Source organism: Enhydra lutris, unplaced genomic scaffold, assembly GCF_002288905.1.
Source record: "Enhydra lutris kenyoni isolate GAN:26980312 unplaced genomic scaffold, ASM228890v2 scaffoldscaffold1, whole genome shotgun sequence".
Classification (NCBI taxonomy): domain Eukaryota; kingdom Metazoa; phylum Chordata; class Mammalia; order Carnivora; family Mustelidae; genus Enhydra; species Enhydra lutris.
This window is the reverse complement of record NW_019154085.1, coordinates 4022840-4311197: the sequence shown is the minus strand read 5'-3', so window position 1 is coordinate 4311197 and position 288358 is coordinate 4022840. Positions and strand designations below refer to the sequence as shown.

The window sequence follows — 288358 nt, the reverse complement described above, 5'->3', positions numbered from 1 at the left end:
GAAACAAGTAAGGTCTCAAATACATAACCTAACCCTACACCTAAAGGAGCTGGAGAAAGAACAACAAAGAAAGCATAAACCCCACAGGAGAAGAGAAATAATAAAGATCAGAGCAGAAATCAATGAAATAGAAACAAACAAACAAACAAAAAACAGTAGAACACATCAACGAAACTAGAAGCTTGTTCTTTGAAAGAATTAATAAGATTGATAAACCCCTGGCTAGACTTATCAATAAGAAAAGAGAAAGGACCCAAATAAAATCATGAATGAAATCTGCTTGAACTTGTACAGCAATTTAGTAAAATGTCAGGATATAAAATCAATGCACAGAAATCAGTTGCATTTCTTTACACCAACAACAAGACAGAAGAAAGAGAAATTAAGGAGTTGATCCCATTTACAATCGCACCCAAAACCATAAGATACCTAGGAATAAACCTAACCAAAGAGGCAAAGATTCTATATTCAAAAAACTATAAAGTACTCATGAAAGAAATTGAGGAAGACACAAAGAAATGGAAAAATGTTCCATGCTTATGGATTAGAAGAACAAATACTGTGAAAATGTCTATTCTACCTAAAGCAATCTACACATTTAATGCAATCCCTGTCAAAATACCATCCATTTTTTTCAAAGAAATGAAACAAATAATCCTAAAATTTATATGGAACCAGAAAAGACCTTGGATAACCAGAGGAATGTTGCCACCAAAGTTGGTGGCATCACAATTCCAGACTTCAAGTTCTATTACAAAGCTGTCATTATCAAGACAGTATGGTACTGGCACAAAAACAGACACATAGATCAATGGAACAGAATAGAGAGCCCAGAAATAGACCCTCAACTCTATGGTCAACTAACCTTTGACAAAGCAGGAAAGAATGTCCAATGAAAAAAAGACAGTCTCTTCAAAAATGGCATTAGGAAAATTGGACAGCCACATGCAGAAGAATGAAACTGGACCATTTTCTTACACCACACATGAAAATAGACTCAAAATGGATGAAGGACCTCAATGTGAGAAAGGAATCCATCAAAATCCTTGAGAAGAACACAGGCAGTAACCTCTTAGACCTCAGCCACAGCAGCTTCTTCCTAGGAAATTGCCAAAGACAAGGGAAGCAAGAGCAAAAATGAAGTATTGGGACTTCATCAAGATCAAAAGCTTTTGCACAGCAAAGGAAACAGTTAACAAAAGCAAAAGACAACTGACAGAATGGGAGAAGATATTTGCAAATGGCATATCAGATAAAGGGCTACTATCCAAAATCTATAAAGAACTTAGCAAACTCAATACCCAAAGAACAAATAATCCAATCAAGAAATGGGCAGAGGACATGAACAGACATTTCTGTAAAGAAGACATCCAGATGGCCAACAGACACATGAAAAAGTGCTCCACATCACTCGGCATCAGGGAAATACAAATCAAAACCACAATGAGATATCACCTCACACCAGTCAGAATGGCTAAAATTAACAAGTCAGGAAATGACAGATGCTGGCGAGGATGCGGAGAAAGGGGAACCCTCCTACACTGTTGGTGGGAATGCAAGCTGGTGCAGCCACTCTGGAAAACAGCATGGAGGTTCCTCAAAAGTTGAAAATAGAGCTACCCTACGACCCAGCAATTGCACTACTGGGTATTTACCCTAAAGATACAAATGTAGTGATCCAAAGGGGCACATGCACCCGAATGTTTATAGCAGCAATGTCCACAATAGCCAAACTATGGAAAGAACCTAGATGTCCATCCACAGATGAATGGATACAGAAGAGGTGGTATATACATACAATGGAATACTATGCAGCCATCAAAAGAAATGAAATCCTGCCATTTGTGATGATGTGGATGGAACTAGAGGGTATTATGCTTAGCGAAATAAGTCAATCAAAGAAAGACAATTATCATATGATCTCCCTGATATGAGGAAGTGGACATGCAATGTGGGGTGTTTGGGGGGTAGGAAAGGAATAAATGAAACAAGATGGAATCGGGAGGGAGACAAACCATAAGAGACTCTTAATCTCACAAAATTAACTGGTTGCTGGGGAGAGGGGTTAGGGAGAGGGTAATTGGGTTATGGATAACATCAGGGAGGGTATGTGCTATGGTGAGTGCTGTGAAGTGTGTAAACCTGGCGATTCACAGACCTGTACCCCTGGGGCTAATAATACATTATACTTTAATAAAAAAATAACAAATTTTAAAAAGTGTTAATGACAGTAGGTGCTACAGTTATTCTTCACCATGAGGTCCATGGAGGTTAAATAACTTGCTAAGTCCACAGAGCTAATAAATATTGGACACTAGATTCAAATCCTGGTCTGTTTCATGTCAGAGTTCACACACTTAATGGTTCAACATCCTGCCTCCCTTCAAAACTCAGCTAGGAAGATAGCAAATAATGAACAAATGTATATAGGATACTTAATTCTTTGTTAATAATTCTTTGTCTTAGCTACCTTATCTTGATTAAATCTCTCAGTTAAAAAATGTGTTTTAATGTCTGAAAATGTGTTTAATGTGTTTTATTTTTTTTTTAAAGATTTTATTTATTTATTTGACAGAGAGAGATCACAAGTAGACAGAGAGGCAGGCAGAGAGAGGGAGGGAAGCAGGCTCCCTGCTGAGCAGAGAGCCCGACGTGGGACTCGATCCCAGCACCCTGAGATCATGACCTGAGCCGAAGGCAGCGGCTTAAACCACTGAGCCACCCAGGCGCCCCTGTTTAATGTGTTTTAATGTCATTTGCTTTTGGAAAGCATCAAAGGAATTTTATTAATTTGGAGGCTTTATATCAGGAGCAGGGCGGAGGGGTGGAATCCCTCCTACTTAATGCAAAAGCTATTGACAGCTGCCTCTTCCGCCGGGAGACCATTTATATCTGTTGCCCATATGTTTCATCCAAGTTGTAGCCTTATACACTGAACTGCCTATGAGATATTCCTTTTTAATCTCCAATTTTCCTCTCCAAAATGAACTTTTGCTCTTTGCCCCCACCCTCAAATTCATCCCACCTATAGGGTTCCCATCCCAACTGGTGGCAACTCCATCCTTCCAGCTGTGAAACAAAAATATCTTGGAGTTGCCTTTACTGTGCTCTTTCTTTCCCATTTCACACCCCTTCCCTGTTGGCTCTGCCTTAACAATATATGGCAAGATGGACCACCGCTCACCATCCTCCTCCATGTCATTCTGGTCCGATCACCCTTGCCTCTGCCTAATAGGTACCCATATTTCCCTCCCTTGCCTCTGAAAGTCTGTTGTCCACACAGCCATCAGGGGGATCCTCTTGTAATTCAGGTCATTTTCCTCCTTGGCTCAAAACCTACAAAATGTCCCCATTTCACCCTCTAGGAACTAGAGTCCTTAAAATGGCCACAGACCCCACATAATTCCTCCCCGAGTTTACCTCCTGCCACTCCCTCTCATTTCTCTGCAGCCACACCAACTTCCTTGCTGTCCCCTGCCTCTGGCTCATCGCTCCCTGTAGGCATTGGCTCTCTTCCTTGCCTTTGCTGAAATTCCACTTTTTCAAGAAGTCCATCCTAAGCTCTCCTTCCATGTCACCCTTCTCCATTCCCAACCCTCTGCTCTAATTTTCCTCCTACCATGTTCTATGTGACATATATCCATACTCTCAGCCTGTTAGTTATGCCTGCCCCCCTCCAACTAGAATGGAAGGTCCTCAAGGACAAGAGTACTTTTTTTGTTTGGTTCACGGAGATACTGCAAGTGATGAGAACAGTGTCGGGTCCAGCAATGGAGGTCGTGCCCCAGTATTTGAGTAAATACATATTGTGTGCCTACCGAGCACCTCTTCCCCTCTTATCTGCCTAACTAAGCAACTCTCAGTTTTGCTAGAGAGACTGTCCCGACCCTAAAGAAAGAATCCCAGTCTTCTTGCCAAGTAAGTAACTGGGGTTGGGGTATGCAGGCGGCCCCAGTTTTGGAAACCGAAAGGTCAACTTCAAAGACGTTTTTGGAGCTAGGATAGAAGCACACGACCTTGGCTTCACTAAGTGGGTGTAACGGTGCACACGGGAGCACCATGCCCGATACCTGGCTTCCAAGGAGGTCAGAGCACCTGGTTCTTACCAGTCGGCTATGGCAGGGCTCTGGCAGCGTCCGTTCTGCAAGACAGCAGTCTCCATCATGTTTCACCTATAACAGCCTAGGGTTTGGTAGGCCATTGCTCCGAGTTCCATTGTTTTTGGTTAGAAAGTCTGTTTTTCTGGCTTTCCAAAAAGGACTATGGACTATTTACTATTATTTTCTTTCAAAGTTTATTTATTTATTTTATTTGAAAGAGAGAGAGAGAGAGAGCGAGAGTGAGAAAGAGAGCACAAGCAGGGTGGAGGGGGACAGGGAGAAGGAGAAACAGGCTCCTGGCTGAGCGGGGAGCCTGACGTGGGTCTCGATCCCAGGACCCCGGGATCATAACCGGAGCTGAAGGCAGGCGCCCATCAACTGGGCTACCCAAGCGCCCATACTTACTATTCTTTAATGTATCATTTTCCACTTAGAGTGGACTTGGATGTCTGGATCTAAGAAATGTGACAAATATAAGCTTTCTTCTTTCTTTCTCCCCTTACTGCTTTCCCTCCTTTGAACACTGTTTTCTAAGGATGTTACATCCAGCGGCCATTTTGCAATCATGAGATAACGGGTATGAGAAACAGAGCTAGACTCTGAGGTCAGGGTCATTGAAAACGTCATTAAACCATCGGGTTAACCCTGGGGCTGATTACTTCCAGATTTCTTGCAACAAAATGATCAATGTCATAGTGATTTAATAGTTACTATATTTTCTGGTACTTTCAGTTGAACACATACTGTTTTAAACTGTACATGGTTCTTCAGTTCTATAGAAGATCTTCATGTACTAAGAAAAATAAGAGCGTGTAAACATGGTCTGGAGAGCCCTGTGTGAGAATGGGACAGAGAAAGAGCTAAATTTTTCTGCTTCATGAAGTTAGAAGGACGTGGCAATTTCTGTTGATACCTTGGAGCAAGGGAGAAACAAGAGAATCGGAAGGAAGTGAGAAATGTATGGAGGTTATACAAAGAGGAAAAAAAATGGCACTTCTGTGTAGACTGTAGAAAGCTACCAAGAGCATCACTCCTGCCATAATAACAAGAAAAAACTGCATAAACTACAAAATCAAAATTTTCTTGAACCTATCAGAGAGCTGAGTTCATAAGAAGCCAATTAACCTAAAATCTAAGAAAAGATGGGCCCCTCCAAGGAGGTAGGATGGAAGCACTATCTCAGGCCAGGGCAAGGAAGGCGCACTGGATGCCATCTACACAAATAAGAAGAATACAGCTAAAATGCTCACGAGCTCCTAAATGTCTAGTGTGACTCCTAGGAATTCCACAGACACAAAGGAAGCATGCACCGCCTCTCAGTCTCCACCAACATCCACTTTACCCCAAATACTACCGAGAAGGACCTAGGGGCAGGGCAGAAGACACGAGCCAGCCCCATTTGGTGGTGGATGTCTAGAGGAGATGAGTGGCTATCATGGAGGTAAAAACACAAACCCTGTCTGGACCCATCTTCCCAGTGGAACAAACAGCATAAGCTGCTGGGGCAGAGGGAGGAGAGGGCGTGGGGAAATGGAGGAGACAAAGCTCGCCCCTAGATACATTCTGAGCCCAGGCCATTTGAGATCTGTCACTGGTGGAGGAGCAGGGAATTCTCTCCCTTGGAATGCCCTTCAAAAATACAAAGTAGAGTTTGCCTGCCAGTGGGAGAAGAGGCAGAAGCACTAAAAAATATTGGCCCCCAAGATCCCGTGAGACAGGGCTTACCTAAGGGGTTGGATGAAGACAATAGAGGATCGCCCTCCGATTCCCAGCAGCAGCAGGCTAGCCAGCAAGCATCCAATGACAAGCAACAGCCCTTTGCTGCTGAGGGCGGAGTGAGGGCAGGAATAGGTGAATAGGTCCACCTGGGGTGTAGGTACCAAAGACAGAAGCTGAGAGCGGAAACAAAAGAGCATTAAGAAATGCCCTGTAGCCACCCAGTATCCGCCTCAGCACAAGATAATGCTAAAAGAATTTAAGGTTGGCGGTAGAGTAAAGGTAACCACAGCAGCGATACAACCAAACCCATCAAGCTCTGACTAGAGTGCCTCAGCTCCCCTCACGCATGGCCTAGTAGAAGAGGCACGCTCATTCTCAGGCATGAATTCAATTTACCTCAGTCTTTCCTGTTTTGTACATTATATCTAAAATTCAATTAAAAAAAAAACATACAAGGGGCGTGGGGGAGCAAGGGAAAACCAACCTCAAGGCAAAGCAAACAACACAGCCAGACTCAACGATGACATGGAATATGGGACGGGGAATTTAGAAGAACAGTGACTGATATGTCGGAGCCCCTGGTGGTAAAGATGGTCAACACGAACACACAGATGGCGCTTCAGCAGAGAGCAGAGAACTGTTGGAAGACTCCAGTGGAGTCGTCTAGAAGTAGGAACCACAGTGTCCCAAATGGAGAGAATCACCAATGGGATATCCATGGCCTCGACACAACTCAGGATACCATAAAGGAATTCGAAGAGAGGTGGACAGAAGTTGTCCAAATGGAGACACACACACAAAAACTGAAAAAAAAAAATTAGAAAATTGAATCTAACAATAAGAATGCTGCATCATACCAAATGGGGTTATCTCCGAAATGCAATTCAATATTCAAAACCAACCATGTTATTCACCATATTAAAAGACCAAGGAAGAGAAGCATAGGATCATTTCAAAAGATCCAGAAAAAGCATTTGACAAAATTACTATTCACTTTAGAAACTCTCAGCGAGCTCAGAACAGAGCAGAACGTCCTTCATCTGATAAAGAGCATCATTTAAAACCTACCGCTAACGTCACTAAATTTAATGGCGAGACCGATTGCTTTCCCCAGAGGATCGCAAGGATACCTGCTCTCACCACTCCTACCAGCAGATTGCCGGGGAGCCCAGCGCCTACAATAAGGCAAGAAGAAAAGAGGCATACAGATTGGAATGAAAGAAATAAAATGGTCTCTATTTGACGGTCCAAATAGAAAACCCCCAGAAGTCTCCATATGCGCCCTATATGCAATGAGCAAGTTTAGCAAGGTAGCACTTTTCGCAAGGTCAATACACAAAAATCAGTGTATTTGAATATACTAAGAATGGACAATTGGAAATTGAATTTTTATGGGTACCATTTATAAATGTATTGAAAAATATGAAGGACTTAGGTATAAACCCAACAAAGTATGTGGAGAATTTGCATATTGAAAGCTATAAAGCTCTGATGAAAGAAATTAGAGAAGACCTAAGTAAATAGAGAAATTACTGTGCTCATGAATTCAAACACTCAGTATTGTTATTCATTTATCCAAAGAGACAACCTAAATCAAAATCACAGCAGGACATTTTGTAAAAATAGATAAGCTGATACAAAAACTCATATGTAAAAGCCAAGACTAAAAAAACTAAAACAATTTTGAAAAAAGAAAAAAAAGGCTGTGATTCTGATTTTAAGAATTATTATAAAGTAACATTAATCAAGACTATGTAATAGAGTTAAAGTAGAAAAATTGATAAAATGAAATTAATCAAAATTTACAACTTCTCTTTAAGAGACACAAGCAAGACACAATTCGGTTCAATGGGACAGAATAGAGCCAGAAATGGAACCACGCATATATGGTCAATTGAGTGTTGGCAAAGATTCCAAGGTCACTGGGATAGTTAAATTTATGTGTTAACTTGACTGGGCCACGGGATGCCCAGAGATCATGTTAAACATTCTTTCCAGGTGTGTCTGTGAGCATTCTTTTGGGAAGAGATTAGCACTTGAGTTGGTTGACTGAGTAAAGACGGCCGCCTGCAGTGTGGGCGAGTGTCGTCCAGTCCACCGAGGGCCCCAACAGAACAAAAAGGCAGAGGAAGGGAGAACGAACTTTCTCAATGCCTGAGTACTTGAGCTGACACATCTGCTTTCAGACTGGGGTTCAACAACATCTGCGCTCCTGGTTCTCAAGCCTTTGGACTTGGACTTGAATTATACTACCCGATTCCCTGGGGCCCCAGCTTACAGACGGCAGATGGTGGTACTTCTCAGCCTCCGTAATTGAATTAGCCAGTTCCTCATAATAAGTATTATATTTACTTTCATATGTCATAGAAAAATATAATATTTACAGTAATATACCATACATAACATATAAATATTATATAATATATATTTCATAATATAAAATAGATTTATAGTATTATAAACTATCATAATATTTATAATAATTATATATATATATGTATATATATACATATATATATATCTGCTGTTGGTTCTGAGTCTTTGGAAAACCTTAACTAACACAGTAATTTAAGTGAGAAAGGGTAGTATTGTCAACAAATTGGGTTGGAACAACTGGACATTCATATGGAAAAAAGTAAACCTTTAATCCATATCTTGCACCATATACAAAAATGGATCGAAGCCTAAATGTTTGTCTGAAACTATAAAGTTGCTAGAAGAAAACAAGCAGAAAAATCTTTGTGACCTTGAGTTGGGCAAAATATTTTTACCTACCACACTAAAAGCATCATAAAAGAAAAAATGATAAACTAGAATTAACCAAAATTTAAAACTTCTTTTTAGGAGAGACAGTTAAGGAAATTAATAGACAAACCATAGATTGGGAGAAATATTTGCAAACTGCATCTGATGAAGAAGCACTTATATCCAAAATTTACAAAGAACCTTGAAAACTCAACATTAAGGAAGCACACCATCCAATTTTTTAAAAATAGGTGGAAGATCTGGACACTTCTTCCAAAAAGATATATGGGCAGCATATAAGCACATAGAAAGATGTGCAGAAGTATTAGTCATGAGGAAAATCAGATTAAAACCACAATAAGATAACACTGTTAGAATCGCTTACAGAAAACCTGACGATAGGATGTGCTGCTGAGGATGGGAAGCTTCTGGACAATTTACCCATTGCTGATGGGAATGTGCTGTACTACAAGCACTTCTGAAATCTGTTTGTCAGTTTCTTACAAAGTTAAGCATATACTTACCCCATGATTCAGTAATCCCATCCCAAGTATTTATACCCAAGAGAAATGAAGACTTCCATTCGCATATAAGCTGCATGTGCCTGTTTATAGTGACTTTATTTATAAACACCAATAACGGGAAACAGTTTAAATGTCTTTCAGCAGGCAAGTGGATCAGAAGACAAAACTGGTCCGCTCATCCACAGACTGTCACTCAGTATAGGAACAAACTAATCACTGATTCACGTAGAGCCATGAATGGATCTCACATGCATGATGCTGAGTAAATAAAGCCATATACAGTGTGATTCCTTTTTAACTTCTTTTTAATGACATTTTATGATTCAGAGACAGAAAGCATCAGGAGTAGCCAAACGCTGAGGGTTAGGTGAGTGGGCTTCAGGAAGGGAGGGAGGATTGCGTATTTGGGGATCATGGAAATGCTCTTTGATTGCAGTGGTGGTCACACAACTGTAGCATTTGTCGAAAGTCATGAAATGTTTACTCACTAAATGGTGAATTTTGCCATAAATAAATCACATCTCGATATACGTGACTTTAAAAGAGAGAGAGAGAGAGAAGGAAGGAAGGAGGGAAGGAGGGAGGGAAGGGGGCAAAGAAGGTAGAGGTAATCCAGGGTTTTGAGGAGGTTAGAAATTCCCCATGAAAAAATGGCAAAGGGATTTTAAGAGAGCAATATCTAAATCTCATTTCCATCTTCGGCTACTCCAACCCTTAAAAAAAGAAAGATCTTTTCATCCAACACCAACAGCAGAGTGGGAAATTCAGGAACAGGATGACGAAGTCAAGTGTGGCAGCCGTGCCTGGAGCCCCTCCCAGCCAAGGCCAGCAGCCACAGCATGAATCAGGAGGGACAACAGAACCCCCAAGGACCAGGGTTCAGGTGAGAAGGGCCCAAGCAAGGGGTACATCAGGGCACATCGGGGAAGTAGGCTGGTTTGGACCGACCCTAGAGCAGAAATGAGACAAGCTCCCTTTTCTCCAAAAGTACCAAAGCAGATACTCCTTGAAAGGGCACGGGCAGATGCTTGGATTATAATTTTCAAAGAATAACACAGACCCAATTTTTGTCCTCTACTACACATCATCAAGTTGTATTGAATTCATATTTTACAACACAACTATGAACAGAACCCTAATTCCAACATTTGCTTGTTGTTTTCCTGCTTTGTGAATGATCACCACTATAACACATACATTACACATTTGTTCCACTTAAAGTTATAAAAACATCAGAATCTGTCCTTGCATTGCCAACAAATACGATGGCAATGCTCTGAGCTCATTTTATAAAAAATGAAGAGTATCTCTTCATTCTATTTTTTTTTAATGATGTAAGGCTCAACTTGGATAAGAGTTCAATGCTGCTTTTTAGAAATAATCTTTTTTTTTTTTTTTTTTTTTTTACAAATTAGATAGGCTCAGCATTTTATTTTATTTGGGTCAGCTTTTCACAAGTACCCTAAGTATAATTTTTCTACTCTATAAGCTTAAAAAAAGAGAGAAAAGGTGGAGGAGGAGGGAGAGCAGGAGGAGAGTGGCCAAATCAGTCGAGAAAATATGGCATAGAATTTCTCTGTGGTATTAACAATGCATATTGGTATAGGAGAGGCCCTCAAGAACTTTGCAGTAAGGAAGCCCATTTAATTGTGCTGGGACCAGGGATATTTTGCTCCGTGTGCAGCACAGCTCTTGAGAAAGGGAATCACTCTGTCACTTTTCTTGAATGAAGCAGTATTTCCACACTTTACGTGATCAGACAAGCCTTTCTCCTGAAACATCTGTTCAACAACCTTCCTATCCGTGTTCTCGGAAACTGCTGATTGAGCTATTTAAAAACAATTAAATCAATGTTCAGGGGATTTTGGAAGTTTATTTTTTTTTTAATGCACAGTTTTAAAAGCAAAATTGGCATTGCCCACTAAAGAAAAAAAGAGGGAAATTTTCCTTTTTAAAAAAATCACTGAGCGCCCTACTGTGAGACACAGTCAGGTCCTTCTTCTGCCCTTCAGAGTTTGGCTAAAATGTGGAGAGTTCAGCAGTTTTCAAATTTGGGGACTTTTTGTCTCAGACACCAGGAAGTTCGCTAAAATGATATCCTGACTTTTTACCACTGTCATTTCAGTTTTTAAATGACAAAGCAAAAAAATAATAATGCTACAAATTATGTATTTTATAGGGGTTGGGAAAGTTCAGTTAATCACAGTCCTTTTAAGACTGATTTTCACAACTTATCTGGACCCAGAAGGGTCTGGAAATAGGAACTGTCGAGACGGATTAAGGAAGCCAGTCTTCAGTTCTGTAGACCAATTAGACAAGAAGGAGGTCACGTCCTGTGGCCCAGCGCGGTCCTCTGCGGGGAGGTGAGCGGGAGGACAGGTTGGAGGGCTTTCGAGAGTTAGGAAAGGCTTTTGGATTCTAGAAGCATTGTCCGCATGGGAAGGCCCACCAGGATGTGTGACCCTCAGCTTCCCTTACCCCCTTGACTGTCCTTTCCTGTCAGAGTCAGGGACACTCGGGAGCCCTACAGGAAGGTTCAGACAGTGACGCGCACGTGGAAAGCGGTCCCGGTTGCTCCGCTGTCCCGGTGGTTCCCGTCTCCAAGCGCAGGGGAGGCGCGGGCCTTGGCCTGCCCCAGGCTCCTGCTGGCAGCCCTCAGCCTGCGGCCGGGGGCGACGGGAAGTCGCCCTCCCACAGGACGACGGAATTCTTACGGGAGTGGGCGGGGGGAGCCGGGGGGCGGGATATGGACGAGCGGGAGAGTTGGAAGGTCACCCGCTGGCCAGGTACAGGAATTCCCGGGACTGAGGGGGGCGGCGAGGCGGGGCCGCGGGGACACCTGCAGGAGGCTCTTCGCTGCTTCTGTGGTCCCGAGCCTGGTAGCTGGTGGCCCGCGCGGCCAGTGATCTGGAAGCGCGGGGTGCAGGGGAGAGTGAGGACGAGCTCTGTCCTCTGTCACCATACATAACCCCAAAAAGACCTTCAGAAAGCAGTGGCCGCTGCCTCTCTCTTCTGTTTCTCAAATCCCACGCGGCTTCACTGCCGGCGAGTGGACCCTGACCGGGCAAGGAAGGGGATTGGGGGAAACCAAGTTCTCAGTGAGACCGACCGACACGGACACAAGCCACCACACAGTCCGCGCGCGGCGGGCGAGACCACCAGCTGCGCGCGGGGCCCACTGCTCGGCCGGTCGCGCTGCGGCCGCGCGTGCGTGTCATCCCGCCACGCGTGGTCTCTGTGCTCCTGTCGTTCCAGGACGGCAGCGCAGACGCCATCGCCGCGCAGCACCGCCGATTATGCGGGCGCTGCCAAACCTCCAGAGGAGCGCCAGCCGAGCACCACTCTTGAAAAATACTCCTTTCTCTCTAACGACTTACTCCAGACGTGTCACCCAGATGTCTGCACCGCTTCCACGGCGAGAGCCCTGCACCCAGACATCAGCCCAGGCTTTCGCTCACAAGTGAAGTTACCTGGTCTCTCCGTAAATCTGAGAAAATATGGATATCCCTGAGGAAACTTCTAGTTCTAGCATTCCATAACTCTACATTTGTGGAAATGTTATGTCTGCAGAGGCAGGTCTGCTGATTTGTGCCGAGGATGAGAGTCTGCCAAGGAAAACCTCCAGTTTGTGGAAAAGAAAAGGCAGTAGTCGTCTTTCCTCATTAGCAGCCCCAGATTCCGCTACCTCAGCTGCACGCTGGTTAGTCACCTCCAGGAATAACCTTCATCTCAGCTCCGGGCAGCTGCCTGGGCTGAGGCCGAAGTCTGTCGTTATGAGTCACAGGCTCCTCCAGCCAGGAATCGCAAGGAGGCCAGGGAAGGCGATTTGCTTCCTATCGCTGGCTTCCTACGAACTGATTTCTTCCCCAAAGAGAAAAATAGTATCTGGTTTGTGAAATATCACACAATATTTCCTCCTAAACTCATGGCTCCAGAGGTGAATTCTATTCCTCCAACTGGAAAAACTTGGGGACTTCGGTTTTAGTAATTACGATCAGTTGTTAGATCCACAGCTCCTTTGTGGGACATGAAGTCAGGGCAAACGCTGTGCTCAAGAGAATACAACCATTGATACAATCTGCTCCCATCTGAGAAGTCTGAGGAGCCTACTTGTCCTTCTGGAATTTTCCCTTTGCTAAATTTTAAGGCGTGGGTTGAAACAAGGCCTGGTAACAGCACATACCTCTAAGGCCATACTTACCTCCCCAACAGGTGTGCTCACCTCATCTCCTTGCTGGGCTTCTCTGAGGCGTCTAAAAACTACTCATGGCCAGTCCTCTCCCTGCTGCCGTCCCTGAGAAGTCAAGAAGGAGGCGGGGCCAACCCTGCTTTTCCCTCACCACACCCTGGTCAGCCTCCACTGCCCCATTTCCAAGTCTGAGAGGAAATGGGAAATGCAATTGGCAGACCATAAAAAGAGTTTGGAGAGGATCAAAAGTTGGGAGAAATGGAAACCCGAGTCATGTTTTCTGCAGAGCCAGCACAATGGGCCCCGGGAACGGGGGGAGGTGGCCGCGCGGACAGCGTCACTGTCAGAATGTGGCTAAGAGAGATCAAGGGCCAGGCTGAGGGTGGGAGTGTGACCCTGGGAATCCAAAGTGAGTGCACGAGAGCACACGAGAGGACACGAGAGGACGGAAGCACAGGAGAGAATGAAGGCGGAGGCCAAGGAGAGGTGAGGAGGAGCACCAGGAAGCAGTGTGCGATTTAAAGATCAAGCAAGACGCTCCACGGTCAGTGCTCTCGCTGGAAGCCGAGGAGACCATTTCTTTGGAGACATCCCATGGGAAAGGGAGGGGGCTGGGAAGGTTTACCCAGAAGATCACTTTTCCTTCCAGCTTCCCGGGGGAAATGACATCTGTGATGGTCTCAAAGACAAAGCTGGAGTGTCTGATACCACACAGCCTCAGAAGCCAGACTACGGGGCTCCAGCCCGCCCCACTGTGTCCTGACCCGTCACCTGAGACATAGCTGTGCCTCGATTTCCCCATCTGCAAAGCTTATTCACTCAACGAACCTTTGCTATGCACCACAACCTACCAGGTAGCATTCTGTTGAAGAAAACAGAAATCTCTGCTCCCTGCAGCTTACCTTTTAGTGGTTGAGAATAATAATAATATTAATAATAATACCTGCCTTGTAGGGTTGTTTTGAAGATTAAGGAGCAAACACACGTCAAACCCATAAAACAATGATGACATATAGGAGATGCTCAACGCTACCTATTATTATTGTATTATTATTGACAGTCCCTGACTTAATAGTGGTTCAACTTAAAATTTTTCAGCTTTGTGACGGTGAGAAAGTGATATGCATTCAGAAGAAATCGTGCTTCAGATTTTGAATTTTGATCTTTTTCTGGGCTAGCGACACGTGGGGTGATCATGGGTCGTGAAGCTGGGCAGTCTCATTACGCATCATGCAAACAACCGATACACTTACAGCCACTGTGCTTTTCACTTGCAGGGTAGTAGTCAATAACTCACATGAGCCATTTAACTCTTTATTATAAAATATTACATTATTTTGCCTAACCGTAGGCTAATGTAAGTGTTCTGAGCTCATCTGTGGTAGGCCAAGCGAAGCTATGATGTTCCGTGGGTCAGGTGTATGAAATGCATTTTTGGCTTTTGATATTTCGACGTATAGTTGGTTTATTGGGATATCACTCTATTGCAAGTCAAGTAGGCCCCATCGTCTTCTCGTTGTTGCTGTTCCTGCTGCTGTTACAGCAAGAAAGGTGAGGGCCTTCCATTCAGAGGTGAGCATGGGAAAAGTGAGAAGTTAATTATGGCCATGTTGGTGGGGTAAAGATACTTGGACAGTTGGTTTAGGAGTACTGTTCCCTGAGCCCTCACCACATCTACGTATCTCAAGTGACATCTTAAGCGACATCAGGGCTCAGGCTCTGGAGTTTGAATCTCGGATCTGTCACCACTAACCTGCTTACTGTGTGACCTTGGAGAAGTGACTGGAGCTCTCTGTGCCTCTGTTTTTTTTCCTCATCTATAAAAGGTAGATAATAAGATTTATTTCACAAAGTTGAGGATTAAGTAAATTAGTATCTGTTAAGCTCTTGGAAACTTGCTGTCATAATTCAGGAAGCATAGTAAATCTAAGACACAATTAATAATTGTCATTATTATTTCTAACACCTATCACCTACCTCAACTGTCCAGTTCACCCGTAAGTACTACATTTTTCTTGTTCTTTGCCTTTCTTCCCTTCTATCTCCAACACAGCTCACCGGGAAGCTCTGCCTTGCCCCTGCACTGGGTCTCTGGAACGCCTCCTCTCTTCCTTGGGCTTCTTCTCCAGTCTAGGCTCTCACTGCTTTGTTCCAAGGGTAGAACTGCAGTTTTCCAGCTGGCCTTTTTTTCTAAGCTCTCCTTTATCCCAGTCTGTTTTTCACAAAGCTGTCAGGAAAACCTTTCTTAAAGAGCATTGTCCAATGTCCATGAATCCATATTGTCTGTGGCGTATCTTAGCCTTAACCTAGCATGCAAAATAATTCCATGAGCCCTGCTATCCTCAACCACCACCACCGTCATCCTACACCGCAGGAATGGCTGGCTCAGATGCGAGACAGAAAAAGCCACCCTGTTCTCCAGGTATTTGACTGCCATCTGCAGCAGAGTTGTTGCTATCAGCCAGGGTCTCATCAGGAAAAAGATGGTACATTCAGACTGGATGATTTACAAAGCTATGGGCAGGGTTTGGGGAAACAAACAATGGAGGGGGAAGTACTCCAGAACCTGCCATGGTCGGGAGCCGCTATCACCCACCAGGCCTTTAGGTTCAAGGGTTCAAGGGCAGGATGTGTTTATCACAACCTCGAAGAAGGCAGCTCCATGGGAAGAGCTGTTTGATAAGAACTGTGGCCCTTCAGTAGAGGGTGGACCCAGAGTGACCTATCCCACCTCACGTTCCCCTTGTCCCTTCTTCTCTGAACCCAACCAGAAGACAGATGGCAAGGCAGCCCCTGGAGGCCATTCATACAGGTCCACTCCTTAGGACACAGAGCAAGGAGGGGGGTGGGACAAGTGCACCAGGAGGAGATGGCAGACACTCGATAGAACAGTGATTATACACATAAATCTGTGATGTCCCTACGTTTGCACAATAAACATGCAGCAGCCCTGACACCATGTTGTGATCAGGATGACCTCCGCCTCCAACTACATTACACTCCCACCATGGTAACCTTCAACAAGGCCAGAGCTTGACTCAAAGGAGTCCTAGTGCAAATTAGCAAAAGGCAAGCTTTTCCCAGACACTTGACTCCTACCTGATGAAAAAGTTTTGAAACATTCTGAGTCTATTAGAACAAGGTATCTCATAGCCATTTGCCAGAAAATGTTTATTACCGTAAATATGCAAATCTACTATACCTACAATGGGAATGAGGTCCATGACTTTGGGTTGGTAACATGAGGAGCCCCACAGACCCCCACTCCAGAAAAACAAACTGGTAAAAACTATTAAAAGAACAACAACAACATTTAAAGTCTCGGAAAATTGTCCTAAAGGCATACAGCAATTGAAGAAACCTTATTTAAGAAAATCTACTAAATCAAATCCTATAGGATTTGAACCCAACTTGCTTTCTCCCTCCACATCCCCCCCGCCCTCTTCCCCTATAGCTCAGCTGATGGAAACAACACTGGGCAGGTATGGCCAAAATGATGGGGATCCCTTTCCCCTTGGCTTTCTATCAGGGATTATCATATCCAACCAGGAGAAGCAGGCCAGCAGCTTATCACCTTATCCCATCCAGCTCTGAGTTGCAGAGGCTCAATTCCTGGGGCGTGCGTCTAAGATGACGAGGGCTCCCTCTACCCCCAGCAGCCGTGCACAGGAGGGGCTCTGCCGGCAGGAGTGTGAGGCCAAGGGTCTTGGGATCTGACCCTCCTCACACCAACTCACTCACAGGGCAGGGTTTCTACCCCAGAGAAAGCAAGCTGAGAAGACTGAAGGCTCTTGCCCCACCCAGCACCCAGCACCCAGCATAGTGGCTCAGACACTTTGACCAGGGGGAGAGAAAGTCCTCAAGAAAAGGAAGCTGCCGTGCTTTTTTCTAAAGAATTGACTTTCTAAAGAAACAAAGTGCAGGGAGGTTCAACTTTAAGTGTGCTCGTGAACCCAGTAGCTCCTCTTAATTAAGAGCGACAGGCTGGGGGCCCCTGGGTGGCTCAGTGGGTTAAAGCCTCTGCCTTCGGCTCAGGTCATGCTCAGGGTCCTGGGATCAAGCCCTGCATCAGGCTCTCTGCTTAGTGGGGAGCCTGCTTCCTCCCTCTCTCTGTCTGTCTCTCTGCCTACTTGTGATCTCTGTCAAATAAATAAATAAAATCTTTAAAAAAAAAAAAAGAGCTACAAGCTGCATGGTAGGTCATGGAGGTCGCCGGCAACAACCAAGGAAGGAGACGCCTGAGACGCAGCCTGCTGGGGTCAGGACAATCCCCAACACGGCCCCGCAAAAGATCCGGGCCCTGACTGGATCAGCCTGCGGAGTGACTGCACAGCCCGCACTGTAGGGCACGACTCTTCAGTCAGCCGGGGACAGCGGGCCCCGACGGCCGGTGAGGTGCTGGGTGAGGTACCAGCAGAGGCTGCCGGGTCACAGAGACACCAGAGTCACAGAGGGTCTCGCTGTAAGAGCACTGTCGTTCCAGGGGACGGTGCGCGCTCGCCCGCTCATCTCCACCCTCTGGAGACAGACACAGACAGAGGGGGAGACAGAGAGGAATCCAAGCAACCGTCACTAAGTAAATGAACCAGCGCCTCACAGAAGGGATCCCCAGAGAAGAGGGAAGGGGATCGGTATGGACAGTGCATAACCTAAAATACCCAGTTTTCAACAGAAGATTATGAGACTGGCAAAGAAAGAGGAAAGTGTAACCCAAACATGGAGGGAAAGAGCAGGCAACAAAAATTGCCTTTGATAGGACCCAGATGTTGAATTTAACAAAGACTTCAGAACCACTGTTATGTGGATATTCAAAGAGCTAAAGGGAACCACGTTTAAAGGAGAAAAGGAACACATGAGGACCACGTTTCATCAAATACAAAATGTTAATAAAGAGATAGAAATTATTAAAAAATAACTAAATGGCAATTCTCACATTGAAAATACAGTAACTGCAAGGAAAAATTCACTAGAGGGACTCAACAGTAGATTTGAGCTGGGCAAATACAGAATTAGCAAACTTGAGTTAGATGAAGAGAGGTTATTCAATCCAAAGAAGAGAAAAACTAGAATGCTGGAAAACTGACAGAGCCTCAGAGAAATACGACACATCTTTATGTGCAGCAACATAGGCATGATGGGAGTGCCAAAAAGAGGAAAGAAAAAGCAGCAGAAGAAATCAGGCCTGAAAAGTTCCCCATGTGAATGACACTTCAGATGTGATACATCTTGTGTGGTACACAACATATACAGCCGTACAGGGCAGTCTGTGTTCACAGCCACAACCGCCACCGCCATCACCATCTCTTCATCACTTCTTCAGGAGAGCAGTTCTGTGCGAGTCAGGTCAGTCTCCCAAACTTTCACCTACACTTCTCTTATTCATTCTAGGCTACATGACTTCTCCCTTGACAATTCCTACTCTTGGATCACCTTTTTTTTTTTTTTTAATTTGTTTATTAACAACACAACTCAGCAGCACCCAGAGATCACAAGTAGGCAGGGAGTCAGGAAGGGAGTGGGGGGACAGGCTTTCCGCTGAGCAGAGAGCCCAATGCGGGGCTCGATCCCAGGACCCTGAGATCATGACCCGAGCCGAAGGCAGAGGCTTTAACCCACTGAGCTACCCAGGCCCCCCCCCTTTTTTTTAAATCAGTGCAAACCCATCGCCTCTCCCAAGCCCCTAAGCTCATATGAGCTATATAAGTGATTACACTTTTATCTAATCACTTATACTGCTTACACGTGCTATGGAAGTTTTTCTATCATTCTATTTAGATGGCTACAAATATTTACCAAATGCCTATTACATTTCAGGCATCTTACCAGGCACTAGCAAAGAATAATTCAAAGAGCCTATCTTCATTAGCCCACATACCAGTAAGCCAACAAGTAGCCTAGAAGTAGCATAGATAGTGCTAGGCACTGCGTTGGGCGACAGAGACGGCCCGGGGAAGGAGAGCCGGGTTCGACAGCCTACAGGGAAGGCCCGGCTGATATTAGGTGACAAACTTCGTGAAGACAAGAAGCCAGCCAGGTGAGACCCTGGAGAAAGGACTTTCCAGTCTGGGGGAACAGGAGGAGGGAAGGCCTTTGGGCAGGGACATTCGGGGTGGTTATGGAGAAGAACAAACAGGACAGGGTAACTAGAAGACAGCGAGCCAGGAGGAAGCAGGTGGGAGGTCAGGTTGGAGGGCTGGTGGGAGCTGCCACCACACAGGGTCATTCTGCTGTGCCTCACTCTCCTTGGAATGTTAGTCTAGGATTGAAAACCACTTCCTGAAACCCTCAAGTTCTACTTCATTCTCTGCCTGGGCCCAGTGTGTCCAGGGAAAGCAGGGTAATTTCCGTATCCAGGCTTCAGAGTCGCTGTTCGTAGAAATGAGGACTCTTAGAGCCAAGACGGATGGAGGAACAGGAGGAGGGGATTAAGAATGATGAGACCCCAGCAAACTGACAGAATACATTTATTTTAATATTGCTTATTGCACACTTAATCTGTGCCAAGGCCTCGGTATACACGGTGCCATTTAAACTTGACCACAACCCCGTTCCATAGGCATTATCGTCCTACTTCACACAGGAAGAACCTGAGACACCAAGATTGCCCGCGGTCACCCTGTTGGGGGTAAAGTTAGTCTGGTTATCTGTTTGCCTCCAAAACCCAAACTTTCCATCAGGCCCTCCTGCTGCCCCCTGGAAGTTCCAAGATTCAACCAGAGGACCACAAGAAAGAGAGGAGGAAAGAAAGAAAGAGAGACATTGAAGAGGAAGAACTCCTCAATTCCTGTGACCTGAGAATGTCCAGACAACATAAAGTAAATCCTATTGTTTATGGCCAATCTGTACTTCCTGCTTTGCATAAGTAAGCAACCAAATGAGGATTGACTTGAGACTACAGAGGCCAAATCTGAGAATTTTTATTTTAAAACCAGCAAGAAGGTTTTCAAGTTTCCTTTTTGCATTTTTTTTTTTTTTTTCAGTTTAAAAACCACAAGGAAGGATAAAGAAGAACATTTAAATCACCCAGAGAACACTCATTTAATCTAAGTGTTGACTTGATGGTCTAGAATCTTCTGGGACCTCACTGTAAGTTCTGAGGAGACTCTAACTGGATCAACTGGAGCACCTGCACCCCTTGATGCAATGACCTGTCCCCAGGGAGGGCTGCGACGTGCCTTAGCCATGGGGACCCGCCATTTGGGGTTTTTAGAGAAGGAGGCCATCAAGGACCGAAGAGACGGTCCGTTGAATCTGGGTCGGGAAGTGTTTCTCTGGAGGCGACGTGGGAGACGGACCGGGGCGCGGGCCGGAGCCGGAGGCGCGAGGCGGCCGTCGCTGGGATGAGGCTGGACAGAGGCTCTGGACCTACGTGGTGTCGGGGGTGAAAGTGTGCAGGAGTGTCTGAGCGAGCGGCAGGGGGAGGAACCGCCCGTCTCTGCTGAGCGACTCGATGGCGGAGGGGACATGGGGTTAGGGAGCAGCCATGAGAGTCGGTGGCCCGATCGCGACCTCGGGCGCCCGGGGGACCCGTCAGCGGACACGGGCGGGCAGGGACGAGCGGCGGACCTCGGAGCGCGGCCGGGCTGCGGCGATGCGGTCGCAGCCGCGCGGGGAGAGGGGCGGCGGGAGCGCGGAGGGAGGGGAGGCTGCGGCCCGAACCCGGGGACCGCCGTGCGCAGGCGACAGCGGACTCGGGAAGGGCCGCCCGCACCGGGGCTGCGACGCGACGGGAGGACGGGGAGGACAGGCTGGAGCGCGGCCCGGCGACCCCGAGGGCCCCCGCGGGCGACCCCCGAGGGCAGCGGCGGGCGCGAACAGAAACGCCGCGGCCGGTGGGTGCTGCGGCCCCGGAAGAGCGACACGACGCGGCGGCGAGGTGCGGCCGGAGACGGGGCCGAGGCCGGAGCCCGCGCGGCGGGGTCGCACCGGAGCGGGGACGGCGCCGGGAAGCCCGGCCACGAGGACGGAGGAGACGGCGGGGGCCGCGGCTGGGACGAAGGACCCGCACGGGGGCCGCACCGTGAGCGGGAGGGACGCGGCCCGGTGCTCTCGGGGCGCCTGGCGGAGGCCGGGACGCCGGACGCGGGACCCGGAGCGCGAGGGGAGCGGCGTGTCCGGCGCCGGCGGCAGGACAGGAGGACACGGAGCGGGCGCGGCCGGGCGCCGAGACGGAGGCGCCGCGGGCGGGGGTCGCTCGCCGGGACGTCTCGGTCCGCCCGGTGACCGACGGGCCCGTCTCGTGCCGAGAAGGCGGGGACGGGGCCCCGAGCAGCGGGAACGCTCTGCGCCGCCAGCGGGGACACACGGCGACGTCCCGCCGCTGCCACCCCGGTGCCGCGGGGCCTGCGGTTGGGCCTCGCGCTTGTCGTCGGACTCAGCGTCCGGGACAGACGGGGACGATCCGCGCGATTAGGCCGATCGGGTCTGGGGTTTCGCCGAAGGTGGGGACGGAGTATCCGAGGGGACAGAGGGTGAAGGGACGGAAGGGCCGCGAGGCCTGGAGAAGATGGGGTCGGGGGGAGGGGCGGCAGGGCGGGTGCGAGCGAGACGGAGACGGCGTCACGGGATGGGGATGACCTTGTCCCCCGCGTGTCCCCGCACGTGCGACCTGTCGGACGGGCGGACACAGCCCCGGCCCTTCGGCTTCAGTCCTAAGCTCCGGACGAGGCTCAGCCGGTGCCCACCGCGATGGTCATAAAATCAGAATAAACGTTCCCGGGCCCTTTGGAACACGCGCGCTCGGGCTCCTCGCGTTTCAGTTCTCTCATCCGCAGGACGACCCTGTCCTCACGCTCGCTCTCGGCCTCCTTCCCGGACGACGTTTGGACTCAGAGCGTAACTAACGCCCGCGTCCTGCGAGTGTGGCTGAGTTTGTGAAACAGCCCCTTCCCCCAAGTCCCCTGCAAGTGGGGTGCTTGCTTCCTCCACGGAACATTCTACCAGAGTTCCCAACGGCTTCTCAGCTCTCGAAATAGCCCAGAATAGGGGCGCCTGGATGGCTCAGTGGGTTAAGCCTCTGCCTTTGGCTCAGGTCATGATCCCAGGGTCCTGGGATCCAGCCCCGGATCCTCTGGTCAGCAGGGAGCCTGCGTGCTTCCCCGTCCCCTCCTCTCTGCCTGCTTGTGACCTCTGTCAAATTAGAAAAAAAAAAAAAAAAAAAAAAAAAAAAAGCCCAGAATAGATCAAGAAATCTCAAAGAACACTAATTTCAATTTCCCAGTGGAAGGAACCTGGAGAGAGTGGTCCTGAAGCCCATGGGGACAGGGCAGGGAAGCAGGGCAAGGGGCAGGATAGTGAGCCCTCTCAGCGTGCCAGCGTGCCCCCGGAACAGATTCTGAACCAGGGCATCTGGCAGGAAAGCCCCAGAACACCGAAAACCTTGAGCCCTTTGATCAGTGGCTTTTCTGAAAACTGTTCCTCCCTCCGCCTGCCCCACACGTGGAGGACCAAGAAATCTTATTAAAGGCCTTTCAGAAAAAGCTCCATGTCGGGGAGCATCTGCTTCTGGTGTGCGAGAGATGACACACCAGTGATCTTGGCCAGGGAGACCCAGCCAGCTCCAGGCTCCTCCGGGGAGACAGGACTTCAAAAGGGAGCCACTCAATTAAGGAAGCAGCCTTTCCTGGTGGCAGCCCTGAATCTCATTTCCAGCACAGGCTCAGCTGGTTAATGATAAGAAGCAGGGATAAGAGCCTGCTTGTTGCCTGAATGGCTTCCTTCCTGAGGGAGAAGAGAAAAAGGAAAGAAAGAAGATTAGCACAAGTACCAGGCTCCTGATTTAGCTCCCCTTTTGAAGAAAAAAAAAATGAAATTACAGAGAGCCCTTTACCGTCTGAGGCTGTTTGGATCTCTCTTCTTGACCTGCCCCATTCAGGTTGTGTTTTATTTCTTACGGTTGGCCCTGTGCGTTGTGGGTCACTGTGTCCTGTCTCTACAGTAGGCACTTACCGGATTAAATCTGAAAAGAGTCAAGGGCAACCAGACATCCGTTAGAATGGTCTATTTCCATGCAGTCACTCCTGCAGTTTTTGAAAAGCACAGAAAAAAATGGCTGGAAAATACAAGCATCAGAGTCCTTTGTTCCTCTTGGCTCCACCTCCTTAAACCCCTCCATCTGCTGAAGGGGAGGGGAAGGCACCCCATACTGCCTCTGACATGGGATCTTGGGGGCACGGGCTCAGCTTCTGGAGTGAAAATGACATTCAGGACCAAAAAGGAGGGTGGGGCTCCTGGTTCTCAATGTTTTCCGTTCTGCTGCTGCTCTAGTCAGACGGTCTTTTCCCCCTAAGCCCACAGAAGCTGTCTCGAACAAGCTGGCTCACGACAAATTCTAAAATCCATTTTTTGGGGCGCCTGGGTGGCTCAGTTGGTTGAGCGTCTGCCTTCAGCTCAGGTCATGCTCCCAGGGTCCTGGGATCGAGTTCTGCATCAGGCTCCCCGCTCAGCGAGGAGTCCACTTCTCCATTTATTTATTTTAAAGAGAAAAAGAGAGCACGAGTGGAAGAGGCAGAGGAAGAGGGAGAGAATCACAAGCAGGCTCCCCGCTGAGCACAGAGCCTGATATGGGGCTCCATCTCAGGACCCGGAGATCACTACCTGAGCTGAAGCCAAGAGTCTGACACTCAACCAACTACACCACCAGGCACCCCAGAAATCTTTACAGAAAGCAAGGTAGGCTGATTTGAAATTTCAGACTCAACATCAGCGGGGTCCTTGGCCAGGGTAACTGACAGGGAAATTCGGGACTGTTACAGCCCTTACTCTGTGCAGGGTTTGTACCTATGAATCCCCCCTCGAAAAGACTATTATGATTTGTGATGTTTTTAAATGCACACATTCAGGACCGTCTTTTTTGCCTTCAGTGTGCTTTGTGATCTTTGCATGGTCAGCTTGGTTATTAGCGGGACTCAGCTTACTGGCTGATGGAGGAGGCCGGCAGCAGACCTCGGATAACTCTCTTTGGCAGGTGACATGCATTATGGACACAAAAACACTCTCTTTGACTGACAGAAAGCACAAAGCTCAGAGACGATCAAGGTTCTCATTCGTTAAAAGATAAATTGAGGCATATTAAAAATTTAAGACTTTATCAGAACAAACATCGACTTGAATGAGGCAGCACCCAGTCTGGTGGGAAGAAAGGAGCTCCACGGGGCTGTAGGACATGAAGGACTTTTACAGCCAGAAGGGAGCAGAAACGAGTGGCAAAAAGTGGGTTGGTTGGTGTACTTTCCCTTAGGGAAGGGCCGGGGCCCATCAGGCAGACCTACACACCCAGTGCTGGTCAGGCCATTCCCGACTGATGGGTTTAAGATTCAGTTTCTGGGAGAACCAAAACTGCAGTAAGTTATAGCTCGGTTTGGGGACTCAGAGCTATAAGCGACTCCATTCTGAGTCTGTTGTCTTTTTAACACATCTCAAATTACTCTTTAAAGTACAAAAGCTTAAGGGTTGGAGAATAGAAGAATAATAAAAAATTCAAAAAGCTTTTGTGAAGGTGCGTCAACGCCCTAAAAGAAAATGCAAAACAACAATCAGTTCAGAGGATCTGTTGACTAGCCACGCTAGATGTTTCCGGGAATACAAAGATGAACTGGACGGGAATGAGGGTCAAGTCCCACATTTAGGTTCAATCAATTGCATAAACTCATATTACATGGTGCATGGATGAATTAAAATTTGACGTGAAATAGGCCTTGAACTTTTGATGTGATGGAAACTGCGGATGAAGCCTTGGGCTGCCCCAGCTGGAGCACAAAGTCTTCATAAAAGCACAAGAGACCTTTTCAAAGTGGACTTTTAGCAAGTTGAATTCCTGCAAAGGAAGGCGCATGTGTGGATAAAGGTCTTGGGAGACAGATGAGGAACACCCAATGGAATGGAGACCATTTAACCTTGTGAGGATCAGAGTTAGGAAAGGACTAGAACCACAGAACTGATGAGAGAGAATGATTGCTTTGCATTTTTTTCCCCAACCCCTGTCTTTTACAGACGAGAGAACAAGCCCAGAAAACGGGCATGTCTGGCTGATCTCCATCTAGAGCCTTGCCCAAACCTGCTGGCTTTATTTCCGTAGTATCAGCGTACCCAATTCCAGTACACACCGTATGGCTCTGTTTATGCTTCCGGTCGATTATCGGTTGGTTCCTGTCGTCGGAAAGATGGACCTTCCCTGCCCTCCACACTATTTGAGTGTTGGAAGGAAGAGGAGCCCAGCATCCAATTCTCCTTCCGTCTTCTGCCTGGCGGGTTCCTGCTCATTCTCCAAGACTGCTCAGATGTCACCTCCTCTCTGAGCCCTCACTTCCGGTTCTGCATTACAAATTAATTACTCTCTCCTCTCATTTCCCCCAGCCGTCCGGAAATATGTCACTGTGGCACCTTTCACACTGAACTGTAGTCACTTACTATAATGACATGCGCATTCACCTTTCCATTCGATTCTGAGCAACTGGTTTAGCGTGGCTCAAAACCAGGCCTGGCCGACCCCGCGCCATGTCTCCCTGTGATCAAGGCTTGCTCACGGCATGACTGCCTCAGGCCACTCAGTCTCCAAGGGCAAGTTCCACTGAACAAGGAAGAAGCTATGTGGCCTTTCGTGACTTTGCTTCAAAAGCTGTTCTCGCCATACCTGCCGAGATTCAAGGCGGGAGGCATAGACCCTATCTCTCTATGACAAACGTGTCCAAGAATTCGCAGCCATGTTTCAAGACTGCCACAGGTAGACAGGAAACAAACAGATAAATACATAATATACGTGTATAATATGTCTAGTGGCAATACATTTTACTAAGAAGAGTAGAGTAGGGGTGTCTGGGTGGCTCAGTGGGTTAATCGACCGACTCTTGATTTCGGCTCAGGTCATGATCTCAGGGTCCCAGGATCGAGCCCCAAGTTGGGTTCTGTGCTCAGCACGGGGTCTGCTTGTTCCTCTCCTCGGCTCCTCCCCCAACTCCCTCTCTCTTCCCCTCTCTCTCTCTGAAATAAATCATAAAAAAAAATAAATAAATCTTTAAAATAAAGAATTGAGTAAAAACAGGCAGATGGCAAATACTGTGATTTGAAGAATTAGGAGTGAAATTCTAAGAAGGATGGTCAGAGAAAGCCTTATGGACATGATGGTGTTTGAGCAAACGTTTTCATTATTTGGTCTTTAACCTATAGGTTCAACTCTCTTTCCCTCTCTTCCATGTCTTCAGGCCATGTTTTTACTGACCTCACAGTACTCAAAGTTGTCCCAACTACAGACTTCTAAAACTTTATTTTCGTGGATTGTCTGCCATAGTCTGCAATGTGGGTTCTTTCCGCCTGTTGCTCGGGAGGTGCCACGTGCCAGAGATCCTTGTTTTGCATGACACCGTGTTAGCAGAAGCCCATGCGTCTGAATCGCGTCCTTGCTGAGCTATGTCAGCCCCTACAAAACTGTGCGTGAGTTTCAGTGAACAGGATACCGTGTATGGCAAAGAAATACCTGTATTCTTCCACTTGTAAAAGACACATCCTTCCAGGCTTCTCCTTTGCGTACGTGGCTTGGAGGTTTTGAGCCAGGATACTTAGATGTTTGGGATGTCAGATGAGTGTTTTCAAATACAGAAAAAGTTCACAAAAGTGAAAGTGGGTAACACACAATGTGAACTAAGGTGGCCCCCGCTGGTGGGTCTTGTGTGCCTGTGTGCATTTTGGGTGTCTCTTTGGGCTGAATGGGTGTAGTTTTCTGCATTTACCTAGTATTTCTCACAGATGAAATTACACATAAGCAAAGGTGAAATCCGTGTAGGCTGAAATGACTCCCTAGTGCATCAATCAGATGAGAACAAATTCACGATTTCAAACCACGTGTTGTAGCAGAACTGACTGTATCGACTTTGAGACGCCTGTTGTCACGTGAGTGCAGACAGGTAAATGGGCATTTAATTCAATTCATCTCAAATTCAAGGAAGCGATGGAAAGTTAGACGTATAAATCGCAACACCACCAATGCCTTCAACTTATGAGTAAGGAAAATAAATTAAAAAGCCTTCGGTTTATACATATGTTGAAATCCAGGAGCTCATGCGGAGACCGAGTACAGGTAAGGAACTCGACTGAGAGATTCCAAACCATAAGGGGCAAAGAGACGGGGAAGAGCCTGGGCAGGAGCGGCCACGATGTCGACCGGAACCGAAGATTGCTTCAGAAACGGGGTGGAAAGTGTGCTTTGAGGAAGAGAGAAGGATTAGCTGTGCTCGGCCCTGCTGGGGACCCAAAGGAGACAGGACAGGGAGTCATCCTGACAGAGTGGGAGGAGCCAAAGACTAGCTCGTGGAGTCCAGGAGAGAGAGGAAGGGAAGACCCTGGAGAGGGGAGTGCAGAGAGCTCCCTTAGGATGTTTGCTCCATCAGAGAGAGGAGAGAATGGGGGCGGGAACCGAACTGGAATGTGAGGACACAAGAGACTTTTTGAGCTTTTTCTGAGATTAGAGAAATTACCGCAGACTTGTGTGCTGCTGGAAATGGTAAGGGGAAGGGGAGAAACCGATGACGCCCTGGGGAGGAGAAGTAATTGACAGAGCCAAGTCCTTCCGTGCAGAGGAGGGAGGGACCGGCTTCCGGATTCCGCGTCCCAGTGGAGAGTTTGGTCCCCGACGGAGGTGTGGACGGCTGAGTCGTGGTAACAGGAGGAGGAGGAGAGAACATGGGTGTAGGTGTAGGTAGGTCTGTAAGGAGGTGGTGGGAGCTTTCCTGGTCGATCCTTTTTTCTCAGTGAGGTAACAAGCAGATTCAGGAACCGAGTAAAGAGGGGAGGGACGGCGAGAATAGCAAAGCTACAAAAGTGTAAAACTCTTATCTGACAGGTGGGAATGAAGTAGGGAAATATGGTGAGGGGCCCAGTGGAGACTAGGGTTCCAGAGATGACAAATCAGGTAATAATCACCGGAAGTACTTGGTGCCATGTCTGACCCGTCACAGTAATGCAATCATGGGGAGCCATTTGCTGTTGTTTTGTTGTTCTTATTATATCACACTATTTACTCAAGAAATTTTAAGCAATCTTAAAAAGAGGGGAGAGGAATTTAATATTGAACTAATGTAGCCTCCTTGCAGGAACTTTCCGTCACCACTTGCCAGCACAAGGCTCTGCTCTTAGTGAGATCAGGGTTGTGCACTGACTTAGTCACTTCTTCTCGGGCGGCTGCGCGGGCTGTGCGGGCACCACCAGGAGTGCCAGGCCTATCAGTGTGACGGAGCCAGAGCTCTCAGAGAACTTGGTGATGCTGGGAGCAGTAGTCAGTCTCATGGAAGGCGCACGACCCTATTCTGCTATATAGAACTGCGAGACAAAGAGAATTTCCTTTCTCTTGGCTTCCCTAAACTGGGAGATGAGCTCTACCAGTGCCCAGTAGATGCTTCCAACCGATTGCTGACGTGTCTCCGACAGATGGTCTCCGTCTCTTCGGAAAACCCTGAATAATGCCCACAGGGCTCTGATGACTCACTTGTGGCTTCTGGGCTCTTCTCAGCTTGTCTCATTTCTGTTCCTCTCAGCCCAGTTATATTTCTCACAAGAGTCAACTGCGTTTGTAGCCAAACCTGTTTGTGATACCTGTTCTTCCCTCTAGTCATATAATGTAGTGTACGCTGTGTAAATCAACGACGTATGAATGTGTAAAGAGAATTGTGCCCACGAAGACAAAGTCAAATGCTGCGGAAAGACTTGAGCAAAGCAAAGCCCTACACAGAATACAGTTGTTATCAATTTTTAAAAAAAAAAATATTTACTTACTTGAAAGAGAGAGAGAGAGGGAGAGAGGGAGGGAGAGGAAGAGAGAATCCGAGGCAGACTCCATGCTGAGTGGAGATCCTGACGTGGGGCTCGATCCCACAGCTCCCAGCGATCACGAGTTGGCTGCTTGACTGACTGAGCCGCCGGGCGTCCCTATTGTTGGAATCAATTCAAGTGTGGACAAGAAAAGATAAGAGATTGGAAGAATCATAAAAATAGGTTTAAAAGCATCTTTAAGTCCTCCTTCCATTATAAGGAAACCAAAACTAAAAATGATAAATTACATACAGTGGAACGGTTTATGCAAGAAAGACAACTGAGAACTATAATCAAAGAGAACTTGACCCTTTATTGAAAAGCTGGTAATGGCCTGCCTCTCTGCCTACTTCTGCTTACTTGTGACTTCTCTCTCTGTCAGACAAATAAATAAAAAAGTCTTTAAAAAAAAAAGCTGATAAAAGAATGTATATTAAAATGTTTTAGATTAAAATAGAATTTTTAAGAAAAGTACATATCCTTTTTATGATTTTATGCTGTAATCAACTTTTAATTTACCTACCAAGTCCCAGACCCAATCCCATAGGATGAGCATACGTCTAGGGCAGCTTTGAAAGCTCTACGGTTCCAGACACACTAGGAGGCCAAACATAGACAGCGAGGAGCTCATTAAATAAGCGTCACGCGAGAGCAAGCACTGAATGGAACCTGAGGTCGGGTCGATCGGAAGTCCAGTTTCCGTGAATGTCAGGGAAGCTCCGTGGTGCCCCCAGAGACTTGACTGGGAAAGAAACCGTTTGAAAGAATTTGACAAAAGCTGGAGGATAAGTGTTTCCAAGAAAGATGTGTAGATGCAGGAGGTGGTGAGACCCGCAGCTGGGTCTGGGTCTCGAGTCAGGACATACAAGCCATGCAAGCGAAGAGCAGGAATAAAGGTGAGCCCAGACCCCAGGGAGAGGGTGTCCGCCGTCTGCGCCATGTTATGCTGTTAATGGACCCACTAACCCTGGGCCTCAAGCTGCTTTCCAGAGCCAGAAGGATGTAAAGGACCCTCAAGGTAAATGCTGCCCCAGTTTGAGAAAGAGCTAGGGATGCTGAGGTTAATTCACACCGGGAAAGGCGTTGACATTAATTCTTCGGTGTAAGCTAGTCTTGTTGAACAAAATCATCTGAAGTAGGAAAGCAAAATATTTTCTATTTTGGAAAAATTATCCCAGGATTTATTCATGACTGATATTTTTCTCCACTTAAAGACAAGTTCATCTACACTCAATGCCAGCAGGCCTAAAAAGGATTTTTTTAATTCCTTTTCAAATGCCATATTAACCGAGCATACCTTACATACCCTCCCTGCTCTTAATCATGGTCTCCAGAGAGAAATCAAACACACTTACAGGCTTTAAAGTCCTCATCATTTTTACTAAACAATCAAAGGCCCCTTGGTATTTTGAGAGTCTTATCATAAAACCAGACTGATGATTGATACAAGTCAAACGCATTTTTCACTACTTCAAGATTAACTCTCTAGAGTTTTGTTAGGCTTTCTTAGACAATTTGACTACTTCTTAGGTATAATTTTATTGAGCCATAGATTATCACTTTTCTGAAGACATCCATTTGCTATGCATCGAATTAGATAGTTACTGTGGGATCTGTATTTCTTCTGTTTCAACAAGCAATTTAGCAATCACATAGGTTCTGTTTTCTTGGACAGATGCCACCTTGCTGAGCCTCATGCTATCAACCCCGTCGAGTGTCCTGACTCATACTTATCTGAGGCTCTGTGACATCAGTTTTTCCATCTGCGGGAGAAAGTGACTATAAGAAAGAGATGCGCGGATCCGGAAGTGTGACACACTAAGTCTTCCCCCCAACCCCCCAGTTATGTGGATTCACTTCTCAGGGGAAATCTGACAACATAGTTCAGAGGACACGTTTTGACCTAGGAAGTTTCAGGATGATCTTAAGACTGCAGTTGAATGTTTTGGGATCAGGTAAGGTGTAACCTTTTATTTACCCATTGATTTTCTTCCTTCAATGTTAAACATATCTGAAGGTTTTATGTGCAAGATGTAAAGACAAGGGAGGACACACTTCTATGGGGTGTCAATAGCACAGAAGCCAAGTAGCAGGAGGGACTCCGTTTTCAGTAGCCACTGAACATGGTGGCCAGTGAGTGTTACGAATTAGGAGGAGGAGGACATCCCATAAGCGAGTGCGCCAGCCGACATCTAGGACAGCCGGGAACTGGAGCCGGGTCTGATACACTGGAATCAGGGGGTGCAATGTGTAGGGTGAATGAGGGGAAGGAGGGAGGACGGTTTGGGCATGGAAGTGTCCATGCTTGTTCAGACCGCCGGGCCGGGCTGCTTGTGCAGACCACATGGGCTGGGCTGCCTATCTGCCCACGGAAGCTGGCTGATGTATTTTTTGTTGAATGTAACTGCTGACACCCCGGAGGGGTTCCCGGATGCTGGCAGCAGGAATGGAACAGCTGGAGCCTCCGCAGCAGAGCCCGGCAAGATGGATTACGTAAGTGCGGGGCAGGGTTCGCAGAACAGGGGCTCGGGTGGGTTCGATCGGGGCCTTGGCCACAGGGATTGATTCAGGACAATGGAAATAGGCATCAGATTTATCCATTCAAAGTGAATCCCAGCATTTTGTGTGACGTCTGGAAGACAAACCCGTCTCTGCTCTGAGGTAGTTCTGGACAACGGGAAATAGATGGACGCTGGCAGGGGCTCCCAGAAAAACTCCTTTAGAGGTTGGATTCAATGAGCACGTACCATTTTTGCTCTTTTTTGCTTTTCTCTCCATTCCTGAAAGAGGAAGTGCTGACTGGAGCCACGAGAAAAGACCCCAGAGGCTCCCTGCAACCTCGGCTGTGATGATTTTGAGCGACCAACAACAGCAGCAAATACCTACTCACCTCCTACTCACTCCATGAAGAAAAGTGCAGACTCTTTTTTTTTTTTTTTGTAAGATTTTGTGTATTTGTCCTAGAAAGAGCATAAGCAGTAGGAGCGGCGGACAGAGGGAGAAGCAGACCCCCCACTGAGCAGAGAGCCCGATGCGGGGCTCGATCCTAGGACCCCGGGATCATGACCTGAGCGGAAGGCAGACGCTTAACAGATGGAGCCACCCAGGCGCCCCGACCTGAGCAAGGTAACACTCACCTTGTCGAAGCTGGTTCGTCGAGTTCTCCGCCACACACAACTTCACCTCCGCAGACCTCTCTTCCTTGGTTTTTCTGTCTTAAAGTTCCCATTTTCCCCGTCCCGTTCCCTTCCCCGGCCCTTGAGCTCGGCTGGTCAGCGGCGAGCCACTCCGGTCCGGCTTCTCTGCTCAGCTGCGGCCGCGCAGGCTCTTCTCGGCTTCTGTCTCCCGCGCACTCTGCTGGCTGATTCCCGTCCAGCTTGTGTCCCCCGCGATGGCATTTCTCCCTTGGTCACCGTCGCCTGCACCCGACCTCGTCCCCACGCGGGTCGGAAGCCTTCTGACGAGTCCCTAAGCGCGTGTCACTCTCCATCGGGGAAACCACCGGTCCAAGGGGCTGCTCTGAGGGCGCCGTGGCGCTCCGTGCGCTCGCCCGACGGGACGCACAAGGGCGCGCGGCTCCACTTCCACGTGCGCCAGCTTCCCCCGGCCCCGCCACACAGCCTCGCCGCCGCGGCCGCGCACACGGCCGGCCCGATTCCACGACTCGACTCCGTAGAGCGGACGGCAACAAGCGGAGCGCTTTAGTTCTTATCTGTACCGTCTTGGTGCCGTGGTCAGCTCAGAACTAGGCAGGTTGGGCCTGTCCTTTTTCTCTGGTAACTGCACACCACGCTTGCTCCATAGTGCTGGGATGAAAAAAAAAATCCAGCAGATTCTGGCCTGTTTTATCTTGGTTTCAACATTTTTATTGGTTTCTTTTCCATCAAAAAAACAGGGATTGTGAATGGATGATTTTCTCCACCTTGAATTCTTTCCTTTGTTCTTCCTTGTATTCAAGGAAAGGGTGGGCGTGTTCTCTGGCCTCGAGGTGGGCTTGTGGCCGGGCTGGAACAGAAGCAGTTTAGAGAAACGTCCGGCTTTGTCTTCCGAAAACCTGAGTCTTAAGGAAGAGCGCCTTTTCTCTCTTGCCCTCTCTCCGCAGATGAGAAAAGGAGCTTTTGGCCTATTTGTGGGGAGAAAGAGGACAAGGGGAGAGAGAACGCAAGTGAGCGACAGAGATGAAGTCTGAGAGAGTGAGGGCCTTAAGCAGAGGGCACCTGAGCTGATCTTTCTAGAAGCTCTGAGGGGAAATGGCTATAAGGCGCATCTGGGTAAGGGACCACGAGCTTCTGAGCCAACATCCCCTGACCCTAAGCATGTGACAGAAACAGCAGAGGGCCACCTGGCCTGCAGCCATATAAAACAAGAACAATGAACATCAGACGGCCGTGAGTGTGGACAACGGAAGTTGCTTCCCTGCCCTACCGCCTTGCCTTCCGGAGGTCTTGGAAATTCACAGAATCCAAGAACGATGGCACCTACCCCGATCAAACTGGGGAGAAGCCCAAGAAGGACGAAGTTGTCAGAACTGTGCATCCGTTTGTGCTTGTCGCATCCTACACAGAAGCACCTGGCCGAGGGGTGAGGGTGCGGCCTGCGCAAGGTCCGTGTGTCCCATTCCCCCGGGCCCTGCACCCAGAGAAAGGGGGCTTTCGTGATTTGTCCGCCCAGGGTGTGTTTTTTGATTCTGTTACTGGAAGAGGGTTTTTGGAAATTGCTGGTGAAGCTCTGAAAGTTTACTCCCCCCGACCCAGAGTCAGAACTTCGCGTGAGTTCCAGACGCGCTCTATCCTTCCCTTCCTCCGCTGGGGATGAGACCCACGTCCACTGTGTGACATTTGCCGGGCCTACCTGACAGATCACTGAGATTATCAAATGAGGTAACAGACATGGAAGAAGTGTTTGAGAACTTGCGCAAGGCACACAAGCTTAAGGCGCTATCATCAGCAGCTTAGAATTTTGGGGCCGGAACGCATTTTTTGTGTGGATTATCCACGTGATCCGTTTAAACGTTTCATCTCTCTTGGTTGCACCTGGAAGTGTGAGGGGAGGGCTCAGCCTACGAAACAGCGTGTGCGCTTCCTGCCATCGCACTGGGCTTGTGGGACGGCCATTCTAGGTCGTTCACGACGGTGACGCTAAAATTAAGAATATAAAGCGACCTGAAACACAATTAAATTGTTCTTACAAGAATCTGAGAAGCAAACTTTCACGATGCCAAAATAATTTCCTCTGTCGGAGCACCAGACCTTGTTTAAAAGGAAAACACCGTATGCATAGAAAACTACATGGTCTTGCCCTGTGCTGTCACAGTAAGATCTGAACCCGGGGGACTCTATCCTCGAAACCGGACCCAATAAAACTTCTATTTTGGCCTCATAAAGGTCTTTCTCTCTTTCCTGTTCCTGTCTCATTTTGTTTTTTAAACTATAACTAAAATTACTTAGTAGAAAAATGTTTTGAGACATGTGAATTCATTTAGAAAGTCATTCTGCTGTAAAATATCTTTCTGGCATCATTTTCAATGAGCTCACTCTCCCCTTTTTCTTTTGTTTAAAGATGATGGAAACTCGTAGGAGGAAACACTTATGGTGGGGGGATGGCTGGAGCCCTCAGGACCGCCCATGACAGGAAGTCCCAGGGGGACAAGCCACAGTCACAGGAAGTGAGGAGCCTTTCTTCCCAGAGTCTCCTGCAGCTGTGTGGCTCGAGGAGGCCACATTCCAGAACCGACCTCCACTTAATTACTTGGACCAATAAAGCCGCAAACTCTGTCCTCAAAGCTGTAAGAGTATTTTCTGATTTAAAAAAAAAAAGCTTTTGACTCCTTACCTCTTCCAGGACGGCCACTGCCCTGGACCCCACCCTCTGACGTGCCCGGTTCTCTCCTCTCCCCGAGTCAACAGTCTTCGGGGACTGTTCCCAGGCCCTGGGGGAAGAGCCCCGTAAAAGCAAGTAGCCTTTAAAAAAAGACTGTCGAACTGAGTCTGCCCAGTTCTACACATTCTTATTGTCCTCCATTTTCTCTTCGTAAAAGTGTGAGATCTCAGGAGATTCCAACCAGTTTTGATAGAAACTTGTATTATTATTTTTTTAAATGGTCACTAGTTAGAGGAAACAGAGGTTACCCGTCTAGAGTCTGAAGTTACCTGTATTTGTCGTTTTATTATTTGACTTTTCTAATACCCTGGACAGGATAAAATGTCCCAGCAAGGTGTGTTTGCTTTTGACCCACAGAGACAAAATGGGGTTTGAAGCCTTTTCGATAGGAGAAATTCCTTGAAGCAAAAAGAAACATGTTATGTTGACGTTTTTCAGGGCTGGGAATGGGATGCTCTTGAAATTCTCGCCTTTGCTTCCTACGTTACAGTGCTCAGCTACCAAATAAATCAGGGCCTTTGGGGAAGCCATAAAAACTCATCACTTAAAGGCACATTAATTCTAGTAGGTCCCTGGGTGTCATTAAGTAAATCACTGGCCCCAAACATCTTAAGGTGCCTTTGGGGTCTGAAAGAATGCATATGCTTTCCTGAAAGAAGAAGTCAGCCGCTGAGAGCTGGCCTGCCTGCCCTTCTCCCTGGGAAAATCAGGACCAGTCTCTCGGAAAATCATATTTAATTCTAGGAGATTGCTGTATGTCGGTGCCAGGAGGCAGCGTTTGCTGAATTGCAGCGGTGGGTTCCGTCCAAGGGCTCGACACACTGATTGTTCACCCTGAAAGTTTCCTAATGTTAGACCAGTGTTTCTTGACCTTTCTTTCATTATTGCTCCCATAAGGAGCCCTTTTTGACTTTTTTTTATTTGCTTCTCTTCTCCCCAGGAAATTAAATACCAAGGAACGAAGAAATAAGATTTTTGTCAGGTTAGGGTCAAGACATTGTAATATTTATGTTACTATCCTCATTGAGAATATATGTTTTAGACCAGTTTCTCAGCCTGGCCAGTACTGATAGGTGGGACCAGATGATTCTTTTTTGTTGGGGGGTGGCCGACCCCTACCCCCCGCCCCACAGTAGGAAGTCTCTGGCTCTACCCACTGGGTGCTGTTCCCCACTCCTCTGCTTCAATATGAGACCTAGACTAGCTCCAGACACTTCCAAATGTTCCCGGAAGACAAAACTGCCCCCATTCGAGAACCACAGCATTAGACATATAAACAGGCGGGAGAGGGTGCTTGGGTGGCTCAGTGGGTTAGGTGTCTGCCTTTGACTCAGGTCATGATCCCAGGGTCCTGGCATCAAGTTCCGCATCGGGCTCCCTGCTCAGAGGGGAGCCTGCTTCTCCCTCCAACCCTCCCCCTCGCTCGGGCTCTCTCTCTCACAAAAATAAAAATAAATAAAATCTTAAAAAAAAAAGGAGAAATGTCAATGTGTATGAAAAGTCAGAATAGCATTTTTGGCAAAATTCAGGAGAAACAAATTCTAAAGTGAGAACGAAGAAGAGGACTCGGAACTAGAAGGTGAAATGCAGAGACAGCAGTGGGAAAAGCAAAGTACAGCCGCCGTGTGGGGGAGGGGCGGGGAGGCAGGGAGAGGGGGTGGTTGGAAACGGGCGGCTGCATGCTGACTTGACCCCGTCTGCCTCCTCTGCCCTCAGTCTCCTAACACAAGGAAGGCCTGGCACTTTGTTCATTTATGTTTTATTTATAACTCTGCGGATCAGTTTCTTGACTTTTAATCATTAACTCTGCGACTCTGAGTGGCAGCGTCTGGGGGAAGTATGGGCCGAGTGTGTCCTGGACTGGAGTGAGTTGCTGGGCAGCCAGGCCTCAGTTTACAACTGAAGTTAACTGAAGAGAACAAGAGTCTTGACTTCTTGCCAAATCTCGCTTCACAATCTGTAGTATTCCTCCCCTAAGAAGTGATTCTCAGCAGTAAAGCGACGATCTAGACCAGTGATTTGGCCTACGGCCTCACCCTTGCTTCAACCAGTGCAATTGCGCTTTGATCTGTGTGAGGTATGCTCACGAGATTTTTGTTTTATTTGAAGAAATAATTCCTCCACTGAAAATGAAAGCATCGGTCATTTAGAGACGGTGTGTGAGATCTTAGAACCTCCCTTTGCATGCGGTGCTGAGAGCAGGACTGACAGACTCAGCACAGGCCCCGAGGCCTTGCGGTACGTCCGCCTTATTCCATCTTATCCAGGGAACTCCAACGATCTGAGAGACAGACACCTTTCAAAAGCCAGCAGTGAGATGGTTTTGTCGTTAAGGAACCTTGGCCCTGATGACAGACTCCCCCGGGGATGGGCATCAATGGCTTGGCGTCCCCTAGAGCAGCCCTAGTTCGATTGCTGAGAGTAATTTCATCTCCGCCTGTAAAAGCTGGAGAAGACCGAGAAGGTTTAGGAACGTACAGCAGAAATGGGTAAGAAAGAAGAACCAGAAGGAAAAGATTTTAAAATGTCGGTTTTCTTGAAAGAGAAAACCAAGAGTTGATTTAATGTAGAAAAGGGAGGAAGATAGTTAATAGTTTAAATGCTTTCTAGATATCATGAACCGTAGTAATTTAATTTTTACTATAAACCAGAGAGGAAGGCTACTGTTTGCCCCTAATAGTCACTCTTTCCTTCTGCAGTAGTAAAATTTTCATCAGGGCTCACAGCCCTCCAGATGTAAATACTGCATTTTCCGGTCAACTTGTATGTGGCTTTTTATCCGAGTTCTGGTGATCGGGATGAATATTTTGCAGTAGACGTTGAGACTGCTTCTTTCTCTGCTTATTTCCTCATTGCTGTGGGACGGAGCGTCGACACGGTTGCTAGAGCAGGAGCAGCCATCTTGGAACTTCAGGTGAACTTGGGAATGAAGTCCTCTACAGACATCGTCATGCAATGGTAGGAGCCGGGGCCCCTAACAGCATGGAGTGCCATACCCACTCGAACCAACCCCCAGCCTTATACATGAGAGAAACTTCTATCTTGCTTGATGCTTTATTATTTGAGATTTTTCTGTCACTCCCAACTGTACCCAGTTTCAACTGATAATCCTAGATATGGACACTGTCATCACCTCAGAGTAGCTAGTCGAGTCTCAGAGGTGCTAATAACTTAGTGCCGTGTCACTAGTAAAGCTGTTAGTGCTCTTTGTGCAACACCAGAGTCTACGTGCTTTGTATGACGCTGCATTTCAACTACCATGTAAGTTTAGTATTGGACAGGTCTTTAGGTAAAGAATAAAGATTCCTTATTGCTATTCTCCGCATCAGGACAGAAAGGATATTGGTTTATCTTCTAGTAAAAGCTTGGGAGACCTATCTTATTGCCCGATCCCTAATTAGGAGAAGCCAAACTCCATTATTGAATTTGTATCTGTAGTTTTAGTATAGACTTGCTTGACAAAGTGGAATAATCCAAATGGATCCAATCATCTTGGAACAAATGTCCAATGAGCGTCTTCTACTGACAGGCACTGTTCTGGTGCTGGGGAGAGAGCAGTGAACAAAAGAGATAAACTTCTTTTCCCCAATGGAGCTCATTTTTTTCTAGGGGAAGTATATAATCAACAAAATAGTAAAATGATAATATTTTAGATGGTGGTAAGTATTATAAGGAAAATGACAACCAAAAAAGGGAGATAAGGAATGACAGTGGTGCTGCGGGGGTGGGGGGGCGGCTTTCAAATAGAATGGTCAGGGAAGCGCCCACTGAGAAGGTGACAAGTCATCCAGCCCTGAAGGAGGTGAGGAACTGTGCGGGGCGGACATCTGAAAGAAAAGGGGAAGAGCCAGGACTAAGGCCTTGAGACGGCACAGCAAGGAGGCAGGTGGAGGGACTTGTAGATCATTATAAAGAATTTGGCTGTTATTCTAAATGTAGTCATAAGTAAATAAAGGGTTCTGACCAGAAAAGTGAAGTGATGTGACCTAAATATTAAAAATCTACCTTGGGCTCCTGGGGAGAAAACAGACCCAAGGGGCAAGCATGGGAGTGGGGAGACCCATCAGGTGGCCACAGTTATACTCTAGTAAAGAAATGATGGCGTGTTCTGGTTCTGGGAATGACAGAGGAATGTGTATCAGACTTAAGCTGTCATGGATAATGGTTGTAAACTCTGGACAGAATGTTTTTTAAAAATGTAAGACATTGTCAAGTGATCAGAAACAGGCAGAAACTGGAAAGAACGAAACCCTTGCAAGAAAAGAATCACAAGAAGTGAGTTTGTGGGTTTTCCCTGCACGGCAGGCTCTAGTCCGTATAAGGGGGTAGCTAGAACTTGCTCAGAAAGCCAGGCTTACTGGTTTGAGGAGTCACAGGACAGAACTTGGGGAATGCAAGAGAGGCTGGAAATTGAGTAGAAAAATCTGAGAAGAAAAGATTCCACAGATTGGGAAACCCAAAAATCTACATATAAATTCCATTCCACTTCTTGAATGACCCTTGAACTACAAACATATGGAGTAAAAAATCCCAGGGGAAAACAAAGGAAGAAAACCATAAGAACTGACCAGAGAGGGCGCCTGGAGAGCTTAGTCATTTAAGCGTCTGCCTTCAGCTCAGGTCATGATCCCAGAGCCCCAGGATCAAGTCCTGCATCCGGCTCCCTGCCCAGCAGGGAGTCTGGTTCTCCATCTGCCTCTCTCCCCTGCTCATGCTCGCTCTCCCTCCCTCTCTCTCAAAAACAAATAAAATCTTAAAAACAAAACAAAACAAAACAAAAAACAACCATATGTATGTGTATATATATATATAAAGACTAACCAGGGATGTTTACTATTCGCAGAAGGGGAGGCAGAGCTTAACACTTAAGTTTAGCCAAGTGAATTGTTTGCTAGACGAGCTGGATAACAAAATTCAAGAGTCTGTACAATGTATCATCCATAATGTCTAGTTGGAAATCCAAATTACTAGATGTGAAAAAAAGATAAAAATGTGACTCGTGGTTAGGAGAAAAAGCTCTCAATCGAAACCACCTCTGGCCGGATGCCAGAATTAAATTTAATGCAGCTACTGCATTAAAGAAACAAATTTAGTGCAGCTACTGTAACTGTATTCGAGCACTCAAAGGAAAATGGGGCCATAATAATTGGTGAACCTCAACTGAAAAATGGAAACTTATTAAAAAGGAGTAAGTGCTAGAAGTGAAAAGTATAGTCTCTCAGATGAAAAATTCACTAAATGGGCTTCACGATAGACAAGACAGCAAAAGGAAGAGTCTGTGACTTTCAATATAGAAATTAAAATAGTCCACGAAACGGAAAGGAAATAATAGAAATTATCTAACCCACAGCACAGAAAGAAAAAAATCTTTAAAAAAAATAGTGTTGAAATGACCTGTGAGACAATGTCAACTGGTGGGACATCCATACTCCAGAAGGTGAGAGAGGACAGAACAGCAGACCGGCGCTTCTAAAATGACAAGATGTATATTTTTTTCAAAATGAAGAGAAAGGACACCTGATGGAAACAGATTTGCAGGAAGGAATAAGAAGCGCTGAAATGGTAAATCTTGGGTAAAAATAAAAGACCACATTTTTCCCCTCAGTTTTTCTTTAAAAAAAAATTAACATATAATGTATTTGCCCCTGGGGTACAGGTCTGTGAATCGTCAGTCTTACACACTTCACAGCACTCACCATAGCACACGCCCTCTCCAGTGTCTTCCCTCAGTTGGTCTTAAAGGTTGGTCACTTTTTAAAGCCAAGAGTATATTGCATTATTGCATGACGGGATTTATGACATATGTAGATAGAAAGTGTGAGGATAATCCAATTGAGGATCAAAATATATACTAAAAGTAATGAAATGTAACACAATGGATATGTCCACAAGTTCCTACTGTTATAAACGAATAGGTAATACATAAATAAATGAGAAATAGGTAATTTCTTCTGCACAGAATGTTGGCAACTAATCAATGAAAAGGAGTGGTGGATATTGAAAATAATCAATAGAACCTAAAACTAGTGGTTGAAAATTTGATGAGAATACCATCTTTATATATAGTCTTAAACATCTCCTTCTGAATTATTTATGAATTATAAAGGTAAAAATTACTTATGAATTGTAAGCTTAAATATAACTTCACACTGAAAAACCAGGTAGATGTCACTTTAATCGAGGCTCAGAATAAAATATATGCATGTATACTTATGTGTGTGTGTAGGTCATGTTTGTGTGTTTGAGAAAGGAAAGGAAAGAAAGATGAGTGAATGTAAATTAATTGAAGAAAAGCAGAAAACCATAATGACTCTGAGTAATGGGTATATGGGAGTTCTTTATACAATTTTGGCAACTGTTTAATATGTTTGAAACTATACTGAAATAAAAGGCAATGATGACAGGCTCGAACCCCAGTGGTGGTCATGCATGTCCTCAGAAATGGTCAGGTTTCTGAATACATTTCGACAGTCTGAAGTATTTGATGATACATTGCCTGTGGGATGTGAGAGACAAAGAGACCTCAAGAACGACCCCATAATCTGGGAATCAGGCCATTGAAAGGAAGAAGTAGCTCTCTGTTCAGATGGGGAAACTGTGGGTAGAGAAAGTTTGTGGAGGTGGAAATCAGAAACTTGGTCTGGGACATAGTAAGTTTGAGATGCTTACTAGCCATCCAAGTAGAGCTATTCGGGAGGCTCTTAGAATTACACGTGGACATCAGGGGAGAGGTCTGGGCTGCAGATACACGTTGCTTGTCATCAGTTTACTTAAATCCATGAGATGCTGCCAGAAGGCTGAGTCCGGAGACAGTCCTGCTGAAGTCCTTCCTGCTCTAAATCTACCAACAGCATGTGAATCCATGGTCTGTGCTTAACTCCACACTCATGATGCAGTGTAATATGTTCTCTTGTCTAACCTAGTCACTTAAACTTTGTGAAACAAACATTTATTGAGCATCTTCAGTATGCAAGACACTGTCTCTGCATACTTGTAGTTCAAGTACAAACACGTCTAAAAGAGTCCACCTAGGTAATATGATTTCGTAGGTAGCATAATAAACAATCCAGAGTCATGTGTCTTGTCATGTTGCCTAACTGATTCAGAGAAATTTATTGCCCTGATAAATTACAAAGATGTTTTAGGTAATATTAAGCAATGCATTTGCAAGAGAAAACACATAACTCTATTTTCTCACCACTTCTGGAAGAGCCAGGGATGAAGCTTATCACTGCCTTGTTTACTTATTTTTAAAAATAAACCTACTGCTCATGAAAGGTTACAATAAATTGGAAGAAACTTAACCCAAAGTCCCATAGTAAGTAAGTTTTCTGTGTTGAATCAACCTATGACCTCTGTGAGGCATTGTCCTCCCAAACAAACAGTTGTGGAAAAATTCACTCCATCTTTTAGTTATTTTGTCCTCTTTCGTTTTCATTGCCTTTTCAATTTTATTGTAAAATAAAACACTAATACAGAAAACCACACACATCAAATATACGGCTTCCTGAATCATTAGAAGGCCAGTACCTCCAGGGTCATGAAACCGGATTTCACCAGTCACTCCAGAAGCCCTTCAAAGTGTTGAAAAATGGTGATGTCTGGATACGTTTTTCATTTGTTAATTAAAATACTTTCATTTATTAATTAGAATACCTTCATCCAATATTTGGTTACACAGCAAGACAGTTCATATAGAGAAGAGTGGATAAATGCTTACTTCTCTAGCTCTGTATGCCAGATTTCAAGCTAATGATTTGGCTTCCTATCACCCTCCAAAAAGCAACAATTACTTTTCATAGTTTTATGAGATTGTAGAATTAAATATATTTGATGAATTTCAATCTACTGCAATTACCATCATAAACTCAAAATTTTCCATCTTTGACCAATGGTAGGTAGCCTCTTCAAGTTGACTCCAGAGTCCTTAAGACATAACCCTCATCGTCTTTGACAGCTTCTGTGTCATCTAGTGTGACAAGATGCCCCAGGGTCATCTTGCTCATTTCCTACCTTACACCCAGAATCTGTTATTTCTCCAAGGAGACCCGGTCTCTTGTGGTGAAAAATGGTATTGTGAGACCACAATCTGCATGCTAGAGGTGCTCATTGCTATTGTGTAGTTTGTTCTAGGTCTTTCCAGTGGACATATCTGGAAGTAAAATAAGGTCAAGTACTTCATGGCTTTACACTGATAACCCCAATTCACTTTTGAGTTCACAGAGTTTTTATTTGGCCTCTTCTCTACTACTTTAATATCTTCTTTCTTCCATATCCAGGCTCCTGGTTTTCAGGGAACCAGGGATTAATGAGGTAATAGAATTGCTCTCAGATATAAAGGAGATAATAGGATTGAATCTCCAGTTAAGTACTCATTTGTTTATCTCATATTATACACATAACAGTCTCAGGATAGCAGTTATAAGACGAATACCAATGTAATTACTGAAACTATTTTCTCCTCCATTTTGAAACATTTGTGTATCTACACTATCAGAAGATTCAGCTCTGAACATTGTCTCTCAGCATTTCGTCAGTCAACGTAGTTCTAGGGAACCTCTATACTGAATGTTCACTAGAATTTCTCATGTCAGACAATATCTATCTAGTTATTTTGTTGTTTGAGACTTATTTTCAAGAAGATTTCAAGAGCTCTTGGAAACAACTTGTAAGTTCTATCTGCCCATTATACTTGGAAGTTATGCTCGACTTAAAAAAAATCTTTGGATTCACACTTGCTTCCTTGAGGATCTTAAATGCATTAGTCCATATTTTTCCCACATAGAACATCAGTGTCAAAAAGCATAATAGTCTAATTTTCCTTTTCTTATAAATTACCTACTCTTTTTCTTCTTTTAGCTATTCAAGGGATATTTTCTTTTTCTTTAAAGAAAAAGTGACTTTAATAAAATTTTTCTTTCTGGTCAGTCGATACAGGTCAATATTCCCAGGGTAAATGGTGTGATCTTTCAATATTCAGTTTTAAGTCCTTTTTAAAGAATTCAGAAAAGTTCTCATACTATCCATAAGTTCTGTCTTCTTTGCCTATCTCTAACATATATCACATTTTCTCAAATCTTTTTAAGTCTCTCGTTTCTTTTTTCTCTTCTATTTAAAATATGTGGAATTTAAGAAACAAAACAAATGAACATAAGGGAAAGGAGGGAAAAATAAAATAAGACGAAATCAGAGAGGGAGACAAACCATCTGAGACTCTTACCTATAGGAAACAAACTGAGGGCTGCTGGAGGGGAGATGGAGTTGGGGTAACTGAGTGATGGACATTAAGGAGGCCACTTAATATAAGGAGCACTGGGTGTTATATGCAACTGATGAATCCCTAAACTCTACCACTGAAACTAATAATACACTATATGTTAATTAATTGATTTTAAATACAATTTAAAAAATATTTTTCATTGAAACTTTTTTCATTTTAGAGTGATATTTTGACTGAAAAGAAAAAGTTGCAAAAATTGTGCAAAGAATTCCTGTCTATTCTTCACCAAGTTTTCCTAAAAGTTAACATCTTGCATATTCATAGCACAAGGCTCAAAATCAGGAAGCCAACAGCGGTATCACTCTGTTCTGTAGTCTGCCTTGCTTCACTTTCCTCCACTGTTCCACTAATGTCCTCTTTCTCCCTGGGGATCCAGCCCCGCGTCACACCTTGCATTTGGATTCTGCCTCTTCGGTCTCCTTCATCTTTGAACGGTTCTTCCAGTTTCTGTTCTCTTTTATATTTTTGAAGACTATTGGCCGGTTAGTCTTTAGACTGTTTCCAATCTGGGTTTATCTGATGGTTCCTTACAATTAAATCTGAGTCAGGATTCTTCAGTTTTGTCACCACTGACACTTTGGGCCACATAAGTCTTTGTTGTCGACACTGTCCTCTGCGTTGTATTTATTGTATGTTTAACAGCACCTCTGGCCTTGACCCACTCGATGCCCGTAGCACACATTCAGTCTCCATAATCAAAAACGTTTCCAGACTTTTAAAAAAAACCCTGAGTGAGACAGAGAATCAATTTCAGCCAAGAACTACTAATGTAAGTTACATATTTTTGGCAAGGGTACCACACAGGCAATAGGTGTCGTCATAGCATCCCACAGGAGGCATGATTTGCTCCATAACTGGTCATGTTAACTTTTGATCACTTCATTAAGGTAGTTCTGCCAGAATTTTCTAGTATAAATTTAATATTTTACACTTTATAAAAAATAAAATGTGTCATATAATATCATGCAAACACAGTGTTTCTCATCGTATTTTCACCTACTAATTTTGGTGTCCATTGATTTTTGCCTGAAGCAATTACTAATACTATAGTTTTTGCCAACAACATTCCCTTCTACATTTATTACTTGTATTTCTATTTTAAGAAAGAGCTTTCCCTTTCCCTCCATTTATTTCTTCACTCAATTCTTTATATCAGTACAGACTCATGTATTCTTATTTTATGGGTTATAATTTGTTACCATCATCACACATTTTGTTGCTCAATTTGTCCCTAATATGGCCATCGGAAGCCTCTGAAGTTGGCTTTTTTAAGAAGTTCACTAATATTATTGATGTATAAAATGCAATCCAGGAAAAAAAAAGAACAATTTCTCAATCTTCTCCTTCGGCTGCTCCCCAGTCTCTCCCATGTGGGCAGTCTGGAGCTGTTCTGCTGCCCGGCTGTGGGGATTAGAATTTATTCAGTAGGTAATGGTGATGGGAGTCTCTCTCTCTCTCTCTTTTAATGTTAAGAGCCAGTTGACCAGGTCTGCAAATGAGAAAACGTGGCTCTGAAGCAGCCTGAAGTCGGAGACTAGAGGTGGAAAAGGCCAGCGCACTCGAGCAGGGGGAGTGAGCAGAGGGAGAGGGGGTTGTTTTACGAGAAGGCAGGTGCAATGAAGAGAGGTCTGTGATAACCCATAACGCGCAGAGGAAATGCACGCGGACGTCTCACTGTGCCCCAGGCGCTCTGCCAAGCCCCATCTCACCTGCTCCCAAGACACCTGTGAGCTCGGTACCATCAGCAGCCTCACCAACCACAGCCTCCTCTGATGTTCGCCCTGGGCACCCTGGATTTTAGACCCCTGACAGCCGCAGATTCAAATGATCTCTAATAGATCTTGAACCTTGCAGTGCTCCCCAGAGACCCCAACTTCCATGAGAGTCTGGGTCACTGGGAAGGTCCTATGGCCACGGTATAGCTCCCAGAGAGGAAACGATATCTGAGGCTTTACCCTCTGTGGTGGGTCCTGCCTTCCTACTTCCTTGTATTTGCCTCTAAATAAGGTGTTTGGAGACTGAGCACTCAAAATGACAAGTTCGTAATCCAGAATGATAGATCATAATGAAAGGAATAGCTTAATGCTTATTGTTTGCAGAATGTTTCAGACTGGTATGGCGTGTTTTATATATCTAGACACACATAGATAGATGTAGATACACATATACATATATGTAAATATATACCTAAATCTAGATATATGTAGATACGTATGTATATGTAAATATAGATATAGACAGATAAATATGTATGTATTTCCTTCCAAAAGGATTACACCAACTTGCACTTAATGTTTGAAGCCATGAATTCGTTGATTCACAGGACTTTCAATCTCTTCCTCTCTTGCTACTTTCTACTACACAGGCTGGAAAAATAAAACACTTGACTTTTCTGGTGTTTTGCTGTTCGTAGTGACTTTGTGATACAATGTGATACCAGTAGAAGGTTGTAGGGAGGACCTTGAATTTTTCCCTAAAAGATCTATGTATTCATTTGAGAGAGAGAGGAAGTGTGTGCTCAGAGCAAGGAGCCCAGCCGGGCATCGGGCCTTAGCTGGGGGCTGCACCTCCTAGGCCCCAAGAGTGGGAGGGAGCCCCAGGCGGCCCTTCCTAAAACTCCCGCTGCGCCCAGGCGCCCACCCGCCTCACCGCTGCAATTCCTTGCTGTCGTCTAGCAGTGCCTCCAAGTGCGAGAATCCGAAAGCTCGGTAGAAGCAGTTTCCGTCAGGCCTGGTCTTGCGGATGTAGGAGTACTTTTTGTGGAGATCCTTGATCTTCTGTTGATAGATGTTGTCATCCTCAGCATACTCCTTGTACAGGACCGAAAGTTCCAGCCGCTCCGAGACCAGAGGGTTCTGCACAGCAATCTCTTGCTGAATTCGGTCCTGCTGAGCCATGATGGCTTCATCATAAGCAAGACAGTTAACACCTTCGGAGTCGCTGCCGAGCGGCTCCTGCTTCTGCTGCTGAGGTTCTGCTTCTGCTGCACATGGGGGTGGGGCAGAGAGAAAGAATCTTCAAGCAGACTGCCCGCTCAGTGTGGAGCTGATGCGTGGCTTGATCCCATGATCCATGAGGTCCTGACCCCAGCCAAAACCAAGAGTCAGTACTCATCTGACTGAGCCACCCAGGTGCTCCAAAAGTTTTTGTTTCCTTAATACCATCCCAATTTTTTTTCTGTCTTGAATGCACAGATGGTGTCTGGAGACGCAGCATCCACTTTGTACCTACGTGGCAGTAAGCGTGAGGAGAAGGCCAAGAAAATCAGAGATGCTGCCATGACATCATTTTTGAAAACAAACACTTCTTAGTTTAATTTTCTATACAGAGAAACAGGACCAATAGGAAATGTATGCATATAGAAAGAGATTTATTTTAAGAAACTGATTCACAAAAAAACCCAACCAAACAAAAAACAACAACAACAACAAAACGAAATTGATTCACATGATTATAGAGGCTGGCTAATCCAAAATCTGCAAGTTGGCCAGCAGGTTGAGGACCTAGGGAAAGGCTGACATTATGGTTCAAGTCCAAAGGCCACCTGCTGATAGAATTCCCTCTTGCTAGGGGAGGTCAGTCTTTGTCCTATCAAGGCCTTCAATTGATTGTGTGAAGCCCACTCACATTAGGGAGGGCAATCTGTTCCATTCAAAGTCAACCAATTTAAGTGTTAATCTCATCCAAAAACACCCCCACAGAAACATGCAGAAGGATGTTGGACCAAAATCCGTAACATGGCCCAGTCAAGATGACGCATAAAATTAACCATCACACTCCGTCTAATTCAAGTGTGTGTTACTTGCAGCCAGAAGTGTTCCCGGCACATAGTGTATTTGAAAGACCAGCAATTCACATGCCTCTCAGCCTAGTTCGCCTCAGTCCCAAATACACAAATTATTTCCCTGCTCTGTCTTGACTTTCTCTTCACCTCCTACCTTCTCAGCCAAGATCTATGCCTCTGAGAATCCCACCACTCCATTGTATATCAATGGTCCTGGGAAACACTGGTAAATATCTACATATTTTTAGACAGAGGATCAATTTTTTTCTCATTTTGTTCAAATATTTGCTGTGATAAGGGCCTGTGATAATGTATAGGCTTCTCATACAGTGACCACTAGCTTCAAGTGGAAATTGAGCATGTGGGTAGTGTGAATTGAGATGTGCTATAAGTGGAAAATACACATTGGATTTTGAAACTTTAATTCCAGAAAAAAATGTGAAATATCTCAATAATTTTTTACACTGATTCCACATTGAACTTATAAGATTTGGGATACATGGGGTCAAATAAAATATATGAAATGTATTACTAAAATTAATTTCACTTGATTCTTTTTACTTTATTAATGTGGCTACTAGAAAATTTAAAACTACATATGTGAATTACATTTGTGGCTCACATCATATTTCTCTTGGACAGGGCATAGAATTTTCTGGAAAAGTCACTCTCATTTTTGTAGTTAATTCATCAATATTGTATGTACATTTTATTTGGATTTAAAATTTTATTAAGAACTACAAATTGACTTATCTGTTTTATTTGTTTAAAAAATAGATAGCTGGAGCATTGTTCCAAGTTCAGAAGAATAAAAATTATAAGGAAAAATCCTGTGTGTAATGAAAGGTTTGTAACGGAATCAGCACTTTCTGTCCGAAAAGTTTAGCAATTTTCCCAGCTAACTGAATTGTGGGAACTCAGCTTTTCCAGGGAATAAATATGCTATTTTTAACATTTTTATTATACAATTTGTCACAGGCTGTCTCATGAGAGTATCAACAATCAGTTTCAAACAGAATCCAACCACAAACACTTCTCCACATGTGACTTGGAACATCTGGCCCGTTCAAGCCCCATCTACATCAGGCGAGTGCCGGCCGGACTTTGATTCTTAGGCTCCTAAAATCCTTTGTCCCACTTCCCACACTGGGAATGAGGTGGGGTGAAACCATCTTCGAGGGGCCGACCTGAAGCCAGTCTGAGCACCAGGCTGGCCCTTCCCCTCACTGAAGACTGCAGGCCCTTTCTGAGGGAGGCACGTGTCGCACTCCAGGGAGATCAATAATTTATGTGGCATTTCCCCTAATGGGTTGAGAGAAAGCTTTTTTTTTTTTTTTTTTTTTTTTTTTTTTTAAAGATTTTATTTATTTATTTGTCAGAGAGCGAGAGGGAGAGAGAGCAAGCACAGGCAGACAGAATGGCAGGCAGAGGCAGAGGGAGAAGCAGGCTCCCCGATGAGCAAGGAGCCCGATGTGGGACTCGATCCCAGGACGCTGGGATCATGACCTGAGCCGAAGGCAGCTGCTTAACCAACTGAGCCACCCAGGCGTCCCTGAGAGAAAGCTTTTTAAGAAAAACCTTAGCCAGCACCTCCTAGCCAAAGAGATCACCTGCCCTGAGCAGAATGCTTTAAGCAGGAGGTAACAAGTCTTGAGAGGTATAGGGCTGCTCTGTTGACTACATTTCTAAGTAATGAAAAAAAAGGCTCATGACTAGAAAAATGAAGGAAAATGGGCTCAGTTGGTCAGGTGCCCTAAGGCAATGAAAGACACTGAAAGAGGGTGATCTGGGGGTGGGGGTGGGAGAATTACATGAACGCAGGAGTCTTGCCCCCGCCCCCCAAGCAATATCCGTCTTTCTGAAAGATGGAAACCCAATATTCAAAGTTCACTGATGTTGCTGGCCACCTATAGGAGCCCCATGGGAAGTTCCTTCCTAAAGGGAAGGAATCTTTAGTGAAGCAAAGCTATCTGTAAATTGTGTTTTCCAAGTACAGGTCTCCATACCAGTTTTTCTTCAAACAAGGTGCATGTGTAGAAGATTCTAGTTCATAGAAGCAGTAGAGTCTTTGGAATAACGCATATTTACAAGTCAGTGCTTGTTTGACACTTGGGCTTACCCACAGTCAATAGGGGGGACACACCACACCTCTCAACACACCATGATCCGCACAAACATGTACACACTGAAGTGTTTGCTGCGATGATAACAAGCCTCGTCCAGCATTTGCCTCAGTTGGAAGCAGATTTCATTTTTAAGAGGCTCATTCCCAAAGGATTTGAAAATATTTAAGCAGAATTGATGTGAATAAAAAAATTGACTGTAGAATTAAGCACATTAGAATGGATATCTGCCATTTCTTCACCATCTTAAATATAGATACGCGTGTTGCCTTTTGCCATACTTGTAACTGTGTGAAGCAAATGATAGAGAAGATAGCGAAAAGTTTCAACTTGAGTTAGGCTCCATTTAAAGTCCTTGCTACCGTAACTTTTACATTCAGTTTTTGAACTTCAGTGACAACGGAACATGCAGCATGAGGATATGTTTTGTACACCGGGCACGGTTTTTATTTTCACAGTTTTGTGGGGAGTGTTATGCGCCTTCTGTGTTGTTAACTAGTCTTCATAATCTTCCTCTCTGTGAGTTTTTGATACATGAACAAATAAATGAAAAGCAGGCAAAAGGTAGGAAAACAAAGAAAAGAAATGCTGCAAAATCAGTATAGCATCTTCATGGGGAGAACGTGTTCACAATATGCCTTTAAATTTTAATACCTAACAAGAGTTCACGTGACTTGATGGCAAGGTTTGCCTCCTTTTCTAGTTGGTGAATGGCAGGCCACATCAACAGAGGTGACAGAAGTCGAGTTGTGTTCGTTTTTTTTCTTTTGGAGGAGTAGAAATCTGAGTTGTGGGTGACCAGTAACCCGGGGAGAAGATAGAACTCACACCATGCTGTAGGGTCACCATCGAGTTCCTCCTCGTCATAATAATATTCCTGGGGCAATGAGTAGCTAAAATACTTGCACCCATTTTTTAAAAAATCAGGTACTAACAGTCTGCAATGCTTTTTTCAACATTTCGTTGGGTTTTGCCCACGCTGAGATCCCTTCTACTCATGCAGATGGAGTGTATTTCTGGAGTTAAGTTCATTGTTAGACACATGAATATCTTCTCTTATAAAATGTTCTAAACAGCAGTTGGATTCCCACGCTCACATCCAAAGCCTATTCATATTATAATGTGTCTGAAACACCTCACGTTTGCAAAGACACGTGTTGGAAACAATATTATATAATATTAGTCATTAAGAGAGAAAAAGAATAAGTTAAAAAAAGGAAATATTTCCCCTTGAAAGCTGGCACATAGGAGAGTTTTAATTAAAAAAGATAAGGAGATAGAATGCTTATTTTTGAAGGATTTTAGAGCTTGATCATACCAGTTTTTTATGATGTTTATTTTTAGTTGCTTTTTCTTTTACTTAAATGAAGATAATTTGATGCATTTTTCAGTTAGAATATAAGCTTCTGTCATTATATCCCCAGCATCTAGGTCAGTATTGGGTATATAGTAGGTGCTCAATAAATATTGCATTTGTCCATTCATTCAATAATTTAGCAAATATTTACTGATTGTATCTCTGCCATGTGCCTGCCACTATATCAGAGCTGGAGATATTTTTAAAACAGAGGCGTGAGAAAAATCAGTCTCCACCTTTACCAAGTTCCTCTCTTCCAGGGGAGAAGGAAATTCACGAGAGAATCTCACTAATGAACATAAACAGTTAAAGATAACTAAGTGCTCTAAAGGACATTAGCACACATTTTTGGCTCATAAATGTCATAAAGATGAAGAAACAACATAATTCTTCTACGCAAACTGAGAAGCTAAGGGACAAGAAGAAAAGTCTAAGAGTGTGTGCGAGCGGAGAAGAAAACTTCTCAGAGTTGCAGTGAACCAAACTGAACCAATGGGGAGACAGAGATGAGATGCTGCTCGGAGGGCTATGACGTCACTGGGAGGGTGCGGCTGAGCGGAAGCGGGTGTGGGAAGGGGATGTCCTCTCCAGGCACAAAGCAATGTGGCCCAGAGTGGGTCAGTGAGAGTCCAGTGGTGGGGGAATGACAGAGGCAAGATACAACTTTATTCAATCTTATACAGTGTTTTGTCCCTTGGGAAGTTTCAACATCATCTTTCTGAAAATTTAGTTTTATGATTTAGACAAATTGCTTTTGATCTAATAAAATTATTTTTTATAATTGAGTTCCGGAAGGCTCACTGGGAGGAGAAATGTAAGGTGACAGTTTACACCATTCATTAATTAGGGACTGTGGCATCCGACTCAAATGGCCTCTGTCACCACAGCAGTGTCTCCTCCCACTTGTCGCCAGTCCGAACCTGCACATTCTTATCCCCGGTCGCTGTGACTTGTCTGCCGCTCTGCTCACACAGCCAGGCCACAGCCCGTCCCTGTCTCCAAGATGTCATCCATGGTTGCCCCTTCTATCCTACTCTTCTCTCCATTGGTTTGTCAGAATGGCCTAGAGCCTTGCAGGCCAACGCAGCAGCCCACCCTGCAGAGAGCCACAGAACAGCTTTCGAAGGCATGAAAGGAAGCTACGTTTTTTTCAGTAGCAGGGAAGGAATTAACAGTGACCCCTAGGGGCCTGGCATCTGGGACTTGGGTCAAAGGTGGTGGATACAGTCCAAGCCAGCATCATGGAATTCTATTTTGTTCTCTTCCTTTTTAAAATTTTAAACCCAAGTGTTATGATCTTTGAGGGACAGGACGTGTTGTTTTCAAGGGAAGCAGAAAGATGCAGCTTTATGTTGCAAAATAGTTACAAAAATATCTCCAGCACTTCCTGATTAGATCCATCCCAGCTGAGATCTGCCTGTTTGCAGGCTGAGGTCAAAGTGCAAAGAAGCAAGCACATTGCAAAGGTTCTTTGTTTTGTTTTGCTCTGTTTTGATGTATACCCACGTGCATAGGCCCGAGGGTGCCCCCCTGCCCCCCACACCATCCTCAGAACTGAGGATTCTGGACACTTTGTCTTTCTGAAAACAATTCAGCCACAAGAGAGACTGAATCAAATAATAGAAGTTGGATTGTTTTGAATATCCGTCAGTCACAAGCACATGGAATTCTCAGGAACAGTACTGCTAAGTTAAGAAGGGCCCCATATTCAAAATTTAAATGCAAATAAGGCGTCCCTGTTGAGTAAGGGCCAGAAACAGAAGGCATGAGAGCCTCTGCGGTTAGCCTCTTCAGCTCTGGGCCCCAAGGCTCTCGGAGGGGACGGTAGCGAGCTGTTCCCTGCAAGCTTAAATGGAGCAGAAATTAGGCTCTGCAGATGCACGGTTTCTCTTCTGGTCCAAAGCACCAGCTGTGCGGGCCCCAGCGCCAGTCAGGCTCGGCGGCCGGTGGCTCTCATTCGCGCACGTGCCGAAGGACACACTGAAGATGCTGCAGCCACCGTCCTGTGACCCCAGGCTTCAGGAGCCGGAAAAGCACTTCCAAGGCTGTCACTATTTTAGTTGGTGGAAAACAAATATGATCACATTAGCCTCATTTTCTTCTACAGCAGAATTATTTTACCAGGGGGCCTAGAAAACAAAAAGGACCCAACTCGGAGAGTAACAGCTTCCTCCTTTAACCGCCCCCCGCCCCCGTGCTCCGCAGAATGTCCTCGTCAGCGACAAAACTCTATTCCAGGAGAACAACACAGGCCCGTCCTTCTCAGGCGTGTTCTGGAAAGGTTAGCGTGTTTGTAGGTTTTAGGTTTTCTTTCTTTCTGATCACTTGTTCTTGTTTTTGGCTTTTCGTCCCCCTGGAAGCGGCTTCGAGCCCTGCGCTCGTCCCGAGGGGCAGAAGCCGGTTGTCACCGCAAAGGCCCGCGTGGCTCGGGGGGCAGTTCTCGGGGGCTGTGCACGGCCTCGCGCGCACCCGGGCCAGGCCCCCCAGCACGTTTGGGCGAGGAAACGGGGTCCCGGACCCCCACCTCCAACAGGAGAACCGGTGCTGCTGCAGGTGGAAGACGGGCTCCCCCAGTCGCTTTAGGAGATGAGCCCGGCGGACTTCACGGCGGCGGTGTTCATGCCGCGGCTCTCCGAGCGGCCTCTTGACGCGCGTCGTCCGTGCGCCGTCGCAGCCCCGACAGCTTCGGGTCGAGTCGTTCAAATGCTGAGCGTCGGGTTTGCACGTTCGAGCGAGAAAACCGGGAGGAATCCGCCTCAGGAATTCGGGGCTGCCGCGGGGCTGGGGCGACAGCGACCGCAGGGGTCCGGCTGCACCTGCGGCGGTGGCTGCGTGCGGGGAGAGGGGCGGACACCGGGGACTGGCGGGGCGAACCGCGGTGCGGGAGGTTCGGCCTGAAGAACCCGCCCGAGCGGGTGCGTGCTGCGGGGCCCCGGCTCCGCGTGTGTCTGTGCGTCCGCGCGCGTCCGTGCGTCCGCGCGCGTCCGCGCGTCCGCGCGCGTCCGCGCGTCCGCGCGCGTCCGTGAGTCCGCGCGTGTCCGTGAATCCGCGCGTGTCCGTGAATCCGCGCGTGTCCGTGCGTCCGTGAGTCCGCGCGTGTCCGTGAGTCCGCGTGTGTCTGTGCGTCCGTGAGTCCGCGCGTGTCCGTGAGTCCGCGCGTGTCCGTGCGTCCGCGCGTGTCCGTGCGTCCGCGCGTGTCCGTGAGTCCGCGCGTGTCCGTGAGTCCGCGCGTGTCCGTGCGTCCGTGCGTGTCCGTGAGTCCGTGTGTGTCCGTGAGTCCGTGTGTGTCCGTGAGTCCGTGCGTGTCTGTGCATCCACGCGTGCGTCCGCGCGTGCGTCTGTGAGTCCGTGCGTGTGTCTGTGAGTCCGTGTGCGTCTGTGAGTCAGGACGAAGCCGGACCGACGGGCCGAGCACGGGCTTCCCCGCCGCTCTGCGAGGCTCTTCCCGCGGGCCGGACGCGCGGGGCTGCGGGTGGGAGTCGCGCTGGTCTGCACGGGTCCCCCTGCTCTGTTTTCCAAGGCGGCATCGGCTTGTCGCAGGCTCAGAAACTCGGTTTCCTAGCGCTTCCTAGTGAACCGGGGGGCGGGGGGGCGAGCGACCACAACTGCGTGTGCTTTGGAAACCGCGGGCCGCGTCTCCAGACTGAGCGCGGTGATCGTGCACCTGCCCAACCCCGACCGAGCCTAAATCCGTTTTCCTGATGACGCCGAACACCTAAAGCCTCAGGCGTTCTCGCCCCTTCCCTTGGGAGAAGCCCGAGTGCGACCTGGGCCCGCGGGAGGGCCAGGGTCACCGGCCCCGCTCTGCCCACACCCAGCGCTCCTCCTTGGCCATCTCTTGGCTTTTCCACGCAAAAAACGAGTCCCCTGGGCTCAAGAAACCATTTCACAGACGTGAGGATGACGCCAAGGTGCTTCCCAAATGGGTGTTGCTCCGGCAGGATAGTGTTACCAACAATATTAAAGATACGATTTGGTTTTGGAATATTCACCATCTCAGTGAGCATAGCGCAAACTCCTAGAATATTAGAAAGAATGAATGAAGACCAAGGGAAAACTTATTTCGTTGTTACTTTCCTTAGAACTGTAAGAGAGAAAGTTCCTTTCTGAAACACTCGGAAATGAGAACAGTCCTTTTGTGTCTCTTCCTGCCACAGGGAGGGTCTGCAGGCACGGAAGTGAGTCCAATAGACAATTACTACACCATTGAAGTGATGGAAGGTGGGGAGAGTGGGCAGAGATAGGAACTGAATTATAGATAATTATCTTTGGGAAAAGCAAATTTGAATATTCAACTGTGTAAGAGTGAACAATGACAGTGAGAGCTTCAAGCTTGAGGGAAGTGGAGACTCAGGGAGGGCAGAGGGCTCGTTATGGAAAAGAAGTTGTGTTTCCATCTGCTGTATTTACTGAACAACTACTATGGATCAGGCATGGCCAGTTTGGGCTTCCACAACGGGGTCCCATCTTTCCTGCGTACTTTTTGTAGTGTGACATCTTCGATGAATAGCCACCACTGTAAATTCATAAATGAAGACACAGGAGTTTGGGTATCTTTTCCCAATCCTGCTAAGAGAGCCTAAGGTGGGGAATGGAAATACCGGAAGACGTTGAGTACAGTCTAGTTCTGCCAGTGACCCCAAAACGTTACAACAATCACATCATCTCTCTGGGCCCTGACTTTTCTTATTTGTAAAGCAAAGGGCTTGGAGGATAGGGATGCACAATTCCCAAACTTTGGTTTTTGCAAGGAATCTAGGAGTCCACATGAACCAAGCCTGTTTGTTGATCGTACTAATAGGACTTGCAGACATATGTAATTCTGTTTTGCAAATGTGTTGAGAGGTGCTATGATGAAGAAAATGCATATTTACTTAAGTCATGCACTTATAAAAGTTATTTTATTTATTGAGTCAGAAGATGCTAAAAGCCTGACCCCCACATGCCAGTGTTCATGAATAAATTCAGAGGCAGTCTTCATATTAGAAAATGCTGGGAACCCCTAGATGACAGAGGTAATTTCTTAATATTATTCTACTGATATTCTTGAAATACAATTGTGTAAAGGAAAAATTCTGTTTTTAGGTAAGAGCTGAAAGTGTTTTTCCTGCACTGACACTTGTCATCCTCAGCATCCACGTTCTCAGTCAGGATGGCAGCCTTTCAGACACACTCCGAGTGCCTTCGTGCGGGGCAGTGTAGTTTCTGTCATGCTGACGGGCAGTTTTGTCTAACGACACACACTGGACAAGACTTGTTGAAGGGAAGTCTAAGACAGAACAAAAGGGACCATTCCGGGGTCTGACTTTGGTTTATAAAGCATTTCGTAGTTGAATACTGAGTATACTGAAAGGATCGAGTGGTGATGTGGTGACGGAAAAATAAGTGACCTGATGACATCACAGTAGGACTTGGTGGCAAAATCAGAAACTCAAACCTCTCCCCTTGACATACAGCAGTTCCTATTACTAGAATGTACCGTGTCTCAGCAGGACGTCATAAAAGAAATGCTGCAGGGGTGGCCCCCATGGTGAAGCACTGGAGGACAGGTTTGTGGAGTTCGTGTGGGAGGTAAGCGGCAACCATGTGAGTAGTGATGACTTCTGAGCAGCCTTGTGCCAGTTTCCTAATTAGCCACATGTACCCATCACGAATGGCTTTTTTTGGGGGGGAGGGAATGAATGGTGCACCTACATCTATATGTATCAAACCACACTTGTAAACTCTTTCACACAGACTTTGTGTGTCTGGTATGGTCTGATGGCAGTTCAAGACGCCACACATGGCATCTTCATCTGTGGGGGGGTTTCTAGTGGGAAGAACAAATTGGTGGGTGGATTTCCTTCCCCTTTTATAATGTTTCAGCAACAGCTCCCAAGTGCTTTTCATTTAATGTTACCAGATTCCATTTCTTTTTCAGATCCGAGTCCAAGCTGTGCAGGGAAGTAAAGACAGCTGTTGCCAAACAATCCAAGACCATCACAGACTAAATTCCAACTATTGCCATTTTCTGGGTCGCTACCCTAATTCATGCCATGACTGTCTATAACAGGACCCAGACATAAGAACTTTTTGCCCCGTTCATACTCAAAACTACACTGAAGTGAGGGTGTGTTCCAACAGAAACAAATACCAAATACCTAAGAATATCTTTCATTTGTGTGTTTAGTCACTCAAATTCTACAAAATCAGGCTCAAAGTACAAATAAGTTCTTTCCTTTCCTGTGCAAATGGTGTGTTTGGGAGCATTAAACTTGTAAATCCTTTTTGAACTTGATTTTCAAAAATAGGTTTGCCGTCTGAATAGAAGCTGGTTCTCCCCCATCAGAAAGCATTATGTCGTTTCCTTTGCATAAAACGGTGCTGAGTTGAATCTAGGAGATACAGTCTTAGAGTCTGTGAGCTTCTAGTTTAAAAGCTGTTTCAAACTTTGGAAATTCATTTTTGGTTCATTCTTAGGTGCAAAACCAAGGAGAGTAATTGTTACTTACTCTGCTTAAATAGGACAGTGCCCGTTAGAAGTTGGGACTTACGGATGCCTTCGCTGCGATGAGCAGGGGTGCTATACGGAAGCGACGAATGCCGGTGTTATTCATCTGGAGCTAATACGACACTGTTAACTAACTAGAATTTAAATACAAACTTAAAAAAAGAGAATATATACTTGGGAAAGACAGTATCTTTAAAATGCAACATTCATACTCAATAAATATGCTGTATGCGTAGATTTAATAAATACTGATGTTGGAAATAGTTTCTTTAAAAAAAAAAAAAAAAGACACCAGAACGGCAGTATCACCATATACGTTATATTACCAGATAAAAAAGGAAAGTTGAATTTGTAGGTGAAGGACTACTTTTGGGTTTCATAAATGAAGGAATTTTGAAACAATTCACAATTCATTTTCAGACACAGTTGAAGCAATGTGTCAACAAGACCGTCTGAGTAGGAGCTTAGATTGATACAAACTTACTTCCCATCTGACTTCCAGACACTCGCAGCTTCCAGACAACTGATTATTATTGTGGCACGTAAGATGAAAGGCAAGCATGTTTTCCTTTGCCTACAGTTTGCCCCTCTAGGAAAGAAATGATGCGTGTCTTTAATGCTACTGAAAAACATGCTACTGGTTGTCTTTTCAGTGGTGTTCCTGTCAATTTAAATTTCAAGCTCAGGAAAGCTGAATTTGTAGCAATCATTTTAGAAAAGGCAATTCTGAATTTAGCTCCTAACTGCACACGAGGAATTGGGTGATTACTAGGACGTTATTTAGAAACACTTTTTTTTTTTTTAATTAAAAAAATGTGAGGGTACTAGAGAAGGACTTCACTTCTAGCACCAGCTGGTCTTGTCTATAAATTATTATTGCATGAGATAATCAGTTGAAAAGACTGTAAAAATAGTGTGAAAGTTTGTTAAAGAATTAGGAAAAACTATTGGAGTTCTCTCCCCACCAAAGCAATCGCATCTGAGGACAGTAGTCTTACCTGAAAACAAAAGGAAATACTCACATGCCTTTCTGTAACATAGTAATTTTATGAAGCTGAGGGAAAACTTAAAATGGGGTGAGGTAAAATATGGAAACAAACTACTGCATCAGTGGAAAACCAAAATAGCTTGTAAAGTTAGAAGTTACTTTACTTTGAGGACATATTTAATGTTCTCCCTGCACGATCCGTTAGGAGCTCCCATGCCCAAAGCCCTGAGGCTAAAGAAAAGGGCTGACTTCAGGTTCACATATTCAGGACTCTGGTGAACCATCACTACTCCAAATACCCGAATGCGTGTTTATTAGTTTTTATGCCTTACTCCCTGCTTTCACAAGAGTAGAGGACCTCTTGAGTTATGAACTTCACTTCTAAATGGCCATCCCAAGTTCTAGAGCTGTAATAATATACATGGTTTAGTAGTGACACAACAAAAATAAATTTAATAGAATAGAAAATCTAAAAACAGTGCAGTGGGGCAAGGATGGCTTTTTTTTTTTTAAGATTTTATTTATTTATTTGACAGAGATCACAAGTAGGCAGAGAGGTGGGGGCGGGGGGGGTGCGGGAGGAGGCTCCCCGCTGAGCAGAGAGCCCGATTTGGGGCTCAATCCCAGGACCCTGAGATCATGACCTGAGCTGAAGGCAGAGGCTTAACCCACTGAGACACCCAGGCGCCCCAAGGATGGTCTTTTTAATAAAATGTGCCAGGTCCACTAGCTATCCATTTGGGAAAAAGAAAAAAGAATCTTGACTCCCTACTTTACACCATTCAAAAAAAAAAATCAATCGCAGTAGACTAAAGAACTAAATATGAAAGGCAGAACAACAAAGCTTCCGGAAGGATCCGCAAATATCTTTGTAAGCTTGAGCAACAACTATTTCTTCAAAAGGAAACAAAAAGTATGAACCATAAAGCAAAGAACGGGTAAACCAGACTACACTGAAATGGAGCATGTGTTCACCCAACGACACTGATAAGAGAGTAAGAAGGTTACCGCAGACCGTGTGGAGGTACGTGCCACACACGTATCTGATAAGGGTCTCATATCCAAGATAGGACTACAAATCAAAAAGAAAAAAGAAAATCCCAACAGAAAAAAAACAAAAGGCAAAGTACTTGAATAGGTACTACACAAAAGATGATATGCAAATTGCCAATATCGAAAAGGTATTTGAGCTCATGATCATTGGGGAAAATGCAGATTAAAGCTAAATTCCGTTACAGGGACTGAAATGAAAAAGACTGGTGATACCAGGTGGGGCAGGGATGTAGGACAGATGCAAGCCCCGCGCATGGCTGGTGGGGCTGTCAACTGGTACCGTTCCTTTGAAGTCGGATTGACGCAATGCGCTGCAGGTGAACGTGAGCTTCCCCTTGACCTGGCAGCTTGATTCCTAGGGACATGCCCCGCGGATACGTGGACGGGCAGTCACCAACAGACGGATCCCAGGGACATCTGCAGCAGCACTGCGCATCACAGCCAAATGCCCATCAACAGTAAAATGGATTACAACATTGCAGTGTCCCCACACCATGAAGTATCACGCATAGAGCAAACTTCTACAAGCAACGATGTGAATGAACGTCAGTCCTAATGCCGACAGAAAAGGCCGGAAGGAAGTGCATATATTGTATGATTCCATCTATGTGACACAAAAACAAACAAAAACCAAAAACAAAACCCAAAACAAAAAAGGGCAAAATTAATATATGATACCAGAAAGTGAGAGAAAGTTACTTTTGTGGGGACTTATGAAGGGGGTGGACAAAGGGGCTTCTTCTTTTGGGTGCTAGGAACACGGACGTGTCCACTTTGTAAAAGTGTTTGATAGGTTTATTTATTTTATTTGTGTATGCCATTAAAAAAATAAATGTTTTTGAAGAGAATATGCCAGATCCACTAATTAGTGAGAGAGAGGGAGAAAGAAAAAGAAAGAAAGAGAGAAAGGAAGGGAGGAAGGATGGACGGAAGGAAGGAAGGAAGAAAAGGGAAGTTAGGATGAATATAAAATAAGTGAATGACTTCGAGTCATCCTAAACCTTCTCATCACAAGAAAAGGCAGAACTGCGAGGTGACAGATGTTAACTTATTGTGGCAATCGTTTCACTATATGCACATGTATCAAATCATTATGTTATCCATCTGAAACTAATACGACGTAGCAAGTCTATTATATTCAGAACTGGACAAAAGAAAGTATTTTAAGTAAGTGAAATAAGGTGGCTGGTTTCTTTCGCTCAGTACTGCCAGGCCTTTGGGTGAATATGGAATCAAATTCTGTTCCCAGTTTCCTCCTTAAACACCGAGAAGCTGACGGTGTTTTCCTTGGTTACAAAGTTAGATTTTTGCTGGATTTTATGGCGCTGAGCAGAGGCAAGGGGCCACCACGGCGGCAAAAAAAGCTAATGAGAAGAGTTTGTGGTTTATGCTGTACTGTGATTAACTCCAGATTCGGAAAATGATCTTCAGACCAAAGAGAAGGAGGCAAACCATTCCAAGATTCGCAGGAAACCAACTCAAAGCAATTAATTTTCTCCAGAGTGGCTGTTGGAATGGAAGCTGATGAGACAGAAGGCGATTGCCGGCCCGTCAAGGCTGGGGCTCCCTCAGGTTTCGTGAACCAGAGCCCGAGGACGGACAGCGGGTAATGGCATCAGTACGGGGAGACCCAAAGCAGCAGCCCCTCCGAATAGCATATTAACTCCTCAGCATTCCGTCTCCAAATGGACAGTGAAAACTTACAGCCCGGGGGGAAAAGAAGAGCAAACCGGCTGTCCTGCCTCCTCTTCCCTTTAACCCCCTGTACCTACCGGTTTGAGTGAATTTGAGTGCGGCAGTTGTTAGCAGAGAGCCAACACCCAGCTTGAAAACAAAAGGCTCTTCCTACAATGCCTTCCTTCTCGTAAAGACTTACATGATCAACACATTAGGAATTCACAAAATCCTACCCCAGCGGTATATGCCATTTTAAAGAGTGCTTGTGATTTGAGTAGGTTAGAGGCCTTATCTATTCTGTGAAAAACGGCATATGAAAAAGATGTTGTCTGTCATATTTAGACTAAGAATTTTGAACCATAGTCTAATTACCATAATTCTACTTAAGTACATGAATTTGGGGATTCTCACTCAGCACACTAATTGGGATGGCACAATACAACCCTTTGTCCTCCTAGATTTCAGCCAAATCTCCATCCTGAGGACGTGCCTCTGATTCTCAGAACTCTTGGCCTGGTGCTTTGGCATCGCAGAAATACCCCACAACCCCTGTGGTATGAGAGAAGGTATTCAAACTCGAGCTCAAGGTTTTACATCCAAGTACCGGGTCCAAGTTCTTATTCCAAGGATGGGGAACCAAAACTATAACCAGTCTATTAGAGTGTCACTTTCCCATGTTGCTTTCTTGCCCCGTGGTACATGAAGTCAAAGTCAAGGGTAGCATGTCAGCCACACTGCAAATTTGGCCAATGACCACGGTCTGATATTTAGTACTGATGGCCCGGTTACTCTTTCCAAGCCCATCTCTTTGTCCAGGCCTACAAGTCACTCCAGGGGCTGGGCAGCGAAGTGGTGGCTGAAGGGCCCTGCGGCCAGGCCCGAGCACCCAGGGAACGTGGAGTGCTGCCAATACTTTCTCTGTTGCAGGACAGTGACAGAAATTAAAAGATAAGGAAATACGGGTTGCTCACCCATTATAATAGGGCAATGCCACAGTTTATCAGGAACGCTTGTCAGGTGTGGGGATGGGGGGCGGGCAGGGACCCTGGTGACCCTGGCCCATGCTATGGGTGCACATAGAGGCACTCTGGGCCGGTTCTGACACCCGAGGGGTCCATCAGAATCACCTCCCAGAGCACTTGTTAAGACACATGGCTGCGTAGCTACAGAGCAGCTCTGGGATTTTTTTCTGGGTGGTTCTCAAACTTTAATGTGCTTAATCACCTGGTGATTTTCTTGTAAATTTTAAATTTCAAGATTTTCAAGCTCTGTCCTGGAGATCCTGATTCAGTTGGGAAGGGGTAAGGCCCAGGCATATGCATGGTTGGTTGAGTTTTAAAAACAAGCTTTCCTTGTGATTTTGACACCTCTCTAATCTCATGATCAAAGACTAAGGTTTAAGATTCTATTTCTGAGCTGAAAAACCTCAAAAAAATTGCTCGCAGCAGCAATTACATTTACCCTAATCACTAGCGCTTGCTCCCTATGGGGAAAAAAAGGTGGCAGGGAGGGGGTGGGGGGATGGGGAGGGGGTAACTGGGGGATGGGCATTAAGGAGGACACTTGATGTAATGAGCACTGGGTATTATATGCAACTGGTGAATCACTGAATGTTACCTCTGAGACTAATAATATATGTTAATTAATTGAATTTAAATTAAAAAAAAAGGAGGCATCACTACATGTGTTGAAGACCTTAAGAACTCTCAGTTCCGGTCTGTATCGCTCAAGGATGCTCTCCGTCTCTGTAGCATCCGTGCTTTGGTCGGTTTACGGAAACTCTGAGGAGGCCCATTTCACCCTGGAGCGTAAGGAAGTTTTCTTGCTAAGGTTTGGAAAAACTTTATCAAGTCAAGTTACAACCCACCTAGAATTAGTTTCATGACCAAAAATTACTGAGTATTTCAATGACGAGACTAGGAGTGATGGATTATGTGCAAAAACACTGTCACTTCAAACTACTTTATAGAGCTATTGTTACATCCTTGCAGAACACTTACCACAACGTTTGAGATTAAATGGCTTCTCTATTGGAAATCAACTCTGGGAAATGTATTGTTGCTAACTGTTACTGTTTCTGATCATCATCGTGACCAATCTGCAGAGACAGTATTTGGGAGGATTTAACTAGTAGACCTATGGAATATTGGTCCTCCCTCTCCTGGACTTAAATTTCCATGTGGGAAACAACCCAGCAACGATCGGGAGGGAGGGGACTGGATAAACAGATCCACACGACAGAAGTCTGTGCTGCAGTAAAAAAGAACAACGAGCAAGAAACATGAAGTAAAGAACAAAGTCTACAGAGTATTAGCTTTTGTCTACTAAAGCAGGAGGTAAGAATCTATATGTTTATTTTGTTTTGGAAGCATATGCACAAAGCTGTGCGAAAGCAAGTAAAAACAATGGTTAACTTGGGGAGGGGCAGGAACTGAGCAGATGGGGGAATGATGGGACGGAGGATATGCACTGCATTTCTGTTTATCCTTACTCGCATGTTGAACAGTGTGAATGTATTACATATTTTTTTAAACATTTTTTAAGAACACGTCTCAGTTCCAGATTTCTACTCACCTACTTCAGGAACCATCAATCTACCGCTCTAGGGACATGGTACGCAACAATGAGAGAAAGTAATGCTCTCCTCTACCTACACCAATAAATACTAAGGCTTCTGAGAATTTCTTTATGGGAGCGATTTTTTTTGAAGTACAAAAATTAAAAGAAAGTCCCCCCAAAATACTTTCAATGAATGTTTCTGGTTTATAAAAGGTCAGTGGGATTCAATTACACAGAAGACACAGAATGTTTGAACGATAAAGCCTTTCGGTGCGGTATTACATTGACACACAACATGAGAACACAGTTTGAAATACAAAAATACAGTTGTGATCCAGGAAATGGCACCAAATTAGAACAGTTTTATTATTTAACATACCAATGTATATACATTATCCTCCCAAATAAGAAACAATTTGACTCCAAAGTTTAAAATGTAGTTTCCAAAATGAACCCTTGTTATGAATTTGGGGAAAAAGAAAAAGTCTTGCAAATTAGTATAAACAACTTTGCTCCTTGACTAAAATATGTGCCCTGTACCAATCACCTCTCTCCTACAAAATGTGTATTATAAATAAAACTTCCAGAGAAGATCCAGGATGTTCATTGCACATCGTACAGAATGCTTGCCACGATCTGAAAGGCTGTCAGCCCTTGACTGTATGAGCTGTTCAAAATACTTACTCAGACTGGGGTGAAAACAACACTCTGCAAATATTTGCTATGTAGGATCATACACAAGGTTTACCAGAAATAGGAAAATATAATCTTACAGGGCTACTTCTGCTACTTTTTCTACGGTAAGAATGACTCTGTTTTCTACTGTTAAAAGCAATGACAAGAGCCAAACAAATTAAAAGTCCTACTGAAATGTCAGTTTTCTCTTTTCAAACAGAAACCACCTGTAGAGGAATTTCACTTGGTCATCGATTTCTACTTCTAGGGCCAGCCCTTCTTGAAGTGTAGTGGTTGAGATCCTGCTATGGGATTTGGAATAATGGTGTTTCCATTGGCAATAGTTACACTGTTTTGGTTTCAACGTCTTTGACCTCTCCTAGCCCTAGTCAGGACAGCACCAGCCAGCCAGAATGCCATGGCCTGAGAAACAGAAAACCTTCCTAGTCCATTTTCATGCCACCCAGCACCGTGCCTAGCCAGGGGGAGGCACTCAATAAATATCTGATGCATGAATGCAATTACCTTTTGGGACCATTCCCTCTACTTAGAAATAGTAATGATTGATGAGTAATATGCTGATTGTGGGTACACAGATCTAACATGATGCTAAACAAAGAACACGTATGACATGGCACAGACACTGTTAGCTTCTATATTCCTGTCCCAGGACAGGCTGTGTATTTTAATAAGGGTTAAAACTATTCCAATAATAAAAACTGATTAGTCAAATATTTTTTTATTTTGCCAAGGATCTCTAACAGTATTAGCCTTTGGCAACTCCCAAACATACAATGAACCCCAAACAAAACAAAACAAAACAAAATTGCACTATTACAACGAAACAAGTCCGTGAGAGCAGAGAGGAGGAGCCGGTTACGGAACGGCAACTTCCAGGAGACGGTTGTTTTTCCGTTTGCATGTTGGGACACTCCCATTTTTCTGGGTGCCCTGAATGAACTTCACACATACTTTATCCTGTCTGAACTGCACCAGGAACCTAGAAGAGAACAGGACAATTAAAGAAAAGTATACACATGACGGCAGATGACGGCGCTAACACAAGCTTCTGTTTCGTCATGGATGTTGACCTTGACAAGCATTCCCACTTTCCCTCAGCACTTCCTGCTGTCACCACCACTTAGCTCCAAGGAGAGTGAAGTTCATTAACTCACCATATTCCAGCAAAGTGAGAAGAGCTAAGAGGAATTATTTCCATGCTCCAAATGGAAAGCCCAACATGCTGTTCTCCTATTTTCCTCCATTTTTACATAGCAAAAATAGAAACTGGGGGATGAGTCCTATTCAATTTCAGAAAATGAAAGGAAAAATTTCGGGAAAGGGGTCTAGAGACCTTCCAGAGACCACAGTTTCCAAACACTGGTTACTCACCTATTTCCTAAACTGTTTTTGTATACCTACATACTGTGCTAATAGTCGCTTTTATCGTTAAGTAAATGTATTTCAAAAAAGCGGTGACCTATAGAATGATAACATAACAACATCACAAGTTTGATCTGCCCCTTATATTTTTCTAATATCCACCAAATGGATATTAAACATATACATATAAAACTACAGAATTTACAAAATCTATCGGTGTACACACAAAGCCACCTCTTACCCTACCAGGAGTTTATGTGGCACACCGTGGGAAACCACAGTCTAGTCCAAATCTTTCCTTTCACAGACCATCAGGGATCAAGTGCTTGTCCACAAGATTATTTGTCACACCCTCCTGCCACAAACATACCACCTTCCTCCTGGGCTGGGTGCTGCAGAGGACCCCCAGATGTATCCCGTGAGGTCCCTGAGGAGGTAGGAGAGTGGCATGGCTGGTCTAGAACCCAGGTGCTCTCACCTCAAAGCCAGTGCTGTTCTCCCCACCGTAGGAGTTAGGACAATGTTACCACTTTCCAGTATGCTTCTCAGGGAAGTTTCTGAGCTGCTGGCACACAGCTGAGTCATTCCACCAACCACACAGCAGATCACATGCTCACTGGATCTACCACAAGTGCAAACACCAAAACAGCTATGTTCTGTCTCAGTGTCAGCACACTAGTCTCAGCGTCAAGGTCTACAGAGCCCGGGCTTTGCAGACTCTGATCTAGCGGAGTGAAATGTGACACATAAACTCCTGATTTATCACTTGGCTTAACAGGATGGTCCGTCCGAGCTTCTAAATCAGCTGTTTCTTTTCAACGAGAAAGCACTGAAGAAAAGAGCTGTAGTTCCAAAGTCGCATCACTGATACATACGCTTACATCTATGTCCTCAAAGAAGGAACGCACCTTCCATGTCTGATGCCAGTACAGGCACTTAAAAGAATCGGATACTTGGAAATTTTAATTTTCAAAGACTACTTTTAGTATAATAAAAGTACAGGGAGTTCCTGTCCCCGTAACGTTGGCATGGGCTGTCTTCATGTTCACGATTCACACGTGTGATTCGCTCCAGAACTGACGACAGCGAAGACGCCCAAGGTATTTGCACGCACTGCACTATTCCTAGTAAGACACGTGTGTTAACGCAACTTTGAGATAAACCTGCGGGGCAAGTGCTGTTATTTACTTCCACTTCCTAGAAGAGAAAACTGCAGCGTGGCCCGCGGGCAGGACATTGTACTCAGAGACTCACTCTCCAGAGAACAATCATGTTAAATGCATCTTTCCACTGCATCAACGCCAGTCAGAACTTCACAGCAGAAAGAATTAGATGATTTGTTTGATTTGAAATGTTCACAAAACAACTGCCTACATTGAAATGATATATCGTGTGTGTACGCATGTACATATACATACATGTGTTTAAAATATTTAACAGAACAAATTCATTTTGTTTTTTTCCAACACGTTCAGGACTTCATTTTCAGAAATTTTTTAGAAATATTACACATTTTATTTAATGTCCTTAAAATGCAATGTACTTACGGACTGAAAAGTCTGGGAGTTGAAGGATTGGGAATTACAAAGCAGCTTAAAACCGCCCTAAGGAGTAAACAGAACTGTGACTCTCCTCCTGGAAATCGATATCCAGTTTCTCCAGAACGACTGTGGAGACTGGGTTTTTTAAAATAATTACTTCCTACTTCCGAGACCCTTGCTGAGGAAGGTTCAGTCACTGAACTGCGCTCCATTTATAATACTAAACTGTAGGGCCAGCAGTGAAATAGATTAAAGCCATTTAGGGTGAAAAAAATACATCACGGGCACCCCTGCCCTTGACTTTGTCAAATTTTGTTTAAACTTAAAAGGGTCTCCCAGGAGGTCTACAATCCCTGCTTAAGAGCCTGTAGAGGTCACGAACCAGGCTCCCCGGGCCCTTGCGCGGGAGCTCCCTGTGTTGCAGGGCGTGGGGTCCCGTCAGCTACGTCGATCCTGTGAACCAACCACCAGTCAGGAGCGGACAGAGGAAGCTGTCGCGGACCGGCTCGCAGCTCCCAGACGTGCTGCTTTCTTCACATGACCACACTGTCAGCTTGGTACCCAAGGACGTTTGCTGCAGGGTGACACATTCAGAACATCGTACCACTGTCCTCCCCACCCCGTGGCAAGGCAGGGTCTGTGCCACCCGTGGGCGAGCTCTCCCACAGGCACAGCCCCAGCCACACACCGTGAGGCCCGTGGGGGGGCTCTGTGGGTGACCACGCACAAGGGCCATAGCTCGCAATCTCCCTCCCCTCCAGCCCCTCCGGAGGGTCATGACGTATGAGAGGATGGCGCATCCGGGAGGAGCTGAAGTAAGAAGGATGATCAACGTCCACCGAGCCCTTTCCTCAAGGCAGAGGCAGTGCCCTTAGAACACCAGCTCGAGAAATGCGGAACAGTAGCAATCCTTTGTGCCTGCATGTTGATGCGACTCTCTCTGCAAAGACAGCCTCGTTAATGCGGCGAGCCGGGGCGAGGCTGCTGCATCCACGTGCCAAGGAGCTCCTGCCCCTGCCACGCGGAGGACCGTCCCGGGGTCGCTGGGAACCGTCAGTTCCACCGACACGGAGCCTGCCTCCCGAGCTCGGGCGCATTTCAGCTAAAGGGAGTTTCAAGTTCAACAGGCCCTGACAGGTTAAAACCTTAACTGACTGGAGCCCAACTGACCACTATATATTTTTTCCTAAGATTCTTTGTTTAATAAGAAAGGACCCAATGACAAGAAAAGTTATTTAGTCCAAACTTCAATTCCCAATGTAGAGGATACATAAAGGTCCATCTTCCACCAACCTGAACTTGTTTTTAATGTACAGTGAGAACAGAGGACTATGGTTTTGTGAATCCCCAAGCGTCAAGAAGACTTAGTTTGGCTTACGCAGGGATAAGAATGGGTCTGAATTTCCTTTAGAAAGACTTCTAGAAAGAAGTGAAATAGAATACGCCAGTAAAAGCTTAATGAGAAAATCAAATCGTTCTTGAGCAATCCAGTTACGTAAAATTCTTACTCTATCCATGCTAAGTATATAAGCAGGTAGTAAACAGTCTTTTGAAAAGCAAAGTAACCCATCAGGTATCAATTAGCGTAGTAACTCAAATTCATTCAAGTGATATCAGATCAATAAATTTAATAAGTGTGTGGGGCCTCCAACCTGCATGTAAACGATCACTACCTATAATTAGAGTCCTACTGTGAAGGGGAAAAAAGCAAAATTTCAAATTTATAGTCAACATGGGAAGCTTATTCTATAACTCTACTTCTCTAGTATGAAAAAAAGGCATCACAAATGCAATATTGAAATCAATATTGAAATTTCAGATATTTCCTCTTTCCTCCGTGTCATCTATTGCAGTAAATGGTACCACCATTTGGGCTCAGGCCCCAAATCTAGCATCTAATCTGTTAATAAGCCCTCTTGTTTCCTCCAAATAACATTTGGAATCTGACTACTTCTCACTGCCTCCCACTCACACCCTAGCCTAAGCCACGTCATCCTAGACAGCTCCAAGAAGCTCCAAACTTTTTTCTGCTTCCACTCTTGCCTCCCTAGAGCTATTTTCCATACCGCAGCCAAAGCAATCTTTGAAAATCACAAATTGGATCACGCCACCCCCTTGCTTAAAGCTCGCAATGGCATCCCATCATCCACAATAAAACCTCAGCTCCTCAGCTCTACACGGCCAGGTCTCTGCCTGTCTCTCCAGTCTTTTCCTACTATTTCATTCTGCCACTTTCGCTCCCACTCAGGGCCTTTGCACCTGCTGCCCCCTGTCCTGGATGGCACGTCCCAGGTTATCGCCTGGCTTGCTCCCTTGATTCTAGTCTCGAGTCAAATGTCACCGCATCAAACAAGGCTCCCTGACCTCCCTGTCAAAGAGAGGACCCTCTGGCCCTCACCCTGCTCGCTTCCCTCCACAAGCCCTGTCACGGGTCAAAGTTGTGTCACCCATTTCTTATTTTTGCTTATTTGTCTCTTCCACCAGGATGTCAGCGACAAGAAGGCGAGCACTTGACCAGCACCTCCGCTGCCCATCCACCATCTAGAACAAACACCAGACACACACTGGCTACTTGAAGGTAGGGGCTGTGCGCATGGAGGAGACTAGAGTGCTCGACGAAAGCAATGAAGCGAAGAGGGAAACGGCACATTGACTCAAGGAAGCACATACTCATCCGAAATCTCGATATTGAGCTTCTGTTTGGTTTGGCTGAGGGTCGTCCGGTACAGCTTGGTGGCCATTTCAATCAGGTGATCGCTGCTGAAGAGAAAGTCTCCTTTACTAGCCGCTTCCGAGCCCTGCGAGGACAAAGCAGGAGGCAGACTGTCACAATTAGAGACAGCTCAGGAGGTAACGCTTGCAGGCGGGGCTGAACAAGTGTTTAGTCTCTCAGAAGCATCAGCTATTGGAGTCCACTCTTCCAAATACACCACAACAACCAAAGCGGCATTTCCTGCCGCTTCCAACCTGCCCGGAGCACTTGCAGAAAGGTTACCTAACCTTGTGTTGCCCAAAGCTGGTAGAGGACCAGAGGCCCCGTCAGCATCACCTGGGAGCTTGTTAGAAAGCAGAGCCTCGGGCCCCGCCGCAGGCCCGCCGCACAGGAACCACAACAGGATCCTGGAGTGTCTGTTTGCACATTCAGGCTTGAGAAGCACTGACCTAACTTGTAACTCATTCTGAAAGAGCTGTTGTAAGAATTCCTCAGTGATTTGGCTAAAAGAAAATAAGAACAGCAGGAACACTCCCAACAAATACATGAGGGCAGTGGCTCTTCACCCGGGCAAACCAGGGAGCTGGCAGAAAGGATGGGTGTGCCCCACTCCAAGACACTGATGCAGTGGGACTGCAGGGGAGGGGGCGGGGACGGCCTGGGCATCGGCATTACAAAGTGTAACCGAGGTTCAGAATCACTGTCTTAGGGCTCGATATGCTCCTTTTAAGTTAAGATCCGCAAGCGGGGAAACAGGTTGAACTGACTGTATGGGATTTGCCTAAGTGTAGAAGCCGCGAGACAGGGGCGCCACCAACTAGACGCACGTCCCTGAATACGATTTACATTTGCCGGCCCTGCTTATCCAGGGGCTATTTACTGTAGCACAGGCACTGCGCACAGTGTCTCATTTAATCCTCACAACCACATTATGCATTTGTACTATTATTCTCTCCATCTTAAAGAAGGGAAGAATGAGGTAGGCCCATGAAGTTAAATGACTTAGCCAAGGTCACTGTAAAAAGTAGTGAGACAAACTCCAAAGCCTGCATTCTTAGCTACACCGTTCAAATCAGGAGGTCCTAGCTAAGCCAAAAAAGCACAGAAACGTTAAAAAAATCCCGAGGTCAAAATTACTAGGCAGTTGTTTCATTGTGGTCGCAATCTTTAATAAAAAACTCACAAATTAAAGATGAACAAAGGAACATCTACTGAGTTGGTATATAGATAAAAAACAGGAGAAAGCACAAAACATCCTGATATTTCCAAGCACTATTTTCAAACAAGTGCACGTCACAATGAATGCAAACCCAAGCTGTTCAGTGAAATTAGAACTCGAACAAGTTAATAAATGTGATTTTATCAATTCAACTTCAGTTAATCAATTTTAATTACTGAAAAACCAAGCCTCAGATATTACATGGGAATGAATATAGACAAAATCTGCAAATCATTAAGAAGTTTATACATTACAAACTTCACGTAATAACATTCTTCAGATGTGGAAAATTTTAATCCAGTGGCTCAGGGACTGGACTAATGCAGAGATCTTTCAGTCAAATCAACAGGTGAACTTTACCTCTTTGAGGTGGACGGCAAAGAAGCCATCGTTTTGGGAGCTCATTGACACTTTGGTCACATCCACCAAGGGAACCTCGGACTTGATCTGCCCCGACTTCTGATCAGCAAGAAGGAGGTTATTATTTGTTAAGAGGAAAATCCGGGACGTGCTCTAAAACAGAACAAAACAAAACAAATAAGGATCCAAAACCAATGATCAAAAATACCCCAAGTGGTCCATGAGTTTAAAGCATTTGTTATTTGTGGAAGAGCCCGTCTGCTTCCCTATCTCCCAGCACACAAACCTAGGCGAACTGAGAACACGCTAAGAACAGAAACACTAGATCAAAGTCATGTAAGTTTCAGAGAACAAGCAAAATTCTACCTAAACCTAAAGGTAAGGGGAAACAGCTCCCTTTACAGGAACTCTGCTGAGAATACAAACACGAAGCAGACTGATCAGAAAGCAGAAGATGTCTGCCCCAACTGAGAAACACTTCTTACAGGCCCCCAGGGTTAGCAATTTACCTTCCCATTGGCACGGTTAATTTTGTTCACAACTTCAGCGATGATAATCTTTTCTTCAATGGCATCCTTGAGTTTCTTATACTTGGGATTCTTGTTGATTTCCAGGTAAGCTCCCTGGAATGGCTGCCCAACACTACAGGAAACAAATTCCCTCACATTAGAAACGGTTCCCGATGAAGGCATTACTGGACAAAGGTAACACTGTGACAGCTGATTCTGAAGCACGTAATTTCATCGAAGTTAATTTTATCCATTTTATATGTCACTTATATGTAAGTTGGAAATGAAACCTGAAACCTATTTCAAATATACTCTTTATGGGATCATGGCATTTTATAGGTAGGACTTTGATAAAAATCTTATCGTATGGAACAATCAAGATAGAAACGAGTCGCAAGAAAGAGAGTCAAGACCCACGTGCACGGTCTCATGTGAAGGGAAGGGCAATTCCTTCTCATCTGTTAATAGAAAGTTAACAGCTGTCCACAAAGGACTTTAGTTCCTTTAACAATATGTGGCAATGGAAAAAAGAGCACAGATCGTTATCATCACCTGTTTCAAAGAGAAACTTCATTTTCTTGCGGAGAATAAGAAAACCAAGAGGCTGTCTGGGGGAGCACAGACCCAGAGTGAGCACTTTACAAGAGCACTACAGAGCACTTACACTACCACGTAAGTCTGGCCCTACACAGGCAGTATCTGAAAAAAGAATGGGGCCTCTCCTCCAAGGATACGGCCCTAAACGGACAAGGTGAACATTCGGAACCAGAGCGCTTTTCCTTCAGACAAACCCCGTCTTGCAAGTGGCACAACTGTGCACTAAGATGCCCATTTCCCTAAAGGCACGCGGGTGACACTTTCAGGGAAACCTCTTCCAAGACAGCCCGCCCCCCCGCAAACCGCCCCCCCCCCACCACAGAAAACAACCACCTAAAAAAATAACTGCGGCTTCATCTTGAGCTACAGAGAGTTCTGGCAATTTGCAGATGCAACTTGAAAAGCTTGTGTTGTGGGTGGAGGGTCAGGGAAGAAAAATCCACGTAGGTGGTCAATGCTTCTGGGCTCCCAGCATGTAAAAGGCTGATGCCCGCCGTAAGGGCTGCGGCTCCGCGCGCTGGTGGGAGGGGAAATTATTCCACCTCTCCGACCGCTGCTGGCTGAGCGCGCCACCGTCCCTGAAAATGGATAAAACTACCCCAAAAGGACTTGGCTTGACATTAATAGATTTTTCTTGTTGTTCACATTCAAACATGTTTTTAATAATAAAAAGTGCTAAGAGCCTTTGAATGTTTCTTCACAGATATATTTTTCTCTTTCCCGTTTCTGAAGAGTCATCAACAGGGAATGTTAATTAAGACGATTACTCTACAATTTAAAAATCTATCAAGAAAGTTAAGTGGATTGGTTGCTGGAGAGAGTCTATAGGCCATTTTCATGTCTGAATGTGCTGTACAGAGCAGACAGGCTGAACAACTCTGGATTTAGATACTGTGTTCGACTTAGAGGGAGCGGAAACCATCACAAGCAGCCAAATCAGCTGACCCAGCAAGTTGGGTCATTTAAAATGTTTAAACCACATGAGCCTGGCAACAATGTTTACTTCAGCTTTCAAAAGGAAGAGCCTTCCATTGTGCATAAAGACAGGGAGAATATAAACACGGCATATTGTAATACATGTGAATATACTTAGCATATAATGATTTTCATCTCTAGGCCATCCTTTGGGAGAAGCTAAAAGTTGTTAGAGATTTGGCTTGAAACTGTCCAATCTAACTTTTTTTAGAAACATCGGATGAAAAAGGGATAGGAATTCTGGAGGAGAAATGATGAACTTGGGAGATGTACGGATATTCAAGGAAGCAGTCTTTACCAACAACTTCACTGTACAAACTTCACAACAGGAGTTCCTGCTTTTATTGAGCACTCGGTGTTTACAATAAAGGAAGGGATCTGACTGCACAGAACACTGCCATCATGCCCAAGGACTTAGCAAAGACTATCTCAGGCCAGGGCTTTGGCAATACTCAGGAAGTGATGGTTCACTCATCATTACTGTGCAAACGAGCCCCACCCAGCTCGTTCACGGGACACTGGAACACGGGTCCCAGAGGACGGCCAGCAGAAATGGATCAGGCGGGGTCTGAAAATGATGGAAAACTAAAAGGAATTAACAATGTAAATTTATCTTAATAGCCTACACAATTTGTATTTTAAAGGACAACTTTTTTTTTTAAAGACTTTTTTTTAAGATTGTATTTATTTATCTGACAGAGAGAGAGATCACAAGTAGGCAGAGAGGCAGGCAGAGAGAGAGGGGGAAGCAGGCTCCCTGCTGAGCAGAGAGCCCGATGCAGGGCTCGATCCCAGGACCCGGAGACCATGACCTGAGACGAAGGCAGAGGCTTAACCCACTGAGCCACCCAGGTGCCCCAAGGACAACTTCTAATTATTTAGTGAAGTGTTCAGGCTAACGCCAACAAAGTAAAACCAACAAATGTAATCTCATTTTAGTTAAGTTTGCTATGGGAGCCATGGTGCAAATGCGTTTCTGTGTATTCATATCCCGCTGATCATAAAATAATTCATAAAATTAAAAACCTCTCATCTATTACTAAAATCAAACTCTGCTAGAAACAGCCTACAAATATATTTGAATAATTTTTAAAATGCTGACTTTTATGGGTAAAGCAAAAAGCCGTAATACCTAGATGGGTATAAAGCCTTCTTGTCTTTGAAGAGTTCACTGGCTTCTAGTTTTTCTTCATAAATAAGTTTCTGCTGGTCTGTGAATTGGTCCCTGTATTTTTTACACTGTGAGAAATGAAAAGGGGGGAAAAAGATAATCACTTATATAAATAAATCTCTACTCAGTTTTATATATGCTAAGTCCACTCAACAGCATCAAAAACAAGACTAAATGTGCACAAATGTGTACGAATGCCCATTTAAAAAACCAAGAACATTTTTCCTTTCTGGATTTTAAAAAGTCAATCTTGGAAAATGTCATAAAAACTGTTGTTTGTACTGTGGGACTCAGGATGTTTCTTCAAAACACACAAGGGCCTTGCTGCACAGGCCCTGCTGGGAGAACTGGTCCTCTCACCATGACGTCCACGCCCCCCAATCCTTCAGTCCTTAGGCTGTCACACTCTTTCACAGACTCGTAATATGAACGACACTGTACATCACAACTCACTGCACACATTTACATACACATACACACGGACAACGGATTTAAAAGCTTCCCAAGACAAGACTTTCAACATGTCCTGTACCCATTATTTTCTATTCTACTGCATTTCAGTTTAAACACCTGGCCAGTAATCCATGAAATTGATGTCATGACTCACAAATATGCTACAACCATTGGCTGGAAAAATCCTTCTCTGAATCCTCTATTACCTTCCTACAGTGTGGACATGGGACCCAAGAAATCTCCCCTCCACCTGGATCCTGAGATGGCACTGGAGGGACACAGGGGTGGCTAGAGGGGCAGGGTAAGGTTTTTTGAATGAACTCAAAGAAATTCAGTTACAAATGTAGTTGAGAACCAACGACATCATCCTATAACGGAACGTCAGCATTGGTGCCCACCCTCTCAGGAATGAACACATCACTCTCATTCCCCACCCCCAATGCCAGGGAGGTATAGGCAAGATTCAGGGGCTGGGAGAGAGCAGGGAGCAGAGGCAGAGCAGACCCCTGGCATTACAGGCTCCCCACCATTATTCCTGAAAACAGACTCAAAAGGGGAGATGAGCACAGAGACATTGGTGAATCTCACCAAAACGACTCACTAAATGAGGGGACAGAAGCGAGAATCTAGTTCCACATGTTGAGCGCGTACCAACAGTACAATAATCGTGATAACGTCCCTCTGCCTATGTCATTCTGGTAAGGGACAGGCCTATAGTGGCCAGCAGGAAAGAGCTTGCTGGAAGATATGTCCATCAATCATTCACTTTCTAAATAGCGGCCCTTCAATCAACAATTACATCATATCTGATACTCGTACATGTTTAGCATTCAATATATGAACTGACTGAATTATTACAATAAAATCAACATCTACACAAGTATCCTGTGTACTCACGCTGGGCAACACCTAAATACAATGTGATGTTTTCATCAAATTAAGGAAGCTAAAATATTAGGCACTACCAAATAGATTTTTAGCTTCCCTTTAATTCAGGTCGAGCGAAACCTGAACTTCTTGAATGTGTCGTGAGGCACTCTGAAGCCTTCTTTTCCAGACCATCACCAGGTATGCACGTCCTCATATGTACCTGTGTACGTGTGTACGTGTGCAACAGAGCTCAGACAGTGAACGCCTAGAACCTGCAGGAATTCACTACCTTGTGCGAAGATGTTCCGACTTTATCGTCTCTACCTCTGGCAGTATTCTTTCAGATTAACATGAAAAACAGAAACAAATCAAAACAAAACAAAAGCCTGAACTCCTTGAAGGCGACAGGAATGTGGAATGAAGCCAGGCACTCTCCCTTCCAGCCAGGGAAGCGAGGAGACATCCCCGGGAACCGCTGGCCGCTCTAGAATTCTCACGGAAAGCGACGTACAGTGCATGATGCAAAAGTACCAAAGCCCTCAGGTACAGCTCCTCGAGGCTAGAGGAAGAATAGCTTAAACTCTGCTTTTACCTAACACTTCTCAAACACTCAAAATATGATAAGGAGTCTCTGGAAAAAAAAAAACAAACAAACAAAACCTAACAAGGCCTTTTTTTTTTTACCCTCCACAAGTGGAAAATCCTTTTAAGCTCCTTGTGAGTAGAATCCAAGAACAGGTAAGGTCTTGGAGGCCAGTTCTTGTCTATTGGAGATAAGGAAGGCATCTTATTTTTCATCTCCAAGAAGTACTTTTGCACCTATGGTGGGTTTGAGAAAAAAAATGCTAGATGAGTAAAATATGCCTGAAAAGACACTGTTTTACATAAACCGGTATCAAACAGACCAGTCTGTAGTGGAATTTAGCAGTTTTAGTTGATAAAATGTTGTAACTCCTCTGGAAAATCTTTTTACTCTCTGTCTTGGCTGGGAAAATCAAAGCTCCACTAAGTGGTTAGGAGAAAAGAAGAGCGCTAACAGTAATACTAACTTTAACATTAACATGAATACTTACGCCAACTAACACTAGAAAGCTGCATGTTTAAGAGGTAGCCACTAGCCACATGTGGCTGCTGATATTTAAATCGTAAGTGATTAAAACTCCAGTTCATCCGTCATGTTCGTTACATTTCACGTTAGCCACACATGGCTAGAGCCCCCTCTCTGGTACCACGAGGACAGAGAACATTTTTTCACTGCAGAAAGTTCTATTGGGCAGCACACTGCTCTAGACTACCGGAGATGGGCCAGGCGCTGTCCGAGCTTTCTATTATCGCTCCATTTTACAGATGACAAAAGGAGGCTCACAGAAGTCATGCGCTCACGTCAAAATCTGTACGTGGCAGAGCAAGCCGGCTCCAGGGTCTGCACTCTCCACCACTCCATATGCTTGTGTGGAAGACAGAGGGGAATGCTGGAACCCGCCCGGGCTGAGTGGCACAGCCTGGCTCTCCTCCACCCTCCGCCCACTGCCTCATTTGCCACCCCCGCCCTGCAGCAGCTCGCGGCGCCTCAGCAGGACAAGATGTTGGCATTTCCCTCAAACCCCTATGTTGAAATCCTCACCCCCAATGGGACAGTAAGAGGAAATGGGACCTCGGAGAGGAAATTAGGTTATAAAGTCACAAGGGGTGGTGCTCCCGGGATTAGTGCCCTTTTCAAGCAGACCCAGGAAAGTGCTTGCTTCTCTTTGTCTCCTCCAGTGAGGAAACCAGGAAAAGGCCCTCACCAGAACCAGACCGTGCTGGCACTCTGACCCTGGGCTGCCCAGTCTCTAGAACTGTGAGAAATAAGTGTCTACTGTTTAAGTCACACGGTCTGTGGTATTTTCATTACAGCAGCTCAAACCAAGACACCTGACTTGCTTGGGTTCACCTTCCCCAGACTATGTTCTCTCTGTCAAAGAAGAAGAACATTAAAATAAAGTGGCAGAGGAGGAGGGAGAGGGACAAGCAGACTCCCCGCTGAGCAGAGAGCCCAATGCGGGGTCTTGATCCCATGACTCTTAAGACCATGGCCTGAGCTGAAGTCAGTTGCTTAACTGACTGAGCCATTCAGGCGCCACAGAAGAACAATTTATTAATTATTTTATTGATCAGATGCAGGCCACTGATAACTTTCTGACACAATTCTACCTGAATTTGGGAAGGAAATGATAAAAAAGTCACAATCTCTCAGTGTCACAGCGAGGATTTAATTGTTAGCAAACAAGTCACTTATTCCTGAGGTGATGCTATTAACTAATTAATCCAATAATGCTAATTAGCTAATAGAAAGTGTAAACTTACAATTCTCTGAAGCGTAAATTCATAAATTTTCTTTCCAGCATTGGCTCTGAAGAATTTCCTGTACTCCCTACGCACCTTTAGAAAGAAGCAGTGGAAAACAGAGGTTAATGCCCATACAACGACGTACCTCTATTAAAAATGAAAACAGGTGGAAGGAGTAAAATCTCTACGTGATTTTCTGGATATAGTCAAATAACTGAAACACTGAGACAGTGGATTTTAAATCAGAGAAAAAGAAATTAAGAGATGCAAAGTGATAATACCAGAATGTTTTGATGTTTTAAATCCTCTCAACTAGTTTTTAAAGAGCCTGATGATTTGATAAGAAATGCTCTACAGACAAAGCTGCACACTCATCACAAATCAAAATACATTTCAGAAAAAAAAAATTATCTAAGGTCATTTTCACTGAAGATTGCTCTTAAAAGGTAAAACAATGCCTGAAGAACTCTACTCAGTTTCCAAAAGCTCTGCTTAGTCCTGTCTTCGGTACTGCACACTGAGAACTAAATGTGCCCAAAAATAAGAATTTGAAAAACGGCTTATGAACCGACTATCTTCCACTTAATTGCATTAATTTTTCTCTAATCTCTGCTCCTGCCCAAGTTCCCACTAAGTACTGTCACAGCATATGGCACATCATATGACAGTTTAAGTTTCCCTATTTGTTCCTTGCTACACTGTCGTGTTCACTTGGCTTACTAACGTCCAGCAAATAAAATAACTAGGTGAGGTGTTTACCAAATAAATGAGTGATACAGTTAAGTCTTGAAACTAGGGGAAAATATTTAAAATATTTATTACTATCCAGCTGTAAATGAGAACATTAGATTTTGGCAAAACATTAGCCTATTTGAGTAATTCGGACACTATGTACCTTTGTCTTTTGTCTTTCATTTTCTGGGTTTAATTGCACATGTTCAAAATATTTCTACATTAGGGGCTATAACCTAGCCACCTACTAGCCAAATTCAGTTTGTAGAGAAATGTTTTATATGCTAATTTTTAAATTAAGAACGTGACACAGGAATTCAGACTGCAAAATTTCCTAAGCTCTAGCAACAGTGAGCCCGTTCCTACATAACAAGGCCTACATGGACCACAGGAGCTGTCGCTGCCTTTACGAGACAGGCCTGCTCCAAACTGCTCGAGGCCCTGACATTCCACATCCAGGTGGATACCTGCCCTCTGCGGCTTCCCTCACCTCCACGGCCTCCCCGGAACTTCGGGGCGGGTGAGTGCCAGACCCGTCCTCTACACTTGTGGATCACTAAGGTCTAACATGTTTCCGATCACCACGTGAGCAGTTCCTTTGTTCTGACTCCAGGTTACTGGTTATCTAGTTTCCCTTTAGCCAGGGAGCTGCTAGATTCAGAACGTTTCACACGTCAGACTGACGAAGTTAGAAGGGACAAGGAGAAGAAAAATGAAAGCTATTAACTGGCTCCAGGAATTTTAATAGCGTAGGAAAGCAGAGAAGGTAGAGTGAGATTCCATGTGAACACATCCAGAGATACGGTGGAAGTCCTACAACGTTTAGCTGAATGTCAGTGTAAATGAGTTCACTGTAACATGCGTTTTGATATTCACAGGAATGTTTCTCCTGAAGTATTCTCCGGAATCACGGCTATATACAGAGAAAGGCCTGGTGACGCCGTGCCGGCATACGGAGTCGGTTCCCCTTGTGGGCTCTGGCAGGCCTGAAAGGATCCACTGAGCTGTATCAATTCCACAAGAACTTAACCACTTAAAAAACAAAACTACTACTCTATCAACATCATTCTTTAAAAAAAAAAAGCACAAAATGATTACATTCTTGGACTTGAAAGTTCCATCTTATTTCATCACAATGGTAACATATTAAAATAGTTCTGTTCTATGGGAAACTGGTGGAAAAAAAGAGTTACCTCTAGAGGAACCCCAGTTACCTCCAACTCAAACCTACAATTCACCTACACACTGAATTTGATGTGCAGGTTGCTAATGGAAACCCCTAATATGAAAGTATTTCTGAAGCTATGTGCAGTTAGTTAAACCCAGAAAACTAAAGATGAGTGTGGTGTTGCTGGTAGAAATCATTACACAGAATAAAAATCCTGACTCAATGTTTTGTTCCTTCTTTTTATGAAAATCAGAATGCAAATTAGAATAAGTGAATAAAACGGGAAATAAGAGCCTTTAAAAAAAGTAGTTAGAACTTGTTCACAATTCTTGAAATAGAACATCTTACATTCTTGTTTAAGTTACTTCTTAATTACTTTAAAAATTACTTGATGAGTATTCAGTATCATCAAAAAGGTTAATTTACGAAGAGTTTATAGGCTCAACTTCTAGGGGAAAATGCAGATTATTCAAAAGCAGAATGTACAGATACTGCTAACGCTGTTTAGATTCGGAGCCAATGGTTTCCTGGATGGCATTTCCAATCTGCAGAAGATGAATTTTATACTATTACAGCAAAAATAATAAGGAGTAGTGTCAAAAAGGGGCCTAATTATCCCCCAAAGACAACCAGGATGGCGCCCCGTGGCAATGAGTTCTTGAATACAAGGAAGACACAATCTTTATTTACACTGCCTCAGAGCTGCTCTCAGGGTTTTCTGGGGCTCGGGTGTATTTGCTTACAGGCACTCTCTGAAATGAGCCCTGCCCTTAATTAAATGGCATTCGAACCTCAAGTTCTCTGTAACCTGAATGACCCACTGCCAGTCTTATTTGTCCGAATCCGTACTTTTATGCAAAATCCTTTGGGTTCTACGCTGAACAATGAGAATGGCAGTCACTTTGCAGAAAGCTCTGCTCTAGGAGCCGTCACTGGAGCCGAACAGGCGGACAGGGCCAACAGAGCCTGAGATCCCCCAGATGGCCACTGCAGGCCGTGGGTCAGCTTTCGGCTCCACTACTGTAACTGTGTCTCATGCATTAAAAACAAACAAACAAACAAACAAACAAACAACAACAAAAAAAAAAACACAAACTTCATCCTCATAAAGAGAACATTAAACAGAACTTGGATAACAAAGTGTCTTCTTAGATAAAATACGCTAGAGGGCTAACTACGACTTTAAACCGATTGTTTAAGGAAATAAGCCACAATAAAATCAGCAAATATTAGTGCACAGGTTTGTTCTCAAAAAGAAACGCAATTAGGCAAGATGACATTGTAAAAGACTGTGCAGACCGTAAGCAAGCGTATCGATTGTTTTCTCAGGGTTAGTAAGTGCTAGGCTCCATCGAGTTCACCGTGGGCAGAAAGAAGGGGTGGGGAAGTACCTTCAGTCCAAGCCAGTAAGCCCAAATGACAGCGACTGCATGCTTACGCCTAGCCTCCTCCTTCAAGCGTTTCAACTCCCTTCGAGCCTAGAACGTTTTAGATGGTAAATAAAAGAGATAGCCCAATGCAGACAGCACAAATGACCAGAAAAAGACACCCCACCAAACAGAAGAGCCAATTTATGAATGAGGATTTCAGAATAATAGAGGAATTGGGCATAATCATTTAAACCCAAAGAATCAGCACAAGGCCGGTGTAGTCCCCTTGATTTTTTAGTGCACAGAGCCTGTGTTCCAGAGGAAGGCGATCTGGGTGGTACCGAGGTTAGCTCACTTCTGCCCCCCTACTTCCATTTTTTTTCCCCTTCCTCCTTCCCTGTTCTCTCTCCTTCTTCCACTTCCCTCCCTCTCTTTCCCTTATCCAAGCCTTCAAACTGTGAGTGGCAGCTCATGCCTTCAGCAGATTTCCCTCTGCTGCCAGTACACGGGGCTGAGGAGCTATGAATTTCTGTGTTCATTCATTCGGATGTATAAAAGGACAGCTCTTGCGAACAACCGTTTGTAAAATGGAAGGAAGATGGGTTGTTTTCTCTGAAGTTCAAACAAAAAAATAAAACTCCAAATCCTTCCCCGTTAGAAAATCCGAAGTAGTCCTGATTGAAATTCAGTGTGAGCTCGAGGCCCTGAACAGTGAAATACACTGATGATAAAAGTGAACGACTTCTAGGTTTAAAAATCAATCTCAGGGGAGAGTCAGATTGGGGTGTTTTACTGTAAAAGATGAAACAGGCAGTGATTTTTCATTACACGGTAGTGCTGACTGGGAGATGAGCTCAGGCAGCGGGGAAAACCCAGGGATGAGTGTCGAAGCACCCCTCTGCCTCTCCTAGGACATTTCCCCTCACTTCCTAAAGGAACTCGTCTGTTCTGCACAGATTTTTCAAGGGAAAAACAAGTCTGGTGAGTGCTTTGGGCAAATTAGAATCTTCATACAGGCAAACACGGACTTTTCTCATTTTTCTCATAAGATGGGCTTCTAATGCTGACTAGGTACATTTAAAAACATAGGACTCTATTGATGTTTATGTTTCTAACTGGAATACACATTTTTAGCAGGGATGACCTTTGATTTTCTAAGTAACAAAAACATCTCAAAGCCTCGTCCCTTGGGGTATGTGAAATGTTCACAGAGCCCACGACTCTGCCTGGGGATTAGTGAGGGTATTTCAGGAGGCCTTTGTTTCTGAACACAAACAGCTGATGCTGAAATTCCTGGGATTCTTTGGGGGCAATTATAGCTAGCTTTGCATGAACACAGCTTTCTGTTAAATCACAAGTGATCATTCTTTCCACATACAATATTTCGCTTATAATCATCAATGGCCGTCTACAACACAATTTCATTCACGGATTAATATGTTTGAAGGCATGCAGTAAAGGCGGTCCTATTATCATCGTGTTGCGAAAGACCAACGGAAGCCCAAGCCTGAATATTCCCAACATGCTCCCCCACCCCCCTACCAAACAAAAACACCTCAGGAAAACTGTCCCTGTATGTTGTGGGGTTGGAGGGAGGGAAGGGGGAATGAGAAAAAAACAAAACTAAACATGCATGTTACTTGAGAGGTTTTTGTTTTTTTGTTTTTTAAAGAGCAGCTACACTAGTGCCTCATTAGCAAATCATTAGTCTCCCTGGCCTAGACATGCTTAGGGACCCTTGCGGGCACCATGGACACACCCGCATCCAGGTGTATTAGATCCGGCCGCTGGGACATGCACCAGGGCGAGCCCGTTAGCTGGAGTCGTTCGGCCCGACAGGCTAGAGATCCGACCTATGGCGGATTCTGGGACGGAGGAACAGGATGTGCGAGTCAAGTACCTTAGATCCAAGCCAGTAAGCCCAAATCACTGCAATAGCATGTTTATTCCTAGCCTCCTCCTTCAGCCGGCTCAGTTCCCTTCGCGCCTGTGATGCATTTGGAAAGGAGTTACAGAACAGTTTAAGGCAAGAAAGGTTACTGCTGGTTCCCAAAGGGGAAGGAGGAAGAAAGACATCGGCCACCATCGGTCACCGTCACGCAGTTAACACGAAAGCGTGTGCCGCCACCCCACACCACAATGTCAGAGACAGACAGGAGAAGGCGTGCTCAGTAGCTCAAGCCAGTGAAGCATTTCCGGCCCCCAAGAGAGGGTTCACAGCCCCTCTCGCTCCTCCCGACCCACTGCCTTCCCAGGGCGGCGTGCGGCCCACCTGGGTGCCGTGCCAGTAGGCCGCAATGGTGGTGGCCGCCTCCTCGCAGCGCTTCCGGTGCTTCAGCTCCCGCAGGATCTTCCGGGCCTAAGGGGAGGAACCCCCGGGAAGACAGAGTTAACAACAGCAATTCCCTAGTCACTGGGAACAACACCTCAAGAGCCAGTCATCGTATCCATTCTCAAGTGAAAACTCTAGAGCTTAAAGAGAGGAAGAGGAGAAACTCAGTGATTGGGCCTCCCTGGATGCGGTAAAGGTGGTAAATGAAGACGTTCTCGAGCTCGACGGCAGAGCCCCCGCTCAAAACCAGACGGCAGCTCCTGCGCCTTGACAGGTGACAGGAAGAAAACGTGAGCACAAGCAGCAGAAGCCCGCGCGTCAGATGGAGGGAACCGCTCTCAGAACGGGGTCTGAGATCTCCAATGAGCCATCAAAATGCATCCATCATTTTATTATTGTTCTGTAGACGGCGACTCTATCTCGTGCTTTTTATTCAAAAGAGATGTTCAAGATCTTGCTAAAATAATCTCACTGGTCCAAAACCAATGGCTTCTTCCTAGCAGTTGCCAGAAACGGACTTTGTGGGGGCCGGAGAGAACGTGGTTTGGAGGTGGACTCTGAAAGTCTCAAGTCTCTAGTCATGGCCCCATGGGGTCACAGAAGAACTGGTGGGAGGAACTTTCATTCCTCTGTGCGCTTGGATTTGTATTTTGGCATTTGCTGTGGGACAATGACCAAACTGTCCCACAGGCCTCCACAAAGGTCAGCAGATGCTATGGAGTCCTGGCCCAGGGCTCTACCCTCTGAAGGGGCTCTGGGCCTGGGAACCACCTTAAAACAGGCCCTCTGGACCCAGCTGACTCCACGAAATCTCCCAACAGGAAAGTGGTCAGGACAGGCCGTGGAGTATCTTTGACCTACAGCAGGGGTCAGTAAACTTTCTGTAGAAAGCCAGATGGTCAGTGTTTCTGGCTTCACAGGTTTTATGTTCTCTATCACAACTACTCAATTCTGACGTTACAGTGCTAAAGCAGCCACCCATGAGATGTAAATAAATAAGCAACGTTTCGTACCAATAAAACTTTGTTATGAACTTTGTATTTATATTTGTATTTATATTTATACGAAATTTGTACCCCATATAATTTTTAACAAGTCATGAGATGGTTCCTTTTTTGCTATTGTTTTAAACAATGCTTTAAAAATATAAAAGCCATTCTTTGCACAAAAACAGGCATAGGCTTGATTTGGTCCAAGGGCTGCAGTTTGCTGACCTCTGAACAAAGCTTGCAGGAAGGACCTGGAACTAGGTGATGGGTGCACTGTGCTCCCCATTAGAATGGCCAGGGCTTAAGATGTTTTGATCACTATGGGGCAGTCCACAAGACGGTCACCAGGAAGTTACGGAAGGAGCGGCTGGGGGCGCTGAGGTCCGGCAGGACACACAGGTGCAGAGGCAACAGTGTGAGCGACATCCCCCTGGGCTACACTTCCCTTGCAAACAAGGGCAAGAGGATACTGAAATCATGTACAGTATTATTTCAAGGACTTCCTGCTCAGAGAACAAAGCTCTTGAAAAGAGAGCCGGTTGGAAGGACGCAGCCAAGACATGGTCACAAGGGCCCCCGTGTCACCCATAATATTTATTCTTTCTATCTGACTGTTTACAGGGTAGGCAGGAGACGAGGAGCTCTCCCCTGCAGGGTGACCTTGAAGACATCATCCTTTATGAAGAACCTGAAAACCCCAAATAAACAAGGCGCATTTCTCTTAAACTTACCTTCCAACCGCGGATATAAGACTGAATTACCAAGGTAGAACTCTTGATCTGTTGATACTTCTTTTGTTGCTGTAGGATAAAGGGGAAAGATATTAGCGGCTCTATGTACATATCTGTAATACACACACCTGCAAGGACTGAGAAAGAGGACTTGCTCACTTAGTGCAATTAACCCTTTATCTCCATGTTTCTTCTGGGAACCAATATGTAAAGAAATCCAAATATCAAATGACCCAAAATAATTACAGTTAATCCAGAGAACGCTGTAAGGATGCTACATGTAATTTAGTGATCATCACTTTAACGGAACTGTGAAAACAGAAATGTGAATCTGACCCCGCTCCTGTACTCAGGGACGTGCTGCGGACACCAGTCAGCAACGTGAAAGAGAACGTCTCCTGGAAGAGTCGAGTGAGCACCAACCAGGTTCAGATACAGCCACGGCTGCCTCGGGTGGAGGGGCACAGCAAACCCAGTCAGCCTCCAGGAGGAAGGCCTCAGGTCAAATGCTGGCATGGCAGTCTCAGTGCCTGGAGGCCCTTTGTACTTCTAGGGCTGATGCCCCAGAGAGTGGAGGCCACTGGAATCCCACTGCTAGAAGCATGAGCTCTTCCCATATTTCATGCGGAATAGTCACTAGCACATGGGCATCTGGGGCAAAATTTCACAGCTTTACAATGTACTGACGTCATCCTGTGCCTCTTTCACTTTGGAAATGCGGGGGAGACATGCCCTTCAGCACTCTAGACTATATTTGGGAAGCTCAGAGGACACAGGGTGATCTTAACACATGAGCAGCAAAGCAAGAGAATGCCAGAGAAAACGACCTTGGATAAGTCACCACCTTCTCTGGGTCTCCGTTTCCTCATCTGTCAAATGAGGAGCTGGAAAACCTCCCAGATTCCTCACAGAGGAATATTCCGTGTTGCAGAACAAACTACACCCACCATCTCTGACCATCACTTCTGATATCTTCTTAGTACCTCACTGTTCTCTTCTGAAATTCCTAAATGGTTTGAAAATAACTCTATCTCACTTTAAAACTCATCTCATAAAAAAACAAACAAAAAACTCATCTAATAGATGCATTAAACAGAAAATGGATTTTAAAATAATCAGCAAATAATGCAAATAGGCATGGAGAAGATGTTTGAGTTATCTGGTTGAGGAAAAATACTGAGTCTAATCACTGGCTTGGATAACATGCAGCTAACTGGTGGAGGTATTTAGCTCAAATTCTGAAGCAGATGTAACAAAATTAATATTTTCTCTGAAAGTTAGGCTATCATTTGTTTTTATTCTTCAAATCAATAGTCCTTGTAGCTCTCACCATTGTGATTTAATGATACGTTAACGTGGTGGCTCTTTTCATCATCTGGAGATACAACAGCTCTAGACAGGGAGGAAAGGTGCTGATGGCACCCGCTCTTGGTTTGTTGCCTTGTTTCTTCTCAGCCTTCTGATGAAATGCCCCTTCCAGAGGCCTTCCTTGACCATGCTAGCTAAATTTATATCCTAACTCCCTGCTCTTCTTTATCTCAGTATTCTTGTTTCCTTCCTAGCACTGACTACAACCTGTAATTGTTCTGATTATTTACTTGTTTACACCCATATTAGCCTTGCTAGAGAGCAGCCCTAGGTCAGGAATGAGGCTGTTTTGTTCATGGTGCTCTCCCCAGAGCCCCGCAGAGCAGGTATTGCAAAAACATTGGTAGGATTCAAGATAGAGAGGAATTCACTACACTTCCAAACTTGGATTTTCTTAATGATCTCAAAATGAATGATAAAAACGGTCCTTGAGGACTGGCGATTTCTTGATCCTCCTTTCTCTGGCAAATACAAAATAGAGCATTATGAATCTGCAGAAATGCCATTCTGGCACATAACGTGCCATTGTTATGTGCACAGAAGAGAACCCACCACAGCTCAGGGTGGTGACAACTGTCCTCTGCGCCTCTGCAGAACACAAGGAATGCATCTACCATCGTGCTGGACAGGTTCATACGACCATACCCATACTAGTGGTCGTACCCATTCAACTAGAGGAAGCAATTTTAAAGATACTCTCTTAAAGACCAAGCAATTTTTTTTCCTTTGGCTTAATCATTTAAGTAGCTCCTTAATTCCTCAAACTTGGAGATATAATGCTAAGATGTAGGACATGAGACTAGGTCAGCAACGCTATGTCCTGGTTATACACTGCCTCCTAGTAAGACATTTCTGTAGGAGAAAAACAGAAAACCCTAAGGGAGATCTGATAGCAAATTCCATTCGTCTTCCAACTCACTCTCTAGAGCAAATGTGTAGAATGAGAAAACATTTGGGATTAGCGTTTTTATCTCTAAAATTCATTTGTGAGAATACAGCCTTCGTTGAAGCCAGCCTAAAGGCAACCTCCAGGCCGTCATCAAACATGTTACTCTTTCAGTGAGACATCTATAATCAAGTGAGAAAGAAAATCCCAAAAAGAAATTCCATGTCCATTAAGTAAACACACTTAATTTTTGAGTCTTTCCCCCTACTTAGTATACTAGCTATCTGAGGACTAAAGGAAACCCAACTCTCTCACCAAACCCAGAATTCTACTCAAACGAGGCATCAGTTTTCTGGAATGAAGCCATTTTCAGTGCGGCTACAATACATGGAGAACAGCCAATTACTCTAGAAGAGTGACCCTACCATCTAAAGAGAGTTAAATGACACAGCCCCTTCCAATCTGATGAGCAATTTCAAGATTTCAATCTCCCACGACAGGTAACTGTAGCAGTGGAAGGCAGTGTTGTGACACACTAAACCCGAGCTTTCAAGTTGTCCTGGGTGCAAATCTCATCTCTGCCACTTAGGGGCTGTGTGACCATGCGCAAGTTCCTTAACGACTTGTGCCTCAGTTTCCTTGTCTTTCACAAAGGCGCCACAAGAGCACTCGTCCCATGAGGTTGCTGGGGGAACCGAATACGTAAACATGACACATATAGTTAAGTACATAACAAACACTTGCAAACGAGCATCATTATTACAGATTGAAAGAGGTCGGAGGCTCTTACCGCGTATCTCCTGTACCAGGCGGCTATCACGATTTGGCTTTTCCTCATTAGCAGGAAGTGTGTGCGGCATTTCCACCCCCGATAAATTTTCTGAATGAGAGTGGCCAAGTCCTCAAGACGCTGCTTCCTCAGGTCTTCTAGTTTGAATAACTAATAAGAAACGATAGATGGATGTATCAAAAGTCTAACAAAACTTCATGACATGCATGAAAGACATCCCCAGGAGGAAAAAAGTCATGATGCTGAGTTAGACACATTGAGAAAAAAAACGAACAACTGTCTTAATTACAGATGAAAGGAACAATAACCCTAAGAAGACTGATTTTGACGAATTCATACAAGATCCACTATTTACAACAGGATGACGCAGAATTTATGACAAATCAGAGAAGGGCTGCACTGGAAGCCCCCGTTTACCTTCACGCTCTCATGGGGATACAACTACTGAGGGTACAGAGATGCTGACAATGATCCTCTCTTGAATAATTCAAACATTTTCCAGAGTCTCCAAATTTCCAAATTACCAAAGACACTGCTGCGTTAATTATACTTCACGCCAGTCTATATTCATTTATGAGAAACATTCCCTTGGAGTTCCTACGTAGAACTTTAAGTGTCCTTAAAAATGTTTTTGGGGCGCCTGGGTGGCTCAGTGGCTTAAGCCTCTGCCTTTGGCCCAGGTCATGATCTCAGGGTCCTGGGATCGAGCCCCGCATCGGGCACTCTGCTCAGCAGGGAGCCTGCTTCCCCCTCTCTCTCTGCCTGCCTCCCTGCCTACTTGTGATCTCTCTCTCTCTCTCAAATAAATAAATTAAAAAAAAATGTTTTTAATAGGAATGTTTACATGTACTTCAAATAGGGTTGTCTTTCCCAAAATTATTGCATAATTCAGCTATAGTAAATATAGACTGAACTATATTTAGACTATAATAAATATAGACTGAACTATAGAACCCAATTCCTATGAATTAGGGAGATTATATCACCATTCCTTTAATACTGTTGTACGATCTATCAGTTCAAAGATTCTGATGTTTCATTAAAAATACACACGTTCTTCTACTGCCCCCTACTCCGTCATCCTCCTGGATGTCCGCAGAAAGAACAAGAATGTGCTCTCCTGGCTGCATCTTGGTTGACGTAATGAAGTTAAATATCCTGTAAGGACTTGCCTATATGATTAAAAGTTCAGAGGGTCAAGCTTTTGGTTACATACTGTTCTTGGGTTCCGGATGAATATCTTTGATCTACCAAAGGAATATTCTTCCACAGGAATCTCTAATTCATTAAACAGAACCTCCACACCAGCCCTATAAAAATAAACAAAAACAGTGAGTTTTCTGAGTTACAAAAAGATGTTATCTTTAATCATGGTATTGGGTTCTCAGCAGCATAAAAAATAGCTTGATTTCCAAGTATAACTGCTCTTTCAGTAAGCAGGCTTTTGTCAAAGATTCTTCAGACTGAACTCCACAAATTAAACCAAATCCAGTAACGCTAAAAGAATAAATTTGGGTTCAGAACTATGTAGTCTAAGAAAATATGGTATTAAAGCCAGTATCTTGATTTCGTTAGCAGAGGCAATCTTTGTATCAAATATACCCATGACAAAGCACCAACCAGAACCAAGAGGGGTACGAGAAATTCACATCCAATTTGAACCCACTCAGTTAATTTTTGAAAATATTTTTAATATTGTGCTTGTGCCTCACCGCACAGGCAGAGCCCAAGAGATAATGCTAAAGGCCAGATCAATGGGGTGTAATGAAGCAGAGGTCATATGTGATGGGAGCAAGGCCTGAACTGGGCTCTGACTTCTCCAGCCTGGACCCCGCTTTCAACACCAATCTTTAATCAAACTTCAACCCACCAATTTATGAACTAGGTGCCAGGCAGGGAGTGAAGACATATTCTGTGTATTATATGGTAAATACGGACCATAATACGCTGGCAATTAGCAGCAGGAACAGCACCCAGATCCGACATTATCTGGGTATTGAACGGTGCCTCAGAGACCGTATCAGATATCTGGAGTTCATCTCCTTGTAATACAGGCTGAGCGTCTAACACTGTATCAATGCTCCTCTTCCAGGCCAGGTCCAGTGAGAATGTGGAGGCAATAGCAAGATGGTGAGAACAAATCCCTAGTTCCTGCAAAGGCCTGTAAAATGGACATGCTGGCCTTCCTGTGCTCATTAGGAGAGCCTCTACCACCCGTAGAGAAGGGCCAGCTTCTCCGACTGGCGAGAGCGGAAGCGCGAGCACCGGACAGCCAAAGCCTGCCTTGTCTTCTGCAGCAGCCCTCCAGCAGCATGGGAGTTCTCTCTGCAAGTGGAGAGCTCACAGGGGCTGCTCCGTGCAAAGGCCCTGCAGCAGTCTGGCGCTCTATCTGGGACTAGATGGCTGAGTACAATTCAGGGAAGATGGGATGAAAGCGGCCGGATCCGGACTCTGCCCGATTCTCCAGTCCAGCTGTATCAGCAATAACACTGACTCTGAGTCCTATCTGCTCCTGCATCTGTTTCTTTAGTTGGTGCAGACCCAGGCAAAGAGCAAGACCCACACCCCCACTCGCTGTCAGTCTCTGGGGTTAATTCCCCAGAGGAAAAAACCAGAAGCAGAGAGCAGTGATCTGAGGTGCCTCTAATCCTTCTATGATTCTACACAAATATACTTAGCGATTACAAATCCCTTCATACGAACTCGTCACAGCATATCTTTAAAATTTTTTTAAAAGTCCAAGTTACAAATGTGGATCTGATAAGCCCTGTTTGGAACTTACAATCGAGGCCTCTATAATCAATCAAGCATTAGCACAAAATGGTACCCTGATGGAAGAGGGCCCAACACGGAGGATGCATCCGACTTGCTAGAGAATTCTGTTCTACTAACAGCATGTGAGGAAAATAGCATGGGATTTGCATGCTTTAAAACTTCATTATTAAATGTGATCAATGAATTTCTTACCTTGCCGGTCCTTTCCAGTGAGGCCATGTTTGTTTACAAAGCATTTTGTATCTTTCTAGGCACGGTTCATAGGCCTGCCTGAAGGCGTAGCCTGCCCTTCTCACTCGGACGTTCTCTAAAAGACCCAGGTACCTGATCTGATGACATACCAGAGCCTCGCTGAAGATGTGTGCTGCTTTTTTATCATTTGGTTTGATGCACCTAAAAAATTAGAGATTTTAGGTTTTGAACTCTCTTGTGGATAGATCTCTGTTTTACAAAGTAGAGTATATAATTATTTAATAATAATTATTTATTCTTCTTGGGAAACCTAGTCACATCTTTTGAAATTATTTTAAACCATTTTACAGAAACCTGAAAATGAATATGACACACGTGTCAGTTAAGAAAGAATATACTAATGCATCCAATAAAAACATGGATGAATATCACTGACATTTTGTTGTTTGAAGTAAGTCTGACATAAAAGTACATATTTTTAAATTCCATTTATATGAAGTTCAAGAAAAACAAATCTATGCTTAGAAATTGGTATTGCTGTTACCTCTGGGGAGAGGTACACATGGGTACGCATGGACAGAGAAGGGGCACAAAGGAACCTTCGGGGATGATGGAAATGTTTTATATCTTGGTCTGGATGGGGTTGCACAGGTGTATACATACATAAAACTTCAACAAGCTATACAAAATTAAGATTCACATACTCTCCTGTACTGTACGAAATAACTCAATGAAACTATTAAAGACACTGCTGTCTCCGTATTGCCCTGTATCTCCCTCCTTTCTACCAGGACGGTTTGCTGCCCAAGGAACGACTACATTTCCCAGCCTCCTTTGCAAATAGGTGTGGCCATGTGATCAGAAGTCTGGCCACTAGGATCACAACAGAATTAATATATGGTACTTCTCAGTGTGTCCCTTAAAAAGAAGGGACTTGTACTCCCCTTGTTCTTCTCCTACTAACTGCTGGCTGGTAATGTAGAGCCATAGTAGAAAGCCATCCTTGACAATATGGATGACGGGAAAACCTGGGAACCACAGAGCCACAAAACAGGAGAAGATGCTGGATTGGCCCTGAAGCCCTTATACTCAGAAGTTACATAAGAAATAGGTAAGTCTTGTGGAAGCCATTGTTATGTCTGGATCTTAGGGGTGCAATCTCTGTATCTTAATTAATACACTGTTAAACATTTATGGTTAAATCTGCCTACCTACAAGTATTAAATAAGTCCTACACACATGTAATATATGAACAATTAAGTCTTACCTAGTTTGACTGGTGTTTTTATGGTTCTCCTTTTACATTTACAAAAATAATGCCTACCCTTTGGCTTAAAAATAGACAACTGGATCAGTGGGTCAGCCTAGTGAGTTGAGACCTGGACATTTACACATGTGTTCAACTGATTTTCAATAAAGGCATCGAGATAACTGAATAAAAAAGAGATCTTTTTTCTTTTTAATATATGGTGCCAGAGCAACAGGATATCTACATGGAAAAATATGGACCTTAATACGAAATCTGAAACTACAAAGACTTTAGAAAAAAATATAATATATTCACAAGGGGAATGAAGGAACATTCTGAAGTAATAGAATGTTCCTTAGTTGACCGGGGCTGGGGGTTGTCAAGTGAATAAAATGGTGAAAAAATAACTGAGCTGTTCACCTAGGATATGCACATATCACATCATATAAATTGTTATTAAATGAAAACTTTTTACAAGTCCACTTAATTGGGAATAACAAAAGCAACTGACCACAGAGAGTTTCCTGGGTTTTTTTTTCTTTCTTTTTTGAAGGTGGATCTTTACCTACTGTATGTTCCAACCTGACCGCAACCAAACCAGGGGCTTTGACTGTTTACGTTTGTTACTAATGTAAACATTAAGTGAACAAACCACAAAAAAATGTTCTTCCCACAAGGCTCCTCACAACTGCATTTCCAAAGACAGTTATGGAAGTGATGTGTGGGTGTGTGTGCGCTATAGGAAACCGGACCTGTTAGACACACATCCCCTGTTATCTAGTTCACCAAATACACACACTGAAAACTCCAATCCTCCTTGGTCTTTACTGAATCTTGAGATCTAAGGAGCCTGGAAACAGGGAAAAAAGACCAGATGCTTCTGAAGGAATTTTTTCTGTTGCTTTGAAAAATTTTAGATTGTTTTGGGAGTCATTCCTTTCTCCAAATCTGTAAGTCTCACAGAAAGATATATTATCTAACACCAAAGTTGTCACTAAAGCCCCACTTGCTTTAATGCTGTGCTCTAAGTTGATGTAACAAGATGAGTCCCATAGAAGAGTTTTCTGTAAAACCTTTACCAGAAAAATGCTTACGTTTCTGAACATGTCATGAAACAAAGATAGAAAAAGTGAAAAACCCTACGTGCCCACAATGCAACTTCACGCCCCCACTCTGTTTTAAAATTCCTTGCTTGAAGGGGTGGGAGGGGCACTGGAGTATTTTTAAGCAAACCCAAGAGACCACATTATCCAACGGGAAGAACTTGGGTTATTCTCCATGGGGGCTATACTCAGATTTAGGCCAAGAGGGAAATGGTCTTCCTTGAACGGACCTTCCCAATGAACCTGTCAAAGAATTTCATGTGCCAGAAATACCTAATGTAGTTGGGGTTCTTGGTCTGGAGGTTTTTCATCAGTGTGGCCACAGACGCCTTGAACTGAGAGCCTGCTGTGGGAGGCCTTTTCAGGTTGATCTTGGCGGGGTTCCCTTCAGGGAACAAAGACTTGATGAGGGTGTGGCCGGCCTTCCACATGGCTTGGGACAGGTCTCGATAGAGAAGATCATTGTTCTTGTCAACAAATCCTTCCACCTGGTACAGCACCTGTGAGCAGCACACGAAACAGCTGATGCATCACACAACCACTGGAAATAGTCCACGACTATCCACAACGCAGCCTCTTCTTTCTCCATCAAGCCACCCCCCCACCCCGCACAGCAGTCACAATCCTAATACGGAATTAGCCTTCAAGTTTAAATTCCATCTGTCTAAATCACAGAAGAGTTCAAAATAAATTCTATTATGCTTCAGGATTTGCAAGAATAAATTCCAAAAATACTATCATAATATTTTCAAAGGATTTTAGGCTTTTTTGGTGTTGGAGCACATTTTTGAGGTTTTACTTTTCTTTCTTTTTTTTTTTTTTAGTTCACAGGTGCCCATTCTAGTCTGCTGAAAAGAAGACAGAAGAAAACAGAGATGGCACTGATATTTTCAGACGTCATAAGCGGGCAGATAAACTGACCAGAAAAGAATCTTTTAATAACATAAGCTAAGAAAAAAAAATATAGAAGTACCAAGTTTCAACTTTTTGAAATTAACAGAAATTTAGATATTATATACTTAATTTTTACTAAATATATAATTAAGAATGTCTTTCTCTTTGGCATTTGCAACCTTATGTAAAAGTATCAACTGATACTCTTTGATGACTCTAAAAATCAAGCTATTGTCAAAACTGGTTTTATCTTTATAGATCTCAGGTGACAAAAAATTAATTTCCTCAAATATTAAGCAAATTAATAAGTATTTTTTTTTAAAAGTAGGTATTTTCCCCACTGTTGTTCCAAAATCTCAATCTAAGAATTCAGTTTTTGCTAAGTGATCTGTGCTTGTAAAACCTTACTGTCAGTCTTTAGTGACTCCTGATTTTTACTAGCAAATCTCCTTTTATTTGTGTCAACAGATCTATTTTTATAGGATAACGGAGAGCCTGGAAACAATAAAATTGATTTTTAAGATACATTCGCACTCTTTCATTAAGTGCACTGGGTTTCCCTTTCAGCTCTCAGGTAGGATTTGGCTCAGCGTGATCCAGATTCCATTTCTATTGGACAATTACTGATTCTGTGATTTCGGCAACTCATCCTCACAAGTTGGCCCTGGTCCAAACACCACCCCTGAGGCACGGCCTCCTCAAGGGCAGGACTGCAGGCCCGCTGGGTGCCCGCGGCTTCCCCGCACCTTGCCAGCGTAGTGCTGAATTCTGAAACAGCTGTGGGGCAGGGATGTGTCGTTGAGAAACCTGGAGCTCTTGCTCATCCTGCTCTCAAAGTGCTGGTGGGTGGCGCAGACTTGGTTGAGTTTCTCCAAGAAGGTCTCGTCGGTGACGGTGCCAGGTCTCAGGCACTCCTCATCCAGCATGGCCAGGATCCCGTTTGTGTTCTGAGAGAAAGGAAGTACAAAGGGTTTCCTTCCTTCCTCACTGTATTGTTTAAATAATTATTCCCAATTACACTGTCAAACACAATTAACTTAGTCACCAGAAAATTCTGCTCGGTAACAACAAAAAGCAGAGAATCAAAACCAGTCACAAAAAGCCACAGAAGCCAACCCCCTTCCGCAGCCCCAGGTGTGCATGCCTGCTGGGGGGTTGGAGGGGTCGCTGTCAGTCTCCCTCTCCCACTCTGCCCCCCACAGAATGGGACTTGGAAGTCACCTCAGCTACCTCGGCGGGCTGATGACTGAAATTCACACTGTTCAAAAAAGGCATATCAGACCTCATATTCCAAACACACTCAAACCCAAATCTAAACGTAAGAAACCAAATGTGACAATGCAATGTCTATGACATGTGGTCATAAATCACAAAGCACAGTCTTCTAAGGCTGTTACTGGATTCATAGCTTGAGAAGGAAATTGGTTTCAGATGTTTTCAGATTGTTCCTGTGTTCAAAATACAGTTTATTTTCTAGCATTAAAAAAAAAAAAAAAAAAAAAAAGATGTGATTTGGAATCAAGGCGATCGAGCTGTTTCAAGAGTATCTGTTTAGAATAAAATTCTTCCACATAAAATTTCGAAACGAATGTTGAACACAAGTGAGAATTTGTTGTGTTTTCAGACCCTCTAATCATATTTATCCCAAGAGCAGTCAGCCCAGCTAAACTGAATAAAAAATCCGGAATCTTCTACTTTGCTAAATTAAGCCTGCTGTTCCCCGGATGGCCCCTATGGGGCCCATACGTCTCCATTCCAAAGAGAACAATCCACTCTACGGACTACCAACCCCACCCACTTCCACCAGGCCAAAGCTCCCGGTTCCTCTCCCCTTCTCCTCACAAGGCCGTGACCTCCTCTGACCAGCATTTGCTCATTCCACACAAAACCCCAGGGGAAGTGCGGACTCAGGAATCAAGTGTGTTCACGACAGCCCCAGAGTAAACATCATTGTTAGGTAATGCTGGAAGGAAACACTTCCTTTACGTACCCAGGCTCCTACGTGAACCTGAGTTTCTTCAGTCATGTATGCAAGGGGATTTGGGGCTGAGATCATCTAGTTAAATGAAGTGTATTACCATGGTTCTCTCTGTTTTTCCTTCTTGAAGGGAAACAATTAAGTTCAATGTTATATTTATAAAGGAAAAAGAAGTCGGGACTGCTCAAAGTTAAAGTTCTCATAGCAAATTACTTTAGTCACAAACTACAAGGAAAAAATTTTCAGTAAATTCACTGATTTTTTCTGCATATTAGATTAGAGTTTTGAATTGTTTTAGGTGGAATGTTAGCATTCACCTTCCAACATTGTTCAAATATTTCAAAACAAAGCTTATTTATTAATAGAAAAAGTTATACTTCAGAATATTCGATTTAATGTTCTATTTAACTCAAGGTGCAGTTTCAGGAATATCTTAAGAACTGAGGGAAGAGACACCAGCTGCTTACATCATGTCCGAAAGGTCTTGTTACAGATGAACAGAAAGTGACTTGCCGGACACATAGAGCCTGTGATTCTATTTCAGCACTAACTAACACTACCACTGACAGCTAAAAAGACTGTAGGACAATAAAGTCTACTCATTGTTTAAAATAAGTTTCAATAATTTTGGTATCGAGGCCAAGAGTGTGAGTAATCTTAAACATTAAAAAAGGGCTTCCAGGTTTTCACATACAAATCAATCTTCCTGCAACCAATTCAATTTATAATAAACTACAGACTACTATGTAAAAACAAAATATTTAGTAACCTTTTGGAATCTAAGATTTATCTAGTAATTTTTCATACTTTAAGCCTTTTCACATATATACAGATGTAGCTGGTCACCTGAAAATACCCATTGCCCTTGGCAAGCTGCAAAGTCACACACACACACACACACACACACACACACACACACACACACATCCCCAAAGCTGGGTCTATGCTGGAGCCACTTCTGGGGTCCCACTTAGCTCAGCTCCCTTTACCTCCTTATCTTAACTCTAAGAACATGTTTTTTGTTATCTTAACCTGAAGAACGTGTAACAGGAAGAGCATGTCCCTTTATCCTCTTTTACCTTAACTTGAAGAGCATGTTTGTTGTTCTTTATTTACTTATTTTAAAAATGTTTTCTAGCTTTACTAAGATACAAATGACATAGAACACTATGGAATTTTAAAGTATACAAGGCAATAATTTGATACACTTGTATATTGCAAAATGATTACTGCCATACACAACCCTAGTCAACACCTCTACCATGTCACACGGTTACCACTTCTTTTTGCGATGAGAACATTTAAGACCTATTCTCCTATTTTCAAATATATAATACGGCATTGTTAACTGAAATCACCAAGCTATACATTAGATCTCTAGAACTTCTCATCTTGTAACTACCCTTTGATTGACCTCTCCCCATCCCCCACCCCAAACCCCTAGCAACCACCATTCTATTGTTTCTTTGGCTTTTTTAGCTTCCACATATAAGTGATATCATGAGGCATTTGTCTTTCTCTGCCTAACTTATTTCACTTAGCGTAATGCCCTCAAGGTCCATCTGTTTTGTCACCAATGGCAGGATTTCCTTCTTTCTCATGGCTGAATAATATCCCATTGTATATATACACCACATCTTCTTTATCCATTCATCCAAGACGGACAGTTAGGTTGTTTCCATATCTTGCATATTGTGACTAATGCTGCAATTAACATGGGAGTAAAGATATCTTTCCAAGATCCTGATTCTGTTTCCTTTGCATACATACACCCAGAAGTGGAACTGCTGGATAACACAACAGTTCTGTTTTTAATTTTTTGAGGAATCTCCATGCTGCTTTCTATTATGGCTGCACTAATTTACACTCCCACCAATCATGCACAAAGGTTCCTTTTCCTCCGCATGCTCACCGATAATTCTCTTTCTGATAGTAACCACTGAACAGTGTATTAGGAGGTTACTGGAATTTTAGAAATGAAATGGGTATCTGCTTTGGCAAAGACGTTTCTTCGGAGCCTCTGCTGACCAGGGCTCATACTCCCAGGAGCCACAGGCTGGATCTAGGCCCCTGGCGCGCAGCGAGAACAGTGTGGCCGAGGGCATGGCATCTGAATGCCCAGCATGGGCTCTGTGATACGGCCACGGGCTGAGCACCAGAACCCCCAGCCAAGTATCGTCCAGCTGTCTATGTGTGTGCTGGAGAATGGTGTCTGGTCTCTGATGGCTACAATACGGTCTCCAGAACTCTGCAGTTCAGTAACAAAAAGTGTCAAAATAGTGGAAATGCTATAGCCTAACATTGAAGGCTGTGAGACCTTTTTAAGTGGGAAATTATTATTAAGCAATTTTTTAGGAAATTATACCCAATACTCACATTTTCTATGAGATCGCAAATGATAGCATTATTGAAGTAGTCAATGTGTGTCCATTCTATGCCCTGAGAGACAAAAGAGAACAAATCAGATTCTGTATGATGAGACCATATGCCACCACCTATAAAACAGCCACTGCGCCATTCCACACGCTTCACGTCCTCTCTGAGTATTTCCTTTATAAAAATCAGTGCTGCGACATGTCCTCTTCCGGTTCTCAAATCTTCCTTGACTTCAGCGGTCTACCACTGACATGATGTGACTGAAGTGCGTGCCCTTGACCTGCTCTGAGACTGCCTCCCATTCCACTCTCTGTCTGTGGCAATTTCCCATGCACTTCGTTGGTCCCGTGCCAAACATTTACTCAACAGGCCTTTGGGTCAATATTACTTTGTGTATATTTACAATGTTTATAAGGAAGTAAGTCAGAACTTGATCCCAGGAATCCAAGGCCCACATTTTTTCTGTTCTTAATTTGAAATCACAAGGAAAAAAATAAATTTTAGAGTCAAGCCCATGTTGCAGGGCAGTTGACTATTTCAAGTGTAAAAATATCCCAGTGGTAAGACAAAATATTTCCAACGTAAAGAAAGACACGAAAACTGACCCACTGCCTCTGATGCTAGTTACAAAGCCCAATCATTCTGCATCTACTTACACACTGCCCTTAAGTGTAAACATTTATTTTCTTCCAAGGGGAATTTAATTCATACGGCAAGCTAAGGATCTTCCTATATAGTCTTAGATGTGTTTTAAACAATCTGTACCAACTGTTTTAAGTTACAGATCAAAGTTTGGGCAATCTCTTTATGATGAAAAGACAGGAAGAGAATGAATCCGGCTTTTAGGATGTTTACGTTAAAAAAGGAGCCAGCCAAGTGTGAAATGTTTCTAAAGCATGGTGATCATTCTAAAAGGACGATGAAGTATTTATGATTTAGCTTTTGAGTACACGGGTTATTTTATTAAGACACTGAGGATAACAATCACATTAGAAAATTCTGTACTGAAGCTAAATAAATAAATAAATAAAACAGGAGTTGGTGCCTTCAATGATTTATAATAACACTATAGAAAATGAAGAAAAATAGATAATACCATTATTAAAATATTAAAGCAAATGAAACAAAAATCTAATATAGAAACAACACAATAATTCCTCCCTTTCTCTGAAATAACTTTATACTTAAAGAAACAGTATTTAAAAAATGAAAGGGTAAAAACCACATATGGTTTTATAATTAAGGACGAAACTTTATAAACATTACTTGCGATTATTTTCAAATTACATTAAGTGAGATAATCCGTACAAAACACTAGTACAACACCTGGCAATTTAGTAAGGACTCAACAAATATTACCTGTTTTTATTATAAAATTTAAAAAATCAATGCTTTTTAAGATTGAACAAAGTCTTCAAATACTTTCAAATTTATACAGAGTGACACTAACTTTTTGGGTGTGCCGTTCTCCTACGTTTGGGCAAAAGCATGGTGTCCTGTAAACACCACAGCCAGCCTCCAAACCCCCCATGCTGCCCCAGCGCGGTCCTACTTTCTTCACGGCTCCCGCCCCTGGGCCACGACCGATTCCTGTCTCTGCCGCCTGCTTCTTCTCGAACAATGTGCCATGGAACGCCATAGTGTGCAGACTCGTGGACCGGCTCTCTCCAGTCAGCACGCTGCGTCTGGGAGTCCTTCATGTTACTGTGCTTACCAACTGCTTGCTCCTTTTTTCTTCTTGGACGGTGGACTATTTTATCCTTTTCTTTCATTTGTAATATGTTTTATTCTGGAGTAACCAAGATTAATACTCTTCAGATAAGCCCTTGAGCAAGTATTTATTGGTTTAAAAAGAAAAACTTCTTTCGAGTATAGCTGAAACAGTGTCACGTTCTCAGGGGTACAGCGCAGTGATTCAACTTCTCCGAACCGTACGCTGTGCCCACAAGGGCAGCTCCCGTCTGTCACCACGCGACACACTTACTGTCCCACTGACGGGATTCCCTGTGCCACACTCTCCACTCCTGCGACCGGCTCGTTCCATAACCGGAAGCCTGTAGCTCTCATTCTCCTTCACCCGTTTGCCCATTCTCCAGCTCGCGTCTCTCCGGTGACCATCAGTCTGTTCCCTGTGTTTATGGGTCTGATTCTGCCTTTTGTGTATTCATCTTGTTTTGTGTTTTAGATTCCACATGAGTGAAATCACATGATATTAGTCTTGCTCAGTCGGCCTTATTTCACTTCGCGTAAAGCCCTCTAGGTCTAACCACGTTGTTGCAAATGGCAACTGTTCCTTTCTAACCGCTGAGCAGTGGTATGGACATACCACTGCTGCTGGCTCGTTCTTCTGATGCATTTTCTTTTTTTCAACATGCTATTATTTTACATCATCGCATTACTATCTACTAAGACTCAAGCCAGTCAATGGATACTTACTGAGAACCTACTATGTGCCAGGCACTGATCTAGGCACAAGCAGCGGAGCAGCAAAGATAATCCCAGTTAGCTTAGATGTCGTAACAAACGAACTTGTAAAAGATACAACACGATTAAACTTAGATAAATCTGATTTTAGAATCCTGTTTATATCGACTTCTGAATCCACAATTTGTATGATGAGTAAAAAAGGAACTTTAAAAAAAAAATGGCGACATTACCTCCCGTACGTACTCCTCCTGCTCTTCTTTCAGGGTCAGTTCAATGAAGATCTGCTGCAGCTTCTCATTACAATAATTGATAATGAACTGCTCGAAGCTGTTGTCCTACGGGGAGAAAAATGAAGGCAGCCTTACAAACCGTGCCATCAGCTCTCCCACGGCAGTGACACCCAAGCGTCTCCGTCCACAAGAAACACATACACACGTCGTCTCGCAGGTTTAACAGAGGCCCGGCACACAGCTCCAGGGACACCGAGGCCTGGCACACACAGGCGTGCACGCTGCAGGCACTCGAGAAATGGTTCATGAGTCAGGTGCGTGAATGAAGTACACACAAGTTATGCAGTGTTTGCAAAGATGAAGATTTTTAGCTGACAGAGAAGCACCCCACACACGGTAAAAAAATTAAAAAAATAGTTTCCCCTAAAGGATCCGAAAAGGAACAGTGAGATTTATAATCTCTGTCACCCAAGTTCCCAATCTACCATTCTCGGGTGAAACTCTGCAGCTCGAGAGAGTCCTCCTGACCTGACCTCTTGCTCCCCCAGGCAGGGTCTGCTCCCTCATTCTGACTGAGACACCAGCACTTTCTAAAAATCACACTATGTGTATATGCGTGTGGGCCGAGGTATACGGACACATTGATTAGTTTCTGTCCTGTCTGTCTCCCTAGATGGGCAAAGGGCTGACCACGTGCCTCTTCTGCTCACCAGTGGAAGCCCGTGCCCCGTACAGCACAGTGCACCTAGCCAGATATGACTTGTGGGTGAATAAACAGCAAAGTGCCTAAAAAACAGAGGTTCAAGGGAATCAGCACATCAAAATCATTTCCCTAGTGAGAAACTCTTCTCAGAAGGCTCCCGTATTTATCACTTGTCTGGTCCTCAGCAGCTTCTCCTTCCTACTGGGGTTACTCCCACCAGCTCTGATGGAAGAGCCACACCTGAGTCCTCTCTGGGCCACCCACGGAGCTTCATGTGTCACAACACATACCGAAGGGGAAAAAAATGCATGTCTGTTGAAGGAGTACACTCCACCAGAAGCCACACCGTCCGGGAAGAGGTAGATCTGGTGGTAAGACATGTTATTTTCACCTCTATCGTCTGTCTTTGCGGAGCGGAGATGGTGGCCATGGGAGCAAGGGACACACAAACCCACCGTGATAAACCTGACTTCCTCCTACCGAGGCAGCCAGTCAGTCCTGGCCCTAACAAGCCACGAGCATCCCAGTGGGAAACTGAAGCTTGCGGTTTCTCCTGAATACACAGAGCAACTGGCCTTCCAATCTCTCCGTAAATGATGGAAGCAAAAAAGTCACAGAGTTTTTTGAAAGCTGAACTTTCAAAATCAACTTTGCTCCTATGTAGGACAAATTTTAAAATGAGACTTACGATGCAGTATCTGACTGCATTCTTTCCTGGAATTCAGCTAAGGGTTTTCTATCACCAATGATGAACTCATTAATCAGGGAGAACTTTTAACTCTAAACCATGAATGACACGTACACTCCGTCACTGGCTAATCTTCTAATGTTAAGTCTGGTCAAAGAGTTTTGTTTTCTGTTTTTTTGTTTTTAATCATGAAGGTTTTTACTAAGAACACATTTATTTTCAATACTTTCAACAAACAGTCTGAGACAAAGGGCATTCCCCAGTACTCATGTTCATATAAAGTTTTAAAACCCATGTGCTCCAATCTTTAGAGCTTAACAATTTTGATTAGAAGCTGATGTCCATCTAGCCTAGACACCTTGTTACGATTCTGATCAGAAGGCCATTTCTCTACAAGGAAGTCTGGTGTTCTTTATGATAAAATACTCCAAAATAAACTTATAAATAAAATTAAAGTTTTGATGGTTTATTTAACAGTTAAAATCCCTTCTGTTATTTAATAAGTCTATGTTCATGGAGCTATTTAAACAAAATTATGCTAAATCTTCAAATGGTAACTAATGACGAGAGGCGAGAGGAGAACAGTGTCCTTGGACACGTGACACGGCTATGAGCAGCTGGAGGTGCGCTTTGCAACAGGACTGTGAAATGCACACAAGCGGGTTAGAAATCAGAGGCAAAGCTTCACGACGACAACACAGCTTCAGGGGTAAGTCAGACCCAAACGAGATTTCCCTCCACATGTAAAAGTTCCTGCATGAACTCTCTATTCCGTATCTGCACACAGTTAATCAATGCCATTTACTGCAAAATCCACACAGCTGGAGAAGCCGTTAACACAGGCGCATGCAGGAGACTGTCACTGCAGACACTTCATACTTACTGCATTCTGGCGCAAAAAGGGACAGATTACACAAAATGCAGTCAGTTCTTAATTTGCAATAAACCTCTAAAAGTAAATGCTTATTGATGGTTATTCACTGGTGCAAACGACAGATTTTACCATCAGGCTATGTTTCTGATTGGCATAAAACTTGAAATCAAGACACATGTCCAATCTTAAAAAAAACAAACAGGCTGCCGGTACCTACACGCGGTTTCTGAACTGTCGTTCCGCTAGGTGGGAGCTATGCAGGATGAAAACAGTTTGATTCAAATCATACCTCATGTGAACTCGCGTGACGTCCCAAGGCTTCCGTACCTAATGCTTCTAATTCTAAATTCTTAGGAAACGTAAATGACACCCCCCCCCCCGCAAGGGTCAGAGGTAACTGGTAGGTCACAAAAGGAGCGAAGAGATCCTGCAAAATCCAAAAGCACCTCCTCGTTCTCACCACGGCAACCCACCTGGTGCTGTCCCTGCAAGGTCTGCCTTCAAACATAAACCATGTGGTAAGGAGAGAACGTTCCAGAGACGGCCTAAGAAAAAAACTTGTCTCTCCTACCTCATCCGGCTGTCTAAAGAACAACAAGATCCAGAATAGCACAATCATCAAGGCAGAAACCGGCTGACTTCTCCTCAGAAACATCTTCGCATCAACTGCAAACACACCTTGCAGCCCGCAAATCATGTCAGGAATCACCAGAGCAAGCACCACTGCCACCCGTGAAGGCAGCCCCGCTTCTCAGGGTCTATGCTTACGCTGTTGACATCACCCTCATGTTTCGGGAAATGGGACTTCACACATCCTTAAAAATAACATACAAACATTCGTAATCTGCAAACAATGAAGGAACAGCCCGGTACCGGTTTGAGTAGCTGCCGCTTGCACAGGTCCAGAAGACGCCTTCAGGTACACAGGCACGAAGTATCACCGGCTTTTCCACCACGGTCCCTCCCCGCTTAGAAAATAGCTAAACTGGGTCTAGGAACCATCCTGTGAATCTAAAGGCCCCAAAGCAATGTGCTATTTGGATACTTTTGTGTCCAGAACTGTGGGTGGCAGCGATCGCTGAGCCGGGCGCTGCCCCCACAGGTCAGTCTCGCGAACGGGGTTCTCTCAGGAGGAAGCACACAGGAGCTTGACTGACTCATCTCCCCACCCTCTCCCCAGTGTTCTAGCCATGCCCCATGCATGGGATGTGTCTCCACTGTTTGACTCCTATTTAGCCCTAAAGGCTGAGGCTATGATAAAACTAAAACTTTGGGGAACATCTTTGAACAAGCATATCCAGAATTTTCCCTCATACAATCTCCCTGTGTGAAATCCAGAACCGTCGCCACCCTCACAGGGCTGCTCTAGGGAAAACAGGTGCGCAGCAAGGTGTCTAGGTTCCATGCTGTTCTATGTTACATTCGCCGGCTGTAGGCTGGGCTGGAAAGAACTGGCCAGATTTAGAAGTAAAATAATAGACCGAAACTTTAAAATCTAGGGCTTCTTTCAAGAATTCCTGAGTTTGAGTCCACCTTCTCCACATCAAACAAATAGAAAATCATAGTTCCAGTGAAGGTCACAACTAGTTTATATTCTCTTGAACTTTCCGCTTGCAAGGAATTTGAAAGATGGGTCAGAAATACTGGCCAGTTACTAACAGATTTTCTCAGCAACAGAGGAGGCTAGTGATACCTTATGCTCTCTAAGACAGGTGGATACTTAAGTCTTGCACTCTTTAAATACATGACAGTTTTCTTCCCAGTACATATTCATATATGATAAATTTTAAGAAAAACAGCATTATTGTGCTCTTAATATAAAATAAGCTCTGATTTAAAAAGTTAAAAAGCAAGAGTAGCGATATACACATACATATTATGAACCATATTATTCCCTATCATTTCCATTCTAAAACGTACTTTAAAAAATTCTCTTTCCTCGTTAAGTTCTCTGGCACACGAAGAACAAAATTAAAGGAAAAAAGCTGGAACAGAAGGTATCGCCGATAACCAGAATCACTTTTCTTTTAAAAACAATTTAGAAAACAAATCTCATAATCATGAGACAGACTTACAGGGCTACACTGACTCTCATTTGTCTATCAGGTGCTTTTATCTGGAACAATCATCGCACCCAGCCTCTCCTATTCTTACTGCAGAAGGGACACTTTCAGTGAGGTTCGTGCGGGCAAGATGAATACGGGCTGCCTGACTCAGGGCAACCAGCGCTTTGCCTCCTCAAAGCCAGCTCAACTGTGTGAAAGTGAAAGATCCAGCCTGCTCTTCTGCTTTGGTCCACAGCACACTAATAATTTCTTAGATTTTCCCAGCAAACTACCTGCCATGTTTAGTATTTCCCAGATAAGCACTTCAAAAAAAGCTGAATCAATTTCGATGGCTCAACTTTGTTTTGAATTTCACTGAATTTTTTCATTTGTTGTTTCACGGTGAGGCTATAAATGTTTCTCAGAGATCAGTTATAAGAACATTCAAACTTAATTATGTGGAATTGGAGTGTCTGTATTACAGTACTTTCTTCCCTTGCAAAACTGGACTTCCGTTCAACGAGGATTTTAGCTAGATTTTTCTTCTCTATGCATTTTTAACTCCCTTCCTCTTATTTTTGGTATCAGTATGTTCCACTAATCTGTTTCCCAAACTGACAGCAGATCACATGCGGCCAGCAAGGCAGGGTTATTCACGTAGCTGGCCCTGAAATGCTTTGCAGTCAAATCCATGGGTCATCATTCCATGGTCTAATGCATCAGTTTCTCTCTTCCATTTAGAGACGGACCAAAATGAATGAAAGGTTTCCACCAACTCAGCTGAAAAACGTTTTCATGGGAACTGTCAATGGGGTCATGAGCCAGAATGAGAAACATTAAAACAATTTTTTTCTGAACCTTCATGGTCCAATTTTTAAAGTGATGCCCGGGGTGTTCTACTAAAAGGCAGAACCCTTAATTCCTGCAGTCAAGTTTCATGGAAAAACAAATGCAGAATTCTCTCTATTCCATCAGTTTCTTTTCACTTGGGTAGACAATACCACAGAAATTTTCATTTGTGTACTGATGAGGATTTGAAATACTTCTTCCCAAGTCAGACCTTGGGCTTCTAACATCAGCTTCTGGTACTTTTAAGTCCTTATTTTTTTTTAATATTTTATTTATTTATTTGAGAGAGAGACAGTGAGAGAAAGCATGAGAGGGGGAGGGTGAGAGGCAGAAGGAGACACCCCACAGAGCTGGGAGACTGACGTGGGACTTTATCCTGGGACTCTGGGACTGTGACCTGAGTCGAAAGCAGTTACTTAACCAACTGAGCCACCCAGCGCCTCTTTTAAGTCTTTAATTACTGACTCCCTCATGTTCCGTATGATGGACTTTCTGATGTTTCCATGAATTCTAATTTTGCTGAGAAGCCAGGAAAATGTAGGATGGCACCTGGGGTGTGCATGTGAATACAGTTTATAAAAAAAAAAAAAAAAAAAGCCTCTCTAATTCTGTATCAAAAAGCAGATAAAAATATCTAGAAGAGTGTAACCAAATCTGTATTCTGACTTCTCCCAAGTAAATTGACTTATAAATCATCAAGCAGATTATTAATAATAAAGATATTTGGAAGATTAATCTGAGGTTTAGACAGCAAAATGAAGAGAACAACTAGTTACAATGAAAGACAAATCTTAATTCTCTCAAGGAACTCGGGGGGAAAATCAAAGCATTTACTGCATGGACAAGGAAAATTAATTTCTTACAATTTTAGAGGCATCATAAGATTAGCTATAGACATGACTGGTTAGATTTGGTCTTGGTTCAAATTTCTGTTTTGAGGATTTCATTTTTAGAAAAAAATTATTTCTATTTGAGGGTAGTTCTGAGTATATTCAAGCAATTCTCCTAACTCACAAACCTCAAATTCTTCTCTATTCCAAGAGCCCAGGAGCTCTCCTTAGCAGAGTCTGCTAAAGGGGCACCCATACAAGCAGACACTGTACTGAAGAGCATCTTCAAGGGCCAGGACAGGGCGGGGGCAGCAGCCAGCACATGGCACAGATGTCCCACATGCGGCCGTGAGCATACCACCCAACCCCAGGAGGGCTCCCCATGCTGGCCAGCTCGGAATGATGACAAGAGCATAGAAATACAGGACTCCAGAAACTTACCACATTTGGGGTTTCTCCCGATTTCCAGGTACTGGGGACCCTGTGAGTCTGGGGAGAAAAGTGCCCTATAGGAGGTCCTGAGTTTGCCCTTTGGTGGCTGTGTAACTTTGGGATAGCTACTTGACCTTCAGAGCCTCACCTCCTCACCTATAAAACAGGAATAACTGCGAAGATTTCATGACATTTTGGTGAAAATTAAATCAGATAACATACGTACCACTTACCACAATGCTTACACACAGGTAGCATTGGACTCAGTAAGGACTGTGGTCAAGCAGGGAGAAGGTACGATCACAGAAATAAATGTTGTAAGAAAAAGACATTTGCTAGAAAGGCCTAGTTTAGCACAGGGAATGGCTGATTTTTTTTTTCCCCTATTCTGTGAACCTAATAATTTGGAACGTATGAAGGCTTTGGGCGGTCATTCAGGGCACGGACTGCTTATTTAAAGGAATTCACAAATCATTACTTATAGGGAGAATAAAGAAAGGAGGAGCTTAATCTACTTCTTATTTTACCAAACCAGACGAAAATACCACTCCAAAAGTAAGAGTAAGTGCTTTAAAAGGTCCTTCAAATGGAGGAGGGGGCAAAAATAAAAAGTCCTTAAAATGGCTTCTGAACGTCAAAGTTAGCAAGAGGATAAATAGGAAATTCTAATGTAAATATATAACGTTTCAATATTTAATCTGTAATAGGCATGAAGTCTTTTCAAAAAATTCATTATGAACTTCCACAGAAATTCTTTCAACCTTTACAACAGACTCATGTCTAAAGATCGCAGCTGGATGAGACCCAACAAATCGCCCAGTCCAGACCCTCTCTGAGTCCAGCAGGGATGGAGTGACCAGCTCTGGCCAAGCCGCGGCCAGCATCCAACTCTTCAGCTCCACGCTATCTCATGGCACCATCTTGCTTCCCTTTCTTACAAATGAACAAACGACTACAAACAAGCACAATGTCCACATGCCTTGTTGGCAATTTCACAGTGAGAATTCTGGATTTGCAATTACAAAAGTCAAATACTGATACCAGAAGTGCTTTCTCTGACAGCACTCTCTCCAAAATGCTGGCTCTCAGCATTCAACACACACACACACACACACACACACACACACACACTGTGTTACACCTGCAAAAAGCTTTCTTTGTAGATTTTTTTGTAGATAATTATATTAAATGTTGTCTATAGAATATACAATTTAATTTCCAACTGTTCTGCATTAATAAAGATAATACAAAAGCTAGAAAAAAAGCTTACCTCAAAAATTTCAAAGCCATAAATGTCCAAAACACCCATGACCTTCTTTCTCACTTTGGTCTGTGCCTTAAAAAAATGTTTAGAATTGATGGGTTAATTTAGGCCTGAAACAGAACACTAAAAGCATACTAAGGAGTATTGTAAGTTAATTGCATTTCACAACTAGGAGAATAACTATAATTTAGTGTAGTTTTTTTTTTAATGTATGAGAATATTGGTATGAAATCTTACAGAAATTTAAATGGGTGACTTAATTTAAAGATGGTATTAGTAATGTTTTAATATAATAAAAGATCACTCAGGGTTATGCTATAGGCAGGGCCTTTCAAAATCCCAGTCCTCCAATCCCCTCACTCTCTTGAAGAATGCGTCAGCAGCTAGAGAGGTCAAGTGAGCTTTCAGCCAAGTACACACAGCTAGTCAGATGAACGATAACCAAGACCTGGGATATTCGCAGAATAACTCTGCATTAGACCACTGACAGGTGAGACTTCTTAGAACAAAATGGCAAAACAAAGTAAACAGAATCCTGACAAATTACACTCCTATGCAAGGTAAATTCTTCTTAAGGAACAACCTTTGTAAATTGTAATCAATGATCTGACTCTAAAATTAAAGTATCTTTAACTTACTGCTTACACTCTAAATACCATTCACGACAGCGATTTATGCAGTGACTGAAACTCAGTACCTTAATGCTTTCATTGATCCGATTCACCAACCAGGAAAACAACCTGCTGTAAAGGTTTTTAGCCAGAGCATCACGAGCGTAATATGCCTATTAAGAAAAAAGAAGAAGAAAGAAAGAAAAAGAAAAACTCAGCAACCACAACGGTCACAATGCTCAATTTCAATAAGATAATAAACGTATTTTTCAAATATTTAAAGCTCTTTTATCTCAAATGTCTTTTCAGAGCCAGTCTTCATTATACTCTGAACAGTCAAACCATTAAGAGAATTGGGCAAATTATTTATACCCAATTATTACGCTTTTTTGCATCCCAGGAAACTAATTCAAAATATTGCAAACACTTTCTCCAGAAAGATATCCAACTCAGTATTACAGAAGAGAGGAAAATCAGAGGCAATTTAGAAGTCCAACAACAGGGGAACAGTAAAATAAATAAATGAACACCACTGAAAGGGAGTCACACAGTCATCACAGAATGATCATTATGAAAATTAGGTAATAAAATAGAAAATGCTTATGTTTTATGAAAATAAGAAACTGTGCATTTTATTTTATTTATTTATTTTTAAAGATTTTATTTATTTATTTGACAGATATCACAAGTAGGCAGAGAGGCAGGCAGAGAGAGAGAGGAGGAAGCAGGCTCTCCGCAGAGCAGAGAGCCCGATGCAGGACTCGATCCCAGGACCCTGGGATCATGACCTGAGCCGAAGGCAGAGGCTTTAACCCACTGAGCCACCCAGGCGCCCCAAGAAACTGTGCATTTTATATGAAGACTCTATCTTTTTAACCCGTACACACGGGAAAGGAACTCAAAGAAAAAACGTAAAAACGATTCTGACTGAGGTGATCTCTAAATGTTTCCTTCACCAAACCGTCTGAACGTCTAAGAAACAATATTCCATACCAACTAGTGTCACAATGTGCTGTTGGACAATATGCTGGATAAAATAAAATTCGAAGGTTTTTATTTGCTTATTTATTTATTTGAAGCTGTTCAGAGGTACTTGACAAAGAGGCCGAAGACCGAGTCTCACTGAGCCGGGCCTAGGGTGCACACACTGGAGAAAGGGAGGCCTGCTGGACGAACCCAAGAGCCCCTAAACGTATCGGGTGCCACGTGGGTGCCGCAATCGTGGGCCAACGAGAGCTGTGTGACGCAGTGCTCCTGGGGAGGACTGCACACGACTGCCAGCAGCCTCCGGGGAGCACAGCTGCTGTTCCTGATGCTCGGGCCCTGTGTGTGCATTTCACTGCTTAGGAGGAGAAATGTGGGCATTACTGTGAAAGTAAACCATTACACTTGTATTTTATAAAGAATTAGGTGATAGGAAGTTCTTTTTCCATGTTTCTTTCTAAAGAAGTAACAACTTGAATCACACAGTCACCACGCTGGCAATGCACAGCAAGTTTGGAGCACCTTTTTCCTTCACCTGACACTTCCATGCTCTCCCAAATCTTTCTCCCTACATCTCAGGCAGCCACTCCCATGAGAGCTACAAAATCCATCCAGAAGTTGGCAAAGAGAACCCAAGTGGCCTGCAATTGTCTTGGAGGGTGATGGAGGTTAATGATTTAATGATCCCACTGCATAAAATGCATGGAAATGCTGAAATAGAGAAAGGAACCTACCTTTAGACAAATACCTTTTATCTAACCTCCTTCCTTCTAGGGTTTACTTTCTTAAAATAGGCCATGCAAGTGCCTAGAACAGTGCCTGGCACACAGTAAGTCTATACATGTATTTATATTATAATTTCTGAAGTATCCTCTTCCTTTCCCACTCATGAGCCTATAGAACTCTTTCTTCATCCTTTCTGCTTTCTTCTTGTTAATTCCAGTTACCTCAAAACACCACATAATCTCCAAATATCACCTATTTGCAAACAGAATGCCATTATAATGGCATCTGATTTTTTTAGTGGTATGCTATCTGCTTCCAACAAACCCCCATTTCAATATGCAATTGAACTAATAGTGACAACTTAGTCTGGCACTGCTTTGTATTTTTCCAAGTGCATTCACCGCCAGTATATTAATCTTCTTTGCTTCCTTCAAACAAATCACTTATTCTTGAATCTCAAACTCCAATGTTTCCAGGGATTGCCTGATAGCAATGAGTGGGGAGCAGTAGGATGTACGGGCGTTGAAAGATGCATTCCATCTTAAAGGTACTCAAATTCAAATTTTAAAAAGCAAGCAAACAAAATGAAACAGAAGCACCATAACAAAACTACCCCTTCCTCAAGTACAATATGCCTATGAGCTCTCCCTGGCCCCCGGAGCTGCCCATCTGCCCGGACTGATGTCCTAAGTCTGACTCATGCCCCCTCATTTCCACAATAATGTCCTCCAAGGTAGGGGAAGAAATGTTTATTTTCATGTAAGGATCACTACTGAGGTAGGTAGAAATAAGGAAGACACCAAGTGCACCGATTCACCATCTCAGATTCTAAGCACAGTATGAGACTACGCGTTTCTGCAGCTGCGTGAAGCTCACTAAGAAAGATCCCCAGTGGAATGGGCTTTGGAGATGCCCGCTCTTAGTCTGCAGCCCAGACGAAGAAGATACACAGATGTACGGCCACGTGGCCAAGCCTCTAGGGGTTAAGGGCGGGGCGGTGGAGATCAAACCAAGATGAGAGAAACAATCAGAGAGCAGGTGTCCAAGAGCCAGAGAGAAAGACTTCGGAGAAGGGAAAAGAGGGGGCCAATGAGATCTAGGAAGGCTTCCTGGATGAGGTGGAACTGGATAGACCACTCAGACAGGCAGGGAAGAATTAGCCATGGCATGTGGGTAAGGGAGAAGTAGGAGCAAAGGCACAGGGTAAAAATAAGAATGGCATTTAGAGAACTCAGAAGGGAATAAACTGAGATCAACTGTGCAGGGTCAGATCACCGAGGGCCAAGAGCCATGGAAGCCAGGGAGGGAGGATGAGGAAGAAGCTGCATGACAGCCCATCTTCAGTTTCTATCATTTCATATTATTTGCTGTATCTGAGGAAAGATCAAAATGCCTTGGGGAGAATGAGGAATGGGGCGATAAACATGATAACGGGGCCCACGAATCAAATCTATGAGGAAATGTTAATAAAACGAATTACTTCTTGCCAGAATTGAAACCTTTTAGGATGTAAGATCGGTAGAACCCTAATACATTAAAAAATTAAGAAAAAAAAGAACTTGAATAAGGAGCTGAAAAATCAAGGATCTGAAGCCAAATTCTTTTATGCCAAAGGTTAAGAATGTGACAAAGTTTAGCCCAGGGAAGCAAGATGACTCCAGCTCGTAAGTCGGAGGCCCCTGGGCCTGGTTTCCATACCATGATTAAAAGGCAAGAGTAAAACACACAGTAAAAACACCACAACATACCCGCATACAGATTCCGTATCTGTGTGGCTATTCTGAAAGGGCTCTCTTAAACACAGCAGGCATCTTCTCTCTGCAACAGCCTATACTCAACAATCCCCGCTCTGGCTACCAAAAACGTCCACACTCAGTGTGACCCTCAATACAGCGGTTCTCAAAATGTGGTCCTCGTGCCGGCAGCAGCAGCAGCACTGGAACTGTGAGACATTCTTCAGTCCTACCGCGGACCTGCTGAACCCGCCGCTTCCGAGGCACGGCTGTAGGACCCTCCAGGAGGTGCTGATGGGCACCCAAGTTTGAGAACCGCCTCCACACTCAACCTTTCCAGCCACGTTGCTCTGAACCCATTTCACAAGTCTGAAGCTACAGCTGAGCCTGATCGACCCTCCCCTGGATGTGGCCTCCTTTTCTGTTTTCTTTTTGAAATGCACTTTTGCCCATTCTTGATACATCTAAATCCTTCAACACTGGCTCAGAAACCATCTTCTCTATGAAGTCTCCTTTCATCCCTTACGCTCCTGCTAATGGTCTACAGAGGGGCCTGTGCTGAGGACGTTCAACCAATTTCTCTTGATTAAGTTAGTCGCTCACCATCTGACTTTGCATTAGTAAGGCTGCTCTGGACAGAGAGGACAGCAGAAGTAGTAACTTACGAAGAAGGTGACATAAGAGTTATAGCTAGAAAATTTACATATACACGAAGATATAATATTTTTCACAGTCAGAACAGTTCACCTAAAATAAGAAATCAACACTGAAAGAAAGCTACAGACAGAGGCATCCTTGGGTCAGCAGCAGAGACCTGTGGAGAGCAGCCAAGACAGAGAGTAAAGCCACCTACTCTCTTATAGATGCTTAAGGCCACTTACAAAGAGGAGGAGAACATAAGTGGACCATGGGATGAGAATAAAGTAGAGCTCTGGGGGAACAGTCCCAAACTAGTCCTTTAATTCCAGTCCAGATCAGCACTAGCCAGTGGGAACATGTCTAAGCCGCAGAACAAAGGGTTCCAGAAGTTGCCTGGGTAATAACAACCACACATGCCTCCATCCGTCCATCCCTTTGTCCACCTAACTTGAACCAAAGGAGCGAAGAAATAAGCCACTCAGACTGGGGTCTTAGACTTCCCTGGCTTCAGATGGACAGTAGACAAGAAGGCAGGCAGCGAGGCCAAGTTGGCCATTCGACTACACACTGGCTTCCCCCACAGCGTTCTCCAAATCGGTGGATGGCGATTCTATTTCCCTAGTTGCTTGGGTGAAAAGTGCTGGGAGTCCTCCTTGACTCTTCTCTTTCTCCCACACCGCCTATCAAGCCAGCGGCACATCTTGTGGCCTTTACCTTCAAACGATACCCAGACGAGACTGCTTCTCACTCCACCGCTACGTCCTGGTTAAGCCGCCATCACTTCTGGGTTAGCACACATTCCTCGGAGCTCTCCAATGCCACGAACGGAAGGTATGTGTGGTCCCTCCACCCTCCCTCAATGCTATGCTCAAGCCCTCATCTCCAGTGGGATGGTATCTGGAGGTGGAGCCTTTAGAGACAGTCAGGTTTGGATATCAGATGAGGTCATGAGGGAAGAGCTCCCATGACGCAATCAGTGTTCCTTACAAGGGGCTGGGGATACCCACACGCGTTCTCCCTTCCTCCACCCCTGCCGTGTGAACATGATACAGCAAGAAGGTGGCGGTCTATCAACTAGGACAGTGGCCCTCACCGAGAATGCTGCCAAGTTGGCCCCCTGACCTCAGATTTCTGGCCTCTAGAACCATAAGGAATAAACAGGCTTTTCCGTTTAAGCCACCCAGACTATGGTGTCCTATTACAGCAGCCCAAACTAAGATACCCTGCTTGTGCCCCTCCTCCCCCTACCCTCTCCTCGCCACACTGCAGCCAGAAGGACCCTTGGAAACACAAGGCAGGCCATGCCACTAGCATCATCCCAGCTCACTCAGACCCGACTGCCCTGCCCCAGCGCTGTGGGTCTCCCTTCCAGGGCTCTAGTTTCCTCCTTGTCTGCTGCGAGCCTGCTCTATAAATTTATTTACTGACTAGGTCTACTGGCTATCATCTGACTCCTTCTCCTGCCAAACTTTTAAGCTCCATGAGGGCAGGAATCCTTATCGGTTTAGTTTGCCGCAGTGCCCCAGTGCTCAGAACAGTGCCTTCAACCGTATGACAGCTCACATAGCCTGCAAAATCAAATCTTTGACTTTATTTAAATAAAATTACAGACTTTTTAAAAACTCACTTCTGGGCATTACGCTTTACCCACCTGAGCCACGTTCAGTGTAGTCGAAACCTTCTCCTGCTTGGCCTCCACCGTTCGGAAACTGAACGCTCGTTCTAGAACTGACTGATCGATGCCGGTCAGCTCACAGATTTCCTTTAACTCTGTGGGGGAGGGACACAAGAGGTGACTGTCTGTGTGCTGCTCAAAACCGTCTGCAAGGCTTACAGTGTTCCTTCTAAATCACATTCAAATCAAACAGTATAACATGTGTAACTCGAAAGACTTAACACTCAGCTTTAATTACGATTCTGTTCAGTTTCACTGGAAAGTGTTTTCGAACCCATGAGAAACAAGTTTTACTTTCTAGATTAAAAATTGGGCAGAAGTTCAAAGCAAGTTTGCTAAACAAGGCTGAGCTCTACTGACTCACCATTTTTGTCTTTGATTTTGCTTTCATCTAAACCATTCACTCGAGATTCGGGCTTGAACTCGATGTTCCCCAGTTTCAACACCGCGGCCACCACCTCCAAGACAGACTCGGCCTCGTGATCCATAAAACCCACAATCTGCATGGCATTCTGGGGGGGGGGGGTAGGGGGAGAAAAACAGCTGTTTACTTTCTGTCATTCTTTTATTACTATTATTATTATTATTTTTTTTTTTTTTTTTTTACTGAATCTGATAACAGATTCGTTTCTGAAAAAAACAACAGTGAAAAGACCAAGTGTCGGAGGCGAAGCTCTCCAAAAGGCAAACCTATTAACGGACCTGATGCAGCACCAGTGTGGGGCTCTAACCTGTTCAGTGATTTCACGCTGTGATTCAAGGACCCCCGGGATAATCTGCACGCTGGGGCAAGGGGGTACAGGGGTGCAAAGAGGAAGACGGGGAAGAGGAGGCTGAGAGCTGGGCCTTGAATTCTAATCCATTTCATCTGCAGCAGCTCAGTGTGTGAGTGTGTGAGTGTGTGTATGTGTGTGTAAGCACACTCACATGTGTATGCATGTACGTATGTCTTTCTTTATACTGGGTTCTGAGGCGCCTGGGTAGCTCAGTGGGTTAAGCCTCTGCCTTTGGCTCAGGTCGTGGTCTCAGGGTCCTGGGATTGAGCCCCGTATCAGGCTCTCTGCTCAGAGGGGAGCCTCCTTCCTCCTCTCTCTCTGCCTGCCTCTCTGCCTACTTGGGATCTCTGTCAAATAAATGGGTGGAATCTTTAAAAAAAAAAAAAAAAAAAAGAGGTGAATTGATACTGGTTTCTGATGCTAGAAAGGAAACCAAACATAAAGCTTTTTTATAACCTCTGACATAAAACCCTCCTCGTTTATTTCACCCGAGAAAAGCTAGTTTGCAAAGGTGAAGTGCCTGACCCAAGGCATTACAGGTAACAAGGAACATTCCATTGGTCATAAACGTCTACTGAGTGCCGATGATTTGCCAGGCAAAGCATTACAGAACTGGACTTGAACCCAACTCTTAAATCATGCCCCAAAGTCAATAGGCTTCCCATACGAGGATGTTTACAGAGTTTTAACAACTACACTCTCAAGGAAATACGTTTTTTTGAGAATAGCCCAGCTTTCTTGTTTTGTTTGTGACGAGGCTACCTAGAGAGGGAGTCATGTGAGGTTTTTCTCATGGAAAATTTCAAACATATACAATAACAGAGAGAGCAGGAAAGAACCCTATGTCATTTTCACTCAGCCTTGAAGATGAACTGATTGATGCCAGGCCGGTTTCAGCTGATCTGACCTCCTCCCCCGCCCCCTCACCACCACAGCTGTCCCACTGGGAAGTACAGTACAGTTACTACAGCATGTCCTACTAGGAGCAATTTTCCAAGTGCCACATAAACATGGAAGTTAGGATAGTGTTTAAGACAATTGATGGGGCGCCTGGGTGGCGCAGTGGGTTAAGGCCTCTGCCTTCGGCTCAGGTCATAATCCCAGGGTCCTGGGATCGAGCCCCACATCAGGCTCCCCGCTCAGCGGGGAGCCTGCTTCCTCCTCTCTCTCTGCCTGCCTCTCTGCCTACTTGTGATCTGTCTGTCAAATAAATAAATAAAGTCTTAAAAAAAAAAGATAATTGATTTTCGGGGCACCTGGGTGGCTCAGTGGGTTAAAGCCTCTGCCTTCAGCTCAGGTCATGATCTCAGGGTCCTGGGATCAAGCCCCACATCGGGCTCTCTGCTCAGCAGGAAGCCTGCTTCCCCCCCTTTCTCTGCCTGCCTCTCCGCCTACTTGTGATCTCTTGGTCTCTGTCAGATAAATACATATTTAAAAAAAAGATAATTGATTTTCTAATGAACACAAAATGTCAATCATTCTGGCTTACATATGATTTTTGGAAAAACACATACAAACATGACTTTCTCAAAAATAATATTGACTTAATGCTTTCCTAGGACAGTTTTCACAGTTGGATGTTAAATACTAAGCTATGGCTATGGAAACATTTGATTTAAATACAGCATTAAAAGAGTCAGGATAATACGCAAGCTCTAGGAAAGTGTGGGCCTTCACAATATTGTATGATTTTAATAAGAATACAAGAAATTCTTGGGGCGCCTGGGTGGCTCAGTGGTTAAAGCCTTTGCCTTCGGCTCAGGTCATGATCTCAGGATCCTGGGATCGAGCCTCACATCGGACTCTCTGCTCAGCAGGGAGCCTGCCTCCTTCTCCTCCTCTCTCTCTCTGCCTGCCTCTCTGCCTACTTGTGATCTGTCTGTCAAATAAATAAAAATCTTTAAAAAAAAAAAAAAGAATACAAGAAATTCTTGTACAATTCTAAAACCTTTGGGTGCATGAGTTAGCCCTCTGAGAAAACTCAGAATTGTTACCAATTTCAAATGAACAATATGCAGTGCCCCCATTTTAAAGAGTAATGAAAGGCTTGTGTCTTGCTTACCCTGACGGTTCTGAAATTTGCTGCATCATCCACTCCATTAACTTTGGCCGAGTCCAAACTCAGGTAGTTATATCTGCTGAAATCCCTCTCGAGTTTAAGTTTATCTATTAAATCACACATATAAGTTGATAAGTTACTTCAGTAAATCGAAGCATCTTTAATATCCCGTTCCTTAAAACCTCCAGATAAAATGACTTTCGTATTAGGTACTCAATCAAAGAACAAAAATTGATACCCAAATACAAATAATAGCGTTTTTCTAAAATTTACTTTTTCCACTGTTGTGCATATTTTAAATTGCTTTTCTTACATTTATTCATATAGTAAGGCCCCTTCCAAATTTTTATAATTTAAACATCTACAATGAACTATTTTATTATAACATATGATGTCTACCTAGGGATCCCCATATCACTGGACAAGAGGGCAGTCACAGCCCTTTGTTCTCTGGAGTCTTCTGAATTACTTCATTGGGGTCTATCCAAAAAATGGTGCGCCTGGGCAGCGGGCTCGGATCATTTCATGACTTATTTTGGATTGCCACCTCGTCCCCAGGAACAAGTCCTCACTTTGAAGTGACACCCACAAGCTCTAAGCAGACCAGGACCCGACAACTCTGCCAGCTTTGTCCTTTGCCATGACTTTTGCTAACATGTACACAGCGAACGCATCCGTGCTCTTTCAGCTGATGCTTGTTCTTTGTTAGTGAGGATGATACTTCCCCAAATGTCATTTACTTCTCATAGTTCTCATTGGGACTATTTGTCCAAAACTCTCGTCACTTAGCTATAAGCTTACTGGATACTACTCTGATAGACTTAAATTAATTCCCTAAAAGAGCCAAAGGTCAGATTTTTAACTCTTCTATCAATTACAAAAGTGTTCCCACTACGTTTTATTTTCACCGAGCAATTTTTTTTAAAAAATAATTGTTCTCATCTACTGCTCCCTGGTAATTTCCTCTTCCTAAGTGGAACAATTACATGCTTCCATTTTACTGTTTAAATTTAGGATTCCCTCCCCCTTACCTCCTTAACATTTACTTAGCACTTCGAGTTAGCCATCTGAGACCTGACAGCAGCCGGTAGGTACGGGGATATATGGCCGGCAAATGCTGGGGCAGGAGGATAGAAGCAAGAGACCATGTTCTTCCCCTCAACCACAGGCAGGGAACAATTTTAAGAGCATGAAGAAGAACGCTTTGGGAAATGCTGTGACACTGAGCAGTTAAAGTGCAGACACAGGCACGTACTGAGGAGCTCTTCAGAGGCGCCAGAGAGCAGCTGGTAGAACACATGGAAGTTCCTTTCACCTCGCGGCTGCTTCACAACTCGGGACTTCTCTAAAAGATCTAAAGAGGAGAAAAGAGTCAAGCCGTCACGTATTGTTAATTTTGCTTTCAAATCCAGCATGGTTCTCCTTCTCCACCCCCTCACTTTCTGTTTTGTATTAATGAAATAGTAACAGAAGCTGCATCTTCCTTTCTTCCTTCAGGAGGAAGCCCAGCTCTAACCAAAATCACCAAATCAAACCAGGTTCTTTTCAAACAACAGTGAATACGCAAAGTACATTCTACAAATACATTCCACGAGCTGAGGAAAGACAATACAGTTTGTGTATGAAGGTTCTCTTGGTTCTATGTAATACGTGATGACATTAAGTTCTTCAAAACGCAGCACTGCGAAGCAAAGCAATGGGCTTCAGCCATTCAGTTGTGAATCCACCGAATAATTACAGAGTTCATGTTTCTGGGATCTTATTATGTGTTAAGGAAGTGCTTTATGCCCCATTATTTCATTGAACCCTCGCAGCCGTTTTATCAAATATTATTTAACAGATGAAAAAAATAGTCCGAGTTTAGGTAGGATTTGAAATCAGGCCACCCAGTCCAAAGGCAAACCTCATCATGCGCACACACCCTCACACCGGGGATGAGGGAAGCACATCTTCTGGCTATTTCACCGTCTGAGAGAACAAAAGGTGATTTTCATCTCATGAAATGTCCTGTTGTTATTTGGCAGAATACTTTCCTTGGTTCCAGATACTTTTTCAACCAATAATTTGATGTCTTACCAAGTTTTCAAACTTTCATCCAAAACTGAAGGAAGGGAGGGAGGGAGGGAGAGGAGGAGGGAGAAAGAAGCCAGCCAGCCAGGAAAGAGGCACTGTGGCATATACAAGAGACGCCAACGAACCATGGCAGAGATATTTCTCCTGCAGTCCTGCTTATCACCGACCAGTGATATAAAAGAGGGTCTGCATCCTGTGGGCAAAAGCCAAATACAGTTGTAAAATTCCCAATCAGTGACCCCATTATTAATTCTAGAGAAAAGCCACATCTGATTTCTAATCAGGTTGAAATCTAAGTACTATCAAAGGAATGAGGAAGAGAAGATGTGCAGTTGCTCTGGGAACGGTCACTGAACTTCTCCATGTGTGTTTCTGGAATCCACACTCACATGTAAAGGGGAGGCTAAGGAGAGTTAAAAGAGTGCAGATTTGACGAACGAGAAGTCCTAGGGGCCTCCCAACACCCGAGGTCATTTTTAAGAATGAAGAGATGGGTTGCAGGGACACATGAAATTAAAAATGAGAACAAAAATACATTAATTCAAAAATGATAGGAACAGGATGCTCCCGAGTTTTAATTTTCATCTCCAGCCCTCATTTCATTTGGATGGCAGCCAGGGCCCTCAAATCACACATGGAGAATAACAAAGACTTCACATTTAGCAAAAAGAAAGAAAACAGAAACTGAAAAGCATGAGTGAGACAAAATTTCGGAAAAAAGGGTTTGTGTACTATTCACCCTCTCTAAGGACTGCACGTTCCATTTGTAAGTGCACACGGACAAACAAAGCAGAAGACAGAATAAGAAGGCGAGACAAAAACGCAGGATGACTGTACTTATTAGAATATGACCAAGGCCCCATGAGGTTCTAGAGGTACGCACACAGTTTTAGAAGGAAAAAACCCACAGAGCATGGGCAAATTCTTCACTGGGAAGCTAATCTTTAGAGGAAATTCCTCAAGTCTAGAAGTAACTTAACTGCACGGAGAGTACAAACATGCAGCAGTTCACTCCATCTGCTCACGCCCAGATCCTTCAGTCAGGTCACGCACTGCTCACCCGCTTTGTGTGCCGGGAATGATCTGGAAACGCACCCAGCACCCATTACCCATATGAAGACCTTCTTCCTCGTGGCCTACGAGGGTCACATGCGCTCTGCTTATCCCACCACCCAAACCAACAGGAGCAGCCCTTTCCAAGGTGGGATGCTCCTATAGGCCCTCAAGAGAGAGCAGGAGATCAGGGTGAGGGAGGCAGAATGACCACGCGTCTGGGTCAGAGCCCACAACCCCCAGGCTCTTCCCACAGCATGAGGCGTCCTGCCACACACCTTGCAAGCGCAGGCAGCCCGCTGCCCTCTGTTTCCCAGGGGCACCTTAATCATGAGGACGAACAACTGATCGACGGCACTTATCCGATCACATTCCAACAAGCCAACCGCGGGACTTCCAGACATGCAATGATGCCCGCAAAGCACGACAGGGCCCCCCTGTGCAAGAGCCACACACTGGCCGGCCTCAGGTTTGGCACTTTCTGAACAAATGCTCAGAGAGTGGAGAGTCTGAAACGGCAGTGCTGGAAGATTCAGCAGACAGCAGCCACTAGGTGAAAATAAAATATTTGTGTGTGAACAGTGTGGAAAGGAATGCTGGCCAATGTACTTCTTGAACCACACATGCTGATATGATCAGTGATGACGATCACATTCAAATGGGAAGCATAATTCGATGTGTGTCCCAAAGGAAAGGTGAAGAGCGGAGGAGGAAGGGAGCGTTCACTGACCTTCTGCTAGGCACTGGGTGCTTTTCATTCAGTATCATATTCGGCCCCAAACATCGCCCCTGAGGTTGGATTTATAATCCCTGTTTTACAGATGAGAAAACGAGGCTCACAACACATTGTTACCAAGTGACAGAGCCAGAATTCAAAGCTTTAAGCAACTAAGATACCACGTTTATGCTGTTTGCAGTTTTCCAACAACAAGAATGCAAAACGCATAAACACTAGGAAAGGCTGCATTTTACATAAAATGTATGACTTCACTTAAGCAACTCAATCACAAAATGTGAAACCTTTTATTACAAAACAGTTGAAGGTTTTAGCACCTAAAACGCTTAGTCTGTTTCTCTAGAGCCTCCCATGTCTTTATGACTTTTCTCTTATGTTACAAGCTTTCAGGTTGCAGAGTAATCAGGGAAAAGGTTTGCCCCAAAATAATTTACTAATGCTTAAAACCATTCCTCATTCATTTTTAATGGGCATGCAGCAACATAATCTAAGAGTGTGAAGCCGTATCAAATAATTACTCAAAGTACAGAACATACAGAGACTTGCCACCTGACCATTTTAATTCACTGAACATTCCCCTGAATTAGTCAGAGCAAACATGGGGTCAGCCTTCTCTTTGGTTTTCCATGCTTCTGCCACCACTGACTGAGCCTCTGCTAACAAGATTTAGTAAAGAAGAGCGCAGGATATGCGGACTATCTAGTACAGAAGAGAGGATAAGTCTCCGTGTGTTCCAACGCAGACATATTTCCCCTCTCAAAATATAAATTTAAGTTCATATTAAATTTCATTCCAACTTAAGTTTTAAGGCAGGAGATAAACCTATTAAGCCATTCTAAAGGAGAAAACCAACGGATGGGAACAGAGAAACTCTGGAATCAGAACTTCCCCACGTACCCCACCACACCACTGCCACCTGACTGTTACCAGAACCAGGCCGTCACTCCGGGGCTTTCTGAGTTTTGACTAATTATCAGCGAGCTGAGGTTGGGGACATGTGCCCATGCACAGCATAGGCCAATCTCCTCACAGTACCGGATGGGAAAGGAGTAAATGTCCATGTTTGCACCTGCTGGAAAAGGAAGTCTTTTAATTGGCAAAGGGACAGTAAGAAGATAAAGTAGAGGTTGGGAAGAAAAAAACTTATTATAGAACATAACAGATTAAAGACTGGATAGTTTGATCCAATTTATTTCATGTATAGTCTCCCCTCATGGAAAGAAAGAAAGAAAGAAAGAGTCCAAGCCCAAGGCTTAAGGAATAATCAGCTTGATCTCAGTTTTGCCACGAAGACCAGAATGACAATAGAAGCGCCAGGACGCACCACTCTGACCAAGCCCCAGAGATCCTGTGCTCCTCTCCAGCTGCGCAGAGATAACTATAATGGAAAAAGGTGTTTGAGCAGCATTTTGGTCTTTCCAATCAATTTATGCCCCTTCCTTGCTGCATTTAGCAGTAACTATGGGCTTGCGATCTCAGTTACTAGTGGGTTAGTGAGCACAGCCCACGGCAGTTTCAGTGCAAAACGGACAAGAGCTGATGTCTGCTCACGTACGAGGGCATACATGCCAAAGCCGACCCTCGACTTTTTCTGGAAATAGACAACAAAACCCTCAAGGCTGACAATCAGGAAGTTTCACTAAGAACAAATTTCAAAGTCAAAAAGATGGGGTGGGGGGGCCTGGGTGGCTCAGTTGGTTAAACATCTATCTGCCTTCAGCTCAGGTCCTGACGAGATCGAGCCCCACATCCAGCTCCCTGCTCTGCAGGGAACCTGCTTCTCCCTCTCCTTCCCCTGTTTGTACACACACACTCTCTCTCTCTCTCATGAATGAATGAATGAATGAATGATTAATACCACCTTAAAAAAAGAGACAGGGCGAAAGTCTTACAAAGCTCTCACTGTGCATGTTTGAGACAGTGAACCAGCGCCCCTGTGAACAGTCGCCCCGGGGCTCAGTCTCGGCCTGGGCCTGGCGAGGAGCTCCATCTACCCGCAGGTCACTGGCCTTGGGACATGTGAACCACCTGGCAAGCCACGTCGTTACAATCTTCCCTTACCTTCACTGCCGCATGGGAATTTTTGAGAAATCAGCTTCAAGTTTTACTCAAAAGTCAGCATCCTAAAGTTACAAAATCAGCGCTAAAGATAGTTGGACCTGCTCCATGAGAAGCTGTGAAAAGGCATCTGGTGTCTGCACATGAAACATTAACTGGGGCTTTAAAACCCTGGGAAAACTGGGCTTGTTACCTACCTAATTAGCTAATGTTTTCCATTAGGATCTGTTTATATACATAGAGTATATATATATATATATATATATATATATATATTTTCACAACAGAGTTCTTCCTAACACAAATTTAATATTTATAAAAACTTACTCATACATGTACAGATCTGAATCTAAAATTCCACACCCAACCCTGAAATAAAATTAATGAAATATAGCCCATGGTATCATATTATTAGATATACTCTCCCATTAATTTAGATATATTTAACATCTGATGTCTTCTATATTTGTATATAATCTTATTTAGAGGTAAACATATAGTCTTTTTTCACAGTAAACATATTTTTGTAATAGGAAAACCACCAAAGTAAAATTGAGACAAAGGAAAGCATTAGTTTTGATTACAAAGCCATCCTCTACAGAGTAACAGAATTGCTCTTTGAAATTTGTTTTCTTGCTATGGATACTTCCCAACCAATGGTGGATTGTTTCTGTCTTCTGAGTATTAAAGCACTCTGAATACAGAAGCACTGAGAAAGCCCCGCCCTATGTTACAAACTAGACAATGCAATGTCTTCATTTTTGGTGAATTTCGATCCTAAAGAAGACAGATTAAAAACAGACACTGTTTCTTGATGCGTGTTCCTTAGCTTTTGAGAAGGGACTCATGTTTGGGTAGTCTGCAACGCTACCTCAATCTCTACGTATTCTCAGAAAACAAAGCAGTGCAGAGTCCCCTTTAGAAAGCGTTACAGGCCGCTTTGCCCCTAATTTGTCATCAATAACATCAAAGATATGACATAAAAGGAAAAACAAAGCTATAAATCTCAAACCATTTAAAAGAGCAAAATTATATTCCATATCCTATGAATGGCACGGTTGTGTCATATATATAAAAACGTCATGAGACAGATAGCACATAAAAGTGTGTGCCAATTGTATCATAAATTCCACAGAAATACAGACGAGGAATTCAGAGAGATCTGCTCCATCCCCCATCTGCCCTGCGAGGCGTGGTTGCTTCCTCCTGCTCTCCTGATTCCTTGTGGGAGGATCTCAGACTAACTCCCTAGCCTCTCTCAGCCCCTTACTCACTTCTTACCTGGGCAAGAGTAAGGACATCTCTGAGTCAGGAGGCTGAGAGGTAAATGATCAGGTGTATACCGGTCGGCCCTCTAGGTCCCCACACTGCATTCACATTCAGCTCTGCTTGCCAGTGTGGTCTAAGATAACCGGGGCAATGCACACGGAGAGAGGCCAGAGGCTGCCTGATTCGGTCAATGCCGGCCTGTCAGGCTGCCAGAGGACTCCCACCACACCTGCTTGGGAGAGAAACCAGAAGCCACTTTCTCCAACCTTGACTAATAGTAGTAAAGCGGCTTCCTCTCCAGCTTGATTCCTGTGCCTACTTCTCAGGATGCCACACTGGGTGGGGGAAAGTAGATGACCCGTTACACCAACAGGTCAGTTAGTTTTTGCTGCATAACAAACTGTCCCGACACTCGGCAGCTCAGAACGACACCGTTTATTAGTTCATGAGTCTAAGCATCAGCTTGGTAGTTCTGGTCTGAGCCAGGCCAGATGACCTCTCCTGGACTTGCTCATCGGCTCGTGACCGGCAGCTGGCTGATCTCAGGTGCCCTCATTCCTATGTCTGGGGGCTCCCTTCATGCGGTCTCTCACCATCCAGCGACCTAGCCCAGGTTCATTCACATGGTGTTAAGGACAGCGTTCCCAAGAGGAGCACGAGATGACAAGCTCCAACATGTAACCAACTTCTAAGTCTCCTGCTGTGCCTTGTCTAATCATTGTTCTATGGACCAAAATAAATCCCATGGCCAAACTCTTGAGGCATTGAAAGAGAGGGCTACCCAAGGGTGTAGACACAAGGGGAGAAATTATTGTGACCATTTCTGAAGACAATCATTCAGATTGAGGCTGTTTAAAATAAAACAGTCACAAATTATTTGATACTCTTCCCACTGAGTGGTGGAATCTTTGTGCCCCACCCTGACTCTGGGCAAGCTTGTACCAATTTTGACTTAACAGAACGTAGCAGAAGTGACACTGTCTGATCTCCCAGGCTACTGCAGACTTCCTCTTGGTTCTCTGTCAGGCTGTTTCCACTTGGAACATTCTCTCTCAGAACCTAGCCATCTGTGAGAAGCCCAAACCACATGGGACCACATACAGGTCGCTCTAGTCAACAGTCCGAACTGAGCACACGCTCTGAATCATCCTAGCCCAGGAGCCTGGTATGTGACATATGATAAAGCTTCCAGAAGACTCCAGCATTCACGCACGCAGATCACCCCCAGCCATATGTCTTCTCGGCTAAAGCCCCATATATCATGGAGATAAGCCAATCCTACTGTGCCCCACCGGAATTCTTGACCCACAGTATCCAACAGGATTTAAGAGGGCCATTGTTTGACCCTATTAAGTTTGGGGTGGTTTAATGGGCCATAATAATAGGGGGATCATACACTAACTTCAACACTTGCTTTCCTTCATTATTCACAAGATATTATTTCTTTCAAGCTGTAAAGAGAAGGCAGTGACAGGTGAAGTCTGAATACCAATAATTCTGCTGTCTTTCTGGGATTTAGAAAAAGCATTTTAAAATGATTAGCATAGCATATTCAGACATATAAAATAAATCAGTCATGGGGATGTACTGTGCAGCATATCAACTATAATTAATAATACTCTGCTGCATACTCGAAAGTTGCTAAGAAAGTAGACCTTAAAAGTTCTCGTTGCAAGAAAAAAAAGTTCCTCCAACTATGTATGGTGATGGATGTTAACTAGACTTATTATGGTGATCATTCTGCAATGTATACAAATACAAAACCATGATGTTGTACACCTGAAACTCATATCATGCTGCACATAAATAACACTTCAATAAAAATTGTTTTAAATGTTCAGATAAAATTATCCAATAAGGCAAAAGTTTTATTTCTCAATAAAGTCTTCTATGTCGCAGTTATGTCACTTATTCATTGTGTACTTGTGTAGGTACTACTAGTTCAAGAAACCTATTTCAGGGGTCAGACACTATTTTTGTTGCTGTCATTCAGCAAAGAACCACACAAACTAAATCTCTGTCCTTATAGAACACGTATTTGGCAAAGCGCTGGAGACCATAAACACGTAAGTATATAATAATGAAAAAGAAGCCAACATTTATTCATTGTTTACTAGGTACCTGGCAACATTACAAGCACTTTAGATGTTAATAAATAATTTATACATTTTCATAACCCTGTTAAGATCAGTCCTATTAATTATTATCCCATTTTGAAGACCAGCAAAACAAGTCACTTGTTGTCTTGTTTAAACATTTAAAACCCTGTGGAAGAGTTACTTATGCAAGTCTTCTACTTGCATTTAGGTATGCCCCAAATAATGGAGCAGGGAAAGGGAGGGCTTGCCTACACACCACTAATTCCAGCCCCATCAGCATTTACTGGGCACTTACTTGTATCGGGTGTCCCACTAGGCTCTGGATACACCACCATGAACAGGAAAGCCATACCTCCTGCCTAAACCATAAGGACAGGTATATACGCACACTTGAAATCAGAAGGCTTTTTCACAGCGTTTCTGCCTCCGTGCTGTTCTCTTTTTAGGACATAAGATCCCTACAGACTTGTACCACGTTTTCTCCACAGTGAAAACTGTCAAGTGCCACAGCCATCAGAAAGTGCCTGTGACTATAAATCAAGGCAACAGGTGTCCAAGGTGTCCAGCTCATAACATGAGGCCCCAAATCCTCAAATACAAACGCACATATCTTATGAGACTTATAAGCATTAACAAAGTAGCAGCACTATTATCTCACAGAACCCAATACCTGCTAGATGTGTTCCCCATTTTATCTTCTCTACTGACGCGTGCATGCCATTTTCTATTTCCGCTACACCCCTGGCCAAAGGAGACCAACCCGGTTTGCGGGTGAATTCAAGACTTGTTTTCCAGCATACCTCTTTTAGAAAGAGAGAGCAAAGTTCCTGGGCTTTCTCTTCTACTTACTGGGAACCCAGCTGGCTTGACTGATCAGGTGTCTTCTTCCAGGTGATCAGTACAACTGACAATGATCAATGCTGTTACTACACGGCTGCTAGAAACTGAGGCAAAATATGCTTCCCACAATACGGCAAATCCTTTCTTCTTCTCTAGACTCCGAGAGACTGAATTTTGGCAGCGTAGAGAATAAGAACGGGTCTGCCCACTGCTCTACACCCTTGAAGCCAGCAGCCAGCAACTCCCACTGATCACCTGTGAGTCAGTCCTGTATCTACACAGGGTGAAATTTCCTGCTCTCACTCTGAACGTATTCCTTTCATTCCCAAAGCAAAGGGTACTCTAAAATACAGGGTGTTCCCACTGCCACAAATTTCCATGTAATTTCATTGTGGGAACAAATGGTAACAAACACCATATGAAATCCATTCATGATGATATATTAATCTTAACTGGAAAAGAACAGAGTGTTTAATATTTATTCTCCGTGGATACTGCAAGAATTAGTTAAGGGGCAGGAAGGCATTTGTACTTGGAACTTAAACTTTAAAATGTAAGACCCAAGTTATTTTCTAATACTTAAAGTAATCCTTACATATTTTCCTAGAGTCCTCAAAAGCAGTTTTGATTCAATCATTCCACAATGTTTAGATGCATTACCTCATTTTAAAACAGTGTATTAAAGTAATAAGGAGAGCTAATCCCTCTTGCAAAAAGTAAGTGCTAACGACTTATGAGTATCTTTCAGAATAAAAGCTAATCCTTTGTCAAAATGGCGTCTTAAAACTGAGGCCCACCTCTTTCCTCACACTTGATCATTAGCTGCCCCAAAACCGTGCAGGAAGCTTGGCGGGGTGATCCTCGGTGCTCTGAGTTACATCAAACACGGTGTGCAGGAGAGCTTTTCCTTCCATATTTGACACATAACCTAAGTAGAACCACCCCAGGCAATTTCATTTCATAATAACGCTTTCTCTTCAAATTTCTTGAATAATTACATATTTTTATAAATATAGCTAATCCCAAAGCATGGCACACAATGCAGAAATGAAAATGGAAAATTAAACTATTCAAGAACTACAGAAGAGTGGAAACGGGAAGAACCACAGAATTCATCCAGCTCAATCCCACTGTTTCAGAGATGAGGACACTGTAGCCCTAGGTTTCTCTATGAATTGTTTCAAAAACTTAAAAAAAAATCAGCTGCATACTTGCTCCAAATCACTTAAAACACTGATTTTCAAATGGCAGCCCTCTGGGTCTAGAGTTCATCAGCAAAGATCTCAGGGGCCCCCCAGGGGCAGAGGGCTTCTGGCTACTCATCTTCTCTTCAACCACGTCAGATCTTGTTTTCTCTATTTCCTATTTGGGGTTCAGCATGAAATTTCATTTGAAGAAGGAATGCCACTGCTTTACCAAATCTAAAAGCACTGCTTTAGATACCTGAGCCAATCTATTATTTTCTTTCTAGTGCAAACTTAAGATTTTTTTTCAATCCCAACAGCACCACTGGGTGGTGAGGAGGCCAGCAGTGATGGGAGGTTCCACGGTGTGGCTTCAAGAATCGCAGAATTAAAGAGGATGACCAGGCTGTGGTTCCAGGAGGAAATGCACAAACCCTAGGGTGTCATCTTCGATCTTCCAAACAATCAACCACGAAATCAACATGAGCAGAAACAGGGCGGGCTATGCATAGTGCAGGTCCAAAGTGCTGGTGACGGCCATTTTTACAAATACCATCACGCCCACTTTAGAAAACTGGACCTCAGCTCAGAAGAGTCACCTGACACTGTTCATTTTTTCAGCTTTGACAAGAACATTTCATTCCCATAACCACCAATCATGACTAAAGGAGACCAAGAAATCTGCCTTTCTACCTACCAGGTTTATTACATTTCAATGATGTAAATATACCAAGACAAAACTTCCCAAAATAAATTGTGAAGTACAGGTCCACTCATTTTGTTGAGTATATGTTACCCAAAAAGTTACTAAAAAGCTATCAAATTAAAATAAACTATTTATATTTCATTTTTAATCATAAAATAATTTTGTTAAAGAAAATAACCACTGGAGGATCCTTTATTAATGAATTGACTTAAAAACCTACAGAATATAAAATGCAGTTGGACTAATTCTTATTCATTTAGCAAACCTTTAAAGATTTGCAATGGTAAAGACTTAAGTGATATTTATTTATTTATTTATTTATTTATTTTATTGTGTTATGTTAGTCACCATAAAATACATCTAGGAGGGGCACTTGGGTGGCTCAGTTGGTTAAGCCTCCAGCTCCTGATTTCAGCTCAGGTCATGATCTCAGGGTCATGAGATCAAGCCCTGTGTAGGGTTCTGCGCTCAGCAGGGAGTCTGTTTTATGTTCTCTCTCCCTCTCCCTCCACCACCCACTCATGCACGTGCTCGCTCTCTCTCCCTCAAAAAAAAAAAAAAAAAAAAGGAAAAAGAAAAAAAAAAGGTTTAGGAATTATAAAACAATCTGTAATCATAGTCTAACATAGTCTGAAACACATTATCTAAGGAAAAGAAATTGTAGTATTATGTTTATCTCTTAAAGACTCACGTATCTAAAATATTCTAATATATGCTTTGAACTTCTTGAAAAGGATTCAAGGAAAATACTCACAGTTACTTATCACTCCTCCCAGTGGATCACCTTTAAAATCAAATTCAATATCCATATATTTGCCCTGCCAAAGAAAGACTTTGTGAGTTTTCAAGTTCACCTCAAAATAGTCAGTGTATCTTCTTAGAGAATAGCATGCTAAGCTCTTCATACATTTGCTTAAATGTAATTAACACATACTTTATGTAACCATGAGGCAAAACAATATGCCTCCATAAATAATTCATACTAAATACCACATTTGCTAACATATCATGTTGCTAATTCAGGAATAGATCTTCTTAGCCAGCATGTGACTTTTTCATTTCAGTTACATGTTTCAAATGTCTAAAGAGTGTGTGTGTATTCAAGAATTAAAACTGGGAAAAGTAAGTATTCCTTGTTTATGCACTAGTTGGGAATATAAATTATTTCATTTTTATAAGCAAAATGTGTTTTAAGCCATGGCTAGAAACTCCCAAGTATACTGGACAGTGGACAAAATGGAACACGCAAAGTCCTATTTTTGTGTCTACTCAAATCAAATGCATGATTATATGTTGTAAATGATCTGGAATTAAAGACTGATCATTATTACTCTCTTTGGCTTTTGATCTAGATTATACAGCAATAGATATATCCCAGGTTCCTATTACATTTTATAGATAGTATCGTCACACACAGAAACACACATGGAGTTTCACACAGTCACCTTTAAAGAATTGGCCTATAACTGTCTAGTTAAAGAGTAACAAGCATTAACAGAATAACCCCAACAGCTGGTTTTTGTTTGGAAATGGTGTGTTGGTCTAATAAGTGGTCTTTGCTTTTGTTTCATGTTCTACTTCAGTAAGAGTCACATAGATGGCTTGTTAAAAAGTCTCCCAAAGAACGACTACTTTAACGCCTTCTATTTTCAAAATAATAGTAGAGGGTCAGAAACGAGATCAAAGGGCTCTCAATCAACAATGCAGTCTGTGACTTTTCATTAGCTTATACGTGCTCTCTTGCCTTTCCTTTCTTCATTGTCAAGGGTCACCTGGCCCTTTTAAAAGTTTTCTCTCATTTATTAAGCAAATGTCTATCGAGCATTTCTTAGATACTAAAGTAGGCACAAGGGAAAGCAAGGCATCGTTCCTGCCCTCAAGGAAGTTCCAGCCCGAGGGGAATGGAGCCAGATAAACAGGACATTACTGTGCACGGAAACAGATTCTACAGTGGGGCAGGATGCTATGCACCAAGAACAGGAGACAAAAGCTGAGGTCGGCCCTAGATCAAATGTGAAGTATCAGGGTTAAGACAGGCAGCAAGGAGGCGAGAGAGCAGGGAGGAATGGCGCTAGAACAGGCATCCGTGAGGCTGGTGAGGGAGGCTGGCACACCTGATGGCACCAAGACACTTTCTTGACAGCAAAGTCCTGTCATTAAAGATATCTAAATAAGGAAGCCATGATCAGACCTGCGTATTTACAAGATCACCCTAGGTAATGTGGGATGGACTGGAAAGAAGCAAAACCAGACAGAGTCGACAGGAGGCGGCAGGAGTCATGGGAGAAATGCTGATGGCTTTGAGCAGGAGTGCGCAAAATCGGGAAGAGTAAGTGAGCTGAGAGCTTCCCAGAGTCACCATGACGGATACAGGGTGCATGTAGGCCGTAAAGAAAGGAGGGCAGTGATTAGAAAGTCCAGGAATGTGGCCCAGGCAAGCGAGTAGATAGCTGTGCTCTCCATGCTGGCAGGGACAGCAGCGGTGCAGCAGCCGCAAAGGAGAGTGAAAGAGAACGTCACAGGAGAGTCAGAGGTTGACCACATGAGAGGGGGTGATTTTGATGGAAGGTGCTTCCTGACACAGGAAGTAACCGGATCCAGAGGACAGGCGGAGGGATCAGCGAAAGATGCGCGACAGGAGGGTGTCTCTACGGATTCAGGGACAGGTGAGGCCCCAAAGCTGAGGACGCAGATGAGGAGGAGGAGCGAGGTGATGTTGACAATGATCTCCAGGAAGTAACCAACCTGCCCTCAGTTGAGAGTAAGGGATGGGGGTCTGCGGACAATACCGTAAACCCGTGCAAAGCGGGAAAGGAAGCTGACCCGGGATAAACGAAAGGACAGCACTCACAATTCAGATGACCTTGGAACGGAATTCTCATCATGAGTCTACTCAGAGAAGACCAATGCCTCCCACTACCTAGAAAATAAAGTCTAAGACCATGAACCTGATGATATTCCAAGCCTCCAGGTGAGGCCCCGAACCATCTCTCCAGGCCTTTCGCCCACAGCTCCCTTCAGACCCTCTCGTCCAGCCACTGACTCGGACAAGAGCAGGTCCACTCTGGTCTCTCTCCTCGGCTTCCCCACGCCAGCTCCTCCCGCTTCCTACTCAATTTTGGCACATTTCAGTCTTACAGGCCCACTCAGAACTGTCCCCTGCCCCAGACTCCTCCAGCTTCACTATTTGGAACGTCCATAAAGCTATGTTGGGAACTTACTATTTTCTGCCTTGTGTTATAATTATTTTTAGAAAAGTCCTTTTTTTCTGACTCGTCTATAAGCTTCTTAAAAATATTCATTCATCAGTGTTTTCTGAGTCTCTACTCTGACACCAGGCACTCTTCTAGGTCCTGGGGTCACCACAGTGAACAAGGCCGAGCTACTTGCTCCCATGGCTTCTCCTCTCTAAGGTCCATGATCAGAGAGAAACAGAGAAAAAAGTAAAAAAAGTAAAAGCACAATGAAATCAGAGTCTAGAAAAGGCATCAGGAAGTGACATTTGAGGTGAGACCTAAATGACGCGAGACGGTGGCCATGCAGAGATCTGGACGCGAGCACATCATGCAGAAAGACCAGCAACTTCAAAGATCTAAGCAAGAAGGCGTTCAGCACCCGTGCCTATCACAAAGGCCTGTGCTGTGAGGCCAGGCAGGGGAGGCTTCCAGAGGGGCCTCTACTGCACTCCAGGGGCAGGGGGAGCCACTGAGGGCTTTCAGCAGAGCAGTGACGAGACTTCAGTTTGTAAAGACCATTCTGGATGCCAGTAGGGAACGGTCTGTAGGCTGCAAGAGGAGATGCAGGGAGACCCATGCTTAATTAACTATTAAAAAAAAAAAAAAAGAAAGAAAAAGAAACCAAAACCCCAAACCAGAGATTTCAAACAAACGAATACTTTTATGGGCTTTTTTATTCTTACGGAATGAAAGGTTTGTAATGGAATTTTCCGGACCCTCTGCGCTCTCTCCTAGCTAGGCTCTCTGCAGACAGGACAGGCTCCTCTAGGCTCCCCCATCACTCCTCTTCCCCTCCCTGAAACCGTGGTTGAGAAGAGCGACTTCCAAAGTCTTAAATGTCTCTTTTCAAAAGCAGTCACTTTCTTTTTTTTTTTTTTTTTTTTAAATTTTATTTTTCATAAACATATAATATCTTTTTATCCCCAGGGGTACAGGTCTGTGAATCGCCAGGTTTACACACTTCACAGCACTCACCATAGCACATACCCTCCCCAATGTCCATAATCCCACCCCCCCACACCCCCCCCATTAACCCTCAGTTTGTTTTGTGAGATTAAGAGTCACTTATGGTTTGTCTCCCTCCCAATCCCATCTTGTTTCATTTACTCTTCTCCTACCCCCTTAACCCCCCATGTTGCATCTCCTCTCCCTCATATCAGGGAGATCATATGATAGTTGTCTTTCTCCGATTGACTTATTTCACTAAGCATGATACCCTCTAGTTCCATCCACATCGTCGCAAAAGGCAAGATTTCATTTCTTTTGATGGCTGCATAGTATTCCATTGTGTATATATACCACATCTTCTTTATCCATTCGTCTGTTGATGGACATCTAGGTTCTTTCCATAGTTTGGCTATTGTAGACATTGCTGCTATAAACATTCGGGTGCACGTGCCCCTTTGGATCACTACGTTTGTATCTTTAGGGTAAATACCCAGCAGTGCAATTGCTGGGTCATAGGGTAGCTCTATTTTCAACATTTTGAGGAACCTCCATGCTGTTTTCCAGAGTGGCTGCACCAGCCTGCATTCCCACCAACAGTGTAGGAGGGTTCCCCTTTCTCCGCATCCTCGCCAGCATCTGTCATCTCCTGACTTGTTAATTTTAGCCATTCTGACTGGTGTGAGGTGGTATCTCATTGTGGTTTTGATTTGTATTTCCCTGATGCCGAGTGATGTGGAGCACTTTTTCATGTGTCTGTTGGCCATCTGGATGTCTTCCTTGCAGAAATGTCTGTTCATGTCTTCTGCCCATTTCTTGATTGGATTATTTGTTCTTTGGGTGTTGAGTTTGCTAAGTTCTTTATAGATTCTGGACACTAGCCCTTTATCCGATATGTCATTTGCAAATATCTTCTCCCATTCTGTCAGTTGTCTTTTGGTTTTGTTAACTGTTTCCTTTGCTGTGCAAAAGCTTTTGATCTTGATGAAATCCCAATAGTTCATTTTTGCCCTTGCTTCCCTTGCCTTTGGCGATGTTCCTAGGAAGATGTTGCTGCGGCTGAGGTCGAAAAGGTTGCTGCCTGTGTTCTCCTCAAGGATTTTGATGGATTCCTTTCTCACATTGAGATCCTTCATCCATTTTGAGTCTATTTTCGTGTGTGGTGTAAGGAAATGATCCAATTTCATTTTTCTGCATGTGGCTGTCCAATTTTCCCAACACCATTTGTTGAGGAGGCTGTCTTTTTTCCATTGGATATTCTTTCCTGCTTTGTCGAAGATTAGTTGACCATAGAGTTGAGAGTCTATTTCTGGGCTCTCTATTCTGTTCCATTGATCTATGTGTCTGTTTTTGTGCCAGTACCATGCTGTCTTGATGATGACAGCTTTGTAATAGAGCTTGAAGTCCGGAATTGTGATGCCACCAACTTTGGCTTTCTTCTTCAATATTGCTTTGGCTATTCGAGGTCTTTTCTGGTTCCATATAAATTTTAGGATTATTTGTTCCATTTCTTTGAAAAAAATGGATGGTACTTTGATAGGAATTGCATTAAATGTGTAGATTGCTTTAGGTAGCATAGACATTTTCACAATATTTATTCTTCCAATCCAGGAGCATGGAACATTTTTCCATTTCTTTGTGTCTTCCTCAATTTCTTTCATGAGTACTTTATAGTTTTCTGTGTATAGATTCTTAGTCTCTTTGGTTAGATTTATTCCTAGGTATCTTATAGTTTTGGGTGCAATTGTAAATGGGATGGACTCCTTAATTTCTCTTTCTTCTGTCTTGTTGTTGGTGTAGAGAAATGCAACTGATTTCTGGGCATTGATTTTATATCCTGACACTTTACTGAATTCCTGTACAAGTTCTAGCAGTTTTGGAGTGGAGTCTTTTGGGTTTTCCACATATAGTATCATATCATCTGCAAAGAGTGATAGTTTGACTTCTTCTTTGCCAATTTGGATGCCTTTAATTTCCTTTTGTTGTCTGATTGCTGAGGCTAGGACTTCTAGTACTATGTTGAATAGCAGTGGTGATAACGGACATCCCTGCCGTGTTCCTGACCTTAGCGGAAAAGCTTTCAGTTTTTCTCCATTGAGAATGATATTTGCGGTGGGTTTTTCATAGATGGCTTTGATAATATTGAGGTGTGTGCCCTCTATCCCTACACTTTGAAGAGTTTTGATCAGGAAGGGATGCTGTACTTTGTCAAATGCTTTTTCAGCATCTATGGAGAGTATCATATGGTTCTTGTTCTTTCTTTTATTAATGTGTTGTATCACATTGATTGATTTGCGGATGTTGAACCAACCTTGCAGCCCTGGAATAAATCCCACTTGGTCGTGGTGAATAATCCTTTTAATGTACTGTTGAATCCTATTGGCTAGTATTTTGGCGAGAATTTTTGCATCTGTGTTCATCAAGGATATTGGTCTGTAGTTCTCTCTTTTGATGGGATCCTTGTCTGGTTTTGGGATCAAGGTGATGCTGGCCTCATAAAATGAGTTTGGAAGTTTTCCTTCCATTTCTATTTTTTGGAACAGTTTCAGGAGAATAGGAATTAGTTCTTCTTTAAATGTTTGGTAGAATTCCCCCGGGAAGCCATCTGGCCCTGGGCTTTTGTTTGTTTGGAGATTTTTGATGACTGTTTCAATCTCCTTACTGGTTATGGGTCTGTTCAGGCTTTCTATTTCTTCCTGGTTCAGTTGTGGTAGTTTATATGTCTCTAGGAATGCATCCATTTCTTCCAGATTGTCAAATTTGTTGGCGTAGAGTTGCTCATAGTATGTTCTTATAATTGTCTGTATTTCTTTGGTGTTCGTTGTGATCTCTCCTCTTTCATTCATGATTTTATTTATTTGGGTCCTTTCTCTTTTCTTTTTGATAAGTCGGGCCAGGGGTTTATCGATCTTATTAATTCTTTCAAAGAACCAGCTCCTAGTTTCGTTAATTTGTTCTATTGTTTTTTTGGTTTCTATTTCATTGATTTCTGCTCTGATCTTTATGATTTCTCTTCTCCTGCTGGGTTTAGGGTTTCTTTCTTGTTCTTTCTCTAGCTCTTTTAGGTGTAGGGTTAGGTTGTGTACCTGAGACCTTTCTTGTTTCTTGAGAAAGGCTTGTACCGCTATATATTTTCCTCTCAGGACTGCCTTTGTTGTGTCCCACAGATTTTGAACCGTTGTGTTTTCATTATCATTTGTTTCCATGAATTTTTTCAACTCTTCTTTAATTTCCTGGTTGACCCATTCATTCTTTAGAAGGATGCTGTTTAGTCTCCATGTATTTGGGTTCTTTCCAAATTTCCTCTTGTGATTGAGTTCTAGCTTTAGAGCATTGTGGTCTGAAAATATGCAGGGAATGATTCCAATCTTTTGATAACGGTTGAGACCTGATTTAGGACCGAGAATATGATCTATTCTGGAGAATGTTCCATGTGCACTAGAGAAGAATGTGTATTCTGTTGCTTTGGGATGAAATGTTCTGAATATATCTGTGATGTCCATCTGGTCCAGTGTGTCATTTAAGGCCTTGATTTCCTTGTTGATCTTTTGCTTGGATGATCTGTCCATTTCAGTGAGGGGAGTGTTAAAGTCCCCTACGATTATTGTATTATTGTCGATGTATTTCTTTAATTTTGTTATTAATTGGTTTATATAGTTGGCTGCTCCCATGTTAGGGGCATAGATATTTAAAATTGTTAGATCTTCTTGTTGGACAGATCCTTTGAGTATGATATAGTGTCCTTCCTCATCTCTTATTATAGTCTTTGGCTTAAAATCTAATTGATCTGATATAAGGATTGCCACTCCTGCTTTCTTCTGATGTCCATTAGCATGGTAAATTCTTTTCCACCCCCTCACTTTAAATCTGGAGGTGTCTTCATGTTTAAGATGAGTTTCTTGTAGGCAACATATAGATGGGTTTTGTTTTTTTAACCATTCTGATACCCTGTGTCTTTTGATTGGGGCATTTAGCCCATTAACATTCAGGGTAAGTATTGAGAGATATGAATTTAGTGCCATTGTATTGCCTGTAAGGTGACTGTTATTGTATATTGTGTCTGTTCCTTTCTGATCTACTACTTTTAGGGTCTCTCTTTGCTTAGAGGACCCCTTTCAATATTTCCTGTAGAGCTGGTTTGGTATTTGCAAATTCTTTCAGTTTTTGTTTGTCCTGGAAGCTTTTAATCTCTCCTTCTATTTTCAATGATAGCCTAGCTGGATATAGTATTCTTGGCTGCATGTTTTTCTCGTTTAGTGCTCTGAATATATCATGCCAGCTCTTTCTGGCCTGCCAGGTCTCTGTGGATAAGTCTGCTGCCAATCTAATATTTTTACCATTGTATGTTACAGACTTCTTTTCCCGGGCTGCTTTCAGGATCTTCTCTTTGTCACTAAGACTTGTAAATTTTACTATTAGGTGACGGGGTGTGGACCTATTCTTATTGATTTTGAGGGGGGTTCTCTGAACCTCCTGGATTTTGATGCTTGTTCCCTTTGCCATATTGGGGAAATTCTCTCCAATAACTCTCTCCAATATACCTTCTGCTCCCCTCTCTGTTTCCTCTTCTTCTGGAATCCCAATTATTCTAATGTTGTTTCGTCTTATGGTGTCACTTATCTCTCGAATTCTCCCCTCATGGTCCAGTAGCTGTTTGTCCCTCTTTTGCTCAGCTTCTTTATTCTCTGTCATTTGGTCTTCTATATCGCTAATTCTTTCTTCTGCCTCATTTATCCTAGCAGTGAGAGCCTCCATTTTTGATTGCACCTCATTAATAGCTTTTTTGATTTCAACTTGGTTAGATTTTAGTTCTTTTATTTCTCCAGAAAGGGCTTTTATATCTCCCGAGAGGGTTTCTCTAATATCTTCCATTCCTTTTTCAAGCCCGGCTAGAACCTTGAGAATCGTCATTCTAAACTCTAGATCTGACATATTACCAATGTCTGTATTGATTAGGTCCCTAGCCTTTGGTACTGCCTCTTGTTCTTTTTTTTGTGGTGAATTTTTCCGCCTTGTCATTTTGTCTAGATAAGAGCAGATGAAGGAGCAAGTAAAATACTAAAAGGGTGGCAACAACCCCAGGAAAATATGCTTTAGCCAAATCAGAAGAGATCCCAAATCGTGAGGGGGAGAAAGGGGATAAAAAGAGGTTCAGAAAGAAGGAAAAGAAAAAAAAAGAGAGAGAGAGAGAGAAAAGAAAAAAAAAAAAAAAAACAATTAAAAAAAGAAAACAAATAAAGAAAAAAAATAAAAAAAAGAACAAAATATATATATATATATATTAGATAAACTAGTTAAAAAACGTTAAAAAAGAAAAGGGTAAAAGTTAAAAAAATTTAGCAGAAGAAGAAAAATAAATTGAAAAAAAAAAAAAAGAAAAAGAAAAAAAAATTAAATTAACTGCAAGGCTAAAGAATCATGGGGAGAAAGCCATGAGTTCCGTGCTTTGCTTTCTCCTCCTTTGGAATTCCGCTGCTCTCCTTGGTATTGAAACTGTACTCCTTGGTAGGTGAACCTGGTCCTGGCTGGGCTTCTTGTTGATCTTCTTGGGGAGGGGCCTGTTGTAGTGATTCTCAAGTGTCTTTGCCCCGGGCGGAGTTGCACCGCCCTTACCCGGGCCGGGCTGAGTCATCCGCTCGGGTTCGCTTTCGGGAGCTTTTGTTCCCTGAGCGCTTTCCGTAGAGTCCGGAGGGCGGGAATGAAGACGGCGGCCTCCCGGTGTCCGGCCCAGAGGAGCCGAGAGCCCGGGGCCCCACTCCTCAGTGCGCCCTCAGAGAACAGCGCCCAATGACTCCCGTCACCCTGGCCTCCGGCCGCGCTCCGAGCTGACCGAGCCTGCGACCGGTTCAAGGTAACCCCGAGCTGAGAGTCACTCCTCGGCTCTGTCTCTGTAGCCGGCTTCCCTGTTCTAATACCTGTAAGCTCTGCGACACTCAGACACCCCCGATCCTTCTGTGACCCTGCGGGACCTGAGGCCGCACTGACCCTGCGTGGGCTTCACCCCGGTTAAGCCTCTGGAGCGATGTCCCTCAGCGGAACAGACTTTTAAAAGTCCCGATTTTGTGCTCCGTTGCTCCGCCGCTTGACGGGAGCCGGCCCCTCCCCCCGCGGTCTATCTTCCCGTCGCTTTGGATTCACTTCTCCGCCCGTCCTACCTTTCAGAAAGTGGTTGATTTTCTGTTTCTAGAGTTGCTGTTCTTCTTCTCTTCGATCTCCCGTTGGATTTGTAGGTGTTTGCAATCTTTAGATAAGCTATCTAGCTGATCTCCCGCTACCTGAGGTAGTCTCAGCTGCTACTTCTCCGCCATCTTGACTCCTCCCCAAAAGCAGTCACTTTCTTAACAGAAGTTCCGCATGTGAAACTAGAGGAACTTGGGGGCAGGGAGCCCTGCGGGGGCTGCCCTGAGAACACCGGCCCGGTACGGCGGCAGCCGTGAGCGCGCACAACTACCCCGCTGCGCCGTCTCCCGTGCTGCTGGGCGAAGAGACCAAGCAGCTCATCCGACACGGTCTAACGAAATGCAGTTTCCCGGAGCGCGAATGTTTTGTGCATAAACCAGAGCCCCGCACAGCAGCGACTGTAAACACCGCAGAGTCCTATGGAGTTACAGCACGGACTTGGGCAAGTCGCTGGTCAAGTCGCAGACTAGCAAGCAGAGGAGTTACTAAAAACTGGGCGTGAAATGATTCAGCCTATGATCAAGTATTAACCTCCCACCCCAATGCCCACGTTATAATGGGACTTCTCGGAAGTCACTTGTGAAGCCAAATCACCCGCCAAGCCTTTCACTAGATCTCAAACATCACAGAGTAGTAAAGACTCTTCAGGGAACTGGTTTCCTGCATTTTTACAATCTACAGACTAAATGTATTTAGACATTTTCTAAGTGTATGTGTATAACCTGCAAACAGCAAAAAACAAAGAAAGAGGCTCCATAAAGGAGCTCGATCCCTTGGAATGACTCCTACCTGCCCGCACCCGCTTCTAACTGTTTACATAATGAGATCAGCCCGTCCCCACGACAGGAAAGGGCACTGCTCAAATCCACGTAACCACGGAAGGGGCTAATCCCACGGAAAATCTCACAGCCTGGAATCAGGAGCCTCCGCCTTCCACTTCCCAGGCTACCAGAACTGCTGCTACCTGGGGTCACGGTCTTACCTTAAGCACTGGACGGCGCTTAAAGTAGAGAGAGAAAAGGGAAAAGCGCAACTGAAAGACGTGATGGGGAGAAAGGGCGGGGGTGTCTGGCAGAGAAGCACAAAAACCTCCCCAAATGGTCCCAAGGAACGTATATGAGGAAACAGCTTATAAAGTAAATAACCTTTTATGAAATTTTTAAGATTGGTTAAACTATACAAGAAAGGGGCCAATTTCGAAACGTCCCTATCACGCTCAACTCACTTCCCCAGCAGCCATCAGGTAGCGTCCGTGTCTCCACAAAAATGACAGGCAGGACGGCGCCTGCTCAGCTGGCAAGACCACATTGGGCCTCCAAGCGCAGGGCATGCCGGGGAGAGCCGAGCGCGGCGCATGCCGGGGAGAGCCGAGCGCGGGGCATGCCGGGGAGAGCCGAGCGCGGGGCATGCCGGGGAGAGCCGAGCGCGGGGCATGCCGGGGAGAGCCGAGCGCGGGGCATGCCGGGGAGAGCCGGGAGATGAAGCCAGGAAGGCGTGTCTTCTGCCCTCAGCACTTTCCAAGTGGACCAAACTCGAAACCTCAATTAGCAGCAGTTTTTACTATTAGTACTACTGGTACTACTAGTACTACTAGTACCTCCTCCCCACCTCCTGCCAACAGTCAAATCTAATGACTTCACCTCTGTGAGGTTTCAACGGACCCTTGCGTGGCTCCTTGTCCCACGGGATGAAGGACAGAGCCGTAGTTTTTCCTCCCTTCCCCGTCACCGTGGACTCCTAACTGTGCTTCCTAAATGCCAAAACTCAGATGAGTGAAGAGCTCTTCGGAAGACCGTCCTTTCCACAGCCCTCGGAATTTAGCGACAGATGACAAAGTACGAAAGAAAAGGCTATCACTCCAAAAAGAATTAAAAAGAAAAATCCCAGAAAGCAAAAAATAGTTCTTAGAGAACGTTCCGTGTCTCAACAGCAGTGCGTTCTTATTTTCCAAATGTGTGTATTAAGAAATACTAAACATCTACTGGTTGTTTAAACACACATGAGCTAAATATTAGTGTTAGCACTTACGCTTATACAAATACTTACAAATCTAGAGGAGTTGTCGTTCCTTACAGTCTTGGCATTTCCAAAAGCTATTAAGAAAGAAACAGATGCATGGGTAAGATTGACAGAAAAATCACTTCAAGCAGAAATTTAAAGCAAATGGGAGTATTTGATAGCTATAAATCCTAGAAAATACAACTTGTAGCAATGACATTTGTCCAAGCTTCCCATAGAAACATACTGAATACAAGTCTTAAGAAAGCTTCCATGTCTTTTCACAGGTTCATAGAAAAAGTCATTCCTATGATTTGTGGAATTTTTTCAAATATTACTATAAATGTAATCTTGTCTAATCAAATACCTTTTACTGTTTTAAGAGTAATCAGTTGGGTGTACAGCAAAAGCAAGCCTTGTATTCTCCACCATTATCATCAGTGCAAATACGATTATTTCAGAAATAACTACTTAATATTATCAAAGGCTTCATGGAACTTGATGAGGTTTCCAGATGGAAAAAGGCACACGAAATGTTAAATTATCTAATTAATTTTAAAATAAAGCCACTAAAATGTGATTACATATGTAACTGTGAAATACAGAAAGAGTAAGAGATTTGGAAACTAATTTCCAATAGGCTAAAAATACTACCAGTTTCTTTAGCTCATCCCCTCAGACCTAAGTGAAACTTTCCAGAAAAGAAAGAAAATCAAACTGGCCCATAATGCAGAATCCAAGTTTATTCCAAACCAAGCTGCTGTGAGGAGCTGAGTCTCCCACAGGAGTCCCTTTTAAGAAACTGAGGGCACCTAAGTACCATGGGTGAGGCCATCCTATCCCAGGCACAGAATGTTCCTCTTCAATGTAGGTAGTTCATGGTGTCATAAAGAAAAAAGTCTGTTTCACCAAGCTTGTGCACAAAGTAGGGGCAAATTAATCTGGGCCACCATAGTAGAGAATTAAGTGGAATAAATATAAGACTACATATTAAGGAGGGAGGACCACTGTTTGATGCTTTGGAAGGAGCCCAGACCTCAGTGTGCAAACCAGTCACCCAAGGATCTTGTTCAATGGGTCTAGGGATGGTCATGAAATTTTGCATTTCTCCCAATACTCCCCACCCCACCGACCCCTATTCCTAGGATCCCTGGGCCGGCTGCAGCTCACAAGGACTGAAGAGTACTCCGTAATGGGCAACCAGAAAAATGAACCTTCAGATTAAGAGGCTAGGCATCAAATCCCTGGAGGCCTCCATAACTTCATAAATTAAGCAGAGGGAACATTAGAGTAACAGAAGCTCAAATGATTACTAAAGGCTAAAAGCTGATCCAGCTTTTGAAAGCAGTCACGTGATCAAGGCACGACAGTGGGTTTCTGTCAGTGTTCACTTGGGATATTCAGTAGCCAAACCCGATGCATCGGATTTTTCGTTAGCTGGCTTTTTTATGGTTTTGATTTTTTAAAAATAGTTGGTCCCAGCTCAGTTCAGTCGAAATTTACAAAGTCAACACAAGGAAAGTTCTTTGTATCAGCAATTAGGTCTGGGAGGGGTATAGTGTGGTAGGTCCCTCATGCCAAATTCTCTCCTTAGTAGAAAAGTCAGCTGAGAGACTCTACGGAGTGGGGGAAGCACGCACACAGGAAATACTAAAAAAGGATGCTTACTGAAAAGGCTCACATCATCATCTAGCTCTGCCACCAGCTAAGAGGTTTCAACAAATGCAACCCTGAAAATGCAGTGTTGCCCCAGCGGTCATGAAGACCATGACATTTCTCATGTTTTCACAGGCTAGTCTTCCTGGTGGGTGTGAACATGTTGGGGGGCCAAGTTAACTAACTTGCGTAGCCTCGAAGTCCAGCTTGAGATGCTGATGCATAAAAGACAGTTTATTGTGGCTTGAAGGTCAAGGGCAAGTGAAGGAATTGCTTCAAAAAAACTTTATTCAGGGCGCCATTTGCACGCCATAAACCATCTTTTCATCAAACAAATCTCAGTTGCACACACACAGCTCTAAACACTAAAGTCTTTTATTGTGGGCCACGGAATCAAAAACAAGTGTTTCATTATAGAACACTTGAGACACATTCCTCAATTGTTTTTTTAAGCTCATTGTTCTCAATGTTCATTTACAGTAGCAGTTCTAGTTAAAAAGTAAAACATTCCCATAAAAGATAATACATGCCCACAGCAGACATTTCTTCCATTTCCTGCACTGGGGCCTAGTTCCAAATACCATCAAATAAAGGGCCAAATTCTCATCGCAGATGCGAGAGCATTCCACAATCCTTCTCTAGATCGCAGCATTCTTAAAACAAGCATGTACAGAAATACATGTATAGCGCCCTAACTCAAAAGCAAAAGACAAACTAAACAAAAAGTCAAATACTGGGGCAATAAAATGAAGATACAACACTTTCTATAATAGCTTCCTTCATCATTAAGGTGCCAAAGGGGACAAAAGATTGGTAACAATGGCATAAATGTTTCAGCCTTTGCTTTTTGCAAGTTAGAGTATTTTCACTTGTCTTATCTAACTATCTGGGGGATGAAGGAGGGGCTAGGTCTAGGTAACACGGGCAGTAGGGTTCTGTCCTTCCACACTGGGGGGCAACGTACTCACCCCAAAGCAGCTCTGTTTCAATCTCCATTAAATCTTGACCTTCCATGACCTTGAATAAAGAGCTAAACTACTCTTCTAGACCAAAGATTCTAATCAGGGCTGGTCCTGACTCTTCCCCACCAGGGACATTTGGAAGTGTCCAGAGACATTTTCAATATTACCAACCAGGGAGAGGGGGGCCTCTGGCAACCAGTGGGAAGAGGCTACGGATGTGGGTAAACATCTCACGATGGAGGCGCAGGACAGCACTCCACAGCAGAGATTCATCCAGTCCGAAATGGGGTCGAGAAACCCTACCCTACCCCAACGACTGCACAAGTGACAATAAAGACAGGCTTACGATATAAAGCAAAACTAAGGGCTTGCCATCAATAGGGAAAGGCTGACCTCCTCTTTCCAAAGGCAAAGAATGGTTAATGCATATGGTTTCTGCCAACCTCCATGGCATTAGGGGGACGCACCTCTGGCTTTTTCTGATGGCGGTATGGACTACATGTGTATGTCCCCCACCAATTTTTATGTTGAAGTCCTAACCCCAGTATGACTGTATTTAGAGCTGGGGCCCTTGGGAAATAATGAGGGTTCTATGAGGTCATGAGCCAACGAGGGTTCCTGCCCCCAAGCACCACATACAAAGAACAGGTCATGTGATCACATAGCAAGATGGTGGCTACCTGTAATCCAAGAGACCTCCCTTGCCAGCATCTTCACTGAAGGCTTCTGAGCCTCCAGAAGAGTAAGAAAATAAATTTCTGTGATTTAAGGCAACTGGCCTATGGTATTTTGTTAGAGCAGCCCCAGCTAGCTAACACAGACGGCCGACCACGGAATCTGAACTCCAGAGTCAGGTTTAGGCTTTCTGTGACCCTGAAAAAGACTGTCCTTTAGGTGTTTTTCTGGCACGGCCTTTCTGACAACAGAAATAAGCAGCCAGAGGTGTTATCTGAACGACAGAATAGCACGGCACTCACACGGCACCTTTTCTCCCAGTTCTTCCTAGCCATCAAATCAAATGCAAATATCAAGTGATTATTTTTAGGCAAAATTGCAGTGATTAAAGAAAAATCGAAAGGGGAAAAAAAAATGAACATAAGCAGGAAAGCTCCTTTTAGATGAGTGAACAGTTTCCTCCTTTAAGCACCTGAAGCCAAGAGTTCTTACGACAGAGCTCATTTGCTCAGCATGTCTGGGCCTGAACCCTCCTTCTTCTTTCCCCGCTCCCCTCAGCCCCACTCCCAGCCCGCCAGATGAACCCTGCGAACCGAATCCGTTGTACGAGTCACACTGACCCGAGGTACGCAGGAAATCCTACCTTCCAGGACTGGGTTGGATTGTAAAAGCTGTTCTTTGACTTGGTTCACTTCTGCTCCTTTTCCACAAACGGCTGCTACGTAGGACATAACAAGCTTGCTGGCCTCTGTGAATGAACACAGATCATATCAATAAATCAAACAGATACCTGGAAACAAATTCACGGGGAAGGAAATAGGGTACAGGGTACAGAAGATCCACTCATAATGTTTTTGAATGGCTTCATACCCGAGACCAAATAGTGTTTAGGAAACCTTTTAACATACGTATGCTTTCCACCAGTCAGGATGGCTAAAATTAACAACACAGGAAACAACAGGTGTTGGCGAGATGCCAGAAAGGGGAACCCTCCTACACTGCTGGTGGGGACCCAAGCTGGTGCAGCCACTCTGGAAAACAGCATGGAGGTTCCTCATGAAGTTAAAAACAGAACAACCTTACGACCCAGCAACTGCACTACTACGTATTTCCCAAAGGACAGAGAAACCTGAATTGAAGGGGCACGTGCATCCCGATGTTTACAGCAGCAGTGTCCACAACAGCCAAACTGTGGAGAGAGCCCAAGTGTCCACTGACAGATGAATGGATAAAGAAGATGAGGTGTATCCACCCAGTGGAATATTATTTGGCCATCAAAAATAATCAAATCTTGCCATTTTGCAATGACGTGCATGGAACTAGAGAGTATTATGCTGAGTGAAATAAGTCAGTCAGGGAAAGACAACTACCACATGATTTCACTTGTATGTGGAATCTAAGAAACAAAACAAATGACCATGGGGGGGAAAGAAAAAGGAAAACCAAGAAACAGTCTCTTAACTACAGAAAACAAAGTGATGGTCACCAGAGGGCATGGGGTTTGGGTGATGCGGATTAAGGAGTGAACAGGTGGTTGTAATGGACACTGGGTATTGTATCAAAGTGTTGAATCACTAAATTCTATACCTAAAACTAATATTATACTATGTGTTAACTAGAATTTAAATAAAAACAAAAAAAAAGAAAAAAATTTTTAAGTATTTATGCGTTCTATTCAATGACATGTCATTAATTCAGATGTAATAGGAATGGTGCTTAAAGATTATCACCAGGATGAAAAAAATTTACTGAGTAATATAGCCAATAACATATCTGGAGAATGATCTTCTTAAAGCAATCACTCACACATAATTACAGTATTTTACACAGATAATTCCAGCTAAAAATAACCTGGTAACCTGGGTAGCTTTACGGAAGTGTTTTTAAAGCTTAAAAGAACTGTCCTTCTCAAAAATATTTTCTAAATCAAACCAGCTTGCTCACAACTAGACTAAATTAGTTACTCTTCAGCTCAACTGAAAAACTAAGCGGCTAATGTAAGAATTCAGTCCTTCTTCAGGACATAGTTGTTTCCAAAGGTTTCACCAGTAACTCTGAAAGGTAAGCTGCTAAAAGTAGACGGCCACCCGAGGCACACAAAGAATTCTTAGCTCAAAGGCAGGCAAGATTTGGTTTTGGTGGTTTTGTCTGTTGGTGTCCATTAGCCCTTGTCCCCTCTCAGCACCTGCCTCTTAGGACCTGAGCTTCTGAAAACTGCCTTCCAAGGAATATTAATAGATATTCAGGGAAAATGAGGTCCAAAGTCAAATGAATTAGATGAAGTGAAATAGGTTTCTTTTTAAAGGGCTACCGGGAGGATCCTGTATGTGGCAGAATTCTAGAAAAGGCTCTAGAATGCTATACTTCCCAGACGGGTCTGCCATGGAACCTGTTTCTCATTGAGCTGTCCTTGTCCTGATTTTTCCATAACCAGGGAAGGGCTCGACTGTAACTGTCGGCAGAATTCAACACACACCTTCATTTGGGCAGTCGAGGTAGGGAGACTCATCATAAATCTTTCTTTGTCTAAAGTCTGTGCACGGGTGTCACCGTCTGAGAGCAGGAAGCCTTCCTCAGAGCTGAGTGTGAATCTCTGCCCACAGTCACAAGGGCACAGATCCCAACAAACTGTAGGTTTCTCAGACAGAGACCTACAGGGAACTTCCAGTCCCACTGCCCACCCCAAAAAAGTAATAAATGAGCAACTGGAATGCCACCTTGGGCACACGGCCCGACCCTTGCGTTAGGGCTTTACAGCAACCCCGAAGCATGGACTAAATGAGCCACTGAGCACCAAGAATCTACACAACGTCACATACGGTTCTCCAGGCCTGACGTAGGAGCAAATAGAGTATAGGGAAAGCTAACAATCCCACGGAGCCCTGAGAAACGGGTGGGAGGCTGGGTACTTCGGCAGCTCAGTCTTCCTCCAACGTGCTTTCTGGGTAATGAAAATGAGTCCTTGCAGGTTCTCTGGTGGTCCCTTTTCTGTTGTCTGTGACTTTCTATGGCTGATTTCTGTTGTCTCCTTTTAGGGACTGCAACTGAGAAGGGCCCATCTTTTCATTTTTGTGATTCCCTTCCTCCAAAGGGCACTGCCCCCTTCATACACCTTCCACTGTGTGAAGTTTCCTAAGTCCATTTCCCACGGTCCCCAGGGTTTCAGTGTCTAAAAGCTGATGAATTATATATGGACAAAGAGTTTATATGCTTTCACATGTCATTCGACTTCCTGGCGCCACAATTCCCTATCCATCAGTCTGCGCTAGAACTCTTCTTCTGGTCACTTCAGGATGTTTCTTTCTCGGCTCTCTGGCTTTCAAGTCCAGGTGAGGCTACCCCCCTCCCCCAGGAAAGTCCCGGCATCCTGTGCTGTTGATCTCCAACTCTGGGCCACCTCTCCTGAGTCACCCACGCATCCCAACTCTGCAGTCTGGCCTCTGAAGCAACTCACCTCCAGGCCTGCTTTCCCATCACTCCACTTTCTCACGGGCACCTTCGCTCCCCACCCTCTCCTCCAACTTCACATGTTACCATATCCCTGACAAGAACGTCTGGCCTTTCTACCCATTATACTATGACAACACTGAAGCATTTATAAGCACAATAATGGTCTCAGATAGTGGCAAATACACACACACACACACACACACACACACACACACACACACACACTTTAGATGAAAAGGTAAGTTTCCTTTTAGGTAAACTGACAATAAATATCAAAAGTCCAGGCCAACCGGTTTTGCTTATTCCAGTGACTATGGGCCTCACTCAAACTTCAGACACATAATGATGCTGAGATCTGGAAATCCTGCTGGACTAGGATGGACTCAGGGACAAAATGCTGGGCGTGGGTGGGGGTGGGGGCAGGACTCACCCAAGAATCAACATTCTCTGGCAGCTGCTGGACTTGATTTGGCCTCTAAGAGACTTTTAATGGCCAGTATGAAAGGAGTCAAGTTTTCTCAGTGTCAAGCCTGTGTTAAAAATGGTATAAGGAAGGGCGCCTGGGTGGCTGAGTGGGTTAGGCCTGTGCCTTTGGCTTGGGTCATGGTCCCGGGGTCCTAGGATTGAGCCCTGTGTCGGGCTCTCTACTCAGCAGGTAGCCTGCTTCCCCCCACACCCCTCTCTGCCTACTTGTGATCTCTGTCAAGTAAATAAATAAAATCTTTTTAAAAAAATGGTACAAGGAGCAGATCTTTGGGAATTTGGATTGAACTTATATCTGGCTGTTAAAGTGCATATAATCCCACAATATTTACTGAGATAGAAAGAGGAGTTAACTTGGTTGAAATTAGGAGTGACTTTTGTTAACTTTATAATCTATTTAAGTAATTCAAATAAAATTCTTTTTTTTTTTTAAGATTTTATTCATTTATTTGAAAGAGAGAGATCACAAGTAGGCAGAGAGGCAGGCAGAGAGAAAGAGGAGGAAGCAGGCTCCCCGCTGAGCGGAGAGCCTGATGCGGGGCTTGATCCCAGGACCCTGGGATCATGACCTGGGCCAAAGGCAGAGGCTTAACCCACTGAGCCACCCAAGAACCCCTCAAATAAAATTCTTAAATATAGTTCAAGGATACTTATTCCCAAGTTGTTAAAAAGTTTGTAACATTCGATTCTTCAGTATGTTCAGGAAATCTAATCCTGGATTCATTTTGATAATTCATTTCTGGAAGCGAGGATTAAGAATAGTTTTCTTTCAACAGTCTCATTATCTTAAAGAGACAACTCTTATAAATTTTTTCCCCTGACATAATACTTGACCTTTAACTTAAGCATCTCAAGAGATACTCGCTGCTTCAGAGACAAAGTAGAACAGTGAGGATAAGCCGCAAGGTCCAACAAAGCTCAGAGACTGTTCTCATAATGTTGCACCGTGCTGGAAACAGGAGATACTAGTTATCTCAAGAAGCTTTCTGCTTCATTTCCTTTTGGCCCTTCTGTGCTAAAGTTCAAATAAATTTGTAACTTTATTCAAGTATTTAGATACGTATCCAAATCAAAACTTCATGTAATAACCTCTATGAATGAAATATATTTCTAAGAATCAAGAATTATCATCTTCTGTATTTCAAAGTCCAGCTTTTGGATTATGTTGATTGTTATAGGAACCAACTAAACATGACCTTGGCAATCACAGCACACAATTATAAGCACTTTCCAAAACAACACTCTTGAACAGACTGTGGACACTTTAATCCAGTAATCGTACTCTTCGGTGACAATGCCTCTCATGTGCATTGTAAAAATAGAAAAACGATTCTACTTGAGACAAAAAGGTGTATTCTTCATGTGTACTCAAATCTTTGAAAAGCACAGCTGGTTTAGACCTAAGAACACCGGCATTTAAAATTGGCAAAACATAACATCATTTGCTTAGAATCAATTCTTAGTTCATCATTTTCTCTCTCTTATAGATACTACACATATGTAAATTTATGTACACGTATATGTTTGAATGTAACGTGAATCCTAAAATTCATCAACAGACAAACAAAATATTAAGTCTTCCAAGTAAAAGTGTCTTCTCCCCAGAAAATGGTAGAACATCCAGGGTTTAACAGAGAGTCTGTGCCATGGGCAAACGGTGATCACCCAATACTTCCAAATCAGAGTGCCTAGATCAGAATTCATTCCAACAAAGAACAGAAGGGGGTTACAGAAGATAGAATCTGGGCATTTTAAATTCCTGATAAGGGAAAAATGAGAACTAATTTAACTCCATATTCTCTGGTACCTTGTAAAGGACTGTGAACAATATTTATCATGTTGTATGCAATTATTACATAATCCTATAATCACATAGCAGTGTTTTTTATGAAAGAAAGCACTGCAAAGTAGCAGAAGGTGAATGACAAAGGAAAAACAAACATTTCCGTGAACAACAAACAGGATGGGAAACTTGCTGCTAAGACAGTAAAAACTATCTTACTATGCGTGTTAACTGAGCAGGCTCCCATGGAGTCAATCACAATATCAGGAAAAATGCCCAAAATGTATGGCTCTAAGCAAGGCTTATTCGCATTTTCTTCACAGAACGCATAAATGTATCCAGGAGTTAATGGCATCCGTGTATGCATTCAATGCCATCCATGTCCTGTATAGATCATACAATACACACATGTATGTCATGCAGCAAATAGAGCCACACACGTACACACATACACATACTGATATATTTATCTGCTTCTATACTTCTCTGTCTCCTTGGTTAAACTATCCAAGTTTTTCCAGGAGCCCGGGTGGGTAAGTAGGTTGAACATCTGCCTTCAGCTCAGGCCTCGATCCCATGTCCTGGGATGGAGCCCCACTTCAGGCTCCCTGCTCAGTGGGGAGCCTGCTTCTCCCTCTCGCTCTGCCCTTCCCTGTGCTCATGCTTCCCCCGCCCCAAATAAATAAATGAAATCTAAAAACCAAAAAATCCAAGTTTTTCTAGGGACTGTGCTTATAAGGGTCTCACAGTCCAGAGACCTGAAGGATAAGACAACCTAAATCAATGAGGCCTCCTTTGGGTACAATGAAAGACGGATTCTGCAACACAGAGGAACAGGCTTTCTAGCAGCCGCAAGTCTGCAAGGCCGTGTAGTAAGCCAGCTGCACCATCTCCAAACTCATCAGACAGGCGGCCTCAAACTGCTCCAGTCGTGGTACAAAAAGCCTGGGTCTCACAACAAGAAATGCAGCATTTACTCCAAGAGGAGTCCTGAGGGCTGTGTTTTTACCAAAACACAACGCTATGTACAAGTTGCTTTGCTTCTGAAAGTTGGCCACGAGATCCCTGATAATTAATATAAAACATGTGGATCAAGAGAGGCCTTTCTCACACGGGGAAGAAACAAAACAAAAGCTCACTCTCTTCTGGGCTTCCGTGTGCTTAGCTGTTCTGCTTCCCTAGGACACCGCTGTAAGGAGACGTCGAGTCATACAAGGACATTTGGGGTTCAGAACCAAAGGTCTTAATGAGCATGGCAGGCTTCACAACAGTCTTAGCAGATGGCTAGAGAGTTCCCAGAAACTGGTGTTACTGTAAAATTAGAAACCAAAGAATTTATACCGTTTCCTTAGGTCAGGATCATCTTCGCAGATTTGTTCTGATGTCTTTGAAAAAATGCCGTTCTGATGGGTCCTTCATGTTCTGCCTCCCCTGCCCCCGTCAGGGCTGGAATGATTCTCCACAAACTATCTGTATTCACAGTAGTGAATTCTGAGTTCACTGCCTAGAAATACTTGGGCACTTTTATGAGGCATGATGAATTTTTTATTCAGCACAGCAATAATGAATTAAATAGGACCCCAAAGGACTCCAAGAGTTCACGCCTCTCCCTGAGCGCCCACATTACGGAAGCGCACGGCAGAAGACTATCTGCACTGCTTAAGGCCAGTAACATCATCATCTGCCAGGGGGTTTACAACCTCGTTAAATTAATTACTTCTTGTAAAGTAAGCCCTCTGATCCTGCACGGCAGTCCTGTATAAGCTATCAGGAAAGGTTCTGACCGAAAAGAAATACTGTGTGCAAACCATACAGCACATTCTGAACCCTCCGTAAATGTCACTGTTTTTCTTTCATTTAATCACCAACAAAATCTTTAGTAACGATGTGAACTCAAAAACAATTTCAGTGGACAACATAATGCTCCATTGCAAGTGGCCTGGCATCCCTCCTCCCCACAGAACTGATGAAACCCCCTCCCAATTCCTCCGGTGACCATGCCGCCATCTCCATATTGTTTTCCATCATTTCATTTTCCCGTAAGTAATCTCCATGGAACAGAGACATTAATCAACACCCAAATTCTATGCTTGATCACATGGAGAGTCTAATGACAAAACTGTAATAAAATCTGAGGCAACTTTTGTATCCCTGTTTTTGAAATGAAAGAAAAGTAGAAAAAGATGGAATAAGTAAGTGAAGCACGAAATGCCCCTGGAGAGAGAGAGGGGCAGGAGATGCTGCTGGGATCTATAAATGGACAGGAAGAACTTACTAGCAGCGACCAGAGAGTAACTGAGCAGATATTCTAGAACGGCAGCTCTCACTCAGGACGAGAGCCCATTTCCCAGCACCAGGGATAATGCTAATGGACAGCTGAAGCGCCACAAGTTCGGGAATCACAGTGGCTCAAAAAGAAGACAGATGCATCGAAAGACCTCGAGCCAGTGCTGTTCAAAGTCGGACCCAAAAACCGGCACCACCCAAAGCTGGTAGGTCCATGGCCTACTACCAGTCTACATGAGAATAGGCTTTTGTAAGTTTTTTATAGCAATTTGGTCATTTTACTTTATCTGTTTAAACTAAAAACAGGGGCGTCCAGGTGGCTCAGTGGGTTAAGCGTCTGCCTTCAGCTCGGGTCATGATCCCAGGGTCCTAGGATTGAGCTCCACATCTGGAGCCCTGCTCAGCGGGGAGTCTGCTTCTCCCTCGCCTCTCCCCCCTGCTCGAGTTCTCACGCGCGTGCGCTCTCACTCTCACTCTCTCAAATGAATAAATAATACCTTTTTAAAAAATTTTTTTAAATAAACTAAAAACAACTAGAGATTGGTTGTTCTATGTCTTCTTTCTTTTCATTTTTCTGGTATCAGTCAGGGACAGATTTGGGGAGGAAAGAGACTGGTGTTTCACGGTGGAAGGTGTGAGAAGCACTGGTCTAGAGTGGCGATGATGCCCTCCTCCAGCCTCCCTCCTGAAACAGCACCTAGTCTTGTGTGCTATAAACACAGGGGAAAAAAGCAAAGGCCGAATAGCAGCTGTCCGTCTTTTGACAGAGGGCAAAGGGATCCTAAGAAGGACAAAATCCGGGGAGGATGAGAGGGAAAAAAGGATTCCAAGTAGTGAGTGGTCTACTGAAACCCAAAGGACAAGTTATTATGTAACAAAATATCAAGAGAAGAGAAAACTACAGGAAAGAATGAACTCCATCCTAGCAGATTTCTACCAGAGGAATGAGGTGTTTTTGTTTTCCTCAGAAAAACTGAACGCCAACCCCTCTGAAACAGTACCAGCAACCTCCACTTAGCTTTTCAATACGGAAAGACACGTGAGTCCCCCAAGAGATGGGCGCTCACTGCAGGAGGGAGCAGTGTGGTTTGCAACTCTGTGAGAAGGAGGTGGCCATGCACTGACATGGCTAATTAGTGGATGTGCTGTCTTCTTGGAATGTATATTCCAGGGGAGATGAAGACGTGGCCAACACCAATCAAGCCAGTGACCACAGCCCACTTCTGATGACTCTCTGAGGAACAAAGTGATACAATCAGACCTTCAAAAAATGCATCTTTAGTCATGATGAAGAATAAGTAAAGCCTAAAATAATTAATAAACATAGGAATAATTTCATCTAGTCCTCCCTCCTGCTTAAATAAAAAGAAAGGTGTGAAGTGACTAGGCTTGTAGGTACAGTTGAAAGGACTGGAGTATGGAGTACGGGCATGAGATACACCGATACAAATGCCTCCTGTCAAGGGACATAGTTTTTAACTTGCCTTGCTACCATTTCCACTGGTCAACTTGGAAAGAAACAAGAAACTGTACTACTTCTAAGAATTCAATTATTTTACCAGAAAGAACTGGTTAGTGACAGAAGAGAGGAAAAAACTTTCTCCCAAGACACCAGTGTCCTCTTAAAGTACCTACTATAAAGAGGGAGTTGTGAATAGCGAAAGATCTCCCAAATTTCTGAGCAAACAGAGGTCTAGAGCCCACACCCAGAGATTCAGATGAATGATCTAAAAAGGGATGGGAAACTAAACAATGAAATATTGTCTACATATAAATAGAGCACAGAAGCTTTAATGAAAAGTAGCACAAGCTGCGATTATTGGACAGGAGAAAAGCACAAGAGCAGGGTGCAGAAGCGGGTGGGGTCTAGATCACACAGAACCTATGTAGCAAGCACAATGGACTTGACATTTATTTTAGTGCAATAGAAACCAGTAAAATGTTTATATAAAAAAATATCCTGACACAAATGAAATCAGAAAAACAATATACCAAAACTTAGGAGATGCAACTTTTAGGAGGAAATTTATAGTCACAAATGTATACATTAAGAATAAAGAAAGATCTCAAACAAACCTAATATTACACCTCAAGAAACCAGAAAAAGGAAAACAAACTAAGCTCAAAGTTAGCAGAAGGAAGGAAATAATACCAATTAAAACAGAAATAAATGAAACATAGAACTGGAAAATGACAGAAAAGATTAATAAAACTAAGAGATGGTTCTCTAGAAAGATAAACCAAATTGACAAACCTTTAAACTAACCAAGAAAAAAGAGATGTCTCAAAAAAATAAAATTATAAATGAAAGAGGGGACATTCAACAAATACCATATAAATACAAAGAACCTTAAGAGGTTACTATGAACAATTACATGCCAACAGATTGGACAACCTAGAAGAAATGGTTAAGTTCCTAGAAACATACAAACTACCAAGACTGAATGGTGGTAAACAGAACAGTAACAAGGAAGATTGAATCAATAATCAAAAACCTCCCCAAAAAGAAAAACCCAAAACTAGATGGTTTCTCTATTGAATTCTGCCAAACATTTAGGGGAGAATTAATACCAATCCCTCTCACTCTTCCAAAACACTGAAGAAGAGGTAACACTTCCAAACTCCTTTTATAAAGTCAAACTTACTCTGATACGAAAGCCAGATAAAGATACTACAAGGAAACTACAGATCAATATCTGTGATGAACGAAGAAGTTAAAATTTTCAATAAAATACTACCAAGCTGAAATCAAAGGCTTATTAAAAGGATCATACCCTGAGGTGCCTGGGTGGGTCAGTCAGTTGAGCGTCCCACTCTTGATTTTGGCTTAGGGTGATCTCAGCGTCCTGAGATCAAGTCCTGCGTGCACAGTGGGAAGTCTGCTGCAGGATTCTGTCCCTCTCCTTCTGCCCCTCCCATCCCCCCACTCACAGAAATGCTCTCTCTCTCTCAAAATAAATAAATCTTAAAACAAGAAACAAGGACCATACTCCATGATCAAGTGATATCATCCCTAAGACGCAAGGATGGTTTAACATATGCAAATCAATAAATGTGACACATCACATTAAGAGAATAAAAGATAAAAATCATATGAACATCTCAACAGATACAAAAAGGCATTTGATGAAATTCAATATCCTTTCACGATAAAAACTCTCAACCAGCTGGGTATAGAAGGAATGTACATCATCGAAAAGGACATAAATGACAAGCCCACAGCTAACATCATACTTGGTGAAAGGTTGAGAGCTTTTCCTCTAAGATAAGAACAAAGCTGCCCACTCTCACCCTCCTATTCGGCAAAGCAGTGGAAGTCCTGCCAGAGCAATTATACAAGGAAAAGAAATAAAAGACACCAGAATCAGAAAGAAGTAAAATTGTCTTTGTGTTCACACACTGGAAGAATTAATACCATTAAAATGTCCGCACTACCCAAAGTAATCTACGGATTCAATGTAATACCTAGCAAAATTCCAAAGGCATTTTTCACAGAAAAAGACAAAAAAATCCTAAAATTCATGCAGAGCTACAAAGAGAATGCAAATAGCCAAAGCAATCTTCAGAAAGAAGAATGAAACTTCCTGATTTCAAAACACTAAAAGCTATAGTAATCAAAATACTATGGTACTTGCATAAAAACAGACACATAGACCAAAAAAAACAAAATAGAGGAGCCCGGAAATAAAACCATGCAAATGCAGTCAACTAACATTTAACAAGGGAGGGAAGAATACTCAGTGGGGAAAGATAGTCTTTTCAATAAATGGTGTTGGCAAAATAGGGTACTCACATGCAAAAGAAAAAAACTGAACCCTATCTTATACCACTCACAAAAAGTAACTCAGAGTGGATTAAAGACTTAACTGTAACACCTGAAACTATAAAAATCCTAAAAGAAAACATAAGGCAAAAGCTCTTGATATTGGTCTTAGCAATGATCTCCTGGCTATGACATGCAAAGTACAAACAGCGAAAGCAAAAATAAATAAGTGGAATTGCCTCAAACTAAAAAGCTTCTGTAGAGCCAAAGAAACAATAAATCAAAAGGCAACCTTCAAAATGCAGGAAATACTTGACAAATCATGTATGCGATAAACAGTTAATATCTAAAATATATAAGTAACTCATACAACTCAACAGCAATAAGGAATAATAGTAATCGGATGTAAAAACAGGCAAAGGACTTGAATAGGCGTTTTTCCAAATAAGACACTGAAACGGCTAATGGGAACCTGAGGATGTGGTCCACGTCACCAATCATCAGGGAAACGCAATTCAAAGTAACAGTGAGCCATCACCTCGCACTGGCAAGGATGGTTATTACCAAGGAAAACAAGAGATAACAAGTGCTGGAAGAAATGTAGTGAAAAAGAAAGCCCCGTGTACTTCCGGTGGGAATGTCTGTTAGTACAACCACCATGCAGAACAGTGCAGAGGCTCCTCAAAAACTCAGAAACTTCCAATGATGGGATTAGTGTCCTTATCTCACTCTGACTTATTTTCTCTCGTGTGTCTCTGTCTCTGTCTCTCCCATGTGAGGACACAAGACAGGAGGTTTTCACCCAGCACCAAGTCAGCAGGCACCTTGATCTTGGACTTCCCGGCCTCCAGGACTATGAGAAATAAATATCCGTTGTTTAAGCCCCCAGTCTATGGTATTTTGTTAAATCGGGCTGAACTGATGAAGACAAGTGGGGACTCTAGAGCTTAGATATATTACCTATGTTCAAAATCCCAGCTCTGCCACTTGCTCACTGGGAAGTTCAGACAAGTTGGTTAACCTTTCTGGGACTCAATTTTCCCATGATAAAAACGGGGGTAAGAAGAGTACTTATGCATGTAATTTGCTAAAGCACAATGCCCAGCGCAATGTGTACTTATGTCAGGAGCTACTGTTTTTACCCAACGGCATGGCAGTGGTTCTGTGGGAGGGAACAGAATCAGAATTTGTCAGTTTCACAAGAGGCTCTAACAGTGGTGTAAGATTTATAAAAATAAGTTAAAGATTCTAAATTTAAGCTTATAATAACTTTGTCGGACAATACTAGATGGAGCTTTTCTGACCCAACAGAAGTAGACATACAAAAGACCTACAATCCTTGCTTGGTGAAAAGACCAGTATGATTCCACAGATGTGTTACATTAACAGAAGCCTGGTATCCATATGAAGAGGGGGAATAGTTCCAACACAACCAAGACCAAACTCGGAGTATATACTGTATCTATCTTTCTTCTTGGGATGTAATTTTGTGAGGCACATAGACAAAATGGGATCATTCCAGAATAACAGGACCATGATAGTGAGGGTTTGAGAACAAGATCCTATCCTCCTATAACACGCTCTAAAAAGCATCCTGTGTTTCTCCTTCACTACACTGAACACTCTGTATATAAACTACATGTGTACATGCAGACATACAATATAGTGTCTGTGTAGTACACATTCCATGCACATACATATAAAACACAGAGCTACTGTCCATCTTCTCCCCGAGTCTACAAATTCTGTAAGGACAAGGGTGGTATCTGGCTCACCAGTATATTACCAGTACTTAGTACAGTACCTTTCACCTTATTAGTATTCCTATAGGTACTCAAAAATTATTTCCTGGGGGCTCACAGGTGGCTCAGTCCATACAGTGGCTGACTTGGTTTTGGCTCAGATCATGGTCTCGGAGTCAGGAAACTGGGCCCCTTGTTGGGAAGTCTGCTTGAGGATTCTCTCCAACTGCCCCTCCCTATACCTCTAAAATAAGTAAATAAATCTTAGAAAAAATTATTTCCTGGATGAATGAATAAACGACTACACATTACACAGTAAATTTTTGAAGACAAGGGATGTTTAGCCCTAGGAAGGTACACAATGGATGACTTCAAATAACTGAGTGACTGCCCCACAGAAAACAAAGTACACTAACTGGATAGGGCTCCAGACTGCAGAGGTTAAGACCACGAGGTAGAGGCAGAATTCAACTCTAGGTAAGAAAGAACTTGTGTTGGTGAATCTGTATGGCGAACGTAGCAGTCGGCTTTCCAGATCAGTGAGCTCACCATCACTATGGAAGAAGGGAGTTTGGCTGTTCCATGGGACACAACTATAATCCCTTTCAATGACATCAGAGTATACTTCCTGTTACTCTCCATTCTTTTTTTTTTTTTTTAAGGATTTTATTGATTCATTTGAGAGAGAGCAAGTGAGCACAAACGGGGTGGGGCAGAGGGAGAGGGAAAAGCAGGCTCCCCTCTGGGCTGGGAGCCTGACACTGGGCTCCATTCCAGGACTCCAGGATCACGACCTGAGCCAAAGGCAGACGCTCAACGGACTGAGCCACCCAGGCACCCCTGCACTTTCCATTCTTGGCATTGATGCCAATCAATAAGACTTTAAAGGCACAAATTTTAAGAGGGGCTTATGAACAAAATATCCATTTCAGTCAGTTGACTGAAATAACCCTGGGCTATTTTCTTCTCATAATAATCAGAGGCCTGAGGTATGCTGATCTGATCACTTAACAGCCAAGCAAAGTAGGAAAGTTTAAATTCCTTTTTGGCAAAGTAGTAGAATCATCAGAGTCTGGTGTCTAAAACAAGAACATTTTATAGATAAAATAGCTGTGGAAATACATCTCCCTCCCCTCCTCCTCCCTCAGGGATTTATGGTTCCATCAAAGAAACTCAGTTAAGAAATTAACCTGCCCAAGCGTGGACTCAGAGAGCACAGTTCTTCTCAATTTTTTCCCAGTTAGCTGGGCATCATGTGTAAAATCATATTTTTACTCAAAAGCATCATCAATCATACGAATTACCTTTATTAAAAGCATAAGAAAAAAAAAACATAACCTCTCCATTCAAGGGTCTGTTTTATGGGGAGGTTGCTAGCCCACCTAAAAATATATAGAAAAATCTCAATTCCTTAGGCTTCAAAGACTAGAGGGAAACTAAGCACTTTTTCAGCCTCACTCTTTAGCTGAGGTAAGATGTGCCTGTGGCCTCTCAAAGCCCAAACAATTTGTCATTCATCAAGGAAGTGGTAAGACCTCACAGGTCTGGGGCCTTAGAGGAAAAGTAAAAGACCTTGAAGTAGATCCGGAACCCAGAAACAGACTCCCATATTGGCTGAAATCCCGTTTCCTCCTGTGAGAGATGTTAAGTCCTTCCCAGAGAACATTCCATGATCCTTATCAGCAGCCTCCTGCGAAGGAGCCCTCACAGCGGGCTGTGCAGCTGCGTGGTAGTGAAGCCCCACCCACCCTCTCTCCGTCAGCATCAGCGCAGAGTGTAGCTTCCACAGGGGAGAAGGAAGGTTGTCCCGGGGCTGGCCTTACCTGTTTTTCCTGCTCCGCTCTCCCCGGTAATGAGAATACACTGGTCCTTATCTTGATCTCTTAGGGACCTGTATGCTTCATCTGACAGGGCAAAGCTGCAGGGGATAATGGGAGAAAAGTCCTTAAAATTCAGCTCATTATCATGTGTTTATCAGATGTAGCCACAGGCTCTTTAAAAGATGGGGAAATACTTTAGATAGGAAGCTGAGACATCAGATTTTATTTCCTTCCAAGTCTTAAAAGAAATAAATAAACCCACCCATCCTTGTGGCCCATGTTACCTTTTCCTTCGCATTCTCTAGGAAACAAAACAGTACCAATTTACCAGACACTGAAGATTTACTTTTTTTTTTTTTTAAGATTTTATTTATTTATTTGACAGACAGAGATCACAAGTTGGCAGAGAGGCAGGCAAGAGAGAGGAGGAAGCAGGCTCCCTGCTGAGCAGAGAGCCCGATGTGGGGCTCGATCCCAGGACCCTGAGATCATGACCTGAGCCGAAGGCAGAGGATTTAACCCACTGAGCCACCCAGGCGCCCCGAAGATTTACTTTTTAAACCCAATGTGACCCTTAAGGTTCATCGTTATTAGAATCTGGGAAAGTCAGAGAACCAAGGAGAAAATGTCACAGCCCATGTCCAAAATTGGGATGTAGAGGTTTTCAGAACAATACACTAGTTTCAAAACAATGAGAAAAAATTTTTTCAAACATTAGATAAACGCTATCAAGTACCAAATAGCTGGTGTTAGCATCATTCAGCTAAAGACAGAACTACTGCCTTCCCAGACATGCGAGTGAAGCTGTACCACCCACCCGAGGCCCGCGGTATCACGTGTCTGCCATGGGCCTTGTCCAGTCCCTCAAGGTCCTCACTGGGCCCTGTGAGGACAAAGGACCCCCTATCAAAACCAAGTACGTCCACAGGTTGATCTTCCCTGCCTTGAAGTTTACAAACAAGGTAAAACGTGCCCCCAAGCTAACTGAAAAATAATTCTGACAATATGGTACTGTGTTTAAAACAGGTAAAGTCCCTCTTCTAATTCATTTGTCAACAAGGACTTCCCGAGAGTCTATGTTGTAGAAGGAACGTGCTGGGAATGGAAAGGTAAGTCAGGCTCGGCCCTGGCTCAGGAATTCTCAGTCAAAAGCAGGGGAGGGAGACAGAAATAGAAAACAGCAACCCAACAAGTTAAAAGCAAGAGAGAGATCTGTGCAAACACTGCAGAACAAGACAGAGGCCTTGGGGGATGGGGAATGGAAGGGCACAATCTTCAGGGGCAGAAAAACAAGTCCTAAAGAATATAGTAGCAAGATTAAGGGCTTCTAGGCAACAAAGCAAAAGACCAAATAACCCAGAGTGCAGGGTGGAGGGGTAGCCATGAGCCGTTGCTCGCTGCTGGAAGGCAAAGCATAAGAAGGGACAGATGAGCGACAAGCTAGAAGGAGATGGGCAGACTCCGAATGAGAACAGAGATGGTAAGGGAGCCACACTCCAGGACTGTAAGCAGGAAAGTGGCAGGATCAGGTAAGAATTAGATAAAAATAGCAACATACCAGCACTGTCTCCAAGCCTTTCCTATTTAATCATTTTAAACCTCATAACAAAACTACCAAGAATAAATTATTATTAATCCCATTTTCAGATGGTGAAACTGTGTCAGGGAAGATGTGATGTGCCAAGGTCACACAGCCAATGGGACACGGCAGAGCCAGCCTGGAGCCCTGCTCCTGGCCACCGGGATACAAGGCCACCGCATATGGGACAGGGCCAGGGAGTACACAGGAGACCAGGCTGGAGACCAGGAGGCCAGTGCAGGGCGGGGCTCTAGGGAGAGTTCAAACTTGGCTAACCAGACCACAGACAGCCTTTCATTCAATGACTTCGGCTCTTCTTGAGAAAGTGTGTCATGCCACTCATGCTGACAATTTACAGAGCACCGCTGATGTGCCAGGATGAGATGCTCACATACTCACAATCAGATCTGATCCTTCCAACAGTCTATGAAACAAAGGTGAGCCTCCTCAAAGAAAAATGACCCAACTCAGACTGAGACATGACATGATATGTCTGTGAGCCCTTTCCCAGGGAAGGCGTAACTTGCACCCAGAAAGAAACACTGCGTACCACATTCTTCCCCTCGTGTCACATCCTCTTAGGACTGTGATCTTATCTTCTGGCTGGACTACTGTGGGGCCCTCAAAGAGCCACCTTACTCTAGAACCATGATTTCAACGAGCCCAGTGCCTCGCTCGTGGTAAGTGAACCCTACATCCAGCTGCTCAATCAATGCATGAAGAAGACAGAATGTAAATATCTAGCACAAGGGGCTTTTTCCTGTGACCAGTGCACAGTGATCTCCTTCTGCCCACCAAGGTCTTACTCGCCCCTCAAATCCTTCTCAGTCATTCCCTGTGAACCAGCACCTTGCTCACCCACCACCCAAGACCGCTCAGCATCCTTCTCTCCTGTTCTCTGATGCCCCTGGGTGAAAACAAGCACGCCCCGGTGTGCACGGCTACGTACCAGGGAAAGTGAAAAACACAGGGACTGTGGGAGCGGAACACACCCTGGGCTGGATTCTCTACACGGAGACCCACAGCTCACCACCAACCTGACCTCGAGCCAGCTACTTACCCCTAGCCGAACAGCAGTTTCTTCCCGTATGGACTGGGAGAATGGAGCCACATCCTTGAGTTAGCCAGCTGTTTAAGAGCTCTGTACGTGTTGTAAAGCCCTAAATAAATGTGTGAAATCTTTCTGTGTAACAATCAGTTACGCCCACATCTTCTTATCCCTTCCCTGAACGTAAGCTCCTCTAGGGCAGAGTCTTTCTGTCTAGTTAATCTCTGTGCCATCCTGCATAGTTATAAACACAAGACCCTGTAATACCAAAATATGAAAGAATGAAGAGTGAATTCTCTCCAAGCTTTGACAAAGTCACTACTGGAGTGAGGCCCATAGAACGGTAATTAGGAGATTTGTTTCTTCTCATGAACTTCCTGCGGGAAAGAAAAGCGGTGTTTCAATTTCTCACCAGCCTCACTAACACATCACAGCAAATACAAGTGAATCTTTCCGAATCCATATGCTGACCGCATGAGTGAACATACACCTTCCCTGCGCTCCTAAGGCCACACGTTACTTATGTGCCGCACCATTCACAGACCCTGAATGATGCGGAAGTCCTCCTCGCATGAGTAACGACAGAAGACTGTGTGTGTGCGTGTGTATGTGTACACTGCATGCACACGCACGCACACGCACACACACACACACACACGAGGCTTTAGAAGATCACCAAAGGACCCCACCATGGATTTATTTCACATCAAAACACTGAAGTTAAACAGTTGGTTTTACTTAACTGCCGTCCCCCCAAACTGGGCTTGATTCATCTAGTGGGGTATATTTTCATGTAAGATAAAAGCTAAAAGGGAAAGCTATTCTTTCTCTGGACAGCCACAGAGTTCTTAGTGCCCTGAAATATACCAGCTGAGGCACGTAAGCACGGAAAAAACTGGGTCGGACATACTGACACACCCGACCCCAGCACAGCACCCCCGTGATCATCCGCTGACCTCGTATAAACTCAGATCGGGACTTGCACTTACTTAAAACAATGACCAAGGGGCAGCCACGAGGGACGCAAGCCCTGCTCCCGGTCTTGTGCTTCTCTCTGGCAACACCGGCATGCACCCGGCACCGAGGCCAACACTTACAACTACAGACTGAAGCCACATGCCCATCCTCCAAACCACTCTGTAATTAAGGAACCTAAATAAATCTTTGGAGAAGTTTTTACTTAAAAAAACGGGCGATCCATATGCTTTGCATTATTTTGTGAGCGTGTCAGCACTGCTATTCACCGCACGCCGAAATGAACGGTTTATTCTAATGCGATGACGATAGCGGTGGGGCGAGCACGGGTTCTGGGCCCCGCCACATCAAGGGCGCGGTTTCGTCCACTTCTTCTGTCCTCTAGTTGAGCTCTAAGAATAGAGATGGCCTGACACGTGAAAGCCAGTCTTGGCCCCCCTTCATTTCCAGATCAGCTGCACGGCTGTTCTGCTCGTGGAGTGAACTTTCCCCAGCACCAGGGATGCTCACTGCATCCCTGAATGGCTGTTATCTATCGCTTTTCAGTTTTAGGAGTTTGGTTTGGGGCTTGTGTTATTTCCCATCGGTGGGAATGTAGGGCTGCACGTTCACAATTATCTAACCAGTATTCCTGTTCCTCCCCCATCGTCTTTCTGTTCAGAATGCTCATCTCACCAGCGACTCTGCTTTCACGGTCATCAAAGGTAACGGCACGGCTTCTTTGCCCCAAACTCCATGCTCTCCATGTCCTACAGTCTCCTTTCTAAGTTTATTTCATCTACAACGCAAAGTAGGAAAGACGACAGCAAATACGTCGCCACTACCTACAGCGTATGCGTTTCCCAACAGACCTCAAGTTTTCACGCGCTCTGGATCTCCCATAATGAGTTGCTTGAGATGTTCCCCACGAGCAGGCTAACCCACTTTGTTAGTCTGTCATCTCCATGAGCCAAAGTTTAACAGAACAAAATCTGTCGTAGGAAACTTCCCTGAATTTAGTAACTGTTTCTAACAATTTATTTCATGACATTTTCTTCAAAAGCTCTCAAAATGGTATTGCCTTTAATTCAACCCTGAAATCTAGAATATTTTCGAATCACAGTAGGGAAATTCTGCTTTTGACTTTAATCCTCTGAGGATAGTCAGCCTCAAAATTCACATCTACAAGTCAGATCTACAAACCTCCGCTATTTTTTTTTCTTTCTAGCTCTGGCTCAGCCCTAAAAACTAGGTTTTTCCAAAATCAGATAACACACACAACAAAGTGTTTTCCAAAAATTCCTAATCTCCAAGTGTTCCACCAATTTCTAAGTTCATTTGAACCTGATCGAGGGCTGAGAGAGTCCACAAGAAGGACAGAGAAGAGAAGGAAAAGAAGGGATAATTATGTATGGTGTGTTTTGCGTGTAAACCATGAGGGCTGTTTATTTATCTGCTTATTTTTAAGGAGAGGCACAATGTTGGTCTTCCTTGTAAAACATTATTGCAGGTATCTGTACATCAATCGTTGCCTCATATTCCTAAGTCAGAAAATGTTCACCCACTTGAAAAATATTACCTTGTTAAATTAGTATTATGCTCTACCATCAGACATTCACTGTATCACATCTGAAGGGAAAACTTCAGGGAAAGTAAGTTAGAGAAAGTCAGAAACTATACCTTTTTATCCTGGAAAGCTTTATTGCATTCTTCTCCTATGCTGGCATAATCATGGTAAATTAACACATTTTTCACAATATAGTTATCCCTTCATAGCCACATTATTGGTAAGCATTTCTCACAATCCAAGCCTCAGAACAACAGAAGATGGAAAACAAAAATAAGTTTCTCCTCAAAATATACATCAATGGGCAAGATGGTCACTAGAACGCAAAAAGGGAAGACTATGAAAACAAGCATAAAGAACAGGATTGAGGGGAGAGGGATGGTAAATGGACCTACATTTCTTCAAGATTCCCTTATTTTACAATTAAGTGGGACAAAATTAACTCAATAAAGGTCCTAAAAATTATAATACCTGGAATAAGACAAGAGCTACAAAATAATTAAAATGGAATTAAAAAAAAAAAAAAAAGCCAGAAAAGAAGAATAAACACAGAGGGGACAAACAGAAAATAAATTATTAAATGGTAGACCTAAATTCAACCATACTGATAACTACATTAAATATGAATGGACAAAATATTCCAATTAAAAGGCAGAGGATGTTAGAATGGATATAAGAGCAAAATCCAACTATAGGTTGCCCATAGGAGTCACATGTAAAATATGAAGATATAGATAGGATGAATGAAAATAACATGAAAAAAGATACACTAGGCCAAAATGACTGGTTAAAAAAACGACATCATACTTTTTAAAAAATACATTAAATCTGAAGAGGTCTCTAGTTGCCATGTAAGAGGGATGCTATGTGGTGACACAGCATATGGCATAGAGCAGATGAGACTTAATTATCTTAAAAAATGAGCTACAATCATTTTTGAATATTATATCAATGCTTAATTTTCTAAATTCATAGACATTTGTATATCCTAAACATAAGTAGCCACACTGCTTTCTTTTTGCTACATAATTGAAAAGGGCTTGTTTCTATTAGCTACAAAACAGAAATAATCTCATCAGGGATGAATCATTTTAAGATGACATCTGTTCTGAAATGACAAAAGTAAAGCATCAAATAAAGCTCAAAAGTCAGACTTTAGAATAGGGTATGACAAATAGGCACAAAAAGTTTCTTCTTCCTTTAGAATTACATTAGTTTTTGAAAAACAGACTCTCACACAGTATTTTTGTGAAATTCCAAAGACTGCCTGCATCAACTTCAATGTATGCCCGGCCTCTCAATATTTCTTAATGCGTCACACAAAAATATTTTTTAATCTTTAACAATCAAATGTAACCATCAAGGTGACAAAAATCACAGTATTTAATTTTTCGTATATATAAAATCATTTGCTTGTGTTATAATGTTTCAAGGAACAGCAGAAATCCCTGTGGACAAGAAACTCTTCCTAGAACTTACAAACAAAGCTCTTTATTTCAAATGTTCACGTGCTAATTATGGAATATAATCCAAAATAAACAGCAAAGAGCACTGAAGAGGTCATCTTTCAAGATGTTAGAAATCTTATTTATAATCCTCTTGTGATGAAGCAGCTTTGGGGTGTACCCAAATTCTTCTGACCCTATGCACCTAACCATTATCAAAATCACAATGGAGATCCCATGTGCACCCCATCCCGGGCCAGCCAGCCGAGAGTCACTTCTTCTAGAGAGTGCTATCAATGGGGACTGGGCCAAGGGGTGATACTTTTTCAAAGGTGGGTTGCCAAAGCCAGGTCCTGGAGACATGCATTAGGAAGAAACAAGAGGTTTAGAGAGACTAAATTAGGCCAGGAAGGAAAAGGACCGGACTCAAGATATGAAAGCAGCAAGGAGGAAACATCTGCTTTCAGGGCCTGGAAGCCGCTCTTTGGAATTTAGCACTGATCTCTCATGCCTCTCAGGACTTCCTTCTGAAAATGGTGCCCAGAGCATGCGATGCCACAGGGGGAAAGCCCTCCAGTGGCGCGGCATCCTGCCTGGGGTTTGCAAGCATCCAGAAGCAAAGAGGCTGACTCCAGTCATGAGTGTTTGCTGCTGCAGGGTCTCAGCTCACAGATGAATGAAGAATGAACGGCTTCTCCCCTTCGAGATCGAATCAGTCCCTTAATAAGTAAAATGGAAGAGTGTGTGGAGGATGGAAAACAGCCACAGGGCAGGGTTCCCAGGGAGCTCACGGGTACCCGGGAGAGAAGAGATGTACTCTCGGTGTGGGTTCTGAGGGTGACGATTAGGAAAATCTGTCCTCTAGAAGCTTAACATGAAGTCCCCCAAAACAGAGATAAGAGAAGGTAATGAACACATCAGCAATCTACAGACATTCGGAAAAGGAAAAAAATGACTTTTATTGAGAAAGGTATGTCATGGGAAGGTGCAAAATTCCACAGCATAAGCAAGGACAGAGGCTGGGGGTGCACAGAGGGCAAGGAGGAAATTACGATATTTCCCCTGTTCAGAAATTAACAAAACACACCTGATTTGGAGGAAAGAACAAAGAGACAACTGAGCTTCTAATTCAAATTCAGTAAGCCCTTTAAGTATTTTTAGGATCCCTTTTAACAAAAGAATACTAACAATCCCCCAATGCTCATAAAAATAATTACCTAGTCATAAATCTATAAAAATAGCCTTTTCTGCTCAAGAGAAACTCAATTTAAACAAATTCCCAACACAACGATTTCCAAGCTTTTTGGAAAAATAGATTATTTCAACTAATTTCGTAGTTCGTTTTTATGACTTTCTTACAAGCAACCAAATTCTGGAAAAACGTCCCCCAAGGGAAGTTATTCCAAAGACATTCCCAATTACCCTTAGGACTTCATGTTTTACTCATTAAAGTAAACAGAATAACTTCAAATTCACAAGCTGCTGATTTTCCAGACAGATGTTCCTTCCTGAGTAAAAGCCTGAAGACGGGCCACTTCCTACGTGGCTCCGTGTGTCTTTGTCCAGCTCAGCACAGATATTCTGATCTAAGATACCTTACATCAATATCCCGCAGAGGTAAGTCTGTTCAGTAAACGGAACCTTTCAGGTTTATGACCTTTAAATATAAACCCATTTATCATCGGAGTTGGCTAGCCCCTCAGTGCCTGCCCTGTGCGCGGGATTCCATGAAGCTGAGCCCCAGCCTTCCTCCAACAGAAGGCAGAGACACGGGATGCTGGCCCGCAGCAGAAGACACTGGGCTAGGGACCTCAGTCAAGGAAGGGCAGAGAAATCTGCCTGTGCTTCTCACAGGAGGCATGGGAATGGGAACCCTAAGGACACCCCGCTTCAGTTTATTTATTTATTTTCATTAATGCACAGAGCAGAGGGAATGGGCAGTCGTGGAAGGCTGGTACCAACTTCTTCCAGCTCTGCTCTATGCCTGCAGTCCATGGAGTAGCGAGAAGGCAGCTTACACAGCACCGTGTTTGGGGTCTGACATGCAGCAGGCACTTGACAAGGGACTGAAAGGTCAGTGGGGGCAAGTCTGCACAGTTACCTTACAGAATCAGGGTCACAAATCAATTCACATTTTGGGAAGCGAGATCTGCCACCATGTCACAGGGCAGATGCAGAATTCACTGAAATCAACAGGATTTCAATTTTAACAGGATGCCTGATAATAAGTAGACACGTGCACATATGCACACACACAGACACACCCCTGTGTATACACAGTGCAACACTACGGAGGGAGGAAGGGACTAGGGAGAAAGAAGAGGAGAAGGAGGAGGAAGAAGACAAAGAGGACGACTTCGATTATTAGCTAAACCCAGATAATGATTCCATAAGAGAAACATTTTGGAAATAGTTTTAAGAGAATCCAGTATTCGTTTATTCAATAAGAGCACTCTGTGTGTCCGGCAGAGGGATACAAATGATATCGTCCCCACCCCCACACACCCAGTGTAGAGAAATCACGTACTATCTAACTAGATAATCATCCAGTCCTGTGAGGACAAGTCCTGTGGTCTGTGTGGCTTGCTTCAAAACAACAAAACCTTCCCCTGAGGCAGGAGAGGGACTGGTACTAGGAAAAAACTTTTGGATCAAAATTTTGCTTGACTCTTTCATCCAGGTACCCCATAGCTTTCAAACCCACTCCTTCGTCTCCTCCCCATCCTCAGTTTTTTATTGTCTTAGACAAGTTCCTCAATCCTGGTCTGAGCTTCAGAAACTCTTAAAGGGGTCAATATCCAGGCAAGACTTTTCACGAGTCATCTTGATATAATACTGTCAAAATACAACGTCATTTTTCTACCATGACTCCTTCTCCATCCCTAACCTTGGCCTAGCTTTAGCCAGATTTGAGTTCTTGCTTTTATGTGTTACTGTAACAAAGTTTATTAAAGCCTGCTTCTGTAAAGAAAAACTTGGGAAAGCTCAAAGTGCGGTCCTAGGATTCCTGTCTTCCAAAACTAGGGTTCTATGGAGTACTTTCAATTTTAAGTATCACACACTAACAGTGTTCAGGCATCAGGGAGAAGTGTTAGACACGTGTTCAAGAATTTCCTAGGAGACTGGATGGAACTGAAGTGATCCTCATGGTCCACAGGCTCCCCTCCCTCCCAACTCCCCCCACCCAGGGTTTTAATATGGGATTGAAAATCTATTCAAATGGGGGCACCTGGGTGGCTCAGTGGGTTAAGCCTCTGCCTTCAGCTCAGGTCATGATGTCAGGGTCCTGGGATCGAGCCCCACATCAGGGTCTCTGCTCAGCGGGGAGCCTGCTTCCCTTCCTCTCTCTCTGCCTGCCTCTCTGCCTACTTGTGACCTCTGTAAATAAACAAAATCTTTTAAAAAAAATAAAATAAAATCTATTTAAGTGAAGTTTGTAAATTCAGGACATAGATAAAATGCAGAAACCTTTCCTCTTGATTTCCCTAAAGAAAACAAATGAGTCCATTATTACATAGCCAAATCCTTGTCTTGATTTTTAAAAAAAAAAAACTCAGTGATTGGAGCACTGGGTGGCACAGCTGGTTAATGTCCAACTCTTGGTTTGGGCTCAGGTCATGATCTCGGGGTCTGAGACTGAGCCTGCTCTGGGCTCTGCGCTCAGCAGGAGTCTGCTTGAGATTCTCTCCCTCTGACCCTCCCAGTGCACTCTCTCTCCCTAAAATAAAGAAATAAATCTTAAAAAAAAAAAAAAAAAAAAAGGAACTCAGTGATTGAAGGGAACAAGTCAGAGGACCGCAAATCGGACCATGGAGCTAGAAACCCCCACCCCGCCCCTCCCTTCAACCCCTATAACCCAAAGAGCAGGTTCTGGGCTTGGGATGACTGACGGCCCTCTCTGAGAAGATGGACGGGTGACTACTTCTTACTGGGTGTGTCTTCCAGATGGTTCTCACTCCCACTCCCTCCCATACTGGGTTCTGTTCTCCACCCAAGGGAAAGGACTTCGTGGTAAGGTAAGGAAGGCTCAAGATGCCAGGAGGGCTGTTTTGTACAGTAGTTACTGCTTTCTACATGTTGCTTGTTTCTTTTAATGTGAAAATGTTTGCCTTTTTAAAATGGCTTCAAAGTGGCCACATAAGAACGGGTAATCCAAAAATGCCAAACGCCACTCAGCCTGCAGACGGCTTCCCTGCAACCCTCCTGCGAATGCGCCACTCCCTCCTGGACAAGCTTCCCTGGCTCTCCACCACCCGCAGAGCGTGGCCCAGCACTTTTGCAGGAAACGATGCAACAGCAAGAAGATTCAACGTTGACCCAGAGAGAGGGCCCTGAGGCTCCAAAGGGCTCTGACCCGTCTCCTGTACCATGCCATCCCAAAAAGCACAACTCCAAGGTGACCTCAAAGACAGCGCACGCAAACATCTGCCTTCAAGCACTTAAGCCATTTCAGGCAGTCGACAAGGGGCTACAAGGAAGCGGCTGCAGTGACACGTCACACGCACTGATCACATATTTGAGAGAAAGAAACACTCACATCTTCGAGCGGGAGGGAGTGTTTATTGCCAGATGTCCGCATCTGACAAGGCATGGTCCTTAGAGACCAAACTTTGAGAAACTAAGAATAAAGTCCTAAAAGTCAGCCATCACCATCCCATATGAGCTGGGCAGGGGCGAGGGACTCTACAGGAGAACCGACTATGCCAAAGGCACTCGGGATACAAACACGGGGTCCCGGAGAGCGAGGCACAGTGCTGGTGGATGTTTTTGTTACAGAATATAAGACCAAGACCAGCTTCTATCTTCAACACAAAACCTTGAACTCAAAACTTCCTTCATCTGTCTCTTGACTGGTTCCTGCTTACCCTGAGAAGTAAAAATAAGGCAGGTCCTCACACAGAATCTAGTCTCTAGGAGCTTGCTTTCTCACGGGTGTGCTGCTCACTAAAAATCAAGCAAGGCTCGTTCCAGGAGCAGGTCTAGCTCTCTTCCCTGGTTCATCTGCCTGCCGGTTCCCGTTCGCTTTGCTGCCCCCACGAAACACCCTCTTCCCTCGGAGCTCCCTGCCTACATACCTTTAGAATCCCACTTACACGTCTATTATATCCCTAGCATATGGTGTTTCAATTTTTGGACTTTTTTTTTAATTACAGTTTCTCTCCCTTGAGAGCAGGAATTATGACTCACCATCTCCGTGCCTGACATATAATATATGCTCAGAACAAATTTCTGTAATGAATCCTGACAGTCTTTTCTCCTGGTCATGCAAGAAATTGACAAAATTAATTTATGGTGTTTTCAAACCTGTGTTTGCTTACCAACTATTTAATTAAGAAAAAAAAAAAAACCTAATAGTGGAGAAATCCAAAGAAATATTACGACTCAAGTATGCATATATAAGTACACATTCATGTATTTACGAGAAAGAGCTCCACGAATTTAAAATACTCAAAGAAAAAAGTCAAAGAGAGATAGGATTCTGTTTTACATTTGCTAGCTGAAATTCTTCATTTAGGTTATGTTTTAGTATTCAGCAATTCTCCCTAATGCTGATCTGTATACGTTCCATTTGAAGACACAGGCAAATGATCACCTAAAATCTTCTGCCTTAGAAAGGCTAAGTGTGATGATACTTGCACTAGTAACACTCCAGATCCCTGCAAGTTCCTCAACGAAGAGGCAGAAGCAATTAGTCATCTCCAGGCCCGGCTGCTGAGAATATCCTGCTCCCACCCACCCTTCCTAGAGACTCACCTGATACGACCTCTCTTCTCCAAAAGAGCTTTACAGGCACTTTTCTGCGTTCCCAGAGCAAATTATCGTGTTTATCCTTAATTTCCTTCCAGAATCTGGTAACCCCTAGCTCTGGAGTGCCTACAATCCACCCGCCGGGAACCGGCCTGGCAGCAGAGGGTGTCAGCGAAAATGAGGCTGTCTCTGTTCTCCGGACTCTCAAGTTCAAGCCCCTCCCCCCACCACGAGCTTGTAAGAGTCATGCTCCTCACAGACCCCTTCTGCAAGAAGGTACAGAGTCAATGTCCCACAATCTATGGTCTTCAGGACAGATTTTCTGCTCCAAGAAAATCACTGGGACTGCCAGAGGCAGGGCACGCAACATTTTTGTCAGATGAACAAACCAATACATCTCCGTAATTCAAACGGATAAAAACGCGGCAACAGCCCTCTGCTCCGCTCCCTGAGTCTTTCTCCCCCAGGCCCACATGCCACGGAATCCCACCTGCTTCGTGACAGGTTCTAGAATCACGCCCAGTTACCCTCCCTGGGGCTCCCTATATGCCAGGAGTAGGCCTAGTGGTAGAGAAGGAAAGTCGACAATATTTGGAATAAAGGCGTACTTCTCAGTGGTTCCAGCACGGAGCACTCATTGGAGGAGGATCTCCCCGCAACCCAAATAAAACAGTCATTCAATAGGGAACCCTGAATCCTAGAAGTACCTTCTGGTTCCTAACCTTAGTGCTAAGGTTTTAAAAAAAGAAAACACACACATGTGCAGGTACATATATAACTGCTCTCCCCTAATGGGCGTTCGTCAGAGCCCTGCTGATGGAGAAAATACCAGTCTGCAATCGCTCCCCAGGTGACAGACGGGCCCGATGACTGGGACCGTCCCCTGCCCCACGTAACTGCCTAATCACCATCATAAACTAGCGCAGGTCTGGAGAATCATCCTTTTTTTTTTTTTTTTTTAACTTCTTTTTAAGATTTTATTTATTTATTTGACAGAGAGAGACAGCGAGAGAGAGAACACAAGCAGGGCAAATGGGAGAGGGAGAAGCAGGCCCCCCTCGAAGCAGGGAGCCCGACGCAGGCTAGATCCTGAGCCTAAGGCGATGCTCAATGACTGAGCCACTCCGGCACCCGAGAATCTTCTATTTATCTTATCTTACGGCCCACATCTCTACAGAGCGGAGGGGGCCATCTACACAAACAAGTCTCCGTTTGCTGCATTAATATTCTTAAATTGATGACAGCCCCACCCATCACTCACTGGATTTAAAATTAAGCCTCTGGGGACGCCTGGGTGGCTCAGTTGGCTAAGAGTCTGCCTTTGGCTCAGGTCATGATCCCGGGGTCCTGGGATTGAGTCCTGCACTGGGCTCCCTGCTCAGTGGGGAGCCTGCTTCTCTCTCTCTCTGCCTGCTGTTCCCCCTGCTTGTGCTCTCTCTCCCACAAATAATTTTTTTTTTAAATCACATAAATCCTTAAAAAAAAAAATCAAGGCTCTGTCTTTTCTTGACGACAGAGTGTGGACTCTGGGACACGTTCAGAGAACACAACCTCTAAATGTCAGCAGAACACCTTTCATTCAAAGCCCAGTAATGAGGAAACAGAAACCAAACAAAGGGAACACAAAAAACTGTCACGGAACTATCACCGGAAGGAGAAAGTGCCATCTCCCTGTTCCCTGCGTTCCCTGCGTCAGCGCCAACCACCAGGAAGCCAGGTCCCCGTTCGGTGCTTCTTAACCTCGCATGCGCACGGGAGCACCCCTGGCGCTGATGCCTTGCTCCTCGGTGCCCCACAACTCCACGGGCTCCGGTCAGTTCCACAGCGGTCCCACGGAGCACCCAGGATGACCCCCAGTGCCTTACGTGTCCCATGGACTTCCTCTGGCTCACCCGTGCTCCGGGTGGGATGTCCCCTTTAGAGGCTGAAGCTTCCTTAGCTTCCAGGCAAGCAGCGTAAGAAGCAGCGATATAAAATTCACTGCCCTGTTTTCTGCAGAGAAATTTTGTTGTTCAAGATGACATTCTTGACATGCTCAGTCCCAGAAGAGAAATGTCTTTCAAGTCTAACCGGTAAGGCGAACTTGAGCAACTCAAGTACTTTGATCTTATGTGCAAAAATGATTTTGTAACTGATCATATTTTCCTTTTGGTTCTGACTACCAGGAAATGAAACTCCAAGTTCAATAACCATACAGGACATCAGGGTATTAACTTTTGCTTGGGTCTCCTTTACTTTGTTTCTTTTACTCTAACTTTTAAAAAGTTAGTCATTTTATAATATTGGCTATAAATTGGTAAGCTGTCTCCTGTCAACTTCCAATGTGGGGAGGGATATAATAATTAACTCCCAGTCACAGTCCTCACACATTTCTGAACTATAAAAAAGCCAAATAATGCAACAGTGTCACTAAAATCGATGCAAAGAGTAATAGCTCTTCTTTGGGTTTTGTTCATTTTTGTTTTTTTGGTTTTTTTTTGATGGGGGGAGATGATACATTGATGGATGGATGGATAAGTAGTTAGGTAGACAGACAGATAAATCTGCTTCAGAATATTTGAGCCCTCGGGTGCCTGGGTGGCTCAGTGGGTTAAAGCCTCTGCCTTAGGCTCAGGTCATGATCTCAGGGTCCTGGGATCGAGCCCCACATCTCTGCTCAGCAGGGAGCCTGCTTCCAACCGTCTCTCTGCCTACTTGTGATTTCTGTCTGTCAAATAAATAAATAAAATCTTAAAAAAAAAAAGAAAAGAAAAGAAAAGAATTTATGAGCCCTCTTATAAGCACAGCTAAGAAAGGCAATGTCTCAGAAATTTTTTCATGTATTCACTTAAAACCCTGACATTCAAAACTATTCACAAGTCTTCAGCATCAAGCAGAATAAATTATATCAACACTGAGTGGAGAGAAACTTCGAAAGGATTTTGCTCTGCCACATGTTTTGGAAACAGGAATTCTGAATACACGACTGTTGACATGGATTCCATATCTGTTGAAATCATTCGCACATTCCTAATGTTGTGCTTTCTCCCTTATTCCTCACCCAACTTTATGAAACGTCCTCAGTTTTTCTGTAAAAATCCAATATTCTTCTCCTTTCTTGCTCATTGCAAGAGGACTCTTGCCTTATATGCTTTTGGGAAGATACTAACAAGGACGCATATACTTATGAAAATGTATCCTCCCGTTCACTGAGATCTCCGATGTAAACCAACTCTTAGCTACCAATAACTCAAAAACAGTGAAGATTTATTTCCTGACAGTCACCTCTAAAAAGAGAATTGGAAAATATCTGCCTTCTCTTTAGTGTAAATAAGGCCTCTCAGTTACATCTCCAAGTTGACTGAGGAGTTTCTGTCCCAAGTGCTCAGTGGATAATGAAGCTGGAAAAGGGCAAACCCAAGCTTCAAATCTAGATTTGTTGGCAAACTTTTATAACTCTAATGTAGATCAGGACCTCCGGTGTAGAAACTCCAAAGAATGAAAGCCCCACATATGCACCACGAACTATTCAAGACAACTGAGGCAAACCTTACATTCACTAACGTTAAAAAAAATTTCTAACAACTTGTTTTTCTAAAATATCCCCGATAAGTAGAATCATACACCCATAGACTCTTCCACTTGAAAGGAACCCTAGAATTAAATATTTCCCATTCATAAATTCTTTGTTGACATCCACAACTCAAAGAGCACAACTGTACTGACGGTACAAGTTAATCTGTGAACATTCTCAACATACACTCAAATCTCATCCTTGAATAACTTCATTATTTTGTTCTCTATTACAACTATTTAAAGGAGTTGCTTCCTATATTGTAAAAACTGTATCAGACCATCCAAAACTCCTCCCTCCTCTCTCCTCCTTTGCTTGAGGCAGTCCCTAACTACCAAGCTAAGACAAAGTCTTTACAATTCGGCTTCGTCTTTTGATATGAATTCCTGGAACATGAGGTATTTTTTAACATGTGATTAAGGCTTATTGGACCTAGTTTCATGATATTACAGACTCTGCCACGGGCCAGCCGCTGTCCTGGGCACTGGGAACGCACTGAACGTCTGTGGGGTGAGGTGCAGGGGGAAGGCAGGCTGTGAGGAGAGTAAGTAAAGTACCACTGGCCAGGAGGGGGTGAGAAGAGAAAGAAAGCAGGGAGGGGGAAGAGCAAGCGCTGAGACAGGGCAGAAAGGGAGAAAGGGGCGCAGGCTGCAGCCCTTGGAGAAGATACAGTGAGAGGGTGACATCTGAGCCAAGACCTGAAGGAGGTGAGGAAGGAGGACATGCGGAGATGACAGATAGGTAGGGACATCCAGAGACAGGTAGGTAGGTGGGGAGATGACTGACAGACACACACACGCACCCCCACAGAGGCTGAGGGGCTAGGACGTTCCAAGCAGAGAGAACACTAAGTACGAAGTTCCCAATATCCAAGTACGCATCTGGCTTAAGAGCCGAACAGAATCCTGTTCTAACGACCCGTGCTACTTCAGTGCTCTGGTTCATGTTTTCAAAAAGCTGGCTGGCAATGATTTTTAACCATACCTCCGGAAACACTGACCTACCAATATTAATAGTGACAATGAGTGAGATACTTAATTTGGCGCTCTGTACCATTCAAAGGCAACAGAAAATTTAGTCCACTCCCAAAAGGAGATACTGTGCTGTAGGTAAAACACAATGTGCACACGTGAAATAACCTGCTTCTTTTTAGTAAGTGCTTAGAGATATATATAAACTGGAGCTTGCTTTTCATATTCAATAAAAGTATTTACAAAAAAAAAAGGGATATTTTTCCAGGTTAAGAGGATGCAAGAAAAGTATATAAAGGATATACTTCAAATATTTTTACAAGTACTTGATGAGGACCAAAATTAACAAGAGAATCGTATAAATTTGGAAGTAAAATTCAGAAGAAACGTATTATGTACATTATATAAGATGAAAATACAGAGTGACATTAAATATTGGGGGTGAAGAGGTAGGTTTTGGTTTTCCCACCATGAAAATTAAGATTATTGCCTTAAAATAGAGTTTGGTGGTCAGAAATAATATTACAATACTTCTGTAATCATTTCTAAAATTTTAATACTTCTTCACCTTCTATCTTTGACTATATCCACATTTGGAAAAAGAAATTAACTAAAATTGTCCTTAAGCACAGCTTAAGCTCCCCAGCGTGGGGGAAATTCAGTTTTAGTTATTCACCACCCATCTGGGAAGGGTTGAATCCAAAAAAATTAACATTGCACTGGCTTAAATTTCAAAGCTGGTTAGAACTATTTTGCCACAATTCCCAAAAGATGAATACGTAAATTCATACAGATGAGGTCAGCATCAAATTTTCTAAAACTCCCAGGAAACATACTGTTTGCAAGAAAATCAATAATATGGGAGTTGCACCAAAGGCAGATATATTGCCACAAACTATCAAAGCATTTAAACGCATCTTCAATGTTCACATATCAACTACTCCTGTAAACAAGAACAATGAAATGTGACACTACTGAAACCTTTGTTCATAATAAACCAGTAAGCGACTAGCCTCTATGCTAAACAGGAATGTGAAGAAAAAAGAAACAATAGAAACATGAAAAATGAGTGAAGTTTTACTCTTTTTAAAAAAAGATCTTATTTATTTATTTATTTATTTGAGAGAGAGAGAGAGAGAGAGAGAGAGAGACAGGGAGGGAGCGCACTCAGGAGCGGGAAGGAGGGGTAAATAGAGAAGGAGAAGCAGACTCCCCGCTGAGCAGGGTACCCCATGCTGGGCTCAGGGCTGGATCCCAGGACCCCAAGATCATGACCGGAGTTTAAGGCAGACACTCACAGAATGAACCACCCAGGCACCCTGAAAAGTTTTGCTTTTATAGTTTAAAATGCATTCAGAGGAGGAGACGACCATGAGAGACTATGGACTCCAGGAATCAAACTCAGGGTTTTCCAGGGGGGCGGGGAATGGGTGAGCCCGGTGACAGGTATTAAGGAGGGCACGGATTGCAGGAGGCACCGGGGGTTATACACAAATGATGAATCATGGAACACGACATCAAAAACCAATGATGTGGGGCGCTTGGGTGGCTCAGTGGGTTAAAGCCTCTGCCTTCTGCTCAGGTCATGATCCCAGGGTCCTGGGATCGAGCCCCACATCAGGCTCTCTGCTCCGCAGGGAGTCTGCTTCCTCCCCTCTCTCTCTCCCTGCCTCTCTGCCTACTTGTGATCTCTCTCTCTCTCTGTCAAATAAATAAAATCTTTAATTAAAAAAAACAAAAACAAAAACAAAAACAGTGATGTTCCCTATGACCCTGCCATTGCACTACTGGGTATTGACCCCAAAGATACAGATGGAGTGAAAAGAAGGACCATCTGTACCCCAATGTTTATAGCAGCAATGGCCACAGTTGCCAAACTGTGGAAAGAACCAAGATGCCCTTCAACGGACGAATGGATAAGGAAGATGTGGTCCATATACACTATGGAGTATGATGCCTCCATCAGAAAGGATGAATACCCAACTTTTGTAGCAACAAGGACGAGACTGGAAGAGATTATGCTGAGTGAAATAAGTCAAGCAGAGAGAGTCAATTGTCATATGGTTTCAATTATTTGTGGAGCATAACAAATAGCATAGAGGACATGGGGAGATGGAGGGGAGAAGGGAGTTGAGGGAAATTGGAAGGGAACGTGAACCATGAGAGACTATGGACTCTGAAAAACAACCTGAGGGTCTTGAAGGGGCGGGGGGTGGGAGGTTGGGGGAACCAGGTGGTGGGTACTGGAGAGGGCACGGATTGCATGGAGCACTGGGTGTGGTGCAAAAACAGTGAATACTGTTACGCTGAAAAGAAATAAAAAAACAAACAAACGAACAAAAAAACCCCAATGATGTACTGTATGGTGACTAATATAACATAATAAAAAAATTATGAAAAAATAAAATGCATTCACCCCACAATGAGTGTAGAGATTACTTAAAAAATCAAAAAAAATTAAAAAGAGAAAAAATCTTTAATAAAGTTAAAATACATTCAAATGAGATTAGTGAAAATACACTGTGATTACAGTCGTGATGAGGAAAAAATATCTGAAAGTACTTCAAGAGGACCTGTTTTCTTTCAAAATTACACTACTGACCTCGCGCGCAAATTCACGCAGAGGCGTCCTTTACACAGCACCGCGGAGCCCAGCGAGCAGGAGGCCCTGCAACACACAGACTAAATCCCCGCTCCCGTCCCCTGCCCCGGCACAGGGGGAGCATGTATTTCCCAGAAACCTCTGCAGTTGGCTTGAGCGCGCGTGACCTCGCACCGACCAGAGAACAAGGCCTGACCACGCTCTCTCTTCACCTGCCGAAGCAAACCGAAAAGCCATGTGTCGCAGCGATTACAACTGCGAGACAGAAGCAGCTGGGGTACGTGTCACACCTTGGAGCAGAGCCTCTGAGGAAATCGGTGTGACCCTCATCAGACTGTACCGTCCGGGAGAAACAAGCCCTCAGGTGGCCCACCTGTTGATGCAAAGGCTTGTTACCCCAGCATGACTGACGTCGCTCAGCCTCTATGATTCGGATTTTCACCCGGACAGCCAGGAATGTTGTTAGCAACCAGCACAGAACTGCTGAAGGTTAAAAATAAGTGTTTCCTGGGGGCCCCTGGCTAGCTCAGTGGGTTAAAGCCTCTGCCTTCGGCTCAGGTCATGAACTCAGGGTCCTGGGATCGAGTCCCGCATCGGGCTCTCTGCTCAGCAGGGAGCCTGCTTCCTCCTCTCTCTGCCTGTCTCTCTGCCTACTTGTGATCTCTCTCTGTCAAATAAATGAATAAAATCTTTAAAAAAAAAAAAAAAAGTGTTTCCTGAGTCCCTAACACTAGGCCTCTGAAGTGAGGTTTGGGCCCGGACATGCCCATGATGAGCCACTGGAGTATGGATGTAAAAGAGAACTGGGGTGCCTGGGGCCTCATTTGATTAAGGATCTGCCTTCAGCTCAGTCATGATCCCAGAGTCCTGGGATCAAGCCCCACATCGGGCTCTCTGCTCAGCGGGGAGCCTGCTTCCCCCTCTCCCTCTGCTTGCCCTTCTGCCTACTTATTTTCTCTGTCAAATAAGTAAGATCTTTAAAAAAAAAACCTTCTTTTTTGAGGTCTTTATTCATCCCCCCCCATACTTGTATATATTTTACGATGTGCACAGTATATTACTGTGCTATTACTTGAAGTTAATTACAAACACACACACTGGACGGACTTTAAGAGCACTGAGGTCTTAAGGTTAGAAAATGAGTGTAACATAAGGCCTACGTCCCAAAGATGCTTCCTCCTGCACAAATCCAATCCGTAAAAAGGAAGCAATTAATGAAATCTGTAAGACAGCCCGCGGTACCATGGCAAACAATCGTGACATAACAACACATGCTATGGGAAATACGCATTAGGGCCATGAGGGGAGCTGCTGGGAAGAAGCTTCAAAATGCGGGTGTGCGCCTCCGACCCGCGCAAGATGAGAAGCACGTGAAGAGGTGGCGGAGCATGGAGTGGGGGACAGCATGCAAGGTCGGGGGAGATGAAAGACATAGGGGAGCAGGCAGGAAGGGGCCAAGCAGAGAGAGCTCACGCCCAACGGGTCACCAGCTACAACTTGACTCAAACTCCACTTCTCCATTTCCACAGCCGAAGTGTTTACCTCAGGCTGATTTTAACCCTATAGCCCCTGAAAGTCCTATTCAAGATCCAGGCCAGACATACTCAAACAGCCGCAGAAGAGTTCAAGTCCCTACATATAAAAAAATGACAGGGATTTCCAAGTTTTCAGATTCCTTTATGCCCCCATTAACCGATCCAGCAAGGCAAAGAATGGCATTCACGATCAGACACAAGCCCGTGATGGTGAACATTGTGTCACGGTATGGAAAGGAAGCAAATATGCAAAGCATGACACAGTGGTTTCTATTTGTTTTAGTAACAATGCCCAACAAACACCCGTACACACGTCCACACTTCCTCCTTCCTCACAGCCACGTCCCAGGTAAGGAGCCACCAGATGGCAATGCCTCACCCGGGTCCCTGTCGTCTTAAATAGCCACACGTGTTCACTGTGTCAGTTATGTCTTAACATCCTGATACCTCAGGAACACTTTTTTTTTTTTTTTAAGATTTTATTTATTTATTTGACAGAGATCACAAGTAGGCAGAGAGGCAGGAAGAGAGAGAGGGGGAAGCAGGCTCCCTGCTGAGCAGAGAGTGGGTGAGCCCAAACTGACCTGCTGAGCCTGATGTGGGGCTCGATCCCAGAACCCCGGGATCATGACCTGAGCCGAAGGCAAAGGCTTTAACCCACTGAGCCACCCAGGCGCCCCCCTCAGGAACACTTTTAATACAGTTCCGTGCCCTCTGAGGGGATTCTGCCATCTTCCACGTCCTTCCTGGGTTTTATCCGTAATGTTATTCCCATGAGCAAACTGTCCTTAATAGTGGCCTAACCAATCCCTAACAGTGGCCAAGGTAATTATAAACACAGACAGAATGGGAGGGAGGGTCCAAGAGTACGAGAACGTCTTCTGAAAGCAATCACAGCAACAGATTAAAACCAAGCAACACTGAAAGACCATCCAAGAGTCCTCAGAGACGCGTACTTTGTGAAAATAGAAAATGAAAGTGCGAAAGGGCTCTTCCGATGGCAATGTAAGGTCTTAGGAAGGTCCAAAGCACACGCCTGCGCGCGCTGCCCAAAGGAAACCAGCCAAATCCTTCCCCTGTCCAGATGCCTGCTTGTCTTTCGCTGTTGAGGTGGACCAAAGGGAAAAGATTAGTAGAAAACATGCATTATAATGTATTCTGCTGCTAATTTTTTTTAATTAGGCTGAGCCATCTATAAGGCTTAGGATGTTGCTAATGTAACTGAGGATGTAATTTGCAGACCTCAAGCTGAACCCCCATGCATCCAGACACCGAACGCTATCCTGAGGGAAGGGCTTCCGACCCAAAGGAAGTCAATACCAGCCCCAAATCGTTATACTGATTTTGATGGAATCACATGTTCCTCTTCCCGAATAACCTGATTCATCACCAACAGCAACAGGAGGTTCTGTCATAAAACATAATGAATAAACATCTGTTTCCACTTATAAGTCATTTCAACATTCAGTCATTCACCACTCATTCATTAAAACATTGCATTCAAACACATACACATTTAGGCATATTTAATGAGTCTGAAATTTTTTCCCAGTTGGTGACTAAAAACGCAAGGTGACAATTTTCCCGTACTTACAAGCTTGGGATCTGTAGTGCCACCCGCACCTCAAACACTCTTCCTATTTCTTAGGAGTAAACTTCATAATCCTTCAGTCCTCCCAAGAATTCAAGGACGCTGGTATCTGAATGCTTTATTTAGGAAAAGAAAAAAAGTTCTCCATGTAGCTCTCATCTCACGTGCCTCTTCCCCCTTCCTAAGAGTCCTGGTCCACTGGGCTGTAGCCCAAACCGACCTTTTGCTATATATTCTCCATGGCTGCTTACTACACCACAGCAACCACCTATTTCTGGAATTTCCTTCCGAAAGACTCAGCACAGGAGGTGCCTTCAGCATCTCCGAACCCACCAGTTCTCCTGCACTTCTCGGTCACTGCAAGGATGCTCTATGAAAATGACCCATTTATGTAGCTATTCCCTCCTCCCTCCAACTAGCCTGGAAAACTCTTGACGACAAAGACCATGGGTGTCTTTCAGACACGGCTTCTGCACACAGAGTGGGCCCCCAAATTCATTCACCCAACAAATATTTATGGAGGGGCTGCTCCCAGCCACGCATGATTCCATCGCGGCAGCTCCGTGGATATGCCAAGTAAACAGAGCCCCTGCTCTCATGGAGACGGCAGTCCTGTCCAGGGGACAAATGATGAGGACATCAGTGAATGAACATGCAGAGAAATATCAGATAACGACTAACGAGGAAAAGTGTAACAGCCTAGAGATAAGGCGTGATCCAGGCGGGGTCTGCTAGTTTAGGCAGTGTCCTCACTGACAAGACATTCCCCCGATGCCTGGTGGCTCAGCTGGTTAAGGTCTGCCTTCAGCTCAGGTCATGATCCCAGGGTCCCGGGATCGAGCCCCGCATCGGGCTCCCTGCTCCGTGGGGAGCCTGCTTCTCCCTCTGCCTCTGCCCCTCCCCCTGCTTGTGAGCGCGCGCTCTCTCTCTCTCAAATAAATAAAAAAGCTTTTTTCTTTAAAGGACACTTCCTAACTGGACCGAGAGAACAATCACCCCTCGATGTGAGAACAGGAACGCAGCGTCCGGCATGCTGGGGTGCAGTAGGGGGACCCGTGTGGCCTCAGCCAAGGACGCGGGGGGGGGGCAGCTGGTCACGCCCACAGCACGGAGCCCCGAAGCACACATGTGAGCCGCTACAGGCTTTTGAGCAGAAAGAGAAACAGTACGAAGTGCGATGGGCATCGGCAAGGAAAATCGCGTCAGCCAGCGGCTGTAACGTCTATGGAGAGGAAACGGCTGGGGGCTGAGGTGCGGGCGGAGGAGACAAAAGCAGCGAGGGAAGGGCAGCGGCGAGGGAAGGGCAGCGGCGAGGGAAGGGCAGCGGCGAGGGAAGGGCAGCGGCGAGGATGCCCTTCAACGGACGAATGGATAAGGAAGATGTGGTCCATATACACTATGGAGTATGATGCCTCCATCAGAAAGGATGAATACCCAACTTTTGTAGCAACAAGGACGAGACTGGAAGAGATTATGCTGAGTGAAATAAGTCAAGCAGAGAGAGTCAATTGTCATATGGTTTCAATTATTTGTGGAGCATAACAAATAGCATAGAGGACATGGGGAGATGGAGGGGAGAAGGGAGTTGAGGGAAATTGGAAGGGAACGTGAACCATGAGAGACTATGGACTCTGAAAAACAACCTGAGGGTCTTGAAGGGGCGGGGGGTGGGAGGTTGGGGGAACCAGGTGGTGGGTACTGGAGAGGGCACGGATTGCATGGAGCACTGGGTGTGGTGCAAAAACAGTGAATACTGTTACGCTGAAAAGAAATAAAAAAACAAACAAACGAACAAAAAAACCCCAATGATGTACTGTATGGTGACTAATATAACATAATAAAAAAATTATGAAAAAATAAAATGCATTCACCCCACAATGAGTGTAGAGATTACTTAAAAAATCAAAAAAAATTAAAAAGAGAAAAAATCTTTAATAAAGTTAAAATACATTCAAATGAGATTAGTGAAAATACACTGTGATTACAGTCGTGATGAGGAAAAAATATCTGAAAGTACTTCAAGAGGACCTGTTTTCTTTCAAAATTACACTACTGACCTCGCGCGCAAATTCACGCAGAGGCGTCCTTTACACAGCACCGCGGAGCCCAGCGAGCAGGAGGCCCTGCAACACACAGACTAAATCCCCGCTCCCGTCCCCTGCCCCGGCACAGGGGGAGCATGTATTTCCCAGAAACCTCTGCAGTTGGCTTGAGCGCGCGTGACCTCGCACCGACCAGAGAACAAGGCCTGACCACGCTCTCTCTTCACCTGCCGAAGCAAACCGAAAAGCCATGTGTCGCAGCGATTACAACTGCGAGACAGAAGCAGCTGGGGTACGTGTCACACCTTGGAGCAGAGCCTCTGAGGAAATCGGTGTGACCCTCATCAGACTGTACCGTCCGGGAGAAACAAGCCCTCAGGTGGCCCACCTGTTGATGCAAAGGCTTGTTACCCCAGCATGACTGACGTCGCTCAGCCTCTATGATTCGGATTTTCACCCGGACAGCCAGGAATGTTGTTAGCAACCAGCACAGAACTGCTGAAGGTTAAAAATAAGTGTTTCCTGGGGGCCCCTGGCTAGCTCAGTGGGTTAAAGCCTCTGCCTTCGGCTCAGGTCATGAACTCAGGGTCCTGGGATCGAGTCCCGCATCGGGCTCTCTGCTCAGCAGGGAGCCTGCTTCCTCCTCTCTCTGCCTGTCTCTCTGCCTACTTGTGATCTCTCTCTGTCAAATAAATGAATAAAATCTTTAAAAAAAAAAAAAAAAGTGTTTCCTGAGTCCCTAACACTAGGCCTCTGAAGTGAGGTTTGGGCCCGGACATGCCCATGATGAGCCACTGGAGTATGGATGTAAAAGAGAACTGGGGTGCCTGGGGCCTCATTTGATTAAGGATCTGCCTTCAGCTCAGTCATGATCCCAGAGTCCTGGGATCAAGCCCCACATCGGGCTCTCTGCTCAGCGGGGAGCCTGCTTCCCCCTCTCCCTCTGCTTGCCCTTCTGCCTACTTATTTTCTCTGTCAAATAAGTAAGATCTTTAAAAAAAAAACCTTCTTTTTTGAGGTCTTTATTCATCCCCCCCCATACTTGTATATATTTTACGATGTGCACAGTATATTACTGTGCTATTACTTGAAGTTAATTACAAACACACACACTGGACGGACTTTAAGAGCACTGAGGTCTTAAGGTTAGAAAATGAGTGTAACATAAGGCCTACGTCCCAAAGATGCTTCCTCCTGCACAAATCCAATCCGTAAAAAGGAAGCAATTAATGAAATCTGTAAGACAGCCCGCGGTACCATGGCAAACAATCGTGACATAACAACACATGCTATGGGAAATACGCATTAGGGCCATGAGGGGAGCTGCTGGGAAGAAGCTTCAAAATGCGGGTGTGCGCCTCCGACCCGCGCAAGATGAGAAGCACGTGAAGAGGTGGCGGAGCATGGAGTGGGGGACAGCATGCAAGGTCGGGGGAGATGAAAGACATAGGGGAGCAGGCAGGAAGGGGCCAAGCAGAGAGAGCTCACGCCCAACGGGTCACCAGCTACAACTTGACTCAAACTCCACTTCTCCATTTCCACAGCCGAAGTGTTTACCTCAGGCTGATTTTAACCCTATAGCCCCTGAAAGTCCTATTCAAGATCCAGGCCAGACATACTCAAACAGCCGCAGAAGAGTTCAAGTCCCTACATATAAAAAAATGACAGGGATTTCCAAGTTTTCAGATTCCTTTATGCCCCCATTAACCGATCCAGCAAGGCAAAGAATGGCATTCACGATCAGACACAAGCCCGTGATGGTGAACATTGTGTCACGGTATGGAAAGGAAGCAAATATGCAAAGCATGACACAGTGGTTTCTATTTGTTTTAGTAACAATGCCCAACAAACACCCGTACACACGTCCACACTTCCTCCTTCCTCACAGCCACGTCCCAGGTAAGGAGCCACCAGATGGCAATGCCTCACCCGGGTCCCTGTCGTCTTAAATAGCCACACGTGTTCACTGTGTCAGTTATGTCTTAACATCCTGATACCTCAGGAACACTTTTTTTTTTTTTTTAAGATTTTATTTATTTATTTGACAGAGATCACAAGTAGGCAGAGAGGCAGGAAGAGAGAGAGGGGGAAGCAGGCTCCCTGCTGAGCAGAGAGTGGGTGAGCCCAAACTGACCTGCTGAGCCTGATGTGGGGCTCGATCCCAGAACCCCGGGATCATGACCTGAGCCGAAGGCAAAGGCTTTAACCCACTGAGCCACCCAGGCGCCCCCCTCAGGAACACTTTTAATACAGTTCCGTGCCCTCTGAGGGGATTCTGCCATCTTCCACGTCCTTCCTGGGTTTTATCCGTAATGTTATTCCCATGAGCAAACTGTCCTTAATAGTGGCCTAACCAATCCCTAACAGTGGCCAAGGTAATTATAAACACAGACAGAATGGGAGGGAGGGTCCAAGAGTACGAGAACGTCTTCTGAAAGCAATCACAGCAACAGATTAAAACCAAGCAACACTGAAAGACCATCCAAGAGTCCTCAGAGACGCGTACTTTGTGAAAATAGAAAATGAAAGTGCGAAAGGGCTCTTCCGATGGCAATGTAAGGTCTTAGGAAGGTCCAAAGCACACGCCTGCGCGCGCTGCCCAAAGGAAACCAGCCAAATCCTTCCCCTGTCCAGATGCCTGCTTGTCTTTCGCTGTTGAGGTGGACCAAAGGGAAAAGATTAGTAGAAAACATGCATTATAATGTATTCTGCTGCTAATTTTTTTTAATTAGGCTGAGCCATCTATAAGGCTTAGGATGTTGCTAATGTAACTGAGGATGTAATTTGCAGACCTCAAGCTGAACCCCCATGCATCCAGACACCGAACGCTATCCTGAGGGAAGGGCTTCCGACCCAAAGGAAGTCAATACCAGCCCCAAATCGTTATACTGATTTTGATGGAATCACATGTTCCTCTTCCCGAATAACCTGATTCATCACCAACAGCAACAGGAGGTTCTGTCATAAAACATAATGAATAAACATCTGTTTCCACTTATAAGTCATTTCAACATTCAGTCATTCACCACTCATTCATTAAAACATTGCATTCAAACACATACACATTTAGGCATATTTAATGAGTCTGAAATTTTTTCCCAGTTGGTGACTAAAAACGCAAGGTGACAATTTTCCCGTACTTACAAGCTTGGGATCTGTAGTGCCACCCGCACCTCAAACACTCTTCCTATTTCTTAGGAGTAAACTTCATAATCCTTCAGTCCTCCCAAGAATTCAAGGACGCTGGTATCTGAATGCTTTATTTAGGAAAAGAAAAAAAGTTCTCCATGTAGCTCTCATCTCACGTGCCTCTTCCCCCTTCCTAAGAGTCCTGGTCCACTGGGCTGTAGCCCAAACCGACCTTTTGCTATATATTCTCCATGGCTGCTTACTACACCACAGCAACCACCTATTTCTGGAATTTCCTTCCGAAAGACTCAGCACAGGAGGTGCCTTCAGCATCTCCGAACCCACCAGTTCTCCTGCACTTCTCGGTCACTGCAAGGATGCTCTATGAAAATGACCCATTTATGTAGCTATTCCCTCCTCCCTCCAACTAGCCTGGAAAACTCTTGACGACAAAGACCATGGGTGTCTTTCAGACACGGCTTCTGCACACAGAGTGGGCCCCCAAATTCATTCACCCAACAAATATTTATGGAGGGGCTGCTCCCAGCCACGCATGATTCCATCGCGGCAGCTCCGTGGATATGCCAAGTAAACAGAGCCCCTGCTCTCATGGAGACGGCAGTCCTGTCCAGGGGACAAATGATGAGGACATCAGTGAATGAACATGCAGAGAAATATCAGATAACGACTAACGAGGAAAAGTGTAACAGCCTAGAGATAAGGCGTGATCCAGGCGGGGTCTGCTAGTTTAGGCAGTGTCCTCACTGACAAGACATTCCCCCGATGCCTGGTGGCTCAGCTGGTTAAGGTCTGCCTTCAGCTCAGGTCATGATCCCAGGGTCCCGGGATCGAGCCCCGCATCGGGCTCCCTGCTCCGTGGGGAGCCTGCTTCTCCCTCTGCCTCTGCCCCTCCCCCTGCTTGTGAGCGCGCGCTCTCTCTCTCTCAAATAAATAAAAAAGCTTTTTTCTTTAAAGGACACTTCCTAACTGGACCGAGAGAACAATCACCCCTCGATGTGAGAACAGGAACGCAGCGTCCGGCATGCTGGGGTGCAGTAGGGGGACCCGTGTGGCCTCAGCCAAGGACGCGGGGGGGGGGCAGCTGGTCACGCCCACAGCACGGAGCCCCGAAGCACACATGTGAGCCGCTACAGGCTTTTGAGCAGAAAGAGAAACAGTACGAAGTGCGATGGGCATCGGCAAGGAAAATCGCGTCAGCCAGCGGCTGTAACGTCTATGGAGAGGAAACGGCTGGGGGCTGAGGTGCGGGCGGAGGAGACAAAAGCAGCGAGGGAAGGGCAGCGGCGAGGGAAGGGCAGCGGCGAGGGAAGGGCAGCGGCGAGGGAAGGGCAGCGGCGAGGTTGGAATCCGAGCAGCGCGGGGCGGCGGCCGTCGAGGCGGGACGACCGCGTTCCTCAAGGGAGAGCCGACGCCACCTGAGGAGCGGTGAATGCGCGGTGGGAGAGAAAGAAAGGAAGGGTGAGCCCCGGGCAGCCACAGAAGGCGCCGCCACAGGCTGGGACCGGAGCGGGCGGAGCGGGGCCGCCAGGAGTCCGGCTGGACACACGCTGAGCTTCCAGCCGCCCCCTGGACTCGCAAGGAGACGCTGCAGAGTCGAGTGTAGCCGAACTGCCGGGGCGCAGGGGAGGAGGCCTGCGAGAGACCTGGGCGCATCCATCAGCACGCAGAGGCGTTTAAGGCCCACGGGCTCCTGTGACTAACGCCTACAGAAGGGAGAAGGAAGGGCCAGAGCCAGGCCCTCGGACGCGCCAGCAACATTCGGAGGTAGAAGAAGTGGTGCGCCCTGCGGGGGCGGAGACGAAGCAGCCGGCTGGCGGGGGAACACGAAGGTGTGGCGGCCAGAATGACCGATTCTTTCTTTTTTTTTTTTTTTAATTTTGAGAACAGTTTATTTATTTCCTTGACAGACAGAGATCACAAGCAGGCAGAGAGGCAGGCAGAGAGAGAGGAGGAGGCAGGCTCCCCGCTAAGCAGAGAGCCCGATGCGGGACTCGATCCCAGGACCCTGAGTTCATGACCTGAGCCGAAGGCAGAGGCTTAACCCACTGAGCCACCCAGGCGCCCCCAGAAAGCCCAGTTCTTAGAAAGGGTTTCGGGAAGGAACTGGTCATACTGTCAAATGTTACCGATAAAGGAAGAGAAGGGCTCAAAATTGACAGCTGGATGGAACATCGTGGAGGTCACAGGTTATCTTGTCATTGAGCGAGGAGATAAAAGTCCAACATGACAAGGCTTTGCAACTTTTTCAGAGCTTTGTAATCGAGGGAAACAAAGGTGTGATGACTAGGAGACATGGAATCAGGAGGAGCAGTACAGCACGTATGTCAGTGGGAATGGAAGAGGGAGAAAGAAGAGAATACAGTGGAGGACGGAGACAATGGCAGAGTGAGAGCCTTAAGGACCACAAGAAGGGCTGGATGGGATCCAGGGCCCATGTGGAGGGGGTGCCTAAGAGGGGAGCTGACAGTCGGGTCTTTATGACACTCAGTGTTTACTGAATTGAACTGGTGAACTACCCTTAGGATAGCTCTGGGAAAAAGGAGGCCCACTAGCTCCGGTTTCCAGCGCATCATACAGAAACCCCAACACTAACTTGGTTTCAGGAAGCTAACACTCAAGAGTGAAGTGTGCACGTGTCCAGATCTGTGGTATAATAAGAAATGTATTGGGTCTTTGTGTTGGACTCCTACCACAGAGCTCCTGAAACCCCTGGAATTTCCTGAGTAACAGGGATGTTCTCTGTTCTTCCTAACAAGTGCCTTTCACACACACCTGAGTCTTTGCTAGTGAGGCGACTCATGGTGGGACCCCTGCACGGTTCCAGGATGAGGGCTGGTCACCAGAAAGACCAAAGGCATGACTACAGAGTAGGAACTTCCAGTCCCATCTCCCCACTCCCAGGAAGGGAAGGAAGAGCTTCTGACTGGATTATAAAAACTTTTGAACAAGGAGATTCCGGTGAAAGCAGCGATGGGCTGGCAAGCTGGCGTGCCCAGAGCCCAGAGAGGGCGAGGGGCTGTGCGCCCCTCCTCCCCCACACCTAGCCCTCTGCATTGCTTCCATTTAGTTGTTCCTGAGTTGTAGCCTTTATAATAAATCAACAAAGGTGTTTTCTGAGTTTTAGGAGTCATTCAGGAAATTACTGAACCTGAGCAAGACTGTGGGAACCCCCAAGTTTGTAATCAGCTGGGTAAAAGTGTAGGGCGCCTGGGCACTCCGCTTCCTGCAGGCATCTAGAGCAGGGCCGTCTGCTGGGACCGAGCCCTTGGCCTGGGGAATCTGCACCAGCTCTGGGCAGCGTCAGAACTGAAGAGAATGGTTAGACACGCAGCGGGTGGCAGAGAATTAGCTGGTGTGAGGAAAACACACACATCTGGTGTCAGAAAATGCACAACATCTGGTCTTGAGCCATTGGGGTAGAAAACAAACAGGAGATAAGGGACATGGAAAATGATGGCAAGAGTGAATGTCTCAATGTTGACATTTTAAGCAATCAGGTTTAAGGAATAAAAAACAAGAATTCAAAAAAAAAAAAAAAAAAGCCAACTGCACTCTCTTAGTAATATACACATGTAGGGGTTCCTGGGAGGCTCAGTCAGTTGAGCGTCTCTTGATTTTGGCTAAGGTCACGTCTCAGGGTCATGGGATGGAGCCCCGCATGCTCAGTGGGGAGTCGGCTTGCGGATTCTCTTCTCTCTCCCTTGGCCCCTCCCCCACCCCCATGCACGCATGTGCTCTCTAATAAATAAATAAATAGATCTTAAAAGTGAAAAAATAAATAATAGGAGACATATCTACCCAAGGACCCTGAATACAGAAAACACAGGGATAGGGAGTTAGCACAGAGCAAAGCTGGTCTATCTGCTCCCCAAATCTTTTTTTTTTTTTTTTAAGATTTTATTTATTTATTTGACAGAGAGAGAGGGAGAAGCAGGCTCCGGGCTGAGCAGAGTCCGATGTGGGACTCAATCGCAGGACCCCAGGATCACGACCCGAGCTGAAGGCAGAGACTTAACCCACTGAGCCACCTGGCACCCCTCTGCTTCCCAAATCTTAACCACCTGAGGAGGAAGCTCAGAGCAGAGCGACAGAAGCAGCCAGCTACAAGGCCAGGACAACCGGATACAAACAAGTAATTTCCTTAAAAATACAAGAGCTACAAGGTGAGTTCACACACTCAGGAGGAATTCAAATGTCACCTAACACCTTTCAGAAGCACTTTTAGAAAAAGTCAATGCTAAGTGACTGCGCATGAGCAGAAAGAATCTGGTATTGGGAATGAGTGCTTAGACACACATTGTCCTCCCTAAACCCACATGGGCCACTCTGTACCCACACTGGGAATTAGGGAACATGGGAGTGGAGAGAGGAAGCCCTGTCATTCTCCAGAGCATCTGTCACCATCTGAAACATCCTTTATTTTAGTGACTTCTCCTGGTTACTGTCTGTCTGCCTTTGGGAACAGAAGCCCAGCAGGGCTCAGACTTCACACAGCACCTGAAGAGCTGGTACTTGGCTCACGGCAGCACTCATGGAGCAAACAGTGAACGAAGGAATCAGCACTGCCTCCTCTGATGGGAAAATGATTTCCTGGGCCTCGAATCCTATTCCTTATCTATACGGCAAATTCCGCATGCAAGACTCCCACTGTCCCGTCTTTGAGCTCCTCAGACAGGGCCACACACCCTTCCCCAACACACCCAAGTGCCTTGCCCATGGGGACCCAAACTCAGACACCTCTGGAAATGCAAGGGGCATGCCGATAATTACACGCCTTCAACAGGAAGCCGGCTGTCCAGGGCAAATTATAACATGTGTTCTTTCTACATCGCCCTCCTTTTCTAAAAATAAGTTATTTATCTTTTTTAAGAGAGAGTGGGGGAGGGGTAGAAGGAGCAGGAGAGAATTGTTTTTTAAGATTTAATTTTTTTATTTAATTATTTTTATTAACATGTAATGTATTATTTGCCCCGGGGGTACAGGTCTGTGAATTGTCAGGCTTACATACTTCACAGCACTCACCATAGCACATACCCTCCCCAATGTCTATCACCCCACCACCCTCTCCACAGCCCCCTACTCCCAGCAACCCTCAGTTTGTTTTGTGAGATTAAGAGTCTCTTATGGTTTGTCTCCCTCCTGATCAAGATGGAATCGGGAAAGATTTTATTTAGATTAAGATTCAATAGAGAGAGAGAGCACGAGCAAGGGGGAAAGGCAAAGGGAGAAGGAGAACCAGACTCCCTGCTGCTCATGGAGCCCAAAGCAGGACTGGATTGAGGACCCTGGGTTCATGACCTGAGCCGAAAGCAGACACTTAACCGACCAAGCCACCCAGGCACCCCAGGAGAGAGCAACTCTTAAGCAGGCTCCATGCTCAGCACGGAACCCAATGTGGGGCTTGAACTCACGACCCTGAGATCATGACCTGAACCGAAATCGAGAGTCAGATGCTCAACTGCCTGAGCCACCCAGGCGCCCCACTATATCTCCCACTTCATCACGAAGTTCTCTCCCTTCTGTAGTTAGTTACTGGTCTCTCTCCCACAGCAGGCTGTGGATCCTCAAGGACAAATTCAACTTTGTATCCACAGCACCTCACGCATATTGCAGATGCTTAAAAATGCAGACTGAATGAATGAACCATCACTTCCACACGAGGCTCTGGGATCCCTCAGACAGGCTGCAGCTGGGAAGAAAGCTATCTTGGGCAATGCGGGCAGCAAGTCCCCTCCTGAGGCTGGCACAACAGGGCCTGTTCCCTTTTGTATGGATTTCTGTCCCAAGACAGCCCCAGGACACACTCCTGCTTCTCCAGCCTCCTAAGTCTGGGGTCCTACACGCTTTACTGAACTCGTTATTTCCATTCTCTCTGACTTGGTTAACTGCCCCAGACTGGATCAGGCCTAGTATTTGCTGATCCCCGTTCAGACAAACTCCCACACACTCCCTTTCCCTAGCTACCCTGTTCTACTGCCAAACAAGTCCCAGCAACAGGCCTCGGCCATGTTTCTTACTTCAAGAACAAAAGGGGTGTCCCTGGCCACGGACCCTAAACACAGCCTCTCTAGATAGGGCTCCCCACATGGGTTCCAACTATAGTTCTCTTTGCTGGAGATGAAGTGTTAGACAAATCATCTTCAGGGCTGAGGCCTCATTGCCACTCCTTTGGATGAAATGGATCTGAATGTTGCAGAATTTCTTGGGGCCTGTCAAAGAGCTGTAAAATCATGGCAGGAAGAAACCGATTTAGCTGAGAACCAAACTTTTCCCTTGGAGATGGTATCACTGAAATAACTATGTATTAGTTATTCATACTGTGGTATGAATGTGGGCTTGGCATTACAGACTTTTCAAAATAAACTTCCAAGTCTGAGATGTGCATTTTGTGAGAAGGGATGTAAATTCTCATGGCGGGGGCAGGGGTGCCTGGGTGGCTCAGCTGGTTAAGTATCTGCCTTCAGCTCAGGTTCTGATCCCAGGGTCTGGGATTCGAGTCCCACATTGGGCTCCCCCCTACTCAGCAGGGAGCCTGCTTCTCCCTTTCCCTCTGTTGCTCCCCCTGTGTTCTCTCTTTCTGTCAAATAAATAAATAAAATCTTTAAAAAAAAATTCTCAGGGATCTATAATTAGGAATCTGAGACTTCTCAGACACACAGAAACACTTTTCATTAATGAATGTATTCTCATATCACAATGAGCTTCATGATAAAAAGAAGTAGCAAAGAATCAACCTTCCAACTTCAGTTTAAAATGGTTCATAATCAGAGGGGCGCCCGGGTTGCTCAGTCACTTAAGCATCGTGATCCCACTGCCCTGGGATTGAACCCCACATCGGGCTCCCTGCTCAGCGGGCTGCCTGCTTCTCCCTCTCCTGCTCCCCCTGCTTGTGCTCTCTGTCTGTGTCAAATAAATAAAATCTTCTAAAAAAAAAAAGTTTGTAACCTGAAAGAGAAGTTGCTGAGGTGTCTTTCTGCCAAGAGTATAGACCCAGTAAAACAATTAAAATGAGAATAAAAGCTTGAGAGTCAAAGGCAGTAAGTTCCATCCAAGGAGCTGAACACGCGCCGGGCCCACAAATGTTCCTTCTCACCGCAGCCCCGGGAAGCCTTCAATTTAATGGCTGCCCTTCACTGCCACATCTCCACTGCCCAGCTACGATCAAACTCTCTCCTCCCCCTCCTCCTCTGGCAGTCCCTCTAAATCAAGAAGTTTTCCAGCCCGTGGTTGTCCAGAATTCAATGTCTGCAGACTGAAAGCAAATACGCGGGCTGCCTTCTGCTTATTTTGACCCATGGGACTCATGCAGAAAGATGAAAGGCAATTTCAACTATTTTCAAGACGGTGTCATTCCAACAGGAAATGTTAGCTTAAGGAGTCTACACCGGGACTCATGACATGTGAACTCTGTCCTGAGCAAGTCACTCGTCCAGGTCAGAGGCCTACACAGATGCAAAACCTCACAGACCACAGCCTATCAGCTCCTGACTCAAACCGCAGGAGACAACAGGCATCAATGGCGCTTTCTAAGATAACCATCGACCTTCATTTTGTTTTCACAAAAGCTTCCCTCCCTTTGTCCATCCTTTCTCCTCCTGACTGGTGGTTGGAACGATCTTGGTTTCTGTATACTTATGTTAGGAGAAGACAGTGTCTCCATCAAGAAGACAAGAATTTTATCTGCTTTGTTCACAACCGCACCCCAGGGCCTACCAGATAGCCTGGAACGCGGTGAGCGCTCCGCAAATACGTGCTCAGTAAATGAGTAACTTTTCTAAAGCAGGAAGTAGAAAGCACGTTAGATGGGAAAGCCCAAAATCTGATTCTGCAAGTGAGTTTCAGAGAGGTGCAGAACCCATCAGAGGCTCAGTTATTCCAAAAACTGAGAGGAGAGGAATAAGACAAAAGCCTCAGCAAGGTAACACCCCATCACCTTTCTCTCTTTCTCCTTAAAAAAGCGCTTTCACACTCCGCTATACAAACTACTTCTCTGAGAATTCAGGGTCTAACGGTCATAAGAGTTCTCAAAAAAAAAAAAAAAAAAAAAAAAAAAATGCAATTTTCCTCAAAGAATCCCAACTCTGCTGTAGAGAAAAATACGGATATCACAAAAGGGAGGACATCTGGATCGTCTGTCCTGGACCTTGACGCCAAGCTCCGGACAGCCACCACTATAGCACATCTTGAGATACAGCTGGAAATATTCTTTGTAACATTTACCTGGTTTACCTTCCAGTAGGATGACAACAGGAGTAACAAAGACGTAAAACACACAAGCCTTCCAGCAATGTCACTCTCTGGGCAATGGCATGTGGTCCTGCAGATCCATCTGGCCCAGAATTAGGAACCAAAAGGTCCCTAATGACAGAGGACTCATGTCTGGACCACTAACATGAGCACTGTCCAAATCCTCCCATTGATTACTTTCTCATTTTTAGGTGAGAATAGCCAAATTTTTCAAAGGCTTAAGGCACTTTTCTCAGGTTTTAAAACTTGTTGCAGGGTTTTTCCTTTACTAACAGAGAAAGACTGTGTGCTTCACATAGTGCTCATAATGCCTGACGGAACACGGCTTCCACATTATATCCCGAGCTAAGGACACATTTCAGCTGGCTCTTGGGCTGCGACCACCAGGAGGGGATGCTGGTTACAACACATTCTTCCTTCTGTGTCGCAGCGCTCCCTCGGCTAGACACTCTATCAGACGGTAAAGGTGCTCTAGATCACAAATAAATGGAACCTGAACATTCAGGATTTAAAGAGCACCATAAAATGATATTATTAGCTTTCTTTTTTATAAGAAGGAGAAGAAATTCTCATTATACTCCATGAATTTTTTTTTTTAAGATTTTTTATTTATTTATTTGTCAGAGAGAGAGAGGGAGAGAGAGCAAGCACAGGCAGACAGAATGGCAGGCAGAGGCAGAGGGAGAAGCAGGCTCCCTGATGAGCAAGGAGCCCGATGTGGGACTCGATCCCAGGACGCTGGGATCATGACCTGAGCCGAAGGCAGCTGCTCAACCAACTGAGCCACCCAGGCGTCCCTACTCCATGAAATTTTTAATTAACACTGTAAATATCCTACTAAGAACGGTTTGAGTTCACTGAAATACCAGCAATGAGATAACACAGGTAAAATGAAATGAAAAATTATTTAAAACCTCTTTTGTTCCATAGTCACTGAGCTCTTAAGAGAAAAGCAATGAAAAAGCCACAGACATATGCAGGGGAAGGATCCTGACCCATAGAAGCTTCCATCTCATTAAAGAGGATGACACAGAAACACAAGGGGTAGGGTTCCAGTAACTCAGGCAGAAGTCACGTGTGCACTGAGCTTTCAGAACAGCCCCGAGGAGACTGGCAAGGTTTTAACCGTAGAGACAGGGTATGTAGTAGGAGTGGAAAGAAGAAGACATAAAACACTGGGGCTCAAAAGGAGGTTCCATGAAGGCACTTGCTGGCGTGTGGGCCCAGAGAGGAGAGTTAGGGCTGAACTGCACGAGGCCTCAATACCAAGCCACGAAACCCGGAGGTCACTCAACTAGGAAGGGAAGTAGCATGCTCTGCTTTTAGGAAGATCCACAGGATAATAATAAACTGTATCTAGAGCTGCAAGGTCAAAAAGCAGTCACCCAACAAAGGCCAGTGGATTTGGTAAGTAAAATATCACACGGATTGGCCTAGTGCTATTCTGAGTGGAGGGAAACCAAGGAGTTCAGTTATTTTCCTCATCTCCTCATCTCTTCCCTGTCATTCCTTCCTGTCTACGAGGATGGGTGATCTGGGGGTAGTTCTCCATGAATACAGTTCTGGAGTTGTCCGAAGGTACTAAGTCCTCACTAGGATACGTTAAAAAAAATTCGTAATGTGCAAAGAACCTTAGAATCACACTGGAGAGGCACTCTTCACACAATGAGACAGGCAGATGGAGCCATCTCAGCTGCCTCACGGAGCCCTCCTTTCTCTGTGCGTGACCACAGTGACACCACACTCGAGGTGGGGCTCCGAACATAGAGGGGGACGGAGTTCAGAGAAGAATGGAGAAGAGAAGAGGTATGACCACAGAAAACACCCTCGAAAAGGAATATAAGTACGAAACCAGGGGCGCCTGGGTGACTCAGTGGGTTAAAGCCTCTGCCTTCGGCTCAGGTCATGATCTCAGATCCTGGGATCGAGCCCCACATCGGGCTCTCTGCTCAGCAGGGAGCCTGCTTCCTCCTCTCTCTCTGCCTGCCTCTCTGCCTACTTGTAATCTCTGTCTGTCAAATAAATAAATAAAATCTTAAAAAAAAGAGTACGAAACCACTGTTTATTTTCACTTTATTCAACTATACACGGACACTATCTCAAAGTCATGCCTACATGAAATGTAATTATTTTTCAATGATCTGAAATTTTAAAGAGAAAGATCATTTCTGGACACCTTCAAAAACACACAAGCTATAAAGGAAGAACCTGGGTGTTTTTGAAGACTAACAGTCAACACCAGGTCAAATTAAATTCCAAATGTCATCTGGGGTAAATTAATTGGCAAAATTTTCAAAGTATACATGGTCTGAGCGGCTGTTTACATTTTTTTATTCAAATTGGGATCAAGTTCTTGAAACAGTTATGGTTACAATACATCAAAGGCCTAAATCATCTATCTTATTATACTGCAAAATTCCTATTTGAGAATGTCAGACTAGGTTTTAGTAGGAAACCCAGCTAGCACTGACCCCATTTCAGACACTATCAAAGTTGTACACGTACAAGGAATGACTCGGGAAAAATGCTTTAAAGGGAAGTGGAGGGGCGCCTGGCACAGCTGGTTAAGCGTCCGACTCTTGGTTTCAGCTTGGGTGGGGATCTCAAGGTCCTGAGACTGGGCGTCAGGCTCCCTGCTCAGCACCGAGTCTGCTTGAGATTCTCTCTCCCCCTCCTTCTAATCCTCCCACACGAGCTTTCTCTCTCTCTTGCTCTCTGAAATAAATAATCCTTAAAAAAATAAAGGAAGTGGAGGAGAAACTGGTAAGAAAGGGCATGTTAGGATGCTCAGAATGTGTCCCGTACTTCTCATTATTACAATAATTACACTTAGCACTGGTGACCGCAGCTGCTCTCCTTTCCTAGAGGGCTATGGTCCATGCCATACTAAGCACCTGACATATACCAGGTAATTATATTATCTAAATAGCTACGAGGTATCTACCCCTCCCAAGAATCCTAGAAGTTAATCATTATTTTCCCACTGAGCAGAGCAAACTGCTTAAGTTCTGAGTTGAAGTTTTTTTTTTCAATTTGCTCAAGATTACATAGCTTGTGAGTGGAAGTGTTGGGACTGGAACCCAAGTCCTACTCAACATACTCTCAGCACTTAATTTACTTTGAGGTGCTCATAATGTTATGGTGAGCCAGCATGGCAGGTGAGACTGACACGGATCAAAAAATCCCATAAAGCAGTGTTCAACTGTAACTGTGACAAGGGCAATGCCTTTGACCTTGGCCGGGAGGAGGAGAGGGACCGCTCTTCCCTGGGGAGGTCTAAGGCAATCTGAGAACTAAGGAAGAACAGGAGTTGCCCTGGGGAAAAAGGAGGGAAGAACATTCCATGCAGAAGGCACAGGATGTGCAAATAGGACCGGTGGGACTGCGTGTGGCGAGGACTTAAAGGACAAAGCGAGATGGGAAGGAGGGCCTGACTCAGATCTGGCGAATTCAGATTCATTATGTAAACTTGGACCTTGCACGGCCACCCCAAGACAGTGTTTCCGAGACCATGGTGAAAAGTCTTGTTGCCTAACTCAATCTAATAAACATTTACTGAGTAAAAGAAAAAAAAAAGATTTTGTCTTTATTCTAAGCACACTGGGTATTTATCTTACAGCTGATTGTAGCTGTTTTCCTTGGGAAGTAAGGGGGGTAAGGGAGGATAGCAGTGCCACACAGACTCTTAGAAATCTTTGCAGAGTAGGGATAAAAATGGCTATTACAGAGCATGAACTTCTGTGTTCTAGAATAGACATCTCTTCCATATCTAAACATCCCCAAACTGGAGATCAAAGCTGCGATGTAAGAAAGACACGCTGGCTGGAGATAAAGTGAGGCACCGCTAAGGTTACCTTGGAGGCCTGGGATGCGGACAGAGACACACAGAAGGAGCCTCACCAAGAAAACGACAGAGCCTGTTTCTAGCTGAGATGCGCAGCGGATGACTATGTCCACAGCCCGGCTCCCCTCCCATGAGCTGCATGGCTTTGGGAAAATTTCCCCATTTGTAACCGTATTTACACCTCACGGAATTATTTTGAGAATAAAATGAGTTATCATGCATGTAAATGTGCAATAAATACAAGCCATTATTACATTATGAAGATTCCTTGCAGGAATGATCACAATTGGCTACAAGCAGTGAAGGGGGGCAAACGCCGGTGACCGCTGACCGGAGGCAGCGCGCTCTCAGACCCGCACGGACGCAAGGAGCACCCGGAAATCTTGTGAGAAACAGGATTCCCGGCTTGTTAGAGGTAAGCCTAGGAGACCAGATGTTGCATAAGCTCCTGAGGGACCCCACCACCCCTGATCTAAGCATCTGACTTTGAGAAGCGTGGTTTCAAGGCCTAGAATTTAAGACAGAGATTCAGTCATCAAATAAAGGATTTCATTACAGTGACTTAACTACAACAGAGAGAATTTTATAAAACAAATTTCAAGAGTTTATTTTTCTCTAGGCAAGATGAAACAAGATGACTTGCAAAATCTACTCGTAGAAAAAACCAGAACAATCAGAACCCACTCAGTCGGCAAAATAGACAGTATTTAGCTGTCAGCAACCGTGTTCAGGGAGTCCTTACATTTTTAGTTCCAAACAGGCCAAAAATGTCAGTATGTGCCATGCTATCAAGAGAAACATCTAAGACTAGGGTATCCATATGCTTTAATTATTAGATTTTATTTTCTGTCAAAAGTAACAGCTCATCTTCAATCAGAGAGAGAAAATGCTGTTCTGTGAGACCACGACCAGAAGTCTGCGGGCTCTTCCACTTCCATTCAGAGCTCTTCAACCTGGTGCTACGTAATTACTGTTGATTGTTATTTACAGGAATTCTTTACACTAACGAGTGACCTTCAGGAAAAAATCAAACAAGCGACTGGCTTCCGGGAAGGTGAAACCGTCGGCCTCATGCACACATTTGGTGAACGATGTCAGAGTCTGTGAAGATTACTAACCGGAGGTGTTACTCACTCTTGTCGCTCAAAACCATTACACAACCCAACACGCGGGATCTTTCTTGACCCAAGCCATGAAAATGCTGCCTGGGATCTTTAAAAGAATAAACAATGTGCATTCTTGTTTTATTTGCAAAAATAATTAGCAGCAGCTGCTACTTACATATAATTTGCAACAGAACATATTTTACACACTGAACCCAAATATTTCAGAACCTAAGGAGCCTGACGCCAAATGAAGTATTCTGCCTTTTTTGAAATTTAAAATAAGGGCCCAACAATTAACTTTCACATTCCTCCATCTAATTTTAAAAAATGACGAAAACATTTTCCTGAGAGTCAAAGGAAACAGCTGGACACATCTGTCCACTACACATCTCTGCAGTGAAAGAGAAACTCGATGCTTTAATCCCATACTTACATGTGAGGGCTCAGTTCATAGAAATTTCTGTTCCTGTAATCTTCTACTTTCTCGGGTGAGTAAATGGGCAAGGGCCGGTACGGGTTAACGGATATGACCACGCTTCCGATGTACGTCTGAGGAAGAGAGAGCACACATACCCTTATCATTACACAGGATGTGTTTTAACACCTTAAATCTCAGCGACTCACGGCTTCGCTCTTTTAAAAAGAAAACTGGTTCTACTACTTGACCATTCATATTTTTCAAGAACACTTAATATCTCCAAAGACAGCTGGTCAATAATGTTTATTCATTTTGCTGATAAATGGAAGGCACAGATTTATATGTTGAAAATACCTTTCAAAGTAAATCTCCAGATTAATTTATGATCCTGGATAAGAGTTCTCCACAGTCCTGTCACACTTGCCAAAAATTTCGTCACCAACCACAGCTAATTTTGAGCAACAGCTATACTTTCCCTTACTCCGGTTAGAACCGCTGTCTCCTTCTCTCATCTCTACCCTGCTGTTTCAATCCACTGTAACCCAGCGTCTCGCTCTGTCTGAACCACATCCAGACCTACCAGCCAGACCCTCTACTTTGGGGCTGGCCTTACCCCAGCCTGTCAATCTCTCCAGTGGGCCCAGACAGCATACGACCCCATATGAGAGCCATAGTTATCCCTTGGGTGTTCGAACAACATAATCTCATATTCTATCTAACGTATTATAACATCAGAATTTAAATGTATTTTCTAAAGGAGAATCCATTTAATGTGAAATTTAAATGCAATGTGGAACGCAAATGTACTTCTGGAGGGATCGATGCTGTATTTCTGCAGACAGGAACCCTCTCACACTACAAAGTGGAACGCTATTAATCTTCCCTTTCATTTTGATCAGGATTCCCTGCAGCAAGAGTCGTCCGGTTCAGCTCATTCCGTACAAAGACTAGCAGGCTGTGAGCAAAAGTCACGTAACTGGAACTCATTTCAGTGGCTTCGTTTTTCCTTTCAGTTTCAACATCATGGGTTGGGGGTAGTGTGGAGACATGAACAATAATACGTAAATGATAATTTTTTTTTTTTTTTTAAAGAAAGAGGTGAAAGAAAAAAAGAAGGGAAAGAAGTCAGCTCTAACTTTAACTTCCCCACCCTTCCAGTGTCATGCAACAAAAGGTGGCATTTTTAGAGCAAAAAATTTTTCCCATATTGCCACCACTGGATTCGAGATTGTCAGATCCTTCTAGAAAACTGAACAGAATAGAAAACAGAACAGCGTGAGTGTACTGACTTTTTTTTTTTTTTTTTAAACATGGGTCACAGTTATTTTAACTACAAAAGACTTTCTCTTCCAACCCAGAAAACTGAACAGGTCATCTCTACACATACTTTTTCATCCTGTCAAACATAGGCAAGGCCACTGTTGTGAAAGAAAACTCTGTTCCCACGCAATTTTCTACATTTATTTCTGACATTCATTTCTAACATTCTATCAGTAGGACCAATTAATCTGGCCTGACAAGATTCCAAGTTTCCCAACTCCCCACGTTTTCTAAAAGGTTTCTTCCCACTCCAGCCTACCTGGGCAAGTAGGTGGGAGATGCTGGAGACTGAGTAACGGGCATAATCACTTCTAACGAATATACCAGAATTAGCTACACTGGTAGATACAAAAATGTAATGACCAGTTATTCTTTTAATATCTGTTGATTAAAAGATTGGTCTTCTTCAGTAGAAAAGCACAAGACTGCCCTTTTTTAGGTAATTTCTAGAACATAATAATTGAGACAAATATTTGCTGTTGGCAGAGAAACCAATGGTCAAGTTGCTCTTTAAAACCAAACTTCCCGGTGGCTAAATTCTTGATAAAAATCTGCCTCCATAGCATTCTGACAGAGAACAACTTTGCTGCCTCAAACCCAAAATCAAAAGCCACACGACTGGGCTATAAGCTCCTCTTTGTTACTTGTGAATTTTATACATACTGAATTATGAGTTCTCCCCGCCCCGCCCCTCCGTTCTCTCCCTATCACCTCAAAAAGGCCTGGCCCATTGAGGATGCCCCGTCGAGACCTGTAAACCGAATGATGGGCTTTAATGGGGCCCGTTTGTCACCAAGAAAGTCACTCTCCCAGAACTCTTCTTCTGCTGAACTGTAGTCGCAAGTACACTGCTTACGGTGCCTGATATGTTATGAAACCTTCATGCCACATGTTGCCACCAAACAAATCCTTACTCTATCCTTTCCCTGCAGGTTCCCACTGCGGGACACTGTTCGCAAAGATGGCCAGAACAACCCTTCCACCCTTGGAGGCATAACCCTCTGAAATCTAACTTTGCCACTCTTTCTATCAAGAGAGTTTATTCCTCTGGCCTTCAACTTGGACTTGTCCATGTGACCTATCAAATGTCCAGTGGGACATTACAAGATGACACACAGCAGAGGCTTGAAAAGTACCTGCACAGGATGAACCCCTATTTCATGGCTGTGACTGGAAGCCAGGACGTGAATGGGCCTGAGCCCCACGCATGGCTGGGTGCCCCGAGCCTGGCACCCAGCTAGGACGAAGCCATTCTAAGCCAGCCAGCCGCAGTCAGGCCACCAGATGCCCCAAGTCAGACGCATGATCCCGGCTGAGACCGGCAGGAGACGGAGCAAGCTCAAGTCCGCCTAAACTGCTACCCCAGAGAACGGGCACAAATAAATGGCTGTTGTTCTAGGCTACTAATTTGGGGAGCTGGTCTGTTACCCAGCAACAATTACCGGTACCCCAACACGGCTCAGGACGAAGCAGAAAAGGAGTCAAGCAGGACAAGCTTTATCAACCTAAACAAGGAAGCAGGGCAAGAAACGGCACTCTCTCTCCACGCTACTTTGTGTCTGTGTTCCGGATACGGAGCCTCTAATCTCGAAGGCCTCACTCGGTCTGTCCTCTACCGGGACGCCTGCCCTTGCTGCTTGTGGGTTTCTTCTAGAAGGGTCTATGTGCGTTTGTCAAAGATTTAAATATTCCCACACTGTGTCAACAGAGTAACTCCAATGTTCCGTCACAGTCCGACTTCCCGGAGACACAGAAGGGTTCCTCACCGCAGCTGCCCGGCTGCGAGGGGCTTACGATTCCACTCGGGCCCTGGCAGCTCTGCACTCCACATGTGGGCAGCTGCGGTACCGGACTACACCTGCTCTCCGGGGTTCACGACAACAGTACCAGACAGTTCATGTTCACGTCAATTAACATCTGGGCTTCCAAATGAGAAGACATCATTATTTTTCTAACAAGCCACGGTGTATTATTTAAAGTTGGCGTCTGTTTATTGCACCGGGCTCTAAAAAGAACTCTGCGCCAACTCATTCAGCAGCCGTTGGCGTTAAGAGGCTGGAGACAGGACACAGGGTTTCTTAGCGTCCAGTGGTAAGTACTAAGGGCTGGGTGTGTCCAGTTTATTCTGAATATGCCACAGAGAAAAAAAGGAGGAAAAAAAGCAAAGCTTATAGAGCTTTACAAAAGGGAGCAACAAACATCATCCCCTGCCCCCTGCCCCGAGTTCCACTCACTCACTGGACGGGTAACGTGCGCGTAACCTGTGTCCGGCTCGGATAGTGCCTGCACCAACGAGGCCCACAAAAGGCCTCCCGCGGCTCAGTTCATTTCTCAGCAGACCACTTCGATGGCTGCGCTCACATCTCAATTTTGTCCCTGCGGCCCCAAAGAACCCAGAGAAACTCCGACTGGAATCCGGATTCTCCCATTAAGCAGATTACACTGCAATGGACTTCTTCCCCGGAACGGCCCAGACTATCTCCCAATTAGGTTCTATCTACCTTCTCTAATGGAGACAAGCCTGGCTCTCATTTCCCTAGTATGTATGTACGTATTTGCTCAATCAACCTCCTAACCTCCTCCTAACCTCCTCCTAACCACCCTCCTAACCATCTCTGCCACTTCCCGGCTCACCACCTCCACGTTCCCAGCCCTTGGCGCCCGCAAGGACTCAGGCACACACACACTACCACCACGACACGGGAAAGCCCCCTTTAGTCCTGCTGCCCTGTGGGACTAGCCTCTGCCTCCTAGGAAGGAAAAAGGAGGTGAAGGGGAGGGGAAGGAGAGAGGGGAGAGGAGGGGCAGGGGAGGAAGAAGGAAGCTGGGGGTCGGGGAGGGAACAAGGAGGAAAGAAAAGGGAGAGAAAGAGGAAAAGCTCTAACTTTTTATAAATGGCACATTCGATTAGCAACTTTATCTTTCATTTCTCAAGGGCAGACATTAAATCAAGAATGTACAAACATTCCTAAGTCAAAACAATCCCGTCTTCATATTTCAGATATCTGCAGCATTCCAGAACAGATGCCTTGTGCATAACCAAATAATACTCCAGAGTATTCCTATTGTGATCACAGAGAAAACTGAAGTCCTTCCTGGAGGACCTGCACCCAGCAATTCAGGACGCAGAAGAAAGGCCCCCGATATATGTAACCCAAAGATCAGGCATTTGCATCTTTTAAGGTCTCCCCAGTTGTGGTTCAATCGGTTAAGCCTCTGTCTTTGGCTCGAGTCATGATGCCGGGGTCCTGGTGCTAACCCTGTGCTGGCCTCCCCACTCAGTGGGGTGCCTCCTTCTCCCTTTCCCTCTGCCCCTTCACCACCCCCCCACAATCCCGCCCTGTCTCCTGCTTTCTCTTGCTATCTCTCTCTCAAATAAATAAATAAAATCTTTTAGAACAATTTTTTAAGTCTCCCCAGATAAAGTCACGTGTAACCACAGGTGAAAACCACAGCTTGTGGTCTTCCCCTTCAGGACCCACAGAACCGTGTTTTAATCGTGATGGCAGCAACCATGACAGTGTCTCTCCTGACCTACCCTTCTATCTTACTTTCCTCTTTAAGTATTCCAAAGTAATCAATTCTGTAAACATTTCTAAAAGGAGAGAAAATCCTTCTGGCCTCACTCACTTTCATCTTAGCCACATTTCTAATAAACTCAGCACACTACAGAGGAACAGCCGCAGCATCTCTAAATCGGGGCCATTCTGTAGCTGTATGTCTCAGACGGTCAACTGTGACTCACCGTAAGAAATAAATTTTCATCACGATGAAGTGTGTGTGTGCTCAAGTGTATATTACATACACGTACACACATATGTATGAAACAAAACCTCCACAAAACCCTAAATACTCTCACAGTCTGTGACACACTAATAGTATTTGTTCAATTCTAGTCATTACAGTTTTTTTTTTTAAAAACTGCTGGTCCTAACCCACCAAGTGGTTTTTATCACCCATTAATAGGTTGAAACTTATAGTTTAACAAATACTGCAGCAGAGCACTTCTTAACCCTTTTCAAGTTGTCAATCCCTCTGAAATGCCAATGAAAGCTATGGGACTTCCAACTTCTCCCCAGAAAAAAACATAAATGTGATAGATTTATAACAGTTTGCGTACAGTTGATAAACTGAGTTGAGAACTCCTATCCTTCTAGATCTTGGATACCAGCCCTTTGTCCGTAGTGTCATTTGCAAATACCTTCTCCTGTTCCAGGGGTTGCCTCTTAGTTTTGTTGACTGGACCTACCCTATGACCCAGGAATTGCACTACTGGGTATTTATCCCAAAGATACAGATGTAGTGAAAAGAAGGGCCATCTGTACCCCAATGTTCATAGCAGCAATGGCCACAGTTGACAAACTGTGAAAAGAACCAAGATGCCCCTCAAGGGACAAATGGATAAAGAAGATATGGTCCATATATACAATGAAGTATGATGCCTCCATCAGAAAGGATGAATACCCAACTTTTGTAGCAACATGGGCGGGACTGGAAGAGATTATGCTGAGTGAAATAAGTCAAGCAGAGAGAGTCAATTACCATATGGTTTCACTTACTTGTGGAGCATAACAAATAGCATGGAGGACATTAGGAGAAGGAAGGGAAAAATGAAGGAGGGTGGGAAATCAGACGGGGAGATGAACGATAGGAGACTGTGGACTGAGAAACAAACTGAGGCTTTCAGAGGGAAGATGGGTAAGGCCTGTGATGGGTATCGAGCGCACGTGTTGCATGGAGCACCGGGTGTTATACGCAAACAATGAATCACGGAACGCTACATCAAAAACTAATGATGTACTGTAAAGTGACGGACGTGACATAACATAACATAATAAGTATATAAATAAATAAATGATAAATAAATTAAAAAAAAGAACTCCTACCCTAAGGGAAGAAACAATGGTCATTAATGGAAAAAGGAAAAGAGACAGAGGGGAAGAGAAGCAAAGCAAGAAATTTTAAAAAGGAATAAGAAGTGATCAAAATAATTCTGAAAGCATCAAAACGAAGAGCTGTTTAGAGTAAGAGCCAACAGCCCGGCTTAGCTAGCCCAAGTGCTTTATCACCCAGCACCGGGTCAACACAGCACGGCCATCAGAGGACAGCATGAGAGACAATGTTCTGGTTTGGATGACAAGGATATACACAATACATTTTGGAACAGTATCTAACCAAAAGAAACCAAAGAAAGTTTCAAGTTAAATAGTGAAGCACAGTTTGGATATTTTTCAAGTCTCAATTACGTGGCACTGTACGCACGTTCGACCACGATGCTACATGAACGAAACATTAGTGAATGTACAAAGAAAAGTGGGAAGAATTTCACATCTTTCACATCACAGTTCTTCCCCAGGCAACATTAAGATCTTTAGAAGCCCTAAATTCTGAAAGTTTACATGTCAACTCCCCATATGAAATTGAAAATAAAATTATAACTAAACCATAAAATACACATATGAAAACCTCACAATGATTTGTTTTTACCACCCTGACTTCTTTGATGCTGCTTTCAGTATCGATTTCTTTCAAACTATGTTTTTAAAGCCCCTGCTTTGCTGAGGCTCTAACCAAGCATCCCCATCTGCCTATCTCTCAGCTTCTCTACCAACTTCAGAATGAATTTTAGTTATCTGTGTTCCAGTCTCCACAGTTCCTGAGCAACTCATCCCCAGACCTATTAAAGTGCTCACACAGGGGTGCCTGTGTGGCTCAGTTGGTTAAGCATCTGCCTTCAGCTCAGGTCGTAATCTCAGGGTGCTGGAACCAAGCCCCCCATCAGGCTCCCTGCTCAGTGGAGGGGGTTGGGAAGAGTCTGCTTCTTCCTCCCCCTCTGCCTCCTCCCCCATCCGTGCTTGCTCTGCTCTCTCAAATAAATAAAATCTATTAAAAAAAAAAAGTGCTGGCATAAAATGTGCACTTAAACACCTTTTTACTAAACTCTCCCTCAGTCGCCCTGAGACTCTCCATCTTACTGCCCATAACAACAGAACACAAATAAGTTAAGTGGTCATTTTCTACCACAAGTGCAGCTAGGACAAGGAGCCAAGAGTCCACTCTCTTTTCCTCAGAGCACACCATCCATGCTATTTGTTAGGCCTGTGCAGCTCGGGAGAAAAGGGGACAACCAAAATGCCAGTAGAAACCCGGGTTGTCCAATGCCTTCCGAGAGCGTCTTCACCTTTGTATGATAGAGAGCCACTCTGATGGGTAGAAGCCTCCTATCTGAGTACCTGAGGAATGCTGAAACCCTCATGCCACCAGGGTTAAATGAAAAAGGACGAGGGAGAGGAAAGTATGTAGTTACAGGGAAAATTTCTTATCTCAACAGAAAAGATTTTTTTTTTTTTAACGTTTATCCCAGCACACAAAGTTTGTGCCTCCATCATGAAGACATGCAAGACGCTGTATAAAAATCACCCCTGAATGTCAGAGAAATAAACCAGGAGAGTGGCAAGGCAACAGGCAACATTTCATGAATTATCTTACTTAGCGCTAACAATTTAGCCTAAAATGGCCCCCAAAAAGTATTAAAGAATGCGTAAGATTCCTCCAAAACCCGGGATCCAAGCCACTCTCAACGGTACGGCGATAACACTTCAAATCCAGCATGGGTCGGGAGCCAGGGAAAAATGCCCCTTCCCACTGAACTCAGGCTACAACCTCTGAAGAAGTGAGCAAGGCAGTCACTAAGGGCCTTCTTTATGCACAACATCGGTGAGGCATAGTGGGAACTCAAAGACGCTCCTGTGGTCGGTGCTCCTGAGTGGCTTATACTAGAGCTTAGGGGGTGAGACTGACGAGGTAAGACTTCTGTATCATCAAACGTAAAACTTAAAGAGTTGTTGAGCCACAAAAAGAGATGAAATAAGATTTCAGCGATTCCTGGTTAGACGAGTCATTCATCTTCTTACTGCCTAGGTGAGTGCTTTGGGTCTATGTGAGGGAACAGTCCCTGTGAACTGCAGAGGTCCAAAAACGATCCAGAAAGTCGGAAGATGTGAGCAGGTCTAAAAGGATGGGCATGACCAACATAAAGTAATGTTCCCCCAAAGAGTGGCATAAGAGAACTCAGGTTTTAGGTAATGACTGAACTCCTCTTTTTAAAAAAATTTCACAAAGACAGCTGTAGTCTCCAAAAAAATTTTTTAATAATATGAATTGCCAGACACTCAAAATGGTGATCTGTATGCCCAGGTCCAGCACAGCACTGATCCCCGCGGCAAAAGGCGGAAGCAGCCCAAGTCCACGGATGGAAGAATGGATAAACAACAAGAGGTAGAGAGAGACACTGGAATATGTTCAGTCTTAGAAAGGAGGAAATTCTGGCAGATGCTCCTACTCAGGTTAAAACATAGAGATAGGCACAAAGGCCTACCCACCCAGATTTCAAAGACAGGAATGAGACAGCTTGCCTAGAGCAAAGACCTCCAGTGAGTAACAGCCCAGGAAACGAGACTGGGCTCCAACAGCAGACAGCCTCAAATGTCAGGGTGAGAAGATGAGTTCCATCGAGTCTGAGAGTAGTTCTGAAGTCAGAGTCAGCGTGCGCTCTCTCCCTTTCTCTCGCTCTCTCTCAAATAAATAAATCTTTAAAAAACAGGGTGCCTGGTGGCTCAGTTAAGCATCTGACTCTTGGTTTTGCCTCAGATCCTGATCTCAGGCTCATGAGATTGAGTCCTGCATTAGGCCCCACGGTCAGTGGGGAGTCTGCTTGGGACTCTCTCCTCTGCCCACCACCCCCTCCCCAGCTCACAAGCATGCACTCATGCTCTCTCTCACTCTCTCAAATAAACAAATAAACAAATCTTTAAAAAAAAAAATAGAGTGAGTGCGTGGAGTGAGGGGGTTAGACGCTGAAAAGGACTGACTTATTCTTGAGCTCTTCACACAGACTCTACGACATACAGAACTTAACGCTTCAAATGCATTTGAAATATTATGTGAACCTTGGTTCCAAGTTACCAGGCAGTTTTTCAGTTTTGTATGAACCTGGGTAATATACTTAACTCTTCCGAGCCTGTTTCCTCACCTGAACAAGAAGGAGGACAATGGTTCCTCCTTTGTCTAATTTGAGGGTTAATCAGGATTCTGTGTTCAACCAGGAAACAGAGCACCCGACGCACAGCCAGTGTCCCATAAATCCTACCTATCGTGATCACAGAAACTCCCAGTTTGGCTCTGTTGGAACCAGCCGGCCACCGTGACTAGCCAAGTGAGGCTTCGAAAGCCTACGACATCACTAATATCTCAGCGAAATTCATTAAGGGTCCTATAATGCGGAAGTCTTACAAAATGGTCTTTGTATACAGGGACTTGAAGAGTTACCAGATGAGCACATGAGGTCCGTCTCAATGAAACTAATATTAAAACCCTAGGAACCTGAGAAAATGATTATACAAGACAAGCTGGTCCAATCTTCAGAGATGACAACACGCTATTCACTTCATGAGGAGGAACTGGCCCTTCTTGGGTCTCTCCAACCCTGGGAATCTGATCACAAGACACCAAGACATTATGTGCCACAGTGTTTTCAATTACCCATTTATAAGATTTCCCAGATTCCCTCGAAAAGGACTTTTGTCTTGTTTGTTTTTCTTAAAAACACAGTTTGGTCTAGCAAACACTCTAGTTGGTTTTTTAGACACAGTTCAAAATTGTGAAAAACTGCCTGAGTGAAAAAATTACAAGTGTGAGGTCCATAACCAGTGTAGCCTACTGTCTGGGTCTTCTACCCAACACAGTGGCATTCGTGTGTGTGCCTCACATATACAGTTCTAGGAACATACCTGTGATACTTACACAAAATATATATATAACTCATACTAATAATAGCCTATTTTCACAGGAGGAGGAACCCAAGGCACTCAAAGGTTTTAAAAACATTCCCAAAGTTGGGGACTGGGTTGCTCAGTGGGTTAAGTGTCTGCGTTTGGCTCAGGTCATGATCTCAGGATCCTGGAATCCAGTCCCACATCATCGGGCTGCCTGCTCAGGAGGGAACCTGCTTCTCCCTTTCCCTCTGGCTCTCTCTTTTTCAAATGAATAAATAAAATCTTAAAAAGAAAAAAAGACTTGCCCAAGGTCTCACCATTAGTGATAGTTTCATGCCAAAGCCTGTGACAGCAGAACAGAGACTCCTTCAACTGCTCAGCACAGAGATGCGTCAAGCTGCATCAAGCACTGAGTTCTACTGCACTAAGAAACACCCGCAGGAGTCCCTGAGCAACCCGTCAGCAAGCTACAAGCAAAGCTGGGACCCAAGCGTGAGTATGGGTGCAAGGTGGCATCACGCCAAGGCAGCACAAGATGGTGGAGGCTTCCTGTCCGGTTCCACTATCCACGTGCTCACCCCCTGCTCATGTTTCGGCTTCTTCTGGGCCTGCTACCAACTGGTTTTCTCCCTTTCTACCCCACAGCTGGTCTACTTCGAAGATGCTTATTCGCAGTTTCTGCTCACAACGGGGCCATCATGGCCTCACTACACCATGACTGCCAGCATCTGGTTCCACTGACATTTTACTTTTTCTGTATTTCTCAATCCTAAATTTAAGGAAAGAAATAAGTCCTGCTCCTCTTTTTATCTCTGCTGTGCCATAAGTCACTGGTCTTAGATCCAGAGCCCATACGTAGGCCAGAGGCCACCCAAACCCTGGCTGCCAAGGGAGGCCAGCAAGCCGGTCAGGCACGGTCGCTGTTAGCCCAAGGCTCGACTAAACTACCATCATATTATAACCCTCTGTTCCTGTGCTGCCAGTCACTTCAGACTACGAATTAGAGAACTATATATGAGTTCTATGCCACGCCGAAGTACTGGCTAAAAATACCGTCTCAGACAGCCTTTATTTTAGAGCAGGGTAACACAATACTATAATATCATTGTTGAGATAAACTCTATTATGAGACAAGTATTTTCCAAATATGTATCGTTCTCCAGACCTAATAAAAGCCTCTCGGCTAAGGTACAGAGTGGTCCTGTGTTACAGGTATACTACAAGCTGAAAACAGTATTTGCAACACAACAACAATGAAAACTGTTCAATGAATACCAAGATGAGGGCAGGGGAAAGAGGGAGGAAGAGAATGGGAGACAGGGAAGTTAAGAGAAAGACTGTAATTACAAGGAAATCTCAGTGCCTGAAACCTTCAAGAAAAATCCCTCCGGGTTTCTAAAGTTTACAGATGGTCATGGCACCTGCCAGGCCCTCCACACCTGCTGTGTTCCAGGCACCAGGCTGAGGCCCCGTAATCCCTACCGCGACTCAACAAGATAAGCATCGTGATCCCTACTGAGTGGATGAGAACTCACACTGCTCACAGTGGTTGTGAGTGGCCAAGAGTCAACCTTAGGTCTATGCGCCAAAGGCCTGTGCCTTTTCCAACATGCCACATTGTATCGCAGCCTCCAGCCCTCCAAGACAGTTTGAGAAACACTTTGGAAATTAGGATGGCCATTCATATAGATCTGTGGTATAGATGTCACACCAGAATTAGGTGCCTCGCGGGGGGCGGGGGGGGGGCAAGCTGAGTTGGTCATGTGACTTGGCCACATGCCCCTTGTGCTCGTCTGCTCCCTCTCCTCTATTTTATGCTCATAAAGGTGAAGGACCTCACGCAGCTGTCAATCTCCTGCCATCCAGTGACCATGATGAAAACAACCTCCTCCCAAGGCCTCCTCCCACCTCCCAGAGGGGCAAGCATCATCCCAACAGCTACTATCACTTTTCTTGGACTAGCAAGTGCCTGTGCCTTTAGAACTGAACACACTCCACGTCAACCCAGTTCACGTCACTGTGCTGCTGAATGCTAACTCAACATGTGGCAGGAATGCCGTCACCTCAATTATGTGTCTGGATTGTTGAGACTACCCTGTTCCAAATCTACACATTCCTCAACTGCACACTTAATCACTTTGGACCGCACACTGCAGACTGCGGAGCGAGGACATCAGTGGTATCACTAAACGCCCACAGCAACCATGTACTCAACAGGACTAATGTTCGAAGCATGAACTCTGGACCCAGACGTCCTGAATGTGAATCCCAGCCTGACCACCTACTTGCCGTGTGACCTTGGACAAGTGACAACCTTTCTGAGCCTCAGTTTCCTTCTAGTAAAATCTAGTAAAATCCCACTGTCCTGGGATTGAGCCCCACATTGGGCTCCCAGCTCAGTGGGGAGTCTGTGTCCCTCTCTCCCTCTCCCTCTGTGTGTATGTCCTGTCTCACTCTCACTTTCTCAAATAAATAAAATCTTAAACAAACAAACAAAAAAGAATAGCACACAATACCAGTAAGACTTAATAAATATGAGTCGTTACCATTTACAATTTTAGCAATAATAAACCAGTCTCCCGGGGTTAAGGCACTTGTCCTAGGTCTCAGAGACACTAAATGGCAGAGTCACGACTGGTGCTTGGGTCTCTGCTTCTAGTACCCACCACACTGCCATCAAAACATACCACCACTGGGGCGCCTGGGTGGCTCAGTGGGTTAAAGCTTCTGCCTTCGGCTTAGGTCATGATCCCGGAGTTCTGGGATAGAGCCCCACATCGGCTCCCTGCTCAGCAGGGAGCCTGCTTCCTTCCTCCTCTCTCTCTCTGCCTGCCTCTCTGCCTGCTTGTGATCTCTGTCAAATAAATAAATAAAATCTTTAAAAAAAAACCAAAAAACAAAAAACATACCACCACTGCAGGTCCAAGGTCAGGCCTTCATCTCCTCCAGCTCAAACCTCAAATATGGTTTTTGCCCAAACATTTAAATTAATATATTAAAAATACTACACAGTTATACAAACATTTTAAGTACTACAGAGCGCCTGCATAATGAAACCACTTTGTGCCCGCTTTGCAAGCTCTGAGAGGAAGAAATTTTCCAATCACCAAAGGCTTTAAGATAGCTGAGGCAGGTTGACACTGGAGAGCTGTCACCAAAAATGATTGTTTGGAAAAATATGACAAAACTGTCCAAGAGATACTGTGCTCAGAAATTAGACACAACATTTCTCTTCGGCCCTCTGGTCCCTCTTCTTTACCAGCATCATCCAGCCTTCCAATGGAGCCTTCATCTCTGTTCCAAACACTCTGGGAAACACACGCAATGTGAGCTTCACGTCTCCTGAAGGTCTCCCTTTTCAGTGAGCCCGGTAGGCACAGTCCGCTCACAGTGAACCACCTGTCCCCTATCAAGTCTAGGCATCTCATGGTGCCAGGTCAGAGACTCCCTCCTCCTTTCCCTCCTTGGTCTAGGTGGGATGGACGGTGACAGTAAAAATGGATTTGTTTTTCACTCAAACATTTATGGGTCTGGGTTCTCTGGGTCAAGAGCCATCTTCTTCCTACTTCCAACTGTAGAAAAAAATTTGATTTCTTCATCAAGCTAACAGAATCTGGAAAGCGACCCACCACTGTCTTAACTACGATTACTTCTAGAAATGAGACTGGGTAACTGGGCAGAGAAAAACCCCATTTCTATGTTATGCGTGCCTGTACCATCTGAATTATTTTTTCCAAAAGTGTAGTTGCAATTTGAAGAAAAAGATATTTTTAAAACAAATTTTAAAAAGGAAAAAAGATCGGAGAACGTCCCGGGAGCAGGAATGACACTAAACTGGATGCCTGCACACCAGCCCCGCTCTCGGCCAATGTCCCCCTAAGCCTGGAAGAGGATCCAGCCTCCCGTGAGACCTGGCCAACACAGCTCAAAGAGGGCCCAGGTCAGCACCGCCCCCAACACCTGACCCACAGAAATGATGAGATAAGAAACGTATGTTATTACAAGTTGCAAAGTTTGGGGGAAATTTGTCATGCAGAAACAGAAAACTAAGAAGTCATTAGTGCCAAATTCCCAGGAATTTTCCCTCTACCCCTAAGCTGTGTAAGTGGAAAGTGTTTTGGAAACTTCAAGTAAGTATATAAATGTTGGCTGGTATTATTGTTCACGTACTTTGTGCTATTTTAAACTGAGCCGATCGTGCACTCACAGCTGCTTCAAAGCCACTACGAAAGTAACTTTGATTTCCTCCTTGGAGGACCCTAAGTCCAGCACTAACTTCGAAAAATTCAGACAATCTTTACTAGACTTTCAAAGCAGTCACTTTTACATCTACAATTAGTTTGACTTCAGATCTTAAAATTGGACTAATTCAGCCCTCCATACCCGATGACCACCAACTGAACAATTCAGACAGAAAACAAACTAAACCGCCTCGCCAGCACCAAAAATACTTCTTGTCAGAGAACACACACCTTGGTGCTTCGGTTTCCAAATTTGCCCTAGGCCTTGTTCTCGCCTAAATTGCAGCTTTCCTGTTCCGGAACACAACCACAGTCCTGACCAGCCACCCTGAAAACAGAACCGTGTCTGGGTGGGTCTCCTCCATGGCAAGTCCACATGAAATCCTGCCACCATTCCATCCGGCCGGGGCGGGGCTGGGGGGTGGGGGAGGCCGGAAGAAGGGCTGGCAAAGGCAGAAAGAGTACGGAGGAGCGATGCTCAGTCCAGCATTTCCCATCACAGACCCCACACAGACTGCAAGACCGAAAGACACGTCCTGCAACTTGTCCCACCTGGAACCGAACTCTGCCAAGAGGGAGGCATAAAAGCAAACAGAGTCTCTGACCCTGCCTGTTACCCCATTGGGCCAACGTTCCCTCGCTCTACCCTCACCTGATCCTCTCTGTGTCCAACTGAAGAGCTCTTACTGCAAAGATCACACCAACATCTGCAACTGTCCCAGATTCCGGAACTCTGCCTGGCCACAAACAGGCTGGTGAACCAACGCGGGGCTTCGGCGCATGAACCCACCTCAAGACAAAGCATGGATGTTGCTGAACATGCCCTCGAGTATCTTCCATAAAAGTATCTGATCCCATCTTTACGGGGATCCTGATTTCAGCACTAACTTGGAAAAATTAAGACAATTTTTACTTGACTTTCAAAGCAGTCACTCACAGTTACAATTGGTTTAACTTAAGATCATGAAATTGGACTAATTCAGCCCTCTACATCTGACCCCCGATCTGACAATTCAGATAAAAAGCAAACTAAATGTACTTGTCAGCACCAAAAATATGTATTACTCAAAGGGCTGTAAGGAGCGTAACGGACAAAACCCATATGCATTACAGACGGAATAAAGCTGAATTACTTTGGAAACAAATATTTCAACAAAACTTCTCTGACGTGGATGGACTTCAACTATGCTCCCCGAGTCCCTGGAGCACCTATTTACTCTTCTCTGCCATTAGGAATTCTTTGGGAGAAAGTCTGAGAAGCATGCCTTCGGGCACACCTGAAGCCCAGAACTCAAATGATATATGCTTCCCATGGGGCATATCCTTTTGGTACTAACATCCACAAAGGCACTCACTACAAACTCCCCATCAAACATGGGACGGGTTTACAGCAATGACCTTATCCGCATTAACTCCTCTTTCTTCCCTTCCTCTTCTTAACAGGGTCATCAATACATCTGGTTGGGTATTCACCTACTGACACACAACACATCTACTCTGGAAAAAGCTGACCCTACACCAGTCTTGGAGTGGATGTCATTTTCTGAAGCCACCTGGTTCATCCTGGTCACCAGACCAGTCAGTGGTTTGGGGGTATGTGCGTAAACCAACCGGTCCACCCAGAGCTGCTTCTGATTTATTATGACAGGATCACAAGGGATTCTACTGCCAGAGTCAGTGCGCTGGAGATCCAGAAAAATCACTAACGGTTATGAGTGATCTAGAAAGTTGAAAACTTCTATCTAGAGGCCAACCAGTCCCTTGCGAGAGCTCCGTGACAGCAGGGACTATTTCTTATCCCCAGATACTGGGGGTGTGGGGGCGAGTGGATAGATGGCAGGATGGAAGAAGAGGGTCCCCTGATCTTGAGCTGGTTCACGAAGGAGGCTGGTAAGTCTATGCAGATACCCAGAGTCCCAAAGTCTGAGCCAAGGTCCTTCCATTCATTGGCCCCTGTACCAACCATGGCTTCTGAACACAAGAATAATCGTTTTTGTTCATACGGTGGATCGTGGTGGACCATCACCCATTTCTACAGTATAAAACTGAGACTACAAAAGAGATTAAAAAAAAAAAAAACAAAAACCTGTACTTTCATCGTCCAGGAAACAATTTAAAAACAAGGTGAAGTACAAGACAGTAAAACACCGTATGTCATATTAACTTGGCCTCTGGCATCAAGCTAACAATTCGGCAGTGACGTATGAACAAAAGCAAAGCAGGAACAGTACCAAAATAAGAGCCAGAAACAGATTTCTCAAGGGGGATATACGTGACATATGGGGTTACAGAGGTGTAATGATCAAATTTAGCGTACAGTATTTTTTTTATTACCAAAAACAATACATGCTTGACTTAATGAGTTCTATAATATGGAGATCTAAAAGGGTAACCCTTGGGGCGCCTGGGTGGCTCAGTGGGTTAAGCCACTGCCTTCGGCTCAGGTCATGGTCTCGGGATCCTGGGATCGAGCCCCGCATCAGGCTCTCTGCTCGGCAGGGAGCCTGCTTCCCCCTCTCTCTCTGCCTGCTGCTCTGCCTACTTGTGATCTCTCTCTCTCTCTGTGTCAAATAAATAAATAAAATATTAAAAAAAATTTAAAAAAAAAATAAAAAAAATAAAAGGGTAACCCTTCCCTGTCCCCCGTATCTCATTCCACCCTGGTGCTCGAAGTTACCATGCCTTTCTCTACAAACACATGTGCGCATCCACAAACCCCTCAATAAAAAAAGAAGGATCATACTATACACAATTCCTCTGTAACTTTTTTTTTTTTTTGCTTCAAATAGAGAATGCCCCACCTCCCAATATGATGTATGTTTCATTGTAAAATGAAGGAACACATCTCACGGAAATGACAACCTCACAAACCATGGAAAACGTTAACTGATATGACTATCTGGAAGCAGAAAGCCATTTTCTGCTTCTGTTTTTGTTATACCAGAAGGGCATTCCTCAAATGGTTAGAAAATAAAATTAGGTAGGGCTGAAACCTAGACATTTCGTCTGCTGAAGACCCATGAACATTAACATTTGGCGTTTTGTTAAAAAGGGGATTGTATTATCTTAGTCGGCACAAAAAATCAGGTATGTGAACGCCTGTAACGTGCTGCTCTCCATCCCATTTTCAATCCCACGAAAAATGATCTGTGTTTCTTCGAGCCAAAAAGAAAAATGATCAGCAGTGTTACTTACGATAGAACTGATTCCTCCTATCTCCATCTCAAAGACCAGTGTTTAAAAGTCTGTCTTTTATTGGCTGTCAGACCACGCTTTCAATGAAAGCCACAGAGCCCGACACTTTCCCACCTGAAAGCTGAGCCGCTCCACTCTGCAAGAAGGGGACACTGGCCTCGCTGCCAAGCCAAGCGGGACCTCCTCCCCGGCCTGCAGCAGACTTTATACCTTTTCCATTTGCATCCACAGTCTCCATAACTCCATCTCTGAACTTGGGATCTGGCTATCACGATAATATTCTGCAAGCAGTATGTACATATCTCATTGTCAACCTCACCTACTTTCAGCAACACAAATCCAGAAAGATAAAAAGTTCAAGTTCCAGATGACAACTACCATTTCCTTAAAAATGAATTATCCTGGGGCATCTGGGGGGGCTTAGCCGGTTAAGCGTCCAACTCTTGATTTCGGCTCAGGTCATGATCTCAGGGTCATGAGATCAAGTCCCTCATCAGGCTCCACGTTGTGTGTGGAACCTGCTTGAGATTTTTGTCTCTCCCTCTCCCTCTGCCCCTCCTCCCTCAAAAAAAGAAATTAATTATCCGAAGTCATCCCTGAAACATAACTGGCTAACTGGAAAGGAGAACTGTTTGTGGCCTAAAATAATTCAACTTTGCACATCACTTTTTAAACTATATTCATCCCACAAAAGTAATAATTGATCATACTCGTATCATTTACAAGCTCTCTATTTATATTTCTTCTTACTGTTCCCACATTGACAGACAGAAAAATATGAAGCATGTCCCAATAATCCAACTCATCTCCAAACAGACATGCTACAAAAATGGGGGAAAGGACTCAGGAGCGAGGCGGAATCTAGTGAAACCACTTCCATCCAATGCATCCTGTTTCCGTCTCAGCTGCTGGGACAGAGGATCGGCGCCCCGTCCTCTGGGCTTAGTTAACGACACAGCTCTACCTGAAGAAAGGCAAACTTCTGGGCTTTATCCAAATTCCTAAAAAGCCACACGTGGAAGTATTTTTTACTCAGGTTTTAAATATATGTAAGGAACTCAACAGTTAAACTCACAGTATGAAATCCTTTATAAAGAATTTCCAGTACATAAACGTTCTCCTATTATCGTCGATCTTCATGTTTTCATTTTTGTACATGACACTACACTTCCATGTAGTGGGACAGGACTACTCCAAAATCTCCAGGGAGCAAACATATATCCCTATCTGAGAGTCTGCTTCTGTCTCTTGACTAACGACAAATGTCAACAAGGTTCATGTCCTTCTTGACAGTCACTACCCTGCATTTTAATGAGCAGCTTCCCAGAGGTTAAAATGCTCATTTTCTGAAGGCATCCAGGAAGATGCCTGTGGATGTTACAACTCCTCCCAAATGTCTGTTCCTCAGGACAGGAACTCAGTATTCCACTCGCTCTCCGACACCTCCGACACCCAGTGCGATACTCTGCACATAGTCGGCACTCATAAACATCATTCGGAAAACAGACTCATTGACTCTAATCAGTATTACTCACGTGCCAAACGAGCAAACCAAAACTCTCTGTGAGAGTAGAAACAAATTCCTCTGGACTCTACCAAACAATGAGAAAAAAGTAGAGTGTGGAGAAGAGAAGCCAGTTCTTGGCCACGAAACCCCAGGTCTAAGCCCCACAGGCGACCTTCGGCGTATACTCACGTAGATTTCATTATGGTCAAAGCGCTTCTTGAGGTTGTTGATGAAGGTCTCCTCATTGAGAGGTTCTAAAAGAACCATATCTCCAACCCCAATCATATTGTCCAGAAGTGATGTTTTCACCTCCATTTTGGCCATTGTCTCTTCCTGGAGGAAAGAGGAGGAAAAGGGAAGATTTAAATGGGCAAAGTTATTTCAGATGGGCTCTTAGCACCACTGGAGAAATGAAACACCAGTAGTTTCAAAGGGCACTCGTCTGTCTCCCAAATGCTGTCACCTCCCTTCCAACCTATGCCAGAAGCCCCAGAGCCAGCCACAGTCACTGCCAAGCCATTAGAAGCCCCATGTGCTGGAACCTCCCTCCCAGATCGCCATCCCAGGCTAAGTCCATCTATAGAAGGAGCCACTTGGATACCAGGGTCTCCATTTTCATTTTTTTTTTTAACTGAAGTATGGCTGACATGCAATATTCTATTAGTTTCAGGTGTACAACATGGGATTCGACACGAACATATATTACAAGATGCTCACCACAGTAAGGGTTCTTACTGTATTATTATTACGTTATTACAGCATTCTTGATTACATTCCCTATGCTGTATTTTTCATCCCTGTGACTTTATTTTGTAAGTGCAAGTCTGTGCCTCTTTAAGACCATCCCCTCCCCCCAGAGATTACAAAACTCTAGCAAGAGAACGAACCCAGCCCTTTCCACCAGCCCCTGCATACCAGTGTCAAACTTGAACCTGTAAGGACCTGCTTCCCCCAAGATGGCATCTCTCAGTACTCCACGATGAAATTCAGAATGCATTTTCCAGGAAATAATGGTTTTAAGGTGATACTAACATTTGAGGACTTGCTACACATCAGACACTGTATCAAGAACTTCACATGCATTCATTCACTTCATCTTCACAAAAACTCTATGAGGTAGATACTGGGATCATTATCCCCATTTTAAGATAAAGCAGCTCAGAAAGGTAAGAAATTTTGCTTATGATTACTTAAGAGTGCGCTACATTTTGTGTTAAAGAACTCAATCTCCACTTCTAACATGGCATCTACGGTGGCGGGGGCGGGGGGGGGGTAGTGGAGGGTTCATTCCAGCCATCAGCACTGACTCATAAAGGAACATACCCTGTTGTAAATTAGAGGTCGCCTCTATAACCTGCCAAGACTGACCTCGATGTTCTTCATCCTCATCCAAAAGACCCACCACAACAGCTAAATCAAACGAACATGAAACGAATAGACTAGAAATACTACGGTTTCCCTCCAGCTCAGTCTGAAAGTCTATCACGTGGAAAGAGAGGCACACTACAAAGGCAGCATTCTACCCGCCCCACTAATGTGAATGACGCCTCCCAAAAGTAGAATGTTAAATCCCCAAGCCTTCGTATTTGATTGCTGACAAGAGTTCTAAAATTCTTTCAAATATATGAACATGGAAAAGTAGAGTGTGTTTTGTTACTTTTTCTAATATTAGCAGGATGTAAAACCACATTCATCCAAGGTAGTCTCTCTAAATGCTTCTGATGCATAAGTCAATTTTGTATGCTTTCAGTATACTACTACTAAACAATACTTCAGGAAACTAATAAATACTCATATATTCATGCCCCTAAGACTGAGGGGAGAGTACATTTAATTCTTCTCATTAAGGAGTCACCCAGGCATATTACATCTTATACAAAGGTTGGTCTGCTTACTTAGGATAGCAATTTAATTAAATGTCCTTCCTAGTCTAGCCTAGAACATCTAGTAGGTCTCCTAGAGGTAACAGAAACTATATTTACTTGGGCTGTTTGCAAGAGAACTGAGAAGGGGTAAGAATTATGTAATTCTTTCTTATTAATTACTATGATTCATATGAATCCACAAATACTCCTCTGACCTTATTGGAAAAATATTTAAGTATACACTGAAAAGCTAGAAAAGAGAGACAAAAAGAAGTAGAAAGAAAAGTTCTCTCATAAATAAAAAGAACCCACTAAGAAAGTATTTAATATTCAAAAGAAGAAAAATGGAGTCAACTTTTTAGTTTTTACATATATATATATATATATATATATATATATATTCCTTTTTTTTAATTTCATGCCAACTACACCTGGAGTAAATGGCCATAGGTATCACTAAAACCCAACAATAGAATAGCTTCATGCATTCTGAACTAGGCTAGACTCTTGTTTTAAAACAATACGGGTGGGAGGGGGGCACCTGCTGCTCTCTGGGGATGCAGCAGGAACCGGGAGAGCAGCTGGTCTCATGCCAAGTCCAGGGAAAGACATGCACAGGAACAGGAACATAAGCACCCAACCTTTGTCGCAATAAATTAACATTTAAATCAAATTTCAGACTCATGAAATGCCAAAAGCACTCTAGCTGCAGTGCATTACATATAATTTGGCAGATGAGGGTAGAAGGTTTAGGGATTAAGGGGGAAGTCAACCCGAGAAGGGTTTCAAAAATAACCCCATCAAACCAGCAATTTAAATTAAGCAAAGAGGCTGAAAGGGAACTCTGCCCTGGGGGCTGGGTCTGAAGTCTATTTATGGAAGCCTCGGCAGAAAGACAAGGACCTCGCTGCAGGTAACAGTAATTAAGCAATCTGCCTCTGTAATTAAACCTGCTTTACCTTCGTTTCAAATACAAGTTTCAAGCAGGTTTGCATGGGTTCTAGTTTTTACACTTCCACCCCAACTTCATACTCCAAAGCGGGGTAGAGGACGAAACAAATGCTGAGCTACAACAGGGAGTCAGTAAAAGTAGAAAATTCTGGAAACACAACCTCTGCAAACCAAATCACACCAATACAGCACACCCGCTGAGAAGCTGATTTCAACATTCATTTAGCTATTCAAGCATCCTTTTGTTCCATTTCGGGTTTGTTTTGTTTTGTCATTTTTAGCACCCAAGTACTTTGGGGTTGGAAAGGGTAATACCCCGACCCTCATTCTCAGGGTAAACAAGGACAGGGACAAAAAGGGCACAGAGGCACTTCCCTTGCATCCTACAAATGGACTGATTCCCCTTACCATGACTACTGGATCCAGCCTGAGTTTGGTTCACAACGACTAACTCGAGATTTCCATAAACTGTCAGAGAAAGTCACATGGGGGCATCCAATGAGCACGGACGTAAAGCACTGAGGATATGTCTTATTTGACACATTTATGTCTACCTTCACCTTCCCAAGACCCCCACGGAAACCCATGTTGTTCTAAGGACGTCCATTTCATCCCATGTGCCAGCACTGCAGCACATAATCCACCTAGACTAAGGCAACCAACACATGACCAGCTTCCAGCCACTGTAATCGGTTCGGGGCTGGTCAAAAAACTAAAACCTAACAGCTTTTAAAACTAAAACTGAAGTTTTTTAGTTTTTTTAAAACTAAAACTAAAGTTTTAAAGTTTTTTTAAAAACTGTAAGTTTCTAAAACTAAAACTAAAACTAAAAACTAAAGCCTTGGGCTTTAGCTTGGTGTCTTAGGACAAAGGTTCTATCCACCTCTGGACGGCAGGATTTAGATGTGATTCGTGGGACCACCATGGTCATGTCCACTTTCAGGGCAGAGCACAGGAGAAGGTTAGTCTGAGAAGGACGGCAACACATGGAGGAAAGTAGGGCAAAAAAATAAATAAATAAATAAATAAATGAGAATTAGCGCAGGAGCCCTAATGACATCACAAACCTTTAGATCAAATTGCAACTGAAACTTGTTCCACAGTTCCTATGTCTACACACACGGAGGCCAATTAATTCTCCTTCCTGTCTAAGCTGTTTGAGCTGGATTTCCTATTACATGCACCATCTTAGCTAATAGAAGAAACTGGTACACGGCAGCAGAGTGTTGGAAGTAACCCACGGAGGTGCAGGGACCAACTGAGCCAAGGCCACAAGGGAGGGGGTGTGTGGACCTTACCATCTTGGACAGGCAGGATGATCACCTCTCATTCGTCATAGTAAACGACTGATGACAACTGTGGCCTGTCGTGCCTTATGCCTCGGACCTTGTGCCTCCAACCTGACAGAATTTGAGAAAACTTCGGATGCTGGAGTCTGTGTTGGCTACTGAAGGATCTACAAGAAGACGGGCTTGCTGTGACTCTGGATGGTCTGACAGCCGGGGCGCAGAACAGAAGGGGCTGCTAAACGCAGTCGCTCTGGCCGGAGGTGGGAAATGCAGAGGGAAGGGGGCCTGTGCTAAGCACAGCCTGTTCTGTCTCCAAGGCCGGAGGCGGGGAGAGTGCCCCCACCACGAAGATGTAGCACAGGAAAGGCATCAAGCACTCTACTGTTGCCTCCACTTCCTAACTGTCCCGGGGAGGTTCTACTAAGCAAGAGCTAAGACAGTCTGCCCACCACCCACGGCTAGATCTCACTGCCAGGAGACAAGTTCTCAGACCAAGTTCAAGGTCCAAACCCTGGGGAGTTGGCAGGATCTCTGATGTCGGTTACCAGTCCATGGACGCAGAGAAACCTTTAAAGCCAACACACTTTTAAGGGATTGGTGCTGCCGAAGAAGTCTGGCTGACGGGACTGAACGATGACATGATCCTTAAGACAGCCGGCCCCAAGGGCTCCAAGTCTAAGAACCACAACGACAGAGCGGTACAACCCGCAGCCCCTGCCAGCGCCATCTTGCCCAGTGCTCACCCCAGACGGGCCACGAAGACAGCGGGCGAAGGAGAGCTTCTGGAACAGCACAGCCTCTGACGAGGGCGCGGCTATGCTTCCAGCCATGCGGGGCGAGCTGCATCGTGTGGGCCAGGGCCCGGGATTCTCACATGCCCAAGCGTGGTGAAAAGAAAAAGGTGTATGTGAACACTGGGCAGCCAAAAGGGACAGCCCCTGTAGACCTCTGTCTCTCTTTCTACGGACACTATCCAGTGCTCAGGCCTCCTCCTGTTGGAAACTGATCATCCTTCTGGGGAGTCCCCACTTACCTTACGATGACAAGGAATGTACTGAGTAGTAGCACTCAGGTCCCACCGCAGAATTCAATGGCGGCGGCCCTGCTCTCTCCCCCCAAGGAATGTGGCTCATGCACAGCCAATCACATCGTCCTGGGGTCGGGAGTCCTGGGTGACGGTCAAAGCTGTGGGTGATTGACGGCAGGAGGGAATACCCACCACTCACCGCAGCTAGAGTCCCAGCACGAAGCCAGGAGGGCCCCACTGCCTGGCCCTCCAGCCTTTCTGTGGCTCCCGCCTATCTTCCAAGCCCGTATCCTTCCTGGTCTGCCACGCTCTCAGCAATTCTATGAGTCTCTACATCCTTCCTGCGTGACACGCAATCAAGATCCCTAACCGAGAGAACACTTGGTACAGTACCCAACATGCGGGATTATTGTCAAAGCTTCATTATTATGTAAAACCGAACCTTTTCCTCCCAACACTGGTGAAAGGAATCCACAAAATACAATCACGAGGTAGCCTTTGGAGGAACCACAGGGGAGTCAGGGTCTCGTCACCTATGGGTGCTGATCTAGCCCAGAGACCAAACCACCCACTGCTGCAGAAAGACTCCGCGGCTGCCCCTGCTTGCCACCTGCTTGTCCAGCCAAGAAAAACAAAATATGTGATTGCAAATGTTCTTTCCCTAACCTACTCTCACTCGTAAACTTCCAAAGCTACTACTTACATTCAGTGTACACCAATGCATTTCCTGGCATCTTTCTCAATGAAAAAAATATCATTCAAAATATTGAAAGCATCATTTCAAAAATTCCTCAGAATGCAAAAGAAAATGCAGCATGAACATCCGACAGCATCTTAAAATGGCCACCTGGAGCCTAATATTTAAATACACGTAGTCTACCTCAGTCACCAATCTTAAATTACAAGCCACCTACAATGCTAATGTCATCTGTGCTCGGGAGTCAAGACCAGCATTCTCCAAGACCCCGCACCCAGACACAGCCAGACGGGGGGTGAGGGGGGGTGCACCCGTGTGAAATGCGTGGTCATTCCATTCTATATCTAACAGCAACAGTGAAAAGCTATTCCAAGTTAATAATTATAAAATTTACTAACAAGTGAGTAACGGCTCAGAAAAGATGCAGGATGAGCTAAAGTAAAGCAGGCAGTGGTCTCCCATGTTATTCAAAGTTCTTAGGGTAACGCAGATGAGAACATATATTTTTAAAAGATTTTATTTATTATTTACTTGATAGAGAGATCACAAGTAGGCAGAGAGGCAGGCGCGGGGGGGCAGGGTGCGGAGAAGAAGGCTCCCTGCTGAGCATAGAGTTCAATGTGGGGCTGGATCCCAGGACCCTGGGATCATGACCTGAGCCAAAGGCAGAGGCTTAACCCACTGAGCCACCCAGGCGCCCCGAGAACAAACAGATTTTTAAGTTGAAACAGTTTTACTGTAAAATCAGAAAGGACATTCAGAGCTGATGATGCGATGATTAACAAGGATTAATATCAAGTCATTAGCATCATTTTAAAGTTGAGGGGACTTCTAAAGCAGAGCCACAAAAACCACTAGCTGGAAAACCAAATGCAAGCAGACATCTACTGCTCTGGCAACTGGAAACGAGGACGTTGAAAACACATCTATTACAGTGTCGTTAGCAGTACACATCGAGGCAACACCTTCGGAGAGTTTTCTTAGCATGACAACGATTGTTCGTCTCTGACTCTGGTTCCACTCCTGACCTCCTTGCACGGGGTCATGTGTGCATGATAGCCCCTTTTCCGGAGAATGAGCTCGCTGGTGTCAGCAGTCACAGCGTATTCATCTCTATTTCCCCAAAGGCGGAGAGCACTGCCTTAGCACATGGTAGGCATTCAGAGAAATACAAAGGGAGAACAAGTATGCAAATTTACAACTGACAACTGAATCCTTCGGTAATGCAAGTTCTTGCAGCTGCCACGGCTGGCAAAAAAAATGCTTGCAGCTTCAAGCCACTTTGATCCATTCCTCTGAAAACATATTACCCACAAAGGACAGGAAACAGAATTGAGCCATTTGACTCCCAAAGAGATCACGAAAGCTTTTAAGAATAACATGAGAAGCACATTTAAGTAACCAAGCTGGGCCAATGTGGCAAGATTTCATGAGCAAAATAAATCTCAGCAAATCCTGGTGGCAAAACAAAGGCAAAAGAGGGGCCAACTCTATAGGACGTGGTTCAGGACCTAATACAATGAGCTTAAATGACTAAAAAAAACTGGAATTTCCTTCCCCGATATTTTAAAATAGTACGCATCTCCTCTCTGAGAGCGGTTAGATTCAATTTCCATGCAATTTGGCTCAACCACCACGTACAGTACTGAACCCTGTTGGTCTCTGGCCTTGTGTTAAGTGCACTGGACACACTGTGAATCATCAGGGCACTTCCTCTCCCCACACCACCCCCTCCAGGAGCTCACAGTCCAGTAAGAGTCAGGAGAAGAAAATAAACCACTTTTGAAATTCCAAACAACCTTTTAATGATTAAAAACAAGCCATATTCACTATAGGGGAAAAAAAAAATCAGAAAATGCAGTTAAGCAAAATACAAGCCAAACTCAACACCCTCAACATTTTCATCTAAATCCTTTTGAATTCATGAGAATCCTGAAGAAACCTGATTTTTATAACCAAAGAACTGGCCATCATTTCTGGTTTGATAAACTGTGATGTGAATTTTGATATGTTTCTAAATTTTGATATAGTCTGCCTCCAGGTAGCAACGTGAGACCGATATGAAAGGACACCAAGGTCCCCATCGCTTTTAAATTCAAGTTGCCTGACCGTCTGCCCCTTGATGCTTCGCCTTCTCCCCTCTCTCAGATGAGCCAGACTGTCGACAGCCTGTCCCCAGCCATCTCTCCCACATCTGCTGAGTCCCACATCGCAACCCATGTCCCAACCTTCTATCTCCTACCATCCTATCCCAAAATACCCCCCCAAAATAAAACCCTCCTATCCTCCCTAGAACCGCACAGAGTCACGACAGACCCAGTTTCTCACCCTTAGCCTCTCCCTGTCTCTTACCCCCCCGCAAAGCCAACCCGTCTCTGCTCCATCAGCAGCATCACTCAGTGCCCCCGGCTCCCCCGGCCCCCCAGCTCAGCCTTCATCCTCACTCACCCGAAAGGCCTTCCCCGGGGTCTCCCTCTGCCCTGTCCTGCCGACTCAGCCCCTGCCGCCCGCCTCCTTTCCCCCTGCACGCGCCACACTTCCCAAGTGGCCTAAGTCACAACCTGACCCCGATAACCCTTGCTCGAAAGCCTCCGATGACTCCCGGGAGCCCGCATTCCAGTTCCTCCGCAGACCCTCCAAGCCGTAAAACACTGCCTCGCCCGGGGCCCCGGCCCTTCCCCTCGGGGCGCAAACGCAGGGATTCCAGAAGGTGCGTGCACCCCGCGCCCAGGGCCGCCACACTGACTAGTTACACTGGGGAAGCCGCGCGAGCGCCGCCCGCAGGAGCCACAGACGACACCCGGTGCGCGCGAGGTGCGCGCAGGGTGCATGCGGGGTGCGCGCGGGAAACGCAACAGCAGCGGCCTCGGAAACGCGGCGGAGCCGACACGCACGGCGGATGGAAGACTCCGGCGACAGCACACGGCGCAGCACGCAGGAGTCGGCCTACACGACGCGCTGGAGTCGCTGCACGCACAACAGCCCCTTCTCAGAGACGAGCCTTCTCGGCCTGAGCCCGGCCTTGCCCCCCAGCCCCCTCCCCGGTGGTGCGCCCCGCCCGCCGCAGCACGCGGGTACTGAGACGCCGAGGTCCGACGGCTCCTCCGGCCTGGCCGCCAACGGCGCTGCGCATGCGCCACCGCAGCCTCCGAGGACCCGGAAGAAGGCAGCCATGAGGAGTCACCGTGGACCCGGCGGACGGGGCGTCCCACTCAGGGAAGCCTCTGACGGACTCTGGACTCCTCTGAAGCCGATCCGAGAAGAGGATGACACAGGTGCAGGGAAGCACTTCGGACCCCGGGGGACAGAGAAAAGGGCTGAGGTCCTCCTCATGGTGGCGGCTCCGGTCGCAGGCTCCCGAGGGATCCGGCCGAGCCTCCCGCCTGGAAGAAACCCCGCCTGACCGGGGCCGGCGGCCGCTCCTCTCTGGCAGCGCGCGCCGAGCGAGCCGGGGGACCGCGCGTGCGGTGTGTCTGCTGGTCGCCTCGGCCAGAGAGCACCGTGAGTGACCCCGGGGCGGGCTCCCAAGACTCTGCCGCGGGCAGCACAGGCATGACCGCCCGTCGCCGACACTGCGGCTGCCGTCCACGCGGCCCTTCCCATCCCGGGCACGGCGGCCGGAGGATGACGGAGAACTTCCTCCGCGGATGAACCAAGACGGTCACAGACCGGTCGGACGCCAAAGGGCACGACGGTTTCTCAGTATTGACCAACCTGCAGGGCCCGGGTTTCCATGGGGGCAGCTGGGGAGGGCGAAGACCACGGACGGGGCCGTGCGGGCTCCCCCGAGCAAGCGAGACGAGACTGCGTGACTGCGTGAGGGCTCAGGGATGCGGACCGCCCGCCGACACACGTCCTCAGGACACGCACACGAGGCGTGTGGAATCGCAGCATTTACGCCGTGAAATGCCGCTGTCCGATCTCCCAGTTCTTTATCCCATGGCTAAGCTGCTTCATCTTGAAGGTCCCCCGCCTTCTCTACAGCCTTTTCTTGTGAACGTCTAATGCACTGCTGCTGGGTTGGTTGTGTTAGGATCTTGGATTCAGGAAGAAATGGACCCAACTACTAGCAATTTCCATCCAGGAAGCTGCTGTCTTATGCTCGAACTCTGGGTCATACAAAGAACATTAAATTATCAGACCATGACAAAGGACAGATTTGGACAAGGACGGGGGAAACATCTAGCTAAAAGCATATGGGAGCCCACAAGGCACGAATCAGACTCTGATCCTAAGAAGCCCCGGACTGGGAGGGGCAATTAATTTAACCTTCTGGTGCTCTGAGAGTTAACACCCCAGGGCTGATGGCCCCTTAGGAAAGAAGGGCCAGGAACCACCCAACATCAAAGTCAAGGTTTGTTTCTGTCTGGGTAGAAAAAGGCTAGCCTACCAAGAGACATAGCCAGGAGCTCGGCTACCTCAACCCCACGAACAGGCCAGACTTCCCAATTCGTAAAGTGACGGGTTAAAAACAAAGTTTTTTCCAACTGTGAGAATGGAGAATACATTATCTAAACTAATTAGAGGGATTTTTGAGTCAAACAGGACAGTGGCTGCCATGACAACATTGAAGGTTTCGGATTAAAGCCACAAACTATCTCTTCTGATGTCTAAGCAAAATGTATTAGGATCCCAGGCTAGCCTTTCTGTGAGGAGAGAGAAATGGACCCGGGAGGTGTGGCACGACTGGTTCCTGGAAAAGGCGGGGCAAGGAGGAAGTTTTCCTGACTGCTCTCAGTGGCCTTTCACACCTATCACACCCATCAATCTCATTCCCGTCAGCAAACTCTTTGCAACACACCCAGTTTTTTAATTTTTAATTTTTTAATTTTTTTAAAGATTTTATTTATTTATTTGACAGAGAGAGACACAGCGAGAAGGGGGGTGGGGGTGGGGGGAGGTGGGGGGTGGAAGAGGGAAAAGCAGACTTCCCGCCAAGAAGGGATCCTGATGCAGGGCTTGATCCCCGGACCTTGGGATCATGACCTAAGCAAAGCAGACGCTTACCCACTGAGCCATCCAGGTGCCCCCACACACCCAGTTTTTAAAAGAGAAGCTTCACTTCCACACTGAGAAGAGTCATTTTCTATAGCAGTTTGGTAACAAGAGTTTACCATGACTGAGAATTCCCTTTTGATCTGCCCGAAGATGGGACAGCACAGGCTTCAGATCACAGTCCTAGGCTCAAACCCAAGGGAATTAATTCATCTCTGGAATTTGAATTTCTGATCTTAAAAACTCAGGGATGACAACATCCATTCCCCAGGGTTATTAGGCAGGCTGGCTAAGAAAGCCAAAGCCCCTAAGAGGGCAGGATCTGACTAGATTTTAGTCCCCCCCCCCCTTCCCCATGCCTATTTCTTCTGACCCTGAAGAGCTCACCTACTGGCATGTGTATCTGAGGTTGATAACCTAGAGAGTTGCCTCATTTGCAAAAGTCATCCCATGGGGTTCAATACCCTGAGGAGCAAAGGCGGCCAACATCACTGTCCCCAACGTCATTTCCTGGAGGAAGCTCTGCAGAGTCACGGCAGGAATGAGGCCAAAGGGCAAGGCAACATCAGAGAATGCCGTCCACCACCACCAAACCTGGGTCCGAAAGATACCCCCCGCCTTTCCTCTCCACCCACCACTCAACTTGGCACCCCTCACCAGCCAATAATCCTTGAAGGTCTAGGATGGACAGCAAGCAGTCTGGCTTTAGGGGGAACCTATGGCCACGCTGTCTTACTCACACCAGGTCTTAGGAGAATTAATGAGCTAACGTCTGAAAAGTCCTCTGAGTTCCTCCGGGACAAGGTAGCCAAAAACCATAAACCTCTGTTATAGCCAGAAACACAAGCCCAGCTGCACGTGGGATGTGCTAATTATAACCCATAGACTTCTCACTGTGTTCCCTCAAGGTAGACAAAAAAAATTCCAAGAAGCTGAGTGTGTTTAGATTGGCAAACCTGAGGCCCCAGGACCCCCAGGTGAAGGTAAAACTGCTCCAATTTAACTGACACACCCGGCAGCTCGGACTTGTTCCTGGCCGGGGCACAGACACCAAGGGCAACTGGTGAGTATTAAACTGAATACAACCACCCGGGGAAAACCGACTTTCCTTCCAAATGAACTGGCTTGTTCATCAGAGGGTCCAGATCTCGTCCCACATGCTATGAGCCTCACCAAGTCATCCTGCCCCTTGCCCCCTCCACCTGCTGGCACTGCTTGTAGACTCGTTCTTTCCATTCTCTTTATACGTAACCCTACTGTCCCATTACCCAAGGCACTCCCTTGTAATCAGAAGTCCAGCAAGTTGCACCTGGTGGGCACTCACAGAGGATTTCCTGCACCCCTCAGTTTGGGGAGTCCCTATGGATCAGTTTTTTAAGACATCTGGCTGATCAAAGATGCTCACAAGAAAACAGCCCAGGGCACCCCTGAGTAGACATTTATAAAGGCATCTTCCCATCATTCAGGCTCTTTTAAGGGACAATAGAGGGAAATGTATTGAATTTCATGCACTTGTCCTTTGGAAAAGGAAGCAAGTTAGCTCTCAGGGAAACATCAGCTGTTGCCTTCTGCAAATCTGGGTCAGAATGACGACTAGAATGGCTCCAGGAAAAACAGCCAGAAGATACACACTGTAGACTCAGCTCTGCAACTAGCTCTGACTGAGACCTGAGCACACTGCCAATGCCGAGCCTCAGTTTCCCCACAAAGGGGGAATACATCATCTCCTAAGATCCTGTCCCAGTCCGTCATTACTGGTTCAACAAAAAGAGGCTCAAATCTGGAAAGACTGAGTTCCTTAATTTTGTGGTGAATATTCATCCTGTGTCTGGTTATAAAGAATGTTAAAGGCCAAGAATGCCAGTCCACAAGAATCTTTCTCAGTGACATTTACTCAGAGGTTAAGGAAAGTAGCTCTTTATTCTGACCTCACCAGCCAAAAAAATGTAGTAAGGATCTAACCATATGCAGCACAGAAGGAAATGCAAGGAATCAACTGCATCTTCGGACTATAGGCCTCGGGGCCTGTGTGAACGTGTTCTGTTCGTAACTAACCGGTGAGCTGCAAAAGGGCGCTGACTACTTTAATGAGTTGATCCACCGTTAAAGCAAAAAGGGGTCTAAAGATTACAAAATTAAGAAACCTATATAGTAAAAGGAGAAAAATATGCATTACCCAACACTCCTTCTTCGGTAATGTCTCTGTATTTGTGGTTAAGAAAAAGTTCTTTAGAATAATAAAAATTCAGAAACTTCCTCAAACAGTTATCCACTGAAACAAAGTCTAATAAATAAACTATGTAATCAAAGGGAGAGATGTTTATACATTTACATTAGAATTTCATGAGTGTTTATTACTTGAGAATTGATCAAACAAAAATAGCTAAGATGTTTCCAAAAAAGACACTGATGATGTAAATTGAGAAGGCGGAACTACTTTGTCATTAAAAAAGAATTTTTAAAGAAAATAGCTAAACTGCAGTGGGTTACTTTACCTAAATTGATTAAAATCAACAATCAGAATTGGGAAGCATTTTCTGAGCCAAAGTTTTTCTAATTTTTCTCATGTTACAAGCATTACTGAATTTAAAGCCAAATGTACCATAATACATATCTTAGATATCTCTGAGTACATTCTAATGTATTTATGAAGAACTAAAATATATACAATAAATCAACATATAAGGCATGCCATAACATTAACTTTTTAAGTGATAAAATGTTTACTAAAATTTGTTTACTAAATTTAAACTTACAAATGTTAATTCAACTTGAATAATAGTTCTCATTTCCTAAAGTTCTATAAGACATAGCAATTTTCCATATATTTACATGAGGACACAAACATACAAATGCCCCCCCGGTACTTTTTTTCCCCTTGAATATAAGCACACACTAAACCTGTAAAGCTACACGAAAATCAATTTTTAAAGTTAATCAGCTGGGCATGTATAAAATAAATTTTCAATAAATTTTCCCAAGGGAAATTTGGATAAGAAATAAGATATTCAATAGCAAACTATACTGTATACACCTGATTAAGAAAAATTCATTTCCCTCTACCAGTAATTTATCAAAGTATCACATTATTATATAGTAAGTTATCAAATTAAAAGGCATAAAAACTTAAAATTCACAATCCACCCTTAATCATGTCTCTCAGTAAGTAGGCAGGCAGGCAGGCAGATAGATTAAAGGGAAACTCTAAAGTTCTTTTTAAATGACTTAATTGTAATGCCCCCTAGTTTAGGAATTAAGTAGAACTGCTTACCAACTCTTCTTCTCCATTGTTTTTTCCACTGATTTCACTAGTACTTTAGCATTCCATTCGTGTGGAAGGAACAGACAAACATTCGCTGTGACAGGGAGAACATACTAAGTACAACAAATATTTTGCACCGAGATAAGAAGAGGAAAGTAGGTCAATATCCTGGGGCCAGGAAGACGCAGTCTGAGCTTCCATATGCAGAACTGTGTATGATCAACTGGGCAGGACCCTCCTCTCTCCAGGCTACTGCTCTGACCCGTGCATCTGGGATACACAGACTCCAGGAAAAAGGAATTAGAGACCCACCTACTCCTTTCTAGCCATGGGCAATCTAACTGGGGAAAGAAAACAGGTAAGAGCCGTGTAACTCATAAAATCAGCACTCACACAGGGCTGGCGATTCACCGCAGAAAGAGGAGTACAGACACTCATGTTTATGATTAGAGGCAGCGCTATTATGGTACAGAAGGATGAGATGAGGATGGCTGAAGAGGGCAAACTTGACCTTGCCTTTCTGAGGATAAGCAGTATGTGGTCCAGCAGAAAAGCACTTTAATGCAGGAAGAACAAACATTCAGAACACAGTGACTAAGTAGAATGGCGCAAAAGACAGCTGGGGCAGGGCCCTCGTGGGCTGTGAAGCTGGGAGGAAAGGTAAGCTGAGACAAGACTGAGAGTCCAAGCTAAGGAGCTTACAAGTAGGAATGTGGTGGGAATCGGTGGGAACAGGTGGGAGGGGAGAGAGAAGAGTATCTACTGGATCTGTGTTGCAGTCAGTGCATCCAGAGGGCCACGAGTGTGACTGAGAGTCACTAGTGACAGTATGATGGAAAATAAGATCGAAGATAGCCATTATAGATGATGGGGAGTCATCCAAAATGTCTTGAGAGCAACAGACAACAAAAAATGTAAAGGTTTTTTTTACTTAGTGGATAGTCTAAATTCGTTGGGAGAGAGCTAGAAGCAAGAAGCAAAACTGCTCTGTACAGTTGTTCAGTCTGTGCACTGTATAAAAAGCCAAGGGGGAAAATGGCACTGACATCAAGAGGAGCTCTGTGGGACAGTGTTTGCCCTGAAGGGTACCTTTTTCCACTGTACGGTAAAGGTACCATACCGGCTAGCAGCAGGGAAACCAGGTGGGGCACAAATCTAGAACTAGGGTAGAACTAATGGAAATAAAACAAGTGGATAAATGCAAGAGAAGTAACAGACGACTCTATCATAAAAGGCAGAACACTAACTGATGGAGGGGGAAAGAGACAGGAGGCTTTGAAACTAAAGTAGGCTCTCTCAACCAAATGCTTAAGGATTGACAGTTCAGCTGCTTAGTTTGAAGGGAAAAAAAAGTCAAAGTTGAAAGTCGTTTAAAAAGGTAAATATCAAGGGGCACCTGGGTGGCTCAGTGGGTTAAAGCCTCTGCCTTAGGCTCAGGTCATGATCCCAGGGTCCTGGGATCGAGCCCCGCATCGGGCTCTCCGCTCAGCGGGGAGCCTGCTTCCTGCTCTCTCTCTGCCTGCCTCTCTGCCTACTGTGACCTCTGTCTGTCAAATAAATAAATAAAATCTTTAAAAAAAAAAAAAAGGTAAATATCAAAACATATTATTTTAGATTAAACCCTATCATCTAACATTTATTTGCCTGTGTTTTGCTGTAATGCGAGGCCTTTCCTTCTAGTCTCTGTCCACCACCTGCAGCATCCAGCGGTGCTTTCTTTTATCAACCATCTCAAGGCATCACCCTTTAAAAAGCCGAATTTCTTTAAAGAAATGGTGAGGCTGTAAGGACACCAGAGAAACAGCCCAGAGTAGACCACAACACCCTTGACAAATGCTCGCCACACCTTGGTGGGAAGGCTACTCACCCCCACCTTGTCGAATGTGGGCAGTCTTTCCCTCCGCCCTGGGGGTCAGCCAGGTTCCAGGGGGGCTGCTTCATGAGTATGACGATGGTGACGTGGAACAGAGCTGCCACCCGGCCGACGGTGGACGCACCGTGTTAGCGTATATTACTGCTCTGAGCCACTAAGATTCCGGGTCTTCCATAATCAGAGCAGAACACACCTATCCTGAGTGGCTCAAGTATCCACGGGAACCTCTTCTTTTAGGACTCCCCAGCTCCTTTACAGTTACCTCAGCCTCCACTCCTTTCTAGAAGCTTACTTTTTATCAGGTGCTTTCCAAAACACTTGAACAAATTCAAATAAATTGTCACAAAAATAGCTCTTTTTGCACATATATTTAAAATCTTTAAACTAAATAGAGTAAGAAGTACAATTGGCATAAACAGGTTTGTAGAAAAGAAAACACAGTTTTCTAGATACGTACATGTGTCCACTGGTGGGAACAGAAACCCAAGAGCAGGGCGCCTGAGTGGCTCAGTAAGTTAAGCGCCTGCCTTTGGCTCAGGTCATATCCCAAGATCCTGAGATCAAGCCCCGCTTGGGGCTCCCTGCTCAGCGGGGAGTCTGCCTCTTCCTCTCCCTCTGCCCCTCCCCCCTGCTCATGCTCTGCTCTCTCTTGAACAAATAGAATCTTTAAAAAAAAAAAGAAACAAACAAACAAACAAACAAACCTAGGAACACACTACAGGGGAGCCCTCTAGCTTTGACCATTCAGTGTGTTATGGGCATCGGCTGATATATGATTTATTTTGCAGAGGAAAAGAACACCAACTAATCCAGCAAGTCTGGAGGTCGCTAAGACCTTATACCATTTTCTGAAGCTGTGAGCCTAGAAAATTCTAAGAATGAAGAGTACTATCGTATTACCAGGTTAAAAATCTGGCTGGTTTTTCAAAACTATATCCAACTGCCATATTTTTTTCTGTCCCAAATGTACAGTCAGAAGTGCTTAAGTCGTTTAAAAGAGCACAAAAATAACACTTCAAATCCACAACCAGACATAGAGTCAAGAGTACAAGGTCACATGTCATTCCATAACCCAGCTCTTAAAGATAGAACACATAAGTTACTATTAAAAACTAAAATTGAGTTGCACACTTTAAAATTACATACTGCTTTAAAATTGTCAACAGAGATAAATGTTCCTCTCAAGGTTGCCCAGCAAAATCTGGGTGCTTCCATTCTGAGTGGCCAAATGGTCCATCTATCCATAATTTACATACTTCAGAAATCTGATACTCAGCCTCTTCAATAAAAATATGAACTTCTACACAGAAATCATATTCATATATTTCGATAGACTACTGAGAGAAACGCTATGTAAATACATACACACCGGAAACCCCAAAACAACCAACCACAGTTTAAATAACATCCTCTACAAGTCAACCTTGGCCCCTTCACCAATACGCACGCGAAGGCTCCCCTCTCAGCAACAAATAGGATAATCTTAATCTCTGTAGCTTTAAAAACAAACCAAAAAGCCTACATCTGGAGAAAAAAGGTAGTGATACCGTACCTGCCAAAATAATCCTCCCCCAGACTCTACTGAGACAACAAGCCGCTCAGTCTTATTTTAACCAAGGCAGACCCTTGAAAAGAAAGGAACCCAAAACCAAACTCTAGGGAGAAAAACACTAATTTGTGAAATACGAGGTGAACTCTAAAGTTTTCCTGAACCTTGACCTAAATCAATGTTCCCACAGTGTTGTTGTTTTTGTTTTTTTTTTTTTAAGTGAGATAAGCAACCATGAGGACAGGATGACAAAATGGTTTAGTCTTTTCACCAAACCAAACATCAGTCATCCTCAAAATAAAACAAGAGTTAATCCGACACCAGTTAGGGGGAGCGCTCTGCTATAGGACCAGAGTCGCCGCTGAGGAGCTGCAGACAGACGGAGGAGCCTGACTTCAGGAAGGGAAGAGGGACAAGGCCCAAACCCTGCAGGACGTGGACACCCAGGGTCCAGGAGGAGGGAGGGTTGAGACCAGAGGAACACAGGTCACTGAAGCCAAGAGACGGGTGACAAGAAGGAGCAGATGACCAACCATGTGGAGGATGGGGAGCACAGGACAAGGAAGGAGAGCGGGGGTTTTCAGGCCTAGAAGCCACGTGGTCGGGGCTAAATTGTGCCCCCTCCCAAATTCATATGTTGAGGCCCTAACCCCCAAACCTCAGGATGTTACTGTACTTGCAGACAGGGCCTATAAAGAGGTGATTAAGGGCGCCTGGGTGGCTCAGTCAGTTGGGCAGCTGCCTTTGGCTCAGGTCAGGACCTCAGGGTCCTGGGATGGAGCCCTGCATCAGGCTCCCCACTCAGTGGGGAGTCTGCTTCTCCTTCTCCCTCTGCTGCTACCCCTGCTTGTGCTCTCTCTCTCTTTCTCTGAGTCAAATAAATAAATAAAATCTTTTAAAAATTAATAGGTAAATAAATAGGTGATAAAGAGGTGATTAAGTGAAAATTAGGCCATTATTGTGGGCCCTTCCCCAATACGACTGGTGTCCCTCTACGCAGAGAAGACGGGGACACAGATGACATAGACAGAGGAACAACCAGATGAGAACACAGAGAGAAGGCAGCTCTTTGCAAGCCAAAGAGAGGCCTCGGAAGGCTCTAAAGCTGCGGACACCTTATTCTTGGACTTCCGGCCTCCAGAACTGCGAGAAAATATGTTTCTGTTGTTTCCACTCCCCAGTCTGCGGCGTATTGTTATGGCGGCCCTAGCAGACTAATAAACCAGCCTACGACCCCTTCTGGCAATTGTCAACTTCCAGCCTCTTCCTCCACACAACTAAGGTTTCTGACAAGGCCTTCCTTTGACCCTTGCCACACGCCACTGAAACAGCCTCCGATAAAATGTCCCCGCCTGTTTGCTGCTGCCCACTGCACTCCCTCCTACCCTGGCTTCCTCGGGGCCATTCCTTCCCAGTTGCCCACGTCCTACCTCCACCACTCCTTATCCTTAGTGGCCTCTCCTTCCTCCACTCATCACAAGATGATGTTCACCAGGGTTCCATCACCCACCTTCCTCTCTCCTCATTCCACCTTCCAAGCAATCTTAACATCTCCGACCGGATGCGGCAGTCCCTTCCCCAGACCTCAGGCCCTGGCTTGTCTCTGAGCTCCAGGTCCTGTATTTCAGGGTCTGCCAAGCCTCGCTCACTGCCCTGAGGCCCCATAATCCAAACAGAACCCATCCCCTTTGGGCCTCTGGGTGCCAGCCACTCCTGACCTGTAGCAGGAACTGGGGAGCCCTCCTACACTCCGGCCATCATTGTTCTCAATGTCTACTGTCAGAAAATAAATATTCAAAATATGGAAAAGGTCCTATGCACAAAAATGTGCATCACTGCATTATTCACAACAGCAAAACAGTGGAGGCAATCCAAAAGCCCCACAGTAAGAAATGTGTGAGGACATTATGGGACTCAGTGGAATAATTCACAACTATAAAATTTATTTCAAAAACTGGGCAGCAACACAGATCTTAAAACATACACATAAAAAGCGTGGAAAGGAATATTCAGAAACAACCATAGCTGATAGTTCCTCCATTTTCCAAACTCTCTGGAATGTTCTTAAGATGATTCTCTAGTACACAATGTCCAAATGAGAGTTCTAGCCGTCCTGGACTTTCCGAACTGCTTGGCTGAAGGAGACATGGGAGGTCTGCTACAGAACCCCACCTCCGCGCTACACCTGCGGCAACACCCTCAAACTCCCAGTACATAAATTCCCCTTCGGTCCTACTGTACTTGTAGCCCGCAGCACGAGATCCTACAAAAACGGATTCTTTCAAGAAACCCAACCGGACGTACAAACAGCTGTACGACTGCGGAGCTGAACTCCCGACATCTGCCACGGTTACTCAGTGCTCCAGTAAGGAACCGTCGTCCCGCGCGAGCTGCGGCCAGGCCAGCGAGCGTCAGGCTAGCAGCTGTAGCACAGGCGGTGCGGCCACCTCCCCGCAAGCGTCTGTCCGCCCGCCTGCCAGGGAGAGGGGCGCTTCCTCCGTCCGAAGAGGAGGGCCGTGACAACTCGTCCATCTGAGAGTCCATGAGATGGACAGCTGGTCCCCCCAAGGACACGAGCTGGTTCGTTCCCTGTAACATCTTAGCCACGCCTCTCGTGGGTTCTTCTACGCTGGCAACAGATGGGAAGTATTAAGACGCGGCTGACAGTTCCACCTTTATTTCCTCCACCCTCACGCCCTATCCTTGGATGCCTCCTACCAACAAACTCAACAGATTCCTCCTCCTCCATTTTTGGTGTAAATGAAATGAAACAGGCAACAGCCACAGAAATCACGCCCGCACCGAGGGTGTCCGCGCCAACACCCAGCGCACAGCACGGGTACACGTGCGCACACCTTCCCGCACCGCGGCCTCTCTCAGAAGCGGTGTATGCGGTGTTTCTGATTCAAAGGGTTCCTACGATGAATCCTGTGGGAAAAGAAATACGAGCTCCCAGTTATACCCATTCTGGAAAGCCAGGTTTTACTGCAATTGTACCAGCCTTCCTCCTCGCGCAGAAAGAATGCTCATAAATATTTACGTTACACTCAAGCGGGACATTTGTGGTTAGAGATGAAGAGCATTATAAATTGTGGAATAAGGTACAGGAAAGCATCACCTCATTTAAATCCCCTCAACCAGATTTCACATCCAATTGTGAAATGTCACTGCGATCGGCAATATTTCTCAAGGTAAACAGATCTTCTACTCGGCCCGGGCAACACGGCTGTCGTATCCTCTCGGAAATCTGTGTCAGTATTAGAGGATGCCACCGCTTAAGGATAAATTCCTGCAGATAAAACGAACTTAGCAGGAAAGCCCATTCCTCCGCTCACAATTGTACAAGAGAGCAGGAAAGGAAAGCTGGAAAGCTCACTGAACCTTTTAAAAAGTAATTAAAATCGACAGGCTTTTGAGGAAATGTGTCAGATTTGGCAGCGTTTTCTTTGTAAAAACACATTTTGGTAATTTTCCAGAATTCTGTTCTTCCAGTTTGGAAACGCTTAAAAATTCTGACACATAATGAAATGGTAACAATATGGATCAGCCTAAGCAAAATAAGGAAAGGGGAAAAATTTAACTTCAGCGTTCCCTCAATCTTCCCTTGCTCTCAGCCCAACCCCCCAAGATTCCTGGTGCTTTCAGGAGCCACAGAACCCCCTCCCAAGAGGTTAGAGAGTTAGTTAGTAAATCAGTCAATCAATTAATTAATTATAGGTGTGAGTAAACAAAAGGCAGCTCAATTAAGATTTCTGAGGGCAAAAAGTTACATTTAGTTTTATAATTAATAGTAAGAAATACAATTTCCTCTTTGAATTATAGAAACACATGCATCATTTCTGCAGGGCAGCAAGGGAGGAAAAAGATGGGGGATTAAAAGGACCGATAAGGTGGAGGGGAGTAAGAGGAGCCCAGAAGAGAGTAAGTAACAGATGGCTGGAGGCCCACTCAGGGAGCACAAGAAGGAACAAAAAAGGAAAATAATGACAGAAAGAAACAAAGAATAAAGAGTTTCACAAGGAACCGCATCCCCCCACCATGTAGTGTTTTGGGAAAACTCTACCAAAGACTTTTCATAAATACCGTCGTGTGTCTGCACCAGGAAGCATTAGCGGAAAGTACTTGGTCGCCCCGTGTAAATGTAATCCGAGCAGCGGAACCCAGGCGTCCCCCTCTCCGGCCTCACCTCTGCGAACCACTAGGGCAACTGCCAGCCTGGCTTTTTTCCGTAAGATTTTATCATATTATTATTTGCACAGAAGTTACATAACAGATCATAGAAAATGTGTAAAATCAGAGGGGTACCAGCAAGTCAGCACAGTCTACTCCACTACCACAATCCCTGTTACCATTCTGGTGTATTTCTTGGCCATCCTGACTCCAACATCTTTTTCAGGGGTAACCAGAGTCCCGTTTCAAATCATGAATTATACGCACTGCTTCGATTCAAACGGATCTGAGCGTCTGGCCAGGAGAAGGAAGCAGCCCAGGAATCCATTTTCAGGGAAGACCAAGGAGGAGTAACTAAACTTTACGTGGAGTGTTTGCTGACACTCTTCTAGACACACACACATTAACACACAGAATCCTTGGCCCCAAGAGAAGGCTGTTATGACCCGCCTTTTGCAGATGAGAAAACAGGAGGCAAATGAAGCTGCATGCCCCAAGTCAGGGACCACTGGGCAGAAGAGTCAAGTCTCCAAACCAATACTTGTCCAGAGCCAGCCTATAACCACGACACCACACCGCCAGGCCTCATCGCCCTCGGCCCTGGTGCAAAGCCACAATGACCAAAGAACCCTTATTCCAGAGGAGGGAGGTGTGTGTAAGTCATATTGGACCCCTCCCTAAGCCCCTCCCCAAAGCCTTCAGTGTGTATTTGGAGAAGGTGCAGGGGCGGGTGCAAATTAGCCACAGGAAGAGCCAAAGGTAGCCCTGCTCAGGACGCCTCTGGGCAAGGACACACAGGGCCTCTCCAGACTCAGAGCAGGGCCCTCGTCTGAGCAGGATCCCGATGAGTGTAGCAGAAGCCAGCACACGGGGTAACAGCAATCAGATGGGGGGGGGTTGGGGAAGGAGGACAGACAGTTGCCCAGTTCAAGCCACAACACAGAGGTAGTAGCTCTCTTAACTCGAGCAGTTTCATTTAAATTTTCAGTTAGGAAGGGAAACATCCTAATCAAAAATAAATATTTTCATGTCACCGCAAATGCAAATGCAACACCAACTTTACACACTAGGTAATACCACTATGATGATGGTTTACTAAGAAGCAATAACTTGATTTAAGTCGTTGATGACGAAAATTTCCATTAAACCAGCATTCGCAGCAGAGCCCCATCTCGGGGCTTCTGGGCTTGGTTTTCACTGCCTGGAAAGTTCTTCAGGCTTCTCTTCCTCCATCACCAACTCATCCCTGGTGGCTGCACGAGGGATGTCCTCAGACAGGCAGTCCCCGTATCCGCAATCTACTGTTGCCTCTCCCCACCCTTTTTATACTCAGAGCCCCCCGTCCTTTTCCTTCACAGCACCCATCGCAATTCATAAATATGTCATAGATATCTGTGTTCATTTCTGCAATGTCTCCCCCCCCTCATACGCCATGAGAGCAGAAACCACGTCTGTTCTACCACCATTAAAGACTCTGCACCAGTACAGGATCTGGCACACACTAGGCACCCAAACATGGGAGGAATGAACACACGCATACACTATAGAATGAAAACATCACCTCCCTTTACTTCGAAAAGTATTACGTGATTTTATTTATTTTTTTGAAGGAACAGTTTTTATTTTATTTTTTTAAGTTTATTTATTTATTTATTTATTTTGGAATCTCTACACCCAACGTGGGGCTTGAACCCACAGTCCTGAGATCCAGAGTCTCATGCTCTTCTCGGTCAGCAGCCTGGCTGGCGTCCCTACGGTAATTTTAAAAATGGGAGTGAATTGTGACATTTCCATTACAGGTTGGTATTTTGTGCTCTATTAGATAAGCCACCCAACTCTGGGCTCTAAGAACAAACACAAGTTTAAATGTAAACTTGATCAGCCAAGAACCATCTATAAACAAATGCAACATCAACACCATTCCTGCACACCAGTCAGAAACATGACACGCCATTCCCAGGACCATTCACAAGGACCACAAAAACCATGAAGCACCTTGACACAAATCTAACAGAAGATTTTTTTTTTTTAACATGGAAGATTATAAAATTTCACTGAAGGACATAAAAGACTTAGGTAAATAGAGAGGTACATCGGTTTGCAGATGGCAAGCCATGAGGCCCCAAAGATGGCAATTCTCCCTGAATACTATCTAAATGCAAATGCAACACCAATAACACAAAATTTAAACACAAAAACAAAAACAAGCCACATCCTCGGATAACATGTACAAGTTTACCTGTGGAGAAAGAGAAGAACGCAGTGTGTGTGTGAGATACATCAACAGACACAAATATGGAAAATGTCATTTTTGCAAAATCCAGCAATGTAACCATGACAGGTATGCAATGTTACTTTCAATGTTTTGACTGAAACAATAAATGCTCTAAATTCAGAAGAGCAAGGGTCTGGGGGATCTTGACAAAGACGGTACACAAGTGGGTTGTGAAAGCCGTGTAACAGGCAGAGGGGGATTCCCGGGTAAGGAAAGATCCAGGAGAATCGAAGAGGAAACAAGTACAAGACATATGTGAGAGTGAACCGAGTGTGGCTTACATCAGATGAATACTCTCACAGAAAGTCAGCTAGGAATGGACCTAGACATGGCACCATGAAGGAACCACAGCCCTGTGATCCTATAATGGGCCCCGCCCAAAGTGGTCAATGGGCACCCAATGGGGACATGCGCATATTCTATCTCTCTGGGATAGCCACTGTGCGCAGTCACAAACAGAAGGCCAAGAGAAGCCTTTCTGCAAAGAAACTTACTTAAAATGTTGTTTAGCCAATACCTACTTCTCCAAAGATACCTGTTTTCACAGCACACTATCTACTCACTTAATGGGTGTTTCTTTCAACCTTCTTTTTATGGAACAACCCACTTTGGAAATTGCTACATTCTACTAACCCAGCCCTTTAGAGGTCTGAGCCAGAATAGAGGCTTAAGGATTTGGAAAGAAAAGGCAACAATCAGCCAAACATAACAACTGACCGGATGAATGCATGGGTCACAGAAAATAGAGAAGTAGGTAATGCTTCTGGAATCTCGAGCCCAGATGAGGACAGGAATGCTTTCAGCGCAAACAGTGAAGTCAAAAGAGGGTCAACTATTAGGTATTGGGCACTACGCTTGAATTTAGATGGGTTTGGAGAGACAGTGAGATATTCCCCTGGAAGGAAAATTGAGCAAGAAGTTAAGAGTCTACAATCAAGTTCCCAGATCTATCCCCAGCCAACTTTATGAGCCTGAGCGGGTCTCAAATACGAGGCAGGGGTTACAACAGTGACCTTTAAGCTCTTTCAAATTTAATACTCTACCATTCTAAAATCGGGCACTTGGAAGTCGAAATACCAATACTATCAAGTACAAATACAATACTATCAAGTTCTACTTTTAAAGGTGTGAAATGTATACAAAACATAGGAAAAAAAATAAACAATTCAAGAATTTGAATATATGAACTTAAATATATCAATGAAAGGCTTTTAAGAGATTATGCAATTAGAGATGTTTAAGAGATCGATGAAACCTACAAAGAAATCTAGGATGTCTCACTCGGGCCCCTCCCCCAATGTCATGGAATACTTACTATCCTGCTGCTGCACAAGGCAGATGCTTGAATCTGACCCGGTGTGGCAGTTCATATATTTGTATGAGTACCTCTCAACACCCTGAAGATTTCAAGGCAGACGACAACATCTTCCTAGACGGCTCACCACATCAGGGTAGGTCAAAACTGTGGTCAATGCATTACAACTGTGACCAGAGTGCCAGTAAGACACCAGCCTTGTGTACCAGCCTAAGCCCAGGGTTTATAAAAATTAAAAGCTTTTCCTAAGAGCACTTAGGCTGGGATGCTAAAATGAATGAAATCGTGATGAAATCGGGAAAAAATGATCAGCTAAGAATTGCAAATAGCACTGCACGGTTAATAATAAAGAAACTTAAAAGGAAGCAGCTCTCAGGGAGGAGAGAGAAGGGGTATCGGAAAGTGCATACAGGGCTGACAGGGATTTTTTTTTAACCAAGGCTGAAAAGTTTTTCAAAAACACCAAGGGTTTTTGTTGTTGTTATGTTGTTTTGGTTGAAGCGTATGAAAAATGCTTTCATGAAACCAGTAGGAAAGTGACAGGCACACACAGTTAACAAAAGCCAACAGGTAACAATCTGTTCCATTGTCTCTTCAATTCCATTTTCAAAAATCTCTTTAAGGATGCTGAATTCTTCTTCTTGTTGTTGTTGTTTTTTAACAAGTTTAAAACAAGTGTAAGATACAATCAAATAAATTAATAAGTAAATAAATTTAATAAATAAAATTAATAAAATAAAAATAAATAAATAAAATACAATAAAACAAGTGTAAGATACATTCCGGAATTGTATTTTCATTTTCACAAGGCAAAATGAAGCCACCTGTACAATTTCCAAGCCTCCTGAGCCCACGCAGGGTCTTTCCTCTTGGCCTCTGGAGCTATCTGGGAAAGCCAGGCACCTGGTATTTTTAGAAGGTCAGCGTTGTTTATCTGATCAACAAAGGAAGAATGTCAATTTTCCCTTTTCTCTAGACTTCACCTTCTAAAACTGCCTATCTTGGAGGAATATAAATTCCATACCAACCTCCTCTTCCCCACCTTGTCCACAGTCTTACTCCCTAAGCCCCAGCTCTGCAGCGGTGCACACACCATTTCACCCCCATCCTTCAGACCCTGAACTGCAGCTGGATGCCCTGCAGCCCACATACTGCTCTTGGACAGACTGCAGACCAGAGGACCAGACAAAACCCCTGGAAACTCCCAGATGGCCATCTAATTCCTGCAGATAAGGAAGTGCCAGGAGAGGGTAAGAGAGATCACCGGGCAAGCTGTTTCCTCACCAACGGGCTGAGTCTGTTCACCAAGTCACCCTCATTTGGGGGAGAATGAGGCACAATGGGAGAGCCAAGCACAGGGCCCAGAAAAGGACAAACGGAGAAGCGTATCAACCAACCCACCCAGCTCTGGACTGGCCAAGGACACCCACAGGAACCCTGACTCCAGGTCACAAAGGAAGCAAGCCAGGAGGGAGGCTCTCACTCCAACTCTTTAAAACAACCTCCTTAAGAGTGGCCCAAAGCTTCAAAGAACACCGCACCATGAGGCAACACGTCGTTCTGGAAAGCACACAGTCTGGGGCTTACTGTCTACCGGCCTTGGCAAATTACTCCGTTCCCTCATCCACACATCCTTCCTGCTGAAGGGCAGCAATGCGGATGACACAAACAAGCTACAGAAAATACCCGGGGGGTGCCTCGGTGGCTCAGTCGCTTAAGATTCAGACTCTTGATCTCGGCTCAGATCTTGATCTCAGAGTCAGGAGTCTGAGCTCCGCGCCGGGCTCCCAGCCTACCTTAAAAAAAAAAAAAAGGAAAACAAAGTACCCATGATGAGGGCTGACACAGAGGAAGCACCCACCACTTCACTAACAACAGCAGGAACATCATATAAAACATGAATGATTCATTCTTTGGGGGCTTGGCATTTCTTGTCCACAAGGCAAACACTCTGAAGTCTGCAGACAGCCTTAGTGGGACTGAATCAGCCAGGCTGAGCACCAACCGAGGACGGGACGGGGCAGGTAGGGAAGGAAGAGGGAAGGAAGCGGGAGGCACCAAGCACCTACCCCTACCCCATGCCAGAGCCTACCACGTGACTCGGCACCTGCTCCCATGGAATGGCCCTTTGTACATCCTCGGGATCCAAAACGGGACCCCCCACGCTCTCCTCCGGGACGTTGCTTCCTAACCTCCAGACCAACCCAACCTTCAAGAGGCAGGTGTTTGGAGACCTGACCCCTTCCACGCCACCAGAGGCTGGAGGAAATGAAAGCACGGAGGACAAAGAAGGCGCGGGCACCACGCTCCGTCTCCTCCCACTCTCTCGCTTTTGTCTGTTGTCAGCTTTTGTCTGGCCAGCGAGTGTTGGCGTGGCCTGGTCACCACAGCTGTCACAGTCATTTTCTTCATTTCCCCAATATCCACTCCGCGCACGGTGGCCTGCCCGGCTATGTCCTTTGAGGCACAATGGATTTCCTTCATTGCTTTTTAATGCGCGGCCTCCCTCCCATCAGCCGTGCACTTGACAAAATGTGAATGGATGAGGAAGGTACTGACAAGGGAAAAGAAAGCCAGGAAAAGGTTACAGGAGCGAGATGCTGTGGCTCACCCTTCATCCTGCTCGGGGGCAAGCCGGAAGGTGCCCCCTGACAGAGCTCAGCAGACCACAGTCTGCCTCCGCCCACATACCCACTGAAGGGGAACTTAATGACAAGAGACAGAAGTTACTGCACCGACACCTCAGTCCCTGAAGACCCTAAATGATGTCCCATCGTTATTTGAAATAATTAAACAAGATAGAACTTTCAGTCTTTACAGTCTTATCTTAGAAACAAACAAAATAAAAAACCAATATTGACTTTTCCATTTGCCCAGGAGCATTCTGAGAAATCCAGACCCAATCGATGATGCCAAGTATTAAAATCCATTCCGCTCCTGCACCCAGTGGTCGCTCGTGTGTCAAGGTCAGGCGTCTCCTGCTCATGACCACCCTCCAGGCCACCCCAAGGACTGGACACCATTTCCATTCCCTTTTCACAGGGACACCTAAGCTCACTTCCCCTCTGGGGAAAGGATGAGCCTGGAAATTCCGTGGAATATGTGTTCCCATGAGCACAGAAAGCTGATGTTCTCAGAGGTATTGTAAAGAAAGACCCCTGACACTTCCCTAAGGAAGAATGTCTTCTGTAAAAGGCGAAGGCCAGGACCGAAAGCACATGCTGGGAAAATCCCCCCCTGCTCTGCGTGTGTTTCCAATTCCGATGTCCCACTTCCTCTTTATAACCACATTCCTTCCCTCCTTGCTTCTCCTCTAAAAAGACACTCTGGCATTGGGTCTCCAAAGTATGAAAGGCTATAAGATAAAAAGAGCTAAAACGGATGTCAGTGAATATAAAATGCTTAAATACCGTGTAAGATCTATTCCATTCCACCACTTTTAAATGTTTCCAAAAAAGAACTTATTTTTAAATATTGGCAGCCTAACTTCTTAAAAATAAAGTTTCCTTCACTTAAAGTGTATGCACACAGGCTATCACACAGCATAGAGCTTTTTAGCAAATACACTTTTAAGAGCTGTGATGTCACTAACTGTGCCTTCCAAACCTCTCTCACAGGGATTTCTCTCTCTCTCTTTTTAAGATCTTATTGATTTATTTGACAGAGAGAGAGAGAGAGAGAGAGAGAGAGAACAGCAGGGGGAGGGCAAAGGAAGAAGGAGAAGCAGATTCCCCGCTGAGCAGGGGATCTGCCCAGGGGCTCGATTCCAGGACCCCAGGATCACGACTTGAACCTAAGGCAGATGCTTAACCAACTGAGCCACCCAGATGCCCCCATAGGTTTCTGAAAGGATCATTATGGTAATATATGAGAAAGTGGTAAGAAATTTGCAAAAGGCAAATCAAATAGTTATTCAAGCTATTGTTATTCCAATTCTTTGAAGATATCATACCTTACAGTGTTTCCTTAAAAAGAACATGGACTTTCACCTTGACCACTTGCTAGTTACCTACAGGAGCAGGGCGTAAGAAGCAGCTAGTCATCTCCCTAGGCCTCCTTTCAACTGTAAAATGAGTATCATACCCACTTTAACAAGTTGTGAGGATTCATGGAATAACGTATGCAAAACCCATCACACAGAGTAAACACCTACTAAATGACAGTGACCATCACCGTTAGGCTATTCAACAAAAATCCAAACATCCAGCCATTAAAAATAGTAGAAGGGTGGGGGAAGAGGGGAGAACCTCACCCAAAGGGGGGACAAATGCTAAAAACATGGATCCCACGCTCTGAGGATCCCTTCTTCGCCAAACCACTCCTACCCCCACTCCTTCCCCACTGAGGTCAGAAGCTCCTCCTTGCTTTGCGTAACCGTCAGCAGCCCAGGAGGGCGAGTCTTTAACACCAGGTTTGACAAAGTGATGATGCATCCCAACCCACGAAGGGGGTGCAGCCAGCCTCACCACACAATGGGAAATCCATGGGCAGCGCCCTGGGCCAGAGACAAGCCATGTAAGAGCCCCCCAGCCGCACCCCCGTCTCCAGCAGCAGCTAATACACTCTAGGGCTTCCTTGTTAGTGTATATTCCGACGTGTAGCTGGGAGGAATCCAACTGCGCCACATCTTACAAAGCAATTCCCAACATAAATGAAAAGTCCAAAATGGCAACCACAACAACAATAATAGGGAAAAAGTCTCCCTCTATCCCCTCTGTGTGCTGCCTGTGGCACCACATTTTGCCAGGCAGTGTGTTAGTTACAGCAGCAAACAGCTTGATGGCTGGACAGAATCCCACTCCAACTTCCCAGTGTAATGGCTCCTGAGGACAAGTCCCACTGCTTCTCAGCCTGGCCTAAAAATGTGACCACATCCCCTCAGCAGCAGCTTACACAGCTCTTTTCCATTACCACTTCGTGGGCAGGAAACATTTTTTCCCCCTGGAGTAAGCTCCTAATTCCCCTTCTAAGGTTAAGAGGCTTTCAAACTTGGTTGTCTTAAATCGAATGCCCAGTGGAGTGGTTTAACCGTAGGTCTGCAGAGTTGTCAAAGAAGCAGGGCTGGGGTCACCTGCCACCTCTGATCACTGACCATCCCTGGATGTCTCCTCAATTATTCCACAGTAATTCTAACATTCAGTCCGACTTTGGGATCCTTCCACCAGGGTCCCATAGGCACAGACCATGAATGCCTGGAAATGTCAGCCTCCACCCCAAACAGTTTCTCTTGGAATACCCCATTCAAAAACACTCATCACCCGATGGCCCCAGCTCCCTCCCCAGGTCAACCTTTCCTCCTGGGTTTCTGGATTTCAATCTAGAAAAGGATCACTCAACAAACGTCCACCATATTAGATTTAATTCTACCCCTAAAAAATAAATAAATAAAAATCCCATTGGGCATAACGGGTTGAGTTCTCTTTCTTACTCCAGGTGGTCCGCACTGAGGGAGGGAAAGCCCAGAAGCGGTGGGTCCTTAACTCAAACTCCAACCACCGGGGTGTGTGGGGTGTGTTTTCTGGGAAAGCCCGCAAAAGGGTTTTTCAACTCCGTGTTACATAATCTGATTCATTTATTTAGCAATGTCTAATTTTATAGTGGTTTCCCCTCAAACATTCCTGGAAAACTGTTATACTATATTACAGTGGAGAAAACTATTTTATGTCAAAATCAGTTCTATAAAATTTGCCTCCTACCCATTCATGCCGATACCCACTGGCCACACACACACGTCCACGGGCACACACCGACACACAAGTACCCTGATCCCTCACAAAAAAAGTCTTCCAAAGTAACCAAGATTCGATTTCAGGAAACCGACACTGGGAGCGCCTCGAACTCAAGGAAGTGCACAACTTGTTGCGGCAACGACTTGACCGCGGTCCGAACAAAGCACGACAAAGACGCTCGGGGAACCCGGGGCCCGCGGACGAAATGCGTGCGCCGGGCCTCCGCTCTGCACCGCGCCCTCTCCGACCCTTTCCCACCCTCTCCGCGGCCCCAGCGAGCGCCCTCCGGGACTCCGGGTCCTAATCTGGTTTTCATTGCGGCGCCGCTCCCTCCCCTTCCTCCCCAGCCACCGTGAATCAACCTCGGCCCCGGCAGGAAACGAGACCCGGGGCAGCCCCTCCGCCGCGGCGGAACAAAGGAGCGCAGCGCGGCCGCACGCGCCGGACGCCCCCTCGGGTCCCGCACCCCTCTCCGCCGCCGCCGGGGCACGCCGCACCTGAACCCCGCTCCCGGGACGCCCCATTGTTCTCCCCACACCCTCCCGGAGGTGCCCCCACCCCGTGCCGGGCCGCGGAGCCGGGGCCGGGCACCCGCTGAGGGCCGGAGAAAAGGACGGGTGTGGGTGGGAACGAGGAGGACCGGGGCTCCGCGCTGCCCACGGGTACGGGGAGGATGGGGCAGAGTAAGAGCAACTTTGCTCCCAAGCCGCGTCGCTCCCGCCCGCCCCAAGCAACTGCGGAGTCACGACCACCCCGGCGACCTCGGGCGTGCGCGGGTTCTCGCCGCAGCAACGCCACGGCCCCCGGCGACCCGTGCCCCGCGGGCTGCGGCGGGGCGGCGGGGCCCCCGGGCACAAAGGCGCGAGGCGCCCCCTCCGCCGCCCCCGGAGGGCCGCGGCCGGAGCGAGCGGGCAGGGCCGGGGAGAAGGGGAGAGGTTCTCGCTACCTCGCCGGGCGCCGCCGCGCCTCCTGGTCGTCCTCGCGCTCCGGGACGCGGGCCCAGCGCGAAGCTGCGGGGCTCCCGCGGCGACTGCTCGACGGAGGCTGCCGGGCGGACGCTGTCCCGCGGTCGCCGGCCCTTCGCGCGCCCCGCGCTCCCGCACCGCCTCCACTCGCCGCGCCCGGGCTCCCGTGCGCGCCCGACTGCAGAGAGCCGGCTGCCGCCGGGCGCTGGGCTGCGGCGGGAGGCGGGAGGCGGGAGGCGGGAGGCGCGCGGCCACTCCCCTCTCCCCCGCAGGCCGAGGGGCTGGCCGAGGGGCGGGGGCGGCGACCTCGCCGCCTGGGATTCGCCCCTGCGCGCGCCGGCAGGGCCGGGAGCCCCCGCCCCCGAGCCCACCCTCCCCCGGCCGCCGGGCGCGGCCGCACAGCGCCCCCCGGTGAGCGCGCGCGGAAGCCTGCGCGCGGGGGCAGGTCGGGACGCGGCCGCGAACGCAGAGGAGAGCACGGAGAGGCGTCCCGGCCGGCGCCCACGGGGAGCTCGGCCCTCGCACCTGCGTGCACCGCCGGGCTTACCGGCGCCCGGCAGGACGTGCAGCGGCCGGCAGCCCGGGGGCAAGCGCCTGCGGACTGGGAGCTTTCCCGGTTGTCCCTTCTGCCCTGCATGAAGTCTGGCCGCCCAAGAATAGCAGAAAGGATGAATCTGACCGAAAGAGAAAGGAAGTGCGTTGAGCAGCAAAGTGTGCTTTTATTTGCAAGGTTCCTAGTATCTCACGTCATGCTAAGTAAACACTGACCAAACTCTCTGCTACAAAAAATACAAGATAGTTTAAAAGAAATTTCAAATACCCGTATGTGTCTGAAAACAGCCTATCAATGACCACTGGGTAGTGAGCAAGGGCGGGTACTAGTCCGCATATCACTCAAGTGCGTTGGAGGAGACAGAGAGTCAGGACCCCTGGCTTCCCTCTCCAGCCTGCCTCTTGCCTCTTTGTGGAATCCAGAGCGAGCCACCTGACCCAGGACCCGGTTTCCTCACCCCAGAGGAGGGCAGGGTGCTCCTCCAAGCTTACTCACTGGGTGAGGTGAGGATTACTTGGCGAAGGTGTTCAGAGCAATGTAGGCACAGTAATTATTACTCATGATTCTAACTACTTTATCCTAAATGAAATAAATTGCCATAAATGGGGCCAGGTTTAAATGGACTGACCTATATCTGGAAACTGTCACTAAAACGAGGTGAACCAAAGAATTCATACCATATATAGTAACTCTGTTCCCGGAGACATAAGAACCACAGGCACTGGGATTTGTCAAATGTCACCAGTAGAGTTTGGAAAGGTGGCAATTGCCCAGACTCTACCTGCTTGGGACTGTATCATCATGGATGACACTATCTGCATCAAAGTCTGATTTGCAGAAGACACAATAATGGGGTGGGCTAAGGCAGAGTGACTCTCCGGTACTGATCTGTTCTTGCTCAGTCTTCTCCGAAACCTGAGGTAGGTTTCTTTCTTGTTCTTATTTTACAGACAAGGAAAGCCAAAACCAAAGAGGTCTTCCAGCTAAGAAGTGGCGGCGGTGGTTTGAACACATATCCACAAATTCTTCGACACTCTCCCGTTAAAGAGTAGAGTCTAGTTGCCTTCCTCTTGAATATGGCTTGATTCTAATGAGTAGAACGCAGCAGAAGTGATGCTGTATGACTTCTGATTCTAGGTCGTGGAAGGAGTTAGAGGTTTCGCCTGGCCCTCACTCACCCTGGGAACCCGGCTGCCATGCTATGAGCAATCTCAGTCTGCATGGACGGTCAAAGGCAGATGTTCCAGCTGATGGTGCCAATGGAGAACCCAGCTGGGAGCCAGATATGTGAGTTAGTGAGGCTTTGAGATGACTCCAGCCCCAGCCATTGACTGACCACAGCGCATATAAGACTGCTGCAGAGAAAACCTAACTGAACCTAGTCGGTGCCCACCATCAGGAAACAATATTGAGAGATTGTCTTTGGAGGGACCATTACATAGCAGTTGACCCTGAGACAGTGGCAGAGATGGGATTTGAACCCAGGCCATCTGACTCCACAGTCTCCACTGCAATCTCACTGTCTTGGACCTTGCTAACCTAGCCTGATGAATACCAGCTTTCACAATAGAATATGGACCTGCCACCCGATGACACATTGAGACTTACTCTTCCATTCTGCCTGTCTGATTTCAGGTTCCAAACAGATCCGCTTATAGCAAGTTGGCGATAAGGAAACCTCTGACCTCTCTTTCTGGTCCAACTTTCCAAAAAAAATAACAAGTTCAAATGGCAGGTCCACACATACCAAATAGAAACAAATGGTTGAAAAGAGTGGGGGAACTCTGCCAACTTTTCATCTTCGAATAGGGCAAGTTTTCTTAAAAAGTAGTTTTGGGACGAGTATGTGCTGATAGGACTCCTGAGAAAGCCACTCAGGAAGATTTTGGAGCTCCTGCCCCAAGGTAAAGACAGGGAATGTAGTTATGTGGAAACAGTTCCTCCTCTAGAAGGACCTAGCATAGTGGGGACATTTAAGGCTCTCTGCCTGGCTTTCAGCAAATTCAGAAAAAAAAAAAAAAAATACTAGAAACTGTTGAGCTCATCCTAATAATCACTGAGAAAATGAACCAAGAAGCTATTAGAAAGCCAAAAGTGTTTCTAGAGCAAAGTTCTGCTTCTCTTTCAAAAACACCATTAACCTAGTTTTCATAAATCTCAAAATCCAAACTCCTGAAGACATACCATGAGGTTTTTAAATACTTTTACCTTCTTGGCCATTCTTTTCACAAGTCAATCAATATCAATCAACAACTTCCGAATTTAAGAGGAACAGATTATAGTTCTAGTAACCGTCAAGAATGAATAATAAATCCACCAACTACAAAAGCAGTTTTTGCCTTCCCGTCAGTCTATTGAAAGGAAGTGGAATATATGAAGAAGCAGAAAGACTGTTATTATGATTTTAAGGTGAAAAACATAAGTTATCAAATTGTAGGAGTAAAAAGAATATAAAAAGTGTACTTTAGGTCAATGAAAACATGGAATGATTTAAATTAAAACAAAAGAAATCCTGCCAACCTTGTGGGAAGCTGTAGATATAAAAGCACATTTGTGTGTCCCAGGAAGAGAATTATCAATAAATGTGTAGTTTGTTGTTTTTCTTTTATCTTTGCTGTTTTTAACTTGAGACTATTTTATTTTATTTTACCTTATTTTATTTTATTTGACAGAGAGAGCACAAGCAGGGCAAACAGTAAAGGGAGAGGGAGAAGCAGGCTCCCCACTGAGCAGGGAACCCAGTGCAGGGCTCGATCCCAGAATACTGGGATCATGACCTGAGCCAAAGACAGAAGATTAACCATCTGTGCCACCCAGACATCCCTACTTGAGCCCTTTAAAAAAAAAAAAAAATTAATTCAACTTTGAGGGAAATAAACAACAAAAAGTCCACATGACCTGCTTCTACCTCATGCTGGTGTAGCAAAAGAAATAACGAGCTGGAAGTCATAATTTTACGTGTTCTCACTGGCCGCATCTGCAGCTAGCTTTAGAATTTGAACCAGAAGTCTCATGCTGTCTGCCCTTCGTTATTTTATACCATTTTTAATGTGTTAAGGGTCTCCAGTTCTAAAAAAATCTGAGTCTTTTTTTTTTTTTGGCCATCTTTTCTTTCATCTACTTACCCAAACACTTAGTTTTCACTCGCTTTTCTTATCCTTTGAGACCAAACTCAGTTCTCACCTATTCCTGACACTCTTCTTGAATTGGATCCTGCCTTCTCCTCCATGGAAACATCTTGATGCCACAATCTCTCAGTACCTATTAATCTGTTCCAGGTTCTAAAATCTTTCTCGTTCTCTTATTAATGTTTGGCCTCTCCTACTACCTGGTGGATTCCAAGATAAAGAAATAATTCAGTTAGAAAGCACCAGGTCCATGAAAATAAGAACAATCTTCGAGAGCTTACTCTGTTTTCAAAAGTGTTCTCAGGGAGCCTGGCTGGCTTGTCCAACTCATGGTTTTGGCTCAGGTCGTGATCTTGGGGTCATGGTTTCAGGGTCGTTGGGATTGAGCCCCACGCCGGGCTCCTCACTTACGTGTGAGTCTGCTGGAAATTCTCTCTCTCCCTCTTCCCTTGCCCTTCCCCCATCTTATACTCTCTGTCTCTCTCTTTCTAAAATAAATAAATAAATAAAATCTTCAAATTCAATAAACACTGTATTAGTATATCTTACATAGTTTCATGCAAAAGAAACCTTTTTTATGTATTTAAAGAGTGGTTTGAAAATAAATGCTTCATCATCTGCCTTGGGCTCGGGTCATGATCCCAGGGTCTTGGGATCAAGCCTGATATCAGGCTCCCTGCTCAGTGGTGAGTCTGCTTCTCCTTCTCCCTCTGCCACCCAGCCGCTTGTGCTCTTCCTCTCTGTCAAATAAATAAATAAAATCTTAAAAAAGAAAAGAAATGCTTATAAAGTATTATTTAAAATTCACATTACGTATTATAAAAAATATTTCTTTGGCATTTTCAACCTCCAGGACAATAAGCACTCCTCTTACTCTAAGTATTTAAGAAGCTGTAGACAGAAAGTGGCTAGGAGAGGGTCACCTGCGTGGCTCAGTCAGTTAAGCATCTACCTTCGGCTCTAGTCATAATCCCAGGGTCCTTGGATCGAGCATCAGGCTCTCTGCCCAGTGGGGAGCCTGCTTCTCCCTCTCCATCTGCCTGCTGCTCCCCCTACTTGTGCTCGCTCTCTCTGTGAAATAAATAAATAAATAAATAAACAAAATCTTAGGAAAGAAGAAGAAGAAAGAAAGTGGCTAGGAGAGTGGATCTTGAAAATTCTCATCAGAAGAAAAAAATAAGATGATTTGTAACTACATATGATGATAGATATTAACTGAACTATCAACTGGTGATCACTCTGCAATATATACAAGATATCGAACCATTACAGTGTACACCTGAAAGTAACAATGTTAATTACACTTCAATAAAAAATAAAATTAATTTAAAAAAATTAAAAATGGTACATAAATGTCAACAAGAATCTTAGGGGATAAAATGGATGATAGAATTTCTCCCGGGCAGGAAAATTCACCAAAGCTTTCTGAAGATAAGAAAAAGAAGAATTCAAAGACCTCACAGATAGGGTTCCTCATAGATACTGGCCTATGGGAAGATCAGAAGCAAACGTTCTTTATAAAAAATAAATAACAATGTAATTGAGCACTAAAATCAGGCAGGGAAACTCCAAGTGCAATTTTTTCCTCCACAAAATGCATATATCCACAGCTCAGAATACTCTGCTCTTTCAAATACATTATAGACTCATTGCCAGGAAATTTAAATTGCCTGCATTTCCCCCACCCCCAACATTTTATAATTTTGCATTCTTTCATTTTAACTAGTAAAATGATTGTCTTTTTTATTTTGTCTCAAGCTATAGCATGTTAGTACCATTATGGCAAAACCTCGCTGTGAAACAATAGAGAGATATGAAAAATAGCTAGACTTTTTTCCAATCTTTTTTAAAAAGCATTTTCATTTTTCTAATGATAACCTGGGAGCTTGTCAGCTCGTTGCTGAGGAGACTTGGGGAGGATTGTAAGAAAAAGCAAATATTATGGCAAAGGAGGAAAAAAATACATTGGCTGTCTAACCCAAATGAAGAGCCATTTAGCAAACAGGCAAAATAAGACTCAGCTTCTGCTGCCGTCCCTAAAACTAAATGTCCATTTATTTGAATCTAGAATATACATTCATCACAAGTGTTAGCATAGGAAAGTGCTGATAGAGAAAGATAATTGCTTAACAAAAAAAATTTAATTCATTAACAACCAAGATGACATATAATCCAGACCGAGGTGCTATTGACTAAATAAATCAAAATTTAACTTAGAAATATGAGCCAAGGCTTGGTAGCAGGTTTGCTCATTGTTTCAGCAGTGTTCTCCATCTTAACATCTTCTGTACAAGATGAGAAACTCCATGAGGGCAGAATTTTTGTCTCGGTTCACGGTTGTATCCCCAGAGCCTAGGAACATACAAGATATTCAATAAACTGTTGAACTGGTGAACAAATTTCAATATTATTACTTTAAATAAATTCAACTGGCCTGTCATCTCAGTTATTATTTCCAGATAGATCTTAGAGCAGCTTTGAAGACTTTCTCAGCAAGGTAGAACAAAACAGGTCCTGTGATGACTTCACAGCGGTGATCTACTTCAATTCCAAATAAGGCCGGAAAAACTTCAAAGAGAGTAGCATCTAGGTAGAGTCCACCTTATACAGAGGAAGCAGTGGACCACATGAGCCAGAATGTTGAAAAGCAACCCAACTTCCAAAGCAAGCATAATTTCTACTGAAGAGATACATAACCTCCTTTCCCATCAGACACACAAAAATGTGGGTGTTTCTCCCCAAATCCATACATGTCAATATGACTGAGAAGGGAGCAGACGTTTATGTCTTTGACCCCCTGGGGCCCTTTTGCCAACCCTGCCTTCACTTGCCCCAACCCCCGTCTTAGCAAGCAGGTGCTTGACAAGTTCTCCCCAAATCTTAGATGACCCCGACAGAGCTCAGGGTCAAATGCCTTCCTCGAATGCCTTCCCCTGGGGCCTTGGGTTTTTAAATTTCTTCAAAATTTCCTACTCTCCTGAAGTCTTCTTAAAACTCATCTAAAAACTAGCATCTAATCTGGGAGGGGTCCTGCAGGGTGTAGCCTGCTTCTACAGGTCCGCAGTTCCATTAAATTGAAAAGCATTTTAAAACCTTTTTTTATTTTCTTTGTGAATCTTTATCAGCCTAAGGCAGTTATCACTACCCAGATTAAGCTTGGGTATGGGAAAGAGAATCTATTTCTTGGCACATGGGCTCTTCCATGCCTAAATGTTTTGGTCCCACTGAGTGATTTTGATTGGCGTATAATTACTCTAGTTTATCAGCCATAGAAGAGTTTCAACCTTGGGGACTCCCATTCCTACCTGCGGTCAGGCATCATTACCCCAAGGCCAAAGAGTGAAGTAGATGACACTTGACCTACATGAAGTAGTATTTGAGTGCCTATTCAGTCCTATGCTGGCTCTATCACTAGGATGGGATGGTGAACATAATGGTCAAGTTCTGGAACCTTCCAGGAATGTAGTCTAGCTTCAGGTCTTTGGCACCTTCATCTCATGGATATAACTCCCCTTTTCTTTGTAATGTCCTCCAAGTCCTACAGACAATGAGATCCCTCATGCTACCCCTAGACACCCCTAGGCCTCAACATTAGTTTATCAGCCTCTTTCCCTACCCTGAGACAATCTTGAGGACAGAATCACATCTTATTATTTCCTTATTCCTACATTTAACATAGTTCCCAGAATATAGTAGGTATTCAACAAATTCTTGTTGCATGAATGAACGAATGAATACAGATTTTTTTCCAGTACCTTCTTTCATGGGTCCTGCGTAGTTCTTATTGCTCAATTTCAAAGATTACCTCTTTCTTCTTATAGCAACCTCCCAAAATTTAGTCTATTATCCTCTTCCAATAAGCTCAAAAACAACAAATAGCTATAAATGGTTTTTTAAATGCCATTTTAAATCCATTTTGGAACTGACACCTCCTATACTTCTGGTATACATTTTCATACTTTGATGCTAAAGGATTCTTATTTCTGTAGAAACCGAAACCCCAGGCTGATCTCATTCGACTTATCATGAACGCGCCCTACTGCTTTCCATCTCTACTGCAGAACCAATGTATGTTTTCCCCAGCCTTCCTGCCCAAGTCAATTCATAAATGTTTTTAATCTATGAACTTTTAAACTCAAAAAGATTTATTAGGCCACTTTAAATACTTATTTCTTGCTCACATGGGACTGAAAGATCACAATGGCTCAGGATCAATTGCTTTTCATCTTTTCAGTACTTATTTCACAGCTGAGCACTTCTCAGAGTTATGAACATGAGTCCAGTCCCTGACAAAGCCACAGCAAGGGCCAAAAGAATGAGCAAAATTATCCATCCCAGAACCCACATGGGATAGAGGGGACCGAAGAGGCAGCGTCTGCTGTTACTTATTACAGCATACATGTTACGCGAGGCTCCAGATCAATCCCAAAACGGAAGTCTTGTGTTATGGGTCTTTCACCACAGGAAAGCAACATAAACATACATTCAACAATAACACTCCATAAATCTCTGCCCCAATTATAGAACTTTATCTCTTGTGGTGCCAATAAGAAAGACAGATATCTCAAAACAGCAGGAAGAAGTTACTGTTTCATGTGCAGAAGCATTTAATATCACTGTAGAGAAATCTTTTAACATAAGTCAAACATGGAACTATCTATCCGCCTCAGGATAAATCCAAAATAAGGAAGACTCTCTCCAAATAGAGTCTAATAAATTTTTGTCTTTTTAAAAAACAGATGATTGGGAAGAAAAGAAATGATTTCTAAAACCACAGCCACACCGAGGGCTCTTGATTATGGATAAAAGAGTAATATGGGACCAATAGGTGCAGGGGGGAGAATGAGAGAGGCTTAATCCAGCATCAATAATCCTCCTGGGATTCATGTCAAAGTGTGTGTGTGTGTGTGTGTGTGTGTGTGTGTGTGTTTTGCATGTGAACTTGTGTGTAATGGTTGCTTAAAATTGTCGCACGTATGCATATCTCTCTGGGCGGAGGAGTCTACCAGTATTAAGAATCTCCCAAAAGCTTTTGACTTCACCAAGAGCTACCAGCCATATTCTATAGCAAATATTTCCCAGATTCATAAACAAAGATATGTTACTATTGGGTGAGGTTCAAGAAGACTGCGCACAGCGGTGAACGAAACCCCATCACTGGGGTCTGAGGCCCTGGTGCCCAGCAGCCCAGATGTGACGACTCAGGTGGGAATGAGAACCCTACTAACACATTAGTCTAAACACGTTCACTCGGCTGATTGAGCTATACACAAGGAAGATTCCATTACCGCCGTAAATTTGATAACCTCATCAGTCCAAAAATCAATTAAAATTTGCATATGTATTATATGATTATTATTTATGTAAGTTACACTTTCAAGATTTAAGCTGTTGCTTAAGTATTATCTCTTTTCCAAGGACCACTCACATTCTCCTCTGTAGAGTTACATAAGCAATCGTACGTAACAAACGGCCATCGCATATACAGTGGCGTGAAGGTAGTGACCGTTTCTTTCTTGTGCATGTGCCCGTCTGAGGTTCCTGCTCAGTGGGCTGCCCTCTGCCGTGTGTTCATTTAGGGTTCACTCCATCTTAAGGCTCTGCCCCTCTCTGACATCTTGTCATCCGCATTCAGCTTATGAGGACTTTGTAAGACTTGAGATTCGAGAGATTCAGAGAAGGTTATAATCTTCTTAAGTTGATTTTTAGATTACTGGTTTATTGTAAAAAGATATAACTTGGGAACAGCCAGATGGGATAGACACGTGAAATCAAATATGTGGAAAGGGGCGCAAAACTTCCATGATCCCTCCAAGCATGCCTCTCTCCCAGCACCTCCACGTGGGCCCCATGCAGGAAGCTCCTGCTGTTTATTGTTGTTAGAATCTGGAGCTCCCTGTTCGGACAGGACCCAGATGGGAAAACGGAAACCTCTAGAGGTGTTTCAAATGAAGGGATTTTAATACAGGCACTTGATATACATGTGATGGAAGAACCAGACCCGAAGAGTTAAGTAGAGATGGTGAGGATAACCCAAAGATGAACAAAACTCAGAACACATCGACCCCCTAAGGCTGGAGGAACCCAGGGAGAGAGTGGTGTTATCAGAGCCTGGAAGATGGAACCATCACAGAGAAGTCAGAAGCGCAGAGAGGGTATTCCTGGCAGATGATGAGACCATGAAGGGAGGGGCTATCTGACAGCAGGAATCATGAAGAAGCAACCACCGCAGGAAAAACCACTCAGAACATAAGGAGAGGAGGAGGAACTCCCAGCTCTCCCTTCCTTGCACCCCTCAACCTTCTACCCATTCCTCCCATTGGCTCGCCTATGTGGAGGCCAGGAGGCAAGCAATCTGGAAAAGGTAGTCCCCTATGCTAGAAGACAGAACACGGGAAATGCCAAAGAACCAGGCAAATGACCAGCACATTCTTTTCTTATGAAGACGGTGCTGAGTCTGAAGAGAAAAGCCACGTGGCTATGGAGTTCTTTGTTGATGGACAGAAGGGAAGGAAAGGAGGTAAAAGCAAGAAAGTCAGGAAAGGAAGAGGAGATAGCAAAGATTACAAGTCAAGAAGAGACAGAAGGAAGAAGAGCATCTCTCTCCAAGTCTGCTAGAACAACAGCCCAGATGAGAGTCTCCATTTATAACCTCTCTACAGTGGTATCCAGAACCGGCCAACAGGAGAATTACAGAGCCCTAAAAACCAGTAAAGGACTAAAATCCATACTTTGATGTCACTGAAGTTTGTTTGGACTTAATACATGACGGACTGAAATTAATGTGAATTTAATTCTTTCCTGTCAACATGGAATCTAAATATCTTTCGAGAGACTTATAAAGAGATTTCAGAAAGTCAAACTGCTTCAGGTCCTTGTGTTGAGCACAAAGGCAAAAAGAACTGAGAACAAACAAAGCAGCAGAAAGAAAATGTGTGTGGGGGAGAGGGTGTGGGAGAAAGGAGCCCAAGGGATTTCTTTAGTAATGTTTGTTTATTGCTGTTTCAAATTAGGGAGCTAATTTTGGACTGGAGAATAAATAAAGAAGTTCCTTGAGAAATAGAAGACTCCGGCTAAGAACACAGCAGTGCCTATAGTGAAATGGGGGAAGAAGTGTGTTCACACTTGCACCTGGCTTGTTTATTTTGTGATGTTAATGCGCCTGTGAAAAGAATCCAACTCACATTATTTCTCTTCTAAAGATTTTCGCAATTTGAGAGAGATGGTGAGAGAGGGAGAGCGAGTGCGGGTGCAAGTGGGGGGAAGGGCAGAGAGAAAGAATCTCAAGCAGAATCCCCACTGAGCACAGAGCCAGACCCAGACCCGAGGCTCGATCTCACCATCGGTGAAACCAGCAGTCCAACGCTCAACCCACTGAGCCACCCAGGCACTCCTTGCATTATTTTGCTTAATATTTCCTGTTTATTTCCTCATGCAGATAAATAACTGGTACCTCTGTCTTTCCTTACTCAGGTCCTTGTTGAGACCATCTTTGAAGAAGAAGCAAGAGAGTTACCTCTGGAACATGTATCAGTTTGGGGGGATCCCATTCAGGAGCACTGCTCAGCCTGGTACTGGATTCCTGGTGCTGTGGCCTCTACTTCATGGGCTGATGTATGTAATTTTTGCCAGATGAGCAAAGACATCTGAGCGCAACAGTATTCTGTGGTTAAGGGCCTCGTAGAAGGCCCATGTGACAGGGTTTTGAAGAAGGCCGGGTGTCTGGTGTGACACAACACCTCAAAAATTGGGAAGCCAGAGCACCAGGCAGGGCACCCCTCGGCTGTGGGCTTGCAGTTTGTACAAATTTCACCCTACTTCTCTTCGCTAGGCCATGCTCATCTACATAAGAAAGGAAGCAGAGAGCCTGCTGGAAGCTCTAGCGTGTCTTATAAACGAATTTTGCCAGGATGAAGACCTCAACCAGAAATAGTTTTAGTTTTGGGTGTTTGGTTTTTGAGCCGCTCAAGAGACTATTGCTATGAGAAGTTCCAAGTTAATATTCAGCTTCATCAAGTGAATTTATTAATAGAAAGTAGTTCATGGCAACCATTTCTAAGGTACTGATAAATCCCTTGAGTTAAAACAGCCAGTGAGAAATGCTGATCTTCTTATATGGATTTTCTTAAAATAGCAGCTCTGGTTCTACCTTTAACAATGTTGAAACCATGCCATTTCTGAAACACGTTGCCTTGGCCATTCTTGTTGTGGTTTACAGGACACATTTTTCGAACTCATGAACATATGGGTTCACGCTAGGGAAAAGAGCTGTTGGTAGCACAGAGAGCATGAGATGCTATTCCTACCATAAGCAGTTTAGGACAATCAGCTAAGTCACCAACCTGAGTTAGGAACTCAGTGGTTCTTTTGTCTTCTCCACCCCTAAAGTTCCTTGAAAATGTTGTCATAACATCTATAAGTTCTCAAGTGCCTCCTATAAGCCTAAAGTATTTACCTCATTTTGTCCTCACTGAAACCCTAAGTGGAAGGTAAATTAATCGTGCCCATTTTAGAAAAATGGACATTCAGATTCACAGGTCTTAAGTCATTTCCCCAAGAGTCACACAATTATGAAGTGGTGGGGCTGGGCTTCAACCCTTGATTTCAAAGCTCGTGCTCTTCACCACTATACTCAAGACGACCTTCTCTGCTTGTGCACAGGGACTGACACCTAGAAGGGGACTATGCTTGCTTTAATGCTCTGCTGTCACTGGCTGGAAATTCTTAATGATTCTTAAGTGGTTCTGCATGTTTATTTCGCTCTGGGTCCCCCAAATCCTGCAACTGCAACTGGTCCTGAGTATACTACGTTTTCTGACATACTAGATGAATACTGTATGTAAGCTTAAAATTCTTCAGCAGTTCCTTCTCTAAAAGGTAGAACCAAATTCCCACTCCCCACTTGAATGCGGACGGGTCTTAATCACTCACTTCTAATGAAGAGAAGATGGCAGAAGTAATGATATGTGTCTTCCTGATCAATAATAAAAGGCACTGTGGCTCCTGACTTGTTCTTCGTCACTTGCTTTGGGAAAAGACAGCTGCCATGTAAGGGGACATTGGAGCAGCCCTTGGAGAGGCCCATGTGGTGAGGACCGAGGCTTCCTGCCAGCATCCATGTGAGGGAGCCATCTTGGAAGCATCTGAACAAGCATTCAGATGCCTACACCCCCTGGCCCAGAGCCGCTCGGCAGCCCCGTGAGAGAGGCCTTGAGGTAGAGTCAACCAGATAAGCCGCTCCTTGATTCCTGACCCTCAGCAACTGTGTGAGATACTTCTGAGGTTCTAAGCTAGGATAACTTTTCATCCAGAGCCGCGATAGATAACAAATATACCACATAATCTTGGAATCCAAGAGATGAGAGGAAACTTCGATTAAGAGGTGAATACAAGCATCCACATTTGGTACAATATTCAAATGGCTGTTGTCTCTTCTTGTTTTGTCCTAGGGGACATGACAATGATGCTCTCCAGTGAGTGTCAGAGGGCTTCTTTCCACATGATCATTGTGGAAAGGCCTTCCTTTAATTTGGGGGCACAGCTTTTGATCATAACTCTTGACCTTCTGTCCTCATTTTTAATCCGCAGACTACCACACACATTTCTTCCACAAAGGCCCTGCCCTCCTGATAAAGACCTCTCCTGCTCTTGGTGCTCCTAGTCCTGCCACACTTATGCCACATGGCCCGGAGTTGTCAGGGTGTCTGATGGCATTTCTCCCACCTGCCTGGCATGGAATCAGGTGTCCTGGGCTTGTCCCCCTACAGCTCCCTGGCTTTCTTGCTGTCCCTGGACTCTGCACGGTCCTGCTGAGGGCAGTAAGCAGGGTGTAAGCTTTCCCTACGGCTGCTGGACTGGTTCCATTCCATTCCACACCCTCACACTTCAGGATCCAGTCCCGCAGGTTCACGGGAAAGGTAACAATGGCTGGCACATGACCACAGTGGACCCACTTGGAAAATAAACGCAACACCGTCAGTGCAATAACATCCAAACATGGAGTCATACGTGTGAGCTCTGATTCAACAGCCCGGACTTTTCTAGTCTGAGGCTGGAAGTCAAGCAATCCAGTTAGGGACTTCCCCGTGCGGCCATCCTTGAGGGGCTTGCCTGTACTAGAGCCACTGGCAACACATGAAACCAGACTTTGGTTCCCTCCTTCTGCATGGTAGGAAACTTTTATACATAAAAGGCAAATTATGACACTTTCATATGGGAAATTAGAGGAACAGAGTACCTTTTTTTACAGAGCCACAAATGACGTGAAGATTGTCAGGCATCAGAGGATGATGTGGGCTAGCCTTTGAAAATGTAGACTCCAGACCCTGCTTTTTACTCAGTTATGAGGGAGGATGGTGGGGATAAAGGTGGAGAGGAGTGGCGGTGAGGAAAGACAGGAGAATTGTATCGTAATCCCTGTTCTGTAGAACCAATCATATATCCATTGTCTTCAGGGACATCTATTTGCTTTAAAATGACTGCTTTTTCTGGGATGCCAGGGTGGCTCTGTTGGTTGGGCATCTGCCTTCACCTCAGGTCATGGTCCTAGGGTCCTAGGATTGAGTCCCGCATTGTGCTCCTTGCCCAGCGGGAAGCCTGCTTCTCCCTCTGTCTGCTGATCCCTTGCTTGTGCTCTCTCTCTGTCAAATAAAGAAATAAAATCTTTTTTTAAAAAATGACTGTCTTTTCTGATGGAAGATGCAGCCATGTAAACTGAATCCTAACATGCCTAAATGAGCATTTTTTAAAAAGATTTTACTTACTTATTTGCAAGAGAGAGACAGACAGTGACAGAGCACAAGCAGGGAGGAGAGGGAGAACCTGGCTTCGGCTGAGCAGGGAGCCCAGCACGGAGCTCAATCCCAGGACCCTGAGACCATGACCTGAGCTGAAGGCAGATGCTTCACTGACTGAGCCACCCAGGTGCCCTAAATGAGCATTTTTTTAAGAAGGCAAATGAGATTCATTAATAATCCTGACAATTTTTTTTTTCCCCAGTGCAGTACCCTCTTCTGATTTCAGTCTTTTAACTGAAAGCTTCAGATGATGAACATTGAGCCAATCTACTCCCTAGGAAATGTCCAGAGCCTGGAGCTCCCAAGAGAGGCCGTCTTCACTGCTCCTCATTTCAGGCATGTCCTAACTTCTGCACAGACAGCATCAGAGCTGCCAACACTTGTACGGTCTTCTGAGGTTATTGAGTAAGGTTTTCTTTCTTTCTTTACTTTGCTCTCTGTCTCTTAGGATGTCAACTCTCTAAGAGCAATATCTATGATGTTCATGGCTGTATCTTCAGTTCCCAGGACAGATCCTGGCACAGGGCAGGCATCAACAGATGAATGAAGGAAAAATGGAAGAACAAACCCATACCTAATGAGAGTAAATGAAACACATGGCTTCTGGATGTCCCAATGGCAACTCTAATACCCCAAATAGCCAGTAGCATTCTCCATCACTTATTCATCAGACATTTAATGAGTACCTTGACGGAAGGCATTGTCTGCCACCTTTAGTACACTATTACACTATGCTCATTTCACCCATTCCGACTATTATCTCCCTCCAAGAGCTGAAGCCAGAAGCAATCCCCGTCTCAATTCCAGGACGGAATCATAGTATTTTTCAAAATATTTTCCCAGGGAGGGGCTACCTATTTCACCACAGAAAACACTGCTGAGCAGACACCAGCTACCTTTATGACTGAACAGATTTCAAAATTCAGTATATATTTCCCATGTGAATTCTTAGTTGTACATCAGAAGATAGTTTCAGTCGATGGAATTCCTTTTCCTCTTTCGTATGTTCGAGCTTATTAGTAGGAGTAGTATGAGAATGTTAGCAAAAATAAAGCAAAATTCCTATTTCAGGGAACTGGCTTATTTTTTCCCCTGTTCCTTTTAATTTATTTATTTCCTAAGCAAAGAATAACAATTGATCTCTATCTAATGTTGTGGCCTCTGCTATTTCTCTAATTCTCGAAGCAAACTAAGGCCAACTATTGAAAGAATAAATATGCCAGGCACCATGCAGTTGTTCTCTTACAAGTGACCTCTTTCTTTGTTTTGCTTTTGCATCCCTTACTATGTATGTGAAAGGAAAATCATGTAATACTCTCCAGAACCACATTTTATCTCTCATATAGCAGATGTTAGTATGAATGAAGAAAGTATGCGTAGAATGTTTGAAAAGTTTATTCTGAGGCATCTTCCTCCTCTTCCTGAGGGGCCCCTCTCGGCACGCAGCTCCGCCATATCTTTCAGGCCAATGGAGGACTCCTTTGGGACTCCAAAAATGTTTCCCATCCTAACGCAGGTCTTTGTAGGACATTGAGGAAAGGCGGAGAGAATTAAAAATATTTTCCCAAGTCAGAAGACTTCTGGTCAATAGAAACAAATGTGGAATCTGGACAGATTCCAACCAGCTTCCTTGAGGTAAAATAATTTCAAGGTTTTCCTTATTTTTGAAACATCGTTCACTCCTGTAGGCAACATGAACAAATAATTGTTAGATTTCCTTAACACGACAGCACAATCACATGGGATAAAATATTCTCTTTGAGAGCAAGTTTTTTTTTGAAAAATTCTTAATACCCTCCACTCTCAGTTTTATTTAGCTTATTGATAGTTTTACGATTGCATGGAGGATGTGATTGTTTTTATACACATAGATGGGATATGAATTATTGTTATTATTACTATTTTAATGTATTGGAAGTCTATTTCAAGCCTGTCTTAAAAAATTAATTACCATTTGGGGTACTCAGTGGAGCTCTGTAACCTTCATCAGTGTCCCTACAGGGCTCTGCAGGGAGGAAATCCTGCCAGGACCTCCGCAGGGGTAAAATCATGAATGAAGCAAGAATTTCTTTTGTTTGTTCTTCCAGAAGAGACAAGGGACTTCAAAATAAATAAAATGTTTTACTAAAAAGAAAGAAAAACATATCGTTGCTTCTTTTCCTCACTGCTTTCCTAGGTATTCAATTGAAAAGAGAGCCAGGACCTTCCTGAGGACCTAACAAAATCTCAGAAATCACAGAGTTCCTGGCACCCATTCCAGGCCTAATCATTCCTCATCTGTTAAAGAAGAACTAACACCTACCTCATGGAGTAGCTTAAATACAGGATGAACCACCAGGACAAAACTTACTGAACACAGTAAGTGCTCATTAAATGTTAACTCCTGTTAAAACACCGACACGACCCAGTATAATAGTAATTATAAGAGTCAAAGGTTTAGGGGCACCTGCGTAGCTCAGTTGGTTAAGCATCTGACTTCACCTCAGGTCATGATCCCAGGGTTCTAGAATCTAGCCCCACATTGGGCTCTCCGCTCAGCAGGGAGTCTGCTTCTCCCTCTCCTTGCTGCTCCCTCTGCTTGTACTCTCTCTTTCTCTCTCTCTCTGTCAAATAAATAAATAAATAAAATCTTTAAAAAAAAAAGACAAAGTTTTGTAGTTGGAATTGCTTCTAAATATCTCAGTAAGTGTACAGAACTTATGAGGATAAAACATTTGGTCTGGCACTTTCCATGGCTGTCTTATCTTCCAGCAAACACATATGGATTGCTTATAAATATGAGCTACGCTGTTGGGATTGAGAAAGGTCAGGACCCAGGACCTGCTGCCTAATGTTCACATCAAGGGACAAAAGCAGTCCTAAACCAGTTATTGCAATGCAATAAAGCAAGTTCTGTAATAAAAATAATTATACCTATTATTTATTGACTGTGTTTTGGGGTGGGTCAGCATGTTGCAAATACTGTCCTACGTGTTCTCACAACAATTCTATGAAGTAAGTGCTATTATTCCCATTTTGCAGATGGGACACAGGTTCAGGGAGGCTAAGTAGCTTGTCTAAGCTCACATAGCTAGCAAATAATTAAGGCTAGACTTTGAACTTGGTCTGTTTAAATCCAAAACCTATGTTCTTAATCACATATACTTAATCACTATACTTCTCTCCTAAAATGTAGTATAGGAAAAAGCAGTACTTATTATTTGTATGAAAATAATGAATATATTGTTAAACATATATAGTAATATTTGGGAGCACACAGGGACTAGTTGGCTAACTCTGCTAGAGGGAAGATGGGAGAGCCTCAGGGAGGAGGTGATATTTAAGTTAACCATCAGAGCCTTTTTCATGGATCCATCACAGATTAGATTCAGTTATATGTTTTACTTGACTTCCCTCCATGCATCCACCAGAAATCTAATTTTTAACTTTTTCTCATCAGCAATACATTTTTTTAAATTTCTTTCATCAATACACTGTGTCTAGTCACTAAATACATTTAGTCACTGAAATTCTCTAGTACCATCATCCCCTTTTTAGGAGAAAGCATAAATCTCACTCACACACACACCCTAATGGATCAGGGATTTCTTAAACACACTCCAATAGAAAATGAAACATTTTTACAATGCATACCTAGTGATATACATCAAAATGTTAACTTTGACTACTACTTCTTTCTCTCTTTCTCTTCTTTTGACTACTTTTAATTTTACATGTTCTGAGTTATTGGGCACAATTTGTTTACTTCTAAAATTTTACAAATTTTCTCAGATAAACATTTGACAGGTTTGCAATCAGATTATACATGTATTTAAAATAACGGGCAACACAATCTCCTAGGTGTTGTCCTAAAGTCAATTCATGTTCAATCCACTCAACTACATCGTGTTTGCACCTCAAATAACGAGCTACTTAATAACCAGGACTGCATCCCATTAAGGGATATGTATGTATGTGTGCAGTAGGGGCTTGACAAGTATTTGTTATCTCTTTTATTTTCTTCCAAGATTTTATTTAAATTCAAGTTAGTGAACATATAATGTAGTATTAGTTTCAGGAATAGATTTTAGTGACTCATCACTTACACATAACACCCAGTGCTCATTATAACAAATGCCTCCTTAATTCCCATCATCCCTTTAATCCATCCCCACCCACCTCAGTTTGTTCTCTATAGTCAAGAGTCTCTTACGGTTTGCCTCCCTCTGCTTTGATCTTATTTATTTTATCTTATTTTTCTTTCCCATCCCCCATGTTCTTAAATTCCATATATGACTGAAATCATATGGTACTTGTCTTTCTCTGATTGACTTATTTCACTCAGGATAAGACACACTAGTTCCATCCATGTCATTGCAAATGGCAAGATTTCATTATTTTTGATGGCTGAGGAATATTCCATTGTGTATATACCACATCTTCTTTATCCATTCATCAGGTGATGGGCATTTGGGCTCTTTCTATAATTTGGCTAGTGTGGGTAGTGCTGCTGCTATAAACATTGGGATGCATGTGCCCCTTTGAATCAGCATCTCTTAATGTGACAAATGAATACTTGGGAGAACTTACAAATGGTCAGAACTGAGAGACTCTTGAACTGATACTCTGGCAAAGGATGTGTAGACAGACTGGCCCATCCTATCCCACAGTTGTTCTCACAAAACTGGGGCCTGTGATGCACATGGTGCTGAACAGGAAAAAAAGAAGACCAGAAGGAACTACTTTTTAGCCTCAAGTATCTTGCAGTCCAGTACAGAGACCAGAGATGAATGCAAGAAAAGATAACAGGCAATATGCGTGCTGAAAATGCATCTCTTTTCACAAACTCAAGTGTGTAAGAAATCTAAGTTTTATTTTTCAATAATAATGAAAAGGCACATTTCTTCAATTGATATCAGGTTCAGAGTCTTCCAAGAGCAGAAATTTAAGTCCTACACAATGCAAAGACCTTCTTTATCTTTGTCTGTGGTACCAGCTCTAAGTTCGAGGGAGCCAAGATGGTGGAGGAGGAATGGGGGAATAAGCAGATGCCCAACGTGGCATCTGCTGAGGTCTGTTGTCTCATCTGGTCATTGGGAATAGGCTACTATTGGCCAGACTTTATTCCTATCCAAGGGGCCCCTCATACCGGGTGACTGTCCTTGCTACCAGAGCTCTTCCTGAGGCCCCTGCATGTCAGGGTGTGTGGCCTGGGACGCTGCTCAAGGTTCCTCCTAGAAGTTCTTGAGGAGCAAACTGAAATCATTTCCCAAAGCCACATCAAGTTTGTGCTGAGGATGCTCTGTGAGACAGCCTCAGGCCTATAAATTAAGACAAATTTCATTGGCAAACTGCATAGCCATTTCTAACCTGACATCGTGAAGCTTCCTCAAGCTCTGTGTGTAACCAGGAGAAGTTACCTATATTTACCTGGGATTTCTGTTGTTTTTCAACCAACAGTGAGGACAGGGGAGATGTCTTTTTTTCTAGGAACAAACTAGCAGCTCATGTACTTTGTTTCCCCTCTGACACTCAAGGGAAACTTATCACTCCTGACTTATCAAACAATCCTTGGGGCGGAAAATCCTGTTCCTACATCACTGTGTAGTCTCTCAAATCCATTAACTTCACCTGAGAATGCCTTGTTCTCTGTGGTGTTTACATATTTGAACCCAAGTCAGGAAAATATTTATTTTTTCTCTGAGTTCGTGGATGGCCTGCGCTCTAGCTGCACAATGAAAGAAGGGCTGTAGGGTTACAAGAGAATACGCGAATTAAATTCTTGGGTAACAGGTCAGAGTATCTTGCTATCAATTGCTTAAATGAATGCTCAAGATAATAGAGGAAGAGATGGGCAGATCTAGACCTCAGATGGGCCTGGGGCCTACTGGGGCACACTACTGGGAACCTGACCTTCTCTTCGCTCAGTCTGGCAGCCAAGACTCACTCATGCACAGTGATTGTCTACTTGCTCCTGGTGGGTAGGCATGTAGGTAGCTAGAACTTCCACAATGGTCCTGCAGGTAGAGAGATCAGAAGAGAATAAAGATGGAAAAGGGACCATTTTGCTCTATTGCAACTGTTATTCTGCAGGAGAAACCCCAGGGAAGACTCCTGGGTATCAACCCTTCATGCTGTGTTACCTCTTGTTTTATATCATACTCTCTAAGTTTTTGTGTTCTTTACATTCAGTCGTGCCTGTGGGTGTCATTCACTCACTGTGCCACACATGTAAATGTTGTAAGCTATAAAATTTAGTGAGCACATTTTATAAATATTAGTATTGCTATTCTTAGCAAGTCCAACCAATGGCTTTGCATAAGTCAACCTCTTTATCCAACTAAATCTTACTATGTAACAAAATTTAGTAAGTACCTATTATGCACGAGGCAAAGGACTCATGGCTGGCATATGTGAGAAGCAAAGCATGCATAGCTGCTACTTTCATAGGGCTTATGATTTGGTGGAAGAGACAGAAAAATAATTTTTTAAAGATCACATAAAATGTGCACCTGGTGGCTCAGCTGATTAAGTGTCTGCCTTCGGCTCAGGTCATGATTCCACAGTTCTGGGATGGAGTCCTCCATTGGGCTCTGTAGTAAGCATGGAGCCTGTTTCTCTCCCTTTACCTCCCCCATGCTCACTCTCTCTCCTGCTCTCTCTCTTTCAAATAAATAAATAAAATCTTTAAAAAAATAAAGATCACACAAATTCATGATGATGCATGATAACGCCATGAAGGAAAACCTCATAGAACTAGTCTGAAGGCAAAATGGGCTCTTTATGAAGCAGTGACATACAGCTATACTTAAATATTAAAGGTCGAGTAGGGGGAGGGGCGCCTGGCTGGCTCAGTCCACAGATCCGGTGACTCTTGATCTCTGAGTCCTGAGTTTGGGTCCCACCTTGGGTGCTGAGTAGGGGTTAACTTGATAGACCTTTCGAGGGTTAGGCGAGAGTGGGAGTTCAGGTCAAAGAAAGAGCATTTTTTCTTTTTTTAAACGCTTTTATTTATTTATTTGAGTTGGCGAGAGCATGAGCAGGGGGAGGGGCAGAGGGAGAAGCAGGCTCCTTGCTGAGCAAGGATTTCCCTGCACCGGGGTGGATCCCAGGACCTGGGGTCATGACCTGAGCCAAAGGCAGACGCTTAACTGAGCCTCCCGGGCGCCCCAAAACAGCGTTCTTCAAAGGCCCTGAGGTTCAAGACCAAAGTGGCTGGGGGGAGGAGGTGTCTGAGGTGAAACCAGAAGGCGGAGGCAACCCCTACAGACAGGGTGAAGAACTGTGTACTTTTTTCCTAAGAACCACCCAAGTTTCACGTGTCAGGGTGACATAGTCAAAGTCGTATGTGGTCACTCTGGCTGCTGCGACGTCATCTCTCCCTCACCTCGGCCTCGGCCAGCCCCGTCTGCCCTTCACGTCAGTCCCTCACAGACCTGTCTCTGGCCCCGCCGCTGCCGTGCAGCGAACGCCCGGGACGCACGTGCTCCTTCTCCTCAGGACGCCCGCGGCTCAATGGCTCTGCAGTCGCGTACTCCTCGGTCCCCTCTGTCCCCCACGCCCTTCCCCGTTCTGCATCAGAAGCAGCCCCGCAGACATGCCACCCCGGTGCGGAGGATTCCGAGGCGTGTGACGAACAGCCTGCGCATGCTCCGTGCGGGGTAGAGCGGCCGTGACCGTCCGCGCGAGGCGCAGTGGGCCGGGGGAGGGACGCGCCGCCGCGGGACGCCGGACCCGCATGCGCAGACCCCCGGAACCCGTCCCGCCCGCTGCTCTCCACGCGCTCACCCGCCGCTGTCCCTCCACCCCCGGCACCGCCCGGCCGCTCCCCTCCTGCTCCTCGCACCTCCGCGGGGCGCGGCTCCTCCCCGAAGGGCCCACAAAGCCGCTCTCGGGACTCAGCCCCTTCGCTGTCGACGTCGGGTCTACGAAGGCGCGGACGCCCGGGGAAAACGCTCACACCAGCTGACACCGCGTGCTCCCCCGCGCCTCCGCCTCCTGTCAGGGCGGTTCCCAGGCCCAGCGCGGGGCCTGAGGCGGGAGGAGGCGTGTCCCCCACACGCGAGGCCGCCGCGGCTCCCGACTTACCTTCGTCTCACCGACCCCGGGGTCAGCTCGCGTGCGTCTCCCCTGCGCGCGCCCGCCGGCGCCCCGCGCGCCGCAGCCGGGCGGGCACAGCGCACATGAGTCCCGCGCTTCGCGTCCGAGGGGACGTCTAGGCCGCAAACCGCCGCGCCTTCTGTCTGCAGCGCCGTACGTGGGCCGGCCTCGGCCGCTGCTCATCGCTTGGAGACAGTCACACGCACGGTGTGGACACGGCACCAGCCTCCGGCTGCCGATGCCCGGAATAGTTCGGAGTTTGCCCCCTGCGCTTCTCAGGAGGAGGCGCTCCTTCCTCCCGCGGCCTGATCCACTCCGGGGGCGTCGTTCTCTTGCGCTGCCGTCGGCGCCTCCTCCTACCGGCTCCGCGGGATCCGCATTGAAACGGCTCGTGTTTGTCCCGGGGAAGCCCTCCCTGCGCTCCGTCTCCCGACCTGACCTCGAGAACACGCTCTCAGCGCATCTCCCCGCCACCGCTTCTTCACTGCACACTTAGCTCCTCGGGCTTCGGCCTTCAGCCGCCAGGAGCCCGACCCAGCAGCGCCACCAGCGACCTCCTGGCGGCCAGATCCAAGGAGCGCCTCCTGGTCCTCAGCGTCCCTGACCGCGCAGCAGCTGTCGGTGCCACCGACTTCCGCGCCTCGCGTCACCATTTCTGCGGGAGGGGAGCCGGGCCTGCCGGTCTCCTCTGCCCCTCTGAGCTGTCTCTGTTTTGTGGCTGGTGATTGACTCCTAGTTGCCCACCTTAGAGAACGGCGGTCCCCTCGAGTGCTGTCCCGGGACGCCTTTCCTGGTCACCCGTGACTTCCGGGGCGCCCGGGCGACTCAGTTGGTTCTGTGTCTGGCTCTTGATTTGGGTTCAGGTCATGATCTCAGGGGCTCGGGATCGAACCCCACGTCAGGCTCCGCACTTGGTGTGGAGTCTGCTTGGATTCGTGCTCTCCCTCTGCCCCTTCCCTTGCTCACGCTCTCTAAACAAACAAACAAACAAAACATAAAATCTTTTTTTAAAAAGTCTCATTTCCCATTCGAGTCTCCATTCTGTCTGCATACTGGTCAGCCCCGAACCCTTTCCTCCGAGCTCCACACAAACCTGTGCTTTTTTAACAGTTCCTCCTGAGCTTGGGTAAGTGCCTCAGACTCAGAATATCCTGAAACAAGCACAAGAACTTTCCTCCCAAATGACTCCCCCTCCCCCGGTGATTTCTACCTTGCTAGACAGCAAGATCATCAAGCCTCATGTACGAGCCAGAAACCTTGACTCCCCCAGCTCACTTCCTACCACCCTGGTTCCGCTGGCCACCATTGTTTGGCTAAAGGAATACAAAAGCTTTTGTCCTGGTCTTTCCCCAGCCCATCGTACCTCCTCAGTCTAGCCTCCCCAAGCCAGTCGTAGCAACCTCTTCAAACAATCGTTTTAAAATGTTATCTTTTTTTCTATCTAAAATCTTTTAATATTTCTTTTTGCCAAACAGGTGACCTCTCCAGCTTCCAGCCTCTCTGACCCACTTTTTCTCCCTTTTAGCCAGATATACTGGAATGCTCTCAGGCTAATTCCCACTTAGGGGCCTGTGCAAATGCCTTTATTTATTTATTTATTTATTTATTCATTCATTCATTCATTCATTCATTCATTTACCTGGAATGCTTATCCCTCCTTTTGGCTAATTCCCTGGTTACCTTGTTCTATCACTTCCTCTTTGAAGCTTTCCCAGAGCTGAAGACTAGGTGAGGTTCATCTGTTTTACATTCCTGTAAGACTTTGCACATTTGTAATGTTGACTTTTGTGTGGTTATTTGTTTAACATGTATCTTCCCTGCAGGGTTAGAAGCTTCACAAGGGGGAGGGTAATACCTGCCTTGCTCATCTTGGTGGCAGAAGTACCTAGAGAAGTGACTGGCTCATTGCAGGTGCTAAATCTGTATGTCCTTGTCTAGTGACCATCTTACATCTAGTAAATAGTCATAGCTTTACATTAGCATTTAAGGCTGAAACTCATCTTGATGGTATATTGTGAGCCAAATAAAATGTTGATTACATTTAAGTGCCCAGCTACTGAAAGGTCATATTATTAATTCCATTTCATAGAACAGGCATTTGGGCCTTCCATGAGCAGAGCAGTTAGAACCCGTGATGCGGAATGAAGTAGGTACAACGGTTGTCCTCATTTCACAGATAAGGATCTTGGAACACAGAAAGGTTAAGTAACTTGCCCCAGCTCATACAATAGTAGCTAGCAGGGCTGGGATTTAAAGAAGCCTGCACTGGAATTTGGATTTGAAACAGGTCTACATCTATACACTACACCCTAGTGACTATGCACCTGAGAACTTCCTCCTCTGAGGAGAGCAGAGTGCTCTGATGTCTGGCCGCTCCTCAGTTAGCCCTGGGTACAGAGCTGTGGGACGGGAAACCCTAGTCTTTCTGCCCAGGGCTGATGGAACAGAGAAGTGTGCCCACACAGACCCCACGTTTAGAGGCGCGAGTGCCACCTGGTGGACACAGTTGTGCACTCTTGGATCCTTGTTTTTTTTTTTTGTTTTTAAAGATCCTCCACTTAACAATCGTCTCTAACACAGCTCCACGTTCAGGTGGATTTTAGGAACTTGTTAATAGAGCATTCTACAATGATGTACTTAGGTACTATCCTAGGCTTCCTAGGGATGAATTCCTCTTTCTGTCTTTTTTTATCGTATTTAATTTTTTTTTTTAATCCACACTGAAGTTTGACAAAAACAAATAGAAGAGAGTTCTTTGGGGAACGTCCGGATGGCCGTATCAGTCTGTTAAGGGTCTGCCTTCAGTTCAGGTCATGATCTCAGGGTTCTGGAATCCCGTTTAGGGCTCCCTGCTCAATGGGGAGTCTGCATCTCCCTCTCCCTCTGCCTACAGCTCTCCCTGTTTGTGCTCTCTCTCTCTCTGTGTCAAATAAATAAATAAAATCTTTAAAAAAAAAAAAAGGAAGTTCTCTGTCATTCAGCACTTTTTTCTTTTATCATAATGAGAAAAGCAAAATTTGTTTACAATGAGACTTAAATTTTGTGTCTTTTTTGTTTGTTTGTTTTTAAAGTGATCATAGTAGCACTTACCTCAGAGAGCTGTGGTGGGAACAAAATAAATTAATCTGTAGGAAGTGAGAAGACAGTGTCTGGCACTTGATCGGCCCTCAGGAAGTGTTGTCTGTTATTTGTATTATCCCAGAAGGAAATAGGATATTTATCTTTTCTAGAGGATTAAGACAAGGAAACATTTCAAATCTGGCATGCTCCAGAGTTATTCTTTTTGAAAATGAGGGTGGCATAAGAGAGAAGTTTAGCTATTACATTTAAGAATACGATTGTGGATTCAAGTTTTCATTCAAGTTGCACATATTTCCTGAGTGCCTACTGTATGCTGAGGAGGGCAGAAAAACTATGGTAAGGGGCAAGAGTCCTTGCCTGCAAAGAACTTAGAGTCTAGGGACAGAATGTATTTGTGGACTGACCAACCAAATAACCACCCGAGGATGGTGGGTGCCCCGTCCAGAAGCAGAGAGCAGAGGCACCTGATAAGTTTGTCCCCTGGAGAAAGGGACTCTGTCTCTGGTAGCCCCACTGAGCGCTCCCTCCCCTCCTGGAGACTTCCTCCTGCTCTAGCTAACTCTCTGCATCAGCTTGAAACTTCTTCTTTCTCTCTTTTCAGGTCACTGCCAAGTACTACAAGCTAAGATGTGAACAATCACATCTTCAGCTGTTGCCTAGTAACATAGTCCTTCCAAGAGGTATGTGCATTTCAAGGAAGAACTTTAGATCTATTCACAGCCCAAGCCCCAGGACAAAATGTCACCAAATGTCCTCTTTGATCCTAAGATTCTTAGCTAAACATAGTTCAACCACACAGTCTATAGAATGGCAGCCCAATGACCATCAGGAAAAAGAAAATTAACAATGGATTTCAGTAAGTAACACAATTTCATGTTCTAATAGATGTGATGGTGCTTTGAAAGAGGCAAAAAAACATGATAGATGTATGAGACATTGGGCTCCCTGTGTCTGCACGCTTACTCCCTCATGCCGTGGATATCGAGGGGCTCAATTTGGGAATATATTTCCGGCTCCTAGGTCCAGACATCCTGGTTATAACAGCTGTCACAGAGATGAGCTCCATAAACCAGGGCTGCCTGACTTTGTGAAAAGATCTCTCTGGATGAAACGTTGAGTTGAAAGACTTAATTACATCTGTGTTATTCTTCAATACCAAACAATATCACAACTCATAAACGGCTTTTTGTTCTTCTGACTTAACATTAGAATCCTATCTTGTCATTTTTGTCGCTTATCTATCTGCTTCCTGTCTCATCCTTCCCCTCTCCATCATCAATCATCAGGATATAAAAAATAAAAACAAAGCTAAACTCTCTGGTTCGGAGAGGAAAACTCCAGAATGTAAGTATATACTCAAATAAAATTAATGGCTGGGTGAACAGGAATGAGAAAGAGATGTATTGTCAGTCCATCAGGGGGGCCGCAAAATCCTGAATGTATCATAGTCTGTCAGAATTAGGTTACTGGGCTTGATCTAGCATCAAATAGTAGATCCTGAGATCTTACCTCCCCAAATCCCCAAACCACCAAATTCCTTTCTGCACTAGGCTTCCTGCTTCAAGTTTGTCAGAATTTCCACTAGGGTGGATGGAACAAGAGAGCTGCTCTCCTCAACTTCTCCATTCCCAGTGATCCATATGCAACCTTCCTCCTTCTTTAATCTGTCTAATTTTTGTTTTGAAATGAATAATACCACTTCCCCAGAATGAAATAGGGGATCTTATTATATAACTTGTTTGAGATCTTCCCAAGTTGCCCAGTTCCCTTAGAAAAATAATAGAGCATTAGCAAGGTGCCAGGAACAAAACTGTTACATAATAGTTACTAAATAAATATTAGTGTAATTGAATTGAGTAGTCTAAGAGGGCACAGCCAAGCAGAGGCACGAGGAACCACTGGAGACTCTCCGAATTCCACCACTGATGAACATGGCTAATTTATCCAAGATGTTTTTCTCCCAGGAACTGACTTTCCTAGTCTGTCCATTTGTTGAACAACCAGTCTGGCTCAAATTAAGAAAAGTGCTTGATTAAATGACTAGGGATGTGGGAAGAGGTAGGGACCCTCCAAAGATGACTTAAATTAACCTGACAATTACTGTATTCTGCCTATTTTGTCACAAGTAATCATTTTGCATTTCTTACACTCCCGCTGTGTGGTTTTTCCAGCAAGTTGAACCAGTTTCCCAGTCAAATTGGTACAGCATGAGTGTCCTGCTGGCTGGAAATGCTTCTTCCGAGCCACTCTGCTCTGCTCAAATTGCCCAACTCAGGTCAGGGTGAGGACTTGGGGGAGTACCTAGACTCCCTTTCCAGTGAGTGGTTGTTTCGAGCCAACCACAAATTAGAAGTTAATTGCTCTAGTCTCAGTAAAACTGGCTAATTCAACTTCTTATTTTAAAGTCAAAAATCTCCCGTAGTGTAGACAGCCTTAAATTAACTACAGTTTGCAAATATTGCCCAAACTGTTGGGTCTTTCCAAAGCTTCTCTGCAAACAATAGTGATGTTGTATGGACGAATTACAAAAAGATAGTGAGATTTTTGTTTAAAAACAAATATGGGGAAGTCTGGGTGTGGTAAATTACAAAGCAAATTGAAGACATCGTGGCCTAGAGAGGAGAACTTGTTGGGGAGTTAAAAAATGAAGATCTGAGGATGGGTTCAGCTGCCACAATGCCACACTTAAACACCACTCAAAGGCATATGCTTTTATTTAATGACCTTGGAAGGTGACAAAGCAGACCTTCTAGGAAGGAGGCATATGGGTTTGCTTTTCCCTGTTCCCTGGAAACCACAGGAAACCACCAGCACATCAAGGATCAAATAAAAACTATTTCTATCAATAACTTAAACAAAGAATTTTGTATTTCTAGTATTAGAAATATCACAAAGGGCTGGTTTCTAAAGAAGCTAATACTATATAGTTCTTTATATGATCCCTTGGTTTCAGCAGTCTTATCTTTGAAATAGTTGGTGTTGACCCTTTCCCCCCCTGCTGCTCTAATCCAAGTTCTCATGACCTCTTTTCCAGATCATCACAAGTATCTCTAAATGGGTTCCCCACCTCCAGATTCACTCATGTCCAATCTTGCTTCCACAAGGTTGTCACAAATCAGAAGCTAAAGCTCAAAGCCAAACAAAGCTAAACAATATGCAGTTAATGTCTCTACACATGGGAGATAAAATTCTTCAAAAAGGAAGAGAATAATGAGCACAAAATACAGAGTAGTGGTAATCTCTTGGGGGAGGCAAAGAGGTGACACAGGGAAGAAGCATATAAATGGAGCGATGGAACTGGAAATGTTTTAGTTCTTAAGTTGGATAGTAACGTTTACTTCTTATATTGAATCATGAGTTCACAAGTATCCATTCTACTATCCTGACTCAGAATTTATATATGTGATTATATGTTCTCTTTTAAGTGATCAAATACTACATGATAGACTATTTTAAATAAGGTGAGTGAAATTTGATTTAAAGGAAAGTATTAACTGAACATGGACAAAGGTATTATATATTATACATGGTGATAACATGAAAGTGATGGGAAAATGATTAATATATAGGAAATGGGTATATGGAAACTAATCCATATTTCTTAGCAGATCATCAAAAGTACAAGTGGGGTCATGTTTACTTCTCCAGCAATTTCCTCTCACTGCCTCCCTCCCAAACCTACCAAACAAACCATGATTTTTTTTTTAAGATTTATTTATTTATTTGACAGAGAGAGATCACAAGTAGGCAGAGAGGCAGGCAGAGAAAGGGGGGGAAGCAGGCTCCCAGCTGAGCAGAGAGCCCGATGCGGGGCTCAATCCCAGGACCCTGGGATCATGACCTGAACTGAAGGCAGAGGCTTTAACCCACTGAGCCACCCAGGTGCCCCACAAACCATGATCTTTCATGTTCCACGCCGTTGCACGTCTTCTTCCCTCTTGCTGAACTCTCTTTCTACTGTCTCTGCCTGATGAACTTATTCATTCTAGAAGACCAAGACCTTCCCTTCCCAAGGACACTGAACTACTGTGTGTCTTCCTTAGGCCAGGTTATTGCCTCTTTACTTTCCGGAGCATTCCATCTGTTCCCTATCCTTGCGATCGCACCCGTGCATTACATGTTTATTTTCTATGCATCCTTCTATCTAAGTGATGAATTTCTTAAGACGAAAACTTACTCAACGTTGCACAGTATCCAGGGCATTACACGACATCAAGAAATACCTGAGAGACTGCTCACAACAAACACGGAAAAGTACATGAATAAACCTGCCTCCACTTGAGTTGCACTGTGACCTCCAGCTCACTCAGACTCCCGAAGGATACAGCAACTTGAAGACTAATTCTGTAATCACTGGGTGGTCGAAGACAAGCCAACACAGTCAAGAGAGGGAAAGTTACAGAGGCAAAAATCACTGAGCTGAGTGTTCTCAATGCTGGAAACTGCATCAGAAGGGGACTAAGAAACTATCGTTTAAACACATACATATCTCCTCCCCATGGGTAAGTATACATATGGAAACTACTGTTGTCCTTAGCTCACAGAAGCTTCCAGAGCTTCAGTGACTGAGAGAGGCTGACAGTGGCATAGGGGATTGGCAGAGGAATACAGCAGATGAAAAGGAGAAGCATGAAGTCTTACAGGCAGTTCCATTGAACATGCAGTCTCCATGGCAACTCCGGGAGAGGAGAGGTTGGCATGAGCTATAACCACATCAGGATCACTGACCTTTGAAGCACATGACCAGAGAACGGTGGCACCTGCATTAAGAGATTGCAATGAACAGTGCTGGATTTCGGTTAAAAAGTGGATCAAGGGCAACTCATCTTGGAGGCCCTTCCATTTTCCTCCATCCTTCATTCAACCATGACTTACTAGGCACTACTCTTTGACAGGCATGGTCCAAGCTGCTAGGTGATCACAATGGTTATTACAGTTTAGTCCTTCCTTTAATGAACTCACAGCCAACTGGGTGGGGGGCAAAGTGATGCATGTGTGAACACAATACAACACAAATTAGAATTGATAATTATCCTATGTGAAGTATAAATCAAGACATGTGGAAACAGAGGGGAGAAAGCTAACTCTCAATTGCATTGATAAGGGAAAAGTAAATAAAGGAGGTGATTTATCATCTGAGTATTGAGAAAGGACAGAAACGAGATATGCAAAAAAAGAAGGAATAATCTGGGCATGGAGTGAATTCTGGAAATCTAGGGCATATTACCCCCCTTTCATTCTGGAAGAATTCATCGGAAGTGTTTGATTCATGTCCCAAATAACAAATACTCCTTTGGCATCTCATACCTCTTTATAATACTTAGGAGAGTTAGGCTACAATAGAGAAAAATAAAGGTCAGATGCCAGCACCACAACCTTGCATTGTAGCGACTGGTGTCTTGCTAATGGACCTGGGCTTTCAGCACTGAGGGCAATAACAGACAGTACAGTTGTGGAATTGGTTTTTTTTCAATTTATTTTGCAAAGGGCTTCAAGGTTCTGGGACTGAGCTAATCATAATTCATGGTTCATGATACTCTCTTCCTTGGTTAATGCATGGAAACCTTTATTTGCTTGTTGGTTGGATAGTTGTTTTTATAATGTAATCAAATTTCTGCTTTTGGCAAAAAAATGACAGACTAACTGGTACTGGACTTGTGCCTTCTCTATAAACCACAAGAAAATTGCATGAAATGTAGGGAAAAAACAAGCTTTCAGATATTGGAAAACAAGTAGTGCAGGGAAGTGATCTCTGAGGAAAGGGACTCAGTCCTATGATCACTCTGGCTCTCTAAATGGAGGCACATTCTAGACTGGGAAGGAAGCAGGGGGACCCAAGCAGAGTACAGGGAAGTCACCGAGGTGAGGACACAGAAATCAGAAGAATGAAAAAATGCAGACACACAACAATGTAAAATTACAATGCCCAGCATCTAATCAAAAAAATAGTAAAAAGAGATCATCTTTTGGATAATACGGATCATAACAGGTAGTATAGTTCTAAAAACAGTAGAGGCAGGGAAATGTGACTTTTAATTAGGAGAAAAGTAAGTAATTAGGAGCAAAATAATAGTTAATTTCTTGTCAAAATTAACATGAGCCAGCACATAACAACATTTCTAGTACATTGAAAAGCAAAATATGTTTCAGCTTGCTGGAATTCTATACCTACCAAAAGTATCTTTACGAAGGGTATGGCCATTATGGACTTGAGCAATAGGGAGGTGATGAGCACTGAGTGACATATAGACTTGTTGAATCACTATATTGTACACCTGAAACTAATACAACTAATGATATGTTAATTATACACACTTCAATAAAAAAAGAACAAAAGCAAGTATGATTTATACCTTGCAGTCTTACAAGATTTCTTAAGAATCTTAGGATTTCTTATGCAAGTTTTTTTAAAGTGTCTTCTATAAACATTGATAAATTATATTGAAATTAATATATTTTATCAAAAGATAGCTTAAAGAAAAGGAAAATAAAAGAGAAATGTGAAATTGAGAGAAAATATTTGCAATACACACGATTAGTATCAAAATGACTAGTATCAGGAATAATTTCTAATAAGAAAAATACCTAAAATTATGATAAAGAACAAAAGAAATTAATACATTAATACATACAGCAGAAGCACATAAAGCCAATAAACATGTGAAGAAATGGTCAACATCATTACTGACTTGAAAAATACAAATAAGGAACCCAATCAGATGCCATTTATACTTATTTGATTGGCAAAAATACAACAGAAATGTTAAAATTTCAAACAGTAAGAGTCAAAAGTATTCGAGTTTGGCTGAAGGGTAGATTGTGTATTGCGTAATAATCTTACAAGGGTACATTTGAAACTAACCCCTGGAGGGTATTAGTACTAGTACTAGACTAGAGTACTAGTCTCAGTAGTTTGATTTGCGGGTGTTCAGGGCTGTAAGGTGAACTGCTGGCCACTCGGACCCTCTCAGTGGGATGAGCAATGCTCTTGCCCAGGGCAGTGATCTATGACTCAGCCCTTGGACACAGCTTCCCCATTCTCATCACCAATCTCTGGCCACAGGTTTTATCCCACAGAATGCAAAGCATGAAAGAAATTTTCTCCTTTTCAAATAATTTTTTATTTTGATATGATGCTTTCAGTATTCATCCCAAAGGTAGGAAGAAGATAGGGATTTCAGATAGCTGGGTAAGTAGGAGAAATTTTTTCTTGTTTCAGTAAAATGGATACCTTTATTGACATACTGAAGCTTTTAGCCTCTCTCTCAAATGCCTGGAAAGACCCATAGGAAATAGTGCATTCAATTTAATCATTTTAGATAAAAAAAAAAATCTGTCTAAAAATCCAAGTTACAGAAAGGATAGCTGTGATTAAATAATATGAATGAATAACAATAATGCTTTTATTCCAAAATACAATACTTTCCTAAAACACCCTCGTGTACTGTTTTATAGTCACAATTCTGAGAGGCAGGGTAAATACTTCTAGTCCATTGATGAGAAAGAAACTGAGACACAAAGATGAAATAACTTGACCTAAAATGGTTGGCCTCTTAAATGCTAATGCCAGAAACCAACTCACTGGCCTGGTCCCACGAACCCCTGTTGGCATTCTCTCTGTTCCCTCTACCCTGTCCTCTTTCTTCTTTCTTCCCTTCCACTCTCTCTCTTTTTTCCTAAATATTAACTTTAATAACTTGTTAAAGTACATATTTACTGTGAAGAAGTTAGAAAAGCATCAAAAAGAAATTAAAATCACAAACAATCCAACCATTCAGATAACAACT

General features: G+C 44.6%; 1 protein-coding gene across 4 annotated transcripts; it reads right to left on the bottom strand.

The window, feature by feature from the left end:
• Window positions 1-64608: 64608 nt before the first annotated feature.
• Window positions 64609-254985, bottom strand: LOC111160816 (myosin IB). 4 transcript variants are annotated; one of them, XM_022524212.1, is made up of 31 exons: window positions 254916-254985; window positions 223162-223305; window positions 203951-204066; window positions 162539-162633; window positions 147852-147956; window positions 143964-144010; window positions 132311-132374; window positions 120794-120892; window positions 119542-119645; window positions 117068-117215; window positions 116680-116798; window positions 111033-111119; window positions 110342-110407; window positions 102651-102755; window positions 99994-100056; window positions 96386-96586; window positions 95019-95245; window positions 92394-92594; window positions 90643-90736; window positions 89427-89576; window positions 86383-86451; window positions 84603-84689; window positions 84231-84317; window positions 82352-82438; window positions 79079-79153; window positions 77417-77551; window positions 75371-75477; window positions 72667-72799; window positions 72158-72310; window positions 70536-70663; window positions 64609-65941 (listed from the first exon to the last, which is right to left on the bottom strand). In XM_022524212.1, the coding sequence occupies exons 2-31, from the start codon at window positions 223294-223296 to the stop codon at window positions 65818-65820; spliced, it is 3411 nt and encodes a 1136-aa protein (XP_022379920.1). In that variant the 5' UTR covers window positions 223297-223305; window positions 254916-254985; the 3' UTR covers window positions 64609-65817. The 4 variants fall into 4 exon arrangements, with proteins under 4 accessions (XP_022379920.1, XP_022379994.1, XP_022380049.1 ...); XM_022524286.1 differs by lacking the exon at window positions 254916-254985 and adding an exon at window positions 249065-249117; XM_022524341.1 differs by lacking the exon at window positions 84231-84317 and having other exon boundaries at window positions 254916-254984.
• Between the last annotated feature and the right edge of the window lie 33373 nt (window positions 254986-288358).

Bases quoted from the DNA above. Each gene is read 5' to 3' on its own strand.
- LOC111160816 (XM_022524212.1), bottom strand. From the start codon at position 223,296: ATGGCCAAAATGGAGGTGAAAACATCACTTCTGGACAATATGATTGGG. The intron at 119,646-120,793 runs GTACGTGCCTGT...GTGATTTAATAG, and splicing joins CGCCTCTGAAGAGCTCCTCA to ATAAACTTAAACTCGAGAGG. The intron at 90,737-92,393 runs GTAAGAAATTCA...TTATTTTTATAG, and splicing joins CACTGGAAAGGACCGGCAAG to GGCTGGTGTGGAGGTTCTGT.